Source organism: Calonectris borealis, chromosome 3 (assembly GCF_964195595.1).
Source record: "Calonectris borealis chromosome 3, bCalBor7.hap1.2, whole genome shotgun sequence".
In the NCBI taxonomy this organism is placed as follows: domain Eukaryota; kingdom Metazoa; phylum Chordata; class Aves; order Procellariiformes; family Procellariidae; genus Calonectris; species Calonectris borealis.
Window position 1 is genome coordinate 41,579,126 of NC_134314.1, and position 288,358 is coordinate 41,867,483.

Below are 288,358 nucleotides of genomic sequence, written 5' to 3' on the forward strand. Positions count from 1 at the left end.
GTAACCACGTCTTTCTTCCCCTAACTGGGGAGACTTCACCCCACCAGGAGAACTGTGCCAACAGAAAGTAGCAGGGGGGCCCTGTGCCTATGCTGCCTGATACACTGCCAGTGGCAACGTGTTACCAAGAACTGGTTCTTGCAGGCCGGGACATGGGCCTGCAAGTGGGCCAAGCTCGCGGGACTCACGGTCAGGCAGGGAAGGACTGTGGGGAGCTGGAGACCAGCCCTGCTGCAGAGTTGCTGAAGCAGGGGCTGCCAGCCCTGGGGACTGACATGGGGACCTAGGCTGTGGGCGGTGGGGGGAGCCCTGGGGGTGGGTGGGCAGGGACAGGCAGGGTTGGCAGTGCCCTCGGAGCTGTGACACAGCCTGGGGCAGTCCAGCAGTGGGAATTCTCTCAAACAAAGGCTTTTTTCCCTTCAGGAACATGTATAGGCATGGTTCAGTGTTCTACCATGCGCACACAGATATCCGAAGATATATAAAGCCTTCTTCCTGAGCAACTATAGATACCCCTGTGTGAAAGATAAATTACTTTCTAAATAAACTCTGTATTTAATGGGGGACCAGGGGCTTGTAAAAAATACACCTGATCCACACTGTTTGCTACAGGGAACTCACTCAGTGTCTTTTATTCACCCTTCTGGCCACAGTGTCACAACAGGAAATTGTAGTCCCATACTGTGAGTATTTTCCTCCATAGAGCAAGGCTCTCTAAACCCTCACGAGACTCTGACTGAATCCACTTAATATCACCCAGCAGCTTAGCAGTCAAGTCCTGAAAATCCATTTTTGACAGCCCAGAACCTGAGAACAAATTCTCCCTTTCCTCCCCTCAGTATGCTCTCCAAGGTCAGGCATCCCCCGCTAACAGGAACTGATCTGCACTGAGCATCAGTGAGGTGTCTACCTACCACACGCAGGACTTTGGTATGACAGGTTCACAGCCAGGCCCCGGCTCACTTCTCAGCTCTCTGTTTGGCAGCTGGACACCGAATCCACAGCATTTCTCTCAAAGTCGCATTTTATTTGTGCAGCAGGACCCCAAAGACTGACCTCAGCACATGTCTGAAGCGTTTCTAGTCTCTGGTTCCTGTATATTTATTCCCTGTAGGAACACTGTTTTCTAGTTAAATCCTCCAGGAAGAACACACCAAAATAAAGTAAGGAGTAAAGGCTTATTAAATAAAATTCTTACCCTTGACACATTAATCTTCAATAGTAGAAAGCATTATCAACCAGTGATGGGAAAAGAGCTGATCCGAATCCTTCTTCCTCTCTCTGCTTGGACAGGCTCAGTCCAGGCAGTGCTCAAGCCTTCTCTTCTCTCCAGGCCACTTCAGAAACACTTGGCTGTGATTTACTAAGGACAGTTTCTTTTACAACTGTCCTTGTTCTACATCTGCCTTGCAAAGCAAGGATCTCCAGGCTTTCTTAGCTTGGCACACTCAGATATACTCTCCTACAAGGTTGGAAAGGCCACTAGCAAACATTAAAGGCAATGATCTGTGATGGCACACTCACTCGGAGATCTCTTTGGGGCATCCCGCACCTCAGTTTGAGTATACAATGAGCAGCATAAACTGACACCATCTAGACTGGCTTAACACCTAGACAGAGGCAGCCTTGCAAACCGAGCGTTGCTATCAAAATGGCATTCATTGTCCAGGAGAGAAGTATCTCCCATCTGTCACAAATAGACTGTTTTATTTATTCACCCTTCAGTGAGCTCCAAGCATTAGCAAAAAACAGGCTGATCTCCACAGCTGACTAGATTTGGGGGAGGTGGTGAGGATCTGGGATCTACAGAACTAGACATATGCCTATGGGCTTCTGCGCAGTGTTAACAGCCCTTCTTCCAAAAAGCATGGGGCACCAAAATCCTGCAGTGAAAAAAATGCCCTTTTCTCCTATGTGTTTGGAACGAGAAGCCAGCACAACTGACAGCTTTCTGGGTGCCTGTCTCACACCAGTCCTGGTGCATGGATGATTTCCCATGGTTGGGTAGCAATGAGTCAAGCTTATGGCCTACATAGTAGGAGAAGTGGTCCCTTTTAAAGTCCTTCCTAAAAAACCAGACACAGGTAAAATACTAGGGCCATTCCTAGCCTCGTTAGGCTTATGGTCATCCCCAGCTCATGTATAATGCTAACTAGTCTAATAATTTTCATTGTCAAGTGTAAAAATGCAGTATTCAAAGTCAGCTTCTATTTAAGACTGAGAGTTTGAAATGGGGAAAAATGCTAAGAAAAACAAAACAAAAAAAACCCACAGAGAAACAAAATTAAAGCTCTGTATGGCTTTTCTTTCTTTTTCAGTTGCTGAGGGTTTTTTAGACTCTCTTTCATCTTCTTTCCCTTTCAAAGACTAGTCTATTTTTTGCTGCATTTGAAGACATTTTTTTTATGTAAAGTAGTGGCATGGCTCCCTGCGCGGAGAACTGTCAGCAAACCCAAAGAACTGACACGCAAACTCGCCACATGAAAACTCACCCCATGTCTTGGGGAGCTGTCTCAGGAAGCAGCCATTTTCTGAGAGGAATGTTTCCTCCTTTCCCCATTTCTTTCACCGTCCATATTTTTATGGGAGCCCTTTTAGCACAGTACTTATTTCTGACTCATACAAATCAGCTCCAAAGCTTGGGTAATGCCAAAAATGGGCTATTCATATTCATTCACGCTCTTGCACGCATCTCTGCTCTCATAAAATGGAACATGTGTCTGATGAGCTTATTTACTTTCTAAATGTGTGGCTAGGAAGGATAGAGAGTTTGTGAGATATAATGGTAGTAGCACTGGAATAACATCAATAAGGCATCTGCAAATAGAAACTTCCCAGTTTGCCTGACCTCTACCAAGCTCTGTGCAGTCTGGTTATAATGGTGTGTAAGAAACTCTTTGGTGTAGATTTTATTGTTATGCCCTTTAAAATACACAGACATGTGCTCCGTTGGTTAATTCCCAAAATAACGATGCTGCTCGGTACAGAGATGACTCATTCTTAAGATGCCACTTGACTGGTTGCTGTTTACTTCCACAGGGAAGAAAACGGTTGAGGTCATCACCTGTGCTGTCAGGTAGAGCCTCGGACCCGAAGGGACTCCTTGTGTACCCCCATCTGCAGCAGGCTGAGTCTGCTGTGACTCATCCTGCGCACAAAACTCACAGTCAGCTCCCATACGACAGCCCCGCTGGCTAACGCAACACAGAAAATGCTTGGGGAGCAAATCTCTCCTACTCCCTGGTGTACATGCGACACACAACACCTCCCAGCACTGACAGGCTATCCCAGTGCAGAGGGGGAGTGCTCACCTGCTGGGCTGCAGCCAGGAGAGAGTCCCTTTAATAAGACCCCATAATCAAAGGGAAGATGCTCCCCACCTAGCCGCCATATCTCAGGACCCCACACCGCAGCAGTGGCCCTTCTCCTTTCTTCTGCCCTGCCTGCCCATGTGACAGGCTACAGTGCTTTGAACTGCTACAGATGCCCAAGAGGAAGGCACCTGGGAGGTGTGTCTAGCTACTTTGGTCTATCACTTCCTCTGCAGGGCACTGAATAGCTGCATGCATTAGATTGCACCATAAAATGGCAAACTGCCTTCCCTCCGTCCCTTTTATCTGTTCACTTTTCCCTTTTTCCACTGAAGTGACAGCATTATATAAAATTCTTGTTAGTTTCTTTTTGAAAACAAAAAAAAACCCAACAGAAAACAACCAAAGACATAAAGTTGGACAAACTTTACCTCCTCCTCCCCTCCCTTCCCCTCCAGTTTTCCCTTCCCTTCCCAGGGACAGAGAAAAAAAACAATTTTGCGCAATCCCAGCTAAAGATTAGGAGCATAGGGGAAACCTGAACAAGGAAGAGCCTGCTTCTTCTATTGCCGTGGCCTGGCAGGAGGCTGATGCCCCAGTACATCTCCCAGACAGCACAGCCTCACGTAGGAAATCCGCCATGTGGCAACCTTATCCTCATGCTTGCAGAACATGAGGGCAGCCCAGCAGGCTGGTTGTGTCACAGGTTCTGGGAAATGGCATCAGTACCTGTCACTGTCTCTACTCTGATTTCTTTCATATCCCCCCAAAAAGGTCTAAAAGTCTCCAGCATCCTGCTAACACACTGCAACATGATTGTTGAAGTCAGGCACTATAAAATATGCAGCACTTTTTGCCAGGATGTTTTATGTTGTACCTTTTGTCTCTTTTATGTCTCATAAACCTCTTGGTATTAATAACATTTTTTTAAATAGCCTTCAAGTTTATTTCTACATATGAGGAAAAACATTGGTATTTACCAAAGCTATGATTTCTGGTATTGCTTTTATATAAACCATTTTCTCCTTGCTTAAGCCAGTAAGGATTCCAGAACTAAAACCTTAGGAGACACTGCAGACCTCTCTTTGTGTGGTCTAACATCAAAATGTGCACATGAGATAGTGGTTAATTGATCAGTTCTCAGACCTTTCTCTCAGATCTCTCTTTGGCAATAAGCAAGGCATCCTAGCTAAGCCAATGTCTACCAAGATATCACAGCAGAAAATGACATCCCTCTCTTTTTCCAAAAATAAGGAACATGATTCCAGGTTTTGCAAGTGTGTGCCCTCCCCACACTCCTGACATGGTGTCCCCTGTGACACAGGGATACTTATATTTGTGCTAAAAGTATGGTGTAATTAAAGAGCAGGATTCTGGAATACCCTTAAGGAATTATTTTGTAAATACATATTCAGTGCTCTAAGTCCAGTTCAAAGGTAAAAAAGAAGAAAAGAAAGGAAAAGGGAAAAAAAAAATCAGCTTTTCAGAAGTATTTTTATGAACATCAGGGATGAGTCATCTCTGGCAGAGGAGATTTAACAGGATGCAAAGAGGGGCTGACTCCACACCAAAGCAGGGAAATCACCATTCCTTCAGTTTGATAGCTGATTTTTTTAACTAGGGCTCCCCTTACCATCACAAACACACACCCCCACCCCCCGTATGTGACTGACAGACAGTCCTCTTTGGTTCCATGTGGTGCATGGCCAGCCTTGATCATAACAAGGGCTGGGGGTGTGAAATAACAGTGACGGGAATCCTCTGCTACCTTGAGAAGGATCCAGAAAGGCTGTTTCCTTCCCCCCCCTCCCCGAAAAATGCAGCTTCTCTGATAAATGCCCTCACCTTTCTTCATCAGGCATGGGAATTCAGTATCAGACAGAGCCATCTCTAATCTCTCAAGTATCTTTCAATCTGCTTGCTACTAGGGCACTAAGATTCCCCTCTCTCTCTGTGGCAGATAAAATGAGCTCAAAGTTACGTTTGGAGGGGTTTAGGTCAGCTCCGTGATATATCTAGACAGAAGCCTGTAATCACTTGAGTTTTTGTAAAAGTGAGAGCTGCATTTCTTAAATCTGCTTATTAACACGATAACTAATCTAATGGATGCTTTCAGATGCTTGAAAGCTGAAGGCAGGAGCAAGCGTGCATGCACATCAGAACAGCTTCTACATTTTTAAGCCAATTTGCTACTTGCCTAGAATTAAAAAGAGGATGACAAGTCCAGATCTGCAAAGAGTTTAATGGGTGCTAGCAAACTCTAACTATGGCTGACAGGGCAGAGGGGGATGACGTCTTCCCTACTGCACATAGGATTTTCTGTCATGCTCTTACATCTTTTGAGCCTATATTTTAAATAATGTATTACAGTCTGCCATTTTAATGTTTGCAAGCAGATTTCTGTGACAGAGTTGCAAGAATCCATTCCAATTAATTTTTCAATCAACAGGTAAAAGGAAAGACAAAGTGTTCCCAGCTACTCTTTCAATGCATCTAGCATTTGTAACAGCAGAAAGCGTATTCTAAGAAAAGCCCTGGTTTTGATGTGGACTCAACAAAATCTTCCAACATCTCACTCAAGACAAATTAGTAAGAGGAGTTTGCTGAATGAAGAGCAGAACAGTCTCACCTTCCTTGGTGGAAGGACCCTTTCCAAGTGTGAGTCAGGAACAGCTTTTCCGTTATTCTCAGCACTGAATGGCAGTCGTCCACTTGGCTTCTCAAAAGTCCTGGCCCAGAGTCGACACTGGAGTGTTACCTGCATGACACACTCAATTCAGCAGGGAGGGAAGGGGGAAGCTCCTTCCTAACACCAATACAACACACACTTTTAGGCAAACGTGTAGGTTTAGCTGCTAACTCCACACCCAGAGTGTGAAGGAGGGTCCTCAGAGGCCCTTAAGCCTTCTCAGTTTTAGATGAAATTGCTACTTCTGGGGATAGAAGCAGTGTCTTTCCTGCCCCAGGCACAGCTATATAGTGCCATATGAATAAACAATAAAGCAAGGCAATAGATCAGAGAAATATAACAGTGTTCTGACTCCTCAAGTTTGGATTACCTACAAACTGCATCAATTCCTGGCAAGGCTGACCTAACTCATGATCCTGACAGCTCGATAAATTGAGTTCCAGAGAGTTCACCATGTATTGGTTTTCTGATGAAAACTTTAAAAATCAGGGGTCTTTTTGCTTTCCACAGCAGTATAGTTCTGAGGGTGTTGTATAAGCATCATGATTTCTCTTGCTCCTTTGAGCCGAGTTTCCTTCCATGCTCCCACCATGCTATGCACTCAGCTTTCCTTAGTTTTGCTCTCCACCCCAGAGGAAGCTGTGTTTCCATCATGTATTATTAAAGTGCGTACGTTTTTTGTGAGCTACCCTGGTACCCTTCAGTAGGGAGACACAATCTAAATGTAAAATAGCATTACTGTGATAAATAAGGAGAATTCAAAACTCTGGCATCTTTCCTGTACGTACGAAATGCGCTTCGATGATAAAAGCTATCCTCTTTTGCATGTAAAACGCTAATACCTTGTAGTTTCTTCACTGAGATCTGGAAGTACAGGAACAAAGCCTGACTTCTAAATGACTAATGCATGCGACTGTGCTGCAGGCCTGAGAACTTCAGTCTGCACCCACCTGAAAATGACTGACTGGCTCATAGTAAACAATATTTAATAACAAGAAGAAACACCTGAATTGGAAAACGATCCTACCCCATCAGTTGGTTGATTCATAGCACACGAAATGGGGGAGACAGAGGCGCAAAACTTAAAATGCTTCACTGGCATTAGCCAGGCGTCTCACGGCGCCATGGGTATAACTCCCTCCTCGGGAGAGCTCTGTGGGGACCACGTACAAGAGCCATCAAAAGTGAGGCAGCAATGACCCCGCTCTGCGGCACTCTTTCGACTTAATAGGAACAGCTGGTCAGTGAAGTGTTTGCTAGAAATTTAACAAGGCTCAAACAGTGAGAAGCATCTGCCAATAAATCAAAAGGGAGCGCCCAGCTAAATGAGGTTTAATTTAAATTCATACCTAGGGCTGACAGATGAGAGCTTCATTGCTCTTCCGTGTTGCATTAGTGCACGCAGGTCTGTGCCCACGTCAGCAGCAGCTCGGGGAAGATGTTTCTGAGTGGTAGCCTGGGGCCTCGGGTTAAGCACGCAGCGATTGTGCGAATCTGTGCATCAAATGCAAGGGGGGCTAGAGGGGAGAGGCAACAGGGAACGTTTCTCCCTAATGGCACATTTTCCAAGCCATTTGAACACGATGAAAGCCACCTTGGCCACAAATGTTTTCGGCTCCACTGTGCCCCTTTGCTGCCGCCGGGCTGGTTCCGCTGCTCCCTGGCAGAGCAAGCCGCCATGTCAGAAAAGGCCATGGCTGTAGAAGGAGTGTCCCTGCAATGGCAGCTGGGGATAGCGAGGTGAGGGAAGTCATCTAACTTTTCTGTTTCCTTGCCTGAGGAAGCCCAGACAACCTTCTGCGAAAGGCCAGCTTCCCCGGAGCCCCCAGGATATGGCGGGTGTGGGCAGAAGCCTCCGGAAGGTTACCTCACGATGGGCCAATGGTGGCACCGGGGAGGGTCCCTCCCACTTCACTGGGCAGTTTTCGGCCTGGCAGCAAGGGCTAGATTTCACCTTGAGACGCTCTCAGGGAAACCAGGTGCCTTCGATCTCCTGGCAGATCAGGAAAGTCATGCTGAGGAAAACATGGAGGTGTGCTGGTTGTGCCTGCGCGTCGTTCTGCCATGAGCAATGCTGATTTATTTTCAGGGAAATGCTCAGTTGCACCTATTTGGCTTTGGAGAAAAGCCTCATGGCTGCTCAGGGGCACCTCCAGTGTTCGCAACGGCGGCGATCTCGCCCCGGACTTCGTGCTGTAGCCGATCCCACTTTGCGCCCATGCCTGAAGGAGGCTGGCGTTCGATTACAGGCTGCGCTGCACCGGGCTTCCTCGCACCTGTGCTGGGGGGAATTGAATTTGCTGCGTACGCAAACAGCAGTAGCGTCCCCTTTGCCAGAAAGCCTCAGGGTGTGATCAATGGCAATAATCACTTTTCAGGCCCTTTGGGTAATGCAAGCAGCCAGTCAAAATTGCACGAACAAGAATAGTACGCAACATGTTGCCGCAAAAGATTAACAGCAGTGTGGGGGGTGGTGAGATACAAGGGCGACAGACCAGTGCCAAGGTGGCTGCCTGTGTGCCTCCATGATGCAGGGGCCTGGAGCCAGTGCAGGGCCACGCAGCCCCGGGGTGCCCTCCCTACCCTCCCATGCCTCTGCCCACGGCTGGAAAGCACCACAGAGGTACGTGGGCAGCCCACTGTGCCTCAAAAGACCGTTTGTGCTGCCCAATTTTGCTTGCTTTTAATCTCTGACGACACACAGAGCTGCTGGGGTGTTTGCTCACAATTCACAAACCAAGATAGAGGGCTGGTTGTTCCTTCGTCTGGGATGAGGAGTGACCGCAGAGGCAAAGGAGAGCATAAAAGCGGGGAATGGCAGCAGGATGAGCTGCAAGGTGAATTTCTTTGGGCTGGGCTGTCACTGGATTCTGCATGGCTGCTCTTTGCATGGGGTTGAGGAATCAGTTTGGCTTTCTTTTTCAAGTTAAATTAGAGATATCCAAAGCATGACACGTACTACAAAGCGTACCAAGGGGTATTTCTGGTGCATGCACAAATCCAAATAAATGCATCTGTAAGGAAAGCTGCTCTGTAAGATTTTGACCATCGCCTCAGTTTTACTCACTGACCCCCTAAATGGAAGAAACTTCAAGAAACTCCTTGTTTGTAATGCTTTCCAGAAATTTCAGATAAGAAGAGGCTGAAAATAGTGCACAAAATGCAAGTGGAAAGAGGAAATTGGGAATAACTGACATATTACAGATATACTGGTATATTGACATTTCATTTTGCTTTTTATATATGAATACACACTTGCATGCATGCACACACACATATGCACATATAGAATGAATTAGATTCGTTCGGAAGCATTTGACAACAGCAGCTACACTTTTTACAAGTCAGAGGCAGCCATATTCCCTTCAGAAATCATCTGGTAGGAAAATATCAAAAGCAGAATGTGCAGGCTTTTAAAGAAATGTGTAGGAGCAAAACAAGCTTATTTCTGTTTTAATCCAAACTGAATCATATGTCTTATGTCAAAGCTATAAAAAACAAGGAAGGTAAAAGAGGTAATTCTTGTACTCCAAACTTTTTTTTAAATCTTGTGGTAAATTATTTCCTTCTCTTTACACAAAAGAAACAAAAAAGTATCAATTCCTAGCAAGGTAATTTCACATCACCATTAAGAAGAAACTAAGGAGACACATCCTCTCCTGATGTAGTCTTGTTACAGCTCCTCAGTTTTCAAAGGAACTAGGACAGTTTCCAGCAATGGAGGACATGATCCTCAGATCTTTAGTAAGTGAAAAAGCATCCTGTCTGAAACTATTTGGGAGAGGAAGCTTCTCCGGAGACAGCTAATAAAATACTTCCAGTGCTCTGTAAAGGAGATCAGTTGATCCTGAGTGTAAGGCCGCTGCCGTTTACTGCCCGGCGGGAGAAGCGAGCGGTCCCTGGCCCTCTTCCCAAGCCCCAGCGGAGCAGGGTGCGGGTCAGATGAGTTGTTCGGCTGGCAGCAGCCGCCATCTGTCCCCTTGGCCACCTCTGCCATTACGTAATGGAACATATCTGGTCGACTGACCGGGAGGCCCTGGAGAAGGAGGGCTCCCAGATGGCAGTCTGCTGCCACCACTGATACTTATTACACTGCTCCCTCCTCAAGTCTGAGGAGCTTGGGGGAAGGACGGTGTCCAGAACTGGGCTGCATGAAGTCCTTAGGTGCCAGGAGCCTGCTTCCTCCCTCCAGTTTTCGCAGGGACCTCAGATCCTGCCAGAGCATGGGCTGTACACCAGACTTGGCTCTGCAAAAGTACAGTGAGCCAGGCGGTTCTGGGAAGTACAACACACTCTGCATCCACTTACTAACTGCATGGGCTCAACACGTATCATGCAACGGGGCAGGAGAAGCTCCCTGCTCTTCCCTGACACTGAAAAGATGTTTGGGGTCTGCCTAGTCAGGACAGTCAGACGCCATACAATTGAGAGTGAGATTGGGCTAAGACACAAGGAGGATAAAAGACCTAAAAATCTTTAAGCAAGCTGAAAAGCTTCCAGTAGCCTTGGAGCCATATTCAGATAAATAACCTTAGACACTGATGCACCAAAAGGATGATGTCTGGTCCAGAGAGGATTTATAGTGCGTAAATTAGGATCCTGTAGGACACATACCTCCCACTGATATTACAGACAGCTTCAGAGCACCCACAGGAGGCTGGAGGCTCCAGCAGGGAGCCACATCCATCCAAACAATAGTAGACTCCCGGCACTCCCTGCTGCCTCCTCAGTAGTTGCACTGATAAATGAGACAGGACCTGCAATCTCTCCCTCCGTTGCTGTAGATCAGGGTGAATCCACTCATTCCTCTTGACACATTGTGATGAAAGATGAGAACAACTGCCAAAGAGGCAGGTAATGTCGTTTCAATGGCACCAGTGGTTTTTACCTAGCCCCCTTCCCTTCTCAGAGGAGACTGAGAGCTCTTTGCAGCCTAGCTTCTGTCCACGGGTCCTGGGCCATGATGGGGGCTCCTAGATACAAGATCAGAAATTAATAAAATAATAAAAAAACAACAACAGTTCTTGCAATCTTGCAAGTAAGTTCTTGCTTTCTCATCCCCCTCACTCCTGGGCTCTGCAGCAATTACAACAGCAACAGAATTGAAGAGTGAACAGAACGATACTGCGACGTTCAGTTTATCTCTGGAAAATCTCCCCAGAACAGCCTAAAGTGGCCACATAATTTTAGAGAAAGTGGGAGGATGTCACCTTCACTCCAAGGCCAAGACTAATTGCTGGGCTGGATCCATTAACCCCATCTGAGCTGCACGGGTCTCCAAATCTCCTGCCTCTTTTGGGAACATTGAAATAATATCAAACTAATACAAAATTTATCATCACCCCAAGCTATGTTCATCCAGTGCTGGGAAACTATTCCATGCCTTTGCACTAATTATGCTGGCTTCTTACACTACCAAAATAGTCTTTATTAAAGAGATTTAACCAGGTTCAGAACAAACGAAAGATCATTTGGCAGACCAGAAAACCGTATAAAATCATTACCATAAGGAGGAAGACATTTCTGAGCTGCTGTCTATGTATTTATTTTCCGCATATGGAATCAGTCATTTTGTATGCTTGATAAAATCAAGGGCAATTAAACTAAATTGAGCTTTAATTTCAGACTGAGGCATACATCTATGGCTGAGCATTTCTTCCTGCAATGTGTGGAATTACTAACCAGCAGCACAAAACATCAGACAAGGTGGGAACAAGTTCATTGCTCATCAAAAAGCAGACAATGATAAAGGTGTTGGAATACTTTGCATTACTCTCAGAAAAGAACAGTTCAAACAAGGTCTATATTCCAGTCCGGTATATATTTAGGATGATTAAATGTTTCAGGAGTTGGGGAGGGATAGGACAATGTCAAGCAGAAATGACCCAGCTAGTGAGGAATCCCACCATTCTGTGCAAGAGGATAAATAAGCCCCATCGAAGGCTGAGTCCTCAGTATTTGCGAACAGCAGCACTAGCTGTGCTCTCAGCTTCCTGCACACTCAACATCACCTCTCTGAGCTGCGCCACTGAAGATCTGTGGAGAAATGATCCTTTATTTGTAAATGCACAACTGCAGCAATTATTTTTAGTTCCAGTCTCAAATCCAACTTTCATATCTTGAAGAACTGAAAACATTTTTCTCTGCTTCTTATAATGTCTAATGTATCTGCCTGTTGCAGGGTCTGGCTCTTCTTCGCCGAGCAGCGGGTGCTTCCCTGTGAACTGCCTGGACAATCGATCCTCTCTACAAAGTTTGCGTGTGCAGCAGACATTATTTCCATCCCACATTAGCTCTCAGTTTGACTCCAATTCTGAAAGGTCCCTCCTCCTGCATCTTTGATGGCAGGTCTGGGCTGGTTGTTAGCCTTGCACAGAGTGCTGTGCCTGGGTGATTTTGCTCTTGTTCTTTCCTCTCAAATCCTCAGATGACCTATGAGAAGAACAAAGCTTTTCCAAGCTGAGCAGATGGCTTGCAAGGGGACACTTGTTCAGGAAGGGCAGGCTGTGCTAATGACTTTTCCAAAGTCCCACTGTCCCGTTGCCAGCAATGTCATTTCCAGAAAGTGAATCCTGTGGCAAGGAAAGGTGGTTTTAACAACACAGCGCTACCCTTGGTCAATGTGAAAAAGTTGTAAAATCTTTATGGCCATACAAACACTGATCAAGCTGAGTTTTCTAGAGGTTCTAGACAGCTGAAATCCTACAGAGGGGGGCTGAAGGGAGATGATTTATATTTTCTGGAAAAGCCAAGTCAGTTGAGGCCAAAGAGTCTAAATGAATCATTTAATTAGAGACCACACAGAGTCAGAAAAGGATTTTGATTCCATCCAAACCTCCTCTTATCACAGGAAGCTACAGAGTAGGAAACTACACAGCTTAGGGCAAAAAAATTAATATATCAAACTCTTTATTAAGTCCTTCTATTCCTCATTTGTGAAAAATCCATCCGGCTCACTCTCTAAGGCACAATGGCTGGCCTTTCAGCCAGTCGCTATTCAAATCCTCCTTATCCAGTGACAGTTGTATTACAGCAGAGGAGGTGTTAGATGTCTTACTAGAGCTTTGCAGAGCAGCTTACGCAGGGAACTGTGGATCCTACCGTTTCCCCCTCATCTCTAATGAACACTCATGTCTAGAACAATAACATCTCCTCTTGTTAGTGATCACTTTGAAAGAAAAATCAGCTATTAAGATGATTAAGATACAGCTGGGGTACAGTAAAACCTTCTAATGTCTATTTCCATCTACCTTTGAAATGCAGACTGCTTCACAGAGGCAAGCGAATGTCCCAGTTTAACCTCTTACATGGTTATCAAAAGAAAAGGAAGAACAGTGAGAAATTCAGCAAATCGAAAGCTTTGCAAGAGGGTTCAGGGACTTCAAAACAGCCTCTTCTCACATGCAATACTTGTGTGGGAGAACAGGAGGGAGGAAACAGCCCGTTCAGATCTTCTGTCAGTTTAGGACTTACTCCTATCAGTTTCTGACAGCTTCTTCTGATATAACAAAATTAGATCCACTTCATAGGTGTGACTTATTACCAGTTCTGTTTACAGCACAGAGTGCCAAGCAAAAAACTTCCTTACCCAGAGACCAGCTTCCTGTCTCAATCTGCAATAACCAAAGTTACCAACTCAAACTAAATCTCTTCGCAGCAGGAATCCTTTTTTCTATTATTAATTTTTTGAAGGAGATAGGAATGCTGTTTGAATGATTAGCTGGCCAAGTACATCAGAGAACAGACATAAATAAGAATAACTTGCAAAATGAAGGTAGAACCAGACACACGGAATATGTCGAAAGGGAGTTTAATTATGCTCTGTTTTTAAAGAATGACAAAACCATGCCAGTGAAATTTATAACCCAAGTGTCACAGAAATTTGCAACTCAGCAAAGTTGTCAAAAATATTAAATTATGCAGTATGCACAGATGTGGTTGAGAAATTACCCAAAGATTTGTTTAAGAAACATCAAAGCGGTTAACTTCAATCACATTTTCTGCGGCTGATATTCTCTTTCATTTTCAGCAAGTTTAGGGAATTAACAATGGTATTGGCAAACATTTATTCAGGTAAGTTGGTCTCCAAGTTATAGCACTTATAGACTTATTCCCTGGATCTCAGTTTACACATCATTCTACCCACCAGCATTTTGGAACAAAGATCTATGTGCTGAGAAAGGTACAACAATAGGAAACACTAGTCCTCATATCCAATCACATGGATGTCATGGAGCTGAATCGCTGTTTATCCAGAGGAGTAGAGGAGGAATCAAGCAAAGCTAGACCAGCTCAACTGGATGTCCGTGAGGTCCCTCTAATCCTGTTTGGAATATATCACACCTAGAACTTAGTTGAATGATCTTACTTTCAACAGGACCCTTCACAGCCACCTTGTTTGTGACAGCCTTCCTTCCTTCAGGTCATCAAAGCCCTAGTCCAAAACATGGCAATAGAAGGTCTCGCCTTCGCTTCACTGTGTTTTGATTTTGGATAGTTTGTAACATCTGGAGCAACTGAATTTTCCTCAATACTGAGCAAAACAGAAACAGGCAATCTTTGTGAGCCACCAGCAGCTTTGAGTTCCTATTTAGGGAAAGTCGGACACGGCAATGATCTAGGCATCACAGATATGACGAATAAGGCTGGGTTCCTATTTGGGAAATAAAAGCATTTTAAATATAAGGCTGAGAATGGAGATATTTTTAGTAAAATCATCTTCTAATTATTCCAGGCTCCATGCATTTGTGTGTCCTTCAGTCCTTGTGTCCTTGGGAAAATGCAGGAGAAGATTTTGGGTTGTCATGGAGGGTAATCTTGTACTATGTCACAGGAGCATGGTTCAGCAGAGAGGAGCTATAAGTTTTGCCATGGGAATGGCATTACATATAGTAACTCCTCTGGCCTTTTATCCCCATTTGCAGAACAGGACAAGAACCATCTCGTGGGAGCATAATCCAATGCCAGTGGCTGTGAGTACTTTTGTGACCCCAGGAGGGCGGGTACTCCAGAAGCACAGAATTTTATTTTAGGTATTATTGCCAATGAATGCATTTGTGACACCAATTAAAAATCTGTAAAAGATCATCAGCTTGGAGTACTTTGAGCTGTGATGGACATTCAAAACAAGCTTATATAGACACTATCTTTCAGATTTAATCTGTATGTGCTGTATGTGCACATGGGGCATGTGCTGCTGTCCTTGACACTGCACAACAGCCGTTCACTTATGTTAGAAAGTAATTGTGGTATTCTGGATGACGATTTGTTGACTGGTTAATGGCTTTCACTGAACATACTGTATATACATCAGCTGTCCTGTTTTAATGAGGAACAGAACTCTTTAACGGTCCTCTTCTGCCATTTTTTCATTTTTAATATGCAATTAAAAATTGACAAATACAGCCCTCAAAAGGGGTTGGACTAGACAATCTCTAGAGGTCTCTTCCAACCTCAGCTATTAGGTGACTTTGTGAAAATATCCTGGAGTCTTTAAACAGCGTTAGGGGGGTTATTATCACCTGTGCATGAACAGCTAGCTGAGTCACCAACACGGCCAGTGACACAAACAAGACTGTAGTGAGTTGCTTTTATCTCACACCGCACCAGAAATGCCTTCGCTTCGTTACAAAATGTGAATGTCAGAGCTCACTGAGTGCTATTTCAGACAGATGTTTGTTCCATGTAACTTGTTAAAATTTCTCCTGAAAAGCAGGTATCAAAAGCCATTATCTGGCTACATTTTAGCTGGTCCCCGGTCTTTCTGAGCCTTACTCAACACCAGCACACTGAACATGCTTCTCTGTAAAGGACTGAAAGAAAATTCCACATTGCCATCAAAAAGTGCACAAGGCTGGGGCTGAGGTACGTGCATCTCTGCTGCCAGAACAGCACTGGGGAAGCGTAGGTACCCGCTGCTGCCTGCCTTCTTGAGCCCTTGGACTACTGTCGCTTGCCATAGCAGTGGTGGGGGTACAAGTTGTGGTCCGCATCTCTAGGTCTAGGTTTGGTGTTTCCGTTGGCATGGCTGATGCATGACATCCTGCTCAAAAAAAAAAAAAAAAGATATCCCCCTCTTCCCTGTTTCACGAGGACCACTGCTGTTAGGTAAGAGAAGACCAGTCTGTGACACGCACACTTCAGTTTATTGAAAGTTATCATCTTGGTTGTTTCTTACTAAACTGTTGCTGTGCTGTAACTTTATGTCAACATGATCATCTGGGTTTCATGGAGTTAATTTTCTTCTGAATAACAAGTCGGAACAAAACCTTCCATTATATCTGTTAAATAAAATTGCTCGTGTCTGATTCAGATTGGCTTGGCCGGCATCCCATAGCCTAATAGAATACGTGCAATCTTGTGTTGTAAGCCACCTTTAGCTGGGGTGGTAGCACTGATCGCTTGCCTGAACGTCAGAATAAATCTTTCCGCTAAACTACTTGCAGCTGGGTAGCAGGGAGATGATGTGACATGTCTGATACCATTTCTTTTAACGAACAACAGGCACTATTTGGATGTGAATTGAGTTCCATTGTCACTTAGAATCTGTCCAGGAACTTGAAAACAAGAGTCTTAACACTTCTAGTATCTGCGCTGAAGTAATTTACACAGAGTATTGCAAGCCGTTTTCAAGGCACATCTACCAAAGCTGAAAAAATAAATCTTATGAAAAGTGCAGGAAAGGTTTTTTGGATTCTACCTGCTATGAGGTAGCTGACTGTTGCCACAGAAGAGTAGATGGTGTCTGTGGATAATCTTGACATTGCATTGCCATTGCCAACCATCATTTACCCCACAGACTGCCTGGCCAGCATTTAGTTAACAAACAGTCCTCACATACTTTTTGCAGCACAAAGGACCTGGGTTTTGCAAGGAAAACTATTCCATTACCACATGTTAGGCAATTTTGAAAGTTAAGTTACTAGTTCTTTTCAAATCAGGGAAGCTGGATTGTTGTTCAGATGCATGGCTCTACCCACCCATTGCCACAGCACTCACTTCATTGTGAGCCCGTGCCATGGCGTGTCCCTCGCAGCAGGTCCGTAGGACATATCAGCCATGTTTCCCTTGCAATGTCCTCCTGCAACCAGATGGCAGGCATGACAAACATCCTGCATTTGCGCATTGACTAGTACTTTCAGATTTGATAGACTGGCCATTGCTATAAATGGGCTGAAAACATTCACCTTCTAGGGGTTACGGAATGACCTGTAACCAGTTATTTTCTGTAAAGGCAGGCAAAGCCCATGTGACTTCTAACCTCTCCAGAAAGCAGCTATGCTCAAAATGGTGGTGAGAATCTAAGCTTAGCAAAAGCAGGCAAGCCTTTCATTATGATGGTCCATTGTGCTGAATCTGCCCACTTCTACTCTGCAGAGTGGGACATGCACAACCAAGGCCTCAGAAATAGTGTGGCCAGCAGGAGCAGGGAGGTGATCGTGCCCCTGTACTCGGCACTGGTGAGGCCGCACCTCGAATACTGTGTTCGGGTTTGGGCCCCTCACTACAAGAAGGACATTGAGGTGCTGGAGCATGTCCAGAGGAGGGCAACGAAGCTGGTGAAGGGAGCACAAGTCTTATGAGGAGCGGCTGAGGGAACTGGGGTTCCTGGAGAAGAGGGGGCTGAGGGGAGACCTTATCATTCTCTGCAACTACCTGAAAGGAGGTTGTAGCGAGGTGGGTGTTGGTCTCTTCTCCCAAGTAACAAGCGATAGGACAAGAAGAAATGGCCTCAAGTTACACCAGGGGAGGTTTAGATTGGACATTAGGAAACATTTTTTCACCGAAAGGGTTATTGAGCATTGGAATAGGCTGCCCAAGGAAGTGGTGGAGTCACCATTCTTGGAGGTATTTAAAAGACATGTAGATGTGGTGCTTAGGGACATGGTTTAGTGGTGGACTTGGCAGTGTTAGGTTTATGGTTGGAGTCGATGGTCTTAAAGGTCTTTTCCAAACTAAATGATTCTATGATTCCAAGGCGCATTGCAAGAGGAGACAATCTCTTCAGCTGTCAGTCCATTGGCTTTAGCAAGAGTTAGCGCCCTGGAGAGGGGGTAAAGGACTAACACCAGCTCACTCAGGGAATGAAGTCCTGCTGCTTTCAAGGGGAGGAATCCATAGTACGAGATGACTTTTCGAGAAATGAGCATAATTGTGAGACATTTTGTAGTTGTAATGCCTCACGGATAGATTTGCATTTGCATGTCACACGCTAACCAGTCCCTTGTGCATCATTTAAACTCTCTCCACACAGGCAGTACTCTGTCAGTTTTCATAACCCAGCTGCCTGTACAGGAATTGTTCTGTTTTCTCTCCCAAAACTGTGTGTGAAAGCAGAAATGTTCTGTGCTCACAACTGGCTTTAGGGAATGGGTATTTTTGTCAAATCTCCACGAACTCAGAAAATATTTTGCCTACCAATTTAATAGGAGCTGCTACGTAACGTGGTAAAACTTGCATTTTATACTTAGCGAGAGCTGTTCGTTTCTCCTCTTTGAAGCTATCATTAGCAAATGTTCCAGGCTTTTGATGTCTGCCGCACAGTCCTCAGCAGAGACATGGGCATACAGGCTAAACTCTTTTCTCCGTTCAATACGATGAGGAGTCCCAGTGTGGCAGGCTGCTGTTCTCATTCCATTTCTGCAAGCCTCATCATCACTCCCTCTTCCTCCGCAGTTCTGGGCCAGCATGGCCAAGCCTTAATGTGTCTGTCTGTAATTTTCTGTAAAGCATCAGGAAGCCTCAGTGGCACAGCCAGACTCCAAAAGGACAACAGTTATTATACACAAATACACAAGGCTCTAGTACTTGTGCAGCTACTCTGTGTCAAGGGTTTTGTGGCTCATGCAGATTGGAGAGATACAAGAGTTACAGGAGTTAAGAACTACAAAGCTATAGCTAATAGTGACCTCCTTTCGCTTCAGACCTGTGTGCCTGCACATTTGTTACTTATGGACTATTGGCCCATTTCCACTAGCCAGGATGGCTCATCATGCACTTTGCTTCTCCCTGGAGCTAAACAGCCTCCCTTGCTGCCCTGGGATCAGCCTGCCTTCCCTGCTGATAAAGTGGTGCCCTCCGGGGAAAGAAAAAGGGTGTTTTACCACCCCCTCAGACCAAAGCATCCCCTTCAGACACCTACGTCTTTCTTCTGTAAAGCCTTGAGCCCTGGTCTGGGGGAGTGAAGAGCACGACCAAGCTGTGTGGTCAAAAGCTGAGCAGTGGGGAAACACACACGAGTCTGTCAGTATCCGAATGTCTCGGCTCACTTCCATGGGGCAACGCTCTTGTAAGGCCATGCTGGAAACTGCCAAGCTTAGGGAGGGGGCAGTGCTCAGGGGGAAGGGCCGTATCCAGGCTCTCCAGCCTTTGCACTGCCCCGAGCTCATAATCATCCCCAGCACGGTTACGTGGTTAAACTGGAAGCCTCTCGGGAAAAGGGAGGTGGTGAGCCTCCCACGTGCAGCTCTAGTGCTGCAGGAGTAGCAGTGCTCCCATCCTCCCCGCTGGGGCCGGGGATTTAGGGAACACAAAGCAAGACCTTTCCTGCAGAGCCAGCGGTACAAGACTAGCCACAGGACGGGAGGGTCGATAACAGTTTTGAGCCATTTTTTACTCTTTCTGCTACTAACGCTGGAGGGGATTGGGCTGGATAAAAATGTCAAAAGGCTCGTTTCAGATATTTGAGGAAAGGAGGGTGCAACACCAGCCTTTTCCCTAACACAGCCACACGCCTCTCGCTGTGCCCGGGAGCCTGCACCAGGCAGCTCGCCCCACGCAGAGGGAGAGTCCAGCACCACTTCTAACGGGTGCACCAGGCTCAGCAACTGGAAATCACCATCCTCATTTAACTACGTGCACTTCCGAAAAATGACTTAGCTGTGATACCAGAACCAAAGGAGGTTGTGTTTTTCTGCTGGATGTTTGTAAGAGAAAGCGAATGGCCAGCCGCTAGTCAAACTGGCTGGCACAGGCTCCTCTTAGTTTCAGAGGCAAAACACACAGCTTTGATGCAAGCAGCAAATGGTGAAAAGCGCAAAGCCGAACATGACTGCTTCAAACTTCAGCATTTGCCTGCCACAGATTATTTTTGCAGAATAGCAGCGGGTCACTCACTCACACGGGTAAGTATTACCTGGCAGCAGAATTATCATTGATTTCATACGATTGATTTCTCAGCCTGACAGTAACATACTAAATCTTTTCTTTTAAAAGAACAAACTGTCATGGCAGGAGAAAGCAAATTGTTCCAGGAGCCCACTGCTTTAAAGACCAGAAAACCTTTCAGAGATGTGAGTTTTTCACTGCCTGATGGAGAAAAGGGACCTTTTTTGCTCCTTAGTGCTTTCCGAGCAGTTATTTTCTACATCTCAAACCTCCATATTGTCAAACCAGAATTCTTCATTAAAGAGATCTTGCATAAGATTGTCTATAAACTGAACCAAAGGAGACAATTATAAGTACTAAAATACACAGTGAAATACCACTGACTGCCAAGCAAACTGACAGGGGGAATTAAAACGAAGATTGTTTTTCTATTCTTATCTTACCTCATTACAAGTCAGTTTTTGTTTACTCTGGAGAAAGATATGTTTCTGTTTTTGCACGCCTGCTGTGCCACTCCGAATCTGTCCCCTCATCCCCGTAGTGCCGGGGCTTTCAGCAGACTTGCTTTTCTCACGTTCCACTTGAATGGAAATATTGCATAGCCACAATCGTGGCCTGCTTCTGAGGCTTCTTACTCTGGAGTTCATCAGAACAGTGTTTGGCAGAGGCAGGTGCCTGGAATTTATTCTTTTACCTCTCAGTCCTGGAGTCTGCTCGGTCCTTCAGCTTAAATTAACAGGTACACTGGTAAAACGTGTGTATTTCTATCGGCAGAATATGAGGCAAGAGGAAAGCGGAGCATGTAATGCCCTGGCCCCACATGGCACCCTATTCGGACCCCGATTTGCTCTACCCATGCAGCTTGCTGACAGGGTATGTAGCAGGAAGGCCAAGGGCATACCCGGCTCCTGCAATAGTAAAATCGGTAACCGGGCGCTCTCTTGGCACTCCAGCACTGCACACAGGTTTATACAGCACTGATTTACCTAAAAGGGGCTCAAAAGAGTCCCCATGCCTGTGCTGTGATGCAGGGACGTGGCTCACATACCTGCTACTCCCTGTGATTTGGGAGCATACACATTGCTGAGTGTATAATGGTACCCCAGAGCTTTCAGAGCTCAGGAATAGCATAAAAAGAGAAACGGCTTACCTGTTACTTTGCTCTTTTAGGACCTCATCCCGTACATTTTGGCTGTCGGTCCTACCTCATTGCTACTGGCCCTCTTGAGACGCAGCCTGTCTGAGTCTTCTGGCTGAAGGGTAGGTCCTCGCCCCCCATGCCAGCCTTCACCTGTCCTGCCTCCTCCGGTCACCATCATCTCTTTCTATGTAAAAAGCCACCTCTTTTCTCGGCATCACTGATGTCTGCTCTCCTCTGATCTTGCCACTGGAGTTCCCCGTTCTCAGAGCCACCTCGCCATCATTTTACCTCTTCCCTTCCTCTGTGACACACGAGATGATACCAGTTCTGGCTGCCTTTCATGCCCTTTCTTCCACAAGACCAAACTTGTAGCATCTGGATGGCGTCCTCTGTACTCTTGCCTGGTCTCCAGTCGCTCTCGTAACACACGGCAGATTTGCAGGCCAAGGAAACACTCAGCATCCCCTCCCACACCCACGGCACAGTCTGCCCATGGAAGTCTGTACTCTTCTTCAAGTTTTTTCTGTTGAACCATCTTACCTTTTTGAATGGAATTTTTTACCCTTTGGATGAAAGCTTCCCATCCCTTGATGATCAAATTAGTTCAGAAACTCTCTGAAGTATGTTTTGATAATAACAAAATTCTGTTCCTCCAATGTTACATACTCAGTGTTTATACAGACCTATTTAATATGATAACCTTATCGCCTCCTCATATTAGAGGAAGTTCTGAGTAGAAGAGTTAATCAAAATTTAATTTTCTTAAAGTATCATAGATGAATGCTCCTGAACCCAATTTGTGTGCTTTCTGCTAGTCAAATAGACACAAAGATACTGAGGGAGGAGGAGGAGGAGGGAGAAAGGGGAAATGAACAGTATTTCTGATTAAATAAATTCCTATCCTGGGAGTCGATTTGACTATAATTTGATTTTATTAAAAATGTTTATTATTTTTACATCCAGTGTTTTCTAAGAGAAGTGGAAATGGGTTGCACTTAGATTTTATTTTGGGCTTTCTTGTGACACTGGAAAAAAGGATTATTGTTCCCTCATCAAGTTCATCGAGCGTCTTCCACATTTTCACGCTTCTGGATGCACCGACATCACTGGTGCATACTAGTGCTGGTTACAACATGCTCATGTACCCTGCTACTGCTGACTATGGATTAAAATAAATCAGATCAAAAAGAGCCCCAACTGAGGGAAAACTGTTTTGTAAACATCTCAATCAACCTCCAGCCTCAGCCCTACAAATCTCTGCACCTGAACAGAGATTTTGGCTTGTTGGGAAGCTCAGCGGTCTCTCACCAGTGAATCAGAAAGAGCACCAATCTATATTCCTACTGCTAACATTAACTAATTGATCCAAATCTCAGCGCAAGGAGTATAACTTACCTTTGTTTGCACATGAAATATGGAGATGGGGTCATGAGAGAGGGAAGAGGAAAAGGCTCCTTGCTCATATGACGAATACTGTCACAGCTGGTAGATGCTGCTTTGATTCTCTGTGCAAGCATGACTTACAGGGCCAGTACTGCCCTATCCATCAGTCATCGAGGCTGGTATCCTACGGGGATGAGCATACAGGCTTGGAGTGGAGCACTGCCCTCAAGGAACATGAGCAGAGGCTCAGCCATGGCGCACAGGTTTCTCTCAGTCTCACATCTGATGGCAGGACAACTTTAAAAGCAGGTGGGTAGGTGTAACAGAGGAATGCAAGCTTGAGGAGCTATGCTGTAAGCACAGATCGTAGAAATTCGACAGTGGAAACAAAGGAATACAGGTGAAATCTAAGCTCTGCAGGGTTTGTGAACCTTGGAACATGTAGCAGCCCCAGGCAAGGCGAGAGCAAACCTTGTGCCACTGAGTAGAAGGACAGAAGTGATCTGGCTATTTAAGGCGTTTCAGCCAAATGTCACTCTCATGCAAGTTAACAGAACTGCTTAGATTCAGGATTTGATTAGAGGTCCAACGGAAAGCAATATAATCTACGGAAAATAAACAGCTCTTGACCAACTAAGTGGATACTTTTAATGAGATTATAAATTTGCTTGACCACCGCAAGAATTTTGATGCTATGAAATTTACCGTCAATAAAAATATTTAACACCGTGCTCACAAAATGCTAATAACACAGGGGAGTAACAAAATGATACACATCATATCGACTGAAAAAGAATTGAGAGGAAACACTGAAGAGACGGACAGACATCTGCAGGAGAGATGCAGGAGGAACGAACTGGACTTCTGCTCTCATTATCTCTCTGTTGACTACAGATGAACCCTAGGAAATTAGCTTGCTGTGCCAACACCTTTGTGAATACTCTGAGGTTGTAAGATACAATTATGCATTACACATTATGCAAATATAAAGTCACACCTCTTAGGCACAAAACCAAGGAGCTGCTATGCTGAGGAGTGGGGATCCTGAAGGACTGTTCCAGCGAACAAGCAAGCCAACACAAACTAAACAGTGCGACGTGTTGGCTGAGCGCATCAACCTGCTTCCTTAATGCATACAGAGGGGAGTAGCGGGTAGGGGTTAAAGTTATCAGACCTCCCCAGGTGTGCTCAGATGCCAGATCTGGTTTGGCATTCAGACTCAAACACAATCAAATCAGAAATGGTTGAGAGAAGCACCACAAGAATTGCACACATAACAAGAATATACCGGCAGTGGAGGCAGGATCTTAATTAGAAGGAAATTTCAAAAATCAAGATGGGCTTTTTAGTTCCTGAAAGATGCACTCTAGACAGCTGCAACTTGAAAAAGGAAACTGCCCTATTACAATACAAGTCTAGGAATTGGTCCGAGTAGGCGGGCTACCAGCTTTAGGGTCATGCCGGACGATAAACTGACAGGGAAGACCCATGCAGACTTCTTGCACAACTTTTCATGCAACCACACATTTGGTTTCTTTCTAGTTCTACTCGCAGGAAGATCAAATTGTACTTAAAAATGGCATAATGGATCATGGCCACCACTGGGCTGGGGGACTCCTACCTGAGAGAAAAGCCACTGACCTCTGAAAAATGTGGATAATTTTCTTAGAGCACTGTACAGCAATAACACTACAGTATCCTCGTGCTTGCACTGGTACCCGGAAAGCATCAAAAGTAAACACATCCTTAGGAAACATATTTTAAACGATTGACTTTATTAAAATACTTAATACACAGTTTGTAGAGGAATGTACTTACATTTTCTGGAAACTCCACTGAAACCAAATTTTAATTATATATTTAACAAATGACAAAACAGTGGATGAATTCATGCTGTACACCAAAGAACAGACAAGTTAGGGTTTTTTTTGTCATCATTATTTGCCTGGCACAGACTCTTCTTTGCTTCTTAGCTTCAATCTCTTGAATATCTAGTAGCAGAGAAAGGAGGTTTGCATTTCTCACAGCATTAAACCCATCTGGTCCAAGTGAAATTCCATTTGTTTTCATCAGGTTTTTCATTCAACCCTTCCCCAGTAGCCTCCTCTTCCAGAAAAGCAAAGGCGACTGACCTCTCTAAAAAGCTACAGGTCCTAGTACAAGAAGAGTTCGACAATCAAATGTGAACGCGGAGGTCTAAACCTTCTCAGAGTCATTACTCTTTCAAAATAGCCATTTGAAGTTGAGTGTGGAAAAAAAGACACTGTCAAAATACAAGGGCCACAACACATTAAGAGACTTGGTGGAACGCATGTGGAAGACAGCCCGCGGTGCTGCAGCGCTGAAGGAAAAGGTAAACCAGAAGCTAGGTCTTGTTGAAATACAAGATGCAAGGCCTGGGAAGGGGAAAGATGGAAATAACCTGGACATATCCTTACAAGAATGAAATGTCCCAACCTCATGGAGAAGGCTGTAATCACCATACACATTGCAATTGCCATAGAACCATGAAGATCAGTGACAAAGTGTATGTTATGATGATCTCAACGACAAGTATAATCTGGGGGAAATTATTTATACTGAGTGAAGAAATAATTTACTGTGTGTTTCAATGCAAGATGCACAGAGGCTGCATAGATTTTTACATCAAATTCATAAGGCTCTTTTTAGGAGATAATTTTGCAACCTTGCATAGGTGATATTATATCCTTTCTATAGATAATATGCAGAAACTATGTACAGCTGAAAAAAAGAACTTCGATGAACGCATTTTTTTCCCCTCAAGTTTTACTGTAGTATAAAAAGTAACTTACATAACTCCTTCAGTTCTCTAAAACACATATGGAATATCCCAGAAAGAGACGCTAGGAACGCCATCTAAATGATGCCGTGTGCATTTATACAACAGGTTGAAACAATTAGAGAAGCCACCACAAAGCATAGTCATAAAGTTTCCATATAGAAAAAAAAATGCAGGACTTAATTTTGCTTACAGACATTAAAAGTCATTTAAACAGAAATGCATTTTAGTTATAACAAATTAATGAGCTTCACTAATCAGATTGCTGAATGAATGGATGACTCACACACTAAATAAACTATAGAAAGAGCCAGTTCGATCCCTGCTTGATAAATGTACAGTAAACTTTAAAATCTGCATTTGGTTTCCAATTAATCCCAGCTCAGAACAACTCCTCCATTAGACAACCAGAATGCAGCTTCTCAAAACTAATATTATGAACATCTGCCAGCGTGCTGCAACAAGAGCCATCAGGGCATTCATGCGCTTCTCCATTTGGTATGAACGAAAGTCAGCCAGAGGGTGACCACGGTGCCGCAGGACAGCTGACCCCACCTTTGAAAATGAGCGTCCTGTTCCCTGGGACACTCGTTCGCCCCCCTAAATGGTTTATCTTTGCCCTGCAATTACCTAAACCAGGAGACTTTCCTGGCTCTCTTCCACCTAAACTACCTTCTCCGTTACACCGGAGTTGTCTGGCATTTCTTTTGCCATTTTGTGCCTGGATCTAAGACATCATGATTAGTACTGCTTATTACTCTTGCATATCACAGTGATGTGTACTTTTTAGTAATATTTACAATGGTATCACTGTGGAGAACTAAGCCCTGTACTAGAAACAGTCTCTTAACAGAGACCTTAATACTAAGGATTTGGTGTATTCCTTATCTACAGATAAACTTCAAAAGGCAAAGCTAAAATCAGCCCACTATACATTTGGTACGTTAGGTTCAAACAGGGGGAAAAAACAAACACCCAGCATGTTTTCTTTCGAAGGGATGCTATTTACAAGAAGGATTCGCTTTTTTAATATTTCAACAACAAAAACCCAGCTAATTTTGAAATTAGTGAAATCTAAGGCGGCTTAGTTTTTAACCAACACAGAACACAAACAACATTGCTGTTTGCTGTTAAACACAAGTCTCAGAAATGCAGGGAAACTATGATCAATTATACTATGGGTGACAAATCGCAACCAGTTGAATAACAATAATTAAAAAAACACTTCTGCTTTTTTTAAACACAGCCTCTAAAAAGTACAGCATCCCAATGTTTTCTCAGTTCCAGATTGCTGACATTATAAATTAAAGGTGAAAAGAGATCCGTATATAAACAAGGCAGCTTTCCATTGACTTCATCATACTGTTCTTGTCTAAACCTTTGGAAATTTCATCTTCAAATACCATAAGGTAAGGTTGAATTCACCTGTTACAAAACAATGTCCATTCGTATGTGGAATTTGAATAAAAAAAGAAAAACTCAACAAAACACACCCAAGTATTTACAGCAATTCAGATTTCTTTTTTCCCCATCCTTCACACTCGCGCTTCACCTTCTGCAGAACTGTAAACACGCTATCCGCTGAGAGCAAGGCCTTATGTTATGGTACGCGGCCTTTTGGGCGGCGGGGGCGGCATGAGTTCAGTGTCAGGATCGAGGTGGTGTTTCCGCGTCTGTCCTTGAGAAGCTGCCGTACATCTATCAATGAACTCAAACAGCATCTCCTTCGTGACTGGATTCTGGATGCTGTTGCATACAGCTGGGAACAAAGAACACATTCTCAAATTACTAAACTGATTTGTTGTAGTCGGCACTTCAATAATTTCATCCCCTCTTTGCAAAATAAATAACTTAATTTGGTTCAAGTATTCAGCCTTAAACGTGGACTTTCATAAGATGATTGTGTCAGGAGTCAAGTATCTCTGCTTTGCCCCCCAGAGAGCAAAGCAATGTAGTGGGCCCCTACCTCACAGGAATCGCTCTTTTTAAAACAAACAAAAGGCATGCCTGTGTAGGCTTGATGGGGCAACGATAAAAACGCCAAGAACTGGCATCCTATTGAGGCAAGCAACAGCAACGCAGGCCTTTAAAACACTCATCAAATCCAAATAGCTAAAAACAAGACTGGCTTAATATCGAAAACCTCTGAATTAAGGTAACTTTTTTCCCCCACCATTAAGTACTATAAATACCATAAACCCACAAGGCACAGTACTTTTTTTTTTTAACCCGTATACCTTCATGCGGCTGAAAGACTTGACACCAAGCAAGCGACATGTCTAGCACACCAGACCATATGACGGAGGAAAGGCCATAGTGCTGCACGGTGGCCAAGGCAGACGTGTATAAGCACACTTGGATTACTTAACATGACTCCCCAGGTCATAGTTTGTAAGTAATGCACCACAGGATTTTATGGAACAAATAAAAAGGCTTACTTCTCTTAAAACAAATAAAATCTTTTTAATACTTTTCCTATGTAACTTTACACTCCTCTAGTTAATCCTCCCGAGAGACTTAGGGAAGGTGAAGAAAATAAAGAGCAAGAAATTAAGTAGGAATCCTACGACTATCTTGGAAGAAAGTACAAAATGATTAGAGGATAATTTATAGCATGTAAGGATTGCCCGCAGTATGGAGGCAATTTTCATGCAAAACAATCTATTGACCCCCTAGAGTACTAAACAACATTAAGACTCCTTAAAATGTACTTACAATATAGCATTGTTGCGAATAACAATCAACATATAATTTCCTGACCCTTAAAAACATTCCTCTTTCCTGCAGAATTCCAGAACCATTCAAAGCATTATTTTACAATTAATAAAACACCTTCCAAGCATTATTTTTTGATTATTTCATTTATTTTTGGTGAAAAGGTGCTTTAAAAGTTGTACGTGACTTCAGCAGTTGGAAAGCATTATGATTATCAGTAGTTTAGAAATAGAATTTGTGCCACAAGGCAGGTGGTATAGCTCTATACCAACTTTTAAGGGCTGTCCTAGCTTAATCACTCAAAAAGCCCTTCTCTTTTCAATTTGAAAGGTATCAAAGTCCAAAAGCAAGATAGAGACAGGTATTTATTTTGTTGCTGTTTCAACCATGGGGAAAAATAAATGTATTTTTCATCAAGAGAAAGCAAATAGAGGAGAAAGGATCTCCTCTCCTACAGAAGGGGACAAAGGAAGTCTCAAATAAGAAAATACAACTTTTGGAAATTTTGAAAAATGGTCAAAAGTGAAAAATTAAAGCCAAAAGAAAACTTTCTGTTCTGAAAATTCCTATGGAAAAGTTGAAATATTTCTTACAAAACAGTTCTTCTTATAGCATTTAATTTTCCTTTAATTTTTATTTTTAGGAAGTTCATTACATTTTGGTGGAAAAAAAAAGTCAAGAATAACATAACTGCTCTACAAATGGAGAAAATGAGAAGAGAAAAAGTGCAGCTGCATATGCTCTTAAGAACGAAGGGAAGAAGAATATGCTACTCCTCAAAGAAGAGAAAACTCCAAGGAAAACTAACTGTTGAAATAATAAGGTGAAACAGAGAAGAGAAATTTAGGTCATGGTGACAAAGAGATGTCCTTGTACTTGTATGACTTTTGTGGCCCATTCCTCTTTCCCGACAGGACTGTTCAGCAAGTATTTCAGCTATGTTCTGTGCTGGTTCGCTAGGGTGCGAATCTGGCAAAATGACCACATTTTGTTTATTCAAGAAAATCTACTCACTGCTCAGGCAGAAATACAAGCAGAATGGTTCAGAGAAAATTCTACATCATCTATGCATGTCCTAGTAAATAGCATGGTCTTAAATATGATGAAACTTCATTTTGGCACTTAACAAAAGTCAGTATCAACATGACTGTTGTTAGTCAGCCTTGCACACTTCTATTCAAACTCTTATACTTCACCTGAAAGTAAACAACAACATTTAATTTACAGTACTTGGCAAAATGTTTTTTGGTAGAACAACATGAAAGTCTCACAATTCTGCAGGGATATACCCCCACCTTTCATTTGTCTGCCTCTTCATTGGTTGTACAACTATTGTAGAAACTTAAGATTTCTCCTATTAATTTTCTAGCCCATCTGCCAAATAATGGTTTTGGCATTTTGAATAGAGGTGAAATTATAATGGATTTTTTGTTCAACAAATTCAACTCGTAGGGTGCCAGTTTGCGTTACACCCCGACAAACCAACACAATGCTAGGAACTGATGTTTGTTAGTTAACTGCTGTTGCAATGCTATCGTAAATAAAAACTTTCTTGGGTCTCACTTAAAAGGCATGCCCTGCCATTTAAAGTCTCTTTGAGCAAGTGTTTGCAGTTCTACAAAGACAGAGGCACTTGCTTTTGCATTATCTGTTAAATACTGCACCAGAGTATTTGTTTAACTGACTTCATCAAATAACCCTGAAGCCAAAGGATTCATGCTATATAAAAGCTAAACATGACACAAGCGTTTGCAAGATGAGGTATTACTACAAGAAGTTAGAGAAGCCAGGACTCAAAGTAGAAATGAGAACACAGAGTGCCTTTCCTCCTTAAACTAGAACAGAGTTAAAAAATTAAAACTTTGAGCCTGAAAAACTTTTAAAGCAAATTATTCTACTCACCCATGGCAGTGCTGTAGGCATTTGGAAAGCTTTTGTCTATTCTCTGTCTCATGAAGACCCAGCTATTGTTTTCAAACTTGCACTCTATGATTTTATTGTCGTACTGTTTCAGTTCTTTTGTCACCTGTTTAAAAAAAATTGTTTGGGATAAACTTATTTTAATTTACATTTTTTTCTTTCTTTTAGGGATAAATAGTATAAGATCAAAAGCTGCCCTGCATTTTTCAGCAACACGCCTCCATCGTACACAGAAAAACTGCACAGGCTACATCTCCATTATACATATGCTCAGCTACTCAACATTTAAAAATACTTTTCAAATCTGCTGTCAATATACAGCAATTACATTATGCTAAAACATCAGCAGCTCTAACGGGGGGGGGGGGGAAGTCACTTCTGGCCCAAATGCAAATAGGTTTCCATGGGAATAAACTGCTTTCAGTGTAAGTGCTACTGCCAGCCTAAGTGCACGAAATGTATTATCCATGTTTCATCAACCTTCTTTGTTGAAGGTCTCAAAGCCAAATGTCAGATTTCTATACCAGAAAGAGTGTATGGAAAAATCATTCCACTCTTTACATTACTGAGGATTTTTCTTTTCTTTTTTTTTTTTTTTTATTTTATTTTATTTGTCTTTAAAAATTAAGATCGTAACTCCAAAATAATGCAGGATTTCAAATCACATATGTTCTAAATCTCCTTCAGGCCGCTCTTTATTGATTCATAGATTTGTCAGCAGCCAATATCCTGAGCTATTTGTCTTTCTATTTGGCAACGCTGTGTGGTTTGAAAATGTAGTTTATATGCATTGGACTTCCTAGTTGTTTTGGCTACTTCATCCTATGCATCCTAATCTATGATACAATGCAAAATTTTCAAGTAACCATGGTAACCTGAGAACCTTATCTAACGCTTTAACAATTTTTCCCATATACTTCACTTTGTTCCAAAGGGCCTCTTCAGAAGTATAAAGCTGTATTTAACTGCTAGCTGCGTTTAGTTTGCTGCAGTTTACCAACGAAAAGCTGTACAAGGTAATATAACACTTTGGATTCAGGATCTTGCACGTAAGCGCTCTCATAAAAAGGAACTGGTTATTGTAATTCATTAGCATAATTTTTCACCTCTGTTGTCTACTTGCTCCTGAGCGGTGACACGGGAATTTACTACTGTCAGAGGGATGCAGATCTGAAAAAGGCCATAACTGTCTCCAGACAGCTTAATAGCACATACAGTGGAACCTCTTTTCCATTAATTCCCAGATAAAGGCAATTAATTCATGAAAAGGTCCTGAGCATGGACTGAGTCCTCCTATACTGCATGGTACAGGTTTTATCCTTAATTTGATAAGCAGAATCCTAACATTTTTCTTGGTATTTACCCTGAATACTTGTGTTCATTCCCAGATAGGGAGCCCTGGGATTTTACTTGTCAAGTGAACATGGCACTATAAGACAATTTTGTTAAACCCGCTTACAACTGAGGTCTGTCCTGCACGACTGACAGAGTCAGAGTCAGGTTTCCGTCTCACACAGTATTCCTTCATCCATTCCATCACCTGCAAAGAGCTTTTTTCCTAAAATCATTTAATCCTTAAGTGAAGTTTGTGTCTGCTGACGATCACTTGGATGAAATCAACTGATTGCCCCAGATCAGCAATCTTTTCCTTTGCAGCATGCTCTGCGCAGCACATCGCTTCTTTCCATACGCGTTGAAAAGCTATACACAGTCCAGATGTTTGACTGACACACATTTGTGGATGTATTTATGCTCCATTAGGTGTATGCAGGAAAACACAACATCCTTTTCCAGCGCACTATGGATACATAATCCCAGGAAGAAACTCCTGGCTGCGCGGTGCCTTGGGAAGGTATATTACTTTGAAAACAGCTGCCTAGTGGAAGCGGGGGCAGCAGGGGGTATGACTGTGTGTCTGATTTTCTGCCAAAGCAGGGAAATGTTAGAAGGATCACCTGCTAGAGAGAGAAATGTATAAAACTGCAGGCAATGACTTCAACTAACAAACCATCTCATAAGGCCTTCTCATGGTTTATCACTCTCCTAGTCTTCAGATGCTCAGAATAGCAATAAATTAGATGGCAGCTTTATCTGACTATGGCAGTTAAGCAATATTATTAACTATCTAGATACTTGCTTGGCCATTCATTAGCAATCTGGAAGATAGATCTTTCCACAAAATATGAACACCTGCCAAAGCACTGACTTAAATGAATTTTCCCATTAGAAAACTGGTGATCACAGTCTCTAACAATTGCAAGTTGTAGTAATTATTTTACAAAGGAAGAAATACAGCCCCTACTCTGCCCTATACTTTGTTAAGTGACCTCAGTCTTGTAAATGTACTTATTGTAATATTAATGAACATTTTAGGAACTGCTGGGCATTTGATCAAGACTGCAAGCACTCTCAGCAAAACACACTTTTCAGCATTAAAAATACTCTTCTATTATTGCATCTTAGTAGAATTCTAAATGAGTATTGTTTATGCACAGGACTGAACAAGGCCTTGTATCATTGATTCCATAATTCACACCTTACATCTACCTATCACTTGCATGCTACTTTCTGGTATTTCAGCTTCAAAGCAGGAAACTCAAATTTAACTGTCTTGAATTTCCTTCCCTTTGGGAATTCATTCTGAGCTGCTCAGAGCAGTGTCTTCTTGATTCTCCCTTTGCAGTATGGGGTTCATCCCTCCTTCTCCCCCTTAAGTATTACAATCCGTAAGAGTATCTGAATAATGCAGAATCATTTCTTTTCCTGAGAGGTACTTCTTCTAGCTAGTGCTTCACAGAAACCGGCGAAGTGTCTTAGGAATGATGGCAGTTCTCAGCCAAAATGCTTATCCTCAGCAGCAGCAATGCTTTTGGTACAGTGCCAATGCTTCTGCCATACTGTTGATAAAACTCCTTGAACCAGCATTCAGCAATTTCAAGACAGAAACTCCCACCACACTAAGGACTCCATGGAGCCTCCCTTAATTAAATGTTTATTCCCTAGCCTATTTTCGGACAGCCAGTCAGAATTAGAAGCCCAGAGGATCACGTCTCGGACACAGGGCTGTCAGAGGTGGTGTGCATCAGAACAGTATCTCTGGTCTGGGCCACAACTGCGTCCTGGGCAAGGACGAACACCAACCTGTACACTACTTTCATTTCAAGAGGAAGGAAATTGTTCCTCAGCAGGACCACTCGCTGTTCCTGACTGCATTCGATCTAGTTATCAGGAACCAGCCTGCCTGCCCAACAGAAATCACTTCCCAAAATATAGATGAGCTTCCTCTTGGAAGCTGACTCACTACATTACTGCTAGATTGCAAGATGTGATCAGAAAAAAGTGGGCAAGAGCTGCATCCCTGTTTCAGCAATAGCTCATTATCAAATCAGACTGGATGTAATACAAGACCATTGCCTAAGAATGTCAGATTACATGAAGGTGACAGCGATCTTCCTCTCCCTGCTGAGAAAGGCTTCCCACTGCCATCATCATCTAGGCTATTCACTAGGAAAAACTTTGTTGAGGTAAGCTTATTCCTTTTTCTAAGAAAGATGTCAGTTAAGGTTTAGGAAATCTCCCGTTTTCCAGTCTCCTTCCATCCCCTAAGTTCTGAAAGAAATTAAAAATTTATTAAAAAAAGTGAAATATCTAACCCATCTCAAATTATCTCGCCTGGCAGAATAATGGACCATTTTGAGATTAATCACAATGGTGTGTTTATATGCAGCCACATTTTACATTTTATGTTAATTTAGAGCAAAATGTGAAAAAAAAATTATACTAGTCCCGTGAACATGCCTGCATTATCTCTGCTGACTACCAGTGGCCAAGGCTTTCTGTGTATCTCCACAGTGCACCTGATCATCAGACTGGTCCATCATTCCACCTAGTGAGCCATTCTTTCATCTACTCGAAGCACACATATTTTCTGTGAAGACTTCACTCAAACATTAGTCTCATCATCCTTAATCCCGAAGGAGAATGGAATTCCTGGGCAAGACACTACTTTACATAAGAGGTATTAACAATGAGAATTTAGATTTTAAGGTAATTAAGTTAATACTTCAGAAAGCATGTCTACAATGGACAAGCTTAAACTTTACAAATGCATCTATCTTCCCCATATTCAAGTTCTTTAGAAAGAAAAGAGGAGGTAAGCTTTTAGATAAATGGAGTCTTGACTGAAAGAAGCCCTATGTTTCCATATGCATTTTTTTTTCAAAGCAATTGAAATTATTTTAGCTTAGTAAATAATCCCCTTTAAAGAAAGTGATGTTTGTAAGCAAAATCTTAACACATTCTATTTCAAATCCTTTCTCTCTTTAAACCCCTTTTTGTTGCACTTTCCCCTCTATTACCAAACATTTATAGAAGGAAAATCATTCTTCAATTCACTATTTCTATTGCTTATTCCACTTCCCTAGTCATCAGCCTATTTCTAAGATCCCAGAAGACAGGATCGTAATAGTAGATGCAGAAAATGTGAACTTCCATGAGAGAACAAATGAGCAAAAGCAGCAGTTGAAATCTTATGAAATTAAAAAGATCTTTATTTCTAAATACAGAATTAAAAAAAGGAACCATAACACACAGGCAAGATAGATTCTAAATGTAATGGCTTTCTATTTTCTAAGAAGAATCTGCCTTTTCTTTTTATAGCTGGCATGTGCAATGAAGGCATTCCTTTTTGATATGCTCAAGTACACAAACTGTTTGTATTCTTTTTTTAAACACAAGTTCCAATGCCTGGAGGGGAAAAACGTTTAGAGCTGCCACATAAGGCCTGGAAAGTAATTCTTCCTCTCTCTGATATCATAACTAACTTTTCTCCGTTAGGATCCATTCTCACCGCCAAAGCAAACAAACAAGTGAAAGCAGCACATCCCAAAATAAATGATCAGCTGTGTGTTCATGATGGAGAAACCTTTTGGTTGCTTCCCAGTCTCCTACTGCAGGAGAACTGGAGCCCACACCTTCTCTAGTCAGCCATCCTGCAAAAATCACACCACGTTTTTCTAAAAACTGTCCAAAAAATATGACATTTGTAAGCTCCTTGTCCTGAGGGTATTGGGATACATTCAGCCACAAATGACAGTTTAGGAAATAAAACCTCTCTAGCAAAATAGCACATCTCAAATCCTGATTTCTGCATTACTCTCAAATGCTGCGACTGCCCACGACTGCGAAGTACTACAGACTTTATTTCTAAACATCGCATGCTATGTGGGATGTCCTAGACAACAGAGAGAATTAATGTGCCCACTGGTACTATGACTCCACAGTAGTAAGGGCATCATCTGAAGACCAGTGAGAAGCAATGACAACAGTCAGGGAAGAAAAAGAACAATTACATGGGAATTTGAGGAAACAAAGAGGGGACAAGACTTCCTGAAAGAATAGGATGGAGACAGAAAAAATAAAGAAGGAGCAGTAAAAAAATAAACAGCTTCTGAAGATATAAAGGTAAGCCAAACTCAAAATGACATCTTTTTGAAGACTGAAGACTCAAAGCAAACTCCAAGGACCTTCATGTCAAACCAAGGCAATTGAGAGGAAATGAGGTGTGAGAAACAGGGCTCCCATTTATTTTGAGAATACGCCTAAAGCAAAGCTTCGAAGTGCATGATTTTAGTGCACGCCCAGCTTTCCAGAGGAACGTGCGTATGGGCAAGGACTATCCTGCGAAAGCACTCTTACATGTGATTACAGATGAGGACATGAATATAAGAAATTCTAATGATTTGAGAACATCCTAGAGAGTCCCCAACACTTACAGGGCACAACATAGCACCTAATACAGATCCCAAGTTGTTCCTTCAGTGCTTCTTCCTAATTCTCGTACAGCTTGTTCAGATGCTTTTAAAGAACTTTTTTCCCCATTCACATAAAGCATCTCAAGTGTTCCACAGTAAAACTTCTCAAAGAACTGTAAGAATTTAAGAGATGGTTATTAAATGCCTGTTCATACCATTAGCGTTTACAGGACCACAAATATTAATGCTGTCAATGGGCAGATGTTACATAGTTAAGTAAACTGCTTCACCTTTTTGTTCAAGCCAAAACAGATTTTGTAATGCAGCTTAATATCCATTTCTTAATATGATTCAAGAGATTATTTTATCGAAAACATAGATTTGTTGAAAGTAAAATAAGAGCACTGGTAACCAATTCTGCTGCTAAATTAAACATACTGATTGTGTTTCCTTTTAAGTAATACATTACCCAACAAATGGTTATCAGTTTGGGTAAACACAATGCAGTTGATATGTCTATTTAACATTAAAGAAGCCTTCTAAATGTAACTACGCTGCTTCTTGTGTACATAGGAAATGGAACTGCTCCAATTTTGAGATTTCATTCCTGGAAAGGAATGTTTAGAAATATAAAAATTCTAACATTTTTGTTCACACCAAATAAAACCACAATGCTAACACCAAGCGCTGGAAAATCATGGAAAAAGTCAAAAAGAAAAATCATGTTTCAAAATCACAAGAGCAAGGCTTTTTTAAATTGTGGATTTTTGGGGTTTTTGACTTGCAGTGTCTCACACTCATAGTTCATGATTTATTCTTTCTTGTTAACACACAGCATTTTCTCAAAGACTCTCATTCTTCCATGTAGTAATTTCGAATACGGATACCATTTTCTGATATATAGAATGGGTTGGAGTCCTGGGGTTTTCCGGACAACTGACTGATGGAAACATCAGAAATAAAAAGCCTTCCTCTTATCAGTGATATTACAAGTTTAATGACTTTGTAATGTATCCTGGAAGGTCTCCTGTACACCTGACCTTGCAACGCCATCTGAACTCTCTGTAAGAAACCAATTTTTCGGTTTTCCTGAGCTTTGTTTGGGACTCTCAGAGGAACACTGGTATCTACAACAAAGCAGATAACTGCTAACTGCTAAGACCATGACGTCGAAATATATCTGTGTTTGCACAAATGCTTTGCTCGATGATGCACACTCTTCAAGATACTCTTTTTTCTATACTTTCCGTTTAACTCAATGGGAAAACCTGGTCAGCCGCAGCAAACCAACAAACTCTTTGAACACTTCTGGGCATTGTAACTCAGGCATCTACAGTACTCAAAGAGCAGTTGACCTTCTTGCTAGACTTTGCCATCTCCACCTAACTCCTGAGGGAACTTTAAAGCTTTTCAAAAACCTATTTTCTTTTAATCATCATCAAGAATGGGAAGCAGAGATCCAAGGGTCCATATACATCTTGAACATTTAAATGAAACAAAGTAATAAATGGTTGTCCTCCTAGATCGATATCCCTTGCCCAGGCGCTCTAATCATCACAGGTCTATGGATTAAAGAAAAAAGCTCTCTCTGTACACCTTCTGTAAAAAATGAGAAATGGAAGAATTCTGTGCAGAGGACTCATGAACCTGGCATACCTCCACTGCGATGAGTTCTTAAATAAAGCTGTATTAAAAAAGCAGCTCATATAATTCTGACCCTCAGCACGTGCTGATGAAAGAGGAAGAAACTCTAGGGGATGGGGGAACTGCACTAAACACCCAGGCAGTAAGACAGCAGTAACACAGCTCTCAAAGCAAGCGTCAGTGTGAACTTACTGTAGAGAGGATGTGTATTTGGTGCAAACAGAGCTTCACTGGCTCTACAGCTCATGAATTTGTAGGAGGAGGTAACAGCAACGCTTCACCGCAAGCACCTGGGGTAACTTTGCAGAGGCCAGAGACAGCCAGCTTGGATCTGGCACACCAAGAATAATTGTGCCACTAATAATCCCTGGGATCAGCACTGAAACTTGAGGGTGTTTGTCAAAGTGCCAAAGAAAAATGGGTAGATGCATGAAAAGTAGTAAAATGCCACAGCAGACTGCATAACTGTTCAGCAGCTTATGCAAAAACGAATAAGCAAAAAAATCCTTTCGGTGAAGGACAAGCAATCCTCTGGGGGTTTTTCAAAAAAGCCACCCCCCACCAGGAAGGTAAGCAACTGCACAGGAGGTGAAGATAGAGCAAGGATATACAGTGCAAATTGATAGACAAAGCTGTAATCATAATGTAGCAATGATTCCAGGAAGAAACATTTCACCCACAGCCTGATATGCTTTGAGGACTGTATTTCTACTTAACATAAGCTAGCTCGTGAAAGCCAGTCTTTACCCTGATTTGTGTTTTATTCACTCGGACTGCTTTTGCAAAAGGGAGCCAGCCCCAAACTGAGCGCACTGCATGCTAGGAAACAAGGATCCAGAGACAAGAGTTATGCACCAATAGCAAAGAATATACTTTGAAAACACCACTTAGCTCATTCATAAATTATGAATTTCATAAGGCTTATTATTCTCAGTTTGCAAATGGGGAAACGGAGAGAGATGGTTTGCGGTCACACAACAGGGAAAGCATTTACCCCCCATTAGGTTCTCTAAACCCAATCTTAATTACCCCTCAGGTACTTACATTCACGCTACCAAGAAATTCTGTGACACAGGGCAGCTGAGATCTCTTTAATAATTTATCAGCAGAAACCCAAACAAATCTTCTGGAGACAAAGCAGTGCCATCACTTTTTTATAACCTTTGGCAATGCTATTTCTATACCTCAAAATAAACAAAAGAGAACCTAGATGACTGTGTCAGAATGGGATGAAGAGTTTTTCTGACATTTTCTGCCTTTCACATGTTGGACTTCACCTCTATAATGATGGCCATCTTGACAAATGTTTGTGTTTATCACGCATACATTTTACAGTGTAGTTTCTCATATGACTGTTTTTCATCTTTTCTTTGTACGCAAGATATTACTACTGTAGAGTCTAAATTCATCTTGTTTTATCTGTACTTCTCACACCCTACAAGGGTTCCTGTCGCTTGCTGTCACACTGCCAGGGATGGGTTACAGGGAGGCTCCCTGGGGCTGGGCTATCAGGAGCTTCGCAGCCTTTCTGTGCCGTCTGAGGAAAAACTACTTTTACGAGTCAGATAGTATCTGTCTCTATTCATATGGGCCCCAGCTCTACAAACTCTTATTCTTGTAAGTTATATACCTCGGAGCAGTTTCACAAGATCAATTAGCCCACACTAGCGTTATCAGGATTGGGCTCTAAACCTAATTCTCGTCATTGCTTATCTGGCTTTTGAAATGTTCTTAGAAACCATGGTTCTTTACTCTTTCGGAAAAATGCCAAATGATACCAGAATAAATCAAAAGACATTTAAACTAGAATCCAAAGTAGCAAGTAATTGCAAGTGAGTCTTTTAAACGCACTTTTACTTGTAACAACATGCAGCTTTCAAATTACAGCCATTATGAATCATATTCTTTTCTTCCATTTAGATCCCAAACAGTCAGCTTTATACACTTAAAGTTTTTTTTCCCCATAAATCAAAATTCACCACTGAGAACAATTGTGTTAACACTACAAGGAAATTTGTTTGCTTTGTTAAATTGAGCTTCAAAAGCGTGAATTGAACATACATTTGTGATCACAAGTAATGCCTCTTCTTATACCCATTCAAAATGTTTACTTTATTACAGCTTATTATAAATGTACTGTCTAAAATGCAGCAGCATGACTGTTCAGTTTCCAGGCCATAATTTTATGATAATCATATGTTATATATTCATATGTCTACTCCACTGCCTAACAAAGCCCAAACTGGTTTGTTAGCAGCTCTGCTTTCCCCATGGTTCAAATTTCTTTGCCTCAGAACACTACTGCATAACAACAATAAGAAAGATATAATCAAAATTTTACTTCATATTCTTCACTACTATAGTAGGCAAACAAAGAAACATGTAACACTGGAAGCTGAATTTGGCATACTGACTTTATCGAATACTGGTATCTAAGTGATATGTAAATTATTAAACATGCTATGCAAGCATTATTAGAAAGGTAAGGGTAGGGAGCAAGATTATAAATTTATAAATGTTTTCAACATCTAGAAATCCTATTAATACTTGAAAATGTTGAGATGGTATAGAGAGAATGTGTGCATGAACCAGACCAGAACTAAGCAAACTTGCTTTTAATCTCCTATATTTAACGTGTGTTTCAGTTTTTGCCTAGGACATCTTTACAAAAAGTAGTAAATTTTTTTTTTTCTTCATACATTTCAGAGACAACTCCTAGTTACTCATAAATCTGACACTAAAACATGCAGAGGCTTTCGGGACTTGTACGAAATAAAAATTCAGACAATTCCCATCCACTTCACTAGACTGAATGGTTTGTCATCAGTCACGACTCCTACGAACCAAAGGATCAAGCAAGAGAGGAGAGCTCAGTCTCGCTCATTGTAGCTTTTATATGGTCTGTATAATACTTAGTATTTTTAAAAGAGTGCCAGATCTTGAAATCACACAAGTCTTACAGCAGAATAGTATCTTATTTTTTAAAGAAAGTTCTCAGGTTTTGTATTTGTATTATATAAGAAAGCAAGAACTTCAAATTTTCAAATACAAGATGATGAAAAAGTCAAACTTCAATGAGTTTTAGAACCTCGCCACTTTCAGGGGGCACGCTTACACCTGATTGCTAAGATTGGAGTTCACAACCCTGCTGCCTCAACCTTCCATTCTTGCAGCTACTGACACAGGATGAGTTTCAGGTGACTGCCAGAACCACCAAGATTAATGGCTGCTGACTTAACGCAGACTTTCAAAAATTAGCTTTGAACAAAGCAACTGCTGTAGTGAAAGTCAACGGCCCTAACTCACTTCTCAACTGCCTTTATAGCATTAAGCTGGCTTGAACTCCCTCCCTTTCTGGAATAGTTTGCCTTAAACTTCAAAGCCTAACTGGCTTTGAGGCTTAAATCACAGAAAGCTTTTTTCGTCCTTCTTCAAAAGCAATTTAAAGACTTTCAGTATAATCTGACCTATAATCTAAAATCTAAGCATGCAGGTCGTCTTGATCATTGTGGGGCTACAGAACGGAAGGGGCTAGATAGGGAAGTTAATTGTGGCTCAGACACTGCAAATGGTTTTATGGTGCCTGCCAGCTGATGAGGTCAGCCCTCTAAAAGAAAGGTAAGCAAGGGCTAATCTATCAATGGCACAAATTTGTCAGTAAATGAGGCTATAGAAGAGCTCTTACTTCTTTACCTTTCATTGCAAGCCCCTACTTCCTTTCCATTCCTTGTTATTAATGAATCTGCAGAGTTAGGAAGCCAGATTTCCCAGGACACCACGGTAATGGACGTGGGGTGGGGTGATAGACTGCAGTAATCACGAGGCAGAGGAATGGAAATATTCATGGACTTGGAAAAGTCACAACTGGCTTCAGAGGATTTTATGGATTTTTCCAGATGTGGTCTGAGAAACCTATGAACTCCTTGGTCTGTTTGGGCAGCAGTGTTTCTAGACAAATCAACAAGGATTTTATCAGAGTTTCTAGTTTACTACCAACTAAACAGGATTACAACTTTGAACGGTGAGTGCTGACAACAGGAGATAATTAATGGTTTGATAGTTGGTCCTGCCAAAGCCCTGACAGACAGGAAATCTTGGAATGCCCACTGTACGTGGGCACAATTTTCATGGCTTTGCTCGTACACTTTGTTACTGTATGGTGGATCAATAACAAAATAAGCGAGCGACAATATTTAGCCTTCATTCTTATTTCACAAAATGACTTCACCCAGTTAGCCTGCAAAAGCTAAGGCAAGCAAAGCCAAGAAAAGTCTCTTCAGTTTTCTAACAAGATGACCTCTCAAAAAAACCCCTCATCTTAAAGCTGTAGCCTGCAAAGACCTCTGCATGGGCCAATTCTTAAGTTCTCCAGAATTCAGAGCCTAATTTGAGCGCTCTGCTCAAGTGCTACAGCTCTGTTTGAGCAGCCGTCCTCCACCACCTGAGGCCCAGGATCGAAACAGCATTAGTTCTCTAACAAATACTGCTGAAAACATTTTTTTTGCTTTTCACATGATGTAACGGCATTACAAGTAACATCATAAACCCATTCTAGAGCCAGCCAATGTCACTAACAATTCCAGGCAGGAAGAAATAACTTCTTAAAGGCTCTTCTCTACAAGAATAGGCAGCGCTGGAAAGAGATAAGAAAAGAGAAAGAAAAACCAGGTAACAGCATGGCAACTCTGTAACGTCTTGCCTGATAATCTCAAAGCATATTTTTATACGTTACACCACTTCATTAGCTTGCTTTAGATAAAAGAGTTTTACATACACAATTCTACAGTTTAAAAGCCCAAGGTAAAAGGGAGCTGATTTGTCAGGCAAGAGTGCACACAGTGGGGAAATCCATGAACTGAAACGGAAAACCTTGGTTTGTAGTTTCCTGCTATAACTACTAGCACTAATTACTAATTACAGATTTTTTTTCCTTAAAGTTCTGAATGAAATATTAACAAGCTAGTAATTAAGTAATTCAGGGTCTGTTTGTTTTAGTGTTACCTTCAGTATTGTAAGTCCAAAACCTCTGACTCACTGATCTATAAATGTCCTTCTAAATTATTCAGAGATGTCCTTTGTTTTCCTTCTATTGAAGCTATGTTACTCTGAAACCTCTTTCTATGCATTAATGGCATCCAAAGTGTAACCAGTGGAAAGAGAATGTAATTATGTAGGGAAACACAGTAACTGTATCTTGCATTATTGTGTAAAAGAACAAAAACATTCTTGTCACTAATTCTGCTTTTGCATAGTCCTTTATATTGCTTCTACTATAGACCAGTCTCTTCCCTACATCCCACACAGGTTTCTTCAGAGGTTGTGTTTCCAGAAAAGAAATCTACAACACTTAGTTAATCTGCTCTTGCAATGGTTAGCAATCAAGAGTGGCTAACCATGACCCACTAATGAAATGAAGCAGAAGCTGCGTTGCACTTGTCTGTATTACTATTAAATTACGACTCAGTAGGTTAACATATGACACTAATCGGGCATTTTATTTCTTGTGTGGCGCAGCATTAATATGTAGGCAATGAGCAGCTCCCCAAGGCAGTGGAGGACCATGGTCGACGTTACCCACCTCTGGAAGACTGCCTGAGTCCTAGCAGACTGAACAGCCGGACCAAGAGACCAAGAGGCTTTACAGCAGTATTGTGCTATAGCCTCATTCCCTCCCACCTTAGGGCACTGTCAGGGTCTTGGCTGACCCAGTGAAAGAAAGCCTGTGGATGACTTCTGCAGAGCTTAAGTGAGAGAATTGTCCTCCAGCAGAACTCAGGACTTTACTTGCCTTCTGGACCAACGCTGACTTCTTTGCTTCACGCGTGAAAAATAGATAAAAATCTCACATCAATGCCTGTACAGAATCCAGCACAGCATCTCATGAATCTACCAACTAAGAACATACTCAAATATTTTTTATTACAACACATTAAGCTAAAATCAATAGATTCATTTACCAAAACAGATTTAATACTTCAGCTAATCAAGGGAAAGTGACATTTTTCTGAAAAGAAGTGACATTTCATTATAGCACTTGATTGTAAAGTCACTGGCAGAAATTTTTCTGTATACCAATTGAACAGTAACTCAATGAAGTTAGTAACATAAAAAGCAATATTGCATATTTACAGTTTCCTCCCCAGTAAATAAAAACTTCTAGAGTTCTTAGTAATACAAATAAAATGTCTGCACAATGGTTCTAAACAATGCTGCCACATCTCTGATCTTTCCTTTTCAAATCTTTCTACACTATTTTTCCCAAAGATATAACATGCTATTTTCTCTACAATCGACCTTTTTTTTCTTTGGAGAGAAGCAGAAGTGGCATTTTGAAAACTTCAATTTGCTGAAATGTAATAGCACCACTGAGCTCTGTTGTTCTTCACTTTTATTCTCACTTTATGCTAGAGAGATAAAACTGCAGTGGTTTTACTATTGTCAAACAAAAAGTAAATAATGGTTTTGTTGACTATTACATAACAAGATACTGCATCGCTATTATTCAACTGAGTTTTAGTATATATTTCTCTTTCTCAGATGTGAAATTTTACAAATACTATAATAATTCTGGAATACTGCAAAGCAGAGGTATCCGTGACCCTTGCAATGAAAATTGTGAAAGCCAATTTGACGAAAAAAATCATTTAATTATTTCACTGTAAGTCATACAAATAGAGGAATGAATTAAGAATGCAAAAAGAAATAATCTTACCTGATTTACTGTCTATGTACAGCTTTATTTCCCCCTAGCATTACTGCTTTCTAGGTATCAAAGGCATTCTTCGAATTGTACAGGTGCTATTTATCATTTCCTTGTGTAGGAGATAAGCATCCTTCTACTTTTACGAGTATGAAACCTCATCTTTTTGCCTACAGGCCAGCCTTTTCATGGGCACAATCTATTTAATTCCACCTTCCTCCTTATTTGCTAACCTTCTGTAAGAGCCACCAACTTTCTCATCAGAGGTCTAACAGAGCCTAAGCTTGCAGAATTTATCTGGTTTTACAGATTATATTTGAGGATAGAAATGGTGGAAAAAATGATCTCTGGAAATCTATTAGCAGCAGCTGAAGTGACATTTAAACCACAATGCTTGTCTGTGGGGAATACTGTACTGGAAATGCTCACTTGCAGTTAAAACAGCTGTACAATAAGAATTTGGTTTTACTCCAGCCTTTAATCTCATAATTGGAAAAGTCCAGAGAGATAGGCAAGATGAGTATTTGCACCGTTACTTTAGGTACTTAAAATTTAGGAGCTAGTTTCGGTATCTAATCCACTGAGAGAGACTGGCACCTCTAGAAAGCAATTTAAAAGACCCAGCAAGGCAACTGTCAGGCGCTTTTCTTAGAGGTTCCCAGATTCACCCTTGGATTCAACTGTTTTCCATTGTCTATACAGGGAGCCTGTGGGGTATACGGTGGCTGAAATTAGTTCGTGTGACTATCCTCTTTTATAGGTATTATAATTAGACAGGATATTATCCACAACCCCTTTTCCTTTGTAAGCTGATATCCTGCATAATTATCTTGTTTGATATTTCTTCTACCTTCTGTGTTATTGTTTGCAGGCCTATTCTTTTTCATGTATCTAAATTTAATCTGCATTTGCCTTTTACTAGCCCTAAACCAGCACAGTACCTCTCAATACGATCATTTTTGCCGTCAACTGTTTTTCTCCAATCTTATCAGTATCTGACATTTAAAATATTTCTCATTCATGATGTTCACTACACATTTTATATATACTATAAAGAAAGGTCTCAGAAACAATTTCCTAGTCAAAGAATTTCCCTGTTATACCATCTCTCACCCTTTGCAACTTCAACATCTTGATTTATTCATGAGTAATTTATTTTAAAGACATTATCATCTGCATTTCGCAAAGGTATTGCAAGTTCAACCTCATTTATCAAGTTCAACCTCATTTGTTGAGTTTAGACTCAAAATAACTCACCTCTAAAAAGCTTAGCAAATTTAGAAATACTCTGCCTATTAACTGTTTACAACAACAATTTGCTTTCTCTTCCCCCCCCTCAAGTCTGATCTTGACTGATGTTCTCATGATACTTTAGAACCATAAACAATTAAGAAATGGTTAAAAAAAGACCTAAAAGACTTTGCCCAAATACTTTTCTATTGTCTCATTCGATTAGAATAAACTTCTAATAGAGTCCGATTTTTATAATTTTATTTAGAAACTTTTTTTTGTATCTACCCTTTCTCTTTGACTATCATCCATTCTACTGCCTTTATTTTGCTTGCCTATAGTAGCAACAAAAGCCTCTATTGCAGAAAGGTCTAATGCAGAAAGAAAAGTCAAAGAACTGATTTCAAAAATCAGAAGAGATTAAAAAATAACAATTACAACAACAAATATGACATGAAAAGAATAACTTTTGAAGAAAACAATAAAGACACACTAATTTAGGACACTACTTTCTCTGAGAAGACAATTACCTACAACAAGTTTCCTAAATTGCCTAAAACTCTGAGAAGCTTGAGCACATTGCTATACTGTATTCTAGTCAAAAGAAAATGCAAATGCAATTGCATTTATGGAAACTAAGCATGGGGATGTCTACATCAAAGGAAAAACGGTCCCTGTTGCAACTCAGCCAAGGACAGGAGCTGGCCCCATGAACAGCTGTTGTCATCAAGATCTCCTCAATTACTCAAAACAAATTATGCTCTCTATGTGCAGAGGCACACCCAAACCAGGTTTGACAATGCAGTTATAACACGGGAACAGCTGCAGCAACAAATTACCATGTTCAAGAGCTTAAAATCATCATGGACAAATATCCTCTTCTCTAAGATGATTTTTGTAAAACATAAGAAAGCAAAACCAAAGACGGTGCCAGCCCCAAATCACCCACGTACGGGAGCCAGAACACTCTCAAACACTGAAGCCTGGGAAAGAACAATCTGACAAAGAGGATGAGGACAATGCAAAACACAACTTGCACTACAGCACAAGAAATCTGGCAGTTTTGCAATGACCTGATCAGTTATTCCACAGTGACAAGTATGAGGGCTCAATGCAATGCAGATGAGAAGTATCTGCATTATCTATGCTCATTTGTTGCTAAAACAAACCTCTCATTCCCAGGATCTTTCTCAGCAGTTTTTAGTTGGTAGTCAGCAATAACTTTATGGTTCAGAGACCCAGCTTAACTCTTTTGTTTTGCCGTTTCTTCAATACAGAAAATAAATTATTTGTCTATTAATGTGTTATTTTAATGACACATAATCTGCATGTCCTAATGCTCACATGTATCATAGTATGTTTTCATACCGTTGGGCATAGGAAAGCTACTGTAAGCACAATCTGCTTATCACTTTGAAAATCCAGTTTTCTGTATGACTATACTTCTCAGAATAGTATCCAGTACGGGTTCAACAGTAAAATATTTGGAAAATTACCAGGAAGGTAAGAAAGCAAATGAATTGAAGAAGAAGGAATGCTGAGACAAAAAAAGAAAATAATGAAAACTGAAGTCTGATGTCACATATATTAGCTACTGCTGGTTTCAAATCTCATTATTTATCAAATGAAACAAAACAGGCAACTCCAAATCAACCATCCCTAATGCGGTAAAAAATTGCTGGTTGGCTTAGTCTCATAGGTATTATGACAAAAGTACTCCAACCAAAAGAACTGAAGAGGAAAATATGAATGGTCTTAGGGATTAATTTTGGAGGCTTTTCCTAAAAGTCACTGTAGGTCAGTGTTGCTGCTGGAACAGGGGCCGCAGAGAAGACTGGAAGAGAAGGGAACGTATGAATGTTAGATAGCATGACCACATCTTCCCAGCATATATGCAAGTTTTGTTCCTGCAGTACTCGGGTGTCCTGTATTGTACACCCTTACGCATTTGTCTTCCCTTACTAATATCCATTATGCACAACAGTTACACCCCATTTCATGCATTTACAAATTCTCCTTGGCGTGTTTACATCCAACAGCTACCCACTGGCTGCTCTCCTGCCAGCCTCTTACTCTTGAGTTTTGCTACTAATCTAGCCAGTGCTGCCACTTCCAATTTCTTTTCTTCTTTGCTATCATTCTTTTAAAATTAGTTATATGGCTCTGAATAATCTACAAACCTCTTAAGTTTTAGAGCCATTCCTGAGAACACCAGCTTCTTTCAGTTCCAGTTATACTCACAGATTTTTAGTTTAAGTCAAAGACGCTTTATTCTAAACATATACCACACACTCCATTAAAAAAATCCATACTGTCTCATTATGTGAAAATAGCTGCAGAATGACTTCAAAGGAAAAAAAAACCCTTTCTTCTTCTAAATAAACATTTTAGTGAAGAAAACACAGAATGTTCTTTGAAAGAGGACCATAGGATCTCTGGAAGGTAATGCAATTCTGCCTCTTAATGGAAAAAAAGATGGATCTTTTCATATTTTTGCTATTATGAAAAAAACAGCCACTTACAAAAGTAAACATTTAACAAGAAAAAAAGAGATCCTAAGAATGGAAGTATTTAAAGCCTTGCATAATGCATGTTATGGTTGCAGTCATAGGAAAAGATAAGGAGGAAGAACTGACTGGTATACTGTATGTTAATATTATGGACTGAAATTAAGTTCTATTCAATCAGTAAAGCAGAGGCTCAGAAACATCCAACTGTACAATTACCCAATAAACACAATAAATGATGCAGTTTTATATATCCTTAAGAACTAGTTCTATTTCACAGTGGTGACTGCTTATACTCTAGAATGTCACAGAACCAGAAAAATTCAGGTCAGAAGGGGCTTCCAGCCGTCACCCAATCCAACCTTCTGTTCTAGGCTGGGTTAACTTCACGGACAAGTCAAGTTGCTCAGGGACTTTTCCAGTTAAACTCTGAAAATCCCCACAGACAGAAATTTTACAGCCTCTCCAGGCAACCTGCTGCTGTGCCCAACCAACCTCACTGTGAAAATTTTTTACTTATATCCAGCCGGAATTTTCCCTCTTCTTCTTCCCTGAGCATCTCTGAGAAGTGTCTGGCGCCTTCTTTTCTGCAGTCTCATTTTAGGTAATGGAAGATTGCAATTAGTCCCCCCCTTGCCTTCTCTTCTTCAGACCAAAGAAACTCAATTTCTTTAACCTCTCCTCATAGGCCACATACTCTACCCTTCGTCACGACCCCCGCAGGAACCGCTCCAGCGGGGAGACTTTCCTTGCACCAGGGAGTCCCGAGCAGCTCGCGGTTACTCCAGATGTGTCTCACAAATGCTCGAGCAGAGAACCGTGATTTTCCTTGACCTGCTGGCTATGCTCTAGCTAACACAACCCAGGGTATGGTCGGCCTTTACCAGCGCAAGGGCACGTGGCTGGCTTGCGTTCAACTTGTTGCCACTGGGACCCTCGGGCGCTTTTCTGCAGAGCTGCTGTGCAGCCCCGTGAGGCTCCAGCCTGAGCTGCTGCAGGGGCTTGTTCTGTCCCTGATGCAAACCCTGCATTTGCTTCTCTTAAACTTCACGAGGTTCCTTTGTCAGCACTTGTTTTTCTAAGCTTTTTGAGAAATGAGGTATTATCATACTGCTTTTCTATTGCTACGATGTATTTGTATTCCAAAGCCCAGTAAATGGAAGGCTTAAAAACCTGCAATCTGTTCATTTTTACAATACTCATTAAAAGCATTTGAAGATTTTTTTTCTTAAAGTTAATACAGAAGTAAATAGAAAACTAAAAAAAAACCCCAATAAATTAAGATCTACAATCAATTAGCTATTATTTTAACGTTTCCAGAAGGCTTAATTTACCCTATGCTTAGGAAGAACAAACTTGGATTGATTTTCAAAAAAAACTACTAGGAGCTAAAATAACAAAAGCTGCCCAATTAAAAAAAAAAAAAAAAGAAAAAAAGAAAAAAATCATAGTCCAAAACCAAGCACCAATTATTCTATCTTATTGGCAGCAACAACAGAAAACTGCAGAGGTAATCTTCTTAATTCTGTGGACTTCTATGGAACACCACATGCTTTACAAAGAACAAATTTTTAAACTGAATTCATAGGCATAATCATGACAAAAAACAAAATGGGGACTATCTGATCCATCAGAACAGAGCGAATTTATAAATTATAGCTCATTAACACTTTGTTCTTAGGGGCAGCAATTGTGACAGCATACAAAATCACTGCTTCAGTTTTTGCAGTGCTCATGCAGATTTTCTAGTTGGTTTTTTTTTTTTCTGTTTACATCACCAGTTCCAAGGCTAGATATTTTTTTTTTTTTAGTATTTTTTTCCCCTCTATGTGTCTATAGAGAGTAAATATGCCCACTGTATGCTGGCATTTACCATAATATAAATGCATACATAAAATATATTACTATTCATTTATACAATTGGTGTCTAACACTCCCAGGCAGGACTGAGGGCTCTAATATTCCAGGGACTATACAAATACACAGGCAGTCAGGACCCCTTGCCCTTAAGAATTAGCAATTGCTTATGAGAAAAGGTGCAACAAAGAATGTCAAGATGTAGAAAAATGAAAGGAAGTCAAGGGATAAAGAATTAAGCCATATGCTTTTTTTCTTTCCTAATTAATTCTCAAAGTAATAGTTCAAAAGTATCCTATTTTCAAAATGAGCTAAATTTGCTACCTTTAACAAACATGTAACTTAGGAATGAGCAGTGGGTGATTTCTTGCTAGCACCTTACAACATTTTCTAAGTTGCAGTTTGTTCAGTAAATTCTCTCTAGCACCTCCCTCATCTTCTTTACAAGATATAAACTGTGTGGGTAGGGCAGTTTTTTACATCTCAGAGTTTCTGTTACTGCTGTCACAAATTCAGAATTTTGTTTTTGAATATGTTCAGATTATTGTTTAAGACACAAGGTCAAAGAAAGGCACCTTGAACTTGGACAGAAGATTGCGAGATGTGTAACCACTCCAGGTTCCGTCAGGTTCACTTCAAGTCCTAGGCTGCCCTCCTGAAAACCCTCTCGCTGCTGAGAATTAACTTTATTTTTAACGTAAAACCTTCCCACATTCCTGAGGAAGGCAAACACAGCCCCTAACCCTATGCCAGGTAACTTTTCATATAACCCAGAGCACACGAGCACCCTGAAGATAAAAACTAAGACATCAAATTTGACTCAGTCCTTTACGTGAAATCAGCGCAGAAGAAGGAAAGAGTGGAAAAGGAGGACAGGTTCAGGCACCAGGAGGCATTATCTCAGCATTGTACGACTTCCCATGAGAAGACCGTACATCGTTATCTCGTAACAATAAACATCAGGAACAAAGCTTAAATTCCGACTCCATTGAGAAATTTGTTTTGAAAGACTACCTGGCAATCAGCGCCACTTTTTAAGTGTTGGTGCTAAAACTGTTTCCATGTGTTGACTTCTGCATGACACACAAATATAGGTGGTTTCCACAAAACACAAACAGAACAAGAAAAAGGAAGAGAAGGATTTCCTTATGCAGCTTCTCAGCAGCCCAATACTAGCAATTCCAACAATGCTCAGTGCAGCTTCCATGTCTAGTAATAGGATGTGAAAATCCTATAGAAAAAACTCTATAAAACATTAGAGCCACCCACCAGTTCTGTTTGGAGACTGTTAACAATAATAAATATATATTATTAATGTTGATGACTTTATCCTAAAGGTACAGTTTGAACTTCAGAAGAGACAGAATATTATACAGCTTTATCCTCAGTTTGTGTGTTTTAATTCAGAGCGATTGTGTTTAATGAAACGTAAGCACTCGGATTATCTGAGTTTATCTTCTTCTTTCACAGTCATCAAATCACATAATTATCACATTTCTTCTCAACACTGTAAAGGTGTTTGTTCCTAGTGGAAGTTGGATCCAGATCTGTAGCTCTCAAAAGTATTCTTCAGCTTTCAGAATAAAATGATTTCTGTCCAGCATAATCCATTTGCTCTCCTATCATCACTTTCATAGTTTAAAATAATCTTCTCCCCTTCTTCTTCCCCTCACTGCCTGTGTTAACTCTGCTAATATGAAGATGAAATAATCCTTCTCTGACACTATCTTGCTAAGCTAACCAAGCAAGTTACCAGTATTTTTCTTTAATTTCATAGGCCTCTGTTCAACCCAGTGGTGTCTCTTTCAGTTTGAAATCATTTGTCTTCGACATGAACAACCAGAGTCAAACACCTACAGATAAATCTGTATTTCCTTTTTCTCAGGAACGTCTCACTCCAGAGATTCTAGGGCTGTATTTGTCGTCGTCTTCAAGCTAAAAGCATGATATCCTTATGTTTTATTCTATGGCATTTCGCATCACATAAAATACACTAACAGCACAAAATAATAAGAAGGGGGGATAGGCAACAGAAACAAAACTCAGATTATGACTTTGCCATAATAAATGAGAAATCCTTTCCTTCTGTGGTAGTGAACGCAAAAACCTCTGTCAATTGTATGAAAGTCCAGTAAGCAAAGCATCAAACAATCAGGGCACCAACCTACTCTTACTGGCTGTCATCAGGCACGGAGAGAAAACTTTTACATCTACTTTGCTAAAAGACTGCACAGACCAAGTTGTTGCTGTGGAGCTCTGTCAGGACAGCAACTGAGTGTATGGGGAAAGTTGGACCAATTCTCCTCCTAAACATGGAGTAGTCTGAAGAGGTGGTACCCTAACAAGGTGCTCCATATCTGTCCTCTGTGATTAGACAGTGGCAGTCCACCCGGCTTTGGGACCACTAATTGGGAGTAGAAGTCACTGTCACTCAGGGAAGAGCGACACTCATGCCAGCTTCAGTCAAGAAATCAGCAGCCTAAGCTTAAGAAACAGCTCTTGCAAGCAGCAAGTTCACCTATTTTGCCCTCTTCTTTCAGGAAAAGATTGTTTTGTAAATTGTGGCCAATCACTTCAGTAATCATCTACAGATGTTCGATAATGCTGAAGGAGTCACGAATGAGGCTAGACTTCAGAGCCTGGTTCTCAGACACCAGTTCAGCCCCTGCGTCTGGACAAAGGTAAAGCAGCTGCATTGAAGATGTTTCAGCTCTTGGTAACATTACAGTAAATTCTCTGAGGCGCTGGTTAAGTTGCCTGCGGATCTTAAAGCACAGGTGGGTGGATTTGTACCTGGAGGGTCTACTGGTTTTGATGCGATATGATCAGAGAAATTATTCTGGGGCAATTACCCGTTGCAAGGCCTCTCTGGCAGAGCTCCACTATGCTTCATCATGTTTTAAGCTAAAAGTGCATTTGCCGAGGAAAAATGACGCAGTTGGGCAAATAATAGCTTAGAACCAAAATGCAGTCCTGGAGTGTAGGTGGTAGGTTTAGCTGTCTCAGCAATCAGCAATACTGTTCTCAAGTTTAATAAAATCACAGATAATGGCTACTGAGCTGCAGGTCAGAGCAGCGAGCTTGATTCCTTGCTAGTCCTTGACAGCAAGACTGCTCTAACTACAGCAGCAAATTCCCCAGAAGCGAACTTAAAACTTTCAGGATCTTTCCACTGGGCTCCTACCATAGAAACAAAATATTAAGAACACTTCACTATTTCCAAAATACTCTTTTCACCATAACTGTCCTCATATTCTATTAAATCGAACAATTCTATTTTGAACAAAGTAGTATTTATTATGAAACTTTTTAATAACTACTCTTAAAATACTAAAAATAAAATAGCAGTAATTAATCTTTATTTAAATGGTAATTTAATGTGTGAAGAGCCCAAAATGAAACTAGTCATTAGCTCAATAGTAAAGACTGCCAGAAGCTTCATTACTGATTAATAATGGAGAACACAGTGTACTGAACAGTTTCCCCTAATCCCAGAAGCCACTAGGAACTGAACTGCAAAAACTTTCAATCCTAATAAACTGATTAAGCAATATCATCTTCTTTATAGTTATAATTATTGGATATAGCGTAGCTAAGTTTTCATTGCAATCTGCATTGACCAAATCTCTATTGTAAAACAACGTGTCATATATGTTATGAAGACTTCTTGTTCTGTAAACAGGTTAAAAACCCCGTAACATACCCTTCCATCAGGTGACTATTATGTATGCTGGGACAATGGCTTTAGTTATTTCTAATAAACACAAAATTTCTATGATAAAATTTTTGCTTTAAAAGCTTCATTGTTAGTAAAAGAACACTAACAATATTTAATGTAAATAGATTTAAGAAAGTTTGCCAGTTAATTCCAGCTGATGTCAATACTTTATCTTGCTGAAGATTGTCACTTACAGAAATCTTTTTCATTTCATCCAGTTTCCAAGAGATATTTAATAAATATTTAATAAATACAACCACTTAAGATCCAAAGAAAGCTGAAGTTATTTGAATGAATGCAGAAGTATATGACAGTAACTACTACTATTAACATAGCTACTTAAATGGGAAAAGATACCAAAAGTAAACATTTATGGTGAAACACCTTCGAACAGACACTAGAATGAAACAATAATTTAGAATAATTTCATTTAGAAACAAAATAAAATTATTAAGAGGAACTACCCTCTATGAAATCGATTCATTCAATATAATCTTAAAGAACAGTCTCCCCTGGAAATAAAATGAGAATTCATTGCCACAGCGAATTTGACTTTCAAATCATTAATTAATTTAGTACTCTCAGCAGCTAACTGAAATAGCCGTCATTTTTATAAGCCACTGAATTTACAGAAACTCACTGAATATTACCCTAGAACAAGAGCAATCACAAACACTATGCAATAACTTAAAAGTTCTGTATCATGAACTCTGTCCAAAGTAGTAACATTCAAAATCTTGCGATATCTATGAACTGGTACATTATTGGAAAGAGAAAAGTTCCAGGCAGATCCCTCTAGCCAGGAAAACACTCTATTCCATTTCTTCTAATCTATCTGCTACCAGATACAGGATTCAAAAGCTTGAGGAGTGAATGCTTCACTTTTCTTTCGTATAATGAAGTACAGAGATCAAATATCTCTCAAGCACTATCACTGATACCACTGAAAGCCCGTCAGGAGGAAGAAGATCACATAATTTTGGTTAATCTTACCAGTTCATTTATGTCTCAGAAACATCATAAATATTAATATATATAAATATTAATGAATTATTAATATGAGAAAGAAAGACATAGAAGAATCATCCTAGAAGAGATGTTTGTATTTCAAACTTTTTTCCCCAGACTTGCCATCTACAGTCTTCATCATCAAAGACACTGATGCAATTATCTCCTGCACAGTTCTGGAAAATCAAACTTGTTTGCTTTTGGGAAGGGATACTTTGATAAGAAGTTTCTCTCTTTGCAGTTTTGTAAATGCACGTAAATTGAAACATGGATTTATGAGTACTAGTGTGGCAGTTTATATGTTTACTATGAATATTTCAAAGGCCTAGTAACATTCCTATTTATCCAACTGAAAGTGCACTAAAATGCATTGGAAGTACTGCTGTATAATAATGGCTCACTTTGAGTAATAAATCTACACCAACAGTGTAGTGGTTTGGGGCATTCCTTAATGCACACATTTGGCAAGAAATGCCATACCTTAATAGAATACCTAATACTTGGGATGTTTGCAAATGAACATGAGTGGGTAATTTATATAACGAGAGAGACCAATCCATCACACAGCGAGCAGAAGCTCACAAAATCTGAACTAAAAGGTTACAAAGACTCTGCCTTATATATATTCCAGGACCAAGCGTGGTTCACAGATCATTAGCAACCATGATGAAAGACCTAAAGAACTGCTGGGGGAAGAATAAAAGAAACTTGTGGCAACAGTTACAAAAGACCACTGTATACCTCCAGAGTACACAAATTTCTTTTCACAGCACCAACTCTCAATGTGAATTATTACGCCCCATTTTTGGTGCTGAAGATCTCTATGAAGTTGCGACCCCATCACTTCACACCAGTTTTTCCTGCTGTCATGCAGCCAACATCCTTCTAGAATCTCCAGGCAATCAGATAGGAGCCTCAATTAAAAAAGCTTATTGTTTTTGTTAACTGTAAGCCATTTCCCCATTGCAACTAATAATACAAGCCACAGAAGAGATGACCCTGAGACAAATTAGCTTACCACTTCAGGATTACCTTTAGCATCAGAAACAAAGCAAAGCAACGGTGTGCAAATATATGCCCATATATATGCCTGTAGCTCTAAAAATAAAAGTTACATTTTACAGAGTACAGCTTGTGGAATTAGCTTATTCAAACATGTCCATGCAATCTACAGTAACTTGGTGGATAATAAGCTTTGTTTTTCCTAGGTAGTAACTGACAGTTATTTTGAATACCCACTTACCTATTCTGTGGCAAACACAACATTTAGGATGAGACTATACCAGCAATGTATTACCAGAAAGTCTAATATTAACCTACTCAAATTAAATATATGTCAGATATTTATCAAGCATTGTACCATATAGAAGGCAAGAACAGCAAACAGAACAGAAAACGTTATTGTGCCCATATCTTGAATATTGTGCCATTCCCTACCTTAAAAAAGGCAACAGTAGAAATACAGAAGGGTTCGAAGAACAAAAATGGTGTTGTATGGAGATACTGAATGGTTGGATACAGGGAGGCATTAAATAGATTAAGTCTTTGTAGCTGGGAAGATGCAAGATTGGGCTAACGTTGAAGAGAAGGTAAAGTCAGGAATAGAGAATGACTGCTCACCATTTCTGCTGACATAGGGCCTATGTTGAACCAAAATGAATTATTAGGCAACAGGTTTACAAGAAACAAAATAATACCTTAACTCATAGTGATAGTATGGCTTTGTATGTTGAAAACTTAGGAGAAAACCCCTTAGGCACATTCAGGGAGAAGGTCCAACTGAGTCTATTAAGCACCAGGATGCACATAAAACTTCCAGCAGAGAAGGCCCTGCATGCAAATCGCAGGAACCTGGCAGTGTACTTTGTATTGATCCTGTTTTTGCACTCTTTCCCTAAGCATTTGCTAGTGATACGATACCCTGCAGGTTGATCCCGCACAGCATCTGCTTTGCAGCTGTCCTGTCAGCAGAAGGGCCTCTCCCCTGCTGCAAGTGATGGGAGGAGTACCACTGCTGACTGCAAACAGCTGAAAACGAGTGCAGTAGATGCTGCTTCTCCCTCAAATCCACCCAGTGAACTTACAAACTCTTCCCAGCCATGGGGAAAATCTCCCCATTTTGCTGCCTGTTATTAGAAATGGATAGGGCAGGCGAGGGTGGGAATGGGGCCTCGTTTGGAAGGGGAGAACAGTGAGAGGGAACTTTTACAAAGCATTTAAACAAGCACTATTCTGAAGGGTTAGCACCAAAAATACACAAGATTGTTTGTGATGAAACTTCTTGCAACACAAGGTTTCATGCAAGAAACCTCTAAATTGTTTGATTTTGAGCCAAACTGAATAATATACATGTAGGAACTGGGGAGATGGAAGAAAAGGAACAGGGAAGATGAAAAGCATGCATCTGTTCTTTTAAAGTAATTTAAAAACAGTATTAAGGTTTAAGTTAGAAAAAGGAAGTATTAGCTACATATGGTTAGGAATACCGTTCTTTAGTAATATAATTAGGGATGGCAAAGGAACACATCTGATTTTTAGAAATTAAGTTTCATTTTGACGTAAAACAAAACCAAGGCTTTTAAAATTCTGAGAGGCACAAGCGTGTGCTCACGATGGAGGGAATAACGCTGCCGAGAGTGCAGAATATATAGTAATTACAGGTATCATCTGGGATATGGGAACATTTCAGCATTCTAAAACAGATACCACGTTTCCACATGCCAGTGTATTGACTGACATGCTAATGCTTCCCTCTCTTTGTCCTACGAAAAATCCCAACGAAACTCATCAAAATCAGTCCACATATTCTTGTAAAACATTTTTGTTTGCAAGTGACATGACAATAACTAATTAGCAACTGGCAATTAGAAATGTGAAACTATTATAGTTCAACTGAAAGAAAAGAAACAGTAAGTCATAAAAGACAAATGATTTTCCAGCAATTGTATGAGTCTTTCATAAATAAATCTAATAATACTGGGAAAACAATCTGTACTTTTTACTGCAGTGTCTTCCCTGTCATGGATCACTTAAAGAATTACAGAGTTCCAAAAGTGGCTTTGTTATAAAATGGTACTGACAAGGTAACCTAAAAAAAAAAAAAAAAAAAGAAAAAAAGAAAAAAAGAGAGAGAGAACATTTTCCTTCTGGTAATTAAACCAAAGTCAGAATTAATCAAAAGATGATAGGAAAAACTAAACTTCTTTGACAAGTTAAGTACACAGATGTAACTAGAAGCAAACCCAGAATATAGTAAACATCACCAAAGTAGCACTATTTCCCATTATTTTTCCTGAATCTGTATTGATAACTTGAAATTCTCTAAATCAAGACTTAAATCATATAGAAGTTAAATAATTTAAATAGCCACCTCCCCCCCCCAGCTTATTAATCGTACCTTAATTTGTGCAAAAGGTCTGTCAAAGTTTCCAACATAAAGAAGACCAACATTCTGGGTGAGTAGCCTAAAAAAATGAAAAAAATCTTTTAAGATATCACTTTACATCCGTAAGTTTTTTTGCATCTCCGATAGTTCTTAGTGAACCCTAGCAGGGTAAGAAGCTTCATTATGATAGCAAAAGCTACCTTTGCAAAGCTGATTACACAATTCTATTTGAACTATCACAAAAAAGGAAAGACACGCATTAAAGATGGATGCACACCAGTAATTTGTGTTTATGGTGCAAGCAGCCATTCAACAAAATAATTTCACAGGCTTCTTTGTGATGGATGTCACTCAGTAACATGGAAGAACGGCCGGTATGTGCCTATTTATTAGAAACCATTAGAGACAAAGGGATAGCAAGAGAAAAGACTAGTAAACACACATTCAGAGCAGTAAGCCTGAGTTAAAACAGATTAGGACAAATAAAAGTATGCACAGTAATACAAAAACGACATCACTACAAGTAGAGAAATAATAGAGAATCTCTGCAATATTGTCTAATGGCTTCCTAAATAAAAAGAGCCCCAGATGTAGTTTGTGCCTGCTGTTCTCTTCAACTCTTTATAAAGTCGTCATGTATACCACCAAGATCCAGAGGGACAGTGGGATAAGTTGACTCAAACGGCTGTTGGTACTTCCGGAAAAGAGTTAGTTTGATTTCTGCAGATACCAGGCAAGTCAGTGTTATTACTACATAAACTCCAAATCCCGGAGGAGCATCAGGGTGCCACTGCTATCCACAAGCAGACAAGACCATCACTGGCCAGTGAAAAGGTCAGGAGAGCACTGTGCTATTCAAACCGGACAACCACGATGTTCCTCTTTGCTAAGCACAGTGGTCATGCCCTCCACTTCAGAGGCTCCAAAAGCGTTGCACTAAAGTACAGACATCCCATAAGGAGAACTCTTCGATGACAGACCATTGAAAGAGTTTCTGTTTTGACTAAAAGGGACATTCAAAACCCATCATACTCTTCAGCAGCCCCAAGTTTTCAAAAAGTGTTTGCTATTTTGTATTCTCCTTCAATTTTATATCCCATTCCCATTAGCAATGAAGTCTGCTCCGACTATCAAACACGGTCCTGTAAACTGCGGAGCTGAAAACATAACTTCTGACCTGTCACACACAAACCAACTGGAAGTTTCCCTCTGGGCTATCTGGATCCTAGTGCTGCCGTGCAGACTATGGAAGGAGGTTTCCAGAAAGGAGCATGCAGAGAAATAAAGGAGCAGGGTGGAGCCAGGAGCCGCTACCTCTCACAGGAGCAAGTTACTGCAGATTAGCTGAACGCAGTAACTTGCTCCTGTGCGAGGCAGCAGCTCCTGCGCTTGCTCTGTTGCAAGACCGGTGGCATATCGTGCAGGAACACAGACTGACACTTGCAGCTCTAGCCAACAGCACAGAGGTCAGACGGGCTTAGAAAGCAGGGAGTATGGAGTGAAAAATGCAATGTGTGCAGTAGAAGGGCTGAAAAGAGGTAAGGTAATTGGCATTGGAAAGGTGGAATGTGCAGAAGGAAAATGATGGCCAATGAACAGGCATATGGGCTTAACTTGTCTGGTTTTTCAGGATGAAAGCTGCCATGAAACAGGCAGCGGTAGGCATGCAGAGCTGCCTACAGCAATGCTTCAGTTATTCACTATCCCTATGAAACAGAACATGGAACTTCTTCCTTAAATTCCCACAAGAACGCTCACCAAAATCCCAGAACTGATGACAATTTACCAAATAGTATCTTGCAGTATTTGTATTAGGCAATCCTAAAATTTAACTTGACATACATCATGGTTGAAGAATAGTTCATTACTCCACATAAATCAAATCACTAGATTCTGTATTTCTGGTTTTATTCTTGACTGTTGCCTATTTCTTGCAACCACCAAAAAGCCTGATTCTAGATGAGTTTGTGTTTGTTTTTAAGAGCTCGAGAAGTGCTACAGCCTGCCACCAAAGCTTTGCTAGGTGTAATAAAACTTGTTATATTGCATAACCAGAAAAGTATTTGAGTGCATGCAAGACTGCAGAAACTTCCAAAACTCAGCTTGATTTGGCTGTGTGTGTCTGTCTGTACTTCTAATGACGGTGTAGATCGAATGACTGCTTTCAGCAAAGGACGAGGGGCAGCTCCTGCTGTGGTCTGTTCTCCTACCTGAAAGAACTCTTTCCAGATCAGACAGGGGTTTTTCTGGTTGATCTGAACGGTGGACTGATACCTGAAACACCCTTGGTGTCTGCCTGGAAGAGATTTCGCCCTAGCAGATACGATTAAACAGGAATACCAATTCCACTGATGAGACAATGGATTAAGATGCATGGACTTCTTCCACTTCACAGTCAGAAGCAGCAACAAGTAGCTACAATGGGGCTGGGATCTCATCTAACAACTTCATCCTTCATATGCTGCGGAAAGACATTTGCAGTCTTCACAAACATTGCTGGTGAAAAGATTTAAATGCTGAGAAGACGTCTCTCAAGAGTGGAATAGACGTGAAGTGAAATGGAAAGAAAAAACAATCCTGATACTCAGTGACGCTACTGATCCTTGTGCACATCCCTATCTTTATTGCTAAGAACACCTCAGCATACGCATTCAGTGGCTGATTAATCCTAAAAATGGAATACAACCTGTGTAAACTATAAATTGGACAGTCAGATAAAATTTCAGGAAAATCTCTGTGACCACACTTACATTCTAAACACCCATATTTAAAATAACAATATAATAGGGATTAATATTATGGTTATAGTCTGAATGTTTTTACATTTCATTTTAAATTATACCTTTTGTGTGATAAGCATATAGAAAGAATTCCACTGTTACGCTCTATATGTGCTTTTAACTGTCTCTAAAAATCGCTCTGGATGCATTCGCACATTTTAGGCAGAAATTACTGTTATAAGTTACAAATACAGATGAACAGCAGCCCTGAGAACATACCTTTATAAGTTCAACAACTGTATTTTCAAACACTATTTGAATGTTTTTCACATATAGCTTTGAAGATAAACGTAACTTCTATACATAATCTTATAAATTTTGTATCCATTATGCAAAGAAATTATCCCAGTATGTCATCATTGCACATGATGACATGGGCACAAATAAAGCATCATGACACAGCAGAAAGGACACCACATTCACACAATGCCGCTGATGTCCTCTTAAGAATATAATAAATATTCCGTATTTATCCTGTGTTCCCTTAAACTGTGAGGGAAAACTGCGCACTGTGCTGCAATATCCTAACATGGAAGCAGTTTCTCAAGTAGTGTTTTCAACCATAACTTGGAATCTATTACAGTGACATTACAATTATATTTTGCTACTTGCTTATGATAATCGTTCCCCGTTGCTTTTCAACTCTAATTATGTATTTTCTAGGAATATGATATTGAAAGAAAAAGCAAGAAGAAAATCAGAAAAGCATAAATAGAAAATTATAAAAATTGATGTTAGGGTCAAAAGAATTAACTTCCTACATTCAGGTTTTTTTAAGATCATTAATTATTTCATTAACTTATTTCGCAGACTAATGTAAGAGTAACATAGTGAAAATATTATGCTAAGTATTATGAAATATAAAAGTATATAAAAGGATCCAATACAAATTCTGGAAAAGGCTAACACCAGTGCACAGATAATCTTGCGAATTTAAACTGACATGCATATATGGTCTGCAAACAACATCCATTTCATTTTGTTCTAAAGGTATAAAGAGCCAAAGAACTTGACAGTTCACAGAAGCAATAGTGAACCTTGCATGAAGAATACTGACAATGGCAAAGCAGGGACTTCACAGGCAAGACAGAAGAGCTCTCTCCTGCTTTCTACAGTGCATTTATCAAACCACTTTTTCAGGCTATGAAAATATTCTAACAAAATTTTTTACTCATCAGTCATGCAAGAAAACTTTTTTCATGGACAAATATGAGCTGTTCTAGTATAATCACCATGGTAAAGAATAGGCAAACAGACTGTATATCTGATTTAGGACATTCTTCCTCAGGGCACAAATTGAAAAGCGCTATGAGGGAACTGGAAGAGATACTATGCATAGCTGGTAACATAGTAAAGATGCAAAAAAACCTGGGTTTGATCTCAAGAGAGGAAAAAGGTTGGGAAGGGATACAATCAAGTGTTAGAAAAAGAGACTGTAAACAATTTTACAATGCTAAATTCATCTCTGCAATAAAAAACCTACAGAAATGTAAGCAAAACCTTTTCATTCAGTGAATTCTGAATTTGCAGAATATCCCAAGCCAAGTTAATGGTGATGGCAATTAACATAAAACTGTATTCTAAGTAATATTCACGGGGAAAAATGCAGTGGATAGCACAAACTACAGACTTGAATTTAATACCCTCAGCCTTCCCGCCATAGTACTCCAACAGTGTGTGTTATTAGTCGTATTAATAAGCATGCTGCTTTCTGAAACACATGCAACTCAGGCAAAATTATCAATGTTATATGCTAATTGCCCTTCTTAGAAAAGCTCCTATCCATAATACTTGAAAGGCTTCACTGAACTACCTCACTCCCTACAGTAAATCACTGTCTGTCATTGCCTATTGATAATAGGAATCTAGGAAGTAACTGATCCCTGAAAGACATACTTCCACTGAATAACGTCACCACTGTTATATACCAAACCCAATAAAAATTACATTTAGAGAGCTCGAAACTGCAAAACAAAGTGACCTCATATTTGAGGTAATAGTCTGCAAGTGATTCTAGATCACAGTCAAAAAGAATAAATTGACCAATATCAAGCTTTACTTTGAGTTAGAAGGGTTTAATTTGCATTATTTTTGAACAAGTGTTTGGCTGTTGGTTTTCTTTGGAGGGGTGTTTGTACACGAATGCTTTCCTAGAGACAGGGAGATTTTTCAAGAAACATTCTTGCACTTTATACATAAAACCGCAACATCAGGTGTTTCCAAAAGCACTTCCTTTTGTTTGCTGCATTTATGTCTAGTGCTGATAATATTTTAATGTTTGTCCAGGCTTTGCCTTACAGGCAAATCACATAAAGAAGCATTTTGACTACATTTACATATAACTTATCCATAAAAAGTAGAAAGGAAAAGTAAGTAGAAACAAAAAATACCCATTAAATAATCATACCCATTCCTCCACCAATAGAAGATTACTCCCTGTAGTATAATGAGCAATTTGGCCAGGCTGGCCATAAATTATCTGAAAAATGAGGCTGCTTGCCTTTTCCTTTGGGAGATTATTACGTAGTCTGAGAGATTTCACTATTAGAATCTATTTCTGATAGTAAACGTCAATTTTTCTTTCTGAATATCACCCCTTTCATCTCACTGAAATATAGGACAGGAGTTCAGAACTATTCCCAATTTGCTGAAAGACTTGCCTGACACAGGCTGTGCTGCAACTCTGCCCAGATTTAGCCACATATCACAAAGCAAGTGCACTCACGCAGCCCTGCAGCGGACTCACTGGAACACTGTAAATCCATGTTCTAGTCTAGAACCCCATAGGGTCCTTTCACCTTGGCCATCTTTTAAAATATAACAGAGGCCACAATACTAGCAAATTCAACACCCAGAATTAAGTGAAGAATTGACACCACAACGCGAAGCTTTATATCAGGAGACTTCAATAAAATAAGTAGTATAATTACAAATATTTTAAAGTCAAAACAAAGACATTTTAAGTGTCTCAGAAGCTGCTGAAGAAAAACAGATTTCTAACAGCAAATAAGATATAGAGGAAATAAATGAGATAATGGCAAAAAAATCTCAAGTATATCCAAGTACAAAACTGGTAAAAAAAATTCAATAGATTCACTTGATCATGTGGAAATACAAGGAGCAACTAAAGAAGACAGGGAGACTGCTGCAAAGCTAGTGGATTTGTTTGTATCCACTGAAAAAATAAAGGCACCTAGTCAGGAACACTTTTTTTTGCAGTTACCAAAATGAAATGCCTGCAGAAATAGAGGTACTAAAAGAAAAGCTCTGGGGATATATTGATAATTAAGGTGAAATAAATCATCATACCCTGATGCAACATACCCAAGATTTCTGACGTTTCTTAATATGGAGGGTCTGAATTGCTATTTTAAAAAAAACATGTCAGTCTTTTAACACCCAAATAGGGTTAATTTCTGCAAGCTTCTCAGAGTCCTACCCTTTAGCACAGCATTGTTCAGCATGCCTAACCTTGGCCATGCATGGCAGTGCCACTTAGGAGGTTGCACATCCCCTGCATTCACACTGTGGCTGCATCTGCCTCTCTTTTGATCATTTTAATGAGACAGTGCTTAAAAAGTAGTGGGGGACAGGAGAGGCACCACACTGACATAATCGATTCAGACTGCCAACAGGCTTCTGTTACAGTCTTCCACAGTAATTTATTTTAAAAAAAATAAAACTAGGCAGTAAGTACTTCATATGGAAGAGGCTACTTATTGTTGTGGATCAAACCCTGATTAAGAGACTGGACAGGTAGAATAAATGGTCAGTTTTCATCTTGGCAAAGGTCAAGTGACTATTCAATTTATGTAACAGACTTTATTTATTAGTAATCTGAAAAAGTCATGAACAGAGGAAGTCTGCTGATGAAGCAAGTTATGAAGCAAAGGCTAGCAACTTTAGCTAGATTACAAAGTTCATCACTTTGAAAGGAAGCTGATGCCATACTTACAATCACCCTTACAACTTTAGTATTACTCTCCTCTGCGGTGAAAGATATGTGCTCCTCTGTGTATGAATTTCCTAACATTCAAAGGCTTGACTTTGAAGCTCATTGAACTTCTTTTCCACATGCAGTTTTGCCACTCCTTTGTCCTTGGTCTTTCTATTTTTTAAATAAAAAAATAAAAACAAACTTCTGTCCCGCACAACTGTTCTAAATCATCAGAGCAGAGTTGGAAATTGAAATATTCAGCAATTTTAACCCAGGTTGTTACTGCTGAAAAACCATGACAAAGAATTGGCAGGAAAGCTGGGATGGGGTGGTCTCATCTGGCTATAATCTCCCCCATTCTGCCCTTCATTTGTCAGCACAGCTGCTCCAACAGTTTTCTGGTTTTCCCAGTGCCCTGCATGGTGCACCAGTGGTGGCAGGACCTCATGGCAGTCCCAGACTTTGGCAGCTAACACTTCCAAGTAAAAGAAAACAGGCCACTCTGCAGGTTGGCCAAATTTAGAGAGAATTCCTCTGCAATACAGAAAAGGTACTTCTGTATCCCATAGAGGTGACTCTACCGTATATCAAAAATATGATGAATTATGGATGCAAAAGCTTTTCAGAGAAAATACTGTAAACCACTCTGAAGCACAGCATAAGGTATCCTGAGTAAATCAGTTGATACCAGTATCCTTTTGACAATGCAGGTTAAACCACAGATTGATCAAGTGATCCATATTTCATTTCTCATAACAAAAGAACAAGGGGTGATTGAATTATGCTGATCGAGGGAGAATTCAAATACTGATAAATACTTCATCACAAAACACATAATTAAACTGGAGCTCATTAATGCTGCCTTGGTGTGCGAAAGAAACAGGGATTGAACATGCAGGTGCATAATAAAAATATCTAGAAGACTAACAATTTATCTTTAAAATAAAACAGTAAAGAATATAAAATTCACTTGTCTACATGGATCAGAGATGAAAATTCCCACTTTCTTATTAAAGATCCTCCATGGAAAGGCATAATGAAAAAGCACTCTTAACCATATGCATGGCAGACCACTCCAGCTGATTTCTTTTTCTTCCTGTTTTCCCACGCCACTTTAATGATTTATTAAAAATAAATATTTTATTAATTAATCATGTACAACCACAGAATTATTGAATTACAATCTACAAACCATTTAGGTATGGGTTCCTGGGGAACTATGCAGATCGCAATCCCGAAGTGAAGCCCGTAACGAACAACAAATTGTTTGTCTGGAATTGGGAGTGATACGCACCCAGCTGCCATCTACCCAGACACAAGTGCCACCAGCAGAACACATGAACACTCATCTGCTACGAACAAACCTACCACCCAAAATAAGGCAGGAACACTGTCAGGGACTTCATGAACTCTACTGAATGCTTCACTCTTCTTTCTGAAACCTGCACAGATGGTGCAAGATTTAGCTCCTCTGGTCATTACAAAATTAAGTCCCTCAGCGTATTCATTATATGAACTTTTAAATGAAATTTCTTTTACAGAAATTCTTTAGGGAGTACTAAACACAGAATGAAGTATTCTGCATTCTGAAGTATTAAGAAATGCAGCTGAAGTACTTCCCTGGGTGTGACAAAAGAAAGGACTATTACCTTTTAATACCAACTACCAATACTGTAATACCGGTTATTGCACCTGTAATCTAGAAGGAATTTGCAGTAAAGCTGCCCTGTCTTTCTGGTGTATTACTCTGCTCAAAAAAAATTAGTATCCTTACCCATAAAGCTCCTTTCTCTATAAGGGAAATCACTGCCCTGCTATCAGGGTGCCCTGCCTCACTTCAGAAGTGCCACATCTCCTCCAGTAACCCCTTTCCCCACTCCTCTTTCTTTCCTTTACTTCTGACTTTAACACTCAGCTGCCCCTTGGTTTTATTTTGTACAGGCTTTTTAAGATGACCATCTCCCTCCGATACATTGCCCCTCTTTCCCCTTCTTCTTTCTCCAAACTTTAGCACAATTTATCCTGATTCCCAAATTTAGAGAGGGGAAGCACACATGTCTTGGAGCTGCCAGGAGGGGAGTGGGAATGCACTGGGATGATGGCAGCTTAGACAATGCTAAGAAACAGAGGGCAGCCAGCAAACAGATGAGGAACAAAAAAACCTTCTGAGATGCCTCTGCTCCACACACGGCATTTGCTTCACACAACAGCTCCCAGGTTGAGAACTACTGTTCCAGTTTCTCCTGAGCTGCCATGATCTCTACGGCACTATAAACCTGCTGAAGCTACTAAAAACACACGGGGCAGTAGCCAGGCTCCCTTCTTCCCAGGCACTTGGGGTACGGTCACATTCGAGTTCACAAACACCCCAAGAAGTCCCATGCAGCCAGACCCACTTGCTTGCCTGCCCAAGGGCTGAGGAAGAGAACCAGGAAGCATCATCATCTTACGGAGCTGCTTCTACAAAATTTTTGGTCCAATATAACCATTTTGCAAGCTCTTCATATGCTATTGGTATTCCTACTCTCTTCTTTTCCAGTGCCAGCTTTTTAGACTTTACTTGAAATTATTAACGTATTTTGTGACATACTCTCTAAAAAGTCAAAGAGAATCATAGAATCATAGAATCATTAAGGTTGGAAAAGACCTCTAAGATCATCTAAGAGGCTGAGGCCTGGGTGATGAGCAACTTCCAAAAATGTATCTTCCCTATAAACTGTGGGAAAAAATAATTGAATTCTTCACAAAAATTGCTGTATTATTATTACAGAAAGAGAGCATCTTTTCTTTTCATTTACTGTCCTGAATGATGAATTTTTATTATGTAGGGCACAAGTGAAAGAGCAATTATGATCAATTTGTCCTAACTGCATAGGACAAAAAATTAGTTACTTCCAGTCCCTGGCTGATAACTACTGATTTAACCGGTATCAGGATGACCTGCTCTGTCTCTTCTTTCATCTATTTCTGAGAAGATTTATGTAACGTAAATTATTAAGTTATTAATTAACAAATGTACAGTAAAGCAGGGTTTTTTTTTTTTCCTTTTTGCAATATGCCTCCAAGACATCATTTTTTACTGCAAGCAATTTTGCATGTCCTTTTGGACTATAATTTACCCTTGCCAAAAAAAAGCCTGCTAAAAAAATTAATGCAACATGGTTCAGTATATTTTGATTTTCCAATTAGAAGATGCCTTTTTACGTAATATAGTTAACTGCAATTAATTACAGGTATTACAGAAAAAAAGTAATTCACATTGTTCACTATAAACACTGTGAACTTAATTCAGATCTGATTTAAGGTCTCTAGGAAAAAGTAGTATGTTTTATTAGACTAAGTGTAAAGTAAATATATATAAGCATAACAAAATAACATAAGCTATTGCCTTTTCCTATATACCCAGTCTTACCTACATCTTCAGACCATCAGAGAAAGAAACTTGTCAACGGGCATACAGAAATGCAATTTCAGCTATTTCATGGAAATCCTATGCATTTTAACCAGGACTTTAATCACTTTGGAGTAGCAACTGACAGCAAATAAAAAATCATCACCTTTACTGGGAAACCAACCCTGAAGACTCACATGCAAATACAGGCGAGAGAAGGAAAGGAGAACGAATCAAACTTTAGCAGGAACACAAAACTGAATCTATCTGGGAACAGTACCACGGAAGATGAGAAGACACAGAAGAGAGAAAAGGGCAAACTGGTAGAGCACATATTCCCATAACAGATGATGGGAAACCTACATTTTAACACATCCCTGCTGTCAAGTTTTACACCAGCTAGGAAACCCAACAACAGTGTCTCGTATCTTCTTTTACAACCTGGTTTCTTAAGAGAAGAGCAATTTAGGAGTGGTCAGAGTTATTCCATTTACTCAGCTACTACAGATCTGTGCCCTGGATCTTACCTGTCTCAGCGCAAGTAATGCACAGCCCCTGGGGTCAACTCTTTTTGGAGGAATTCAATTTCTTTTGGATGCTAGGCTGTGACCTTAACATTCCTCTGCTACATTTTGCATGCACAGACTAGTGACAGTGGGATTACTTTGACAGTTCCTGCAATTCTACATTTTTTGTCTAATACATTTAATTTCAAATTCAGAATATTGCTTTAATTTTTCACATCTGGCACTTACACCGGAAGAAGACTTATCCATGATTGATTTAAAATGCACAGAAAAAGAATTAACTCTAGGTTTACTTTATATGCACACGCTTTCCTGAACCAGTAAAAGAACATCTATCAGACAATAATTAATACAAATGCTGCAAAATCAAGTTTTAATTGTTCCTTCAGAGAAATCCTTTAACTATTTAAAACTTAAATAAGCCACTCCCTTCTTTGAAGCTATTTTCAACACCACCTTGTTATTATGGCAGAGAAAATTTATTACCAGACAGCAAACAGGCACTTCATTCAGGTATAAATCACTCAAAGCCAAGATAGAATGTAATTATTGTCTTCGACATTTGAAAACTAAAAGAAAGGAAAAGAGAATTGTTTTCCTTAGTACCAGAATGCAGGAAGAAGGGTTTTTAGACAAGCTAGAGAATTCTTGTTCATTAAGTTGTTATGAAGACACTCAGGCTAAAGAAGTCTGAGTGAGGAAAGAGGGTGCAACCTCATACTTGAGAGCTTGCGAGAGTTGCAAAATTATTTCTTACCCAATTTTCTTAAGCTTGCACACATGGCATAAACAGATTTTCTGCAATTGTCCCAATATCCCAGCCAGTTCTGTAGATCCAAGCTAGTCTGTTTTCACTGCAGCTGAAACAATGGTTATTCTCCTCACTATACATTATCCTTTCTCCATTCATCAGTTTTTAATAAAATCCACCTGCATCTAAGCCTATCAGTGGTCTTTCCTTATATAGAAGACTGGTTGGTATCTACAGAACCTCAGAATTTGGTGGGGGGTGTGTGGTTTTGTTGGTGGTTTTGTTTAAGTACAGCAAACTTGAGTAGAAAGCTGCCATAGCTACCAGTAAATAAATAACAGCTTATCTAAAACGAGAGTAGAGAAAGAAGCTCTCTAGAATTAAGGTTTCCTCCACCCCACTTCTTCCCCCAACTCATCCTTTATCACTACTAATATCATTCCATAACATGTATTTCTGTCTTCGCAGGTCCCCTTGGTAATTAAACTTCAGGATGAGGCTTTGTCAAAACAAACAAATCTGCCAACTTCCCTGTTGACAGAGTTGCTGTTTTAGAGCTTTAGAAACCCATTCAATTTTTTTTTCTAAAGTTAATTTTAAGTAAAAAAAAAAAAAAACAACTATCTGTGATCCTGGAGCTATTACATCAGAAGAACTAACTTTAAATTATCACCACATTCTTGCCCTTTTGTCATATCCATCTCTGTTTTTCTGTCAGAAAAATTTTCTATGCACTTTATGTCTTACAAGAAATTCATACGAATTCAAATTTAGTGAATCAAAGGAATAATTTAGGTTGAGCAATAATAGAAATCTATCTTCTACATTAAACAAGAGTACATAATTAGATTGCACTGTTTAAATATTCACTTGGTAAAAAACTGCAGCAGAGAAGCGACTCTGCGAAGTCTACATCTATAGTATTTTTATGTTCTGGATTTCTGGATTGTTTAAAAATCTTTCTGTATGCAACTTTCATTTAAAAAGAATCATCAGTTTCATAACACAGCTTTCAGCAACAACCTCAAACATTTGGACCAAATGCTATAAAAAATCCTTTGGGAAATGAATGATCCTCAGTCTATACAATGGAATGCAACAGAACAGACAACGCTGTATAATTTCAGTATTAGTTCTTTTCTGCACTAGTTAGGGTCCATTCCTCTTCCTTAGGCTTGTCTAGTAAATTTGTCAATGATGTAAGTTTTTAAGTAATTGGTAGAGGCTATGCCATGTTTTAAATGCATGGGACCAATTTATTTTCACTCAAATCAAAGTGTTTTACAACTCCTCTTGCCACAGATTGGATATAGGTGTGCCTTTTGCCGACACACGCTCTATCAAACCACAAAAAATTTGCCAGCCAAATAACATCAAAGAATCTTAATTTTATCTCCGAAAAAGGCAGGATATCATCTTCAGAAGACACTTGGAAAATTCCTCCATAGCGCATGTCTCTAAATATTACAAAGAAACAATTGGCATACAATACATGTAAAAAATTTAAGGTGTGTAATAGCTTCCTCTTATTTTTAATGTAAAAGAGAAACTAAACAACAGAGAAATTATCACTGTCTGTGCAGAAACCATTCATCATATTCTATTATAAGCCTGAGTAAAAGAGGAAGATGACCAGTTTTGATCATCTAGTTTTAATGACATAATGCAAATAACTGAAGCTTAATACTTCTGCTGTTAAAACAAGCTATATTTATGACCTATCTCAGCTGGAAGAAAGCATTTGCATGCCACACCATTGTCTCTTCTAAAACCAAAACATTATTCTAGTTTATCATGATACGCAATTCATCTTTCGAAACCCAATTTTCTTAACACATAACTAACGTGTGAAAATTTTTATCTAAGTGAGTATTGTGCAGAAACTAAGCATAAACACCTTGCTCAGTGAGGCTTGAGAGTAATTTCTGCTTCTCTTCTTGCATGGGAGCAGAACAAACGACACCGAGTCCTAAATCAGAACTGTATACAGATCATTATCATCACAAATTAAGAAGTCAGAAATGTTATTAATACATCAGTTGAGAAGGGTTATCAGTGCCAATAGCGAATTTTCCCGTCTGGAGGGGAGTCAATAGTTCAGAACCTTCTTTAGGAGATACCGATTCACTTCCAAGTCCATCTATGCTACTCTACTCTCCAAATCCAGTGATCACCTACAGAATATCCACTTTCAAGCGGAATTTTGTACTCCTGAGTAAAAAGCTTAAAAACTTGAGCATTTGAGATTTGATGCTTTAACATTCACCAAAAGAGTGAAGTGCTTTTATAAACATCTGTGAGAGATGATGGCTTCAATACACAGACTTGAAAGCGAGAAAAAAAAAATAATCAAGTTCACTATCCTGTTTCACTCTCCTCATTCTAATCTTCTCTATCCTGTAATTAGAGTAACACACATTATATTTCATTTATAAGCCACTGATAAATATTTGCTCACAGGGCAATCTTTAATACTTTGTGAAAAAAGGCTTTATTTTTAAGTATGAAAATAGGAAAAGATTATAGCTTTGAAAATATTTAGTTGTTTTAAGGGGGAAAAATGCCATCTGCTGGGTACAGCTGAGGACTGTCCTTTTCTTACTAAAACACCATGCTGCCCTGAGTGAGTTTTCTCTTCACTTCAGACTTCATTTTTCACATCTTGAAAACTGATACAGATATATGCAACGCTTTTGGGGAATATGTAATAGCAGCCTTATTAAAGCTGTGTAACATAAAACTTCCTACTGTCGTATCTCTCAGGAGATCAGGAGGTCTGACAATAGATAGGATAACTAGTATTTGAATAAGGATGCTTTTAATCTTTCAAGAACTTTAGAATTGTCTCTAAACTCCCCAATATTTCACATGCTTTTGTATTTCCAGATATATAAATTTTGCAGTTAGGTAATTAAAAAATTATTCAGCTTATACATATGAAGCAGAGCAACAAGCTGGCGTTTGTTTCTCTATTAGTCATATACAACTTTTCTACCATTCATAAGGTGCGATGGAACATTGGTTGGTAAAGTACAGATGCAGAACCAGTTAGTTATCTAGCTTGAAACCAAGGCATTGAAAATCATATTGCTTAAGCAGGAAAAATAACAAAAAAGGAATCATAGAATCATTTAGGTTAGAAAAGACCTTTAAGACCATCAAGTCCAACCGTAAACCTAACACTGCCAAGTCCACCACTAAACCATGTCCCTAAGCACCACACCTACAGGTCTTTTAAATACCTCCAGAGATGGTGACTCAACCACTTCCCTGGGCAGCCTGTTCCAATGCTTGATAACCCTTTCGGTGACGAAACTTTTCCTAATGTCCAATCTAAACCTCCCTTGGCGCAACATGAGGCCGTTTCCTCTTGTCCTATCGCTAGTTACTTGGCAGAAGAGACCAACACCCACCTCGCTACAACCTCCTTCCAGGTAGTTGCAGAGAACGATAAGGTCTCCCCTCAGCCTCCTCTTCTCCAGGCTAAACAGTCCCAGTTCCCTCAGCCGCTCCTCATAAGACTTGTGCTCCAGGCCCTTCACCAGCTTTGTTGCCCTTTTCTGGACACGCTCCAGCACCTCCATGTCCTTCTTGTAGTGAGGGGCCCAAAACTGAACACAATATTCGAGGTGCGGCCTCACCAGTGCCGAGTAGAGGGGCACGATCACCTCCCTGCTCCTGCTGGCCACACTATTCCTAATACAGGCCAGGATGCCGTTGGCCTTCTTGGCCACCTGGGCACACTGCCAGCTCATGTTCAGCCGGCTGTCGACCAGCACCCCCAGGTCCTTTTCTACCAGGCAGCTTTCCAGCCACTCTTCCCCAAGCCTGTAGCGTTGCCTGGGGTTGTGGTGGTCGAAGTGCAGGACCCGGCACTTGGCCTTGTTGAATCTCAGAAGTTGAGAATGTCCAGTTAAGAAATATACTTATATGAAAAGAGCTGAGAATTGGAAATAGCAAAGTCAGATTTAATAAAACCAATCATTTTTAAAATTAAGAAGTATGACAAAAGGAGGATAGGGTTCCCACATGTAAACATGAGGAGGAAAAGAGCAGAGTTTTGTTTTGATTCATAACAGCCAAGGGAATTCTTTTATATTTTTGTTTGTGTTTTTAATTTTACAACATAAAGCAGCAGCTGTCACCTGTGCGTGTATACACACACACAAATGCATATATATTTATAAATAAAGAAATCTGATTCATTTCATATGAGGCTGAAGCAGCTTACAACCTTGGAAAACTGGGTTTCAAAGTTAAAATAAAGGCTTATTTCTCACATATACAATGATGCTAAAAATGAAGTAGGTCCTGTGAATGAACATATCTTCCATGTGTTTAAGATAAAAGCCTTGACGCTGATTTCAGAATAGAATTCCGTACAAAACCATGTTTGTACTTCACACTCACCGTCATAAGACTGCTTTGTAAAAAGCAAGCAAGCATAAAAAGTGTATGAAAATAAGGAATTTTGGCATTTTTAAGATCCTCTAGTAGGATGACATGCTTACATCTGTTGTCAGATGGAACCAAATCTCTACTGAAAACTATTAAAGGCTTTTTACAAAACCTAGATATTCCCTGTCAAAGTGCAGTATGCACACAAGCTCCATACCCAGTAGTTACTGTTTTTTTCCCTATCGCTTAGGTAAGTAACAACATGGATTCTTCATCACCATTGACTCATCAGGCCTTGATTATGCAAACTGGTCTCCCACAGACAGATACATGCACCTATTGCCTCATTGATTTTAATGTGTTTCTACAATAGAATAAGCATCTTTTCCCAGGAAAAAAAAAAAACAACAAGCTGGGTGTTAGCCAAAAAGATGGCAAGTGTGAATTACCAAGCCCATGGCAGATCCTAAGCCATTAAAGTAACAGACATTAAAAATCCAATTTATTTCCTCAGAGTGCAAATGTCCCTTAAAATGCTAGTTTTAAAAAACTCATAATATTTTTTTTTTAAAATCAATCATCACAACTTGAATCCCTACAAAACCAGAGACACTGGATAATTATTCTAAAAAATAATTATGTAGTTTTCTTTTCTGATGTCTCTGAAGTTGTAAGATAAGCACATGTACCAAACATGTAGCTAAGTTTCTGTTAGCTATCAAATAGGGAAGGTGAAACTGCTGATAATCTCCCAGTGTTTTAGAAGCCCACAGTTGCATGCGTACCATATTGATAACACTGTCATGGCAGAAATGCAAACAACCTGCATCAGGGTCATTTATTTTGTTGACATGTTTTGCTGATTCCAAAGTACTTGTGAATTCAGGAAGACACAAAAAGGCTAGGCTTCTAATTCCTAAACCAATTTCAAAACATTCTGATGATATCAAAGCAAACTGAATGGTACTTTTGGAGTTATGACTGTCATGAATTATTTTTATCTTTAATAAAGTCATTATTTAGTACTTATATCTGTTCTTTTATGATTTGTGAGTTTGGTATTATCAGAAAATTAAATAATAAAATGTTCAGAGTAAGACCGATGAAGAGTACAAAACACATACAGTATCTTTGGCTGTCCAGTGTGTTCTACTCTACCATGGTGATAATTTTTTTCCCCTCTTAGTTTGCTTTATTCTTCTTTGAAATACACCACACTATGCAAGGAAGCCATCTGAGCTGAGTTTTTTTTCCTTAAATACATGGGTTTTTAATTCCAAACACCATGGAAAAAATACTTAGCATTCAGATCTCTAATAATTGTATACTAATGCTCTTTTCCAAACACGGTTTTAAATGTACCAATCCGTAAACTCAAGAAAACAGACAATAAAAATCTCATTAAGCAACAAACTAAAAAAGACCTCAAACAACAGAATATTAATTCATACTGTAGGCAATTAATGCAGGAAAAAATATTCTGAATTCAGGTATCATTTATGGCATACTCACAAAATCTAGCAAATACTCCTTGTCTGAAGGAAACCAAATAGTTACTACATGCAAAAATGCATTTTAAAGAAGCTCATATCAATTTACAAAATCCATTAAAAACACTTTGAACAGGATGTTCAAGAATACTCTCTAATAACTCCTATAATTTAAAAAGTTAATTTATATTGGTGCAAAAGAAAAATACATTCACAACTGTATTTCAGTAAGTCTGAGAGCAGCATATCTACTGTTCAAGCTATAACAAAAGGAAGATGAACGTCTCCTCTATTTAAATTAGACAGTTTTTAAATTACGCATCTGGCAAACCTTTACAGCGTATAACAAAGAACAATGTCAAATTCCTCTTTATTGTTACTTTGTCTCTAAAAGGACAATCCCACAATTTGTAAATTAAATGTAGGTACAGTAAGTATTCTGAAAAATCTCTATATACAGTAAAGAAAGCATGAAGAAAGAAAACCAAAAATATTTTAAAATATTTAGTAATTGAATGTCTACCAGTTCCATATTATTTGCAACATATTTAACATCTGATCTGCAGGTAATCATAGAATAACTCTGATTGGAAAGCACTTTTACATGTCATCTGCCTCATGCTCAAGACAGGGTCAGCTTCCAAGTTATATTGGGTTGCTCTCAGCCATATCCAGTCAACTTCTGAATATCTACACAGATGGAGACTCTACAACTTGCCAGCCTACTACAGTGTTTGACCTTTTTCTGACACACTTTCTCCTCCTGTCCTTCTACAGTTTGTGTCCTTTGCTTTTCATTCTTTAAACACGCATCTCTGAGCGGCCTGGCTCCATCTTCTCTATAACCTGCCATTAGGGAGCAGTAAAGAGCAATAAAGCATTACGTAGCCTTTTCTTCCTCGGCCTGAACAAACCCAGTTCTCTCAGCCTCTCTTTGTATATCATGTTCTCCAATCCCTCACTGTCCTGGTGGCCCTCCACCGGGCTTGCTCAAGTGCATCAATGTCTTTCTCATATCGGGGAGCCCAAAACTAGACACAGCACTTCAGATGCAGTCTCACAAATGCTGAATAGAGGTGAAGAATCATCCCCTCCATCTGCAGCCCAGCTATCAGCTGGCCGTATTTGCCACAAGGGCTAACCTCTGCCCCAGTTTCAAAGCTTTGCCCTCCAGTACCCTGAGGTCCAGCTTGCTTAAATAGTCCCTAACTTGAACTTCCTCACCTGTTGGTAGTAATTCATTTCCCTCTGCTCTGCCATGAGGTTCAGGGACCTCAGAGACCTGAGAGTAGACCTTGCCAGTCAAGACCAAAGCAAAGGCAGCACTGTGTACCTCAGCCCTCCTTGTATCTTTTCTCACTCTGTCTCCTGCTGCATCAGCAGTATGCCATTTTCTTTAGTCTTCCTTTCGTTACCAAGGCACCTATAGACGTCCTTCACTTACTTTCAACTCCAGCTGAGTTTTAGCTTTCCTAATTCCTTCCCTCTACACCCAAACACTGTTTTTATGTTCTCCACAGAGGCCTGTCCCTGTTTACATCTTCCATACACTTCATTGTTTGGGTGAGTTGACTCAGGAATTCCCCATTCAAGCAAGCCAGCTGTCTGCCGTACCTGTTTGTCTACCTGCACACTGGAAAAGCATGTCCATGTGCATTTTGAGGAGGCTGTCCTTGGCCTCTCTGCACGTTAGGGGACCTGCCATGGGATACTACCTACCTGTTCCTTGAAAAAGCCAAAGCCAGCTTTCCTGAAGCCCAAGATCATTTCTCCACTGCCTGTTTCTCTCAATCCTCTCTCAGATTCTACCACCTTACAGTTGTTTAGCTGGGGATGGCATCAGCCCTCAATTTCCATATTCACAAGCAGCAAGAAATCTAAGCTACATGGCCAAATAGGAATAAAATATCTATCCAAATGTAAAATAGGACAGGGGAAGTGTATGGGAGATAAGAAAATTTTAGAGGCATATAGTATTTGAGAGCTTTTCTTGATCTTGCATACTGATAGAAATGGATCTTTAACAGAGTGGATAATCGTTATGATAGCTGACATGAGCAATTGGAAAGACTGCTTTAAGGCGGCAGCTAGTTCAAGAAAAAGGAACAGGGTCTATAAAACATACAAGGCTGCGTTTGCATTCCATTTTGCAAGCATATAGATAATTTTAGGATGATATGAGGCAAAGCTTTTAAAAATGTAGAGAAATGAGTAGCTAAAGTAGAATAATTATCTGGAGATTGCCCAAGGCTGCCACTTGAACATATAAAAAGATGAGGCTGAGTTCATTTTTGAAATCCAACATTAGAAATTCCAAGAGCATCCTGACTATTAGTTGTGGAAGGTACAACATTATGTTCAGTGTACCACAGCAGAAATAGAGGTTAGATTCAAAACCTTTCTTTGAAAATAGTTTTTAAAAACTGAAGTGTTATGAAAAGATTTTAAATATCCTCACATAAGCAATATCGCATAAATACTTACAGCATAGTACCCAGGTAAAATGTGTATCTACTGGTTTCCATTGGAATGCCAATGGTGGCAGTAGTCCACGCACATTTCTACCATGGTAGTATTTGTGCTTCCCCTTCCCATGCCACCACACTGTTCCTTCTACACATAACATCTTCTCTCAATCTGTTTGCACAACCCTGCCCCTACATTTCTTCAGAACTAGTAAGACCTACTGTGGTAAGAATCGAATGCCTGAAGATAATAGCTAAACAAATTATTCTTTTACTTTCATTTGCAATTCTTACATTCCATAAAAAGTAAGCCACTTCGAAGCACACACTTCCTTTAACAAGAGTACAGCCATAAATGCAGTTAATATATTCAAACCTGCACTCCTCTGCTGTCATCCCAACACTGTGCATCTTTGCATATATTTGCAACAACTTGCCCTTGTTTGTTCCATAATTGCTGTGTGACATCATCTGCATTCTGCCTCATAACTCCACTGTACTCAACAGCAACGCAGCCCCAATCTTGACTGTCATCTTTGGAGGCTAGAGGAATATGGATTATTGTTTTTATCGCCAAGGCGCTATTTGTAAAGCTCCCTTTCTGTGATGGATGGCACGTGTAAGAACAAGTTTGTGCTCTTTGATAAGGGGCATTCTGCAAACAGGTGAGAAGGCAAAGAGCCCAAACCGACAATTTATGAATCACATAAAATGGGGAATGGAAAGAGAGAAGGGCAGAACAAAACATGGGCCAAAGAAATTATCATGTCAGTTCTGCAGATCTTAGCTAATTCAATTAACTTTCATGATTTTTCAACCAGTTACCAATTTTTTTTCAAAGCAGAAGAATGAGGAAGACTAGCTTATAAAACAGATAAGCCACCCTGTGACAGACAACATAGCTATGTGAGAGCAAATCAAGACATCAGGGTTATTTCAAACCAGTTGCAGCTTCTTCCCCCCCTCCTGCTTCAGAAGCTCTTTCTAATTTACAGAAGAAGGAGGACAACATCACATCTAACAAAGGGAAAACACTCACTTGCCTGTATTCATATCTATATCTGGTTGCTGATTTGTAATTACCAATGTATCCAAGACTTTAAGCCCCTGCTGTCAAGATTTGAAGCCCCCGCTGTCCTTGAATGTATTGTACTTTATCTCCCATTTTTTATTACTTGACAACGTCCAAGCTAAATAGAACTTCGCCTAAGCGCTGTTTGTTTGTTTTTTTCCCCATGTGGTCTACTTAATCATAGATATAATAAAAAAACAATATAAACTTGCTACTAACAAAGAGTTCATGTCTATTTTAGATTACTTACTCTTTTTTAAAGAAACAAGCCTTTACTACTATTTGTCTCTTAGAAGATGAGTAAGATTCTTGATTCTTTCCAATACCTCAAGGTTCTATATAAAATTTTTATTATTCTGTGATTTGAAATGGTATCAAATTGACCCAGTAAGATATTCACTCAAAGCCAATAAAACCAAAGCCTTGCTTGTAATTTGATTTTAGCATGTCTGATTCAGATAGAATTAAGGGACTTGCACAGGCTAATTAAAAATCTGTAAAAGGAAGCATGGACATTTAAGAAATTCTGATTTTGGAAGCTACCACAAATCTGGCTCTTTCACATTTTCAGTTGATATTTGTGACATTTAAATAAGGCTCAGAGTTGGTCTGGGGTTTTTACTTTTTTAAGAAATATTTTTAGAGTGAGACATTTTGGGAAAAAGCATCTCTACTGTTTTAAAACAGTCTTCTCTGTAATATAACTGAGATATTGCACACAGCAATTAAATATCCTCCATATTCTCTTCTGATAAGGTCGTTTAACTTGTAGGTCTTTTGGAAATGCAGTTGATGTGCTTAAGACTCTGTTATTTTTTATGAGTATCATCATAATTTAGGAAAAATACAAGCTTCTGTTATATGATCAAAGGGGTCCACTTCACATTGCTGATGTGAGACCATTATCTTAGTAAACCTGAAATGATAGAGAAGTGCTGGGAAATGGGTCTACCTTTTTAAAGCACGCGTAATGTGAGGGCTTTTCAATTCAACTTCTGTGTTTCACCAGAGATAAACAACAAAGTACTCTCTCATTTAGCTGATTTAATAAGTTGTTCATTGTTGTTTTGGTTTTTTTGTTTGTTTGGTTTTATTTTTTAAAATAAAAGTGACTATATTGATGTTAGGAGAAGAGATTGAGAGAGAGCATAAGCTGGAATTCTTGCAAACACAACATAAAAAGAGTTAATCTGACCATTATCCTGGTGCTTGGACATGCTGGACTATGACAATACACAGGGGACAATTACCATGGCTCAGCTGATAAGCTGGAACTCACTAAGGTGCAATAATGCAATTCCTTTCAAATATGTACACTGAACAGGAGTGTCAGGATTAGGTCACTGAGGTTACAGAAACCCTGCCTTTCTTTGAGATGCAATAGTGTCTATTTTCTTTATGTTTATCCTTTGTTATGCAGTCTTCATCTCTATAGGGAAAGCTTATTCTAAAAGTACTTCATAGATCATAAGCCAAATCCTTCTTTTTAATTCAATGGCAAAACTCCCTCCGATATCAATAGTGAAATAACTGAACCTTAGATAAAAACAATTGGTCATTCATCCATAACTCAACTACACCTGGGGTGAAACACAGCAGCGATTTTGCAGTTAACATTACGATTGCAGACTGATCTATGGATGGAAATGCACAACTGAAAACACAGGGGAATTTGGGTAGATGGAAAATAATCATACTGACTAAAATCTGGCAAACTCCCTAGAGGTAACTCCTTTATTCATACGAAAAATGCACAAGATTGTTTACAACTGTTCAGGATCTCAATTACATATGCTATCCAAAAGACATGTCCAACAGCTGGCAGTGCTCTGATCTCATGCTACTGAATAAATAATACTCTTATATGCTTTTTTCACTATTTGAGTGAACAGGGAACTATAAATACAAGGGCTGCATGGTTGGAGTTTTGCAATACAGGTTCAGCCTGTATCACTACTGGCTAGGCTGTAAACTGTGATAAGATCACATACACTTGTAGCACAGGTTTAGATATGTCTGCATTTCAAGATTTAAAGATCAGAACAGAAGGCTTGGAAATTACAGACAATCCCCGTTCTCATTGTTTCAAGCTGTCAAGTATTTGAGATCAATACTTTGACTTTGGCTCCTCACTTGCCAGTAAGAGATTAATACAAAGGCATACCTTCTATTTCCATACATATTATTGCTTAACTGTACCAAAACAACACACAAATTCTATAACAGTACTTTAACCACATCTGTATTACTCCGCTGTCAAATGCATGCCAGATTTGCTTTTGGATTACTGAAGAAGAAGAAAATTTTTTTACCTAAAAGGTTGAAACCAATATCAATGCTTGCTTTTAATCTCGGTGGGGTGGGGGGAGGCAGGAAGCCTAACATCGTCATGTTAGAATTGCCAGAAGCAAGACATTCAGTTCATCAAAACAGAATTTTTAGTTATATCACAAATCAACCATTTTATTATGGTAGTGCTCAGAACTCAGAAACTGCCTTTTTACAGTCTAAAATTAAAGATGCTTCTTTTAAAACTCTAGTCAACACTTCAAAATCAGTATAATTCTGATGTTTCTTCAAATGAGTTCAGATTTTACCAAGCGATAAATTGGATACTCAAATTAACAACTGAAGCAGTTAAACCTGGGGTATTTCATTCATTGTTTGTGTTTAACTGGGCAGAAGCTACTGTTTCATAGGTCATTACTTAAGATAAATACCTCTCTCCCAACAATGGCAAATTATTATTTTCCACCCAGTACTTCATTAACTTTTCTTTTTGTTGGATGAATGCACTTATGTTACTAATAGCAGTCAAGTGTCATGCGAGATGAAGTAAAACATATCTGGAAGAATTATACTTTATTTATCAAATGTCAGATTTCTAGGATTATTTTTTTCTTATGCATATAAGAGGAACATAAACACTAACATATTTAAGTATTATAGTATTTACAGACTAATTCAGATAATTTTTACCACAATATGAGCAATGCACTTATTTTCACGTAGCTAGAATACAGTAGAACTTTTCCAAATGTTAGAAAGTGTTTCCAATTCCACAATGATCAGCCATTCTTTAATAACTTGCTACTAACTGCCCAACTTTTTAGAAATAGTTTTTTGCTGGCTCATATTTTATAACCTTTTCATGTTCCAATCAAATAATCTATGATGTAATATATTAAACGTAACACAACAGCACTGACAGTTTTATATTTTAAATCAGTGATAACTAATCAAGCAAATACTCCTTTTTTGATGAGAAATGAAAAATCTCTTGTGTTTTGCTTCTGAATCACAGGCTACTACTGTATATTTATAAACTCCAGCAGAAGTCATAAGAATACCGTAATAAAAATAACCTTCCTATCAAATAATGGATAATTTTTTTTTTATTTACAGAAATCTTTCATATTACACTGTTCTGTGACTTAAATAAAAGCCAGACAAACATGAAATGTTTGTAATGAGCTGATTCTCTGAAGTCGAACTTAAAATATTGCTGTATATTCTCTGAAATAGCTATGTTGTTACTGAGGACTTAAAATTGCATTTTCAAACACAAAAATCTGAATAGATAATTCTGACCTCATAAAATGCTCAGAAGTTAGCACTTGAGTACATTTTGCAGAATAAACCCTATATCCTTAAGATACTCCTATTCACCAAATATATTCATTAACATGACACGCAAATGTCAAAAAGTTAGATGGGCCATTATTAGCACTCTGGAATACGTAAGCAATATATGAATTAATTGTTTAATCATATCGAGTTGCCTGTGGCACCAAAAAAAAGAAAAGCTAAATGTCAGTATTTCAAACTGTCAATTGAAATGAGTCCCAGATGTTAAAACATTAAGCAACCTAAAAATCAATTAACTTCGTTTTAAGCAAAATCTTTTCCAAGGCAAGCTTTAATCTAGTGACTCAATCTTCCCCTTCCCCTCCCTGGCACAACTGAACATGGAAATTGCCCCTATTTAGTATGCGCAGTGACTGAACTAGGCAAATAGTATATAGAACTGATTTAATGTAAAGACTTACATGTCTTCTGCCATTAGAACTCATTGGTTTTGATGAAGATTTTAATGGTTTTAAAGACAATACTGAAGAATACCTATCGAGTAAAAATGTCAAGTTTTGTTTTTCTCTAAGAAGCGAAGCACTGTTTGTCATTATGCAGAACTCTAAAATGGAGGAAAGCTTAGGTTGTTATTAATTTGCATAAAACCAATGGAAAATAGTTATTTTATATAAGAACTTAAGCTAATACAGCCTGCCTATTTTCTAAAAATGTAAATGGCAGAGATTTGCCAAATCCAAACAGGACTTTTTTCAGAAATTTTATGAAACTTAATTTAAGAATGAGCAAATTTACTTTATAAACATCTGCCATTGTTTTCAGTACAACACTGATTACAACAGTTGCATATACTTTCAATGAACAAAGTCTACAGAATATAGAAAGGCTTAGCCCCAGGAAGTGTCAAGAAATATCAGAGGAGAGATTAACTGCTAAGGGACATTCACATGAGCGTTACACATTTAAAAAGGGAAGAGATTACATACCCCTCTCCACCAATTCTTGTTATCTTTAGACGAAAATCAACAGAGTTCAGGCTGGGTGGCTTCCATTTCAAAATATCATCACATCGACCGGGCTTGTATTTCTGAAGCAAATTAAAAAGCAGTGTAATTATGCTTATTGGTTTTCACTGGTTTTAAAAGTAACGATTCAGCATTTCAGACTATATTAGCTGTCTCTAATGAATTACAATACTTAGTGACTGAAACAATGAATTCCATTACCACAGAGGTAGTTGTGCTTCACTACTTTATTTGCTGCTCCCTTTTAAAACTGCTTAGCACTGTAGCCAAACCATTGCATACAATAAAAAGCTGAGAATGGAAATAAAAATTAGCATACATCATTATCTCTCTCTGGCTAATGGAAAATTTCAAGAAAGAAAGTAAGACAGCACAGAAACAAATGAAAACACTGATAGGACATACATAAAAGATACATTTAAAATAATCTTAACATTTTGGAACAATTTTATGAATGGTATTTTTGTTACCCATGCTGTTGGCTGACACAACTGAAAAAGCCAGCAGTCACCATACTGCCAACTATCAGAAAGGCCCATCAGAAACATGTTCTTTCATACCAAAGGAATTTAAGTTATATAAAGATTAAAGAACATCATGACACACAGGAAAATAAATAAGGGAACATCTGTTGCTTAAGAGAAATGGTACACACTTGAACCAAAAGTTGCAAGGAGCAATCTTCTCTTAAATTAGAGCTGTGGTTTCTCACGGTCTCTTCTATCATTGGCTTCAGTTTACTAAGCTGCCACTTTGTTCATCCTGAACTAACAGTGAAAGCCAACCTCCTAATCCTTTCCTTACTAGAGTATCTTTCATGGCAATGGAGAAAATCAAAATTAACATGAATAGGGCAAAAGTAAAAGAATAATTTGGAGATGCACAGAATGAGAATTTTTAGTTCTTAGGTACTTATTAATCCGCAATGAGAAAATTTATGCAATTTTACCTAAAAAGAACCCAAGAATGTCCAGTGTCTTTTGGTAACACAGCAATCACTAGCATTCCATTGCACCCATGCTGTGTTAAATATTTGCAAAATGCAAAATTTACTGATGATAAACCTAACAGTTCTAGATCTAAAGTGACAAAAGCAGATGAAGAACTTTGTTTTCTGATGTAAGAATAGAAAGTTATTCTTTCCAAAATAAATGCAGCATATCTTGCTTATCATTTCTTGATGAAAAGATGGTGCACGACTTTTGCTAGACGGTAAGTAAAGGCAAGCTTCACATAATTAAAACCCAAACCAGCTCCAAACATTTTTAGCCATAATTCTGCTACACATGACAAAAATAACCTACTAAAAGCTGCTTCTGGAATTTCAATGTGGCTGGCTAGAGTGCCTTACCTCTTATTTTTTTTATCATGGCCCTTAGATTGTTTGAAAGCAACAGCTTCAGGCGTTCTGTTCTGGTTCCCATTCAGGGCATTATAAACCCGTTCCAAACATCAGTATTAGAGTCACCTGCCCAACTTGCTATTCTAATCATGCACAGTTCTGCACTGAATTTCTCCATGATCTTCTCCTCAACATCTGAATAAAATTTAAATGATTTATCCTTGTCCTTAGGACAACATACAGGAGCTGCTTCTGACACCTCTTATCTATGCCTGCTCCCCTTCCACATCTTTTATTTTATTCCTTCCCAGCTATCTTCTAGTTGAAAATTGTCCCTTGGAAAGCAACTTTCTCCAGTGGTCCTTCACATCTGGAACTCTTGCCAAATCAAATCAAACATCCTCATTTCACTCGAATCAGAAAACTAGTAAAATACAGTGTGATAGCAAAATTATGGAAGTATGTTTCTTTCTTCTCTTCCCACCCTATTTCCCCTTCATATGAGTTCTGTGCTGTAACATCAGCAGATATTTGAAGAAAGTTGGTTGCTTGTACACTTTTCCAAAATGGGATTTAGAAAGGTATTGTTTAAGCAATTTACAAAACCCAGAAAATCTTTCAGCAGTAAAGAAATACTTCTTTAGTTGCCACCATCCTGCTATTCCCTCCCTCATTTCTCTGGCTCTTTTCCATTCACCAGAAAGATCTTAACATTCCAATGATCTCATATTTAAATTCTTATAGTAATTAAATTTGTCTTGCTCCTTAGTTCTTTCTTCTACTTTCCCAAACTAAAAATTTGCTATAATGTAGTATGGTGTTAAAAACATTTAAGAACTCATGCCATACATACTAACTGATATGAAATAGATAAAACAGAATATACAAAATATGATGCTCAGTTTAAAGCATTTAAGCTTTTCAGATCATCATTTTTATATATTTTTTATATACAGATTATGTATTTAAATATAGTTTGAAGTATTTACATTCGATTTTACAGAAAGTATTATTTTATTATCTATTCAATTAGTTGAATTGAACGTGAGAATTACAGAGATAAAGGTAGATGGCACTGAAATGTCTTTTTCAGTTAACTTTTCCCGCCATTGTCTTGTACTTACACCTGATATAGAGAGAATTTGGAATTAAATTCTATATAACCTTTATTAACAAAATATGCCCCAGGAATAATAGGACAAAATACAGTGTTCGCAAAGCCATTATTTGTTGCTCTCTCTCATCTGCAGTTTGTAATTTGGCCCGAAGACAATTACTACTACTAGGTATTTACTAATTAGTTCAAAGAAAAACTATAGAGAACACTTCTGATTGTGACAAATTTCTCTACAGACAATGAAAATTTAATTTATGAAACAACTGGTACAGCATGTATGAAGGAACACAGGGTAGAGCTGAGTGGCTGAAGTTGTTGGAACAGGTGTGGATTTTGCTATATGGAACAGAAGATTCACCTTAATGGTTGCTCTTCTGTCTTTTAGCATGACTGAGGTCTTCAACATTCCATAAAAGTGACATTTGTCAATCTCTCATAAACCCTAAAATCTTGTATTAAGCCTCTGTGTAGCTTTATTGACTTGCAATAATCTTCCAAGCAAGATTACTAGAGTGTTTACAATGATGGATTTATTAGTATATACTCAAGTAATCAATTTCTTTTTAAGCAGTAGGTCATATTTTTGAGACCTTATGAGCCATTAAGACTAGACTCAGTCTAAGTGACTTTAGAAAACAATCTCAGCCAGTTTAATATATGGCTTCAAACCACACTTTTACATATCATTCCTTTAAAGAAAAGATAAAGAGAGGCTAATAGTCTTCAAGACAGAGGAAATTTTCTCTTTTGTACAGAAATACCAGTCTCAATCAAAAACTACCCCATATTTTGTATCCAAAAGGTAAATTTGGACTGCTGCTGCATTCACAAATACTAAATATTTCCTCCCGACCATAAACAGGAGCCTTACTTTCTGGCGGAACAGGTAACAGGATTGAAACATACCCCATCTTGAAAACTAAAGACTAAGATTTCTTCTGAGCAATGTGAGAAACTTCGAAGGGTCCTTTAATGGAGGACCAAAGGCTTCTTTCAGGACTCTGTCCTATTTCTGTTTACTTCCGCCTGGAACATAAGGCCTGAAAATGGTAGACGCTCCTTTAGGAAATGAATTCTTATTGACACTAAAAGAATGAACCAATCTCTCTGAGTCACGGCACTGAAATCCTGAGGAAGAGCTGCATCGGATCTGTGTAACAACCTAAGAATGGCCTCACTAGAGCTCTAGTGTCCTGACTCTGACAACAGGCAACAACATGTGCTCAGGGAAGGTGAAAAACAGGGCAATCATATATGATATTTTCTACTACTACTCTCTGAGAGACTATCCATTTTCAAGCTCAGAGAATTCCTGATGTGGATGCAATTCAAATGTGATTCCTATGTATTTGGTGATTTTCAGTTTCCCCTGTACGAGCTCGTCTAGCTCCCCAGTAAGACCATGTAAACCTCTATGAGCTGTAAAAGCCTGCAGCACAATGTTTCACGCACAGCCCCACTACACTGCAAGAAAAAACACCACCTTTTGTTTATTTTGAGCCAGTTTTTGTTGTTTTCAAAGACTTGCACTCCCTAGGGCTCATATTAAGAAAGATGCTGAACAATCAAACCCCATTGCTTCTATGCTACTCATAGTTTCATATGCTTCAATATGCATGGAAATACCCTAAATTCAGAGGCCATAATTTTACATGTGCAGTTACAAATTTTTTCTCCATATACATTACTCTATTATGTGCTGTTTTATCACTCAGCCACCCAATCTTGTAAGGGCTTACTGTAATTCTCCACACTTAGCACCAGCCCTTGCTGATCCACCAAGAAAACATTACTTTACGGTTCATCCCGTTTTCCAACTTGCTTATGCGCAGTACAAGTGACTCCCCTCCCTGGTGAGGATTGTTAACAGTACCCCATCCCTTGACTCCTATTTTTTAATCAATTACTTATCTTTGCAAGAACCTTTTCTTTTAAGTCTCACATCTGCTTTAGTTTCTTCAAGAGTTTTTTGTTAGAAACTTTGACAGAGGCTTTCTGGAAGTCTTAGCGGGGAATACCATACGATCCTACTCAAATGATTTTTGATCTCTTGGTTGGAGAAGCATCACCTTCCTTTCAAAAAGGCATGTAATTTTCCCCAACTGTATCATGTTTACCCAGGTATGAACTACTGTATTCCTTATTATAGTTTCTACTCCTCTGCCCAGTACAGACACCAAGCTTACAGGTCTTATTTCTTCCCCAATCTTCCATGACACCTGCCCCCACCCTTGCTTTTTTAATTGGCATTGTATTTTCTACCCTCACATGCTTAGGCACCTATGTATATATTCCACATAGGATCTACTGTAGGATTTTTTCAAATTCTTTTTCCAAGACTGACAAGTTACACCCTCCTAAAAGTCAGTAAGAACCCAACTTCACAACAGACAGGAACAACTACTCCAAGATCAGTAATGAAAAGCAATGTTTTGACAGGATATATCTGCATATCTGTAATTGCACTGCTGGATCCACAATTCTGACTCAAGTGTAATTATAAAATTAACTGGCTGGCTTCCTTGAAGGGGAATGGGGGAGGATTTGTTCTTTAAGATGGAGTTTGCCTTTACCTCTAGAACCAGCACAGTGTAAAACAAGCCTCAGCTATACTTTTTGTCCTATTAATAAAAAAATTGAGGAAGAATTATCTCTACCACACTTCAAGTTAGCCAAAGAGATCTTGCCTGGAAAGCAACAGCAATAAAAATACACTTTTGACTATTACACTTAGTTTTGACCATAACACTTAGTTATGACCATTGTCAAATAACACCGTTCTCACTTCACAGTGGATTTGTTAACACTGAGCACCTGGTAAAGGTAACAGGTAATTTACCCGTATCTTTCCGAAACAGTTACAAAGGCTTAGATAAGCAATCAGACTTCAAAGCTCATATCACGAACAAGTTATATAGCCCCCAGACTACTTCTGTTACCACAAAAAGCAGAAATTCACAGAAATTTAGCTTAAAATGAGAATTCAACCAAAGGCCAGATTAACAATCCCTGAGAAGGAGATTCATTTTTGTAATGGGTGAGTCCATACGCACGACAGAGCAGTATCGTGAGTTCTTGAGTTTGAATGCTAAGTGCTAAATCAATTTATTTAAAAACGAGCTGGAGCCAAACAAGAATTGTTAAGTATGTGAAAACTTCACCTTAGATGAATCATTGCATACTGCAGACCTGTTCTGCCTGAAGTTATTCTATATTCTAATTCCAAAACAAAATGTGAAGCAATCTGTCTGAGATCAAACTACTCCCTAGCATTTTAAATATAGCATTCATAGCAATGATATCCTCACCACCACCCCCCGACAAATATGCATGTACACGACTACCTCTAAAACATATCAGGTCCCATATCATCTCAAATACAAAGTTCATGCTTCAGTCTGAAACCTTTCAACCTAATCTAACCACAGAAATTAGAACTCCACACCAAAAACGTACATTGACAAATCAGAAACTATCTCAGATAGCTTTAAAGGATTGGACTAGATGACCTCCTGATGGACTAGATTACCTTCTGATGTCCCTTCCAACTTGAATTATTCTACAAAGCTGTAATCTCTCTTTGGATGCGTGTTCTTTTAGCAGCTATATTGGGTGCTCTTACACTAGCATTTTAGTTTACAAAAGTAATGTACTTTCAAAGCAAATCCCCCAGTTGCTCCTACTTAGTACACGTTAATTGAGGTAGCTGGGCAGCTCTGGTGCACGCAAACTGGATTCCATTTACATAAAACCAATCCTGAAGTTTCACTTCAGGGACTCACCTAATGCACTTCACCCCACAGTACAGACACCAGAGTCCAAGGCAAAGGCCGTACCATTGCAATGCTACCTAGCACCTACCTAGCACAGTTGAACCTGAACTGTGAAGATATCCTGCAACATCCTGAAATGCTACTTTAAAGAAGTAATGTCACTGTCTTCAGGTTGGCTATGAACCCGAGCCCTCAAATTTTTACAACTCTGCTACTTACTCAGCATCTACCCAACTTTTCTTCTATCTTTTTATTTATTATTATTATTATTATTATTATTATTATTATTATTATTATTATAATAAATGCCCTACCTTCTGCGGCTATTCTCTCCTGGCAGAACCCCAGCCCCTTTCTTTTCATCATTCCTTTCTTTTTCACAACCTTCCATTCCAGTCAGGGCTTCTCCAAATAGCAGTGTCAACCACCTCAATCTCCTAGAAGATTGAGCTTGGCCAGTTAGTACTTGTCAGCCTGTGCTAGTGGACCAAGATCTTCCCCAGCAGCAGAAAAACTGGCAGAATCAAGAGGTTACTAACCTCAGGAGCGCTGCAGTATAGAAGAGCACTACCAATCAGTACCACCTTAGCTCAAGAGGATGAAAGCCAGGGACAACAGATGTGTCAGAAGTAGCATGGCAAATGTACCCCTATTATGGAGATCTTGAACTTCAGGCAAGACCACAATAATGAACCTAAAACTCAAGTGCACATCCAACACCCTGGGATGCAGAATCATCATTGAAGGCAGCCCAACAGAAAGCACGTGCTCTGACATCCTCCTTAGGCTGCTGCATCTCATCAATTCCTAACCTCATACTCAAGTCCATAGGCTTAAGTGGGTCCGCTCAAGCCACAGGTAGGGTTTTTTTGTTAGACCCTGATGGGCCATTTTAGCACTGCAGGGCAAACTGATGGGTTGCTGGTCATGTTCAACTCCAACCCCCTGCCCTGTCCCAAAAGTACTAAGTCTAGTTGCCCCCTCCCTCTATAGTTGCCCATAGAGAGGGCAACTCTTTTTTCCTCTCCCTACAGGTCAAGAGAAAGGCGGGCCCTCAGAGAACAAAGTTCTGTTATCTGAACTTTTGCTGACACATTTCTTGTTAGTTGCAGATATTCCTCTCACATAGGTTTTGGTTTTGCCTAAAGTCATGTGTCTTCTCAGCATTTGCATTCACTGAGTGGTTCAGCAGAAAGCTGAAAGCCTGGGCAATGGGGATGTTATTGGCCCGCAAGGAGGATGAAGTTTCACTCCAACCAGCTGCTTTCATATGGCATGGACTTTGCTGCTTAGTATTTTGTAGGAGGAAGAGTGGGGTTAGTTTCTGGGACTGCATTCTGGGCAGGCAGTCTGGGCTGTGGGGTATCGTTGACTCACCATGAAGACATCCACCTGGAAGACTGAGCAACTTCAGCTGAAAGTCTAAACAAAACAAATGTTTCGTTTCTTCTAGTGACTGAAAAGGAAGAGGTGGTGGGATGACCAAGAGAGAAGTTTGTGCCTCATCAAGAGAAGGAAGAGGAAGGTTCCTTGACAAGGGTTCCTTGACAAAGCCTAATCAGCCAGCTCAACCTCCCTAACCCTTATTAAATACCATCCTCCTGAAGTGCAGCAGCAGCTAACACAGGCCACCTTGCATTTCCCTTCCTCCACATCTTCCCTCACTCATTCCAACTCCAAATGACAGGAAGCCAGCAAATAACCCAGCTCTTTCTTTTCTCCTAAACAGCACAGTGCTGCTACTTATCAGCTATAATTTCCCCTCAGTAAACTGGTCAGACCCAGCCCTGCAAGGTATACAGAGGGCTGCTAAGCTGGCAGCCGCAGGAAGACACCAATTCAGAAAGAAGGTTGAAAAAAGGGCGCAGAAGGCTCAGGGAAGATTTGTTGGAATAACCATGCTTGCCCAAGAAGTATGGCAGGTTGAGTACCATTGGGGAGTGAGGGCAGATGGGGTAGGAGGGGATGGCGTTAACCAAGACAGCTACTGGGAATATACTGGAGTTCTTTAAAATCAACAAATGTAATCTGCCACACTACAGATGACATTAGCTTTTAACCACTCTGAATATGCAATAAATTGCAATTAAGTATCCTTGAACATGAAATATAAATATTAAATACAAATCTTTACCTCTCTAATAATTTTAAAATTCAAATAAGTTACTTTGCTATTTCATATTTTAACACCAAAAAGGAACTTCTGTCATTACATAAATGATATTCTGATTTTTAGTTAGGCTTACTTACCAGAATGAAGACACTAAAAGCGTTTTAAAAACATTCTAGAATGCTTCAGGTTCACAAACAGTAAGAAATATTTGTTCTGTTGTAAAATCCACCCATCTCCATTACCAATATTCTTCTGTGTTTTAATTAAATTGTTTGCAAGCAACTTTGTATTCAACATGATGCTAAAGCTTTCACTTGAAAGGAAAAAGTTAACTACTGCAAACCTATAATAACAACAAATCTGCTCCTCTTTCCCACTCAAAACAATGGTTAAATGTTTTCGCTGAAGAGCTCTACTTAATTCTGAGGCCTCTTAATATCCATAGGGCAGCTGCTGCCCTACCCAATCTAATAGCTTGCATTCAGCTGTGTAAACATAAAGATGGAATGATTACCCAAAATGTGTTTTTATTTTCTTGCACTACAGACCCTGGATCATTTTAAGGAACCAAAAGGATAGATTATAATCAATCATTTCAGGCTAGACCTTAGAGAGAGATGAGCGGAAGGAACAGAAGTTGCTAACATTGTTGACAGATTATGTGAATAAGCTAGATCAATGGATCAAGATAACACAAGATGAAAGGCAACCATTGACTCAATTGTATATTCATAGATATTTAAGACTGGAAACCATTACTGGGCTCATTGAGTCAGCTCTGCTGCATATAGGATAGAGAAACGTGAACAATAATGTTTATATCAAGCTTATAATTACTATCCAAACTACAATAATGTTTATATCAAGCTTATAATTCCTATTCAAATTACAGCACACCTTTATGAAAGATACCAAGCGATGAAGAAATCACAACATATATCTAGGGAAGTTACCATGGCCATTTATTACACTTGTACTTAAAAACGCATGCTTATTTCTACACTGAATCTTGTTAATGTCTTAGTTTAGACTGAAGCCTAGCTCTCCATGTAATTACTTCCCTTTTTTAAGAGAAAATGACTAAGTCTGAGTCTCACTACATGGGTAATTTTCCAGTTGGCTAATGTACACATCTTCATAGCGTAATTTCACAAAAGCCTTTAGAAGAGTAGGCAACAGAACTGAACCTACCATTTCAATATTCTTTTCGCTGGTTATGCATACAGCGGTATACAAAAGGAAGTGTGTATGTACTTTGTATTCTTCTGCACTGCATTGAAACGTGTTGATAACTAGCTGAAATAATTCTTTTGAGATTCACGCCTTTAGCTGGGACTTAATACACTTGCTCCTAGATATACAGCCTACATTTGGCTGTATTCAAGCACCATCGTAAGACCAAATGATCCAGGTTAGCCTACATGACTGATCTTTTGGGAAAATAGGTAAGTTTGCTGAAAAAGTTAGAAATAGTAACAACATGACGATAAACACACACACATACAAAAAATCCAAACCTTATCATTAAAACCCTTCATTGTAACATACTTCTTTATCTGTCACAAAAAAAAGAAGAAAAACAATCCAAATACAAGACACTAAAATCTACTTGAGGAAGTAAGTTATCCCACCAGCAGTTAATCTGTGACTCAGCTTCTTACAGTACTCTGCCTTCTATCCCTTCTAGCTTCCCTTCTCAGTTCCAATTCCTTCTGTTCCACAAAGCGCTCATACAAACAACTCACATCCTCGCCATAACCCCCATAGACCATCACTGCAATACCCCCTGCTCTTCCCCATGTATTCTGTTTTCTTTGCCTGGTAAAAAGCTAAGCAAAAGGGAATGTGGCACCTGAATTGTCCTGGTCATTGATGGGTGAATGTGATTAATACTAGTTCTCGCTGTATATTGAGCAGGACACTGAGAACTGGAAGAAAGAGATATACTAGCCTGATCATAGGCCCACAACACTCCCTAGTTGAGGAGCAGAAAGTCCAGCTTTTCTTACTGAAGTCTGAGGCAAACAGGTTATTTGAGAAGTATTTTGAGAGTAGCAGACTCATCCCTAACTCACACCCTTGGAGGTGAAGGCAAACTATGTTGTACACTACAGCATTTATGGTATTTAGTGGTGGTGACTGGCCGTCAGTGAATCAGCTTCAGAGATTATCAATCATGCATACGGGGAAAGCTACTTTGCATGTTGATGATCTAGAAGACAAAGGAGAATAAGGTCCAAGAGTAAAAGCCTCCAGGTTCAAATGACAGGGTGCATGATTACAATGACTGACGCACAGAAAAAGTGACTAAATTAATCCATTGATTTGGAGTGGACAATGGAAAAACACCAGGACAATGCTATCTACTAAGACCAACTATTATCAGACAGTAAGAGGAAAATACTATTGTTTACTGTTGTATTAAGCCATCATATTTGGTTATTTAAAATATGTCAGAGCTGGCCAAACTGATTATCTATCGTGCACCAAAATCTTTATAGAGGTCAAGATCTGCCAAATACATTCCACATACCTCAGAGTCAGAAAGTGAACTCTAAGAAACTCTCTCATTGGGGTCTGAGCATGTGAAGGGTCCCTGGGCATCCCACAGACACTGGCCACGCTAGTTTTCACCTGGCTCCATTCTTTACATAGCTAGAAATAACCATCAGTGTCCCTATTGTCATTGTCCTATCCCACCCCTGCCCAGCATCCCCTTCCCAGGACAACAATTGTACTGCTCAAAAGTACACTTGGCCACATCTGAAGACTGTGTACATCTGAAGACTGTGAATCAGGTTCATAAAGAAACAGCTGAATCACAGAGAAAAAACCAGCCTCATTAAAATCAAGTTCTACACTGTAATTCTGCAGCTTAGAAAATTTTATTTAGCCTTTTAAGAGCTAATGGAACATGATTGTTAAGGATCACAATTTTTCAGATCAATTCCAATGAGGAATTTAATTGTGACTGCTCCCAACAGAAAGCATTTTTCCCAATAGTTTGGAGAAATTCAGTCATATTAACAAAATCTTTGATACCTGTGAACCCAGTTGAGACAACTTATTTAGATTTCTAGAATGCCTTTTATAAAAGAAACAACTCATGTTTTTGACTGCATAGGAAAAATTATTTATATGCAGGGCTTTCAAGCCTACGAAACTGTATTAAGCAGTTGCCATTGAACGGAATGTTTAAGTGTTCATTATTTCTGAAGGTTGAGAAACATACTTGGGTGCTTAACATATGCATTTAGGAGGAGCACAAAATTATTATAAGGCAGCAGTAAAACAATGAGATGCTAAAGCTGAGGTATAAACAATATTGGTTGATGAAGTTTGGAGAGTCTGAAGAATTCAGAGGCATCTAAGAAATTTCTATCAATGAATGCAATAAATGAAACTTTGACAAATGCAGGTCAACAAGGGAAAGATGTGTTGCATTTAACTTGACTATATAGATTCCACTAAGAAAAGGTGCTTTAATGAAATCTCTTCAATGGCACTCAGTGTCTCAAAGATGACTAGGATTCCTTTATTCTTTAGAAAAACAAATCAAATATACCCAGTACTGTTTTCTTTCCTGTAGATGTTTGACATAATTTCTGTATAAGCTCTTGAAATTTTAAAGCAAGCAGTTTTTTATAAATATGAATAAATTCCCCCTACATTTATAAAGGAAAGGCAGGAGGATGTGATTAGTAAGTATTCGTAAGAGTGATCAGGCTAGAAGAAACTCTGGATAAACACCAGTATTTTCCAAACACCTGTCATTTGTGAAAGGCATTTTCATAGTTGAGTGAAAACAAAAGAATCTAAACACTGAATGGAAAATACATAAGAACACAAAATGGCTGCAAAGTTTGTACCACTCCAAAACATGATCCAAATGCTTTCCAACTTCACCCAGCACAACCCGTGTCTAACCATGGACAGATGGCCATGATGCCCTATCTAAAAGATAACGACAAAAAAAAGCAAACTCCTCCCTTTCAAAAAAACTCTTTTAACTAAAAATAAAAGAAAATAATAAATGCTGCTTTTAATGCTTAGTGTTCTAAATTACTGATTCAAACCACCTGAACAATAAAAGAGCTGCAGTCCTCTCTAAACAGCTTTTTGCCTGATTCAGTAATACAGAGACATACTGATGTTCAATAAATATTTGATCAGCTTGAAAATAAGGTTGTTAATGAATTCCAAACATTATGCAATGTACTGGTGTCACATCATAGAAAGCAAATCTGTAGCCAATAACTTTTTAAAGCTCATAAAAGATGAGGAAAAGACAGTTTCCTTAGCTAAGCTAAAATCATTCAGTGTCCACAAGTAAGCCAAAAGGATGATAGAGTCAACTCCTGATAACAAAGTTTTAAATAACTCATTACTTGACGGTGAAGTCACCATGCTGCTTTAATTCCATGTAGTCAAGCAGATTTGTGTAAATTCTTCAATTCCTCAACTTTACAAAGCAAAATAAAGAAAAATTAAAACTAACTTGTGTTCTAAGACATGATAACTTTGGTGTATTCTGGAAATTTTTTTGTTTAGAGAGTTAAAAAACTAAGTAGTAATGATACGTTTTAATACGTTAGTACTGGTTTTTCAGAAGTAGCAGTTTTTATTGTGAAATGTTATTGTACCACAATTTGTTTCTTATGAAAACGTGACTTGAAGCTATATGAAGTAGAAAGAAAATGGTTATAATCAAAATTACTTCTGAAATATTAAGCTTAACTGCCATAGCAGACTGAAAAGCAAAACGTGCTAGTAATACGCACTCATTTAGTGTTAGGTTATGTTTCATACTAAGGATTTTAAGATTTGAATGCAAATCAGGTTTAGAAGGTTAACCTGTATGCAGAAATTAATCTGTTAATATTTTAATAGATATTTTTCAATTGCTTTTTCCAAAAGTGTCTCTGAACTTCAAGTTAATGCAATATTTATATTGAACTTCTTTGGTAATTATTGGGCTAAATGTCTTCTACGCTTGCACTTTAATTTAGGTTTATACCTCTGGCTTCATTAAACATCTTGTTTCACAGCTATACTAATAGCTTTTCTCAATATTCCATTAAGCAAGGAGAAAAATATGAGGAAATTTTCTTCATAACAAATGTCATTTACATATTAATCCATATCAAATTAATATTTGATAAATGAAGTTCAGTTCACAGCCAAAAATCCATGTTTATAGCAATCAGAATGTAGCAACCACAAAATTACTCATTGCTCTTTTCCCGCCCCCCTTCCCTCCCCCCCCCCAGCACATTACTGTAAGCAGCAGAAACCTGTTCTCAGTCACTTCTGTTTGTATTCATCCTTTCACTTAATATTATGATCTGGAACTAGAAACTCCAACACTTGGTCTGAAGCAAGAAGGAAAAAGTAAATGCCTTCAAATTGTTGGCTAATATATACATGATCCACAATGGACTAACTTGTGTCTGCCTTTGGTTCTAAATTCTACTTTTGGCAAATTAACTGTTGAAAAGCTATATACTCCTACCTTTGTGACAAAAGAAATGTCCTGACAACAGAGCTATGGTCCCCACGGTCAAAGGAACTGGTGATGGTCCATGGCTGCTACTTAAGATATTAGACTTATATTGCTATTGATCATTTTGTTTCTTTTTTTTTTTTAATTTATTATTTACTTATTTTTCACCATCTAGTATTTATAACCTCATTAAATATGTGCTGTGTAAGTCTTCAGGAAAAATTAACACAATAATAAAAACAATCAAGATACTTCAATTTGCCTTCTGATGCTTTATTTCATTCTTTTTATTTCATTTTGTATCACTAACTTGAACTGAGATGGCCTCAGTGTGTAACCACAGCGTAATCTTTCACCAGGATGCCAAAGTGACTACAGAATACTATTGTATTTACTTCTCCAGATGAAATTTTCTTTCAAACTAAGTTTCACAACTCACTAACACTAGAAATTAATAGAAACAATAGAAATTAAGTAGAAATTAATATAATGGAAAAGATCAAGTCTGCATAATTTTTCCTCAGCCATACGTTGTTAATTCTGCCCTCCCCCTAGAAACACAGATAAACAAACCCAGAGGCAAGAAGCTAAATAGTTTAAAACAACTGTCCAGACAGACTGATGAGAGTTAGGCTAAATTAGAGTTTCACCCTGATCTCCTATGAAATATGGACTGATCTCCCTGATCACCCTGATCTCCTATGAAATATGGACTGAAATCAATCTTCCTTCATTTCCATCCACCTTTTCTCCCAAAACAATCAGCCGCTTCTTCTCGTGTGATCAGGAAACCCTTTTCTTCATGAAGATTTCAACACAGTCATTGCTAAAAACTACAGGAGTTAGCTTGGCACTAAGCCCAAAGGTTATGTTTACCTTTAATTGTTTTTAAGAAGGCCACAATCATTGAACACTGTGGGCGAAATCCAGTCTAACTTAGGCACAACAGAGACATGGGAGTTCTAGGTACTTAATAAAGCAGCTCTCCAATAAGCACCTGCTTCCCATGTGGCAAATGGAGAAAGATGAATATCTGAAGCTTTACACATGTTTACATACTTAATTTAGGAGGAGAGGACTCCCTGTCACTTGGCCCTCCTCACTGAATATATATAGTACTTAGGCATGTCCTTTACAAGTACTAGCTAGATCATACCCTGCTCTCTATATTTTCAGATTCAGATACTCTTCTTCAAGTCATTATATTGCTACACATCTGAAAGATTCAAACATTCCTTAAATAAGAACCTTTGAGACCACTAATGCTGCTTTTTTCTGCTATTCTTTCAGACCTAATTAGGTATTAATATACCTAACAGAAATGCAATGTTTGCAATGACAAGCCACAGTGTGGACTATGAAAGGTAGGAGCAATTTTAACTCAGTTTTATTTATTAGCTGATTTGTGTTATTTGCAGTCGGCACTACTTGAAATTTAGAAAACAAAATAGAAAAACCTTTGGACAACTGTATTGCTAGATACCATGACAATGCTCAGCTGATGCTTTCTGTGTGTACAAACAATAACCTTTTAAAAACTATTCTACAGTTGAGAACACTTCAAATTTTAAATGTTAATATTCTCTTTCCATTATATGTTTAACATGACTCTATCCAAATTCATCTCCAGAGGGCTGTTTAAGACATTACCTCTTAATTCACAGCTACAGAAGTTGCTGACAAAGGATGAAGGGATGAGTCTGCGGTAAACTGTTGGGACGACCAAGATAATACAGAAGCACTCCTGGCCCCGCTCCTTTACTTTTTTTTTTCTTTTAGTCTTCTGAAGCAATGCTTATTATTCTTCTCCTCTCCCCCAGTGACACAGCAAATCTTTGAAAGAGTCTTAGGGAGATCACCTTCCTTCTTAATCTTCCTTTCACACTTTTACCGCGAAAAAAAACCTTAGTTGCATGAAGCCAGTGATGTTGGAGAAAACATTAATTTTAATTGCATAAAGTGCTAAGTGCAGTTGCTTCATCACATCACTTGTTTTATGAGCCTTACTGTTTACAGCTCTTTACATGTTTAAAGCTTTGTATGTATCAGCCTAAATCTTCTCTCATTTCTCAAAGCCTGATGGCCCCAACCTTTCTTCACCTTCTGTCCTTTCATTTTTACTACCTCAGTCCCAACTCAAGCTTAAGTGTAGTCACTTGAATTTACACCACAGAGAGGGAAGTCAGTCTCTCAGAGAACTTATTTCTCTGTGGATGGTTAGTTTGTGATCAAAGGCTCCCAGAAATCTCACAAAAGTTGGGTTGGATCAGCAGGAAGTATTCAGTGCTTGAAGTCTGACAGCAGAAGCATCCCCAGTGTAGCAAAAGAATCTCCATGAACTGAGCAGCAGTGCTCTTGGCTGACTCACTACGATAACCTGATTTGGAAGTTGAGTAATTTATCAGTATTAAAGACCACATTTGCAGGGGCTACAACCTGTAAATTTAAGGCTTCATCATAACATTGGCTTTATTGACATTCTTCTTAAGCTACAATGATAATCAGTATACCAGGAATAATATTTCATCAAATCACCTTAGAGCTCATGAAGATTAATGAAAACTACCAACCCTAAACAGAAGGATGCAAAAATACATTCCAAAATACTTCTTGAGGAATGCCAATCTTGAAAAAAACAAAGCAGCCTTACATCAAGAGGCAAACAGTGGGCTATAGCTTTAAGCTAATCTGAACATAAGGAGAAACATACAAGTATAAACTCAGAAATTGCAGCATGCTGGTCTCAGACATAGTCTAATTTCTCATTTTAATTCCAGAGCTAAAAAGCCCCTAGAGCTGAACAGATATGCATCAAAGATGATGCACAGAATCGCCAGCAGGATTTTCTTCTATATGTTGCCAAACGTGTGTTACACAAAACTGTCATTAAGGGCTAGCTTAGTACATTTTACAGGGCTACAAATCTTCTTGAATTAAATATTTATGAGTCTTGCTTGCAATACTGAATCCTGCGGTATTTTATAAGAAACAACAGAAACTAGCCTCTTCAACTACATATTCTAATATATTATATATTAGTCTAATATATTATATTCTATATTATAAAATGATGAGTTTTAATCATATTAAATTCATCATTATCTATGTAGATTAAAATAGCAAACCCCATATTTTACATACTTAGTTTCACAAGAAAACATTCACACAACATGAGAGTAAATCCAACCAGTAGAATTCAGCATGTGCTTCGCAGTGCTTTTGCTTTGCAAGTAGCAAGCTGATGTGCTTGGAGATGAAAAGCAAAGTGGGAAAAAAAAAATGTACATTGAAAAAAATCAGTATGTATTTTCTCTTTCAAGTCTGCTACAAGACTAATACAATTTAAAACTGCATTTTCAGGAGAGTAATTTGGATAATGAGAAGGGAAAACTCCTCCTCTATGGAGAAAAAACATAGCATGCTGAAGGAGAAAATGAAAGGGTTCTGCCCACTCTGTGAGAAATTAATCCTTGTAGTTCTGACTTGGGAACAAGCGAGTCAGTGGCTCTGGGTAAGAATAGGTTAAGTTGAATAGGGTAGCTATTTCCTGAGCACTGCAAGTAAAGGGAAAAGAAGTGTAGGTTGTATTTAAAAAAACTCACTCAAAGAAAAAAACTCCAGTTACTGTAAAGATTAGTTGCTGTCCTTCTCATGGAGCAACATTCTCCAATCAAAAGCAGTGGTTCTGATATTGGTTGTTAATTTTGCCTTGTAAACAATTTGAAAATACAACAAAACAATAGTTTTGGCGACATCAGATTTTTTTACCCCTTCTACAGAGCATGACCATACAAATGTTCATCGGACATGCAACACAAGATCTCTGGTTTGAATACTGGGATTGAGCAACTCCTCAAGAGTTGAAGAACCTCTTCCAACTCCTCTGCTGCTCGCAGGGAACTTTCATTCTGTCACTGGCAGAAGGGTTTCAGACAGTTCCCAACCTCTGTCACTTTTTCTCCTTTCCCTTCTCTTAAATGTTTCCTCTCCTTTAATAATACCAAATGTTAAACTAACTGTTTACGTAGCTATGTTCTGAGCAGGCATGCAGCTGAAGATGCAGAGAATTAGGGGAGGGGGTAAGTGACAATTACCATTTGCAAAAACAAATGTCAACAGGTTTAGCAGCTTTTAACATTGCCACAAACAATGATGGGGGAACAGAAAGAGCTTTTCCACAAACAAAAGTAGAAATGTATTTAAAAGACAGAATTGTGTTTCTTAAGAAAGAGAACTGCTTCTCATGGGGCCAATTCACTGGCATTTATCAAGTGAACATTAAAATGTTTGATGAGCAGTCACTGGACAATTCTGGGAGAAAAAAAGCAGACAAACCTGAGCCACTTCACAAGAAGCCTTTTTCATATCTTATATCCCTCTAAAAGGTTTTTCAACTTATTCAGTTTCCCATGCATCCTTTTTGCTAATGTCAGGAAAAGACAACAGTCCTTTCTTTATCCTCTAGAACATAAAGCTTAACATCTCGGTCACAACTGAGAATGACATAGGGAAAAAAATATCATCACTGGTTCAAGCAAGAATATGTGACAACGTTCAGAAGTTATTTTACAAATCTCCCACCTCCAAGACAAAGTGAGTTTATCATTCCAACGTAAATGTTAGTAAAATGCAAAGAGATAGTAATGAGCATGCTAGTATGAACTCTGAGCCAATAAACTAGATTTCTGTGAAGCACCATCCTATTTGCAAAACAACTTTACTAGAATCCTTCAAAAATTTTCTTATAGCAGAGTGAGAGAGAGAAGAGGTACAGAGATGGCAGCAAAGCAAACAAGTCCACCTGTCAATGATCCAGCAGGTACTCCAGAAAGGATGAGAGTCTCACATTGAGCTACACCTCTCTTGACATCAAGAACAGTAAGTACCATGCTCATTTTATGAGCTGTCTTGTAAAAACCTTTTCTGCTGTATACTACGTTCTCAACAGAAGGAGAACATGACTTTTATAAACCAAAAGCATTTAATAAGCTATTTGTTGAAATTAAATTATTCTAAAGCCTGGACAAAGAACATGAACCTTATAGTTAGCAGATGGGGAGGCAGTGGTACTGGTTTTGGCAGAAAGATCTAAAAATTCAGTTCAAGTGGAAACCAAAGACATCTTAGCTAAAATAAAGCTATAACAATGATTGTAATGGAAGTTGAGGGAGGATACTAGGTGAAGTACCATTCCGCATTTACCAAAATAGGTGGACCAAAATTTTAGTTGCATTAAATAGACAATTCTTAGGTTTTTAGGCTTCCAGGAATATTTCTCCTTCAGTTGCATACGTGTATGTGTGCTTTCAAAATGTGAAATTGGGAAAACCTCTGAAAAAAACAGGTTTCAAAAGGGGTATAAGCTCAAGTCCTGACAATTGTTTATAACTGTTGCAAACAGACATATTACAGAATAATCTGCTCCAAGAAGGTGAGACACTGCAGAGTTTCAGAAGTAATGGAATAACACCCACCAATTTTGATAGGGGACAAAACCCTACTTCTTTTGAAGGCCTAGCAAAATATGCAAGCAAATGTCATGGAAACAGAAGGTCTCTCCATGGTAACATCATCCCTGGTACGGTAGCTAACCACTCTAATTTCTAACATGCTCCAAGACATGGTATTAGCTTAATTCCACTTTTCATTTGGTATTTGTTCCATAACATTCCATATATCTAGCAGCTGTAAAGATTTATTAAAAACATTAATAGTTCACAAGCATGCAGTACCAAAGCCAAAGCTGAACATAAGTATAAGGGCAAACTTATTAACTGTGATAAAGCAAGTCTGAGTAACAGTGTCTTTTAGGGAAAAGAAACCAAGAGACTGATGGCACCATAAAGAATAATTATATTACAGCTGGTTCCCATTACACTATCTGACTCAGTGCAACAACTGTCAGATGTGCGACAGTGTCTCGCACAAAACACACAGAAGGAACTATAGAATAAAAAGGCACAATTCATAATTGCAGCTAAGCAATCCTTGTTACCTGTCTTTATACAGAATTTTAAATTTTTTAATCAACTAACCCAGGAACCAAAATCCTCAAAACCAGCTGAAAACTCTTACTAGCATTGTAGCTGCTTTCCACAGAGACGGACCAGCTTAGCGCGTAGCAATCAGAGCCATGGGAATGATTTTCAGTGAACAATTTATTTGACAAATTAGGTCCTGTTTGTGAACTATCTGTCAGCTCATGACTCTGACAAAAACTACTATCCAAATTTATTCTGCGATGATGCTTGAGAGTCTATTTTCTGATCTGATCATCAATGCTAATTTTCACTTATTTGACTGGATACAAGGCACGTGGTGCTATGTGCCCATTCAATCCGGAAACTGAAAAGGGTCAGCAGTGCAAAAGTGTGAAAAAATACATTTCCCATAATATTTTTGCAAGTAGAATACCAGGTCTTGCATAAACATGTACAGCAAGGATAGAAAATGGAGCTTATCCTGCAGAGGACTTTTAAAATGTGAACAAATATTCACAAAAATAGTCTACCTGGTTGTTTTGGTTCTTATGCAAATTATGAAAAGTACACTCATGTTCTTTTCTGGCTCAAATATTTTAATGAAATGTAAAGTTTAAAGCAAATCCTCTAATAATGATGAAAACGTTATGACTGTATTACTTAAGCTCCCTGAAAATGCAAAAAAATCTATACCGATATCCCTCATCTGAAAAATTACATATAAAGCCTTCAGTTTTCTTCGTATACCTAATCAATAGATGGAAAATGTATATTTTCTACAATCTTAGTACGTGGAAATAGTACTGTACTCTGTATTTTAGAGAGTATTGTTGATTCTCCTCTCAAAAAATCTAACACATTCTCCCAAAACCATGTTAGTGTGCTGGAAAAAGGTCTTGAAGGTTTCAGAAATACAGTATATCTGATATGGTCCACTACGTACATGTTTATTTGTCTAACAGAAAAATCTGTATTACCTAAAACTAATACTTTTTTTTTTTTTTTAATATTCTGTAAATAACACAGAAAACAGTAACACTTGTGTCTACTGTTCTTCCGTATTTGGCTTTGAAGCCAGATGTGTTAGTCAAAAAAAACCAACCCCAAAAAGCCAAACAAATCTGAATTTGCTTTGCTTGACTTGGGCTGATGCTAAGACTGTTGCAAAGCAATACGCTGCCTAAAAAGCAGCAAAAACTGACCTCTGCCATTCTTTTCTCCAAACTAAACTTTCATTTTTTCCTCACCTTTGCTCACCACAGTATGCACACCTTGTAGAACAGATTTAGATAGAAAATTGGAACTTTACATTTTACACATCATGAGAAAAAGAACAAATCTTGAAACTCTTGTTTTGTTAACCACATAGCGAACTTTTCTTCACCTGCTCTGAGCTCATCCTATGAGCACTGGATCCTGGGATCAACTTATATTTGCTAAACAGTGGAGTGTTTCCAGAACTACTTAGAATTATCTTTTATTCTTCTGTTGTTTGTTTTCCTCATTACCAGCAGAACAAGCCATATTGTCCCTTAACAATGGCAACATCAATTTACAATCTGACAAGTCCCTAAGACACACATTTTAATTGCTCTCATAAGTTAAAAGTTCTCTCTAGAGAATCCTGTGTTGCATAAAACACGTTTTGTTTCAGTGGTTGGATGAATATACAGATACAAGATCTTCCTGGGATTTCCAGTGATCACTGTTTGGAAACAAGCAACCTACTGTTTGTCAGTTCAAACTTGTCAAAACTTTCAGATAGCATTTAACAAGTGTACTAATTGTTTCTTTAATGAACAATTCAAAGTGCACAGAACATCTGCATTTTGGAAATCTGGGATATTTTCCACTTTCAGAACGAACCAGGAGGTATGTTGCAGTTGTACATTTCTCTATCTCAGTGGAAAGCTTCTAGAGTAACATGGAGAAGAAGAGAATTTCATTTCAGAAACACAACTAGCAGAATTAAGAGGGAATAAGCTTTTGCTTTAAGAATATCCGCAGTAATTATCTAAGTAGTTTTCATTGGTTTCTTATCTCTGACTTGTACAGTTATGGCATGAAGTCCGGCACTGCTCTTCTAACTCCGTACTTAAAAGACTATAACCTGTATGATACAATCACATCTGAATTATTCAGCATGCATGTCAGTGGAAGACAATGGAATTTTCTTAAAAGCAATTTATAGCTTTCATATCAAGCTCAAGACTTCCATTTTTAATCATATGTTAATTATTCACCATTTTGGGAATGTCAAAGACTAGGAGAGCTGATGAATGGAACAGGGAGTACAATTACAACTGAAACTAAAGTTACTGGCAGCCGAAATGAGATCGAATTATCACAACTGTGTTCTGTTGTATGTCCTCAATACAGAATACTATTCCGCAGGCACCTCTGAGCCTTGCAGAGCATACTGTGTTCTGCATATGATTACTTTAAATGTGTTGTCACCAAATATACAGAGTTACCTTCAAGGATTTATCTGATAATACCTGCTAGAAACTAAAAGAGATATTTTGATAATTACAAAAATTCAGTTACCCAATTGTGATATTGATCCTCCATTTTCAAATTTACTACTTGTAAGAACAGTGACCCAGTAAACATTTCAAACTATGAATAACAGAGTAATGTAAAATAAACCACACTGCTTTTTAAAGAAACTAAGTGTTTTTACATTAACTGTTTCAGCCATCCAAATACCACAATGCAAGTGTTCATACTCCTCTGAAAGCAACCCTGTTTTCACAAATCTTAGGTATATATGTCATCTTCCTGAAATGCTGGGTTACTGCTTACACTAAAACAGCAGGATGAATATCTAGCTAAATATTCTGCCTTATCCTGATATAAACCACTATTTTTGCTTTACTGCTGTGGCTAAGACGAAATAAGAACATTCCATGAAGGATCTGTTCGCTGTCTTGTTCTGGCCTGCACAGGAGAAAGTACTGAGAGAAAACATTTGCAACAAGGTAGTTCTTCCAGATATTTTCCTAAATCTTTTCAGTTTGATAGAAAGAGTATAGATGAGTCATACATGAGGCATTCTGTTGATAACTATTCTGGGAGCTGAAGAAAAGAGTGTTAATAAAATACTTTCCACTATATCTTCAAGTTTCCAAGTCATTCCTGATCTACGAACTTCTCAGTCCTGGAAAGAAACTGTTGTAAAAATCAGGCTGAGTAGGAACACTGCCATGGAGACAACTGACCACTTCATTAACAACAGCCTATGTTAAAGATCAAGAGCTTAATTAACTACTTGGATGATTCAGTAAAGAGATCTCACTGATTCAAAGTAGAACCTCTCCTAGACTTCGCTATCCAGCCATAAAGACATTTGTTTTTCAAAGCTGATCCACCACACATATAAATTAACCTAATTTGTGGAATACAGACTTACTCTCTTAAAAGCAGGTATGTTTTGCAGAAGCTGAACAATTGCTTTGGTATTCTCACCCGAATATCACATTTACAGTATATATTCCTAACATTTATTTATTTCTTTTAGCTAGAAAGTACTTGCAATCTGACATAGCTGGAAGCACAATAGCAAGCGCGCTCAAGCTCCTTGGCATCTAGCTTTGACACAAAGAAGCTATGCAAAAATCGTATTTAAAAGCCTTTATGAATGATGATTCTGCCTATCCTAGTACAAAATAAATCTTTCTTTTCCCAACATTTAAACAGTAGCATCCAGAAAAAGCATTTTTTTCTTCTCCTAAACAACACATACACAGACACCACTCTATTAATGTCAACTGACAATCCTGAGGATGACTAGTACACGTAATGTAAAATGTAAGAAAGGTCTTTCCTGCCTAATGCCATTGGCAGGCAGGATGATTAAATTGTACAACAGAAGTTCAAGAACCTATTTAGATAGCTCCCATAAATGCAATTCATTGCCTGAGAAATCAGAGAACGTCAGATGGTATAGGTCATAAGCAAACAAATGGGATAACATACCAATTAGAACTAACACTTTCCTTAGGTAACCAGACTCAAGGCACTGACATCTATTCAGGCAAACATAAAAAGGAAGTCAGGTTGAACAATTTTGGCAAATAGTATATACATTTGCATCTCTAAATGTACTAGAGGACCAGCAGCAGAAAGTTAAACAAGGAAAACTTTTGCTACACCACTACCTGCCTATATTCAGAGCTAAAAATGACTCATAACTTCCACTCCCTTTTTGGCCATTTTTTGTCAAGTGTGGACGCTAGGAGTTAGTACCTGTAAGAAATGTTCAAATTTCCCGAGGTGTGAATTATCTCAGATTCTTGGAAAGTAGGTGGAAATCATAAAAATCTACTATGTTCAAAAATCATGGCACTTTTATGTAGGAGTCTAACAATTTAATTAAATGAGCTCTAATTAATTTAATTAGACCTTACTTATTGGTGTTTAAGTTAGCATTTCTGTTGGTTTTTTTTCTTAATTTTCTAGTTTTCTGATTTTCCAAAAAAGGAAAGACAGCAAAGACAAACTTGAATTGGTATGAAAATTTTACTTGTATTGTCACGGAAAAACTCTCAAAGAAATACTGTACATTGCTAATAAATTTGAGTATGTTCATAAAGCATATGATAGAATGGTATATTTGAGATATGACTAGCTATTTAAGAGATGAACTGCGAGGAACATTGCCATGGAAATTGAATATAACAACTATTCATAGGCAAAAAAGAGTTGTAAAGCTCCGTGGCATTTCAGGAGATTGACAGCAAGTTCTCTGTTAAAGGAAAACCTACAACAGCACCAAAAGTGCATGCTGACATGACAACAGCATCCCCTGACTAGTAACAGATTCAGTCATGAAGATTCCTCTTGCAGAGGAAATCACATTTAGCAATGAGATATTCTAAAGATACATGAAAGGATTTAGTAGTGTGGGTCAACACAAAGACTCATGAAAATTATTCTCTCCAGATTCTCCTCCCTTCTGCTGCAAACTCTAGAGAAAAAAAAACAGGCAATCTTAGCGTCTATGTTAAGGAATCAAGGTGCTGAGCTCTTCTCCCTGGCATCCAGTGATAGGATGCATGGGAATGGTTCAAAGCTGCACCAGGGGAGGTTTAGACTTGACATGAGGAAGCGTTTCTTTATCGAGAGGGTGGTCAGACACTGGAACAGGCTTCCTAAAGAGGTGGTCGATGCCCCACACCTGTCAGTTTAAGAGGCATTTGGACAATGCCCTTAACAACATGCTTTAACTTTTGATCAGCCCTGAAGCGGTTAGGCAGTTGGACTAGATGATTGTTTTAGGTCTCTTCCAACTGAAATATTCTATTCTATTCCATTGCCTCCAAATCTTATATGAATCACTACAACATTAGAAAGCTAAATCCAGAAACTTCTACATTTGTTACAAGCAAAAATTTATGTTATCATATGATTCTTCCCAAGCCTTTATATATCAGCTTTGGTATTGAGACTATCTGAGCCTATCTGAAGCTATTTCTTGCTATTGCAATAGAAATATTTAACAGTAATCGATGCCCCATCACTGGTAAACATGATGCCTGAGTTTCAGCAATATGCCAGCAACTGACTTGGCCTATGTTTAAAAATTCACAGAGGATTCAATAAAACATATACTGTGGAAGAAAAGGCTTACCAATTATATAGGATTATTAAGGAGAAACTGGCGCTGCTTAATGAAACAAAACCTGGCCTTTTGGAGATATTTTATTCGGTGGTATTTTTTGGAGAGATTTCATTCAGTGTTAACTTCAGTGATTTTGGATGAACTTTTAAAATGACAGAAAATAACACAGCCTATTATACAATGGGAATAGCACAAATAATTAACAGGCAACCAAGCATTTCAGATCACCACTAAGTCTGCCAAGGGAGCGAAAGGAAGATATATTAAAAACTCATGCAAGGTTAGTCAGTAATAAAAACCTGTTCATTATTCTCCTTTCATTTTAAAGGCTAAGCTTTTTGTTAGAACTCAGTGTGGAGAGTTATGTGTCAAATAATTCGGCCATTCTTTAAAATAACATTTATCTTAGAAGAACAGAGCTCAGCAGCTGCCCTTCTTCCTTCCCCAGAAAAATCCCAAACCCACACAACTGGACTTTATTCCTCATCCAAAATAAGAGCACGGAGAAGTACCAAACAGAAATCAGCCAACGCAAAAACATCGCAGAGCTCAGGAGCCAAAAAAATGGAACAGAAGAGAATAAATTGTGATACAAGCTTTCCACAGATGCTCAAAAACTGTCCTTAGGCCTTCCTAACTGATGGCCAGCGAGCCTTCTTTTAGGTGGCTAAAATAAGAAAATAATTCCTACATCCTTTTCCCAAGTAAGGGAAAATAATAGTTCTAGCCAGCAAGAAAGTCTGTTATTAAAAGAGATTGCTAGCATAAAAATTAGACAGTCTGAGATATCTAGCAAAGGTATGATTTACAAGGCAGATAACAAAAGTAATTTCACTGATGAGTGGGCATAGGTCAGAGAGCTGATTCTGCCATCAGAAGATAAGAGGCCATTTTTGAGATTTCCATTAAAAACACACAGGTTGGCAAACTACAAGCGTTCTAACACAAATGTTAGAAGTTGTTCGCTGTTTTGAAGCAAAAAGTCCTTTAGAAAAAAGGACTGAAAGCTTCCAATCTTTACACAAGCATTCAGAATCTGTGAATAAGGTGTTTGGCTTTTACCTGCAAACTAATTCACTCATTGTCTGGGGCATGATCACAGGGCGACATACCTGTCCATGAAGTTTCCTGCTGGCCTGTTTCACTCCTCCTAATTAGCACTTAGCTTCGGTCCCTGCTCTGCCAACCTGTTACATGTAGAGGGATCAGAAAGCTGATCAGATGGAATGGAGCTGACTCAGCCATATGGGAGTTATATCGGTAGCATCTTAAATGGATAGAAAATGATGTGGGGAAAAGAAGCGTTAGGGAGAAGCGACATAAAAGGGAAATCAAAAGGAACGTGGGAAACGGGCTATTGGATAGAGACGATGCATGAAAAGGAAAAGAGGAAAGGAAAAGAGTACAAAGGGAAGAAGAGAAACAATAGTAAGAAAACATTGTCTTATATTTGTCTCTCACCATGGAGTTGTTAGAGAATGGTAGGTTAACGTAGGGGATGCGCAGGGAGGCACTATGAAGTACACATCACATCAAATCACCTACAAAGCATTCTTAAATTATAAACGAGGCAAAAACCTCCATCACTTCCACTAAACATGCTCTTCTCATGATCTGTGAAAGCTTTCACTCTCTGGAAAGGGAGGGAGGAGGAAGAAGGGAGGCCTCAGTCATTGCCTTTCAATTGTCATTGTGAAATTAAAGCACTTGTATACCCTGGGCCATAACCAATATAAATAACTCAAGTAACTGGTGAATTAGTTAGGAATAATAATGCTCAGTTAGCATGACCTTGCAAAATAAACTAACCTGCACAGGCAGAAAACAATCTCCTTACTCCTTAACGTTGTTTCTACTATCACCAGTCACAGTGCAAAACTATTTCTGCTTCAGTACAAGAACCTTGCTATTCATAATATGAGTTTAGATAGGAAGACTAACAGAAGAAAATAAACCCTATTCTATCTAACTGAAACCCTAGATTTGGTAGTAAAACTTTTTCACTAATCCTTTTTCATTAAAGCATGCTGATTTCTCAAAACTGAACTAATTCACAGGCACTTGATGCCAAATCTCTTCAAACCCAAGACAAAAGTGAGAAAACCCAGAGCTCTTAGAGGCTAAAAGCATAATCCCTATGCACATATCATTTTGGGTATTTTGATTTTTATTGTAAGTCAGAATTAACCAAACTTCAAAACAACAAAATATTCTTTCTCCATCCGTGTCGATTCCCAGTACCAGTGTTGCCTATAGCTAGTGGGGAATATATCCATGTAGTCAGGTCTAGATGCCTGTGTCTAAGACCAGAGATCAAGAGGAACATCTCTGAATAAATGGAAGAAACAAAAACCACAGAAAAGACTTTCAAACAGACTGAACTAATAAGGTCAACATTCTTTATATTAAATAATTAGTTAACTTCTGCATTCTGCTTTAACTATTAAAAGTATGGGAAGTGTGGGTATTTCTCCCCAAAAATTTTCCTGTCTGTAAATGGTCACGTTCCATTCATCCTCCTCTGCTGCCACTTTATCCTTCCTTGTGATTTTGCTCCAATTCCTGTCTACTTTTGTTTTCTTCTCCTCAAAACACACATGAGACTTCAGGAGCTCCCAAAAGATGTTCTTAAATTTCCCTGATCTTATAAAACTCAGCATCATTTCTGTCTGTCTCTTTTTCTGCAAGATCAAATGTGTCAATAAAAATGGTTGTTAAGAATTGTTTTCTTCTGGATATGCCATGGTCTCTTCACTTGAGACAAACTGGTTTTATAAAGGTCTTTAAGTCTCATGATGACCAAAATTCAGGCCTCTACCCCGATCAACAATAGGTATCTTTCTCTGTGAAAAGATGTTATACATTACACCTATAACTGCAACTGTAATACAAAAAGAAAAATTATTTCAGTTAGTATTCTCAAGGGATCATTTATGCATTGTTATACTCTGTTGCCCTTGTGTTGTTGCCTATTAATTTATGCCCTCTGTACCACATAAAATAAAAAAGCAGTATCAGCTATCTATATCAGCTTCATCCTTTTCCATTAATCAGCTTTAATACTTGTTTCCCAATTAATAGCTCTATAATAATTTCTTTTGCTCTAAATAGATGATTTATATTTTCTCAACTACAAAAGCCATTGAGAAAACTGCATATTGCTTAATATAGGAAAATCAGTTTAATAACAGATGCAACAGACTTACATTCCATAAATCCTGAAATAACACTGAAATTTGAACATTAAATTAGACTAAACAAATATATCCCATATTTTAAAGATGAAAAAACTTTATAAGCATTTATGCAAGAAAATGAGTTTTTTGTTGGGTTATAAATTTCTCAATATGCTAAATCAGAAAACACAAGTTCTAGAAACACAAAACATATCAGATATTAATTTCCTGTAATGACAGCAAAGAGACACATTTTTCAGTAATTTCATTTCAAGTAAAAAAGGTAATTTCAAATTTAGCTGTAATAACTCTGCGTAGCTTAACCTCTAATATTCAGAAAAGTAGTTCTGAGAAGCCTTTACAATTGCTTTAGATTTTAACAATATTCTAAGACATCATCAGGACTTCTTATGAAAGCATGAATTTTCTTTACTCTAGTAGTTTTGCTTTGAATTTGAAATAGCTATATATTAAACAAAAAAAAAAACAAACCAAACAAACAAACAAAAGGTATGTGGTCTAATTGCTCAGTTATTTTGTGGTTAGCTGGCGTAGAACTTGCAATAGGGAACAGAGGTTAATCTTATTGCTAGATGAGAGTCTCATCACCCCTGCTAAGATCTACAATATAGGAAGCAGACCAGAAAAAACTGTTTTATCTGGAAAACTAAATACCAATGTTTTCTGTGAGTAACTGTAAGGGTAGAAATATCTGTCAAATTTGAAATAATCGAAAACAATTCCTTGTTTTACAAGCTAAGAAAAAAGTCGACATGGATGATGTTACAGTCACTATCTATGTCAATATACCACTGTATCATACATATGCAGTGTATCCATTGTATCAGGGCCAACAGAAGCAGCAGTAGGATGGATGAGGCCATGTTACTGACTTCCTTTAAAGCCACCCTTCCTGCTTGAGAACCATTTATGTTAATTTTTCTGGTTGTATGCAGTTCTTCTGGTGACTTCTCCCACCCCAGTCATATACCTTTATATTGGCGGACATGGCTTGAAAGTACATCATGCTTTAATTGCACTAAAACAACACAAGTCACAAATTTTACTAAAATTTTAATGTGTGAAGATCCTTGAGAAAGAAAAATAATCCCAAAGCTCAAATCAATGGCTGAAACATTTGCAGAACTCATGCAGAAAAAAACCTTCTTTATTTAGCAGCACATCATAGTACACACGCAAAAAACCCATGAGCTGATTCCTGAAAACTACCACCATGGATTAATCTGAAGTCACACATACTACAAATTAGATTGCAACTAGTTGAATTTAAGTAGTCTGAGGACCTGGAAAAATCAGAACCTACACTGCAAAGTAATCCTGGCAGAAACAAAGATTAGGTGGTAGATGGGAGAATGAATGGGGAGGGAGGGTGAGAATTTCATTTGAGAGTGAAGGCAGAAAAATCCAGTTTTACGCTACTTACTCCTGTAGGCTGAAATATCAGTCCATCCACTTCGTGGCTAACTTCTCTAGCAAAGCTTCCTTCCAGGAGCTGTAGAACAAAAAGAAAATAAATCTTTTTTCCATAGAGAAATATTTCACTTAGAAGTCTGCACATCAAAGCAGATTATATGCTACCACTGCAATCATTTGCTAGTGAACTGCTTATTCATGGTTTAACGTTAGAGCTTGGGAAATGTCAACATAGAAAGCTTCAACAAATTAGCAGTTTTTACAAAGAACACTCAAGGCTCAAACAAGTTTCAGGGAGGTGAACCCTTACAGTAATATTCAAGGAAAAAGCCTTTATCCAAAAAGAAATATTGAGAAACCAAGATAATTTTATACACTAAGAGATGGAGAAAAATCAGTTCTGATACAGGACACAGCAGTCATTTGTGGACAAATTAAAAAAACTCATTTGCCACTTCAACACGCAAGTAGCACTTACTTTAGATTGAAAATATGTACTTAAAAATATTGCAGGGCATCATTCAAAATTCATGTTTGGCAGACTCCCTAACTAGGGCATAACCCAGTAACACAGCTACACTACTGTAAAACAACTGTCCGAATTAATTTGGATCTTGAATATTCTGTTTTACATTTTCAAAGATTATGAATTCCATATGGAGGTGAATACATCCATCAGGATGGTATTTACCAGAGCAAAAACATCTAACTAAACAAACTAATGAAACCAGTTAGTTGACAGTTATGAGAATTGATGATACACTTCCACGTTAAATTATGACTTGCCTAAGGAAAAGCAAATAACCAGCGAGAACTACAATTGTCAAGTAATAGCAAAAATTAGGAGAATTACCAAAATGCCTCCTTATTAATTTCAATTTATATTTAACTGTAGAGATGAAGAATCTACCCTGAAGTTGTAGGTGCTTTCAGTAACATTTGAAAAATTTTGATATATAAGTAACCACATGGTCATAAAACATAGCAAATACAGAACGCAGTAAATCACAGTCAGTTTTAAAAACAACATTTTGGCCTAGACTGTTAATTTTGTATCATTTCCTTTGTATAGTCCAACTTAACTCAATGACCCACTGACTAAACTATTCAAATGAAGTATCAAACTCTGCCCTCAGTAAATGGCAAAGGTATGAAAGGACTTGAGAATTAACATTTTTGTCTTCCTATGGGCCGTACAACTCAAAGCAATGCACTTAAAATGGATCAAAAGCCTGACGGCCAAATATTTTAAACAATAATAATATAACATGGTATTTCATTTAAACCTGTAGCTCTTTGCACAGAATAATTGATCATTTTGCTATAAAAAACCCTAGCTTTTTTCCTTGTCCACATAGTCATTAGTGTATTTGTGCTTATAACTGCATCTACAAATACAGCTTTTGCTATTCAACTTTTAGATACAATTTAATTGAAAAACACACTCTACGATAGAGTACTCTCAAGTGGTAAAATACGTTAAGAATATTTGATTCTGAGTAAGAAATCATTCAGTGAAACACTATTTTTCAGAAAGCCCATACTTGGAATGTAAAGTCGTAGCTTGCATGTACCTATTACGATTTTGAAATTTACAACCGAGGCTCACAATCCTTTACCAGATGTCTATACAAAATAAGAAAAAAAAAATTCCGCAATTCTTTCAAAAATGCTTTGTTAATCTTTGCTTCAGCAGAGAAATGAGTACATTGGAAAATATTTAAACAAATGTTAAAAAGTTAAAAAAAAAAAAATTTTAAAATTTCTACACAACCTAAGCCTTCTACACAAGCTAATCCCTTGCAAGGTTACTGCCCAGCTCCCAAACTGACAGGCCAGTGAGAAATCCGTAATAAGAATACACTTAATATTTACAAAAATACATAGAAAAGATTTCATTAAATTCAAGTACCAAAAAAACCTTCTCCGAATACAAAAACCTACACCTTTAAAAATAAAAGACAAACTTCAAATTAGCTGAGACTATACTTTTTATACATTTCTAGCTATCTTATTAAAAGGCACTAACCAGACTGGCAAACAGAAACCAATCATCTCTGTTTCTGCTTATCTGAAGTTCTTAAAGGAATTTGAGGACATGACTACTTTGGTGTTGGAGCTTACATAAACTGCATTATTTACTCTTTCCCGGAATAAAATTTAGGAATATAGAAACAATCTCTTAATTTGGAGTGTATGACTCATCCAGGTAAAGCATAAAATTATTATTATGCACTGTTTTACCTGTAGCTCTCTCCACTCTGGTCTACGTGTAGCTAAACCACATTAAAGCACTATTGCAACTTCATAAATGGGGGGAAAATGTAAATTCAAAATTTACCATTTAAAAAAATATATATTCTGGTGTTCCTTTTTATTTTAAAACCAGAACAAGACTCAACAGATAACTAAACCTCTTTGTGCTCCCAATTATTCTGCTTTCATTCTCAGTTATTCTGCTTTCGTTCTCATTAGGTTCATTACAAGTATTTCAATGATAACATTTCAGAAAATAATTTTTACTAGAAAGGATTAGCAATTTGGGGGAGGGGGAATGAAGTGGGAAGGAGGGAGTGGAAATTTTCTCTGAGCTTCTTCCCATACACACTTTCTTGAGAATTAAACTATTTAGAAGTTGTCTGTGAATAGCAGAATATTGCATATTGAATATTGCAGAAAGTTTGGAATGACAGGAGAATGAGCAGAAAAGGAATGTTTGACATATAAGCTAATATTTTTGACACTAAAGATATAGTTGATACAAGGTTTTTAGGTTTATGAACTTAAAATCCAGGTATCATGGTTCATCTTTTTAAAAAAATTCTGTTCAATTTTCCACACATATTAAAATGTCTAATTAACTTGAACAGTATGGTCTTTTTTTTAATCGGCACCATGATAAATGGCACACCTGCTTGACTGGGATGACTGCCAGGGATCAGATAAAATGCAATGCATCTCAATGACATTTTATAAAAGATGGGTGAATGATGCATGCGAGCCAGTTCCTCTAGCATGCTATTCCTTGTAGCCTCGTGGCCTCTATTTCCACCTGTGAACCCCTTTGTTCACTTCCTGCAGCTTCCTGCTTCCCTGTGAACATTACAGTAAACTATATACTCATACTACAGTTTATTATTTAAAACTTCTCCTTTCTTACTTTATAACTAAATCAAATTAAAAATTATTGCTACGTCTAATAATATTCCTTTAACGAAAAGAATGGTATAATCACATGGAATGAGTGGAGCTGTACGACGACGAAAAGGATTTCTCCTTGCTCTTTGACCACTGAGCTGAGGAGCAGCAGTATGTCACCAAAAGCAGCACAAATAACCTGCTGAAGCTGATTTTGCCAAAACTCTGAACCAGTCAGGAGAATTTCTTGAGTGGATAATTGAAAAATCATGCTTTGGAGATCTCTCTATATTATCAATAAAGAAATCACTTGGCTCCTCCAGCAGGAAAAGGAGAAAATTTCGGTGCATACAGATTCCACATAACGCTAGTAGGTTTTTATTAATGTTTCTGTAATTCTGAGGCAAGCCACATGATTCTGACGAGTTTTCAGATGACACTTTATTCTTAAAATAAATAAGTCCAGTAGGAACTACTGTGCCTTTTCCTTCCCCTTACAAAAAAAGTCTCATGGAAACACAACATGCCGGTGAGAGTTATGCAGATTCCAAAACATAATAATGTCTCTGCCAAGTCATATTGACTTTCTACAAAATAATTTGGTCTTTGCACACAACTACTATTAAGACAAATAGAGCCCAAAATAAAGCATTAAGAGAAGTTTTGCTTTTGGTTCGTTGACTGAAATTATTACAAATATATGATAAAACTTTCAAAACAGTCTTTCATGACGCTGGGGAATACACGGCTTTGGGAATTAAAGGGAGCACATACCTTCTGAAAAATGGAAAGAAAAGGGGAAAAAAAAAAAAACACCTCAAACTGAAGCCACTCAGACTTTTATCTTTTTCATACTCAGGATACTGTTCACCTCTCCCAGCATTAGCATTTGAAGTAAAACGGCTGACCTAAACAAATCTAGTGTAAATTAACGGTTTGGGGGGAGATGGGAGAGTATCAAAGACATACCTCTGGCAGTTCCACTGCTTCCTTCCCTCCCTGCCCAAAACCAGACATAGCCTGGATCACCGGTTCAGACTAACTTTCAGACAGCTATGACAATGAGATGAAACCCTCTCCTCTCATGCATATTTAAGTTTCTCTTCAAGTGATACGCTCAAGTGCCAAGTAATTTTTTGGAAAATTGTGCAGTCTCAAGTTACAGCATGCTGTGATAGAGAACCACAATCTTCGTTAAGTTGCTCCAATGAACTATTGCAGGCGCAATTAAAAAATTAAAGCCTATTTCTTAGCAATTTTTTTTTCTTCTTTCAACTTTTCTTCCTTGATCCTCTATTTAATAGACACTGATCAAGTTCACCTCTCAGAGGTTTTTTGGGCAAATAAACTAGCTTCACATTTCAAACATTTCCCAAGGAAGCAGATATAACTTTCTAATATTTCAATAATGTCTCTTCTGAACTCAGTTATCATTTTTTTCATCAGTTGAAACCATCCCAGCTAGACTAGACCGAATATTCCAGGACAGCCATAGCAGCAAGAAAAAAAGCACTCCCTGTTCTCCTCCGCGAGAGTCTCCTTTCAAGGAGATCTCTGGATACATGAGCACTTGCCAAAGAAGAATTTCACCATCCGATGGCTCATTACAACTGGCTGCTCGACTCAGAGTGGCTCCTTCCAAGCAACCATGAAGGTCCTGAAAGCACAGCCCATGATCTCATGAACGTGACTTAGCACATGGCCATACAAGTAAATGTTTCTGCTTGCACCCTGTGATTCCATAAAGCCGTAAGTAGCATTTCAACATCAACATTTACTTCCCTCATGCAAACATCAGTAATCCCTCTCTCATTTATAACTTTTCATGTTTTCCTCCAAATCACCTATAAAAATGTTGATGAGCAGATTTTTAATCAATTTAACATGACCCAGTTTCTTTTGCATTGTTCTCATTTCCTAATAAAAATACGATATGCTACCTAATGTCAAATAAATGAGGTAAAAACCAGTATTTAACATATTAATTAAAGTGTATCTTTACAGCAGGGTAAAGTCCAATTCTATAATGCATCCTCAATTATTCATTGTATTTGGCTATATTTATCTTAAAGATTTTCAATTTTTCCTTGCTGGGAAACCGGCAACAAAGACGCAAGAAGGAAAATGCAGCATGGTAACTTAGAGTACAGTCAGAAAACCACAGCTGATACTAAATATTTTTAAGCTAGTATACTAAAAAAATCATGAAGTTACAAAATATTTCCTGGCCCATGCTAATGGTCTTAAATATGCATAAAGGAAGAGTAGGATCAGAAAATAAATTAAAAACTTAACTCCTTACGAAGTAATTATTTAAAGAGGTTTTATATGCTCATTAAGAACCAACACGTATTGAAGAATAACCGCCACATTTTCAGTAAACCAGTGAAATGATCTACTTTGCCCTAACTGCATAAGGAACACAAAACGTAAGTTTCTCACTTGCTCACTACTTAAAAAGAAATTTCATGCTCTGGGGATGTAAAATCAGTGTATAATTCAAACTGCATGAAAAGCCTTTAAAAAAATTTATGCTTAAAGCTCAAAATCCTAGCTTTCATGCAGCCATCCACTCAAGATTCTAATTTAAGATATAAACAGAGAAAAGCTGTAAATGTAATTTTGTCTGTATGAATACGTATGTGTTGAAAGCACTTGATGCTAACCAGTAACTCGGTACTAAACAAGAAGAGTAAAAGTAAACTCCAAAGGTTCATCTGTTTAACAAAATCACCACTATTTTGAACTGTATAATTTGTGGCAACAGCTGAACCATATTGTGATGAAAATGATACCAAATGACTGCATAAAGACACATGGGAATTTTCTCAGTTGATAAAATTAAAAAATACATTCTTTTTATAAAATACTATTTTATGGAAAACCTTTTAGTCTGTTAATTTACTAGAAGCTTTGAAACCAATCACACTGAAAGACTAAAAATAACCTCTTTGCCAAGTTAATCATACAGAACATTTTGGCTCAAAAGACATTAAAAACACCTAATTACTGCAATGGATTTGTTCCCTATAAGAATGAAAGCAGATAATGGCAGCAATGCGAGACTGATGTTCGCTAATATGATCAAGAGACTAATTATTATCCATGAATCATTTGTAGCATTCAAAACTTGATTAATGTCAGGTCAAGTTTAACATGTGATAGGTTTTATTAGTAATGCTCGGCTATCCCACAGCTTGTCAGTTTAAGCGAGTGCCATCTGTTAGGTGTAGGAATAGCCAACAGTCACAACAAAAGCACAGTGGGTACAACTGGTCACTGAAGTACATTTTCAGAATTCCATAAGGGAGCTACCCTAATAATTTCAAACACACTAGACCACAGTCCAGCACAAAATAACCTGCTAAAGCTAGGAAACTTGTAGCCCAAAAAGCGGGCATGCAAGGCAGGCTTTTCTCATTTTAAAGCTTGACCAAAGGAGTGTTCAGTACAACTGGATTCAGCTTCGCAGATTGACCAGTCTCTAGTAACAAAAATTTTCTTGCATAGGAATATGCATAGCTTTTTCTCTACACTCCATCATCTTTAGCAAGCATTCCTGTACAGAATACACTGATTCACCCTTTAAAGCATCACTCACGGTATTCAAGTACATATGGCCGTAACGAACGGCTCAAGTAGCAACACACTGTTAGAAGACAATGAACCTGAAATTCATATTCCACAAGAAAATGTTTACTGACAGTCTCTCATTTGTTCCAATTACAGATAATGACAAGAAGAAATGGTTTCGCAGTAGGCTCACTTTCTAGTATTTAACAGCAGTTTGCGGGTAGCCAGCTTTACCAGGGGTCACTTCTCCCACGTGCAGCCCATTCGCAGCTGTTGCAGCAGGATGGGAACTCACCTGCTATCCTAAGAGCTTAGCTGGGCACCTCCGCTGAACATCCACGAGCTCCGCACTAATAACAGCGGGTGCAGCAAGGCTGAAATAACATGAAGAGGCAACAGACAGGTGCGTGCACAGAGAGGAAGGAAGGTGACCTAATTCTACCTGGGTTTGCTCCGGCACCTACGTACTTCTCCTCTGATCTAAAACTAGTTAGAAACTCAGCAGGAGAATGGAAAGAAACATTTATTTACCTCACAGCTACCACAGCTACAACAGCCCTTTCAGATGTATTATAAATATGTTCTCATTTGATGGCTGTCTTACATTCTAAGTGGATGAAGCTGAAAGGCTGCAGATTCAGGCTGCCACTAGCATAACTTGCCGTCTGTACTTTAGCTCCAAGTGTTCTGTTTTCTGGCTAAGAGCATGATGTGCAGGGCTCCCAGGCTCCTTGATGTCTTGATGTAAAAGCCAAGTATTCTGAAGACTTGATGCCAGTAGGCCACAGACCATAAATAACATCATAATTTAAAGAACCATAACTATTGTACAGTTTCTTCCTCAACCATTTGCCCACATAATTTCATAGCCGATGACTGACAAGGACCCAAACTACTAGTGCCTGGGCATTAGCATTCTAACTAACACCCCCCTTCATTGATTGTCTTTTAGAAGAGCAATTCTGTAAACTGTATTCTTTCCAGAACAGGAAGGCAATAGAAATTCCTGTTTATACTCATGTGATGGGGAACGAGCAACACCTCTAAGCAAGAAAGCCAAAGAGACTCATCCCTTCTATCTGCAACCTGCTTCATGTCATGATTGAGGCATCTCTGAAAAAACCAAGTTATTCCACAGACCAGACTCTCAGAACTTTCCCAGCTCCTACTACAACTGCTGCCAGTTTCACAAGGGAGTGTTACAGTCTGCTTTTTTATAGAGAACTTAAAGCAAGAGAAATCATATATATCATCTTCTGAAACCCGCTTCTTAAATCTTTTCTACTACCTCTCTAAAAGATTTAAAGAAAAGTCATTTCTAGATATATGATTAGCTGGAAGTTACTGCAGTCTGTGATGGGATGCAACCTCTGATATTGAGAAGGTGGAAGAACTGCACTAGCTTGATTTCATTACCCAGCCACAAGGGAAAAAATGCTATACTGAACAACAATAAAATAGATTGTGGAGGTGGCGGGGAATAAAGTTTGATGGTTCTATTTTTTTTTTTAATCTTTTTTTGGTTTTGCAGCTAAGTCATTAACTGCACTCTTTAAAGATGCTACTAACACTAGCTATCTGCCTTGTTCCTTAATTATTTGGATAGAGACATTTTAGAAAAATGTAGAGCACGCTGCAGTAAGAGTCCCACTGAGCTATCACCAGTTTGCTGGTTCTGAGCGAAAAACTCCAAAGGTCATGTACCTAATATATTCAAAACAATACCCAAGAATAACACGAGCGCTATGTGTGTTAATGCTTAATTTGACAGCACATCTGCATTCCTGAATTCAAAATAAGCATTAGGCATTTCTCACTGTCAATCTCTTCTCAAAAACACAATTGAGAAATTGACACCAATTAACTACGATGTTTTCAAATGCTTCTTTCAAATAAGAGAAATAGGCTGCTTCAAGAAACTTTAATTGACTTTTGTGATAGCTTCAAAATGGGAGAAGCATGGAGTCCTCGAGGCTGTGAGGGAATGCCACTGCCAAACAGCAATAATATTTCATATTTATTTTACCTGATGAAGAAACAGAGCAACATATTTCATAGCATAGCCATTTAATTTACTGTGCTCTTGCCAGTTCTCTATTTCAACCTGCAAGGTACCTGCAGTTTTTTCTTTTAGGGATTGGGATTTTGTCCACACCACTTTCTCCATGCTCTCCTACCTGGCAGAGTACACCTGCCTGAGACTAGAGTCCTGCTGGAGCTCGAGGAGGTTTAATAGGTGCCACTAGCAAATTCTTTGTCCTATTTACAAATGATCTACAATCTGTGACATTCCTGAATGGATGGCAGATACTCAGTAAAGTCTGTTACCTGATGTCCTCAACTGAGCAAGGTTCTCCCACTAATGTGGGAGCTCCCTAATACTCTGGGTTTGATCAAATATAACATCCAAAAGTTCTTCTGATGTCAAAGGAAAAAATGACATTGAGTTGAGTGCAACAGGGCCAAGTACATTTTAATTTGTTTTCTAAATGATGTTCCAACGTTACAAACTTGATAGGGTTTATCTGTTATCCAGTCCCTGTGTAAACTGCTACAACATAATCCGGTCTCTTGGTTGTCAAGAACGTGGACAGGCCTGTTTTAATTAAATCAGATAATTAAGGATCACGTTTTATTAAGCATTTCCACTAAGACTCATCAACAAAGCCAAATTTGTATATACAATAATTCAATTAGACATAAAATGGATATTCAAGAATATAAAGTCTTCATACTTTTACTGTTACAATGCCTGATTCAAACTGGGCTAATGTATTCCACCGGGCACCGATGCAGTGATTTTAACACAAAAATTGAGATTTCACATTATATTCTGGATGCTTAAAAACATCTGATTCCTCTGCTATGCAATGGCACTTGTGGGCTTTATTGGCTACAAAGTTGAAATTAAAACTTGCCACTGTAAGGCCATAACAGTAAAATGCTAAGATTTTATTATTTCTTGATTTTAAAGAAAAAGATTAATTTTGTACAGTATTTTTTTGCAAAACTGGGCATATCATGAGAAAAGAAAGAGCTAGCAGAGATATCCTATAATCTTGTATTATAATAAATTGCTTTAAGCTTCACCCCCATCTTTACAATTTTCTTTGTGCTTTTATTCATTTTACCCAAATTAAGCGCATGTCTCTTAAACATCATTCCAATAGGAAAAGGCTGATGGCTTCCCTGCGGAGCTGTATTGCCAGGAGGCAGTTTGGAAAGTGACAGGCTGTGAAGTGGCACAACGGACAATATTAAACAGTTGCCCCTCAATTAATGAGTGGAGTGACCCACTTAGTCACCACAGCTGAGTCCTCTAACTAATTCAGACGATATCAAACATACCAATTCAATTGCCCATACTGGGATACCAACTGGTAATTAGGTCCGAACAGATTTGCATCTTCTCAGTTTTGGTAATACACCACAAAACCGAAAGTAGAAAACACTGTTAAAGACATTTTTCCTACTTAGAAAGGTATATTATTTCCATTGCACAAAATACAGAAGAAATAATTTACAAAAATGTTAGAATGTTCAAAGCTAATGTTAAATGTTAAGAGCTAAACTGAATATGTACTGTTCTGACGTTTAAACTTACAACATGCACCAAGTATAATGCTTCATCCATATGCCTTTATTTTTGCACTACTTTAATTGTTTTCTTTCCCACACTATAGTTTAGCAAGTCAGAATTTAATTATATATTCCACATCTGAATTATTCTACATTAATTTAATTTATACCACTAGCAATATCTAACATGGGCCACTAGTTATGAAAATAATCCTTCACGGAAATATTTGAGACTATTTGTTTTAACTTCAGCAGATCATTTTCCAAAAAAATGTGAAATGTAACTAATGTGTGAATAATTTCTTAAACCAATTCCCTAAGCAAAATTATACTGTGCTGAAATATTATACTTGACCTTCAACATCACAAATAATAATAATCAAAAGCAAGTAGCCTAATCCTCTTTTGTTAACTCTAGGAAATGAACACAGATTCTTGCTCGTGAACGGGTCTCCTCAAAGTGACTCCACCAGAGCAAGGAGGCTGAACAGTTAGCCATAGCTGAGTCATTTTTTTCCCCAGCACCAGGGAAAACCTTTTGGTGTAAACCAAATATAACCAAATAACTACAGCCTCCCTGCCCCACAGAAAGCAAAGGAACACCCAGAGGCAGCTGGATACCCCATCAGCCCTAGCCTACAAAGTCCCTGCTACCCTCATCCTCCCACTGCCAGAAGTTATGTTTACCAAACAGTATGCACTTCATTCCAGTGCTGCAGCTGGTTGCTTGAAATAGCTCCAGTTCAAGCACTGAATTTTAAGTGGTAGTAACCTACATTCAGCTCAAGAGCCACAGTTTGGTCATCTATTTCATAGTACAATTTACAAAGCTTCCACTTGGTCTCGTTGGCTGTCCTTACCTTTAAAATTCACATAGTAAAATCATTTTGAAAAATCAGATTGAAGTACTACATGCTGGGATACAGGACAGCTGCCAAGTGAAGATTTAGAACTCTAATATAAGCATAAGGTAATATGTTTCCAGCTCCTTTTTCACTACTTGTGTACTAGGTTCCTCAGGTCAACCATTATTTGCACTTACAGGAAGAAAAGCACTCCAAAAAGAAAATCTGAGTGTGGATAACCACCAGCACAAAAGCATCTAAGGGTGGAATAAGGCAGTACTGCTTTTACAACATTTGACTTTCCATTTTTGGGGAGGTGGAATAGGACAAAGTGAGGAAGAAATACACAAAGTAAAGAAATAAAAGCAAACAGAAACAAAATGGTAGAACGGAGATGTGTTAGAAGATAATTAAAAGGAGATGAGATGATAAACAGGCCAAAAACCTGGAACAGAACAGATGGAGTGAGGACTACGGTGTAGGCCAGACACCGAACAGTGACTGCCAACTCTGGGTCAGGAAATGCAGGATTGAGAGGTGAGCCAATTAAGCTACTCCTTAAGGCATAGAAAATAAAAACAAAAATAAAAACAAAAATAAAAACAGAGGAAACAAGTCTTTTTGGCATTAAAAACCCTCCAGATGGTAACATTCCCCCTCCATCGAGATGCGAAATTCAAAATCTCCAATAAACAGACAGAGATTATTTGACACTTCTGCTGCTGCCATTGTTGCCATTGAATTATTTTGTCTTCTGTCCCATGACTGCAAACCTTCTCCACATTTTTGTCTGTAGGCTACTTGGCAACATAAGACAGGGCTTTGTGGTCATTTACAGTCAGTTTTGGGTTAAGACCTCTGTTGGCAGACATGGATGAGCTATGTCCACATATTCTGCCTTTTATCAGGGTTCATTTTTTCAGGCCATGCAAATACTAGCTTACAGCTGCCTCAGCTGCCTGCAAAATACTTCACACCAACATCAGCAAGTCATGTACTTACACAATCTCCTTCATCATCAGAGGTCCACAGCCACTTAATTTTCCAAAGCAAACCACCTCAACAGTAGCTATACATGTATTGGTACCAACTTGTGACATTCCACCTTTCCTAACTATAACAAAAGCAGTTTCAAAAAATAAAAATAAAAATCCAAATGTCAAATAAACCAGGCGAACAAAATAAGTTATCTGTCAGTTCACAGATTTGACTGAAAACTTTCAAGAAGATCCTAGATCATTTAATCTTCTAGCAGAGATTACTCACCTTCATTCTAATCCCTCTAGGACAAGCTGTCATTTTAAAACCAGATAATAGTCTAAGAACTGACAAGTCACTGATATACAGCGTGCTAACATTTGAAAAAGGTTGTTCATTTGACCTGTATCGTTGTTTAACCTTTAGCCCTATTGTTCCATTGAGAGTGATGGGCACAATTCTCCACAGGACCACGGACTGCACAGAAAGGAACTTTCTTCCCTACTCCTGCTAGACAGCATTTTCACTAGACAATAGGCTTTAGTGATGACATCCAGGCTGGGACTGTTCACACAAAAAAACCTTGCAAAAGAACTGTGGGTTGGTTTAGGCAATGAAAGTCAAGACTTGCTTCATTTCCAAGAGCTTAATTATTTCTATGTACCTGTTCTTCTTGCTTAACATAATGAAGATATGTCCTTGCTGAAAGTCCTAAAATATTTGTGTAAATAAAAGGCTAAGGCGCCAAGGCTAAGAATATGCAGCATATAAAGCATTAACCGCACTGGTCTTTAATACTTTAGCATCAAGGAAGCCTAAAACTCAGCTTCTTCCACAGACTGCTGCTGTCCTTACATGATGGGTGGGAGAGCTGGCAGATTTGACCATGTCATCTCCTTGAATTCTGATGCACACTAATAAATGAAAAGAAAGCAAGCTAGGCAACAAAAGTGACCAATCATGCAAGTGTAATGACAAACAGCAAAGATTCAACGTTGCTCAAAAATATCTTTCTAAAAGAATTTGGAAGTTACATGAAAAGGCAAAATCGCTCACAGAGTACATGTGTTCCCAGCTAACACTAGAAGAATAATCTGTGTTTAATAATTCTTTGATTATAGAAGCAGGCAAATTTAGTGATACTGCTTTCTCCATCAATATCAAAGTTCAACAAGGTAACATTTTTTGAGATTCCAGGAATATACAACCTGCCCCAGGTGACTGTCCCTTTCTTTTCTTCCTCTAACCACCAAAACTCAGTCTTACAAAAACAAGCAAAAGTCCATCAAAACATCTTAAAATAACGTTCAAGACAATACTATAAAGATATAACATTATAAACATATAGCCCTTATTTCCAAAATCTAGTACCAACAACAAATGTCAAGGCACAACTATAAATGCTGCCATACTTTATAATTGCACTTTAAAAGTGCATTTCATTTCACAATAAATTGATTTTCAGATTAGAAAATAAACACCCAGTACTCTAACTCTGGTATTAAAGTCCCAAATCCATAACTCTAAGAACAATTTCATTATTGGACATATTATATAACACACAACAAAGTTTACTGCTGTTTCAAGTAATTACTTCCACATTTTCACTGAAAATAACTAAACTTATGTGGACAACACTCGTTTTTCCTTGTATAATTAAAAGTTTTAGCCACTTATTCTGCTATTAAATATAGCACTGAGACTTCTGGCCTTTTTGAGTAATCTTCCTACAGTCCACCCAAGCTAATACACATTTACTGATACATGCTATTGTTAATATGAAAAATGGCCAACGATGGCTTTCAGTTTGGAACACTGTGTGTCAACTCAGGTCACAGAAAGGAATGATGGAGGGAGGCTGTGAAGGCAGAAGTCTACAATATTTACTTTTGTGAGGTTCAAACTGTGTCCTGGGAACATACTTCAAAAATTGAAGTTTCTCAAAACAAAAATAAGATGTGATGTATGGCTCCAGCTGTGGTAATTCAGACGTACACTTGATTCTTTTCTTGACCCTAAGCAAAACCCAGCTATGCTTCAAAAAAACCTCCAAGGCATGCTCCAAGAATTTTGATAAAACACGTTCTGACCAGTGGTAGGGATTTTCCACTTTTTCAGTCTTGAATATTCTGGTGCAATCAAGAGTGTGGCCAAAGACTGCTTATCTTGGCCACAAGATAAGACTTGTGGCCAAGACTGCTATGTCCATTGATCTTTCTTTGAAAATAACAAGCCTTGGGGGCGACCCGAAAAGCTACATCTTCTGTCAGTGAAATACAAGAGCTGGAGGTAGAGAAGAAACCCACGCTTAAGAAAAGGCACAGCTTTTCTGAGACCACTCAAGGGTGTAAATCTTGAAGGACCTCTAGTCAAGAAAGGAAGAATCCTGTTTGATCCTTTCTAAAGATGAAAGGATCCCGCTGTTCTTGGAAAAGAACAAGAAAAACGACTAATTAAACATAAGGAAGAGATCTATCTAAGCAGGTCCCATTTGTCAGTCCCTTAGCATCCATTCAGCTGCCACCATCTCTGGAGATGGACTGATCGATATGCTGAGTCAATCTGAATATGAGCAGACTTAGAAGCTAGAAGGAGTTCCTTGTCTCCCTGCAGACCTTGCTGTGCTGGACACAGAGTTGGTGAACGTTTACTAATATTGCCTTAGATAAAACTCCACATCAATACTGGTAATACTACCTAAAACTCCTTACAGTTATCATAGGTCATACAAACAATTCTTAAATATTTACATAAAACTTCTTACTTATTGAAAACAATGATCAGATTTAAAGCCTCATTAGAAGTTTTCTGTTACAACAGTAGTATAATGAACATGTTTCACTAGATCACAGTGACTTTAAATGAGGACAAGGATTGTTTAAAACCTATAATGTACATTGTACAAAAGGAAAATTTTAAAAACCTATGGTTATTTCAAACCCAAAATGTAGAAAGCTTTAGAGTCTGCACTCACTGCCACTTAAAAAAACCACCCCAAAACCAACAACAACAAAAAAAAAAACCCCAACAAAAAACACCAAAAAACCCACCTCAAACCCAAATACCCCACATCAAACTCAAATACCCCAATAAATTAAAAGCATATAGATACTCTTATCTCAAAGATGTTTTTAAGGTGGTGATAACACATTAGGGTGAGAATTTGTTGACTGAACTACATTTGCAACATAATAACCTCAAATGCAGGTTGCAACATCCTTAAAGTTTTACCTGGTACCGCAGACTTACTGATATCTTCAAATACTGTTTTTTTTAAAAGCTTGAGATAAGTAACAAAAACGAGAGAGAGAGTCATGCTTCACACTTTCAGATGCCCTGCTCTCTCAAACTGCATAATTCGCCACTGTATCTGTTCCAAGGGTATATTCATTGCTCATAAAAAAGCAGCAAAACTCTCAGAGGAAAAGGAACCCCCAGAGGAAGAACACATGCTTATATAACGGTAGTGCAAACCAGCCATTGGCTTTTACTCGCTCCAACGGGGGGAAAGTGAACTGACAAAAAGAGGCCTAGTTAAAAAAGAAAAAAATGTTTCAAAACATATAGTTTGATAAAACCCAGGATATTAGTCTTACTTGCTTTATTTTCTTACCAATTTGGTCTAATACATGCACAGAGTAGATAAATCATAAATGTTTGAAATGATTAAAACAAGAGAAGAATAACACTGGCTATCGGCTCTGCACTGCCAGTAACTCTACCCCTCCTGCTCTCTGTGTGTATCTCCAACTGCCGCATACAGGAATCTTCTTCACAAAAATGAAGAAAATTGGCCAGATAACTGCTTCATTCCATAATTCACAAGTTAATCAAACCTTGTGGCAAAGACAAGGACAAAATGAAGAAATATTGTCCAAGCATTAGTGTCAAAAGCAATTATAAGTCTATTATGAAACAAATTCTAGCCATGTATGATTTTTTTTCCCTCACCAACATATTTGATGCTTTACTGCTGGGTAATAAGGCAGTCAGTGTCTTAAAGAGTCTTGAGAAAGGCAGGGAAAGAGCAGTAAACAGCATCATTTCATTGCTGACTGTAAAAATCGCCGCAGTCAGAACTGTTAAAATCCAATACATTGGAACGCACATGGACAATTCAGAAATCTCCTTTAGACAGGAAAAAGAAAGGCGCTGAGCATAATTTTAATGTCCTACGTTTTGGGAAGCAGAGGATCATTTCAATAATCATGTGCTGGCAATTAGATTTAACTAGCATGAGATTTGTTTACAGATGTGTTTTACCTAAAAATTTTTCCAGGAATGGTTCCAATGATGTTCTTCCCATGATTTTTAAATTAGGTTAAATAACCTGGAACTTTAGAACACTTCAAGAAACTATAAATTTATGTAAGAAACCATTTTTAAGACATGTTCCTTTTCTTCTAGTTTCTTTTAATTTCAAGCTCAAAACTATGTGTCCTAGACAAACAGCCTTTTTCCACCCATGCAATATTTACTTCAAATTTACAATGTTGATCTTATATAGACAACCCAAAAATGCAACAACACAAATACAGAGGAGTGATCAAAACATTTATAGTGCTTTATCCACACAAACTTCTCATAAAATTGTTTGTGACTTAAACTTTCCAAAGACTGCTACTCTCTGCCAGGTTTTTTTGAAAGTCCAGCTTGTGCCTTATCTCTTTATTTACTTTTCAGCCACTTTTGGTTAGCCAAAATACCATTACTGCTCCTCCTGGGGCGAGATTCATTACCTGCTACAGGATCAAGGAAATGACAAAAGCAAATGGAAGCCGACAATTTGATGTTCATTGTTCTGTGTTGATGAGACACGGGACTGCTTCTAACAGCAGTGCTGAGAAAAATGGGTTCCTCTAGAAGAAAGTATTATCCAGGAGCCATTTAATTCACAGAAGAGAATAAAAGTATTTTACAAAATGTTACGATATGTCTATACTGAAGAAAAGAATGCACGATGAAAGACAGGAACTCATATACATATTTGCAAGTCATATGCATTACTTCAGAAGACCTAGGGCAGTATTTTAATAAGTAAAATGTGGAGACGATAACTAGAATGGGCTCTTAGTAATCACTGATGAACATGAAGTGGGAGTTCAAGCACAACTCATGATTCTTATACTATGGCCAAATGGGGACTGGAAGTAAAAAGAACATTATATTCTTACCTATGAAGGAGGACAGTGTAAACAACATAGCTCTCAGACATTCCCTTGCGCTCAGAGACATTTCAGACCTAAAGCTATTAACTTCTATATCATCATTCAACATTACGAAACTAAAGAGCTAGGTTTTGCCAAAGCACAGGTTTTAAATATGGGAAAATAGTAATTCAGAAGGAAAAGGTAGCCTAAAACCACTTTAGTACCCGAAACTGCCAATCTCCCCCCAAGTATTGCTGAACACTCAGTCAGCAGAGGAACTCGCTGGAAGCTAAAAAAGCTGAGGGAAAACCTATATGCAACACTGCTTTCTTGCCTTCAGCGCCACAACATAAACAACTGAAATCAAGTTTACCTTTCTTGAAGTGTAGATGTCAAAAAATGGTTTATTTCGAACACTGAATGGTTCCTGTGCTTTGTCGATAAGACCATTCTTCATCTTTTCATGTCGTGGAAATATAATCTCTTTCTCTATACATGCAAGTCGAACATTAAAATCACAGTCTCCAACAGGCTGTCCCTGCCAAGTTACAAAAATCAGTATTAAAACCAAACACTTACCAAATTATTTGAACAGTCTAAGTTGTCCTTACACAATATTTAGAATCACACAAATACATAAAAATATTATCAAATCACTACACGTTTTTGCCAAATACTTGGTTTTCAAACATTTTTCTCAGGCTGTAAGAGGTTTAATCAAATCAAAGTTCACAGAAAGATAAAAATTGGATTCAAGCATGTAGATTTAAGCATATATGAGTCAAATACCTAAATACCTTTAAAGTTAAGTAAAATAATTTAAATATTCCCTAATTATAGCTTTGGATACAGCAGCTACATACTTTTCCACATAGTTTTCCTCTGAAGTCATTTAGTTCATTTTGTTCATAATACTTTTAATGATAACACAAAAATGTGATTTACATAGTTAAGCAAACTCATTGCTTTAAATGTACTATATTGATGCCTTGAAAGAAGCATTAATTATGTAAATATTCGCTTTTCTTCATAGAAAAGAGAAAAATATAGCTGCAGTTGGAAAATGTGCCAATAAACAGCGGCTGCAAAAAACTGCAAGATATGTGATGGCTTGGTCACAAAAAGGTAGTAAAAGCCCTTCCCTAAGTCTCAGTAGCGCATTCTGACCTTTCAAAATCTGAAATAAAACAGCAGCTTTGCATTGCTCTTTATACATTTGGTGCATTGCGCCACATCAGTATGAGCGTTCAAAATGCGCATTTGTCAGATTAATAATTGTTCGCAATGGAGTTTATTATATTTTGAGCATTAGATAGTGAGGAGAACACACTGTGGATATCACTAAGAGAAAATAAGCAACTGGCAACTTAAAAATTCTAAGGTTAGTTTCAGTCAGATGTGCCACTTTCAGGGCAATAAGGCACAAAACTCATAGATTTGCATTGTTACAAGCACGATACAGCACTGGAAGTCATTTACATGAGATCATCCCTCATTTTGCCCCATTCACACAAAAAAAAATTTTTAAAAACTGTCCGTTTCACAGTCCACAGAGAATAACCTCATAGAGCTTTGGCTTCAAAACCAGGATTTTTCAAAAGTTGAAAGCAACGAGCACAGGGGAAGACATGGGACTCTAATCGTCAGTGGCAGCAGTACAGATGAGCAGAGAACCAGCAACCAGATATTTCCTGTACTGAGCACAGCTAGAAGAGAAATGGAAAGAAAATCTAAAAGGAAAAAAGCCCCGCTCTAATGTGCATCAGAAAGAATCAGAACCGGTCAATCTGAAAGAATGCAAAGGAAATGGCAAAATGACATCCTGATGAGGCATACAAAGGTAAGAGATAAAATGAGTAGTATCCGAACAGATATCTTAATTAGGAGAAAAACAGAATGCCAATTTTAGACCAACTTGTTTCCAAACTCATCCTGGATTTCACCAGAATCTTCTGCTCCCAAAGGAGCATTAAGTTTCTCTTACATTTCTTTCCTAGCATTAGATCCTTACTAGACCTCTATCAAAAGTCCTCAACCGTTCATCACAGCTTTAAGAACTATGCATTGCTCCCATACCACATGCAATTCACAACCACTTTCTTACAGGACTCGTCTTCAATTTATATGAGGAGAGGCAGCACAGCCACCATCACTTGGGGAGGGAAGCACATTCTGCACAAAGCCAGTGACAACGTGGGTGAAACGTCTCCTCATCTCTGGTCATTGATCCCTGCTTGTGAAGAAGAAAGCCTACTTGGCTGTTAACTTTGCCTTCACTGTTGCTTTCCTTTCATATATGGAGGTGTTATTAGTAAAGACCCATTCAAAGGAATGGAAAATTAGAGTACAGGAAAATCCGAGAGCCAGGATTGTGGCTCAGTCTTTATTCATTCATTGCAGAACACGGCTGCGTGATTTACAGATTTTTAAGGGCCCTACACAAAATTCTGGAGAATTGTTCTTTCCTTCTTTCTTCCCCCATATACAGCATACTTGAGAACTCATCTATACAGTGATTGAGCTTGTCCTGGTTTGTATACCTAATCAAAACATAGAAAACATATCGTGACCTCTGTAACAACTGACTGAAGAATTCTTTCCTGGGAAATGCGTATACACGTTTTTTCATTATTTCAAAGAACACCATAAACCGTTCTCTAGGTAAGTTTCAGCAAGATCTAGTGCACATGCTCTCTTCCCTACAGTAGCCTTCCCATTCAGCCACATTTTATGAGTAGCTCTTAAAGAGCAAATGAACTAATTTCAAATACTGGAGCTTCCAATAAGCAGTAAAGTTATTTAGAGAGCTTCTTTACAATGATTCATTCAAAAAATGCTTTCGCATAGTGACTTAAATTTATTTCAACCCCTTAATAGTTAAATTAAAAGCTGAGACGACTTCATATGCACCATAAAGCAGCTGAATCACTTTATTTTCCTTTAAATAATCCTTTCACTTCTTACATCTACTTGGAACTAATTATCTCCTGCAGCTCTGCCAATCATATATTTTTATTTCAAAGCCTGTTAAGCAGAAGGATATATTACCACTAGGTTCCATCATATAAAGGTCAGAGCTAGGCTGACATAAGATTATATGGGATGGGAAAACACAGATAATGCTGCCGAGCAACTTCTTCATCAGCCAAGTAAACTAAGAACTTAAGGAATATTTTGTTCTCCCAAAAGCACAGGACATTACAACAAGAAAATTAACATAACATTGAATTTAAATCAAAGACATACTGAATAAAAGCAACATTGGAGGAGGAGGGCATTTTCTTTGTTACTAGACACTTGCCATAATTACAAAAAATGTTGCTAATATACAATGTATTTATCCCAGACAGATCCAAAACCTTCAAGTGGTAAAATCCTAGTTTTTAGCAAATAAGTAGGAGGGTAACGTAGGCTGCAATAAATAATTCGCAGACCTTGACAAAAACAGGAAAAGATTATTTAGTATATAAAGCACACAATTAAAAACTTGCCCAAAACCAAGACATTGATGCATGTATAATCTAAACCCAGGCAACAAATACTAGTATGTTTTTAGGCAATATAGATGTTTTATTAATTTAAGCATTCAGATGCTTGAGATTTTATTTCAATATGTAAGTTTTTACTTCTCTGAGAAGGATGAGGGTCACCATTGCCTAACAGTGTAGTTACTGGAGTGCATTAGATGATAATTCCTGTTCTAGACATTTTTAACCTAAAATAAGTTGGTTAGCAAAGGGTAAAACAAAATTAACAAGTAGCATGTGTTTCCTATCTATGCTAGAAAGTTACACTTCCCCCTCATAGTAATTAAAATGTATCCTGAAGCAAAATATCATTTAGACAAGCCTCAAGAGAGGAGTCATCTGTTGAATCAACACCTCTTCCTCAAGCAGCTGAATTCCCTTCACCTGTTGAAACTTTGGGCGTTGTACTAAGAGGTCACAGCATGAAGTGGGCTTGCAATAGATGTGACACTTTAAAATATTATTTTGATTTTAAACTCAATCCTCCACACATCCTCAAAACATAAAGTGAGATTTCTACAGAGCTTTTAAATTCACCCAGGACTGAACATTTCTAAATTTAAACTTACAATATTTCAAATTAACTTCCCAACAGAGCCCATACACAATAAGTCACATAAGAACCACAAAAGAAATACATGTTTAAAAATACTAAAAAAACAGGGTCTGCAGCTCATTTAATATCCATTGCCTTGAGGGAGTGGGGGAAGGCAATTTATTTGCTGAAAGGAGCTAAAAAAAAAAAAAAGAGAAAAAAAAAAGATCACCGTGCCAATAACATTCCTCCAGATGGGTGCTGAGAGACTGAATTTGGTCAACCATCAGGCTATTCCTCTGCTGTAGCACCTGCCCTCCACCTGGTTCACAGAGACCTCCGTGTTAAAGTCATGCAACCTCATGCCGATACAGCTACAAGAGCTGGTAACTCAAATCCCAGGTCACAGTTAAATACAGAAAGACGGCAGGAATGCCCGAGATGGGTGTAAGAGGATAATGGGATTTCTGCTGCACACCCTGCCTCAGTCCCCTCTCTCTCTGCAAGGAGAAAGGTACCCCTGAGGAGGTACCACCACCCTCCAGGTTTAAGTCTCCCTTCCCCTGCCTCTAAGGTTGACCTTGTGACTTCAGCTCCGTAAATTTGATGAGCCTTACAATGGAAAGTCCTTTACTTAGATGGATGCAGCACAGATAACAAAATGGAGTACATAGGTGCTAAATCCCATTAAAGTACTTTCTCTTAGAATTTGATATTTATCCGACTTCTTCCCAATGCAGCTATAGTAAAAAGAAAAATAACGCCTGGGCCTGTGTACACAGCTGATAACTAGCTGGGGCCAGGATAAACTGAGAATATTTATTCTTCTCCTCCATGAGATATGGTTCGAAGCCTACCTGCCAGCAAAGCGCGCTCCATTTGCTTCCCTGAAGCGGCAACTAAGACATGAATAATTCAGCACATACAGGCATATTGTTCCACGCATGTCTTCACTTATTGAGCCATAGCAGAACATACGTCACCACTCTTAGTTTTAATGATTTTGAGAGAAGAATAAAGAATAAGCTCAGGTTGATATTCTACCCTGTGTTTAACGTTATTATTGACAATTCAAGACACCCACAGCTGACATCTGCATTTCCAATGAAAGCCCATTATTAGTTCTCCCATCTTCTGAAGACCATGCAGTCTAATATTTTGCATTTTATATTAACAGTCTGGCACGTATTTCTGCTGACTGTGGTTTTATAGATGCTGCTATTTTTTTGATACACATAGCTTTTATATAAAAACAATCTGAAGGTGCTGTTTCATTCTCCAAATAAGATTATTACTATATTCAGTCACCTAGAAGTCTTTTTCATTTCCAATGAAGTTTTCTTTTTAAAACAGGATTAAAAGTAAAGTATTAGAGAAATGAAAAAGTTTGTAGAATTATGACTCTTAAGTTTTTCATTTCTAAAAGGCAAAAGGCAAGACAACCATTATAACCTGAAAATACATTTTAAAATTTGTTTTTTCTAACTTTTATCACGCAAATATTTGAAACAGATATAACAATGGCAAGGAATTTAGCAGTTTCAAAATGGTTTCTAAAATGTATCTTGGCATCAATGAGTGTGAAATATTGTTTCAATTGTAAAAATTGAATTTTTCAATTGTAAAAATTCAACCAATGTGCTGCAGGAACATAATTACTATTTATATGTTGTCAGCTTATACAATGGAATATCGCTTTGATTTACCACAGAACAAAAATGGTATGGGGAATCAGAGTTATTAAAAAGATTGCTTAAAATGTATTAAATTATTATTAAATGTATTAAATTATTTGTATTTCCTTTAAAAAAAAATCACTGAAAATAAATTCAAATATGTACGAATCAAAAAAGAAAAGAAGTTTGTAGCCTATGCATAAACATCAAGGCCTAACAGAACATACAAATATAGCTCCACACTTTTTTTTTATTAGCAAACAAGTTGAACAGAACAGCAGGACTGTCAAAACTGTGACTAAACAGATAAGATCAAAACAGCAAAAAGTAGATTGTACTACAAATATTGCTCCCTTCCGCACTCTCCTCCTCCTTGGATTGCTCAAAACAGAATACAAACTCAAGAAAAAAACCATAAAACCTTATAACTACAAGCAGATGAGAAGTATGCTTCACCAGTGTAAAGGTAACGCACACAAAGCAGAATATTTATGATCAGCTAAAGTGACTGAATTATGATTCTCACCATTGACGTTGTGCAATAAAGAGGCAGACTTATGGAAACGAGCATCTACCATGGATGAACACCCAAGCCCTCTCTTTTGAAAACAAAGCCCCAGTTAGGTGCCGAAAGCTTAGTAGCTGCTACTTTGGGAGCACAGACAACTCAGTACAATTCATTGTTTGACTGCATGTACAGTGGCTTCATTTAGGATCTTTATAATCCTTGTAAATCCTTCTCAGCCTTCAAAAACAGAACTCAATAAGGGGATTTTACTGGGATGTAAATGATTAAAACCAAAAGGAATTATATTCTGTCTAGACTGGCTGCCTCCCCTCAAGTAATCTGGGGAGTAGATGAACTTCCCATTTGTAATTACAGAAGTAAAAGTCGTAATTCTAATAACCCGTAACTATAAAACAAATTTGCCATCTTCATCATCGGATATTTACACACAAAAAGATTGCACATGGTTCTCCCAGGGGAATATAAATTTAAATAATATAAATTTAAATAATAAATAAATAATAAATTTAAATAATAAATAAATAAATTTAAATAATTTAATTAAATTTAAATAATATAAATTTAAATAATATATCCCGCCCAACCAAGTTGGGCGGGAGTGTTGATCTGCTCGAGGGTAGGAAGGCTCTGCAGAGGGACCTGGACAGGCTGGATCGATGGGCCGAGGCCAACTGTATGAGATTCAACAAGGCCAAGTGCCGGGTCCTGCACTTCGGCCACAACAACCCCAGGCAACGCTACAGGCTTGGGGAAGAGTGGCTGGAAAGCTGCCCGGAGGAAAAGGACCTGGGGGTGCTGGTTGACAGCCAACTGAACATGAGCCGGCAGTGTGCCCAGGTGGCCAAGAAGGCCAACGGCATCCTGGCCTGTATCAGAAATAGTGTGGCCAGCAGGAGCAGGGGGGGTGATCGTGCCCCTGTACTCGGCACTGGTGAGGCCGCACCTCGAATACTGTGTTCAGTTTTGGGCCCCTCACTACAAGAAGGACATGGAGGTGCTGGAGCGTGTCCAGAGGAGGGCAACGAAGCTGGTGAAGGGCCTGGAGCACAAGTCTTATGAGGAGCGGCTGAGGGAATTGGGACTGTTTAGCCTGGAGAAGAGGAGGCTGAGGGGAGACCTCATCGCTCTCTACAACTACCTGAAAGGAGGTTGTAGTGAGGTGGGGGTCAGTCTCTTCTGCCAAGTAACTAGCGATAGGACAAGAGGAAATGGCCTCAAGTTGCGCCAAGGGAGGTTTAGATTGAACATTAGGAAAAATTTCTTTACTGAAAGAGTGGTCAGGCCTTGGAACAGGCTGCCCAGCGAAGTGGTGGAGTCACCATCCCTGGAGGTATTTAAAAGACGTGTAGATGAGGCCCTTAGGGACATGGTGTAGTGGGCATGGTGTGTTGGGTTGACGGTTGGACACGATGATCTTAGAGGTCTTTTCCAACCTGTATGATTCTATGATTCTATGATTCTATGATTCTAATATATTTTGCATTGAATTTAGGCTATCTGCAAAGTCAAATATTGAACACAGGGCTTTACTGCTTCTGTTTTTTCCAAATATTTTTCCTAGTGCTGTTGTCGCACGTAGTATGGAGGCACCCTTACCTTAATTGCAACAGATACTAGATGGTCCAGTCAATATTTTCTCTTTCTGCTTCTACGCTCCTCATACTCTCTTCCTTTCAACTAGCCATTCACAGTGACTCTTCATAAGAATAGCTATTGCTGGGTTTTTACAAGGCTGTCTTTCTGACAAAGAGTTATCACTCCAGTGAATTAAAGAACCGTAAGAAAATTCCTACATCTTAAAGACATTATTCACGGCATTTCATAGTTGAAAAGATTGTGCCACTGGTTTTTTTAGAATATAAATCACTTCATAGTATTTAAAATAAGACTGCCTAGTACAGTAAGCATAGAGTATCCTAAAAACTAGAAAAGAGAAAAAAAAAAGAAGTAGTAACAATCAGCACTGACTCACAAATACTATCTTAGAAAAGGAACCACCTACCTTTCCTAAACCATGATAGAACTAAAAATTAAGTATCGGCTTGTAAGAGATGTTATACTCCTGAAGACTTGTAAAAGATCTGTAACTTCAGTACACAATCTGTTCATTGTGTGCATGGTTAGCTTATGAGTAAGAAATACTGATTAATTACTACTATACTCATTTCAAAAGAAAAGTGGTATTTTTCTTCAGATTTCTTTTAAATAAGAGAAATATTCTAAAGAGGATGAAAATATGGCCTTCACATTCTCTCCTAGACCATACAGTCACTCAGGTTATTCAAACATATTAGCCATGGAAAAGAAAATATTAGAGAGGTCCTGCTTTCACCTTCATAAAACCTATCCTGAATTACATAGTTATTCTAGATTTGGTACATCCTTCTAATTAACTTTCATTATTTTTTTCTTTAGTTCTTTTCCCCTAGAAACAGGAAAAAGATGGAAAGGCAAGAGACAGGGAGAAAGCTGAAATTATGAAATATTACAGCTAGACTAATTGTAGAAAAGAAGTAATTAAAACTAAGTTAGGGAAATAAGACATGACAACATTTGAACACACTCCCTCTTCCATATGATATCCCCCCAACCATCCTCTATTTTGCCTACAGTTTTTCCTGTTTTGAAATATACTGGACAAAAAAAGCCCTGGGTTAAGAATTCATTCCCAGTACTTGGGAAATTGGACATGATAATGATCAGTTGTGATCACTGCCAGATTCTTGAGAGATCTGAATATTTGCCTGAGACAGAAATTGCTTTTAAGTCCACTTGGCAGTTCCTATGGGAATGACTGTTAGAAACTGCAAGCTGAGGGAGGCAGTTTTTCTATTTAATCGTATGTTACAGTTCCTAGCACAAGAAGATGATTAAAAAATATTGCCAATAAAAAGTGATGGTTTTTAAGGCTAAAAATGTGAGAGGCAGAAAACTGTTTAGTAAAAATACAGAGAAAAGCTCTTTAAAGAGACTTTCTAAGAACAAAAAATTGTTTGTAGACTTCATTCTCTAAATTGTATAAGGTTTGAAATATTTCACAGTTATTTTCATTTACATTGCAACTTAAACTTTCAGGTCTCGCTTTGTATTTTTTGTAGCAAGTTTCATGGTTTGCTGAAAAAGTGTCACAGCAGAGTAATCAAGTAAGAGTAAAATCTACAGAACCTGAACACCTGAAAAATATAAAGGATTTAATATCATGGCAACTTCTAAAGCTGCTCTTGGAGAACTACTTGTCCCCATATCTCTCTCCCAGGAGCAACGCTTTGTGCCTCTTCCCCTGACATTACTAGCGATAATCTGCCATTTAAAAAGGTTCTCATGAGACATGCTTCATGTTAAGGTATGGAAACACTTACCTTTGGGGAATAGAACAAGTCATGACAAAATTTAATACACTCCCTTTGCTTTTATATAATACTCCATTAAGCATTCTTTATTTTGGCAAATGTGGAAAACAAGCCACCTTCACTGCGATGCATAGTGCCCCCTGGGTTGGGAAAAGGAGGATCTAACTCAAGAGATGCAAGGGAAAGGAAGAAATCGGATGTATTTTTCACACAATCTAAGCAGCAAGTAAAAAGTCAACCTTCAAACTAATTGCAACACTAAAGAATGCTCCCCAAAACCAAGCAGCTTATTAGATCAAAAAAATAAAATGAAGAACTCAAAAACACCAAGGATATCCTGGTTAGCATGTACTAGTTATCACTCTTCAGCAATAATTTTCCTTCTGTAGGCATCATAGCAAAAGAGAGTTTTAAAAAGATAGATGCCAAAATGCATAAAAATGCTACTTTTCAGTTGCATATGCACTTTACTCAAGCACAAGGAGCAACAGGGAAGAAAACACAAATTATCCGTTTGGAAGTGTACAGAATAGGTAAGGAGATTTGCAAATTTTGCTGCTCAGACATCCAAGTCAGGTTTTCAATGATGAATAAAAGATGATCAACAGAGAAGGGAATAAGGCAGGGAAGACTTTGAAAAAGAAAACTAGCTAAGATGCATTTCTGTCGATCCATCTCCACAGACCCAAAACTTCTGCCATATCACTCCCTTACTGTGTTGATTCTCCATTTTATAAGCTCTCCTCGCCCACTGTTTGTTGCCCTCCCTATTCTGTAATGCTACTCTATTCATATAGCCTAAAGAACACCAAAACGTATTACCTGGCCAAGTTGTCCCTGCTCTCAGTAAACTGCATTATGAAAATGGGAGGAGGAAAAGCAAGCAGTGGAACTAGCAGCTGTGTAGCCTCACAAATTCAAGCAAGGGATTTAGAAATAGCAGAGAGGCTCTGGAATTAAGGTGTCAGAACAGCACAGCTACAAGCAATCTTAATGATTCTCTTCCAGTGTGACACCAGAAAGCAAAGCAAGACACAATTGAGTAGATGCTCTGTATTTCATTTACCTGACACTTCTGAGCCATGATAGAATGAAGTGATATATACAGATTTTGAGAACATAACACACAGTAAGAGCACTGTTACAAACATTTGGACGCTTGTTAGGTATGTCTCTGCAAGAAATAATAGAAAGGGTGCAAGAGTAAACACATTGTCGTGGTTTAACCCAGCAGGCAGCCAAACACCACACAGCCGCCCACTCACTCCCCCCCTTGCCCCCCCCCCAGTGGGACGGGGAGAGAATCAGAAGGGTAAGAGTGAGAAAACTCGTGGGTTGAGATAAAGACAGTTTAATAGAACAGAAAAGGAAGATAAAATAATAATAATAATAATAATAATAATAATAATAATAATAATAATAATAATAGAATATACAAAATGAGTGATGCACAATGCAATTGCTCACCACCCAAATGCCCAAAAAACAGCAATCGCTACTTCCTGGATCACGCCTCCCATTCATATACTGAGCATGACATCACATGGTATGGAATACCCCATGGGCCAGCTGGGCCAGCTGTCCTGGCTATGCTCCCTCCCAACCTCTTGTGCACTTGGCAGAGCGTGGGAAGCTGAAAAGTCCTTGACTAACAGGGCACTTAGCAACAACTGAAAACATCAGTGTTTTATCAACATTCTTCTCATACTAAATCCAAAACACAGCACTAGGAAGAAATTTAGCTCTATCCCAGCCGAAACCAGGAGACATGCACGGCATCCTCATTTTCCAGGGTACTATTAGTAACAAAAGCATTTTAAATCTGTATTTTGAGGTGGTACCATTTGAGAAATAACCTCAGAATTAAAAGTAAGAGTGGGAGGGTCACCGGCAGCCAGGTGCCTGTAAACAGAAAAGACGCAATTAAACGCTTGCATGTCTGAATTGTGCCCTCAAAATTTTCACAGAACATTTTTAAGATAAGGTTAATAGGCTAATAAATGAGAGACAGCATGTCCTGTGAGCTTTATATCACTTTAAAATGAAGTTTGTAATGGAAAAGTCAGACATTGTAATATTTTACAGGGATTTAAAACAAAAATTTTTCATGCATGAATTCAATGAGCACATTGGCTGTGGGCAGGATTTATGACCAGCATATCTGTTTACCATGACAAATTTTATCTAATAGCTACAGCATTGTTATGCATAATGACAACCAAAGAAATCTTGATCTTGAGTTAATTTAATGCACAGAGCATTAGGAAATTTAATCAAAATTCTATCTCCTTTCTAAACATTAAAATAATTATTCTTTTTCAAGCATTCAGTCTATTCTTACCATTGCAATCTGGTCTCATGAAAACTTGGCTAGAGTTTAAAAATTTAAAGGCTAGGGTTAGAAAGGAAAAAGAAAGTACTATTTATTTTCAGCATCTTTGCTAAGAATGCATTAATCAGATCCTACATTATGCCAGTATTAGCTTTTATTACTTAACTGAAGAAGAAAATAGTTGCTTAAGTTTAGTGTCTATACATCTATATGGAGCTACTGAATATGATATATATCAATATACATATCATGAGCTATATGAATATAATGAGAAAAAGCCTTTCAAAACAAGGCTTCTCAGGAACAGCTGTCTCAAAGATGACTGGAGAATAAAGATGTTCTTTTGTGGATTTTTTCTGATGAATAGGGATTTGGATTTACTTGTATTTACTTCTGGGGCTGTTAATGATTCTATTGTCAGCTTCCTCTGTTACACTAGAATTACTCACCAAATTTGAACTTTTTATTCACTATCTAGGTGAAAGAGGTAATGCCATACAGTTACAGTTATTATAATAATGAACTCAGCTACATGCAGACACAAATCAGGAAGCTGAAAAGTAACAGGCATTGCAGGGATTTAGCTCTGTACTCATTAAGACTAAAAACCATAAGGAATTAGCCTTTTATGTTCAGAGGAATATGAAAAATCCAAATTTCATGTGTGCAGAGCACATACACAACCAGTGACATAAATGTGGACAAAAAAAACCCTCAATTAAAATTTTAAAAGCCAAATAAATACATGCATTTTTAAGAAATAATTTGTGATTTTTCAATGAGAAAAATTTTCTTTGCAAAAATTTTCTTAGAAAAAGATTTCCATTTAGGTTGTAAGACAAGATAAACTGTGTAACAACTGATTTCTACTTCTAGAAACATTTCACATGCCAAACACCACTTGACAGGATAATGACATCTTTTCCATATTGGTACTATCTTCTCCATAGACAAGCAGAAGTGGCATACTAGTTTTGATGCTTCTTGGATATTCCTTTACTCTCCATAACAGAATTCTTCCGTATGTCATGATATACTGTTATTTTTTATTCCACCTTATTTCCTCTCTTCTTTTCAATGGAAGGAGCGGCCTTGTCCTCTGCCCTACGTCCCTCAAGGCATATTAACAACAGAACACCTGACATTTCTCAAAACAGCACTTTCTGAACTTCAGAGAGGTGAGCCCCAAGTCTGTGAACTAGAAGACGCTCTGGGTACAACTACACTGGTGAACCAACACAGCAAAGGCCTCGTCTCTGGCCCTGAAGCCACCAGCTGTCTGACCACGTTCATGCTCTCACTCTGCAAAAGAGGATGACGGCATCTCAGAACACCTGCTAATAATGGTCCCTGAGCAATGTGAAACTTTAAACTATTCCTGAGAATTGCTCAAGAGCACTGTAGCCAGCCAGGGCCAAAACTGTGCCAGGGACCATTTTAACTACTTAAAAAGCAGATAAAGTTTCAGTAGCTGGACCCCGCCCCTTGCACAGTTTTATTCCTTAGAATAGGTGTATGCAGCCTCTCAGGGTGGGCTTTGAGAGATGATTTTATGTACTCTGAGTTGCTCTTTATAGAAAGAACCAAGCGAAGCAGGAAAGAAAAAGCAGGGATTGCTCTGGGTTTCATCAAAGAGTTGAGGTCAAAAGGTGGGCTTATTTCACTAGCATACAGCTTCCTTTCTATGAATTTGATTTTAGCATGTGAGATGAAAGGAGTGACAGAGCAATGTCATATTTTGAGTTGCTATTAATAACTACCAACATCATGATTCAGACTAAAAAGGATGACAAGAAAAAAATCTTTTTTAATCTCCTGAAGAATCTTTTGGTTTTCCTGACATAGGCATCTCTTATAACACAATGGGATGCGCTACCACAAGCTTCGAGAAACTAGCTGTCACAGGAACAGTTATTAAAAAGAAATGAAGTCAAAGGGTTCCAAAGGGTCTCCATCCCTGAAGACTGACTTCTGCAGCAGCTATAGGTGATAAGCGTCAAATTTATCATGGAAAGAGACAGCCAAGATAGATTATATCCATGTTTCCCCTAAGAATTCCAGTATAGGTCTCTCCCAATCACTGAAACCCAATTTTTATTTTTTCCTTCTTCCTAAGACTTTTTCTGTGTAAACATCTAGAGCCAAATACACAGTACATATTTCAAGCAGTCTATTTTCTTGTTTTCCTTCAGTTACTTCTAGAAGGCTGCTGTAGTTTATTCCTGATACACCACAGCAAAATTGAAAAGCGAAGTAACAATAAGCCTCACCGATAACCATGTGATTAAAATTTATAAAAGGTAGGTCCATCACTTTCTCTCATTTTTCTCCCTTATTATTCTCCTTCATTTGTTTCCATAGCCTCTACTCACTGTTACGTTTCTGTTACCACTCTCTCCTGACGATCACATCATCCTTGTTTAAGGTGACTTCCTTTCCTCCTCTAGGTCATACTCAGATGAAATCCTGACTAAGTCTGAAGAAAGATCCTGTGATGTACTGAGACTGAGCTCCATGATTCCATGATGTTCTCCCAAAATCATAGTATCGTACATAAAATGAAAACCCTTACTTTTACTCACAGCTGATCCATTACTAGCAGACCGCTGCTTCTCTTAAATCTCAAATGGACATTTGTCTCTTAAACACTTAACTTTTCAAATGCGAGCTGCAAGGGGCAAATTGAACACGACTATTTATAGTTTGGGATCTTTGTTTTTTAGGCTGAAATTTTAAACATACAGCTTTAAGAATAAACGTACCCTCTCACCATTTCTGCTCATAAAAAGCAACACTGCTCATGGTATTTAGTTAACTTGGACACAGAAAAGCCAGGCTAAGCTTTTTGCGCTTCATTTCAGTATCAGTCTTCAGTCCTACATGTCCCCTTATTAAAAGCCAGAGAAATGTGGCATAGAACAGAGATAAGGTTGCCCTGTCTCAACTGCTACACTTCCAAACATTAATTTTAACACTATTTAGCCCCCTACAACCAAGACAATGAAAAACTAAAATAAATACAAGAATGGAGTACACTGCAATTTTGAAGCATGACAATAATGCTGGCCAAATATACTGAGAATAGTTCAAAGTGATATTAAAGTAATTGACATTTGGAAATTTTAAATTATATTATATTATTTTACTGTGATCTAAAATTTAATTCCATGATTTTTCTGTATACATGTTAACAGCTTTCACTGTACTATTTACAGTCATCCTGAGGGGCAGAAGTTGACATAAATCTTACTATAAATACATGGTGCATTCTGAAAAACTATATATTACCTTATTTTGGCACTAACTTTTGTACTTTTGTGTTAGTGCTGGTCATCCTAACACACAAATTCTCAGCAGTATTAATAGTGCACGTTAGTCTTTGGGACTTAATGTGGAATTTGTGAATGCAGTATTTCAGGAGGAATCTTCTGACAAAGCCAGAATCCCCATAGGTAGTATGGGATGGTGTGCAAGCAAAATAGGTTGAGCATTTGAGAATAAGGTCAGCTGAAAATATCTCTAGTTCACTACGCCTGACTTAAACATGAGGTTTGCCTGAGCAAAGGTGTGAATACAAACCCTGTTGATGAACATTTCCCTGGCTGCAATGTCACATCTCTAACAGCAGAGTATGCCGAGTCACTGTGGAGGATGAGATGGGGGACATGCTGGAAATCCTGTAACTCACATGACGAGTGAGTACAGTAACTTCACCATTCACCTTCAGAAGACACAACCATTTTCAAGATCAAAAGGAGCAATGTTGAATTCCAGAGCACCTCCTATAGCTGTCTGTCAGGCTGGTTTGGGTTTTGGTTTTTTTTTTGGGCCGGGGGATGTTTAAGGGGGGAGAGTGTTTTGGTTCAGAACCGATGCTTTGTGTAATTATTTGATTTGAAGCTCTGCTAAGAAAATTTACGCAAATCTAACTTACACAACTTAAAAGGAACTTATTCTTTCTTGCCAATTACAAGTTTTCAATACATTTACCTCTCTCGGTGATAAAATTCTGTTGATCATTTCTTGCCAAGCCAAACATCCTCAGGTGCCCAGTTTTGTAATTAAGCTTCTAAAATTAACCTAAAAACTACTGTGCTTTTTAATTTTTGTAGTAGGACCATTGCTAATGACTTCTTGCAGCTGAAGGCCTGCTTGTACTTATACTGATAACATTATTTTAATTTGTCCTTGACATTAAAATAGTAGTATGTAGTAAACTAACTCCTCTCTCTCATTCCCAGTGCATTTAAAAAACAAACAAACAAACAAAACCAAACAAGCTTTAAAGCATTTACAGCCCTGCTCAAAAGCAGACTTTTCCCAAACCTTAACAATCCTCTGGAAACCCTCTGATTATTTTTCCTGTTTGCCAAGTGGGATTCTTCATGTTAAGTCTGGACGTTTCGCTACAAATGAGGGTTTCCTCCCCTTCCACCCCAAAAAATGTTTCACTAAAATAATTATGACTTTTGAAAAGTGTTATTTTGCTAGGACAGTATATGCATATCCCAAACTGAGGGAAGAAGGAGACTGTACACTTCTTACCTTACATTTATTTTTCAAAGGGGGAGCAACAGCAGTGAATGGCAGATTAGACACAAAGTGAGAGTAGAGACAAGGAAAGACATGAAGGTAAATAAACATGGAAGCACAGGCAGAAGAACAAGTAAGAAAACGTAAAGGAAAATGAGAACCCAGGAGGGATTTTAGAAGACCATATTTTTCAGAAGTCTACAAGGAATTTCTGCTTACTGAAAAGTCCTAATCATAGGAGGGATCCAGGAAACTAACACTTACTTTTCAGAAAAGGTTAAAGAAAGATCATCAAGATGCAGAATTAAAATGAGTTAATAAAAAACTTCCATTTGTAATCTAACATGTATTCCCCACAAACTATTACTTTTAAAAGCAGCTGCCCTAAGTCACTGTATGAGTATACTTCCAAGAATACCAAAGTCATATTTGGTGACTAGTACCATGCCTACTCGAACTGAGTCGTATCTTACTCAGGTCTGGAAAAGTCAATGGTAGTTTAGGAAGTCTGAAATGCACTATGGCTTAGTAATACTGTTTGTCCTGTTAGGAGCACTGAAACAATAATTTTGTTTTTCCAGAAGCATTAACAAATACTAGAGTGTTTTTCCATGGGCTATTTAGTCACAGATCTAGTGACTAAATTTAACATATTGTTGTGGTTTAAGTACAGTAGGCAGCTAAGCCCCACACAGCTGCTCACTCACTCCCCCCACAATGGGATGGGGGAGAGAATCGAAAGGGTAAAAGTGTGAAAACTCATGGGTTGAGATAAAGACAGTTTCATATGTAAAGCAAAAGCTGCGCACGCAAGCAAAGCAAAACAAGGAGTTCACTCACTACTTCCCATCGGCAGGCGGGTGTTCAGCCATTTCCAGGAAAGCAGGGCTCCATCACGCGTAATGGTGACTTGGGACGACAAACACCTAACTCTGAATGTCCCCCTTTCCTCCCTCTTACGCCAGCTTTTATTGCCGAGCACGACGTCATATGGTATGCAATATCCCTTTGGTCAGCTGGGGTCAGCTGTCCCAGCCGTGTTCCCTCCCAGCTTCTTGTGCACCCCCAGCCCACTCGCTGGTGGGGCGGTGTGAGGAGCAGAAAAGGGCTAGAGGCTGTACAAACACTACTCTGCAATAGCTAAAACATCCCTGTGTTCTCAGCACTGTTCTGGTCACAAATCCAAAACACAGTACCATATGAGCTACTATGAAGAAAATTAACTCTATCCCAAGCAAAACCAGTACACACTTTCTGTTTTCACAAAATTATTTTAAATATTGTTTTAAAAAGGTATATATGGTTAAATTGATCCTTCCTGAAGGATATTTTCTCTTCCTTAGACATTACAGAGAAAATTTATTTCATAATAAGGGCTGACAAGTTGAACACGTTGTCAAGGTTAGTTCTTCAAATAAGCTTCAGTAGGAGACCCTGCCATAAGACCCCCTAACTTCAAATTCCACACATATCATGACTTTTTGGGGAAAAATACAAGAAATAATAGTAATTAAAAAAAAAAAATCTATAAAAGATAACATACAGGGGCCCTTTGGTGACATACAAACCTTTACAATATTTGAAAGCTGCTTTAAAGAAAAAAAGTTTCTCATTTTCTGTACTGTTTAACAGCTATTTCTTGTCACCACAGAGACTTTATTCCTAGCGGTCAACAAAGGCTTCTTCTCTTCCACAACTTTCACGATATACTTCTTTATTACATATTTGCCCTATAGCCAGTGTAAACAGGAAAGCCTGCTGTTGAGGACTTAACAGAGGACCGGTTGGCTGGTTTCAAAGAGAAATTTGAGAAAAAGGTGATGCAGCATCCTAACAAGGACCACCGTGATGCTTTGGTAACAAATACACCACTTACAGGCTAACTTCTCCATTCCCTCTCAATTTCACTGCCTAAATAGTTCAAACAAGCTCTAGAAATGGGATATTTTCCAACAGTGTTTAGCGGACTGTTTCAAACCACCATGTTTTCTTGAGCAGGTGGAAACAAATCAGTATCTATTGTAAGGCTGCTTTCAATCTTAATTCTGATGCATTGCTTGTAATCAAGTTACAAAATACCCGAACACTTTTGGTGTTTAAATTTTCTTTGAAGCTCTTACTTATACAAATAAGATTAAAATAGAAATGAGAATCAATAACTAATGATAAAAGCAATAACTGAAAGTACTTACATTAAACTTAATAATGTCATATATCAAGTACCGAGGGACAACCTGTCCATTAACTTTGTCGATGATCATTTCCTTAAAAGAAAAGAGATGACATTTACATTTATTTCATGAATATAGAATAACATCAACACATTTATACTTAGTGCACGTACCTGTAAGCATCATGCAATCAAACACTGGCCACATCTTTAGTATCAGAAAGATTTTACAATAGGTCAAGATTATAAAAATGTTATTATGGTCCTAAATGTTTCTCGTGAAGCATTCAGTAATAAGCCGGGAAGCTGTACTAAGGCTCCACATCCTGATCTGCAATATTTATACATCAGTTTCCCCACAGCTTTCAAAATCACTACCTTTCTTGAGTGAATAATGAGTTTTTAGAAACCTCAGTAAGAACTGCGATCCTAAGTCAACCATGCACTTTTGGAAATCTCACCTACGATAAGAAGTACAACAGCAAGGAAGTAAAGAACAAGCATTAACATCCATTTTCTATGCTCAGGTTGGATCTTTTCACATTAACAGTGTTCTAGGCAGCAGTGACAACTGCAATTTGCTTGAAAGTTGCACTGTGATTAAAAAGTAGGGTTCCTTCAAATGGAAATATCACAGATACTATCTGTGGCACATGAAATTAGTTAACATTCAATATATATTGGTAAACCATCTTCAAGATGTCAGCTAGAAGAAAGACTATTAACAATCAACATCCAAACACAAAAATATTTCCTGAACTTAATGGTACATACAAAAATACATAGTTGTATCAGCTAAGGATTTTTTGCTGCCATTATCAAGTTTAAATTCCAAATTCACACATACAAGATAAAACAATTGGAAGAGGCGAAAATATTTCACTATAACATGATGAAAACAAAATTGTAAGCTCAAGAATTATTCCAAAAGAGAACCTTACATCAACTTTAGTTTAGTTTGTTTCTTGCTAGATCAGTAGCATTTTTATGTTTTACAACCTTTTAACTTCTTTTAGAATCCTTCTACAAAGCAAACCCAAACAAGAGTCTCAACGTAAGATTGATTTTCAGTCTGTAAACAATTCAAGCTTCTTTAATTGTACCTAGTATTTAATCACTTTTGGCTTTGAAAAATAAGCAAGCAGTTGTAAAAACATGGATTTGTTTTAAAGGAAACACAAAATCTGAAGCATTTAAAACTAAACCATTGGGAACTATAAGTTGCCTACTTAATATTTTGGAATCTCATCTTCTGTGAACACAATACTGAGATGGAGATCGGACTTTCACAGCCAAATGCAGCACTCACAGGTGTTTTGAATGACCACCTGAAGTGACCTTACACATCTTTCCATGTTATTAAAAAAAAAAGCACAAACAAAACAATAAAAATAATTAATTCGATAAGTGAAAAATATTCCTTTGTAACATTACAATACCTTATTCTTAATTCCAAAAATCATTTAGTCACAGGTACTGTCAAATAACATTTGAAAAAGTCTACATAGAAGTGATGTAACAAAATGCCATTCTGTTACTTTCCAGTATTTAGGTAAGACACTGGTGAGCTATCAAAGGAACAGCAGATGCAACACTGCAATGCCTTCTTTGACAATACATTTTATAACTAACTGCAAGAACAGATGGCGTAGGTACACCCTAAGAGAGAAAGAAGGCATGATGTTCAAACTTGGAAGAGTGTGTAAAGATATAATGCAGAAAAAAGAAAGAAAAAAAAAAGGGAAAAAAAATCCCACCAGGAATTCCTGATAGTAATTAGGTGAAATGAATAACAAAGTAAAACTGAAACCAAGGAATGCTACCCTATTTCTTTAAAGTTTCAGTCGCATTAGCAGATGAAACAATTTTTTAAAATACATTTAATTGAACATATATTTAAGGTTTAAGGACTCATTTCCTCAGCATGCATATTCAGAGCCTCAGCTTTGATGCAAAGCTAGCACTTGTATGCAAAACCCTGAAAACATTTCAATGCCTGGTATTACAAGACTTTATGCCTAATTTTCAAAATCTGAATCTCTGGATATTCAGTTTAAGAAGAATTATAAAATACAGCCAAGAGGACCAAGAATTATTTTTAAACCTTCTCTGGAATGTTCAGTTTTAACACAGAATTAATTTTATAAAGAAACTTTTTCTCTTCTTCAGACATGTATAAACCTTTTTGACTCTATTACTGGTCAAACTAGCCTCTTTCCTCACATCCTCACTTCTTTTCTTCCTCCCCTGCCTCTTGTTCTCTTTTTACATCCTGACTGAAATCCCAGCTACCAGAGCAAATAAAGAATAACACAATATGCCTTAGAAGTAGAGATGACAAATTCCTGCACTGCTCATCTCCATCATGACAACAACATTCACTGCTCCATTAGTTACGCCAATACAACTGTCATAAGGCAAAAGTTGTAAGGTGATCATAAGAATGGTTCAGATTAGAAATACTCTAACACATCATTATTTAACAGTCTGATTTCAGAATCTTCATTGAAATTATGAGAATTGAAAAATACCTCAGGGAGTAGACCTCAAAGGCAAGTTCAGAGACTGTTGGGAAAATGTAGTATTTGAGAAACTGATCACATTCAAACTCACTCATTCTGATCTGAGTAATAACCTGATACTATAAGACAATTTTTAGATAACTAAAAACTTAAACACAAAACCACTCACATGACATGACAGTAGAACACAGAAGTATCTGTAAGATGCACCTGCATCCATGCATTTCCTTTTACAGACCCCATGTAGATTTACAGCCACTATTGTGTGTTTTAAAATTACCACTGCTAGTAAGTATGATCTTCACCACTTGGCCATTAGATGCTAGTTTAGGTATTAGCTTAACCTGTGGGCTTGCAGAACAAGGTCCAGTGGCCAGTTTCTCTGATGTAATCTGGCAAAACTGTGCTGGTGTTAATCTCCTTTTATTAATCTTCTGCTGCTGTAAGATATGGTCTTACAGCGTATCAGAAACAGCAACTGTGCTAAGAGCTTTTAGCTGGACAAGTACCAAAAGAACAATGCTGGACTGACAGCTCACTGACTTTTTCTTTTTCCCTTGAATCACATATCTAGCAAGCAACTTGGACTTAAAATAATCCAATATTTAAAGCAAAGGATCTCATTTTACCAGCCATTTGCAGAATGTATTTTTTGTTGACACAGAGTATGGAACCAGATCTAATCATATATCTGTTTATTGTTCCTTTTCCTCCTGTGCCTTGCTTTTCCTTTGTCCATTTACCTTTAACACAATTCTAGCCACTGCTGTATTTCAGGAATGAAAAGAGCTTTTTTTTTTCCTTTTAAAATCTATTTTGCACAAAATACCAGCCTTTGCAAACGCAAAAAGTTGTAAGTTATGCCATTTCTGAGAGAACTTACAAATAAGTGAGGTCTGTACTGATACAAAAACATATATCAATATCAATCTCGCTCCCCACTTTTGGAGTCCTTTGCCCTCCTAAGTCTTCAAGTGTGAAAAATATTTTATATATAAATGAATTAAAATATATACAAAATTGTATTGAAATTGTAAAAAGTATTTCAAGCCTAAGAATGCCTCTGCATTTTCTACTCAACTGTTCCAAAGCTAAGCAGAATGCCAAGAAAGTTCCTGAAAATAACTCATTAGTTTTGTTGCATGACAGCCAAAACACTCGAACAAAAATCTATATATTCCCTCAGATAGCAGTACGGATGCAAAACACTTGGCTTCTAAAGGAATATTTCATATTATACTAGTCACTTAAAGTTAATATTCAAATCAGCTTTAATGGGCTTTGCAGAAAACTTTCTTCCATGCCAGAAAAACAATCACAACTGAAGAGCTGGAGGTGAGAGGAGAGTACTGCAGGAGATCTCTCATCACCCAAGACATAACTGACCATAGTAAGAACTGTTTGCAAGTAATTTCAGCCTGAAGTGAACCATAAATGCATTTGAAATTCTGAAAGACAACCACATGAAAGGCTTGCACCAGAAGCCTTGAAGCAAGTTAACAGATCGCTGAATTCATGGAAATTGCCTTTATGAAAGTTTTATATACACTGTCATTCTAAATAAAGTTAGGGGAAATTACCTAATCTTTTGTATTCTTAACACCAGTAGCTGTTTTGCTGTATGGCATCGATATCTCTGTTTTGTCTTTGCTTGTTTCTCATACTTTTTAAGATTACTGTAAAGCAATGCCAGTTGGGCCACCGCATTCTATACTTTCATTCTCTGAAAGAGAGAAAGCTACTTCAAGGGCAATAAATATGAACTACTTCAACCTGCAATTAAAGAATTAACTTCAACAACCCTTCAGCACTAATTAGCAAAATATGTTAACACAAAAAAGCCAAATTTTTCTTCCCATGGATTAAAAGAAAAAAAGAAATACTGCATATATCCAGAGTAAAGGAACAGTCATGGAAATTATTATTTGGCACCAACATTAAACAAATATTCAATTACGAAGTTAAACTGTTCTGATGCTTCAAATAATAGGCAAATTTTATTCTCAAACCTGTTGAAAGGAATTTCAATTGAAACGAAAAATATTCCATCAACAGCTTTTTTGGTTTTTAACTGATCATACTTATATAAATTTTGAAATCTGTTCTATGGAAAGTATTTATCCATTGAAAGGTTTTGGTTTTATCTCAAGGTACTTCATTCGACCAACACTTGCTCATTTGATGTTATTTTGCTTTCCACTTCATGAAAAAAAAAAAAAATCACATTAAGACTAATTTTATGCAAATAAAGTGAAATACTGAAATGCACTATAACAGTCAAACTTTTACAAAAGAACAAATTAAGCGAAGTTATAGTTCATGTCCTGGGTAACTGAGAACTTCATTTATTCTTAACAGACTTAAACTATAGATCTGGGAAACACAACACACCAGATCAGAGCACCTCTCCCATGCCCCATAGCCACATTTACACACATATCTCAATATATGTGCATCCCTGTCTTCCACCATGTATATATTAGCCACCCTTACTAAAACATCTGTTCTGAAATGCAAAAAAAAGAGCAGCAGTTTCCCTGAAGAACACGTAAGATTGCACAATATGGACACTGGCAAGCCATTACTTTCTCAAGAGCCTTAGAAAGAGCAGGGGAAAAAAAAATGATACCAGGCTTTTTATCTCAACAGTATGGAACCTGATGTATGTCATTAATAACATTATTATGTACGTCATTAGGAAGCTGCCTCGCTGAAGAGGCTCCTACCAGACACAACAGCTTGTGCAACCACTTTTGAGCTGACAGCATAGCATTTCTTGCATTATGCTCTCAATTTTTCAGTGAAGATGTGGTGAAAAATATTCCCTTCTCTGTCCCCAAGACAGTACATTGTTCCTTGCAATAATTATCCTCCCAGATTCCATTATACATGCTTCACATATAAATGTGTGTTCTGTAAGACAGATCATTCACAAAAGTGACATTTCAAAAAGGACACTGACAGCAAAGGCCCGCGAAAGGAAAGAAAGTTAACAATGACAATATGGTCTCCCATATCTAAAAGGTGATCAGGCTTCAGAAGACCAATATGGAAGATCATCTCAGATATTCAGTACTTCAGCAAGCAAGAGCGACAGCAATGTAGAGAATCTTCAATGCTACTGCAACATGATAGGAATCTGCATTTATCTACATTGACAGCTATTTAGTATAAGAGTTCATTAAGTTCTTTTGCTCATCTAAAATGGGAAGGTCAAGAAAGGAATAATCTCTTCTTGTGGCTACTCTTCTGAAAAGTTTACTGAGAATATTCCAGCCTTCAAACAACAAATACAGATATTTTACAGCTTCTTTTACAACTAGCTTAAAAAGGTTCATTACCAAGTTTACATAATTTAAATTAGCATGACAACTTAGAAATGTTTTAGTCTTAAACAAATATAACTAAGCCATTTCTGAATCAGTCAATCATTCAGATGAGCTGAAAATAAAGGTGACAGAAACAAAGACAGCAATTCACAAAAGTCTATCAAAAGATGATGAAAATTTTATCAAATTTTAGAAATATTTAAATTAACTGGATCAAATTGACCATGGTTACTGTATCAAAATATAAAGCTATAACAAGAGATGAGGTTCTGCAATAATTTCTTTAGATTCTCTTCAAGCCTTTTCTCATAGTCAGAGTATATCATCTCAATACCTTGATTTATTTCACAGACAAAGAGCTCCACCCACAGCAGTCATCACTGCTATTCTGTAGATAAGAAATTACTTATTAAGTGTGATTCCCACATTCTGCCAGGGACTGAATCTATATTACTGCTGAACTCCCATGATTCACTCACTGATCCAGGCCTAAAAACTTGGCCCTGTTTCTGAAGAAAAGCAAACGGCACTGAAATTGTTACAATAATTATACAGTATGCTCCTTACCCCATCCAGAAGAGTGTTTGTTAGATGTGTGCGAAGATCTTTACGAAATGGAAATTCCAGATTAGATACATGAAAAATCGAATTGTCTCTATCAATCATATAAACTTCATTCTTGCCATCAATCAGCATCATGTACCTGCAAAGGCAATGTTAAGATATTATACTTAACAGTATATCCTCTAAATCTCTACTATTTTGATTTATTTTAAGTGCTAAGAAAAAGCAATCATGACAGACATTATAAAAAAACATTTTAGAAGGAATTTTTTACAGTTAAAAGTTTAAACCTATTGTTTCAGGAAAGCAGATAATTTAGTTCAATGCAATTATCACAAAGAAAATATTTCAAAGATAAAAGTTCAGCATACACATATATACAAATGTTGCTGTGTCCAGATAAAATGATGCCTGAAAACCTATTAAAAATAACAGAGGTTTTAATGCTGTAAGAAATACATGAGGCTAATTCATTTAGATTCAACTAAAAGATCTTTTACTCCAGTTTTTTCTTTAAGTGGATCAGAACTTTGCCTGGTATAAATCTGCAGAGTTTCATTCAAAAGAAACACCTTTCCTGTCTATCACTGGTTATCTAACACTGCAGTATTGCAAAGTCCCAGTCAACTATTGAGCCACTTTTCATTTAAAATACTGACAAATTTAGCCAAAGTACATTCCTCTCACATTACACACAAAGAAAACCCCAAAGCTTACTACACTATCACCAGCAACTTGTGAGCTTGGTTCAGTTGCAGACATCTGAATTTTCTAAAAATTTCTTTACATTATGACAGTACTTGGGAGCCCAAGCCATTACAGAGGTATACCTCTGTAGAGGTAACATTCTGCATACAAGAAATACCAGTGAACAAGTAGAAAGGAAAAAAAAGAGTGGGAAAAAAGATAAAAACCACAAGAGACGCTAAACAGCATGATAGCTGTAACACACCTTTGTAAAGTTTCCTTTGATCTTTGCAGCAAGAGTACTAAAGTAGTTTCAGGAAGAATAAAAAGGCAGCTGCGCAGACAAAGGTCTTCTCAAACTTGTGCAGCAGCCTAACAGAGCGCACTTGACTGCAGAAAATAAACTGAAGAAATTTCAGTGGAAACTAGTATCAAAGGCCAGCTGCAACCAGTCAACATCTTGTCAGTGAATGAGAAGTAATAAAGGTGCTGAGCGTATACCACAAGCAGCTGAAAGTGAAGACTAGCAGCTTGAATCTGATATGGTAAAGGAAGATAGAAACTGTTGTTGGGGCTCAAAAGATTGGCAAAGCAAAAAAGACCAGAAAAGTGCCTTTCTGGAATCAACAAGATGTGCAGCTTAAATAAATACTTTCTTTCAGTATTATGACTACAATCATCATTCACTACAGATCAATTCAACTTGCATTTCTCCACACACAAGATGAGTACTTCAAGACGGACTTGATGATCTTGAGGGTCTTTTCCAACCTAAATCATTCTATGATTCTATCAGTTGCACAAAAAAACAAAAAAAAAACCAAAAAAACCCAAAAAAACCACAAAAACCCCAAGACTTATATGAGCAGAAAATCTAAGGTCAGGGGCTGAGGGAGTAGACTAAATCAATGCAACATTAGGAGAGCTGAAAGCTGCGCATGAGACATGAGATGCTTTATGAAAAAAAATAATTCAATATACATTCAACTAGGTAACTTGGTGCCAGTTCTTCAGAAGCAAGAATGATCTACAGACAACATTTATTTTTCAAACCGTGTAAATTTATTCAAAACTAAAACTAATTAAAAAGAGCACATTGTGTTTGTCTCACAAATTAAAGAATCCATGGGGAGGGAAGAAGAGGTGTGTAAGTAAGAGAAAAAAAAATATGCACACTATTTTACTTTTAATTTTTTAAATAAGCTTAATTGGATATCTCTGCACTCCCATATTCATAGCTGTTTTAAGTATATGCTTTCATTGTAATTTGCCTCAATGACAAAATAGCATCAGAAACAAGTGCTAATGCTTCAAGAGATCTAGCACTTGAAAAAGCATACTTGCATCATCATTACAAATGTGATACAATAACAGATCTTACAACTGCTTTGGGGAAGGGGAAAAAAAAACCACACCCACAAACCACAAACAGTTAAAAGCTTTGTTTTCAGCCACCTAAAACATCTACAGGTTCAGATGACACACAGAAGGTTTTATCAAAATCTAGTACTCTAACATCAAAAGTCAGAGTAGCACACCACTACTTTCTCTAGATCTTTCACTCAAAACAGAGTCTATGGAAATTTACTTAAGAGTTGGTAGCTGGATAGCCCAACAACAACTAGTGGTGAGAATCCTCCTCTTTCAAACCACAGCGCTAATGTTACATCTCTCTTCTGATGATTTCTTTCTTTTTAAAATTTGTCACTGTTAGCTGTTTATACCATAAATTCTAAATGGCAGGGTCAACGGAAATTGCATGCACCTTACATCTTACAACTGCATGCAAAAGATTTCCAATCAAAGATCACCAGGAATCACAATCATACCTTACTTCACAGAGCTACTGAGAAACAACATGTGCTTACTTTGAAGACAAAAAAAAAATTTGGTCTCAGGACAATAAACTACCTTAATGTACACCCATTTGTCACGGGTCTCATGATAATATATTTGCCTAACTTAGAAGCTGAACAATTCTCTGCATGAGAAAGACATTAGCCTGACAGAGATATCTGTTTTGAAAGGGTTTTGTTTGTTTGGATGTTTTTAAGTTGAAAGCCTGAAAACACCTCCACCTCCCGATTTAATAAACTATTGAAAAAAAAACTCTGAACGTGGTCCAAACAACAGAATCTGTCAAAATTCTAATTATTACCAACATAAGATAGAAGAAATTTGGTCACGGATGGATTGACACCAGAAGCGTTCTATGAGCAGCTGATCATTGAAGATGTGCAAGAAGCAAAAGAGATATGCAACCATGCCAAGGTTTTGGTGAAATGGAATTTATTAATTAATGAGGGGTTTTGGTTGGTTTGTATGGGGTTTTTTGTTTGTTTGCTTGTTTAACTTAAAAAGCTTAAGTTCATGTGCTTAACATCAGGCTTTAAGTTTTCTCCAGATGACACTTCAAGCTTTCTTGAAGAAATCTTGTAGACTGCTGATCAATACATTTTTGAATATTATCCGGATGTGCCCTGACCGATTATCTTTGAAGAAGTTAATTAAGGTATTAGCAGCGTAAGCACTTACACCAGAATAGAGAGAGTGCCTCTGGGCAACAGCACATAGGCAAGAAAGAAGAACAATTTCTCAAATACATTCAATAGGAACTAAAACAGCACATAAGAGCCTAACCATCGTGCATTGTATTGCATACTGTGAACACTACTTGCTTTTACAGCTATACATTTATTACTAATTATCTCCATTGTGTAAGCTCCAATTAGTAACCAGGCCCCATTGTATTAGATTCTGTGCAAGTACACAAGATGACATGGTCCCATATCAGATGGCTCAATCTGAATTTAAAACAAGACAAGTGAATAAAAGAGCAAGAGTGGAGCAGCAATAAGAGCAATAACAGAACTGCTCATTCACCTTTGATAACTCTACATGAAAGCGGAGAATCGTATTTGAGCAACAAACATCACCTCTCCAATCTGCCAATCCAACTACTACAAACCAGCCAGTTTGCATTGCAACAAGAGTTCTGACAAGCGAGTTAGAGAAAAAAGGGTCACGGTGTCCACACAGCTTAATCTCAAAAGCAGATAAAATATCTACAGTCATAGAAATGGTAACAACTAAAGTTTCATTAGAAGCTACTTTTCATTCACTTCTGGTCCTGAGGCAAGGCCCGTTATTAATTCTAATTGGACGTTAGAATTAACACGATAATTCAGGAAATAGGATGAAAATTTCATTAGCAAAGAGTTACAGCTCTTGGCATTAGACAAGCAGATCTCCAAATCACCTACCAGAGTATTAATAACTTTAATCTTTAAAATGTCAACCACCAAATATCATCTTGAAAAGTTTTCTCTTCAGAAATCAGTTATTTTTAGTATACCCAAATAAAGGCAACTGTTTCAAAGGCTCATTTGCCTCCACGTATATCCTGTTCATACAGTCCATGTCAGCTGGGTCCAAAATACATGCTAGAAGAACGATTTTGTTACACTTTTTTTAGTTTAGTCTGTTCTGGTGGTGGTGGTGGGTTTTTGTTTGTTTGGGGTTTTGGGGTTTTTTTTTGGTTTGGGGGTTTTTTGAGTGGTTTTTTTTCATTTATTGTTTTTTGGTTTTTTTAAACACAATTCTGAAGCTGACTGGAGCTACACTGAAAATGATAAGGCAAAAACTGAGGTTTTTCCTTTATGTCGATGTTTAGTATTTTTCACCATTAAATTTGAAAGCACGTTTCAGGAAATATTATTTAAGGCAAAATAAGGCAAATTACTTAGTCTCCCTCAACCTACAGTCATTCAGACTCAGGAACAAGAACAGAATTGTGTCTCCCAAGCTCCAAATCCAATACTGCACCCACCAGAGCATGTGGCCTCTATCCTCTTTCCCAGCTTATTAGGATTCACAAAACCGGCTTTGAAAATACTCCCCAACACAGTACTTCACATTCAGCATAGTGCTTGCCAAAACACGTTTATGGTGAAGGTCACGGAAGTTTTGCCACTGACTTCAATTTTATGATGTGCCTTACCTATGTTTAACTTATTTCCCTCAGCCAAAATCCCAGCAACTATCCTAGCAATAAGGTTACATCTGTTAATTTTGTACTTTACAGGAGTTTTAAACCTTAAGTATAATTAAAAAATATAGCACAGCTTCCTCAAGCTTTAAGCCTTCATCTTCTGAATTTGAGTTCAACACAAAATTAATTTTCTGAAAAAAATCTACAAGTAGCAAATGGAGTAGAATTTTTTTTTTTGAAAGGAAGCTTAAAAATCCAACTCCTATAGGAGATTTCTTTGCCCCACAGTATCTCTTTAGGCGGGCTATATCAAAGAAGATCGTTTATTTTGACACAGTATCGTCGTCACCAATTTTTTTTTCCTTTTAAAATATGCTTGTGTCTGTATTATCATATTAAAGAATACAAAATGTAAGAAATTCCATCATCAATTCTAAGTGCAAAATACACGGCAGCTCGCCATTCCCAGGGGAGTTCATTACACAGCCTACAATTCAGACTTGTGAAAGCACTGCCCTCCCACACAAATAAGCATTACCCAACTCAGAATAGCAATTAGCATCACTAATATGTTCACTGACGCAGAGGCAACAACGAAATCCTTTTGCAGATACCATTTTCAATTTCTTAATTTCCTTTTATGATTGGCAACACTTCAAAATCACGAGCGCGTCTGTAGATCGATCACCTAGGACGAAGCCATGCCACTTTAGCACTTTACTTTGGATCCCGCCACTCCCTCCTGGCAAGAGAGCATCAACTTCTGGCCAGATGCATCAAACGCTGCAATAAGGGCCAGCAGAATGAAAATTAACTCTATCCACTGACAATAGGAGATCATCTATCTGTGTCACTAAGCCGCTGCAGTTCCATGTCCTGGCCTGAATCCAGACTGTGCTGGGTCTAGAGTAACAGCTCAAATTAGACGAGTTTGAAGTTGGCCTGTGGCAGATGGAGCAATACACCCTAAAGTCCCGATAAATAGCGAAGGCTCAGCTTGCTTTCTTCTCTTGCATTAATTGCTGCTGGCAACGGTCGCTGCTTCAAACTATGTCTCCTGAAGGATGACAAAGCCTAGATACAGGGACACTAACACAGGAAGTTACGTGAAGACTCATAATATTATTTTCAGTGTGTAAACAAAAGGAAAACAATGTCTTTTTAATCAGCACACTGACAGCTCTGTCACAAATGCCATTTTCAAACTTGTACACGTTTTCATTTGCACAAGTACATAGCATATCAGCCAGCAAGAAACGCTGCTACACATAAGCAGCTGTAGAATTATGTATTTGACTTGATAATCCAAATTCTAAATAAAATTTTTAAAAATCACACACACACAGGCCCTTGGCAGTTAGTCTGCTCTGAATATACCAACACTTTATACTTCTCCTGCATATTTCTAAGTTAAATTCTGTCATCAAGAGTCTCCCCAGTATTTTAAAAACAAAAAACCCCCTTAGACTCTGACTGACAGTAATTTCCAATTAACAGCCTCCAGCTCCAATATTTCTTATTCATGACCCTGCATTTTCTACAACTAAATATCCTTCCAGTTTTATTATTCTGTTCCTCAGTGAATTCAGTGGCTTGTCTCCCTCATGTTTGTCAGAACTTACTTGGTTTCTGTTTCAAAATTCTTAATGACAATATAAAATTAATATTCAGGAACTCCACTTGTGGCTTTCTATGTATTTTCTTCCAAAACCATCCACTGCCATTTTCTTTCAATCCATTCTTTACCAATCTTACAATCCTAGCAATCCTCATTAGCCTCAGTCTCTATAATAAAATTTTGTCGAAGTCCAGAAGCACGAGATCTACCACTATTCCTGCATCAAAAAAACTATTTTCCTTTTACATGGTATACAAACTCCTACCAAAATGGTTGAACTCAGAGGAAATACCATTCCTCATCTATACTGAAGACTGTGTTCCTCAGTCCTTCTGATTCCATTAACTACTTCCCTTAATTTATCCAAATCCATCATTTTAGAAAGAGAGAACCTGCATTATTGATCTATTTTTACCTCTCATTACAATCATAATGTTCTAAGTTTAAAGCAAAGCCTTTTCATCAATGACCCAAACTTATCTTCTACAATCAAGATTTTTTTTTTCCTCAATATTAAAATACTGTGTTACTATGTTGCTGTTTAGTAAGTAAATGTATCTCATGTATCTCTTACTACATTCAGAACCACCTGGATTCGTCACCGGTCAAAATTCTCCACCAATTCTCTACTCTCGAAAGAGGGTAGAGTTCAGCTTCTGATTAAGTTTCATAATTATAAGGTGTCTACTTTAGGGTGAAATGAATAGTTCCCTAGGCTTCAATAACTGTATTGGCTAAACTCTTATTACAGCAATGGAGATCTAGACAGTCAACTTGCATTAGATAGTTAAAGTGTGCTCATAGTGACAGCTCTGATCAGAGAACTGCAGCAGATTCAGCCGTAACCCAGAAGTTTACCTTAAAAATCCTGTAGTGATCTTTTAAAAATCTGAACTCCATAACATTTTTTTATCCTTCAGCTATTATTAAAATAAAATGTTACCCCTCAAACTTTATTTTGTATCTTTCCTAAACAATGAATGCTTTCCAAAACTCATGTTACAGTCAAGAGAGTTATCCTAGCATATCTGCTATGTCAATGTCTAATTTCATGAGAAATTAGAAGGTTCCCAAGATCCAGCTTCATGTTCTGAATCACTCATTCAAGCTACTGCTGCCCTGACTTGATGCTAGTATGGAAAAAAAAAAAAATTTTCTTATTGATCACCTCATATATCACAATGAGAGGGCTACGCTTAATTTCGATATTCATAGAATCATAGAATCATTTAGGTTGGAAAAGACCTTTAAGATCATTGAGTCCAACCATAAACCTAACACTGCCAAGTCCACCACCACTAAACCATGTCCCTAAGCGCTACATCTACACGTCTTTTAAATACCTCCAGGTATTGATGAATTGATATTCATCAATAGGACGAGAGGAAATGGCCTCAAGTTGCGCCAAGGGAGGTTTAGATTGGACATTAGGAGAAATTTCTTTACTGAAGGAGTGGTCAGGCCTTGGAACAGGCTGCCCAGGGAAGTGGTTGAGTCACCATCCCTGGAAGTATTTAAAAGACGTGTAGATGAGGCACTTAGAGACATGGTGTAGCGGGTATGGTGGTGTTGGGTTGACGGTTGGACTCGATGATCTTAGAGGTCTTTTCCAACCTCTATGATTCTATGATTTGAGACCACAGAACTTCATTTCCACAAAATTCATTAAGGTGGTATTCCCCATGTATATATACTTTGTGGCAGTTACCACTGTAGGATAACAGATACCCCACAGCTTATACAGGTATTCAGTCTCCATAATCTTTACTACTCGTCAGTCTCCTCCACTGTTACCTAACTCAACATCGAATTCTTTTTCTTTTTCTTGCCTGTCATCACTCTCCTTTAAATCCTCTGAATGCAAGTTTCCCTTTTCATTTGCTCCCCTTGACAACCCAAGGTCCAGAGAAGATTTTTTTGTGACCGTTATGATCCTGAAAATCACCAAAAGTGAGGCAGTGAATCTGCAGATGACAACATTTATTACAGAAATCTTCAGAATGCCCCAAACTACAGTAATGAACAATGCAAGTTTCGATATCCAAAAGGTACCAAGACACAGGCAGGAAAAGAGAGATATGACCACACTTCCTCACCTTATGAGGTTCTAAATTAACTCTGTCAGCCAAGAAAGGTAATATAGCAGTTACTTTTCAGAGGTCATTGAGAGCACAGAAATGCATCTGCAGTCAAAAAAACCCAGCAAACAAATCATTAGGTCACACAACTAATAGTAATGTGCATAATACAAAAATAATGTTGCATCATTATACAACTTATTGGTATCCCCTTACCTGAGATACTATGTGCACCAGCATTCATAGGGAAGTCAGTTTTTGAATAAAGGAGGTAGCGATAATACTATGGAGCATGGAAAAATGCATAAGTAGTGTGGAAACTCTATCGTTTCTCCTAATAAAGTATCATAGTTTAGACTGAGTTCAAACTTTAGTTTTTCCTGTTTTATAAATCAAGGATAAAGATGCCTTTAATCTAATAGATGGCAAATTCAAAAGCAATGTTAAACTACATTTTCTATCTAAAGTATTATTAGACTGTGAAACTCTGCAACACAGCCGGTAAAACAAAGAATTCAGCAAGGTTAAAAAAGACTATCCAGTTACGGTGTTTTTCTTGACTGCCTTCCAGGGTTTTAATTAAGTTAGATTGCTGTGGGGGTTTTGTTTCTTTATTTCTAAAAGGATATTAAACCTTATGAGTTAAATTTGAAGTCATCTTGTTATCATTATTTGACCTACAACAAAGGGTAAATTAATCTACAACTACTATATATTGAAGAGTTCTCACTATTGAAGAGTGCATTATGACGTACCTGGTGTAAAACAAAAGAATTGTTAACCAGCTAGAAAAGATGTGACCCAGTACAGAAAGTGTATACTAACATCTAGTATTTTAAATACTAGATTCTCTTTGTTTCACCCATATTTTAATGATGCTAAGTGGTCAAGTACCTATTAAAGTACATTTCTACATTACAGACTATTGAACACTATTGGAAAACAACTGTACAGGCCTGACTGAACTACTGAATTCTCTTGTAATTTTTTATTATTATTATTATTATGATGATGTATTGCAGATATTGAGCTTCAAGCTTGCTTGAACTTGTTTGACTCCATCCCTCCTCCACAAATTTTACTCTGAAAATATCTTGGGAGATTTAGAGGAAAATTCATGCCTGAAGCAACAGGCTCAAAAAAAAAAAAATGCAAAGCAGCAGTTACACAATGGTATAAGAAAGAAAAACAAATTAATTTAGCATCAGATGACAAGTAGTTACATTCCTTCTTTCCCCAAGAAAGAAAACCATAATGTCTCTCATTGGAGGCCCATAACGTAGCAGTCAAGAAAAGAGGATCACAGCTTTGAAAAAGGAGTTTCCCTTAACTTTGAATTCATTATGCCAGAACGTATGCTGGGTCAATTCTGTCTACATAACAGGCACAAGGCACAGAAGAGCACAACTGCCATTTGTGCTCACAGATTAGAAGATCAGCTCCAAGGGAAAGAGCTGCCCTAAATACTTCTATAGTTAAACTTTACAAACTGAATGTCATTCTTCCCTGAATAAGCTTAAGCCATTACACTTTATGGATGTGCCCGTAATCCCCACAAGAGAACCAGCAGCACAGGACGCGCTGTTCCACTATTAAAAGTGGTCTGGGAGAAAGGAAAATAAATAAATAAACCACTAATCACTGATACTTGTCACTTGAACATCAGGTACGCACGCAGGCACACCATTTATCTTGATCTAATTAGAACATTTTAGGACTACAGTTGAATACTCTAAGATTAGTATTCATAGCACAAGCTACATAATAAGCATTTTAATGCATTAACTATTTATAAATAAGCACAAGAGCTTGCTTAGAAGACAATCCATCCAAATATTCAAATAGTTATATATGAATAATCAGTTAAGTAGTACTTTTCAAAGAGCTCAAAGAGTTTTGTGACCATAAAACTGTGAGCTGTCGAAAGGCTTCAGAACTGTGAAGCATCAAGCCTGTATCTGTATGGTATCACATCTGCAGTGCTCCTTAACCACTTAAGAAAGGGACACAAAAACAACAGCTTCCTTCTACCACTTCTTTTCATATTCTTGACGCTGTTGCAGACACATATAAATGAGAAATCACAACCTAGAGTAAGAATGCCTTCTTTGACCATTCCAGGCAATTTGGATCCAGACTGGGGATGACATGTTCTGTCACACCTATTTATTCATTCCTCTACATTGATTCAATGATTTAAAAAACAGACTTCAGGAGATGGAGAAGCAGCAAAGTGATATGGATGTGCCTTAGGAATAAATAAATAAATACATAAATACATCATCACTACCACCCCACCCACCCACCCCCAAAAAAAAACCACCACCCCAAGCCACCCACTCCAAATGCAGCATTGAGATAAAAAACAATTTCAACCTAGCCCAACAGCTGTGAAACTAACAGACCTGGTCTATAATATACATCTCTAAACAATACTGCCTTGTGGGAACTTCTTAGGAGTAACAATATTTATACCCAATAGTTCCAGATATTAGTCTAACACCTTATGGCACTCTGTGCTGCCTCATTTGACCTACAGTCTGTCAATTAAGAGAGACGTCTTCTGGTTCATAATCAATACAGTTAAACAGAATCTATGAGTTACCTGGTGATGAGCCCATGAGTCTGGCTACCAAAATCTGACAACTCCTTTTCTGCTGTCAGTCAGTCTGCTAGCCAAAGTCTAGGCATGCTCTCATTCCCTGTACAATAGGTAAAAAAGAAGAAAAGGACAACATGCCCTTTGACAGCATGTCAACAGGTGGAGATGGTGAGGTCACCTTGTGCTACAGCTTCTTCACCCTGAGCTCAAGGTCTTTATCTTGAGATAGGGGACACGCTAAATAAGCTGAAAGTGCCCTCAATCCTACCTCAACTTACTAAAGTTTTATTTTTGCACTCTCAAATAAAAACTCAAGTAAGCATACCATATTCATGGGTTCTAATGCTGTGGGAAACAGGCTGATATCAGCCTTGTAATCCTAAATTTATTGCCCAACACAACTATAAGTGATAATTATTAAGATGTAGAGTGTGCAAAGACTCACATCTCAGCTACTAAGCCCAACTTTCTAGTCTCAAAACACATCATTCCTGCCTCCCCATCCCATCTTCTCTTCCCCTCCTACCTAAACATACAAAATAAAACCATGAATTAAGCATCTGCTTTTTCCGAAAATTAAGAGGAATGCTGTTTAGAGTGCTTAACATCTATGAATTGCTCTTTTCAGCAATCATTAGAAAGGCAATTTATACATTATAATGCAGAATCGTATATGTGACCTTTATATACTTTTGCAGAAGCTTGACATTATGTTATCATTACACACTTAAAAGCTAAACTGCAGGTTCCTAACAACTGATTAGCACTGTAGTCTATAAAAGCTATTTATAGCTTTTAATCTTTACTGGAAGGGGGAAAAAATGCTTTATTACAACCGTCACAATAACTTTCACAACTATTTCCAGCCAAAATACATGCTATCTCCAATTAAGTATATTATTCAAAATAAAGTCAGCAAAATAAATCCCACGTGGATTCCAGACTCATCCTAAACCACAGTTCTTCCAGCTGTTGAAGCAGAACTACAGAACTAGTTTAAAAATGGGCGAGCTTGTTTTCTCTTAAAGGATTAGTTAAAATAATTATAAAGAAGGACCATGAGGGACTATGCCCTGTAAACAAAAACTGCATTTCCTTTCCAAAGACTTTAAAAATGTAGCATGCAAAAGAGTGCAGAGTTAGGAACAGGGGAATAGCAACAGTCACTTTACCCTTTTAACTAAGGTTTTTGTCCCAATTCTTCTCTTTAAATACCATCCCATTTTGTCAGTTTCATGGGAATAATAGAAAAACTCTTACAACTACTACTTTGAGATATTCAGTGAAAATAATAACAAATGTCTGAAGAGTAGCTGTCCTACACACATGAACAATGTATAATTAGCACTCCACAGTTGAGGCTTTGCCCATTGCTGATAGTTACATAAACACAGGATTTGAATAAAGCTCATTTAACTTGGAATCAAACCACTTGAGTTAAGCTCAATTGTTCACAAAACCTGTCACTCATAAAAAAAATCCACTTGGTCCTGAAAAGTCTGTTCGGTACATGTCCAAAACCCTAAATATTTCTGTCCTTTAAAATTTCAGACCACAGAAACACGCCCCAACCACAAAGGAAGGGATACACAGCATTACCAACCAATGGTGCAAAACTGATAAATATTTAAGTTATTTTTTAAGATAAGTGGGGAGAGGAAGAAGGGAAAGTAAAGGAAGGTGTGGTTTAAAAGCACCCAGATGATTCTTGTGTGGGTTCTTCACCCCGTCCTATCATTAGGAAGCAAATATGCTCCTTCCTGACCCCATCATAAACATGTATAACCCTAAACATGATTAAATGACAAGACACTCAAAACACAATATATAATAATTCACTTAATCGCTAGCCATCTCGGGTCAGAAGGTAAGGTGCCCAGAAAGGGGATATTCATACCTTGAGAGAAGCTCTTTACTCACAAATGCTTTCCAGTGATTAAAAGCCCTAAACTTTCCTATTAGCACCATTTCCGAAGCCATCTGTCAAACGTCAACATCCTACATTTTTGTCCCCCTCCTCTAAACTAGGAAAATTGTGTAAACCTCCACTTCAGGCATTTTCCACTACTGGGCATAAAATTCCACATCTATGACAATCTGGTCATGTCATTTGTACCAATCTGAAAATAAATCTGTGGCTTCTTTCTCATTCCCAACAGAGTCTCCTTCAAGTTCAACTCTACATTAATATCTTTGCTCCCAGGAGACAATCTTTCCGTTCTCTAGATCTGCTTTCACGACAAGCTGGTCTCTTGTTCTTAATAATGTGTTCTCAAATGCATAGATTTGTTTTTTAATTGGATTAGCACTACTCTCCAATCTTCTCTATCCTCCTTCATTCTCGTTATTATCCCAACTTTCTCTCTAACCTTCTCCTGTCTCTCAGGGATAATAGTTTTTCCATGAACCCATTCAACTACCTCTTCTTTAACCCTTTGCAGACAGGCTACCATTTTTCTTCGTTGCCACCTAATTTTGGGCTAGTTTCTTTTACCTCTTAACTTCTGAAACAAAAAATCTGTTTCTCAGTTTTCTCCAGTTTTTTTAGAGCTGTTCTTTAGCAATGATCACGTTTTCACAAGGTACTCTTGTCACAAATGACTTTTGGATAACTTTTTGTATTAAGAATTTGCAATTTCTCAGTTATGCATGTAAGCTTCATCTCATCATGTAAAGGATCAGAGAATAGGGAAAGAAAAAAGTATTTAGCCATGCAAATTCAGGGAGAAACTTTTACCTCATCTTCATTACATTTTAACAACATGCATGAAAAGTTATCTTAAAACACACCCAGTAGACTTCCTTCAGGTAATGGTCACAAATATGTTTCTGAAGAGGCTGCAACTGCCAATAATTTTAAAGTTCTTAACAAAAATAACTAAAGAAACCTGGGAAGCTATCAAAAATTTGATAATATAGCAATTTACATGCTTCGAATAAATCAAAATTATTTGATTGATAAACACAATCCAAAAACTTGGCCACCAGTTTTATCATACAGTTAAGTGTAGCTTTACTATTTTTATTTTGTATTATGATACCAACAAAATGAGAATTATTTAGGCAACGGGCCTTTTTTCTAAAATGTAATTTGCTAATCATGAAAAAAAACCCTAACTTCAGAGATGTTCCTAACTCCTTTGTAACAAACACCTTTTAGACAATTAGCAGCAATTCTCAAAGAGCTGTTTTACATTCTGTACCTACTTGTTCGCATTTAGATATCTGCAAGCCATCAAATTTGCATGAATATTTTTCAAATATAATAGCCTTTGGCAAGAACTACCTGTTCTGCATTTTTTTTAAATAGCTGCCTTACCATAATTGAACAGCCATGGTATTATGATCATATTTATTATCTTTTACTAAAACTGCATGTGTACAGATGTGAAAAATAAGAAGGTACTCATACAAATGTAGGAAAGTAACTTACACCCCTTAATAGCTCGCATTTAGTTCAGGCCACATTTTACCATTATAAAACCTAGTCTTGTTTGATTGTATTAATTTGAATTATTCCACAGACATTTTAAAGCTTTTTATTATTCTTAGTGGTAACAGTCTTTTTTTCAAAACAGTGTCTCATTACTTTACCAACCCTACTCCTGTCTGAACATTCAGCTCCCCTCATTAGAACAAACATCTGCTACAAACAGTATTAATGAGATAGATATCAAGGGATACAGCAAGCCGCTAACCACCTGGGTTAATCACTTTACAGTACAAAGTTGATAATACAGAGTCATACAGTATGCCTTGAACATATTGTTACAATTATCTCATTCAGATAGCAACTACTATTTCGAAACACAGTACTAGAAAATTGGATACATTTGTAAAGCTGTACATACCTTGTAGCTACTGTTAACACACAACGTATATTTCATCTCAACAAAGCCAAAAGGCATGATTTTAGTAGTGGGAAATTTGCCCTTTGGATTTCTGTGCGTTATGAATAGATTAACATTAAAATTATTTTTAAGGCACCAGAGGTTTGACAACTGTTCCAATAAATATACAGGATAGAATTCACACCAAACCAGTCAGAATAGCTGCAGACTTAAGTGATTTTTTTTTTTATAATAATAATTTAAAGCAATATGATTTTAGAGGTGTTTTTCCCCCAAACGGAATGAGTTGCGTATAATATTTACATACACGCAAATAGCTGGCACAAAGGAAATATTTTTCCAAGGAGAACCAATGCTAAGTGAGCTTCAAAGCTCTTCTAATTTAAAGTTCATTTCTCTAAACCGGAGACACCAATGTACACATCTTTACACACAGGCATTTATGAACAGGAGGGGAGAAGTATTTGTTCACACGGCATTTCCCTTTGGAGCGAACGTGCTCCAGAAGGAAGGCTGGAGCGAGAAGGTGTGCCTTGCTGATGCTCATGGACTAAGGGCTCTGGAAACCAGGCACAGAACAAGCAAGACCACGGTGTAGGCACAAACTCTGCGAATCAGGGCAGACTAAGCAAGGGTAAGTCGAAAGATTTTGAACTCAGGGCTCCAAGAGAATGGAGAAGGGTAAGTTTTGACCCAAACCAGACTCAGAACCCACACATTTACAAAAGTGCGTAAGATACTACTCCAGTAAATTTCCCCAAAGTATTTTATAGAATCACTGTCAAATAATTTAACTAATCAATTTCACATTATTTAGTCAACAGAAGATGATAAATAATGCTCTTTCATTTACGGAAATACTTTCTTTTTTTTTAAAATTATGGGTGGAAAATATAACAATACTAAGAAAGCAAGAAAACATGCACTGTTCTACCACTGAAAAGCAAACAAACAAAAAACCCACCACCAACACAGCTCTTAAACCAGAAGGGTGAAAGTTCAGCTCCAGTTGAAATCTAGGAATGGCAAATGCCTTTGGAGAAAAGTAAGAGTCCTCAATGAAATTAGTGACACTACATGTCACTTAAGACAATCTACAAATAAAGGCTCCAGCCATGAAACCTCTAGAGAAAACTACTGCTGCAGGAATAAAATGCAGGTATTTAAAAATGGTGAAATTTAAGAAGGCTGGCTAAATTCAGCAAACATTGCTATTAACTGCGATGAGAGTGTTTTATTTAAGTGAGAAAGTACAATATAAAATTACTAGTTAAGCATCTGCTTTTCTGTAAGTCCAATCAGGTCGATGAAACAGCAGTGCTTTTTTAAGCAAAGAGAGAAAACAAAACAAAAAAAAAGTATGCAAGCCAAATAATATTGTAATAGGCAAATCCTAGACTGCTGCATCTAAACCCCACTAAACAGAAGAGCTTCAGAGATATTTGATGACAGGGGTTTCATCTCCAGATAAAGTAAGCAAGGGATCCATAAATGGATCTCCACTAACTGATGTCTTAATATTAAATTCAGGAAGGTCACGCCTGTCAACACAAGCATTCAGAATAATTAATGAAAATCTGTTTAATTGCATATGGAGCCCAGATCGTTGGAGAACAACAAAATAATTAGAAGCATGTCCAATGTAAAAACTGCCATAGTCATTTTTCATTGTTGATTAGGGTAGCTATCACGCACAGCGTCTAAATGTCCAAATAATAGCTCAGGTTTTCATCTTTAATCTCTCTTTCACAACATTCCTTCAGCTGAATTTCATTAACACTGTATCTTTGTAGCACCATTTTCTTTTCTGAATATACCTATCGGTCTGTGTCTCTCCATAATCAACTACAAGTTATTATGTTTTGAGAAAATTTAAAAGAACAATTTAGTTCCCTCAGTTTTATTCTTCATCCATTCTGTTTTGTCACCATTCTAGAACTCTAAAAACACAGGGTAGAATGTCCAAAATACTGAAAATTCCTACAAGAAGTTACATGTGCACTTTAATTTCTTTCACAAAAGGCAGTCTTCCAGGTGCACTACTATTTTCTATATAATTATTCTAGTATTCAGAATGTATGCATCCTGTACATTTGAGTAAGAAAACAAGAATATTCCATAAGACTTCAATTTTCCCAATGAATAACATAAGATATGATAAAGAAAGACTCTTCAAATTGAAAATACAAACAAAAAAAGAATTGTGGAAAAATAGCTTACAACCGTATGGAATAGCACTAATTGTAATTTTACAGCATCTTAGTATTTGTTCTAAGACATACTAATCTGTATTAGCTAATAACCCACGGTTTGGAACAGATTATTCTTCAGTGGCAATGCACACTAGAGACACTGCAGATGAAGCAATTTTATCCTTTATATCAAATGGCCTTCTGTAAAGAAATTATTTTTAAAACAGAATTATTTTCTGCTATTACTACTTCTTGAAGCAATAGGTTTAAATTATACGAAAACATTTTCATAAACTGTCTTTAACACATAGTATAATACCAGTGTAAACCAATCCCTAAAACAAAGGTTTCCTGAAGGACTAAGTTGTGAAAAAAGGCAAGGATTACCAATATCTGAGCTGCACAGGACATTAATACTTTGTAAACATATTTTCACAGTTATACAAGTTATGTCCATGGGCAGTATATCTGGAATGTGGATTAAAAGCATAATCCACATCTGGCTCTTGGCATGGTCAGGTTAAGTTGGCTGAGTTTACTTGTTTAGGCTCAGCAGCTTTTGAACGCACTGTACTGCTCTGGGAATAAGCCTGGATCTCCCAACACCATGTTTCTGTAACCTCGCACCCTGAGAACACCTGCATCGCATTACCCGAGTGCTTGTGCATACAGCCAGCCAATGTTAATAAGCCAAATATTCCCACACATTTCTTAATGCTTGGATGCCATACTGAGTGCAAGCTTACTTTGTACTTTCACACCCTGCTTTGCCCAAGCTAATAAACCCTTGAAGTACAAAATCCACAGATGAGAGACACCTGAAGAGCTTTTTTTATAGGAGACAGCTTAGTTCTGGCTGAATTGTGCTGAATCCTGACTGACTCCATGTGGAGCCACTTGGTAATTCTCATAAGACACCCAATTCCCCATATTTTCCAGGCTTTTCATTATCTAGGATATTCCATTCTATTACTAAAGATAACAAACCTAACAAAATAAAGAACACAGGAAAAACTTTAGAAGACAGCCTACACTGCTTGTTTCTTTAGTATCAAAACTTTACTTTGTTGTTTCAGCGCATGGAAAGGAGAATGCTTTCCACTGCATTGCTAAAACAAAACTTCTTTTGCCCATATTTATACACAAAAACAGTATTTTAACTTCACCGGTCTGAAAACAAAAATTCTTACCTCCTGTTTTTGAAAGCATATATTTCATCCACACTGATGCCTTCTAACTTGTACATGTGTGAATACTAAACTCTTTTGCTAGTCTAAAGCACCATGCACAAAGGAGCGTAACAGTCCTCCTTGTACCGTCTGCACATTCATTTTAATTGCACTTTTTCTGATCAAGTCGAAGCAGGTTAAAAATCTATTCATCTGCTCTTAGTGAATAAAAACTAAAGTCATTCCACTTAGTACAGATTACAATTGCTTAAATACTACTGTATGTAAAGAACACCTTTTAGAAATAAAAATCAAGCTATTGAAATGAATGAGATGTGTCAGACAATTTAAATTCTTCCTGTTACTGAGACACTATTGACTATGATGTAAGAAATTACATTATTAATTACCTCAAGAAAGAGCCCACAACAAAAAGGAAGATTGTGATCTGAATGCTATGAGTAGCTGTCGTGGTTTAACACCAGTCGGCAACCAAGCACCACACAGCCGCTCACTCACCCTCCCCCCACAGTGGGATGGGGGAGAGAATCTGAAGAGCAAAAGTAAGAAAATTTGTGGGTTGAGATAAGAACAGTTTAATGATTGAAATAAAATAAAATAAAATAAAAACAATAAAAAATTGTAACGAAAAGGGAAACAACAAAAAGAGAGAAACAAAACCCAGGAAAAAACAAGCGATGCAACCGCTCACCACCTGCCGACCAACACCCAGCCAGTCTCCGAGCAGTGATCGCTGTACCCCAACCACCTCCCCGCAGTTTATATACTGAGCATGAAGTCATATGGTATAGAAAATCCCTTTGGCCAGTTTGGGTCAGCTGTCCTGGCTATGCTCCCTCCCAGCTTCTTGTGCCCCTCCTCGCTGTCAGAGCATGGGAAGCTTGAAAAGTCCTTCACTTAGTATAAGCACTGCTTAGCAACAACTAAAACATTATTCTCACGCTAAATCCAAAACACAGCACTATACCAGCTACCAGAGGAAAACTAACTCTATCCCAACCGAAACCAGGACAGTAGCATAGGTTAAAACCATTTCCATTAATATCTGGGATTCTTGATCTTAGTTTTGAAACTAGAAATACTGAAGAAAAACAGAAGGTTAGAACATCAATCCCCCCTGATGATGATTTCAAAAGCTCAAGAAAATGGTTGTAATTTCACAAATGTTCCAACCTATAAAATATATTCAGTCCTATGAAAATAAGTATGATTTTGGAGGTTTGGAATTTTACTCAAGAAAGATTTGTTTGTATGAAGGGCCACAGTACCTCTTTGCAAGAGTACAAGGAAACGGGGCATCTAACATTTGGGGTTTTATTTCAATGTGAGTAGCAAATACTTTCTATACCTTATCCAAGCTGCTGGGTGTAAAGCCAAGAGACCCTGTGTGACATGGCTTTTTCATATGAGACAAAGAAACGAAAGGATGTCCAATGATACTAGATGCACATGTTTAGACAACTGAGTTTCATGCAGTTGAGACCAATCCATAACCAGTTACAATCAGAGAAAAAAAGTGTTTTGCCATTCTGTATTTGATGATGTATGGTGTTTCTCCTACTTTGAAATGCTAGCATGAGAATACTGGAGAAATTAAGTACAAGGATGCATTTCAAACCTCAAACAACAACACTGAAGAGGTTCAACACATCAATCCGATGAGGTTGTAGTCTGTTATAAAAAAAAGTCACCCCTACAATACATGTAAGAGAATTGGTATGGGAAGATGAAACTATTGACTCTCTGGCTGACCAGAATTACAAGTTTGAACAAAGGATCACAGTACGAATAAAAAAACCCTGTGAAATTTCTAATAATAGCCAGCTTCTGAAGGATCAACTAGAAGTTTTAATTTAGCTTTTATAAACAAATTCTTTAGCTTAACAAACTCTTACTGTTATCTAAGATTATTCTAAGACCTTGTGGCCAGTCTTGGCTGACAGAAAGGCAAGGGATATGGCGAAGAATAAAAGTACATAAACAGTCAGTCTGCAGAACAGCTATTAAAAAGAAACTTGGCCACAAGTACCCACAAATGCTGAGTACCAAGACAGCAAAAAAATTAATCTCTGGAGTCAGTTTTGTTGTTAGAATATGCTTTGTCCTTTGTACAAGCGAATTCACTTTCCTGGGAAAATACAAACCGTCTACCCAATTTACTGGGTGTTTCTTTTTCATTTAAAATGAACTTACCGAGTGCCGTCTGCTTTCCAGCTAACTTTGTATGGCTTCTGCTCCAAAAATTTAATATTTTGCTTGTCCATGGAAACAGGCTGTGCTCCAGGGAATCCAGACCTAAAAAAAAGGAACCATGTATATTAATGTTCTGCAATAAATAGTCACACAAGGCAATGCATTTTTTACATCAGACTGAAGTCACACCTTGTACCAGACTTGCTGCAAGGTTAACTTTGAGTTAGAACATCTTCTCCAATAAGGTATTTTGCAAGAGGAATCCAATGCCTATCTGATAAGAACAAGGGTATTTGTTTATGACAAAGCACTACATTATGTGGAACTTCAAAGTTTTAACTCTGGAGGAAGAGATGTTTGATTTCAAAATTACAAGCACTAGGAGAACTATAAGCACCAGCAAGTTAGGAAGCACTGTGGGCAACTCCCTGGGTCATCATCTTTGGAAAGGAGCAGTTCAGAATCTGAGACATTAAAATCAACTTTCTCATTAACACTGGACACAAATCAAAGTTGGCTATAAAAACGAGTATTGTACCTCAACACTGAAGTGTAATAGCCTTTCTATAAATAAGTCTACTGCTTGAGCAAGCACTACATTTTACACAAATACATGGACTAGACTACATCTGGAATTTGTACAGCAACAATTCATCTGAAAACATTTTGTTATCTCAATGGAAAAGCAGTTCTAGAATCTTGTTTCTTAGTATCAACAGTTGATCATTCCGTTTCATAGTACAATGCAAGATCCTCATCTGTTTCAATGTTGAGTGTTTTTAAGGCTTTTTTTTTTTTAAGCAATCTATCAAAAAATAGTCACCTTTTTTCATTTTTACAATGAGCTGTTTCCTTCTGCAAAACTAGATATGTAACACTTATTTCTAGATAGTATAAATAAACAAGTCGTAAATGTTCTCATACCCTTCCCATCCACAGAACTGCTGACATTTTTGCTGTATTCCTCCTAACTTTGGTTGTGTCGTCACCTGGGTCACACATTTAACTGTTATTCCTTCCAAGAAAATTGCACCCTAAATAAAAAAAAAAATTAAAAATTAGTATTTAAGACTTCATAAAAGCAGATCAGAACGTGTCAATACAAGATTAAGTCTGTTTTTACAAGTTGACCCTCACGAGCAATACTAGCTTAAATATTCCTTAAAGATTTACCCCCAAATACCAAGACACATCAGCTGAGCTTTGCCAGTAAACTCACTGGTGAGCCATATTACGAACCCAGGAACTGAAATGAGTTATTTGTGGGGGAAAAAATAAAATAATAATTTAAAAAAAAATTTAAAAGTGCCTAATGGTAAGGGATAGGCACTGTTTAGCTAGTACTCTCAAGAAAGTTCCCACGTCAAGGTACAGCATCAGTCTGACTCATTATTTTTCATTTGTAACTAAAATGCTTTTATTTAAAAAGAACGAACACTAGTATCAAGTATTTAGTAGTAAATTGGTCACATACGGAATTTGCAGGGATCAAATTAATCAACCTCAGTATACAAAATATTATATAACAATAAGGTTGTGCACGACATCTATTTGTGGATGAGAATTTGAACCTAAGCAGTATTGTAAGCCTGGAGCAAATCACTGTACATTAAAGGTCACAAAACTCCTTCTGGCAGAAGCCTTTGTGACACCTCTTTTAAGTGTGCCAAAAAGTATGGCCTCAAAATAAGTAAACTGGAAACTAAGGATAAAATTGACCTATAAAATGTTAAATGAAATTTTTTAATACATAAATAGTATTTCTAGACCAACAATTCCGTGCTTTCCTTGATTCGTGGAAAGTAATAGCTGTTCACTAACAGTAGAGATCTAACATGTGAGATAAACATAAGTAGCTTGGTAATTAGTGAACTAAAGTCACTGGAAAACATCTTTAGACACGAGGTTTTTGGTGTTTTTTTTTTTTAAACAAAAAATCTCAGCAGATGAAGACATTAAGTCCTACTTTTCTCCCTCCAAATCTTTGAGATGCATGTTTTCAATTAAATATGTTAATTTTATCAGACCTAGATGGTAATTCCAGTACAAGAAGTTCAATTACATGGATTTTAACTCCACCTGGGTGATCTACCACATTATATGTCTCAAAACTTAAACTTACACTGTAGGGAAAACAATTGAAAGAATGAACTTATGCAGCAGCAAACTTAAAGGGTTCTCAGTTGATCTAGGACAAACTTCTTTACAAAACAGAAAACATAAACAGCTGGTTTGTAACAAAATATTTCTGTAAAAATATCCTTGCATAATTTTATTCTCAATCTAAACCAGGTTACTAAAGTGGAGGTGCTATCCTGAATGCCACAGAAAAGAGCTCAATAAGAAAATATCAAAAATAAAACTCTCAAATAACTTGTATATTCCAGAAAAAGTTTGATGCTGAGTGGAATAAAAACAAATTCTGCACAACGGAATACATTAAAGCCATCAGGTCTACAAAGCTACATAATTAAAGATTTCTATAAAGATCCCAAATTGACCAGACTTATTTCAACAGCATCTCAAATAAATTCTCAATGCATCTCAAATAAATTCTCAAGAAGATCAAAGCATGAAGTTTCACCTTTTGAGCTATGAATCCTGCAAATGAAGATACAAGTATTTCATATCTATTCTCTAAAATGCTTGAAACTTGTCTTAACAAATCTAGCTGCATATCACTGACGAAAGGAGTCTTTTTGCTCCCTTCCCTTTCCACACACCGTGGCACTCATCTGTTCTACTCTTGTTCCTATACTCTTGAGTATAGGAACTAAGTCGGCAAAAATAACATCATAAATCAGTAACTTTCTGCCAAATTAGTATCCTAAACTAGCTCACCATAAGATGAGTCAGCACTAGTGCCAGCACAAGGGAAGCAGAAGGAACACAAGGAGCGCAGGGAAAGCAGGACCGCGGTTTTCAGTACAGCCTGCATTTAGTTAATTTTGGCTCAGTTGCATCACCAAATCGTACTCTGAGAGCAGCACATCCTAAAGAAATACGCTAGTTCATAACCTTAATTATCTTAAGCTCCACAGACTTTTGGCACATCACTTATCCTACATTATTTATGTGGGCACCAGCAGGTGCAACAGCACACAGGTGACTGGGCGAGGGAGGCAGACAGCTACACATGCCTGGCCAGTATGTTGTCTGAATTCTGAGTAAGTGGTTAAGAGCACCATGAAATAAAGGAAGATGGTTGTGCCTTGTTTCTCAGAATAATGGCAGAGTGCAACAGCAGTACGACTGCTAAGATTAAAGCAAAAGGCAGGCAACAGGAAAGATTTTCCGGAAAAACGAAAGTCGCAAACATGAAATCGGTGCCTACCATTTGTGTTTCTTGCAGATGATCTGCCTCAAGTATACTCCACTAGCTAACGCACAGCACTACGAAAACAAGGTGAGTCACTTGGGCATCTGTGCTTTGCTAACTCAGCACTCCAGGTTTCATGAGGACATTTCCTTGAAGGTGCCAAAACAAAGCCAGATCCATGCACCTTCTGCACCATTGTTGAGCTAACAAGCCTCCATGGAAACAGGACCCTAGAGAACATGGTGCAAAGATGCCAGAACACTCAGCTCAGCAGGAGCACCTCAGGTCCTCAGCACTGCCACTAAGTCAAGAGTTATAAGCCCTAATGGATCCAAGGTACCTACACACACTTAGTATCTAGATTCTGCACAATCTTCACACCATCGATTCTCATCAAGCTTTCTCCACTTGCCACTGTATCCTTCCACCCATCACTTCAGCTGAAGGAGAAGTGGCAATGTGTATCATCTTGTGTTGGTTCAGATCCGAAACACCATCTGGAGGAGTGGGTGAGTGGGAACAGCCCCAAGTACACACCTCCCTGACCCTAGTGGCTATCACCAGGCCTGGGTGATAGCCACTTTCAGCTACTCAGACTCGACCGAGTGCCAATATGCTCAGAGACTGCCTTCCAGAGGACAAGAAACATTCTAAAACATGTCAGGAAGAGAAAGAGTCCGCATCTTCTAGAAGAGAGGAAGGGAGAGCCAGGGAGTTACACTAATCAGCTTAGATTTAATGCTTAGAAATACAGGACCAAATCACAAGAACTGCCTCTAGGCATGTAAAAGCAAAAAAGATACAACAAAATCATACTGACTGTTACTCAGTAACAACGGTGTTCAACTAATCATTTGGTTTTGATGATGAAACAGGCTTCACAGAATTGGGAGAAGCAGGAAATATCACATGTTTTGATGCTGGCTTTTGTCTTGGCTTGTCTTTTGTTTGCTTGTCTTGTTCTCATAGAGGAACTCAGAAAACATGGGGTAGATGTAACTTCTACAAAACAGAAGAGCAACCTGTTTCAAAACCAGGTTCAGAGGAGTTAGTGTTTCACTTACAAAATGGAAGAATATATTGAGGAGGATCTGTGGGGTCAGCTTTAGGTATAAGAAAATTAATTTATTTTCCCTAAATTTCCTATTAGCATATTCTTATTCCTATGACATCTGTGAATTTAGTAACAGGGATACAGACAGCTTAAGAATTCGGTGTTATCCTTAATTTTAAGAATAGGTTGGAAAAAACACCGTGCAATTCAGTATAAACAAAGTTCTACACTTAATAAGGAATAAGCAATTATACAAACACACACTGGTAGATAATTTGAGAAAAAGATATGGAAGCAGCAAGAGACCAAAAGCTGAATTAGTATTATTCTGTCTTGTAAAAGGCAATTAATATTGAGATATATAAACAGAAGTATTAGCCTTAAGACACATGAAATTAATTCCTCCCTACTAAGCAGTAGGATGACCTCAACTAGAGGCTTATGTTCAATTATAGGCACCACAGTCTCAGAAAACCTTGAGTCAACATGACAGAATACAAAGAATGACAAGAATGGTCAGAAGCATAAAAAATACAGACTATAGGGAAAAAGTGAACAAATTGGCATTTTACATGGAGAAACAGAAAGCTAAAAGGAAATGACACCCGTATTCAAGTACATAAAATGCTGCTGCAAAATCAGAAAATCATCTTTTTCCCATATCCATCAAGACGCCTGTGGGTAGAACAGTAAGTACAGGGGTTAAACTTTGGCAAAAAAAAAGTAGGTTAGGCAGGAAAAAAAAACAAAGTCACTAGTATTCAGAATCAATGTACTTTTATAGTTAAATAATAAATATTACCCTTGCTAACTATGTCAGCCATGAGGTTTAATGGTTTCCCTCTGTCTCGCAAATGACCACAAGACACCTGCACTCAAAATCATGAAGAAAATCATTAACAGCTACCATCTCTTCCAGACTGTTTGAGATGTAACCATCCATTTTAGAAGCATTACGTATTACACCCTGTAATGCCTGTGAAGTACGCAGCTTACGTGGGACTAGAACAAATGGCATTCCTTAATAAACAATAAAGGATCCAGTTGACCCTGGAAAAGTTTGAAGGTTCTGGCTCAGAATTTTAACTTTGTGTCCTATTTGCAAAATCAAGTATTTTTTTCCTGAAGTGAGATTCTAAGTGTCAGTTAATAATGTTGCTTCGATGCTACAATCATTATGGCATGTACTGACAAAGTCAAAACGTGTTTGGATTTCCTGTGTAGCATCTGAGACTACAGCAAACAGATTTGCTGTTATCTGTCAACTACATTCAGATGATGACAAAGGAAACTGTAATGGCATTATGTTCTAATGGTTCCCACAGTTTCTGTAGTGTAGAAAAAAAAACGCTGTCAAATCTTTTTGACATCAAGATATGGAAGTTTTAGTGAAAGATGCTGCAGTAAAGTTTCTCACATCTAAGATGGAATTTCTGAAAGGGACAGCATGCTAACTTCACTTCGCAGGCTAGCTGGGCAGTTGCTTCCGACTATTCATTATCCCAGCAAGATGCCTGGGAGGTGTCTCCTCCTCTACCCCTAACCTTTTCTTCTGTACCCACAAAGATTTGGGTCAAAATGAAAACATTTCAGAACAGCAATATCGCCACAGCCACCTCTAGTTTGACGTTGTCTACCCCTAGGTGTTTAGAGAAAGAGTCAAATTAGAAGGCTGAAAACATCTCCTGCAGTAAACCAACATAATGCTGAAAATTTAGCCCTTTAGACAGTAAAATAAGAAAATCTGAGCAAGAGGTATTTACCTGATAATCATTCCCCCTGTAGATCGCATATTTACAAGGAATCACAAATAGATTGTATCCATCTCTACTGAGTTAAGAAGCAGTCCAATCTGCCAGCCAAGAACCATGGTAAAGAATTCTCCCCGTTCCTCCTCTTCATGTCAAAGAATGTTCCTCCAGAGCTGTAAAACTGAATTATACGAATATGCATATTAACTAGATGATTCTTTCTTTCATAAATTTTCTAACTCATAATTAACTTTTAGTTATTAATATGCTTATTCGTATAATTTAGCTTCCAGCTTTCAAAAAAACTATGGTGGCAGATAAGAAAAAGCCTGGGAAGCCAGTATCATGACTCCTGTTAAACAGACTTGTTTAGTTGTATACTTGCTGAAAAGAGGCTGTCATTGGACCTCACCATCATACCTCATTTGCTAATGCATCCAAAGGTGAGTCAAAAAAACAGTTTTGAGGTTCCAGCCCAAATGAATTTTTTTATATATCAATGTTTTACTGCAAGGCTAATGAAGATAGTGGCCATATCCCTGAATATATTTTTACTATAGATTTTTACAGTGTGGGCTTTTTATTCCAGCTGATGGACTATTTGAAAATTTTCAAAGTTGATCTTGCTTCTTGGACTAGATTTTGTATTCCTTTCAGGCTAATTTCTTCCATACTCCATCTGTAAACCATGTTGAGCAGCTGCAGTAACAACAAAATGCATTTTTGCAGCGTATTTCATATAAGGATTTCCAAGTGTTCGCAAACAAACACACCTCAGCACACAAGTAAAATAATTCAGTATTATGTAAAAAGAACTGAATCTATTTTTGCACTCAGCAACATTCTCCCCTACTTTATCTGCAAATAAAAAAAAAGAGTCAGGAATTTGGAAAGAACGAAGTCATTAGTCTTCAGATGATACAAGTATATTCTTTGTACTTGAGTATTAGTTCCGCACTATGGTAACTACAGTAACTTTTTTCATCAGAATTATGCAAATGTATGTCAAAATAATCCTAATAAGTGATCAGCCATATTTCTTACCATTAAACAGTTAAAACAGCTTTGAGGAAAATATAATTTCAAAGCTGCCTTTTAAGCTCATATTGCTTTTTCCTAATCCAATTCTCAATCCTCCCAAATTTCCAAAAGTAAGAATATTTACCAAAATAAGCACTGAATTTAAAAAATTCTGAATTTCATCCCATGACTACAAAAAAAAAAAGTAAAAACTGTTTACACACACATCCCATAACATTTCACCTCTAAAGATAGAGTGAATAATTAAAAAGCACTTTACTATCTCAACCCAAATTTAAAAAAAAAATTGTTATATTAGAAAAATTTTAAGTCATTTTTACAACTGGAATAGTTGAGGTGTTGAATGTTAAAGTTCAAGGTTCATACAGGAAACATACGAAAGCTTGCAATGAATCTACCAGTTTTTCCTAGTTAGAGACAATACTACCAGTCCTCATTTGCAAGAGCACTGACACTTGTATAGCATATATTATGTAGTAACTGATGACTATGAGTTTATGAAATTAAGTTTAGCAATTAGAATATTAAGTTCTTAATCAAAAATACCAGTTTTAGGCGTTCTTTTCTCCTCTTGCCAAAGGAAGAGCTTGATGATCCAGGTTCTGATTCTTGGCCTCCTGTTTTACCATTATCATCGTCCTCCTCTTCATCTTCATCAAAGCACCATTCTGGTAGCTCAGGTGGTGACGGTGCATCATCTTCATCTCCATAACGACGAAATAATTCCTTCAAATAGTCACCTTTATAAATACCTGGTGGTCTAGCCTGAGCAAAAGTAGCCACAGCAGCCTCAATACTGTCAAATAAAAATTGAAAATTACTCTGGATGCTTAATTTACATGTTTTAGTCATGTTCTGTCTTACCAAATTAAGATTTTTTGGGACTGAGAATTAAAACAAATTCCAAACTGGTAATTGCAAAAACATTCATTATATTTGAAACATCATGCTTATATCAGCCTGGCAACAGTTGCTCTTGCACAAGATTCTGCACAATTACGTATGCACTGCGTATGTTCTCAGAAGTAACTGCAGCTTGCACTGCTTTGTCTCCTTATTGTAGCCAATAGTGGTCTGCCGGTCACCTAGGTAAAACTTTTATTATTGCTACAAAAAAGGAATGGGTGACATGTAGCTGAGTACTTAAGGACTGAATGAAGACAAAAAAGACCAAAGAAAAAGATGAACAACCTTAATGAAGAAAAATGCAAGTGTTGAAGTTCAAACATGGCTACATTTTTCCCCCTAAGAATTCTCTTTCTTTTCATTGGAGGTTTTGCTATCACACTGGAAAAAAGCATCCTAATCTTTTGAAATTACTTCTCTTTCCAGAAGTTTCTCATAAAAACCTGTAATTCAGAAGCCTTTTACTATGCAGCTAACACAATCTTAAGTGCGTGACTGGATCACAAAAAAATTAGAAACCAAAACTAACAGTCATATACCTTTACTAGCCAACTGGAAAGCACTCAAAAATATACAACAGCGAGCACAGCACAAGGGTTTTATTGTTGCTATTTTCAGAGATCCTATGAAAATGTTTAACAGAAAACACTGGACATAATTCTGTCTCCAATTTATAATGGCTGCGTAGAGCAGTAATGCTCCATGGATCAACATTTAGAAACCTTGCTAAATAAAAGAGGAGAAATCACAAAAGGTACATGCCCCTGTTAGGCTTCTTGACAAGCACGTATCTTAAAGCTGGAACAAAAGCACATATTACATGCTGTGAAAAGAATTTTTTTCAGATAAGAAAACAGCCTGCCACTGGAACAAGGAAAACATATAGCTAAAATGGAGAAAAGAATTTAAATACAAAAGGCATTTTTTTGTCTGATCTGTACAGTATGGGAAGGAGCCTGAGAACTTTATGAGGCAAATTTCCTAGAATAGACAGAAACACTTCCTAAGAACCAGTAAGTTTGGTTCTCTCTTCTGATCTTTGGTAAGAGTAGGAAACAAAATGCTTTCCAGAGTGAGACTATCAGATGGTCGGTCATCGGATCTCACAAATGACAGTTTAAGAATCTGAGTTATTTAGAAGGAGCTTTCTTCCCCATTCTGTTTTCCAAGACTCCTAATTTCTTCCTCACAAGACGTTTTTCATTTTGGTATCTTTCTTAAATTGTTTCACATCTTCTGTAATCAATGCCATTGGAAGGACAAAACAAACCAAAAGGGATAGGGCCTGAAAGACATTCAAATTTGTCTCTCATGATATTAGAAGAACTCTATACTGTTCTGGAATAGATGGCAGTGAAAGCCAAAAGAGACAGCACAGATTTCAAGCACAGAAACCTAGCTGAAAGAAAACATATTCTGCAAGTTCTAGAAACACAGCAGTCTTTTGGAAAAATTGTGAGAGTTGTGAAAAAGAGAATCAAGTAAGGTTTCTGCTCACTAGCTGGAGAGCTTTCAGTCTGGATGACCTTTCTTTAAACTAACTATAAAATACATCTCAGTATTCACAATACATCAGCAGCTCTCCTATATCATATGCCTAAGGAATGAATATGGATGGATTTTTCCATAAGGAAAATCTTACTTCCTCATCAGCAAATAACAGTGCCTTATTTTAAAGAATGATACAGCAAATTGGATTTATCTTGATACAATGCTTAACATTAACTACCACCTTGCCGAAATCCATTCTTTTGCTGTGGACATTTTTCCCTACCAGGTGATATCTGGGCGTTCTGTTAAAAAAATCTGACAGAGATGAACAAACTTGATACAATTAACTACCCGAATGAACTAAAAAAAAAAAAAAAAAAAAAAAAAAAGACATGGCTGTTAACTTTTAAGGCTTTTCCCACTGAGGTCTGAAAATAAAGTGAGGTTGCATAAAAGCAGGAGATTCAAGTGCATTTCCTCTTCAGAACAAAGGACCAATTCTGAGTCTAATTATTGCATGCTGCTTTTAAATTGTTAGATTAAAAGCATACAAATTTTCCAGTTCATAGGAACAACTAGAATCATACTATAAAGATATTTGTATCTGTGTCTACTTCCTATACTCAGCTAAGATTCTGCCAAGATTCAGCCACCCACTAATGGTGTTCTGTCTCCATTACTCCAATGTCTTTATTCCAAGTTTACTGACAACAATGACCTAGTTCTTTGCAAACAGCTTGCACATACATGCTAAGCAGCAAATAACTGTATGTCCAGTCATAATAAAATGCTCCAACAGGATTAGAATTTTCTTCACTTAAAGGACCATACAAGAAATATCATCAGAATGCTTAAGGGTCTTGTTAAGAAACATGCCTTGCATGGGACCCCATCAGCAAGGAAATAGTGTTTCGTTAATACTACCAAACGTGCAAAAGTCATGCCCACCAGCATGGTACAGGCCATTTTTTTTTACACTAATGTTATTTGAAAAAGATCACTACTCTTTATGAAGGCACCAACATTTTTAAATCACAGAAAAGCCAGGTGAGTCTGCAAAGAAGCATGCTGTAGGCTTTAGTCAAACAACAAGCTAGACACAAGGACTTTGTCTCCCGCCAACCCTTCAGAAGCAAGTATGTCACTCTGCTGTTGCTCTGGCTAATCTCTTCTCTTCAGAACCCAAAAACCCCCAAAAAAGCCGACATGCAAACCTACGTGAAAAAGATGAAAAGGTAAGAGAAATAATCTTTCAGGCATCTCTGAACTCTACATTCTTACTCAAAATGTGGGACATGTCACAGGGAAGAGACACAATACAATATATACACTCCTAAAAGCCCACACACAGCAGGTACAGCTGACGTTTGACCTACCAGACCTGGAAAGTTTGACTGAAACAGGCTAAGCTACCAAGGGATGATATGAATAATGTTAATATAGGTTGTTTGCTCAAGATTAGTAGGCAGTTTTAAAATAACAAACAGTGAATACATTAGGATAGCTGTCAGGACAATGAGTGAAACATACTGAAGATGCCTTTGGTCACGCTCCACAAAATCCTAGGAATTAACATTCAAAGTTACCTCCAGTCCAACTTCTCGACCAAAAAGGCACAGATCAGAAATCCAGTTCTATTGAAACCATGTGTGCAATGGACACCTAGACAAGACAAGAAAAGGGCATATCATTTGCAAGTAGTTTTAACAAACATGCTTTGGTTTCACAAGTATGTTTTTGGATCCTTCTACCTTCACCAGTAACATCAAAGAGTTCTTCTCCCTTCCCATCAAGGCAGCCCAGATCACATAAGTCTAAAAAGCAATTTTTTTACATTCTTTCTGCAAATTATTAGCAACAAGAGTATAGGATACTTCAGTTTATCCCAACTCAAGAGCACTAACTTAATGCAACTGAAATATGGCTAATACAGGTAAGATTAAAAGTATTTTTTATGACTGCTGAAGTGCTTATCTGAAGACAATACAATCAAACTCAGTAATTGTGCTTTTAGTGGATTCAAGAAGCATGACATTCATTTCACACCATCAGGCAAAAAATAATTACCCCCAGATTACTCTACCTCAAACTTGAAAGCAGTGTCAATGGACCACAATTCTATTTCAAATTTGCTATTACCATGCTAAGACCAGACTTATTAATTTGGGAAAAAAACTACAAAAAGAAAACTATGCAACAGTATAATCACCTTCAATTACTTAGCTTTTCAATGCAAGAAAAAAAGAATTAAGTCTTCAGCCTCTATTTTACTGAATTCATCCCCCAGTGAAAGGAGGGGAAGAATCAAATGCATTGGAACTTTTTTTTCCTCTCAAGGCAACAGCACCATCTAGTGATAAACAAACCAGTCTGAAAACTTGTGTTATTAAAAATGTCGTGAAGGATTCAGGCAAAATGTTGCCTCTTCCTCATACTGCATTTTAAATTATAAATATCAGAGTATTAAAGTTTCCACTAACACCAAACGCAATTATTCTTAACATATTTTTCAGTTGTGACCATGAAGCAAGTCACTTAAGCCTTTACTGATTTCCTTATTTCTCTACTATAGTTAGTAAAGTAAGTTCAGCAACAATTCACTTGATGCTTATTCAGACAAAATGTGAATATCTGTCTTTTTTACTATACGCTCCCCTACACTGCAAGTATTTTTTTTTTTTACTGGAAATCCAAAAAGTGCTATAAAGAGTAGACTGATAAAACCCAGAAACTTTATATGGGTAAACAGATACATATATCAACTGTATCAGGATCAGGTTTTGTGCCCACCCACCAAGCTCCCCTTCGTAATAAAGCAAGGCAAAAACTACTACGAATTTCTCAGATTCATCCATTCCAACCATTTAATAATATTAAAAACTATGTAACCTGCATCAGATGAAGTTAATTTTAGCTTCCGTATAGAATTTGTTCCCAGCAATCATTTCTCCTTTGTTTTCTGCTTAAGCAAAATTTTTGCATTTTGTTTCCTTAAGGTTGGCAGGCATACTCCAGTCCTTCAAGTTGCAAAAATAACATTTCCATCCTATATTGTTCTAGCTGAATAGAAAATTTTGTTCACTTATCATTCACATTTCAGTCTCTTTTCATATCTAATCTTGATACTGGAAATGAAATTGCACACAATTGCTATCAATAAGTCCTGCAGCTGTTACTGCTACCAAAAAGGTTAAGTCAATAATTTTATACACATGACAAAGATAAGCATCTCAGCAATGAGACCAACGGCTTGGAAGGGAAAGATCACACAGGGTGCAGTACTACCACTACTGCAGACTGCTTTCGCTTTTGATAAAAACATCCTCCACGCCAGTCCCTCTGATGCTCTGTCAGAGGAAACAAGTGTCCAGAACCAGAAACAATTTTTCAGTAATTCATGGAAGGGAAATGGAAAATCCCAACATTTCTCTTTTACTATGAAAGCCTAAACCACAGGTTATTTAAAAGCTTAGTCACCACATTATTTTCTTCTTGACTCTTTCTAATTGACTTTTTTTTCCATAGAGATGAAACAATCTAAATAATGGAAGAACATTCCAAAATTCATAGAAGTCAAAAAGTTAGTGATTCAACACTAAAAATGGCATTTTAAAAGTTGAAATGCCAGTTAAATGGGTCTGCTATTTATAGGATATCACCATGCTATCCCTGCTCCACATAAATTGCTGACCATAACAATATTTCAAGTTCTAAAATCTGTTGGAGGACCAAGTGAAGGAACTGCAAAAAGAGAATGAAAAATGAGGCACTGCTAAATGAGAGTGAGTGGGATCAGTCATCAACAATATTTCAAGTTCTGGTGCAAGTTCTGAAATATTGTTGATGACTGATCCCACCCACTCTCATTTAGCAGTGCCTCATTTTTCATATCACATACTTGCATTACAGTTTAGAGAAGAAAACATAGGTCTCAAATTAAAGTTGCATTCTATGTGAAATAAATAAATAAGAAAGTACCTAAAAGAAAATTATGTGGAAAAGTGTGTGCCCAAATTAAGTCTCTCAAGCACTGGGGGGAAAAGAAAAAAAAAAAAGATTCTCAGTGGTATCCTGTGACAGGACAAGAAGCAATGGGTACAAATTGAAATACAATAAATTCTGTTTAAACATAAGGAAAAAAAAAACCCTGTATATTGTAAGGGTGAGCAAACAACGGAAGAGGTTGCCAGAAGATGTTGTGGAGTCCCCAAGCTTGGAGATGGACAAAACCCAAACGGGCACAGCCCTGAGAAAGCTGCTTTAGCTGGCCCTGCTCTAAGGAAGGGCAGCTGACTCGCTGATTTCCACAGGTCCCTTCCAACAATCTGAACTACTGTACAATTCTATGATTCTCTATGAATCCTAAACTGTATGAACATACCAGCTTAATTTACCAAGCTGTTATCAGTGACACTAACAACTATTCCACGCACTCCTAAGTCGCACAAACATTCAGATTCAGGAAGGTCGCAGAATTGTCATCAAAGAGGCTTGAGGACAATATCCATTCTAACTCTGGAAACTCAGCTGCAAAGTAATTTCTTGTCTCCGACAGTTTGCAGATAGAGTTGAATATTAATATGCTTAACTAGAAGCCACCCAAACTAAACTGAGAATTTATTTTGCTTTGGGTAAAAAAAAAATTATCCTTAAGAACATTCAAATATTCACTGCGAGACAGTACACCACAGAAGAAAAACTTAGCCTGATATCCATTACCAGTTTCCAGCAATTAATCAGCTGCTTTGTGAGATTTGCTAAAGAATCTCTGATCATTCAGTTATCAAATATGACTTCAAGTAAGCCAGACCATCAAATGACAAAAACAATACTTAAGCAATACATAACCTGCATTTGTATCAGCAGAAGTTACAAAAACACAATGTTAGTATCATGTATTTGTAAACAGTTCTTAAGACTGTATATTTTTCTGCATTAAGTTGATAGCTGTAATCAAACTGATGGATGCAGAAACATACCAGTTTCTGTAAAAAACAGAAACATACTGGTTTCTGGAGTAAAAGCAATCAAATCTGCATATGCATAAACACTGTACTGAAGATATAAGATGGATATAATGGACAGGAGAAGACATACCTATAAGCTCTGAGGGATTCTTATCACTGAAGTGTTCACATACACGGATAAATGTTTCTGTATTCTCAGGTGTAGGGCACTCACCATGCCTGAAAAACACAGGAACACACAGATTAGGAGACAGCTGGGGGAAAAGGAAGAGGAAAAAAAAACATTAATTACTTCAGTATGATCTTTCAAATTAAAAGCTAAATATTAAAAAAGTGCAGACAACTTACCCTTTACACTGGAGCTTTATATATTTAATCCCCTCTTTCTCTATATCATTCCTATCATAGAATCTAGTGGTGTTGGTCAAGTCTACCAGTAAACCCATTTTAACCTAAAAAAAAAAAACACACAAAAAATAAAAAATAAAGTAAACTTATATATGTGGTTCAAATATCAGTGCATAAATACTAAATGGCTAATAACATCCAAATTAAAAGCAATAGCAGGCTACAGTTGCAAGTTTAAAAATTCTTAAATATTGCATTTGTTCACAAAATCTGTATTTTACCACTATCACAGTCATCTGTGTTTCTTTGTGAAAGCTGGTGTCTGAATTGGCACTAGCCATCAATTCAAAAACTTCAGTTTGTTCCCACCAACGTTTCTAAATAAGATCTGCTAACAGCAGGAATGTATCTGGTAAAGAATTATTTTAACATGTTAAAAGACAAATAAGGTGGAATCAGGTGCTCTTATGCTTTAAGCAGAACAATATTAAATACTGACACAGTGGAAGTACCATAAGAAAAATTAACTATTGAGACTTACATATAAGTATACTCTGAGAAAAAATAAATCAGCTTAATTTACCCATCCATTAAATTAGAGTGCAAAACAAATGAACAAATTTTCAAGTTTAAAAAAAAAATTCCCTTAAATTCTCAGAAACATTTTATTCAAAGCTAAAATGTGAAACAACTTGAAATTTTCAAAGATGCTGTCAGTCATTAAGGTGGCAGTGTCAACCACTCAGATATTAGGACGTACCTGAGTTCAGGCTGCCTTGCCCACTCTATCCTAATGTGTCCCCTTGTGCATGAACTTACTTTTTTAGTGTTTGTTTTTTATAGCTGTAAAATAGTCTTTTAAAGCAACCTTGTGGAAGTTACTGTGTTTTCAAAAAGCAGAAATTTTTGGAAAGCAGAAATTCCGCTGTGTGGCATCCAACACACAGAGAACATCAGCAAAGTGCATCCTACTGATCCATGGTCCAAACAAAATTTCCAGCAACCATAAACTCCCAGTATTACTGTGCAAAACCAGCTCACTAACACACCTGTGTACTGGAAGTATTCCTGGTTTCCTGTCTTATAAGTGCAAGTAGTTGCTTTTGGTCAAAATGCTGAATGTCATGCTTTCAGGTAGGATCCTCACCATGAAACCAGATGTCTTTTTAAAAGGCATTTTAAGAGTGGTAGTTTAGCAAAATCCTTGTTCCATAGCTTTGTCTTTTTTAAAGATACATCAATAGTGCACTTAAAAATACTATAACACTGAAGCATGTTACGCATGCAAAAACATAGAAGAATACTCCATCTTTGATATATTTAAAACTCCAGCACATACTCATACACAGGATTTTGATCAGATTTTATTTACCTTAAGGTCAACAGACTGGCAATAATTTAGCAGTGCAGTTGGAAGAATTACGAATTAAAACACTGCTTCCAGACAATTCAGAAAAGATAAGTTCCAATTATAACTGGAATCTAGTTCAGAAACAGCTGCTTCACATGGATATTGTTGTTCAGTAGACCCCAAAAACAAATTTCCAATTATCTACAGAGGTAGTTATCCATCGTATTCAAAGTTCTGATGATATACTTTTATAATACTTTTATAATACTTTTATACTTTCATAATCAGATATTAAAAAGCATCATAATGTTATGTCAGCAGCATTAAGTATTTGTAGTGTAATATCCAAATCAGTTCTGAATTTCTCCTTGTTTACTTCAACTTTGTATATTGTATTCAGAATGCTTTATTTACTTTGAGTACTGTGTTTTGCAGAAATACAAGCTACTTCCATAGGGGTCCACCTGAAAACAATGCTACATCACCTGAAACTTCAAATATTTCGTGTCAACCGAGCTGCTAATCATACAGACTGACAGCATACTAGCCAGTGATTAATTTTGTAGGAAGTATACAAAAGGCAATTAATTCAGTGGTTACTTTCCTTCCCCTCCATTCTCAACAGCATTTAGCAAATATCTCAAAGACTACTTAATTCACAAGTAAGACCACAAAATTTCCAGGTGCTACAGACTGTAGGTCCGTAACACTACAACACTGACATAAAGCAGTTCAAAATAAGTCTTCAGAGGAGAGTAATATATTCCCACACCAGTACTTCTAGGTGATTGTACAGGACAACATGCCAGGATAGAAAAGTGCATCTAAAAAGAGCTAGTTCTATGAAAACTATTTAGATATTTTTCTACCATTCTACACAAGCAATGGCTCCATGGAGGGAATCCACAGAGTATCTTCCAGTAACATGACATGCCCCAAAAACGCTTCCAAGATGTCCTCAGCTAAGGGGAAAAAAGTTATTTTCAAAGTAAGATTAAGATTTAATGAAAACATCGTTTTAAATTAAAGGTTTTTGCATTCAGTTCCAGTCTAGTAAGAAAGAAGACATTCCAAAATGTGAACTACTCTTGGAAAAAAATGCTGTATCATCTGACAGTCTGGAGAAAGGGAAAAAGAATCGTGAGGAAAACAACCTTTAATAAAAGCATGAAGACAGATTAAAATGTAACATTGTTTAATATATCAAATTTTTAAAGGGGAGCTACAAGAAGAAATGCAAGTGATTTGCAGAACATAGTTTCACATCCTCCCATCCAAAAGCAGGAGAGATACAATTCCATTTTAGTGTTGAAAACTCAAAGCCAATTCCCAACCCCACTGTTCTCAAATACCAGCAGCTTCAAATGTTCCCACCAGAAGCCTCCAAACTTCCCCAAACTCCTGCTACAATGAAGAATTATCACTGAGAAGATGCGTGAAAGTACAAAAATTAATTTTATGTCAAAGCTTTTAAGCTCAAAGAATACTCGCATGCTTTTCCCTCAACTTTTAGAAATTACTCTTTTGAACATACTCATAGATTTCAGTTTCCTGACGGACATGTAGAAGCCAGGAGAACACTACAACGTACTTCAGACCCAAAATGTCACCAAGCATTTGGGATGTTGCATTTAATTTGAATAGGAGAATGAAACGTAGCAAAGTGTCTGCTAGAAAGGAAATTCTGAACTACAGGACTCTAGGACTTCTGGCCTGGTATTCCTTTGCAATTATTATGAATCATTTCAATCATATACAAGTGAAGGTCTTGTGAAGTGACACTGTTCCTCACACATTTCATGAAGCAGTAAACCAAATAGGCATCCGTAATAATTTAGCTGAAGCTATAAAAGCATGTATGGCATATAGAGCATATGGTATAAGGTATAATGCCTGAAAGCAGTTTCCTTGCTTTACAGAAAGCATAAACATTTGCTCTCTCAGTTCATGGGGTTAGCCACACATAACACACTACAATTTAAAGAGTGCAAGGCAGAAAAGAAGGATAAAGAAATTTTTAAAAAGCAGGCAGGGATTATGTAACATATCAAAGTATACAATTACGATGTTCCAAAAATCCATGCAAAAAAACACTGATACCACAGGAATCGAAACAATTCAGTCACTGAACTGGAGTTATACTATGCTTGTCCTAACCGACCACAATTCTCGCCTATAGAATAGATTCTAGTACTTGTACGTTCATCACGCAGGTGCTTTGCTCTCCTCTGAAACCCTGACATCACACCAGTCATCACAGCCATCCTCTCAGTCATGCTCTCATAAGTTTGCTCTTAGAAAGTTCTTAATAGGAGCTGATTTTTGAAAAACTATCTAAGCTAAAACAGATAGTCACCCACTGGAAAAAAATGTTTTTCCTGCCAGTGTTTTGCATGAGTCACATCTTTCAGTCCACCACGCCCATTGAAGGACACAGCCTTGGAAGAAAGAATAATTTCAAATTGTTGAGCAACTTCTCACTAAAACATACATTTATTTCTTACAAGGACTGTTGCAACACTACAGTCTTAGACACCACATTGAAACACAATTGAAACTAGTTATTTTTCTTGCTTCTAATTGTAAAAGATGACTGGATAGAAGGAAAAAAAGGCTCCTCAATAGCTTGAAATTCTCATCTTCTACATACAATACTACCAAGATCTTCATACCACCTCCATTCTGCTCATACTTATTTTGGCCAGGCTCTCCATGTCCTCCTACAGTTATAAAAGCTTTCCTCCTCACTTCCTCACATTCCAGCTATCTCCAGCTATTAATGCCTCATGCATGTGCTCTTCTGCTGCTGTGCGATTAAACGGGCTTAGCTAGGTTCCCCCTGTATGACCCCAGAAGTTTCTCATTAGATGTTGGAACTTGAAAACATCCTTCCCAGGAGGGAGAGAGCATACTACAATACACTGAATACTCTCCAGTCCCAGGATTTTTTTCTTGCATTTCTTATTTGAGGAAAACAGTTTGAATCAGTGATTCAATTTATCCGTGAAAACAATAACGTGCCTGGAAACTGATAACTAGTTTTCCTAATAGGAATATTGTAACTTGAGCATACTCATTGCCCCGACATTCTTTTGAGTTAACTAATGTCCTAGCTTTTCATAACAGAAATAAAACTACCTTTTATAAAGCACAAACAGTACTAACCTACCTACTCAAGAAAGAAATTTAAAAAATTAAATTATTCACACTGTCACCAATTGCTCCCGCAAATTTTTTTTATGAGACCATTAAAATACTATGTCAATATTGGCAATCAGAAGAAAAACGGGGTTGCTATCCCGTATCAAATCAGTTTCTAACGTTCAGATTTTCAGCAACCAGCTCCACGAGAAAAAGGAATTGCACAGAAAGCTTGTTAGAGAAAGTTCCTCCCAGACAGATGTTGTCTTAAATGCTGAACTGATACCTTCAAAAATCTGTGGTAGCAGCAATATCTCACTATTACCAAAATCCAGATGTAAAAGTTTCTGCTGCAGTCTCTTATTTGGGAGATAAATTATATGGACTTAAGTAAAAACCAGGTTTCAGAAGTGACTCATCCTGCAAAGTATTAGCAGTAAAACACACTGCAGTAAAATTATGAGAACCATGCACATTGAGCTACTTTTGCCTTGGGAAAATCCACTTTTCAAGGTCTCCTCAATTGCACATTCATTTCATTGCCGGATTGTTGGTAAACTGCTGTTCTACAAATATAGCACTCTAGTAATTCACTGCATATCTGGGCAAATAAAAAAATCTTATGTTTTCAAATAGCAAACATTTAGCAACAATACCAGGGTTCAAGACAACACAATAGATTTGATAGAACAGCAAGTTTGAGAGAAATTATATGTTCTGCTTGTTAAGCAAAATTACCAAAATATAAGTGGGGATCCTCATGCTAGCAATTGTACTATCAGAGTCTAATTATCTGATTTCACTCAAGACATTATGAACTTGTAGTATTGCAACAGAACTGATTGACGTGCCTAGTGGAAAGGCTATGAAGGCTCACCACTATTTCTTTTTTGATGACAAAACACTAACAAGCAAATAGTCAGAAATTCTGAGGAAGTCTCTGAAGTTCTCTATAGCTTCAAAATATATGCAGAATTTTAAATTACTTTAAACCATGAATAAGATTGGGTTTGGAAAATTTCTAGGTATGCCCATTAAAGCCAGTCAGAGTCAAAAACAACATAATGCATAAAAGAGGAACTCAAGTAGACTTTAGATGCATAGATCCAAGAATTCAAACAAGAAAAATCCTAACAGTTCAAGCACCTGAGAACAGGCACATATGCTTCACTGATAGTACTTTCTTATCACATTAGCCCACAGGTACTTCTATCACTGCTACAGAGTAGCTCACCATCTACTTCATACCTAAGCCTAAATAAGATTCATAAAATTAAGATTCTCATATTTTAGTCACCTGATTCTTCTGATGTGTAAGCTCTGATATTGTTAAACAAGTTCAGAATTAATTTAACTTAGATCAACAGCAAAAAAAAAGAAAACAAAAAAACCCACAGGAAAAAGTGTCACTAGCGTGATTAGTTTTATAAAACACACAGTCAAAAAAAAATGGTGCTAACCTATATAACCTGTTCAATAAACAGATTAAAAGAATTAGGTTGTAGGCCTTTCTTTGCCTGGGAGGTTCAAAATCCCATTTACCACATCTCCAGATGCACTGGACTGGGCAGAACACTTCATAGACCTACATGAAAGGCTGGAAAGGTCCTGTTCCCCACTTTTATTGTCAAAAGTTGTGCTACGGTGCAGAACAACATGCAAGCTGAAGCAGACAGACAGAAATTGGCAAAACAGAGAATGAAGAAATAAGCCAGAAGCACAACTCTGTAACCCAATGATAAAGGCATCCACCCACCTTCCTGGGTCCCAATCCATGTTCCTAAATTTTTTTCTATTTATGCATTTTTTTCACTAAGAACTTACTGGATAAAATCCATAAATTGCTTTCTTCCGTACTTGGGTATGACTGGTTAGATACCATAAAGCATTCTATGCATCAAAACAAGAAAATTATGCATTGAAACTACAGAAGAGTTCTATGAAATTCTCCTTTCACTTTTAAATGCTTTCATTCCTATAAGCAAAATAGCAACATATCCATATGCAAGAGTCATTTGTAAAACTACAAACTCAGACTATCTGAATTCTGACAATGACATCGCTCCAAGATGCAAGAGTAATAACAGAGAAGAGTGAGATTCTTGCTGCTAATACAGGGAATGAGCTGGAGGATTTTTCACAATTCTTGCCTGTAAGAAAGCACTTTTGGAAATGTAGAGAAAACCTGAAAATGTAAACAAAAAAATAAATTTTCTGTACAGATGTCCCAAAGGAAGTCATCAACCACTTTTTTCTTAAATCTGAAAAGCAACATTTGAATAAACAGTAATAATTAAAGTAATGTTTCAATTACTAGAAAATTTAACTTTACCTTCAGACTCTTTAAGTAGTTGGATAACATACTCGGGTGAAAACGATTTTCTTCAGCAACCTGTTCATCATATCTTGGTCCTAACATTGTCTTCAAAGGTAAAAACTTCCCTATGGAAGATAATCAAATTTTGCAGTATTTTATGTATACTCATGTATATATACACTTAGAACTTGGTGATTTCAAAGCAACATGTGGAGCAGATTTATAGGTTTACCTTCAATGAAAAATAATGGCAGGAAAAGTATCAATAACAGTTGAATTGGAATATTTTTTAGTTATGAGTTCTCACAATTCACGAATAAGTTTATAAGTTTAGAGGAAATACAGGTCAGCTCATATAAAACAAAGTAATTTAACATTTTTAGCTAGCTTTTAGTGTGATTTAAGCTGCGGAGCTACTTAACAGAGAAAATTTAAACTCGGAACAGTTAAAAACGTGAAAATAGCATTTTAAATGACAGTTTGTTACCCAACCATGTAAACATCAGCTTTGACTACCTACAAACATAAAACATGGTCAAGATCACTGCAAAAAAAAAATGCTTTTGGTCCAGAACATCTATGCACTACAGATCTTTCTAACTCCATAAGGCCTGTTGTTCAGTGTTCAACCTTCCCTCCAAAACACAACACCTACATGCAGTTCAGTCATCGGGGAAGTTACAAAACCGCAACAAAAACTTGACCGGAGTTAGTACTTACTGGACTACATCCATCACTCCCTAGAAACCCAAAATTTTTTTTAATATTGCTTTTATTTTTCATTCATCACGTCCACCACAGAATATCTGAAATAATCTCATTAGAGATCTCTAGTTCTTTCTTTCTGAACCCCAGCAAGCTACAGGCATGCCTTTCCCTCCAAGTACAGCACTGACCCAACAGCTCTTCCTGCACTTCCAAACAGACAAGAACTTAGAGCCCAGGTCACTGCCACCACGTCTGCCTGGGAAGTGGCACACTCCTCCCACGTGCACCTGGGACCCTGAACTGCAGTTAGTTGTGGAAAATGAATCCAAACTGATAGTGAGAAAGAGACCTGGCATATCTGCCCAGCCACACCAAGGTTAATGGTATAGGCAGGGAGTAAAACTGGGAGAACCTCAGCATTTCTAAATAGCTATGAAAATATTTAAATGAATTATATCCCAAGACTGACCCAATAAACCCTTCCCCAAGAAAACACAAAAAAATTATTGCCCCAGAACTTTCCTCCTTTTTTTTTTTTTTTTTTTTAAATAAAACTGTTGCCATGCTGTTAGAAAGACAGACCTTCTAAAGCCAAAGGAAATGCAACCATATAATTGTATGGCACAGAAGAGCCAGCAGAATTGGTTTTTTAATGCAGGAAGAACTCCAAATTGGAGCACCAAACATAAATCTTCTCCAGGAAAAAAAGTGCTGCTAGATCCTGATGTTGTCAAATTATATTTCTAAAATGCTGCTAATAGCAGTTAACCTACCTATTTCCTAGAGGGGAAAAAAAGACAGTTCATTCTATATATGATTACTTTTTTTTTTTTAAACTTGAGTAGCTTTTAAAAAGCTTTTCCTATTTAGAAACATAAATACCCACACAATATTTTGAACTAAGGAAAAACATAACACCTTTCTATAGTATTCTTTAAACCAAACTAAAATGCATCTGTTCAGCTGTGTAATGTAGAGTAATAGCCACCATCCACTAGTCTTTATGCAGTACTTAAACGTTCAGTTTCAGATCCTCAAGTGAATCAGCACACCCAGCAATAATCCTAAAAAATTCTTCTAAATTACTCATGAAAATACTGCTTTCTCATCAAGACAGAACATTTCCTCATAATAAAAGAAACAAAATCCTCTCATTTTCAGCAAAACAAAACCACATGGAACAAAAAGACACTAGAATGCCCATTGTATTCAGCTAGAAATCAAGTTTTGAGAGAGAAGCTCAAAGAAGCTCTTTGTAAAAATAGAAAATGCATACCATTTTCACTAAATGAATGCTGCTAAGAGGTTTCTCTACACAATAAATTAAAGTTCATAGAGTTCTCTGTAGCCTTAAATTCTATCGAAACATCTTATATAGTCTCAAATGAGCATTTAACTTTTAGGAAAGAGACATTATAAACCACAGGAGACAGATAGTGACAGAAACTGAGAAGCTTTACGCAACTTGTTAGCTCAGGTTTGATGTTAATCAGCAACATGAGAAACACTCTCACTGTTACACTTGTCTGAGACCCTTCCAACCTTTAGAGCTAAAAGTTATTCAGTCATACAGTCAACATACACATTAAATTTATAGTCACTTTAACTTCAACTTTTTTAACTGTTAGAAAAACTCCTAACTTCACTCTACTTCCCTCTGCCTTTTCATTCCACCAGTTATACATCTCCTCCCTGGTCATGGCTGCCTCCCCTCCATTTCCTCATTTCTTGATTTTTAATTTTCTTTATTCTTTATTCTTGATATTTAATTCTCTTGCTTGTGTCCCTGTCACCTTCAACACTATCATTCAGCCTCTCTCACTCACTATTAACCCTTCCACATTAACTTGTAATCTTCCTCTGTACAGACTGATTATGCAAATCCTAATTTTGGATTATCTTAATGCAAACATCTATCATTACAATAAATTTTGCAAAACATCAAGCATGCTTGAAAGTGTTTTAGTCAGCTTTGCCACTTGTCATTACCATCCTAATACATCCACTCACCCATTACAGAACATGAAGAATGTACCTAAACTTTTTTTTTGCCAAGGCATTCAATTAAGAAAAGGAGCTGCACTGACAAGAGTCAATGGATACACTGGAAAACTACCATCCTTTACGAGATACTGGGAAAAGAGAATAGAGTTGGAAAACAGTGCCTGGAGGTTAAGATTGTTTCCTGTAGCATCTGATTAGAGACTGTACAATCGCACTGAAGACTCTCCTGTTCTCCGTCTTCTAAAAGACCTTGATTTAGTGTCTGATTTTCACTCTGATTTCCTTCTGAGCTATCACAATACCTTCCTGTTCATCACCAGGAAAAGACAGGCAAAGTAGTCTAGTCAGCATTCCCTGCAGCATTTGAACACCTTTACACAGCTCTGGAAGTGATGAGTATTTTAATAGAGACCATTTACTATCACTTGGTAAAGTAGTAAAACCCAGATCATTGGAATATTTAGGTGCCCAACTTCTACAAATTGCAGTTTGGTGGTATCATGATCTCATATGGCAGCAAACAAGCTGCCTGCCAAGGTCAGAAGACAGCAGTGAATGCATGTAATTTAGTTCCAATTTAGGGAAATTTTTTAATAAGATTATGAAAACAATGGCTCTGGGGTCTTTTTCGTTTGTTTGGGGTTTTTTTTTTATTCCTTTGGGGTTTTTTTGGTGTTTTTTTTTTAATAAATTATGTTTCTCTGCAATATAACCTCACATTATTCCTCTGCAGTAAGCACTATCTTCCTAATTTACATTCCTGTGTTTTTCTAAATTGTGACTGCTACACATGTATTAAAGATCATGAATACGATCTCATATTGTGTTCTTCTTGTAACAAAAAAAAAATTTCCCTACCTGGCAAATTTGCTATTTGATCTTTTTACAGAAGCTTGAAAATCCTCCTTCCCAGTGTGCATATAAGCCCCTTCCAGGCAAGTGTCATTAAGCTACAGAAAATCTAAGCTTAAATTCTAAGAAAGATTTCTAACCTTTCTGAGTAATATGGGCAAGTATAAATGAGGCAGTAGCTACAATCTTTGCTACAGTTCTGCCCTACATCTTGTGCTAAAGAAGTGTTGTAGTAAAAACTGATGCAACTCAAGCCTCCATGCATAAGCATTTGAAAATTAAATAACCAATTATTTATGTTGAACTAGACAATCCGACAGTAACAAGGTGATGTTTTACATGGATATCAAAGCATCCCAAGTCATTAGTGTATCTAAATTAAATTATGATAATAATTGTAACTCCTCAATCGAATTTTCAAATTAACTTCAAAATGTTACTGGAACCTTGACACTTGATGATTAACCTACTTCCACAATTAAGTTCAAATTTGTCAAATAGTTTTGGAAAGGCGATACTAAAAACCATTTTCTGAATTAGTTAGTTGTATAACAGAAGGTATTTCTTTAGGTTGAAAAATAGGTAAAAATTCTAAAAATAAAAAGTCCAGTATGTCAGAGCATACACATCAAGTGGAAAAATCCGAGAGAAATCAAAGTGAACAATGTAAGACTTCAAACTTCCTACGTATACATGCTCAAATTTTGGCACATTTTTTATCTTTTCTTAAAACTTTAATTCTAGACCATACCAGTGAAAACGCTACCCTTAATTTAGTCTAATTTTCTGTCACATGAAGTCATCAACCCAATACATGACAGTAGCCACTAATTATTTATGACCATGGTACGTTTAGATTGAGCATTGATTAGGAAGGCTAGACTGCGTAAAGTGACCAAGGCTAAGAAAGAGAGATTTTCATAAGATGAAATAGTAAAATCCGCAATTAAAAAAAAAAAAACACCACCCTAAAAAGTAACAGTCTTCTGTTTCAAGAACAACTATGCTGGGTCAAAGCATCCATTTCACCTCGTATCTCATCACCAAAACAGGACAATAACAGATGCCTAGGAAAGAGTGTAAGACGATGGCAATGATAATCCATCATCAGATTATTCTCCCCAACTACAACAAGTTATAGCTCAGCAACTTCCTGAACCAGAGGTGTTACTCTTCTATTTAAGGTGCTATCTCTATACCATATGCTATATGGATGTTTTTAATAAGATCTCACCGTTCTGCATGCCGCATGTATGTCTAGAACAGAATTAACTCACATGAATCAATAGAAGAAGACTGAAAGACACTGCTGAGACGCTTCTCATCTTTTCTTCAATATCTTGCTAGCACTCTCCGTGACAAAAACAAAATGGACTGGGTTTTCGGTGGTTATAAAAAATAGGTACCTGCAGAGATGGCGATGCCAAGGTAGTGAGGCTGAAGCAACCCGATCACTTCAGATCTAAGAGTTCAGAGAAAGCTCTTTTCATCAAGTATGTGACTGAGGTACTATCACAATGCAATAAATGTGAAAATGTTCCATCTGAACAATGGCTGTACCATAAAACCAGAAAGTGGCAGCAAAACACCAATATTTAAAGAAGTAAACCAGAAAATAATGGGAAACATAAATCAATTCACCTCATTCAGAATGAATGGTCCTGCACATTAGTACTTGTATTTGAGGTCACCTAGAAATTCTAGATGCCGAACCATAAGACAAGACGGTCATGACCAAACACTTGATGAATGTTAGTCCACAGAAGCCAGACAAACCTTGCTCGGCAACATCATTACTATTACACTATCAGATGGGAATAAAGTTATGCACAGATGCTTAGAAATTTGATTGAAATGCTAATTCAAACTAGAATATAACACATCTGGGAGACAGTACCAACATCAATAAACTCTAAAAATTATGTCTCAATAAAACTCTTAGATGTCTTTGAATGTAAAATAGCAAAAAAGGAGAGAAGACTGATGGTTTACTATGACTTTTTGGAAGTTATACACACACAAAACTATAAATCAAGTGAACTAATGTAAAAATACATTACAATAAAGCAGCCAAAGAGATGAACAAAGCACCTTCCTTTTTTTTGTGCAGTTACTTCTTGTGCATGATCGCACCGAATGGAAAAGAATTACCTTGCAGATACTGAATAAACAAACACACAAGCAATGATGGCGCAGCAGATGACATGCTGATGAACTGCGTTCTTGCTTATTCTGTGTTACTATTTTTGACAAGCCATGGCTTAAAAGACAAACAAGCAAAACCAAAAAATTCAAGAGATCAAGAACTTGCTGAGAAAAAAACCAAAGAATATAGAGTCATTAGCCTATTTTTGTGGTGGTCAAAGGCTAACAACCTGGGCTCTCAAACTTCTTATTAGATACAAAGCAATGCATTTGCCACCAATCAGGAAAAAGAGATAATGGAGATGAGCAATACGACAAGGCTTGTTGAGTCAAGCTCAGAGAAATATAAGAAACTTGTGGGAAACCAATAACCCACAAAATGAACAACTGAAATTATATACTGATAAATGCCAAATAATGCATGTTGATAGGAAGATTAAGCCTACTTAGATGTCTCGCCAGGTTCTAAATAAAACTGTAAACAGTCATCGGTGTCTTCAGTTCCACAACCAACTGCCATCAAAAAAAACGTAAGAAGATGATGCAGAAATGTGCGATAGAAAATGCAGGAATTGTAACTATTAATCAAATCATGGCACAGTGCCATCTAGAATAGCACGCTGAGTAGCAAATGCTGTGTTTTGAAAAAATACTTTTAAATTATCACAGATAGGAAGATTAAAGGAGTGAAAACCAGAAAATATGGCGGAAAAAAAAACTGGGGTTTGGAATTGCTTACCTTATAAAGTAAAGAACTTGAGAAAACTAAAAAGAGCAAAGTTTGTTTACTCTATCTCATACCAGGCAGCAGGGGAAACATTAATCTAAAGTCAGGATGGTAGTTAACTCACAATCAAAAAAATCTGTGTTTACATGATACCTAATTCACTGCCACCAGATGCCAGCAAGACTAGCAACAATCGAGACAGACAGCGTGTTACAGGTGAGAACATCCAAGATGACAGTAATTATTGACAAAGCCTGAAACACAAAACTTTGGAGTACAGCACTTAAAGTCATCCTTCCAGCTAAACAGCTTAGTAACACACCAGTGACTGACAGGTCACTGTCGGTCGGCCCAGTAACAGATCAACACTGATAAACATCAGAGCCTTCGGGGGGGGGGACAAAAAAAAAAAACCCAAACAAGGAAGAGGCTGCACAGGGACTCGTCAGGGCTGAGGTATGCTCCAGTATGGCAGCTTCTGCACGTCCGGCTGCCGTCTCTCTCATCAGATGTGACGGACCGGAAAAGTTTTAGTCCTAAACTTAACCAGCGCGAAGCGAGAACCCAGCATTAATGCTCCCATGGGCAGGAGCGGGCCGGCACCCCTGCGACGGAGCCGGGGCGAATCGGTTTCAGGGATTGCCCTAGCCGAAGGGAGGGCTAGCCCCCGCGCTTAAGGGAAAGCCCTGCTGCGGGCTGGGCTTTAGAGAACACAACCGCCCTGCGGGAAGTCAGCTCCGGGACAAACACCGGCCCAGGGAGCTCCAGGGGAGACGGCCGCCCGGCGCCCCCGCACCAGCACAACCGCGGCTCCGGGACAAAGAGCCTCGGCCGGGCTGGAGGGCGAGGGGCCGCGGCGGCCCCAAGACGGCCTTCGCCCGCCCCGCGGCTCTGAGGGGGAGCGGGGGACCGGGACCGGCGGGCAGGGGAGCGCAGCGGAGGCGAGGGGGCCGTCCCCGCTGCCGCCACACAGCCGCCCCGGGGCAGGACCGGGCCGGGCCGAGCCGGGCGCTCACCTGCCACGGGCTGCCCCCTCCTGGGGCAGTGGAGCCAGCGCGGCGGGATCTTGTTGTAGGACATGGCAAGGCCCGGGCGGCCGCCGCCGCTGCCCGCCCGCGGGGGGGAAGGGGGATGGGGCGCAGGGTGCGGGCGGGCGCGGCCCCGGGGCGCTCAACAGCGGCGGCGGCCCCTCGCCCGCGGCGCCTTCATTCAGACCCAGCGCCGCCTCAGCCGCCGCTAGCCCACAGTGCACCGCCGCGGCCGCTTCCGCTTCCGGGTCGGGGCGCGAGGCTCGCGGTGCCGGGAGCGGGGGGGTGACCGGCCGGTGGCTGCCTGGCCCGGCGGCCTAGGGGCTGCCCCGCGGAGCGGCGGGGAAAGCCGCTGGCGGCGCGGGCCAGGCCGGGGCCTTCGGGAGGGGGTGAGGGTAGCGGGGAAAGGGCTCTGCAGCGAGCCTCAGGCCGCGGGACCTGTCGCTCCTTTGGGGGGTAGCGGGAAAGGTGGGGAGAGCGATACGGGGCGCTTCGTGGTGCCGGTGCCGGGCTGTGCAGCTGCACAAGCCCGAGGTGCTGGTTGAGCTTTGTTTGCCTCGTCTCCGAAAAAGGCATGTTGGGGCTGGGAAAGACTCCCAATGAAGAGTGAGGAAGGTTTTTCCCTCGAAGAGGGCAGCCCGCGCCAGGGCTCCGCGGCCTGGAAAGGAGGTGATACAGTGGGGAGTAGCCTGGAAGAGAGGTAGTCGCAGAGTGGCACGGGCTTCTACGAGTGAGGGCTGTGGGGCCCGTAATGAGAAACCAGCAGAAGCTTGGTTGGAGGGATCACTTGTGCAACAGAAACCAGAGCTGCGGGACTGCCTGGCAAAGGCTGTTGCACATGTGAAGAGTTTACATGGGCTTCAGGGGAGACTGGGCAGGTACTTGGAAGAGGAAGTAATTGAAGGCTACTAAAGTGGCAGACTACCTCAGGATCGGGAAACGTCCTGAGCTGAAAATTACTGGAGGCTTGGACAAACATGCTTGTCCTGCTTTTAGTTTTCCCTGGATGTTCCCTCATAGCCTGGACTAGAGGTGGAATTAGATGGATCCCTGATCCAGCTAATAGTGCAGCTGTTCTTCTAGTCTGCATGTAATAGGTTTGATATTGTACATGGCCGTCTCTTTTGTAAAAAGGCATGGCTAGGAAGATTAGGCCTGCAAGTAGAGTCACATAACAAAAACTATGTTTCTATACAGAATCCCAGTGAAAATTCTCCATGGGCTTAGAGTGGTCTACTTATGTGGACTCAGTTGAAGAATTGTAGCCTGGCAGTGTTTGCCGACATGAATATTTAAAGTGGTGGTGTGGTTTAACTCCAGTAGGCAGCTAAGCCCCACGCAGCCATTTGTTCGCTCCCTCCTGCAATAGGATGGGGGAGAGAATTGGAAGGGTAAAAGTGAGCAAACTTGTGGGTTGAGATAAGGAAAAATAAGGAATTCATCCACTACTTCCTGTCAGCAGGCAGATGCTTAGCCCTTTCCAGGAAAGCAGGGCTTCGTCACTTGCAATGATTACTTGGGAAGACAAATGCCGTAACTCTTGAATGTCCTGCCCTTCCTCCTTCTTCCCCCAGCTTCATATGCTGAGCATGACATCATATGGTATGGAATATCCCTTTGGTCGGTTGGGGTCAGCTGTCCCAGCTGTGTCCCCTCCCAATTTTTTGTGCACCCCCAGACCACCTGCTGGTGGGGCAGTGTGAGAAGCGGAAAAGGGCTTGAGGCTGTATAAACACTGCTCAGCATTAGCTAAAACATCCCTGTGTTATCAGCACTATTCTGGTCACAAATCCAAAATGCAGCACCCTATGAGCTACTATGAAGAAAATTAACTATCCCAGCCAAAACCAGTACAGATGGCTTCAGTGACGCATTAGGAAACAACAGCGGTAGATTATTTTTATTTTCGTAACTTATTTTCCAGTTACTTACATTTCAGTACGGTTCTGTCTGGATTTTCGGTTTTTCTATAAGCCAGGTGTGCTGCCTTTGCAAGTCAGTAGGTGCAACCGCTTGCAGAACTAACCGCTGTTGCATGTACAGATACAACAGGAAGCCCTTAGTTTGTGTGAAGACATCAAAACAATGGAAATAATCTGATCTGTCCAGAATTTATGACAAACTTCATTATACAGTGACCATGTTTGCTGCTGCACTTCACCCCTCTAGATTTCATTAGACATAGTTTCTTCCCTAGAATATACTCTCATAGTAATTGAGGTAGTCAATTAAGTAGTTTGCATATGTGAGTCATTAGGTTCTCATACCATGTTCTGAATTTTGTCCTTTAAGGCTTTTCTCCTCATCAGATATTAATCGTCTCATTCTAGCTAAAATTAAAGGTCTTGCTACAGCAAAAGACTATTTATATTATTTTCCCTAACTGTTAGATGCACTGCCGTTAAAACGTTACTGTATGATGTTTGAAATAAGGTGCTGATTTTGCCTTTGCAGAACATACAAGCAACAGTCAGACACCAGGTGGTGCCAAAGACCAGCCGGAAAAGAAAGTGAAACGAGTGCAGGGAGTGTTCAGGAAGAGCAAAAAGCAAAGAACAACCGCAAGATACTCAGTTTCTGATTTCAGTAAATTAGGAGCAACGTACAGTAACGTCAGCAGTATGGCAAAATTAGGAACGAAACCATTTGCAGAGGTGAAGAATAGTACAAAAATATACCATGAATGAGCAATAATCTCTGTTCTTGTCATCTGGCTTTAAGATTCAGATATGTTTTTAAAACAAACTTAACAGCGACAGAGCAAAAACACTTTTGTGTAAAGATGTATAGTTAAACTGGGAGGATATGTACATCTGTTTTTATTTAGCAATGCACAAGGCATATAAAATATTTTAAATTTTAAATATAAGGTAGGGAGTTAAAATGAAGCATACAGCCAAAATGAGCTTAGCCAGGCATCATCCATAGTTCAGCCTTTTGGTGGTTCTGGGTTTGGCTGAGCGGAGTTTAGGAAGTCCCTCTGGCAAACCAGCGTAATGTGAGTAGCCTTTCAGCAGAGCACCTTCACCACACTGGAGGGCTTTTCCTGAGTTGTGGCATTTAGGTTTGTTTGCCACATACTGTCTTGCCCCACATCAGGTACCAAAAATGATCACATTTTGAAGCCAGTTGTTGAATGAGGAAGGAGGGAGCCTGTTGTTCCCTTTTTTCCCCCAACGAAACAGTGTCACAGCTGCTATTGAGCAAGGTGAGTAGGGTTCTGTTGATCACTTGATGGTGACATGGGAATGGTGGTTTTCATCTAGATTTTAAGAGTGAACATGCTATAAATATGACATTAAGAGGTGGAATATAGGACAGGGAATATAGAAACTGTAGCTGTCATTGCTGTTCAATGTATTTTCTTAGGGAATTTTACGTGGGGAAAATGCAATCACCCAAAAGACCAGTATTCTCCAGCCAAGTAATAGAGTATTCACACGTTTGAGAAAGTGTTGCTGCGTTGCCTTCCACAGATACAACACAGGTTTCAGGTGATTCTGTTTACTCTTGACTTGCTCTAGTGCTGCCTTGGTGAGGTGTCCTTCTGGCCTGGAGTACTTGGTTATTTACATGTTGTTACGTGATGTTACATGTTCTGCACGTGTAGTTTACACTGGACTTTGCCACATTAGACACTTTGAAACAATTTACGTAGGCATAGGATGATGATTTGTGTGTTACATCAAACATTCTTTGTGAACGAACATACTTTCCTGCTTGACGTTGTGACATTAAGAGTTAAGATGACTGTTTGCTGATGTACCTGCAGAGGGCACCAAGTTCCGAGATTCTTCATGTGACTTCCAAAAGGCGCCACTTGCTGTCTGTGAACAAGGAACACGTAGGTGGACATAGCTGTTATTTCAAGGACTGCTTTGAGAAAGCAACTGGAAGTGTTTTAACAGTCTATGATATAACATTACCTTTTTTCTGTATATCTATTCTTTTTTATCTAGAGGCATTCAAACACCTATATCCTTACTCTGGTTTCTGCTCACCAATTTAAATCCTTTTCCTAGCAGAGCAGACACTACGATCACAAAGTCCTTTTCCCAGGATGCAGATCATCCCTTGTGCCATGGGTATGTTGACTTCTTTGGTTTCAGCTTAGTTGCACTATTTCTGGTCGTGGAGAGCTGCATTTGTGTTCTCCCTTGACTTAGAAACACAAAAAAAAACCCACACACGAAACCCCCCATGCACACTTTAACTCTTTTTCCTAATTACAAATGGAACATTTACCCAAATTGTTGCTGGTGAACAATCTTACACTTTTAATATCATATGTTAATATTGTAACTAGATAATTTAAGTTACCTTTTATACGCAAAGTGGACCAACTAGGTATTTTGCCCAAAGGAAGTACACATGGTGTGGCCCTTCTCTATATTTATATAAGTCAACAACCCTATTACTGTTCTGTTTCAGTATAACATTATTTTCTATGTGTTCATAAAGTAATAATGAGTGTAATAAGAAAATAAAACCGTCCCTCAGGATGTTCTTTAAAACACACATTTCTGGCTCTATTTAGTAAATAAATTTTCTTAAAAAAACAAAGAACAAACAGATTATTTGCTAAACTGAGACTAAAACAGGATTTATTTAAGTGGAAGTAATTGTGAAAGAAGCTAACTATGTGTGCAAATGTGATTCATATAGGATTATTTTTCCACTTCATGGTATAATTGTTCACCTGGAAAGAAACTTGATGCCATACACTTGTAAGTTATGGTATATGGTACATAGCAAAATTTTTTTTTTTTTTAACTGATTCAATTAATTAATTTCTTGATTATTGTTTTTAATGTTCATGGCAATCTGACTTATGACAAAATGTATGACTAGTACAATGTTCCTTTATGACTGATTTACTCTCAGCATGCATGAAGCTTTTGTGGAGAGGGGTGAGTACTGTTTAAATCCGAATAAATATTTTAAGTTCTTAAGTCAAATTTTATGCCAATAGCAGTTAGATTCTAATAGCATCAGAAGAAAAAAAAATCAACATTACAATGAAAACATACTTTTCGATTTAAGTGGAAGTTAATATTACGGTTGTTTATGGCTAGGTTCTCTAGGTTTCTTTAAATGTAGGCTTCTACATTTAAAAATGCTGAGTATGCACTGACTTTTTAAAATCAAAAGAAGATGCTAGGAGCTCAAGATTTTTTAATTCATGCCTGCTTGTTTGGTGTCAACAAATAATTAAGAACCTAACTTCTGAGACAAATAAATTCTTTTTCCAGGTTTGAAAATGAAAATAAGACTTAAAAAGAAAGTTATTTTATTCTTTGAGTGTATACAATACCAAAAAGGGATGTTGAAACAAAGTTTTGAGGGCTCCAATATATTTGAGAAAAGAAAATGTCATTTACAGTGTTCTTCCTATAGAGAGCATTGAGAGGAACGCAGAACAAAATTACCAGTCTTTAGTCTTCAAAACGTTAGGGGGCACCACGACCTCACAGACTTAAAATGATGTAAGTTAAGTCCAGTTACTTTTCCTGTCCAAAGTAAACAGGAAACAGCATAAACAGCAAAATCAACTTCTGGAGTCGTTCCCTAGTGTGAGATTATAATATAGTTCTTAATAAGATTTCCAACAGAAGACAACCCAGACATTTAGTGGAATATAGACTACACCCTCCTTTCTGTAAGAGTAATAAAACTAACAGACTAATGGATGCAATATAAGCAGCTTGCTTTCAAGTCTGTATTTAAATCTTACATTTTCCTTCAGGGTTTCATTCTGGGAATACGACATTTTCCAGTCAAGCCTCTAAGGTATTACAGTGTTAGTTCAACCTGTAGAGTAAATCTCCATATAGACAGGGAGCACACAGCGAGCTTGGGAGGGAATTATTTTAAATCCAGGTCGCTGAATTGGGTATCGTGCTTGGGGTGGTCACCATAAGCTATCAGACTATACCACCAAACATGCATGTGCTGTAAGTATGACATGTAAATCTCACACCGCTACAGAGGACATTAACAGTCTTAGCTCTGACATGCAGCCATGGCAGATGGTTTACTTAGCAGGTGATCTACTTAGGAGATCTATCTGGAAAGGTGTCCTGGTTTCAGCTGGGATAGAGTTAAATTTCTTCCTAGTTCCCCAGACAGAGTAGAATGGCTGATCTTACTTTGGGTTGTAATGAAGAAATTCTTGACTCACGTTTGCAAGAACTGAGAAACAGATACTATGACCAGGACTAGAGGGGCCCTGCCTCCAGCCAGGTGGAGGAAAGGGACAACCGGGTTTACTGGACTGTGTGGATTCGATGGCCTGGCACATCAGAGCCACAGGAGTAGACACCAGTGCACAGTGTACCTTGATGCCATCAAGCTATAAAGGGGCAGAACCCATCTGTATTTCTGGAGTGACAGGGGGATCCCAAGAGTTAACTGTATTGGAGGCCGAGGTGAGCCTAACCGGGAATGAGTGGCAGAAGCACCCCATTGTGACTGGCCCAGAGGCTCCGTGCATCCTTGGCATAGACTACCTCAGGAGAAGGTATGTCAAGGACCCAAAAGGGTACCGGTGGGCTTTTGGTATAGCTGCCCTGGAGACGGAGGAAATTAAACAGCTGTCCACTTTGCCTGGTCTCTCAGAGGACCCTTCTGTTGTGGAGTTGCTGCGGGTTGAAGAACAGCAGGTACCAATCGCTACCACAACAGTGCACTGGCAGCAATATCGCACCAACCGAGACTCCCTGCTTCCCATCCATGAGCTGATTCGTCAACTGGAGAGCCAAGGAGTGATCAGCAAGACTTGCTCACCCTTTAACAGTCCCATATGGCCAGTGCAAAAGTCCAATGGAGAGTGGAGACTAACAGTAGACTACCGTGGCCTGAACAAAGTCATGCAGCCGCTGAGTGCTGCCATGCTGGACATGCTAGAACTTCAATATGAACTGGAGTCAAGGGCGGCCAAGTGGTACGCCACAATTGACATCGCTAATGCCTTCTTCTCAATCCCTTTGGCAGCAGAGTGTAGGCCACAGTTTGCTTTCACTTGGAGGGGCATCCAGTACACCTGGAACCGACTGCCCCAGGGGTGGAAACACAGCCCTACCATTTGCCATGGACTGATCCACACCGCACTGGAACAGGGTGAGGCTCCGGAACACCTGCAATACATTGATGACATCATTGTATGGGGCAACACAGCAGAAGAAGCTTTTGAGAAAGGGAAGAGAATAGTCCAAATCCTTCTGAAGGCTGGTTTTGCTATAAAACAGAGTAAGGTCAAGGGACCTGCACAGGAGATCCAGTTTTTAGGAATAAAACGGCAAGATGGACGTCATCAGATCCCAATGGATGTGATCAACAAAATAACAGCCATGTCTCCACCAGCTAGCAAAAAGGAAACACAAGCTTTCTTAGGCGTTGTGGGTTTTTGGAGGATGCATATTCCAGATTACAGTCAAATCGTAAGCCCTCTCTACCACGTGACCAGGAAGAAGAACGACTTCAAATGAGGCCCTGAGCAACGACAAGCCTTTGAACAAATTAAACAGGAGATAGTTCATGCAGTAGCCCTTGGGCCAGCCTGGGCAGGACAAGATGTAAAGAATGTGCTCTACACCGCAGCCGGGGAGAATGGTCCTACCTGGAGCCTCTGGCAGAAAGCACCAGGGGAGACTCGAGGTCGACCCTTAGGGTTCTGGAGTCGGGGATACAGAGGATCTGAGGCCCGCTACACTCCAACTGAGAAGGAGATATTGGCAGCATATGAAGGGGTTCGAGCTGCTTCAGAAGTGGTTGGCACTGAAGCACAGCTCCTCCTGGCACCCCGACTGCCAGTGCTGGGCTGGATGTTCAAAGGGAGGGTCCCCTCTACACATCATGCAACCGATGCTACGTGGAGTAAGTGGGTCGCACTGATCACACAACGGGCCCGAATAGGAAACCCCAGTCGCCCAGGAATCTTGGAAGTGATCACGAACTGGCCAGAAGGCAAAGATTTTGGAATATCCCCAGAGGAGGAGGTGACGCGTGCTGAAGAGGCCCCACTGTATAACAAACTGCCAGAAAACGAGAAGCAATATGCCCTGTTCACTGATGGGTCCTGTCGCCTTGTGGGAAAGCATTGGAGGTGGAAAGCTGCTGTATGGAGTCCTATACGCCAAGTTGCAGAAACTGCTGAAGAAGGTGAGTCAAGCCAGTTTGCAGAGGTGAAAGCCATCCGGCTGGCTTTAGTCATCTCTGAAGGAGAAAAGTGGCCAGTGCTCTATCTCTATACTGACTCATGGATTGTGGCAAATGCCCTGTGGGGGTGGTTGCAGCAGTGGAAGCAGAACAACGGGCAACGCAGAGGTAAACCCATCTGGGCTGCCGCATTGTGGCAAGATATTGCTGCCCGAGTAGAGAACCTGGCTGTAAAAGTACGTCACGTGGATGCTCACGTACCCAAGAGTCGGGCCAGTGAAGAGCACGAAAACAACCAGCAGGTGGACCAGGCTGCTAAGATTGAAGTGGCTCAGGTAGATCTGGACTGGCAACATAAGGGTGAATTATTTATAGCTCGGTGGGCCCATGATGCCTCAGGCCATCAAGGAAGAGATGCAACATATAGATGGGCTCATGATCGAGGGGTGGACTTAACCATGGATGCTATTGCAGAGGTTATCCATGAATGTGAAATGTGTGCTGCGATCAAGCAACCCAAGCAAGTAAAGCCTCTTTGGTATGGGGGACAACGGTTGGAATATAAATATGGGGAGGCCTGGCAGATTGATTATATCACACTCCCACAGACCCGCCACGGTAAGCCGTATGTGCTCACCATGGTGGAAGCAACCACCGGATGGTTAGAAACATATCCCGTGACCCATGCCACCGCCTGGAACACCATCCTGGGCCTTGAAAAGCAAGTCTTATGGTGACATGGCACCCCAGAAAGAATTGAGTCAGACAACAGGACTCATTTCCGAAACACCCTCATAGACACCTGGGCCAAAGAGCATGGCATTGAGTGGGTCTATCACATCCCCTACCATGCACCAGCCTCCGGGAAAATCGAACAATACAATGGACTGCTAAAAACTACGCTGAGAGCAATGGGTGGTGGGACATTCAAGCATTGGGATACACATTTAGCAAAAGCCACCTGGTTAGTCAATACCAGGGGATCTGCCAATCGAGCTGGCCCTGCCCAGTCAAGACTCTTACGTACTGTAGATGGAGATAAAGTCCCTGTCGTGCACATAAGAAATATGCTGGGGAAGACAGTCTGGGTTACTCCTGCCTCTGGCAAGGGAAAACCCATCCGTGGGATTGCTTTTGCTCGAGGACCTGGGTGCACTTGGTGGGTGATGCGAAAGGATGGGCAAGTCCAGTGTGTACCCCAAGGGGATTTGATTTTGGGTGAAAATAGCCAATGAACCAAATTGTATGATGTTAATTGTTGTATGATATTGTATATCATCATTATTTCTATGGTTGCTATAGCAGTAAAATCACCCAGATTAATGAAGAATGAGCTAACTCCGATGAAACCAAGCAAAGGGCAACGACGACAGAACCAGATGAGTGCAGCAATACTGGAAATGAGAACTGGCTTCAGGATGCAACAGTCCAACACCACACACCATCTCTCCTGCCCCGAAGGACTGTTATGACAGATGGAGCCCAAAGTCGTGAACTAAATGAACTCAATGGACGTTTTAGAGAGATGGCCCATAGACTAAGGGAATGATATCTCTGTGTGTATATATATGTATATATATAAAAAGACAATAAAGACGGTGGTGATTAATTGGAATGTATTGAAAAATGTGAGACCTAGGCATGACATAAATGGTATAGAATAAGGGGTGGATTCTGTCCTGGTTTTGGCTGGGATAGGGTTAAATTTCTTCCTAGTGCTGTGTTTTGGATTTAGTATGGGAAGAATGTTATTAACACACTGATGTTTTCAGTTGTTGCTAAGTACCTTGTCAAGGACAACTATCGCCTGCTAGACTGGGAGGGAACACAGCCAGGACAGCCAGCCCAGCTGGCCAATGGGGTATTCCATACCATGTGACATCATGCTCAGTATATGAATGGTAGGCGTGATCCAGGAAGTACCGATCGTTACTTGGTTATCGGTCAGCGCGGGTGGTGAGCAATTGCATTGTGCATCACTCATTTTGTATATTCTATTATTATTATTATTATTTTCTCTTTTCTGTTCTATTAAACTGTCTTCATCTCAACCCACGAGTTTTTTCTCACTGTCACCCTTCTGATTCTCTCCCCATCCCACCGGGGGGGAGGGAGTGAGCGAACGGCTGCATGGTATTTGGCTGCCTGCCAGGTTAAACCGTGACAAAACAAATTGGAAAGGTCTGTGTCTGCGCAGAGGGCAGAAAGTGTCTGTCTGTCCAAAGGGTTGCTTTTCTTGAAGAGGGACGACAGCTGTGACTTCAAGACCTAACTTGCAGGCCTGGAAAACAAGATGCCTTGCTGTTGTTCCTCTGCAGCTGAAATGATGGTGTGCTTGATGTAACAGAGATAAGCAGCTGGACAACAGGCTTATAAGCAAGGTGCCTGTCATTCCTGGAGGACTAACAGTGGTCTCCCTAGAGTTCTCATGGCTTGACTTAGACACCTGAGGCCTTATTCGCATCAGCTGTGAAGGATGTTTTTCAGTGGAAATCTACACTGTAAAAAATACCCAGCTGTAACATTTAAGAATATATGGTCTACTGCATAAAATGAGATATTATGGTAGTAGTGTGCTTTGAGTATGGATAAAGTAATCAACCAACTAAAATTTCATGATGGAATATGACTAGCGGTAGGGAAAAGTATGGCATAATATACGAGAAACTCATCTAATTTACGTAAGTGGAAAGCATGACTCACAGTCTTTGTAGTCTGGGGAGTGACTGGATTCCACAAAGTAAAGTAGCATTCTTTTGCTACACTTTCTAGTTTCTCTACTGCCTGAATATGGACACTTTAGCAAAAATCTTGCCCTGAATGGAGGCTGTGGTTAAATCTAGTGGAGTAACTAGATTAGTAACTAGTAACTAGGTCCTGGTTAGTGCGGGAGGCAGACTAGGGCTGCCAGTAGCTGCTAGAGGATTATCACTCCTCTACAGCCTGAAATGGCCAAGAATGTTTCAGTGTTACAGCCTACAAACCTGCGTACGTTTGATCAAGTTCTGGGTTGCTATACTGGCGGAAATCTTTTTCTCATGATTGATCTCACAAAGAAAAGATTATTACCCATAGGCAATCTCTCAGACCTTCTGCATCATAAGTGTGTGCCTATAGATATGTTTACTATGATATACGTGAATATAAAGCCTGTGAAGAATAATATATGTATGAGCTATAATATAGTACCTCAGAAAATACATACAGACCTGTTTTTATTTATATGGCTATATTATACAAAATATGCGTAACATACTGTACAAATATAAATGAAGACCACAGTCTCTCTCTTGAGGTGTTTGCAGTCCTGAAAATACCCCAAGAAACTAGCCAAAGGCAAAGGAAAGGAATATGGAGCAAAGCAAAGTGATCAGCCTGGCAGCCATACAGGCTTTTTTAAAATCAAATCTGAACATATATTTATATTGTATACAAATTAAATTATGGTAAAATATATGTATGCATAGACACATATAAAATCAGATGCTCAAACGTTGCCCTTGTGAGGTTAGTTTTGCTTTCTGTCAGTATGCATTGTGGAACAAGCTTTACAAGAACACATGCTACTCTTTCCTGAAAAAACTTCACTCAAAAGGAAGTGGATAGCAAAAGGAATATCCTAGCATTTACATCTGCAGCATCACTGATCTAGGGAACCTTAAGAATAAGTTGGCAAATGTCATTTTAGACAATGATGTTGTATAGGTTTTAAATTCATTTCTTCCAAGCATTCCTTAGAGAAAGGAAAAGTTTTTTTTTTTTTCATTTGAAATATGCTTGTCATTCCCTAGAAATACTCTTTTTCACATTCTCACTCACCACTTCAGGCTTCATAGCACAGTGACAACTTATGATGGACATTATGGTATGGACTTTGCCTCAGAGAACAGGTAGTGCCTGTGGTCCATACCTGTTCATACAGCTACAGTTGAAGTCCATGCCACTTCTTTCCACTGCTGGTTTTACCTGCTGTAACTGGGTTAAGATTAACAGAAATAAAGCTATTATCCTTGTACTCAAACCTTTGCTCAGTATGGGTATTAAACTGTCCTTATCCAGATGGACTTTTAGGGAGTTTCTCAGAGAGACTAAGGTCCTTCAGAAAGGGAAGGAGGTATGACGATGACTCTGTACTTGCCTGAAATTAATTTCCTGGATCTCTGAGGTTCACACTATGTTCCAGTGGTTTGAAGTTTTGGGGTTTGGCTAACTATCTTTATGCACTGAAAGAGTGCAGGCTGTTACTGGAAAATGTTAAAGCTGCTTCAGAAAAGTCACTTCGTGAATTCTCGTATCTACCCTTGCTCTACAGAAACTGCTTTTCAAAAATCCCTTTGGGGAGAAAAATCTCCACATATCCTTTCACGTACTGGAGTTAGATCTGCTAAAATGAGTTCAGTATTGTATTTTTTACTATAATTGGATGTTTTGTCAGAGACTGGCTACGTGACACATTCTAAGCTTTCTAAACTTCAGTGAAAGACACTTACCAGTTTCAGTGGCCTGTGACTCAGGCCCTACCCATACACGTCCTCTAACATGGAGAATTAGAAAAACATGCCAGCAAACGTTGGTACACAACAACAGAGAGTCGCAAATAGAACTAAAGTGATTTATTAAATGTAAATTATTGAATGATGACACGGAGATAGAGCGTGTCAAATGAGTATAAAAAGTATGGACACAATCCTGGTTATACACAAAGGTACGCTGGTTTAAAATAGGAAGCCTGTTTTGATTGTTTGTATCTTAGCTGCAAAGTTTGATTACCACAGAGGAAACAGAATGAAAAGACAAGGCATTTTGTCCTGAAACACAATCCACTTAATTATTTTCTATTCTTCTCTACACTGCAGTTTGTACCAGCTTCAAAACAGGTAGAGCTGTTGCTAGGTAATCTTTTTTACCCACTCAATAGCTGAAGTTTCAGCCACGCAGAAGAGAGGTTTTATATATCTAAGTGCATAAAATTGAAATCGAAGGCATTGTTTAATGACTGCTTCCAGTGCAGCCCTGCTTCTAGCTATGGGCCTCTTTCCTGGGAGCAACCCAACCACCAGCACAAGCAATGCACTTTTGTCGGCTGTAGGTCAGCATGACTGGAGTGGGAGCAGCTGCAAGCCCTCCCTGAGCACTTCCCTTATCTCAGCTGTGAGCACCAGGCTCGCACACCCTCTCTTCTCCACGTCGATTCCTCCCTTGTGCTGAGCAACTGTCTGCGCTCTCATGCAGTGAAAGAAGGGAGGGAATTGATGCAGCATGGATAAACTCAGAGGGAAATGCAGTGGACGGTCAGGAACAAGCGGGCAGGGCTGGGGCAGGAGAGGAGCTGCCCAGGCTGCCGAAACACGTGCCTGGCATTGCCACCAAGTATCAAAACACGGTCTCGGTTTCTCTTCGATCTGTGCTCTACCAAGGATCTGAAGGAAATTTGGGTCAGCTTAACGTGTGAAGCTGAACGAATAAAAGTACACATCTGACATTATTAATTCAGATCTTGAACCAAACATTTCACTCATACTTTAATAGAAAAACCATGTGGGAATTTTATTGCTGTATCTTTTAAGATTTCCGATGTGGAAAAGACTAAGACAAAGTTAAACTCAGGACAGCTCTTGGATAACCATAGTCAGCAAACTATGGTTACATCCACTGTTGTTCCTGATCTAGCTATGTTCTTTTCCATCTATTACTGACATCCATTGTCACTATAAAGACCTTTTTTTACCTTGGGTGGCAAAACCACACGTCCAAAAATTGGCAAAGGCTTTTTTGTGGGGTGTGGGCTGCTACAAAGCATGGTTCAGTTACATTCATCATTTGTTTAATGTTAATATTTCTTCTACATGAACCATGGCATCCAAAAGCATGATAAATAAATGTGTATCCAGTTTCGACAATATTAATCACCTCAGAGATAAAATAATTTCTGTCATTGAAGGAGATAGTGGCTGCAGCGGCTTGCCAGCCCCACAGACCCACCCTGGCAGATCTATGGCAATACAGGCAATCTAACACCTGACCTATTTATCCTTTCTTCTTACTTCTAGAGAAGCAACCCGGAGCCACGCTTGCAGGTGTCCCTGTGGGGTTGCTGATCCTTTTCTGCCCTCGGGACATGCCACTTCTGCAGTGACTTACAAAAATGCTCTTCTTCTGCAGTGAGAATTCACTTTCAACGATGCCTGGTACTGAGTAGGTTTCCAAAATACAAGTATTTCAGCCTACTAGCACACTGGCTGTGCCAACATGATGTATGTAAAGTATATTTGTTGATTTACATTGTTAGAGGTAGTTTAAAACCGCAGTGCTACCTAGAAAAAAGATCTACTAACCAAGGACTGCTAAGAATGGAAAAATGGGCTCAGTTGTGGCATTCCTCAAGGGAAATAATAAGAAATGAAAAGGAATCAGAAGAAAAAATCCTAATAAATAAAATGGTGTAATAAAGAAACCTTTTGATATGACTCCCCTGTGCTTGCATCATCCAGCTGCCTTTTTACAGAGGTAATACACAATGTTAAAGATAGGCTATCTAGCAGGCAGCAGTGGCAAGTCATGCCGCTGAAGGTACGTTGTGTAATGAGAAGTTGATTGCCTACGTGCAACCAGGAAACTTTTGTTTCCAAAGTATTATGCAAATGGCTATCGGCAAGATATTTAAATCAAAGTCTCACTTACAGATTTGTAGAGAAACAAATGAAGTTTTGTCCCAGTCTTTGTTTTTTCTTAGTGAAACCTAACTGTTTCTGAGACAAAGTATTCATTCCTATCTCAAAGCAAAGCTCATAAATAATCAAGGACAAAGACTACGTGCATTTGATTTCACAACCGTAAATGCTGATGAATTAATGCTGCAACCAAAAATTTCTACAGGGCTACGTAAATTCTAGTAGTCGTCAACATGTTACACAATTTTTCTGGTTTATATTAACACATAGGAGAAACATGTTCCATGACTCCTACTTTACTGAATGTCCCAATCAGTTACCTCACTTACTTACCGTTCAGTTAAAGTGTAAGAAACAGACCCTGGCATTTGGTAGGACTGAAGTCTTTGCAATCATTGCTGATAGGTTTTTTAATAAAAAGATTGTACATGCTTATTAAGAACTGCCTAGTTGATCATTATTAAAACTTGAATTTTAACAACTTTTAAGCTTGACTTTTTACAGCTATTCAACTCAGTACAGCCCAACATTAATTTTTGTTTTAAAACAGACATGTTAACACTTATGTAGAATTAGTCCTTACGACTAGGTTACGACTTGCATTTGTCCATTGACTGTGCATCACTGACAGTAAGAGAAGAATAATCTTGTTAAAAAGGAATTTATTTGCCATACTAAAGTATGTACATGTGAATCTTGGTGAACAAATGGGAGGAACTGGTTTGGCATATCCTGTACTCCTAATATTCAAGCCCATCCTTCTTTACCACTGTTCCAAGGTTTGTTGCAAGTAATAAATATAACACATCTTATTAAGTTTCATAACTTCCACATAAATATATACAGCTCTTCTCAGAGTCAGCAAAAGCCCTGTGTGTCTACATGCGAAAAGGAAGGCAGGGAGACCAGAATTCCATTTAGCGGTAGCCTTACTCCAGTATTTACTTAATCTTTCTATGATTAAAAGGAAAAACAACATAGTTTGTTTTGGGGACTCACACGTATTTTATAAATATTGTATCACCTCACTATGTCACATGGTATTTGGTATTCTATAACCCCGTCCTCAAGAGCCTATGTAAGCAGCAGCTGATTGATTTTCCCATCTCTTACCAGATACATCACAGCACACACAGTGATACTAGTAGTATTTTGCAAGTAGTTTGTTCAGTTTTATTTGCATTTGTTGGCATATTATTAAAATAGATCAGAACCAAATAATAAGACCTAGCTCTCTTCTGTTACAGATGTTTAATTTTTCTGTAATGCCTTCTGTTTAGTATACAGTAGACATCTACTATCTATGTAGTTTTTGACTTGCCTGCTCCCGAGGGTTGATTTAAAAATAAGACAATTGGTGGTGGGTATTCTGGATACAGGGAGCACTGCAGAAGACAGCAGCAAGGATGTCATAGCAAAGAAAGCGTAAGGTAATTTACTGAGGCATTTTAAAGGATAAAGGAATGGGTGACATCAAAAGAGAATAGGTCAGGTAGGCAGCAGAAGCTAGCCTTGGCCAGGACTTGCAGATGACCATTTTGAATTTGAGACAGAATAGGAATGAAAAACAACAAGGACAGCTGAAAGGGACATAAATGAGCTAAAAAAGAAGGTTGGTGCCTTGGTAGTATGATAACAACACTGATGTAGTAAGCCACGCAACTGAAGACACAAGATAAGGGGGATCAAATAATAACGCTGAGAACTGCTGAGGTCCAGAACACGGTTTTGCCAGGGGAAAGGCAGTACAGCCGGTGGCTGTGGAAAATGGTGAACGGGGGGGAGACACTGTTACAACTTTCCAGTTGCTCTCAACAGACAAAAGAAAACTGATGACATCGGAGCAGGAGAGATGAAAGGCTTGTAGTTGCACATGTCTTTTCTTTAAAGAGGGAAACAAAACCAAACTAGATCAGTATCATCAACTATAAATGGCATGCAGGAAGAGTTTTGGAAAATGGAAAACCACAATGTTGCTCAGCAGTGAGAAACTCCCCCCTCCTTCCAGCTGAGGACACGTCACTGGAAAGTCCCAGCCTAGAAAAAAAAAATCCACCGAGTAAACACATTGTGTAGGCAGTGAAAAAAGAAAGAGGAACAAAGTCAAATGATACTTTGACTTTAAAGGAGTTTATTTTCAGGTTAGCATTTCCTTGAATGGCAACAGTTCAAGTTCAGACAAGAAAAATCTCTTGGAGTGAAAATGGCTGGTAAACGTCACTGCTGATATTAGGCCATAGAAAGAAAGCTCATTTATTAAAAAGCTAAGATTTCAACTTGGGATTTTTGGGATTTTCTGCTACTGAGTGTAGTCGAACGATCCCAGTGACAAACCAGATACCTGGGATTATTACATCGCTGTAAAATTAGAAATGATTGTCTGGCAAGTTTGTGGAACTTTTTTCCCCTTCATTTACATGTACTTCCAGACAAGGAAGCTGTCCTTAATAAAGCGCTTCCTAACAACTCACTGGCATGGCTCTTTGTCTTACAAGCAAGTTCAATGCTGGGAATTTTTCCAGCACTGTCCATAAAGAAACCAAGGAAGAACCATGGTTGGTCACACTGAGACAAGAAATACAGTGTTGGACAAAATTCTAGGATTCTTCCCTCTCTAAGTAGCATTCATGAAAATAAAAATATCGACATAAATTATTACCCCCTCTGAAATACATCAACTTTCAACAAAGGTACTTCACAGTAATTAATCACAGGAACATTAACTCGAATTCTGGAACCGATTACAGTGACAGCGCTTTCTAGCTGTAATCTCAGAAAATAATTAAGACAGTTTTAACTGCTTCTCTGCTCTCCCAGTTAATGAGTGTTGCTGCATCCTGACCTATGTACACGTCAGTCCAACCCTGCTAGCAAACAACAGATGCCAGTCTTGCAAGTGTTGTGTAGACTGCCCCATCTCCAACCCTATCCATGTTATAATTAAAATGTAGTATTTTATTTTCTTTAAACTCAAGTTCTCTTAAGTCTCATCAGGATTCAACACTACCGCGAGAGCCATCTCAAGCACACTATCCTTGACAGCCAATAACTATTACTATTTATGAAACTGCCAACCTATTCACATCCTCTCAGATTTGGGAAGAGGATCAATTAGCAGTCTTTGGGGGGGGGAGGGTTATGGTTTTTTTATTTTGGTTTGGTTTTTGCATTGCTTCTGATGTGTGTAAATAGTAGAAGGGACCCAGAACTGCAGGAAGGTTTGAAATTTTGATTCTTTATCGTTTTTCCTGTTACTAGATAAGGGCATAATGCTACTATTGTCGTAACAGGGGGCGGGAGGATCTTGACTTCTAAGGTGGAATCTCAGGGCCCAAGTCCATTGATCACGTCTCTACTTCTGGAGCTTTGAACAGCAGAGAATAATGATGACAAAAGCTTACCCCAAGCACCAAGCTGGAGCAGCAAATGGGAAACCCAGCCGAGTTTCAGTTCCCGCATCGGATGCAGTAACTGCGTTAAGCTTTCTAAAGGAGAAATGTCACGAATCTCTCTCTCTTCCATGTGTGCTCTTACATGCATGGCAGGAGGATCCAGGATATGTTTCCTGTATGACACCAGGGTGGGGACAGAAGCAGAGGCAATAATCACAAAAAATGTACTAATTGGACCCTTTATGATTTTTGTAGGAATGTCCTTTTCTCGAAGCAATTTCCTAGCAATAAAAGCAGGTTGTGACAGCAATATAAACACAATCTGCTGATCTTTTAAAGGTTTTTTTCCCCAGATGTACACACCAGTGTTGATCAGGATGAGGTAGCATAGCATCTGACAGCAAGAACCTGTCTTATGTTGGATGACACCTATTGCAAGAGGCCTCCATCTTAAAGGCTTTTCAGTTTCAGCTAACACAGTTTGCTACAAGAGCTGATCTACTAACTCCTATGGAAAGCTGCTGATAATTTTGAAGCTTTAAAATTAAGTTTTTTGTCTTCCGGTAGTACAGCCATGCTATTTGAAACCATTTCAAAAAAGTTGCATGTTTAATGCTAAGAATTATGCTCTTGGATTCAACTCACATGCTGTTCCTCATGCCAGTAACTCAGTCAAGACCTTACTCGTGGGAGCAAGTACCACCACAAATCTGGACATTCCAGCCAAAAGACTTACGTATTTTAGTGTCTGGCTGGCAGCAAGACACAGAAAAAGTTAATGTATTTACTTACTGAATACCTGATGCAATTAAGTAACACTGAAAAAAAGCCTTAAAGGTGCAATGTCAGTGATGTTCATTCCTGCTTTGGGTGACTGGTTGGTTTTTTTTCAGCTGTAATAAATAGCATGGATATGGAATCAGTTCAGAGTCAGGGAATATAAAACCTCACGAAGGAGGGAAGGAAGAAAAAGCCCTGAATAAAGCAGAACCAACCACACCTTCATCAGAAAAAGGATTTCCATAGTCAGATCTGACACTTGTCCTGAAGAAAAAAAAAATTATCAAACCAATTCCTCACAGAGTCACTGGTGGTTATCAGAGCAGGGAAGTCATTCCTCGCGCACAGCTAATTCTGGCTTTGCTTAGTGTTCTGCACGTCATTTCATTTTGTTAGTTTTCTTGTTTGACCTTGCCCATCTTGTTACAATGAAAGTTCAGTTGGCAGCTGATGAGGAAAGGAAAACCAGACCAATTGTAAAGCTGAGTGACTAAGCAAGAAAATATATCCAAACCCATTTGAAGGTCTTGGAAAACCCAAACATGGTTTTACTCTCTCACTGACAGGTTAAGCAAAAAAGACTAAAAGAACCTGAAAGCTTTCACAGTCAACATCCAAAAGTTGGAAAGTGCCAGAATTAACACAGAATATGCACAAGAAAGCCTGGACTAGGATAGAAAAGGCAGTACAAAAGTCTCTGGCTGCAGAAGGACCAGGTTCACCGGAGGCTACTGAGCTGCACGTAGCTCACGAGCGGTTCAAATGGGACTTCAAGGGCAGGGCTGGCACCAGAGCTGCACTGGCACGGACACTGGCAAGTGTCACCATTCCTGCAGCAATGGAGGCCGGTGTGTACGAGGGGGGCTGTAAACCGTAGCAGCTATGCGATAATAGATCGATATCGACTGTGGTGGCACAGAACAGGCTCGCGTCGTTTCAGCTGTGCCTGCCCCAGGGATGGCAAACATACAAGGCAGACAGCTGGGAACAGGAGGCACTTCACCCAGCTCGGCTAAGTCTGCCCTTCAAACAAGCTGAAGCTTTCAGACAGACATTAAAAAACAAAGCCAAACAGTGTAATTACCACTTCCTTCATGCTTATAATTCACTACTCATCCCTTTTTCATCACATGAATGACATCACCGTCAGAAATTACTGCCCAAGGACCTAGACTGAAACCGGCTCTGCAATCACATTAATGGGTCTCTGTGCAGATGCAGGAGGAGAGTTTAAATTAGCTTTCAAATTATTTTACCAAATAAGAAAAGCAATAATTAAGAAGTGAAACACTTCAACAACAACTAATCACTAACAATTAAAAACATAAAAGTAATGATTTTATTCTACAGACTTGACAATTTTAGCAGGGAATTAGCATTGAACGTAGGTGATAGCAAATGAAATGCTATCGAAAACCAATAGTGGACTGAAATGTATACACTTTAAATGCTTCACCTTAGCCTGTATGAATAAAGCGTAGCTGTACATACGTGGCTATACAAATAAGCTTGCAGGTCTTTCCTGTACATTTCAACAACACTCACAACTTAGCAAGATCAAACTTTGGTTTTCACTCTTGATATATACAAAACATACTTAGCAAAACTACTGCATCTCCATGATAGACAAGTCCAAACTTTCCCGAGAATAACACCCCAAAACTATTAAGAGTACAGCTGTTGCTGTGGTGTTACGAAACCTTTACTGTCTACTGGGTCCATGGGCAGAGGCAGTTAAGTTCTCCTTTTTCTCTCCGCTAACCTCTATTAGACCTCTGGTCCCTTTCTGGAGCCACAGCTGTTCCCCAGAAGACAGTACCACAAGAGCTGTGACCACAGAGCGTGACCTTGGCACAGCCTGTTTCCAGCCTTCTCCCAGTCCTAGAGCTGGAAGACCACACGTGAAATACATCCCTGTGCTGAGGGAAAGACGTGGAGAAGCCCAAAGCAGGCCAGAGACTGGTATTATGCAAACCAGGGTGGCATAAAAACGTATTATTTTGTTACAATTCAGTATTGTGTACATGTAGAAGTACAGTATATCACAGCGTCTGCCCCTCACTCAGTGTTTTTAATGAGATTATGGTAGGGTAGCAGCTGCACCCATCATAAACCTATCTGCTCTTCAACCAAAAGTTACAGGACTTGCGTAGTATTTCTGGCTACTTTTGCTCCAAGGTTTTTAGCAGCCGCTGGTCACCAAAAGCACCATTACACATATGTAAGATCACAGTGATCATTTCTCTGCTGAAATCTTGTTACAAGGACATTTGTGACCTAAATGGATGGCTAAGAGCATCATCTAAGAGGCTAGTTGCATAGGAACCATAGTGAGCAGAGAATTCAGCTACTCTCAGGTCTCAGAGGAAATACTGATACAGCAAAATCACTTCTGCATACAGTGATGCACATACAAAAGCTTCAAGTTATACAAATAAATTATCCCAAAGTACCCATTTTATGTCAGTCACGTACCCATATAGTGTCATCACATATTCATGTTCCTCATCTATTTAAATAGATATTTTCCAAATTGAAAAAAAAGAACAAAATCATAGCATCATTTCACAGTGATGCCATTTAAACTTCTACACTGTGAAAACTGTAAAGACTAATAGAGGCAAAGCATATTTTCTCTGAAGGCTTTTATTTAGAACTTTGCATATAATTTGTTCTTATCTGAATCTCAATTATATTCCACGGACTTTGTATTCTTCTCAGAAAGCAAATGCCTTTGCTATATATACTAAATTTCCTCTTATCTTCTCTTACAACTATGTCCTGTAAGAGACAGCAGTGTTCTGCGTATTGTTTGCTGTAACGGTAGAAGCGAGAATTACTCGTCAGGCACTAAGTCAACTACAAATAAGCATGTATGCCTGCAAGCATCAAGCAAGTATTCACAACAATTTCAAATTTGGTTAAAAAAAAATACTAACAGCTGCTTTTAATTAAGATTGGTTAGTTTTTCCTAGCCCTCAATAAATAGAAAGCATAAGGCATGTGGAATCCAAATTCTTTAATGGAGCTGAAGCTAAAAAGCACCGTCTGCCATCTACCCCGCGATTTCAACTGGGACCTTCTCCTTCATCGGTTGCAAAAATTTCACTTCCTCCAGATTAATACCAGCGGACTGGCCACAGATGTCGGCTGGTCACGTACAGGGGCACAGAGAGAGAGGAAGGATGTCTACGTGGAGAGCCGAAGACGCCATGTGCGGGCCCGCTGGCGGGGCTACCGGAGAGGGAGAGCAGCAGCCTGAGGGCCGCCGGGGGCAGCGGCGGCCCCGGCGGGAAGCCTGGCAGGGCGGGCAGCCGCCGCGCCGCGGCCTGTGGGAGCGGCCAAGCCCCGCTCCAGCGCCCGGCAGGGCCCAGCGGGCGCGCTGCTGGCACGGCGAGGGCGGCGGCGGGGCCCCGGCGGCTCCTCGCTCGGCATCCCGGTGGCAGCGCGAACAGCGGCGGGGCGACGACCCGCGCCGGGGCGGCGCTACTTGCAGAGCCCCTCCAGCCGCTCCAGGGTGCCCTTCATGTCGCGGATGCGCTTGGCCAGGGCGGGCACAGGCTGCATGGCGCGGTCCAGCTCCTCGCAGCGCGCCACCAGCGCGTACATGGCGCGGATGCTGAGGTCGGCCGCCTCGCCCAGGCTCTCCACCCCGTCGCGGTAGGTTTGGATGCAGCCGACGCTGAGGGCCGTCAGGGCCTGCAGGCCGCAGTGCACGTTGCGCAGCAGCTCGTCCACCTGCGCCGCCACCTGCCCGGCCAGGGCCACCACGTCCTGGAGCGCCCCGGGGTCGATGGCGGGGATAGAGCCGCCGACCCCCGCCGCCGCCGCCGGCGGCTCGCCCCGCGGGGCGCCACTCAGCCGGATCCGCCGCTCCAGGTTGTTGGCCACGAACTGGGTGAGGCGCCCCTCGCGCAGCACCGTCCCCTCCAGCTCCAGGGCGCTCGCCAGCGTCGCCCGCCGCCCCTCCGGCAGCTGCCGCCCCGCCGCCGCCCCGCCGCCAGCGGCCAGGCTCAGCGCCTCCAGGCTCCGCTCGTCCCGCCTCCGCCCCGTCGCCTCACGGCCGAGTCCCTCCTCTGGCGCGGCCGGGAGCCCGGCGGCCGCCACGGGCCGCAGCGCCGGCACCTCCATGGCGGGCGACGCGTGCCTGCCCGCCGGCGCGCCACCGCCCACCAGGGGGCGCGCCGCCGCCTGTTTACGTCCCCCTGGATTGGCTGCGGGGCGCGCGGGGGCGTGGCCTCGGCTGTTTGTGTGCCGCCCGATTGGCCAGCGCCTCTCGCAAGGAGAACCGCCCGTCCCGTCCGTTCGCTTCGCACTGCGGGCCCGTGACTCGGAGACTGGGGCGTGCCCGCTGTTTGTGTCTGCCCGGATTGGAGGGCCTGCGGAAGCGGGCGTGGCCCCAAGTGTTTGTGTCGCTTCTGATTGGCCGAGGCGGGGCCAAAAAGGCCGCCGTTTCGCCGAGACTGGCGGCGCCCGATGGAGAGGCGTGCCGCTCGCGCCATCCTCGCACGCCGATTGGCGCGGCAGCAGAAGGGGGCGTGCCCCGCTCGGGTAACAACACCGGGGCGCTGGTGGCTGCTCCTTTCACTCCCCCGCCATGTTCTCCTAGCAGCGGATCCGATTGCGCCACCATCTCAGCCCACAAAGCCCGGGCAGACACTCCCCAGCGACCCGACCCGCTCATCCCCGCCTGGGCTCGACCCCTCTTCCCGGTACAGCTCTGGGTACCCACGTCCCACCATGGTCACCACCACGGCGCCGCCGCCCTTCCTGGCTCGGATCTCGGCAGGCACCGAAGACCCCAGGCGGCTGCCCTCCACTCTTCTCCAGCGCCTCAGGCGAGGGGACAGCAACTGTGAGAACCAGCCCAGCTGCTGCCTGGCGGGCCCGGGGGGCAGCGCGCGGCCCGCGCTGAAGAGAGTCCGGCGGAGGAAGGGAAAGATCCGGCCCAGCCCCGCGGGGCTCCTGCCCAGCCGCTACCAACAGTACCAACAGCATCGCGCGGGCCTGGGGAGAAGGACCCCGCTGGGAACGCACGGCCCGGGCGAACTTCGCTCTCACCCTGCGCCAACGGTCTCGGCCGCCCCCGGCATGGTAACGGCCCCCCCGGAGGAGCCCCCCGCGCCCGCCCCCTCCAGACCCGCGCCCAGCAAACCCCTCAGGAAGGAGGTAAAGACGGGGCTCCGCTACTTCTGCTCACTTCTGCCCCTCCGCCTCCCCCCCCCCCCCCCCCGCGCCTTCTCCCGCACTCCGGGAGGCCGCTTGCCTCCCCGCCGGAGGGGGACAGCCAGCGGCTCGCCCCCTCCTCTCGCCCCCTGTGTGCCTGTGGACGGGGGGGGAGGGGGAAAGAGTTTCCGTTACGCTCGCTCGGACAGGGCGGGGGGGGAGGGAGGGGGGAGAGAAATCGTGGGCGGCGATTGGCTGCTCGGCGCCACCAATCGGCGCCCGTCGCTGCGCCTAGCAACAGCCGGATTTAGCCCGCTGGCCGGGCGCCAGCTGCCCCTGCGCGCGCAGGCGGGACGTGTGCGGGTCGCAGCGCCCCATGGCGGCCGCGGGAGGGCGGCTGGGGAGGCGGTGAGCTCCCGCCAGCGGAGAGGGCTCTGCTGCCCGCCCTGCGGCTGGTGGGCGCTGCCAGCAAGCGCGTACCGCTAACGGAGGAGTTGTAGAAAACGTGGGATAGCTAGGAGGGGGGCGGCGGGCGGCTCGTTACCCGCCCGGCCGTTATACCCCGCCGGCCTCCCGAGTGGGGTGGCCGGGCGACCCGTTGGGGTGGAGGCGGCCCCCGGTGCCTCGCACCGCGTCTCTGGTGCTGTGCTTCGGGAGCCCGGCGCAGGGGCTGTGCGGGAACACGTCTTCGAGTCTGGATAGCTGATGCCCCGGTAGCAGTCCTGTGGCTGCGTGCTGCCGGAGGCACCTCTTGAGGAGCGGGGTCGTGTGTTGATGTGAATTCTTTGTCTTTGCAGTTCTTAAAGAACAAGGTGGGAAAGACTGAGAAAGCTGCCATTCCCTACAGCCAGCCTGTTCACAGTTTACATCTATGTGAACAACCAAAGATTAACAGACAGAAGAGTAAATGTAACATGCCACTGACAAAGATCTCCTCAGCAAAAAAGATAGAGAACTTTTGGCAAGATTCTGTATCGCCAGACATAATTCAGAAGCAGGAGAAAAAGCCACTTAAAAACACAGAGAACTTCAGAAATGCCAAGTCCAAGAAACCTATCACCCTAACTGAAGCGAGCCAAAAAGAAAATTACGCTGGGGCAAAATTTAGTGACCCACCATCTCCTAGTGTCCTTCCAAAGCCTCCCAGCCACTGGGTGGGTGGCACAGCTGAACCTTCTGACCAAAACAGGGAGTTGATGGCAGTCCATTTGAAAACTCTCCTAAAAGTTCAAGCGTAGTTTCCAAGATCTCTTGAGTAATTGGCAAAGAAAACTCCATCCAGGAAACTTAAACATGCCTTGTTGCAACAAAAATTGCAAAAGACTGTCAAGTCTTATAATCACATTAAAAAATTCTTGTATTATATTTTTTATGGTTGTGTAAATAGTGTACATCATGTATTATGTGTATATTCTTGTTCATACTTTGAGAGGTACATTTTAGTTTTGTTATGAAAGGATGTATTTTGCACTGCCTGAATGGTAGGTGTCTTGTATATAAAATATGGACAATTTTAAGTGTGTGTTTGACACATGAAGACTTGACTTGATTTGCACAAGGTAATGAAAATTTTGGAAGGAGAGTACAGGTTTCTGATTTTAACGTTCCAGATCAAATGTGAATGTTTTATTCATGCACTACTGACAATAGTTTTACATTCTGTGTCCCAATTGAGTATAAACATGGAATTTTCATCCAAATGTGAAGTATTGCTCTCTGCTTTGGAAACAGTATCTGGAATTCCTGTTCATCTGTTTGTTTTTAAAATTAACTGGAATTTAAGTGAAATTCCAACCCATCAATTTGAGCACTGCTGATTTCTTTAAAGAAAAAAAAAAAACAGAAAAAAAAAAAAAAAGAAAAGAGCAGAGCTTTCTGCCAAAAATCCAATTGGTCACTAAAAAATTAAATAAAACAATTTGGCCTCCCCTTAAGCAGGTCTCTGTTTTTCTTGTGTGTGTGTGTGTGTGTGTGTGAGTTCAAGTATGTGAACTTAAATTACTTGATCGCCTTCTAGTGCATCAGTAGGAATACTTTGTCCTTCTCAGCCTTTAACTATCCAAATAAGTAAGAGATTTGATACCTCATTAAGAATTCCTTGTGTTTTTAAAAAAATGTTTCCTTTGTGGTATGTCATTTTAGGTTCCTTAGCCTTCTGTTTCTTGAAAATTCAGACTTCAAGAAAGTTGGGCAATTACACAAATTGATGCTGCAATGCTTCTTAACTGTTTTCATAGTAAGTGGTTATTAAACTAGTTGATGCTGAAAAGTAGCAACGACAGAAAGGTATGGATGGAGCAAGTTAAACTTCATATTTTTTACCAGATTTGTCTCTTGTTGGTAGCTGTGCTGGAAATTACATTCCTCTAATCTAAAATTCTTAAGAAATCGGACTGTAGATTAGTCTGACAGGCATGTTGAGGAGATAACCTAGATTTGCAGTTACTTTACTAATCTACTATTTAAATAAGATTAATAAAGCAGGAAGTACGTGAAATTTACATAAGATAGAAAAGCATTTTTAAGTTTTCAGATTCACTGGAAAAAAGTATTCTCTGGGCACTAGTGTACTAGGAGGGATAGTAGGAAGGAAGCGCTAGCAGCAGGGTCCCAGCTGAGGTGGTTCCTTAGCGTGAATGGTGTTTTCAGAGATGTAGAGTGAGCACCGTTAGCTGCGTTCGTGCCACGTGCGCTACTGCTTCCGATATATAGCATCACTTCATTCTGTGCGTGTGAATTGGCAGTATTTGTTAACATAGCCCTGAAAGGAGATTGGTCGAAAACCAAGGGAGAATTTCTTTGCTTTGTTCATAGAAATTAATTACATAGTTGCAAAATCTTTCATTATAATGCTGTTAGGCTATTCAACTATGTATGTTCTAAACTAAGAGTTCATACAAAATTTTTGGTCCCCCCCAAAGACTTCCAGGTTCACTGTCTTGCAAAATAGACCTGTATTACTTGGTTAATGATGGTACTGCTTGAGGTAAATGTATGGCTTCAGCAGCCCAGTTTGCTGCCTAATCTAAATACGCCATAATTTATGTGTCCTAGCTTGTCTTCTAAAAATGAACAAAAAATCCTCCTTTTTTAATTTTTTAACAAACAGTATTAAGGCAAAGACACATTCTAGTACAATCTCACTGAGGATGACTCAAGTAGATCGTAAGTCCCAGTTTACTATATTTGGTATATGCTGTATTGATCTCCTGTTGTGCTTTTTTTTTTTTTCTTTCTCCTCTTTTCTTTTGCCTAAATGTCATCGAGCGCAAAGGAGAATGCCTTTAGCAATTCCCATAGCTTTAGGCAATGGTTAATTTTGTCAGCTGAACTTGTGGTCCTCTTGAGTCTTGATAACTAGCTTGACAAGAGCTGGTTTCCATCAGCCATGTAGGTTGGCATTATTTAAAACGAGGTATCTGTTTTTTCCCGATTATTACCTCTGTTACCATCAGCCTCTTTTCTTCCCTGCCCCTTGGAGCTGACATCAAATTACGTAGTTTGAATGCTAACTCTGATCTTACATAAAATTTACCAATGTAACATACCTCTTTGTTTCTACCCTGATTTGCTGACACATCCCTGGGGATTACAGAATTCATTAAATGTAAGTGCTGATAGTTCTCGGCTCCTCAGCCAATTCTTTTAAAGCTGTTGGATGAGACTTCTGAAGTCTTGAAAATTGAACACTTTCCATACCTTGTTGGACTGTAAAGATAACAATGTTTCAACCGGTCTTTCCAAACAGTGTTAGAAAAAAGCTCATTTAGCTTACTTCAGCCTCAGTATCGCTGGTCCTGTTGTGATCTGGCAGAAGTCTTGGGACACTTCATGTTTCTATCTTCTCAAGATCTTTGGGTTGAGTACCTTCCTGGCCAATGGACTGGATTATAAAACTAGGCCTACATGCCTGAAAAATCAGGACATTGTCATCTCTTAGGACCATATTCTGCACTTAATTTGTCACTTTCCCACGTTTTTTCTTTTATCTTTCTACAGTATTTTCTTACAGGGGTTTTCACTTTCAAGGTTTCCTTCACTTTGACAGATTTCTCAACCCAGTTCCCTGAAGGCGAGACATTGTGTTACATGAACATACTATTGTTTGAGTTTAGAGCCAGTAAATGAAAGAAAAACATTAGTGTCATGTTTGGAGGACTTCTTTGCAATATAGTTTGAAGTCTTTTGAAGTGAACAGCCTTTAAGGAAGAAAATGAACATACGTGGTGGATGCGTTATCATCAGCCGGTCACGTGTCTGCTGTACAGGAATTAAATTGCTTATTAAATCTTCGGAGTTCAGTCAGAGTAAGGAAACTGAATGTACTGCATTTTGGTTAGATAATGAAAATCTTTTCTGTTTAAAATCTTTAGCGCAATGCTGTGCAGAACTGCAGGGAAATCAACTGTGCGAGTTAACTACCAGCTTGCTTTTAAACAGTTAAATGTCATGTGGTGATGGTCCTGAAAAATTAGCTTTCACGGAGCGCAGAAGTATCTGTTGTTGGGTTTTCATGCGTGGCTAAGTTTCAGCCCATTAGACAGCTTCATTAATAACAGCTGGCTTGGTGCTCTACTAAAGCTAAAATGCTTCTGTCTCCTAATGCAACAGGAGCTGGAAACCCTGTGTGCATTTGAACTCCGTTACACCAGTATCTCTTCAGCAATGCCGCTAAATTCTTAAGTAGTCTATATATGAAGCTGTAACTTTTTCCATAAATTGAATTTTATTTCAGCTGATCAATATTTTATCCAAGTAGTGTCATTTTAAGCAGTTCTTGTAATTATTTTCAGAGGATATTTTTTAAGCTTTTGCATTATAAAGCATTTGATACTGGCCACACTTCAGGATTTTCTTCTGCTTTACCCAGTTTTGAGATCAAATATGAAGCCTATGGATTATATGAAGCCTGAAGATTATAGATTGGTTTTCACTGTAATTTTGGAAAGAAGTTTACCTTTATTTCTGCATAGAAAGTCTTGACGCTTCCATTATGCAGTTAAATACATTCATTATTTTCTTCTGCAACCTCTTGTACTCTTTGAATTTTGATTCCACAACGTGTTCTTTAATTTTTTTTTTTTTCCATAATACATGCCTGACTGACTGAACTATTTAAGGGGAATTATTTTCTGTTGTAATTTCTAAGAGGGTTTTATGTTATGAATAGGCTGGTCCTTACCCTAAAGAAGCTAGGAGGTAAGCATGTAAGAGGTAAAGGTTGTAAAATGTTAACATTTACTGTGAAAAATTGATGCTACTTTGTTGAACAGGAACCACAGTGTTACATATTTTTGATAGCAGGAAATGTTTAGTTGCTGATTCAATAAAAAAGATTAATGAAGGGAACATCCAGCAATTAAGGAGAAATACATCATCCAATAAAAGGACCTAACTACTGAAGTTGAGCAACAGAATGTTATCAGCAATGTAAAGGCTGTGAACTTCTTGCGTTGAGAGTGTAGAAGAATGTTATCGGAGCTGAGACAGGAACGTCAATTCAGCTGAATTTGAAAAAAAATCCTCAAGAATTAACTTGCACAGCAAACACGTCCTAGCAGAGGCACTTCTTCCCCTGTGTTGAAGTCAGCATTCCTCTCTAACTTTTTTTCCCATGAGGTGATAAAATCTCATTTATTCAACTCCCAGAAAACAGGCCTTTAGATTTTACAAAGCCCTGACTCCATTGGAAGTGCTGCATTGGTACTTTTGTTTAACGTTACTCTGGTGACATTACTACAAGTTCAATATATTCAGGCTTGTGTGTGGCAGATGCAGTCATTTAGTCCGAGTGGTTCATAAACCCTTGTCTTCAGTTTGAGAATTACACTGGTTATGTGTACTTACGCTGTAGGTTGCCACTGGTGAGCGGACTGGTGTGATTTCTGTAATTTATACCTGAAAGAGGAAGTATTTGGGGATCAAGGACTTTTCTTGTATTTATAGGACTTTGCCAAGCCTTCAGTTGTAGTTCAGTATACGGCCACATGTATTTCAAGAAGTGGTGTAATCATCATTGCCATTTTGCCATTCTTAAGGTCATGAAGCATAAAGTTTTGAGGAGATGCTATTTCTATGAAAGATGTCATTTGCTTCTTTAATGAAGCAGTGTGCTTTCATCAGGTAGGTCTATGAACCTTAATTTGCAAATGTCCTTATAAGTGGTGATGGCAATAGCCATCAAAATACAATTTACTTTGGTTTTTATTCCCTGAAATAAGACCTAGAGCTACATTCAATAAAGGGCTTGGTATATAGAGTCAGGCCTTTCTCTTGTTTTCTCTCATCACCTGAATGTTGTGTTCTTTACCGCCTGGTGACAGAGCTGCAAGAGAAAGATTAAGGTGTGCCCTTACTTAAAATAATATATAGCTTGAGATCTGTAATTTGCTTTTATATATATTTATATAGCATGAAGCTTTTGTAAGTTGCTTTCCTAGCATCAGAATATTCAGAAATTGCATGTTATCATATTTAGAATATCGATAGGTCATTGTAGGAATTAATGGAGTAGTAAATTGATAGACCTTGTCCAAATTTTAGACATTCTTTATATGCAAGCGCTAAAGAAAGTGCTGATACATTTTTGTGCCTTGTACTAGCAGTGATAAGGAAAAAATAATTGACGAGACAGGTAGAAAAAAAATCTGAAAGCCAAGGTCAACTATGAGATAAGAGAGAAGCAGCATAGATCTCACCATTGAATTATGTGGGAAGGAAAGATACTGCAAGAAAAAATTATCTCCCAAAGTATCTGATGTTACTGCAAATTTAGGGAATTTTAACGACAAGATGAAATGCAATTTGCTACCAATTCTTGACTGGGACCATCTGGGGAAAGACAATATGAGTTGGCAAGTCTTGTAACGGACTTTTTCTCTGACTGATCAGTACCTATTATTCATGACTAGAAATTACACCTTGGCACAGCATTCTTAATGGCTAGCACTGCTTTATGTATCATGAAATGCTGTACAAGTGCTTACTGCTCTCAGGTTTCACAGATTTTTAGAAGTGGTCAGATAAAGTATGTATGTGCGTGATAGCAGCCTTCACGGTTTACAGCTGGAAAAACAGGCATACAGAAGTGAACTAGCTTGCTTAAGATCACTCTGCAGGCTGTTCACTAACCCAGGAAGAGAACCACAGTTTCTGGAGCTCCAGCCAGGTTCTTCCTTTGCCAGTACACGCGGTTGCTGTGTGATCTGCGAGTCTTCCTCATCCCGCTGTCTAGTATGTTAAAATGTAATTAATATAATGTTCTGCTTTTAGATGTTTGGCATTTGTAGTCATTGATAGGGTGGTGAGATAAGGCTGCGTTAAGGTTTTGTGTTGTACAGTTTTATTACATGATAGCTTTAGCAATTTGCACATGAAAGATGACTCTTATACTTTTCTCCACCCCTACTTTTGACCCTTTGATACAATATATAACCTATACACGCCGCTGCCATTTTCAGCTCATCCTCTCTGTCCTCTCCCCACAGCCAGCAGCGGGACGGCTGATGATAAGCCAAAAGTTTCTGCTTGTGGCTGCTGCTCTCCACCGCTGTGCAAACATGCTGCAGCCAGCAGCTGGCTGAGAGGGCCACGGGCGTGCCCAGTATCATCATAGTTTCTTGAGTTTACATTTGCTTTATCTTTAGACTCTCATGAGATCCTGGAAGACAGAAAAAGAGGCCCAGTCTTTCCCAAGAGAGAGGATCTTCCTACAGAAGGTGAAGTTTATGAAGGACCCAGTCTCCTTCTACCACCAGCCAGTCCTTCTTAAGACCTCGAGCCTTCCCATCACCTTCCCTGACTATCTGTTTTCTTCACTCGTCACTGCAGCTGCAAGTTTCTCTTTTCTTGTATTTCCCCCAGACACATTTCATCATTCTCAGTTTCCCTCACTTCTCTGCAAATGTTCATACATGTAATTTTTTTCACCTGGAAAATCAATTTGAGTATGTTGTGTTCAGGGTACATTTCCTCCAAGAGAGAATGTATTTTTTTCTAAAGGACAGCTAGATTTTTACAAGATGCAATAATTCTCTTGAGATTTCTCCTGTCAACATGGTATGAATTGACCTGGCAAGCATGTGGCACAGCCTCAATAACCATAACATACCCCACTTGATATCCTGGAGGACTAGAAACGACTCTGATGAGCTGGACCACATAGATACCACGGAATTCATCTGCCAAACACCACTCAAAAAACCCAAACAATTGGAGTTTAAGGATCATTTCCTCAGAGATCGGGAAGTCTGAGAGGTCTGACCTGGGCTGGTTGCTGGCAGGAGGACATGCCAGGAAGATAAAAATGCAGTCTGCAGCTCTGAGACTCATGAACCGAGGCTTTTTATCTAATTTGCTAGGCTGGGTCAACTGTTTGAGAGCCTGTCACAAGTACAGCCTGCTTGCTGCATGTGTCCAAAACTCCTCAGCCTCCTCCTTGTAGGACGGTGCCTTTCGGCGTGTTCAGCAGTAGTTCAGTGGTTAGCTATACGTTTCAGACCTGGTTGTGTCCTAGGCGATTTAAGGTAAGAGTTTACACCGCTCCTTTAGGAGGGTCTTATGGTTTATATGCCTTTTTTAATTCATTACCAGGTACCAGATTGGTTCCTACAAGGCCTGCTTTCCCTCAGGCAAAGCTAGTAAGTGCCCTCCCCAAAGCACTGTGTCATATATTTTAGGACAAAAAGAAAAAAAGTATTATACAGTCCACATATGCACTAAGCATACTGTTTATGCTCTTCAGCATCTACAGATCCCAAAGCCTGGAAGGTCTGTTCACATCTGCAGGGTTATGCTCTGTACCATCTGTATCATTTTCCCTTCTTCATTTCTCAGTCTCCTTCACCAATTTAATCATAAGGGACTTCCCTTTTCAGGGAAAGGTTCCCTAAATTTACTTACCCATATGGCAGTTTAGTTAATTACCCACTACCTTCCCATAAAGTTGATCACAGATAAGATTCTGTTTGCTTTAATATGCAAGCCCTAAAATTGCTGCTTCCAGTGCCCCATCCCTTTGTTATATTCTTCCTGACCTGTGCCACCTATTTCTTTGGCCTTCCCCCATAGTCCCCATCCATAGTCCTCATTTATGCCAAATTGTAGTCCGTCTTCCCTCACTGAAGGAAATCGTTCTCTCATAATGCCTTATTATTCTGCTGCTCTTCTACCACACTTCTATCTACATGCATTTGATTAATTTCAAAATTATTTTCAATGTCCTTTGAGCTCTGTGCTGAAATTACATTTTCTTTGCATAAGTGAAAACAAATATCCCAAAGGCTTTAACATGGAACCTGCAGAGTTTTCTCCCATTTTGGCCAAGGGTAGAATTTCAAATTTGTAATAATAGAGATCAGATTCAACAGCAGCCATGTGACTTCTTGCTGCATGTAAGTTAACTTCCATAAAGAGAAAATGGCAACACAGGTGCCATTACTTTGTCCACACAGGTAACTCTGATCAACTAACTATGCCTGTGCAGAATTAAACTCCTATTTTCAAGACTTTTTATTTTCGCTCTTTATTTTTCAATATGGAATTTTTATTTCTTTTATTTTTCTTTATTTTTCTGACTGCCATGCTGTTTGGGATAAATGTCAAAGCTCTGGAGAGCTATAGCTGGGTACACAAGAATGAACAACTAACATATTCATTGAAATTTCTGCCTTTAGGAAGTGTTGGGCTGAAGGGAGGGGTCAGGCGAGACCCCCCAGTTCTGGTGACCCCCCATCTGGATCACGTAGTCACCGTTCTCTGTAATTGTGTGAAACGTGCCAGATTTCATGGTAACGTCAGCTTATTTCAGAGCATTCAGAGAAGGCAGCCTTCCAACAAAAAGGGGTTTTCCCTTCACTGCCTCAGAAGTAGCACCCAGTCAGAGGGCAACCTCCACACCTAAATATCCCTGAGATTAAACAGAAGCTCCTGTACAGGCAAGACAGCCTGTTTTTATTCCTTCCCCCTGTGGCAACACTGAAGAGTTAACCTGTATTGCTATTATAACTGATTACTTGCAGTCTTCCAAACTGTTCCATTTTTATATCACTTTTAACACAAACATGCCCTACTTTTCAAATACTGTGGGGACACAATGGGAAGGGTAAAAGTAATCTTGATCCAGTCTTGCAGTCTTGATCCAAATGCCAGCTTAGCCACAATTTTCTTAGGAAGGGCTTTGCTTACTTTTAACGTTACTGAGACGGTTATGTGGGCTGAGCCCTAAGGATGGTGAAGGACAGTGCTTTCCCTCTGGGGAGATGTTAGATACTGAAGAAGGTGAAGAAGCAGAAAGCCAAAATGTGATGACCCAAAGGAAGGAGCTCCTTGCTCACTTAGAAACCTTTCTCCGTATTGTCTTCCCCAGTTACAGCCAGCCCCTCGACCTCTCCTTTTAAGGACCTCTAGCAAGTCTCCACCTTTCCTTAATTTCCTACTCCCAAGTCCCTTTCTTGCCAGAAATGCAAGGAAAGCGTTTTACACACCCACTAGTAACGAGGAGCATGTTCAGTAACTTTTTGGTTCGCTTCCAGAGAGCGTTGACACCACGTAGACAAAGAAATTATGAGGAAAGAAAAGAATTAAGAAAGAAAAAGTTAAAAAACTACATTACTACTAATATAAAAGATGAAACGCACCGTGTGCGTGTGTGATACAGAACCACACTGGTACATTTGCTTTAGCAGATGGAGTTAACTGTGGCAGGTGTCTTTAAAAGTGCATGCATATAGCTTTAAGTACGCATATGCATAGAGCTTAAAGTAAAGATCCAAATAAGTGAGTAGTAGGGAAAGCCCAGTGCCAAGGCCTCGTAGGGAACAGGCTGAGTTCCCTCTAGTGGCTTGCGTCGGCATTTCGCAGGGGTGGCCCCGAAAGGACCCGTTTTGGGAGCAGGAGCCATCACCCCTCATTACAGCCTTGCCCAGAACCCATACTTGTATTAGGTAGCTGGAGGGTATGATCGCTGAGTAACTCCTGGGGAGGGCCTAATTGCGAGTTAATTTTAAGTGAGTTATGTAAACAGATTAAATCAATCCTTCCCTGTATTTATTTTTCATTAGTTCACATGCAAACACAACTACCCTTAAAAATTCCCTATCTGCTTTACTCTGCTGCTTCATTGAGTTGATGTCCACTGCTAATACCTGCTGTTGCTAATACCTGCGTTAGGCAGAGGCTTTGTGAGATCCCAGTGAGTCAGAATAATCTATGGGATGCCGTCAGGCAGTTTTGGGGAAAGGCTCCACAGATGGAAAACACAGCCAGCAGCAGCTGAATCTGTATCTGTGCCTCAGAGTAATACATTTATTTTAAGTGAACATCAGGCAGTAATTTATTAGGTCAAAATATTGTTGAATTATTGTTGTACTGTTGCATTAGAACACTGAAAAGATAGCAAACAAGAAAGAATAGAAGAAAACAAAAAAAGTTAGTGTTTTTGTTTTTCTTCAGCTCGTGTTTTACCAAAAAGGCAGCTGGAAGATTAAGACAAAATGGATTAGGCAGGAAACCTCCATTCCTAAAAGAAAACATCCGGTGCACTTTTGGCAGATAGTGTATTTTGTAAAACACAAACTTATGACATATTAATTACTGTGTCCCTGGGGTTTTAAAAATATAGAAGAACATATTTCCTACTGTGAACTTAGGAACTTTGGAGGAAATTGCAATAACTGGGAGTAAAACTGTATGTTGTTGCTCTCTATCCTGTGTTTTTATCGTAGGACACAGTGTAGCATATGCCATAAATCGAGGGCCTAAAAGTTAGACACCTATGTCTAACCTCAGCCTCAACTTAACAAGTCAGCAAACAGAAAGGGGCACGTTCATTTCTGGCAACTATTTTTACAGGTGTGGAAGAGTGATATCATCAGCAGAATAAATGTAAGAAAACATTTAAGAGACGGTATTGCCCCTACCATCTCCTCAGAATAAATTAGGTACTAACATATTTTTGTGAATCTAGGCCTTTGTTCAAAGTAATTTCATAAGACCTTTTTTACATCCTGCATGCAGGCTGAATATTCCTGTATGAGCACAGAATCTGTGGGAGATAAAAGCAAAGGAGATATGTAACAAATGAAAATGTAGGGCCGTCTTAGCCAGGAAGCTAAATAAGGCTTCATTAATGATTTAATCCCTTATAATACTGAATGAGATAAAGTGCCCCTCACCCTGGGACCTCTACCAGATGTCCAGACGGGTCTCCTGCCCTGGCCACTTAACTGAGCGTGGGTCTCCTGTCCAGACAGCAGGGCTTCTGCAGTGCCCAGCAGGGGCATGCGAAGTGCTGGGAGAGGCATTTCCGAGAGAAAGCAAGTGCAAAAAATGCACACCATATGCAATCAGTCTCAGAAAATGTCACCGTAAGGTCTAAGGCTTGACTCTATGGACACTTTCACACATGCTTATTTTTTCTATTAGTGAGTGGACTTACTGATGTGACAATTCATAACAAAATTAAGCACATACTGAACCTGTCTTCATGCTCAGGGCCTTACCAAAGATCCATGTTTGCATGTTAACCATGAAGTTACTAATAATTTCTCCATAAACTCTCTATACACCTTCATCATTTTCATTCCCCCCATCTACAGTTTGCATCCCACAAAGGGCACTAAGGAGACAAACGTGACAGATGGTGGTCACCCCATGGACTAGGGCAAGAGCTGCCCTGTGAGAAGGCTGTGGTGTTCCTCCACCATCACCTCAAGGCGGTTACACACTCATGCAAAGGACTGTTCGTGCAGTCTTTCAAGGCAGGAAGAAACGGGTTGCGTGCTGCAGGCCATCTATTTGTGAACTCTTCACGGTCTCTAACCCTCCCCAGCCAAGGAGGTCACGTCAGTGCTGCTACCGTGGGTGGGCAGCGAGGATTTGTGCCTGCTTGACGGGAAAGTCTGTGCATAGCATGACATGGCTGCAGTGCCGGCGTGGCTCCCTGGGGACTCCCGCGGCATAGCTGATGGTTTGTAGTAAGTGAAGGAGCAGAAACAGATGCCACAGCCGTTGTAGCAAATGAGACGTATATTTTAAGGATATCTATGAGTTACTCGAGGAAATAATTTCTTCTTCTTCTTCTTCAAGGAAGGTGTGTGGTTCCAAGGTGGGATATCTGAGATGTTTCTCGTGTAAGCTGAATACCAACGCCATGGGGAGAGCTGCAGGTCTGTCCGCTGATCTCTATCCGCACTGTTTATGCAACGTTTGGAGGTTTGGAAAGTGCCTTTGACACTCCAGAAAAATCACTTTGCTAAGGCTCGCCATATTAAAGTCTAATGCAAACAGTAGTTCCCAATACCTGATCATAAGGTAATTCAGGCTGGAAGGGACCTCAGGAGTCCTCCAGTCCATCCGCCTGCTCACAGCAGGGTCAGCTACAGGGTCAGACCAGGTTACTCAGGGCCAATTCTGATCATCTGAAACGCAGCCCGGCAGAGGGCTGGATGACTGAGAGCCTTCAACCTCTTCCTGTCATACAGGATTCTCCCTGTCAGAGAGTTTAAATATAGCTCTATAATGCTAATGGTTTGGGAAAGCTCTGACATCAATCTGTCCCTGTTTACTACATGTTGAGTTAAAAGGTCTGAAAGGTATAAAATGTTTAAGAATGAGCAGGAGGGATTAAAAAATCACAATGGATCTTGGGTAAAGTGTTTTAATTCTGCAATTGTCATCTAAAAACAAATGGATATTTAGCCTAGTGTCCCTTGAGAGGATTTGTCCCAGACTGGTGGGAAAGCATATCTTTATGTCACACACAGGCAGCCAAGCACATACACTGTACTCAAAACCGAACTGAATGTTTATACGGATTTAAATTGTAAAAATTTGAACAGATGAGAAAAATGAAATGATCCATACTGGATAATTAATTTGTTTTATTGTTCTACAAACAGGATGCTCAGCAGGCTTAACAGAACTCGTTCTGCTAGCCAGGTGGCAAATAGCAATTTTGCATTAGCTGTCCATAAAATCAAGTGAATACACGCTGGTACCGTGAGTTTCACAACCATGTTACTCAACAAGCAGAGATCAGTAAAGTACCTGACCTGTCTGTATACTGTGTCCCACAGTATAAAATTTTATCCAAGTTTAATTTTCCTTTATGCTTTTGGAAGGATTTATGTGCTCTTTGTTTAAGGAAAGTTCTGGAAAAGGCCAGATACGATAGTGAAAATAGGTGGAATTTACAAAATAGCTGGTGAGGAGAGTGAGGACACTTGATGTTATAGAAATAACACAGTTTAGAGATTTTCCCATTGAAATTAGCAGTAGTACTAATAGATGGTGTCTACCTTAAAGCAACTATAAGAGGAGAGTGGAAAAATCTGACACTTACTGTTATCTCTGTGGTTCTGGACTACATTTTTTTCGTTGGAGAATGAAGTCATTTTTTCTTAAGAATCTATTAAAAGTAAAAAGTAATACTGTAGAATCAATACCATCAATACCCAGCCTGACTCCAGAAAAGACATTGCTAGGGTTAGAAATTTAATTTTGCTCTTTCGAGTCACTCAAACCTTGGACTTTCTTCCAATCTGCAAAATAATTGTGCTAGAGCGTCTTATGATAGAGGCACCTGCTGCTAGGGAACCCAGATTAATATTACCAGCACATATTGAGTAGGCTACAGAACAGCCAGCACATACTAATGATGCCTGGGCTGCGAAGTCAGCTGGCAGCCTCGAGACACCCCATTGTCAGTCCCCTGCGCTCCGCAGTCGCCGCAGCTTCCCAGTACCAGCACAGGCACTCCTTGCCAGAGCAACTTCAGCCTCTCTTTTTTTATTTATTTATTCCAAAGTAGGCCACTCTGTGCCATCTGTTGACACTTAAAAGCCACAGAAGCTTCCAGATTCCCTATGGTATCCTGCAATTTAACGTGTATTTAATACCCTTTTGCTCTACCTAGCTGTTCTATGTAGTGAGACTACTAATCACAAGGGCTCATTCAATCAAGTAATGTTTTTAGCAACTGAGTACAGGTCTTGGAGTAATGTACTAGAGGTGAGTATAACTGAGTGGGGAGGGAATGCAACAAGAACAGACTGATTTTTTGCTGATGGTCAGTCAGTTTGCAGACGACACCAAGCTGGGCAGGAGTGTTGATCTGCTGGAGGGTAGGAAGGCTCTGCAGAGGGACCTGGACAGGCTGGATCGATGGGCTGAGGCCAACTCTATGAGGTTCAACGAGGCCAAGTGCTGGGTCCTGCACTTCGGCCACAACAACCCCAGGCAACGCTACAGGCTTGGGGAAGAGTGGCTGGAAAGCTGCCCGGAGGAAAAGGACCTGGGGGTGCTGGTCGACAGCCGGCTGAACATGAGCCGGCAGTGTGCCCAGGTGGCCAAGAAGGCCAATGGCATCCTGGCCTGTATTAGAAATAGTGTGGCCAGCAGGAGCAGGGAGGTGATCGTGCCCCTGTACTCGGCACTGGTGAGGCCGCACCTCGAATACTGTGTTCAGTTTTGGGCCCCTCACTACAAGAAGGACATGGAGGTGCTGGAGCGTGTCCAGAGAAGGGCAACGAAGCTGGTGAAGGGTCTACAGCACAAGTCCTATGAGGAGCGGCTGAGGGAACTGGGACTGTTTAGCCTGGAGAAGAGGAGGCTGAGGGGAGACCTCATCACGCTCTACAACTACCTGAAAGGAGGTTGTAGCGAGGTGGGTGTTGGTCTCTTCTCCCAAGAAACAAGCGATAGGACTAGGAAACGGCCTCAAGTTGTGCCAAGGGAGGTTTAGATTGGACATTAGGAAAAATTTCTTTACTGAAAGAGTGGTCAGGCCTTGGAACAGGCTGCCCAGGGAAGTGGTGGAGTCACCATCCCTGGAGGTATTTAAAAGACGTGTAGATGTGACACTTAGGGACATGGTTTAGCGGGCATGGTGATGTTGGGTTGATGGTTGGACTCGATGATCTTAGAGGTCTTTTCCAACCTTAATGATTCTATGATTCTATGAATCCTGGGCAACACTGCTTTCAGCAAAGAGGTGCTCATGCCATCTCCTTTCTGCTTCTCCAGCAGCCTTGTTGAAAGCTTAGGGAAGCAATCAGTCCCATATAGGTATATAGTGGGTCTTGTCAGGCTCCAATTAAATTTACTTCTCTTTTTCTCTAATGGTGAGCATGTGAAATACAGAGCATTTCAGGTCCACAATTGTCTCTCTAACTTCCTTGCACAGCACCCTCAGCTCTCTCCCACGTGCCTGTTCAGTATGGATTACCCACACACTGCAAGGATGATTTTTTTTAAAAAATAGTGCTCTTGATTTGAAGTAATGACATTCAAGTTCTCCACAGGCAGATTTCTGGAAAGGTGCATCTCCACATGGGTAAATAGGGGATGCATCACTGGCATCGCACACAAGTCCTAAGAAGTGCCTTTGGTATGTGATACAGTAAGCAGCATCATAAGGACAGGGGAGGTCACATGCATGTGATACAAAACATACATAAAACATACTACAGAACACACAAATATCTGTTGGTGCATGAAGATTGTGCATGAGAATGTAGGAGATGAACTTTTTAATTATAGGAACTGGCCCTGGCTACTAACTGGATGCTGTTTGAGGTATACTCATCTTCCACCTGCTAACGTTGAGCCACCTCTGCCTCCTGTTTCATGAAAAGATTTGGGACAGTAGAAGGAGAGTCAGATCTCTATATAGTGTAAATGCATAGACTAGATCTGAGATTTTTAATGAACTATGAAAAGGTAATAAGGTTATGAAGTACCTGAACAAACTGCAACTCAGGGTCTCTATGGTGTGCTTAAAAAAAGATAGCTTAACTCTAGGCAATGATGAACAGGCTGGGGTAACTAAAGATCAGGCTCTCTTAGACTAGAAACAACTAGAACACGTTACCTAAGTTTGCCAGATGTCATTGGGCAATGCATGACTTCACTTCGAAATCATTTTAACCATTAGTTGAAACCAAAATGGATTGGACTAGCTTGTTCAGTAATACAGTTTGACGACAACTGTTTGCAATTTTCAGTACCGGTTCACAGATCTCTGGATATACTGGATGTCCTACTTTCTTGGATTTTAAAAATATAAAAACATACTTGTTTCATTTCACAGTGATGACTGCACAAGTTCAAATGACCCTAAAACTATGGCAAAGAAATTCTGCACGTGTGTTACATTGACTGAAAAAATCCAACTGCACTCTCGTGAGTTATTCATATATATCAAGGTCAGCAAAGTTCATAGTAATGTAAATTAGAAATATGATTCTTTTTAATAGCTCTGCAGACAAATATATTTTTTCCTTTTCCACTTGTCTGCTTACTTTTTCCAGAAAACTGATATAAACTTGAACAAATCTGCAAATTCACTATACCCGTAAAACTTTTCTTGTCAGCAGTAAACCCAGGAGTATATGTGGTGAGTGCAAACATACTCTGTAAGTGTTTATTTAAGTTTGTGATATCACATAAATTAAATAAAGATTAAAAAAATCATTGTGTGTTATAACGGCTATTGCCAGCGTGTTATTGTTTTGTATATTCCCACTGTGAATATATAAAGTATGGGTTTGCAAATATTTATTTTGAAATTAGTATCTTAAGCAAATAATCATTATTAATGAACACCCATAAGGCTTGTGTTCATATCTGCATGATTGGTACAAATCTGTTCAGTAATAGGAGCAAAAATAATTTTTAATGTAATTTCCCAAGATGTTACGGAAAATGTCAACACTTAATGCAAGTGTATTTATGAATATGCAATGTATCATACTTGAGATTTTAAAAATTAATAACAAAAAAGCTTTGGGGGTAGAGAGATTTGCAATTAGACACAGTAAGCTGCTGGTTTGCTGTCTCAATAGCTCCTCAGTACCATTAAATCCACAACAAAGTAATTAATAGCAATTTGTGATGCCTAACAGAAGTAATCCATTTAAGATTCCTGTGGATTGTAATTTTGCTGTCTGTCTGCAAAATACTATACTCATATGAAACAAACTAGAGGCTTTCACATTTTTTTTATGAGATAAAAATCTCCATCTATATTTAAATTGAAATTAAAAAAAATAGAAAATTGAATATTGTTTGAGTTGAGTGGTCATCTTCCGTCTGTTTAACCCACAAATAGATACCATCTATGAACAAACAGCTGTAATGCTTCAAAGAGTCAACGGATTAAAAATAAAGATCTGTAAGAGCTGCAAAATACTTTTTCCTCCAAGGGACTGAAAGAGCTGGGGCCTGACTGAGGTTCTGTTTGAATCAATAGCAGAATTAAACTTTATTTCTAACAACATAGGATGTCACTGTAAATAACTGGTGGCATATCTATGTTAGTAAAGGGGCATTTTAACATGAGGAAAGATCACTGTAAATAACTGGTGGCATATCTATGTTAGTAAAGGGGCATTTTAACATGAGGAAAGATTACTTTGAAAAGTTTAGCACAACCATTTTTAAAATTGACAGAGGAGAGCAGCAATTAAATGTGTGGAGGTTTGTGTAACAGTTTTTTACTTTCTCTTTAGCTGTATAGAGACTTAACAGGGAAAACACTTGGTCTCATGAATAGAGAGATGGATTAATTGTCTCTTTTACAGGTAGTGGGGGAAGTTAATGATGATGTGCAAAGTGCCTGCAGTTTTTGACCATTATACGCCTGCCTGTTTTCTGTGCGGTTGTTTACCGTGCTGTCCACAACTCAAGTGGTCTGTGAGCCAGCCAGCGGATGAATGTACTGGGGGAAAGCCGGCAGTAGATGTTGATGTGCATGCTCCTGTCCTTCCTGAGGGGTGAGCCAGCTTGTTGCTCAGGCTGTAGGATTTGGCAGCAATAGAGACTTAAGATTGGCATCTTATGATCACTTTTTCCTTCTCCGCTCTTTCTGTTTATAGACCAGTTAGTAAGTCATGCTATGAAATGAATCACTGAATTTACCTGACTTTAAATAAGCAAAAACTGCCTTTTAGAGGGAGAAAGGAACTAGACATCTAAGACACAATCAAATAACAAAGCCCCTAATGTAACAAATAAAGGCTCGTAGTGTCAGTAATGGAGCTGTTTTAGCATCAAGTGTCTTGATGGGACATCTATGTGATCAGGCTATTCTCATCACCGATCTTTTCAAGCTGGGATAGTATTATGACGGTAATGATGGTGCTACTACACAAATGGTACAAACATAGTATTTGACCTATAGTATAATGTGAAATACACGACCATATTATAGGTTAAAATAGATATGTAAAGAAGGTGTAAGAAATAAAAGGGCATAGTTGAGACAAGATTTTTTTAGTGGAGGAGTGGGAGGGGTTCAAGGCATTTTTCTCCAAGGAAAGATCTCTCATGTTTGACACTCTCCTTGCTGCTACAAAACTAAACAAGTTTGAATATAGAAGAAAGAGCAAGCAGTCAGTAAGTGCTGTGTGTTAAAAGTATTAGATATCAGTAACACCAGAGATTTAACTCTGTTTACATTCTGCTCTGCAATCTTCAAGGAGCCCCATAATAGCTGCTAAGTTTTATGTAACTCTTCAGAGAGCCAAACCAAAGAAAGAAATGTGATTTTATCTAGCCCTGTCTTTTAAACAGCTACCTGCCCTAATTGGCAATACTTAATTCAGGCAATTTTTGAACTTTTCTTGAAGTTAACTAATGTTTCTTATTAAAAAATCACACCCCAGATGGAAAAAGAAAACCAGCAAAAATACAGAACACAACTAAGCCATCGCTGCATTCTTGCAGCTTGCAGAGCGCAAAGGAAAATCTGCAGCAGATACAAGAGCACTGTTTTGCTAAACCAGTCTAAAGCCAGCAAAGCTTATACCAGCCTCTGTGGCTAATGGCGCATGAAAGCGATTGTTTTGAAAATAACTGTGTCGGTTTAAAATATTACTGCCTCTCTCTAGAGGATACCACCCACACAGCGGAGTCAGCAGACTGAAAACACAGATAATTCTAAGCTGCTTCAGGATAAAGGCCAGCGTGTTTAAAGCATAAAATGCCAAGGGGGATGGGGGCAGCTTGAGCTAAGCTCTTGGACTTTGCACTGAAACAGCTCAGAGACGCTTGTGTCTCATTCTGCCACCAGAGCTGGGGCAGGCATCTCTGGCAGGTACACAGAGCTGGGGCAGTGGCGTCTCAAATAGCCACAGTTGCCTTCTCAGTGAATGAGTATCTGAGCTCTAAGCATGGCTTCTACCTTGCCCTTTTGGGTACAGGTTCACAGCATTTGGACAAATGATGAGGTCTTAACCACTAAGTCAAGTAGCTAATACACAGGTGACTGGGAAAGGAAGATGAAAAAGGTCCTGAGGAATAAACATGCTGTGTGAGGAATTTCAGATTTAATTCCGAGTTTGGTACATGATGCAACCAAATCTGAGGGGAACATTAAGCTCATGTTTTCTGACTCAATCTGCTCCGGACAATGAAATTTCGACCCCACTATGATTAACTCGTAAGTTAAGGTGGAAACAAAGTGTCTATAGGGAGAAGGCTTTGCTCTTCTGAATCCACCTATCCTGCATTTCTTTTCCCTTGATAAGCAATGTATAAGACGTAGTGGCATCCTTGATCCGTTAACAGTTAAAGAAGACAATATGCTTCAGTAACTTTGGCCATTTCTCTTTTTGAGATCTTTAAAATTCTTCCGCTCTATGATGATATTGACATTGTGATCTGACCGTAGCAGCTGTTAACACGCTTTCTTTTTAAACATACAATCCACTTTCGTAGCATTGAATGTCTTGATACATACTTCCTAATATAAAGCTATTTGTAAACCAGACTGGAATGTTATTTTAGGCAAGTCAGTGTACAGCTCCTACACACAGCATCAGCCTACTTTTGTTTTTAATATTCACTGTGCTATTGTTTTTAAAGCTTTGGATTTTGGCTTGAAATCCAGGCCACCCTGAATTCAACAGCAAAACTTTCACTGAGTTCAGCCTGATCTGGATTTCAACCTAAATGCCTAATGTTGCTAATGTGGGACGTGGTAAACTTGATCATCAAGTTTTTTATGGCCACAGCAGATGTTCCTTCTTTTAGACCAATGGAAAGCTACCGAACCTCATCCACCCTCTAAAACAAAAATACAAGCATTTGTTTACAGCTTGATTCCAGGCATATGAATAGAATTAGCAGCTGCAAAGTTTGTTCTTGTTTACTTACAAATAAATATATGCACAATTTTTGCTTTTCCCAAAGAACCGTGATGATGTCTGGATTGTATTTCCTCTGTTAGTAAAAGTATTTTTAACTGTCTAGTACTGCATTATTTGTTTATCACAACTGAAGTATCAGCATAGTATTTTTGACCTTGTTTTTAAAAAATGCATTAATTTTTTTTTTCTTGTGTCTAGTAGACCACAACAACATGTTTTGGATATATGTTTTGCATTTTGTAGATTTATAATTTACATTGACTATAATACAACATTCTCATAATCATAACCTAAGGCACAACTTACAGAAAATGAAACAACTACATATAAATGTTTTCTTCCTACTGGGTCAATCAATTAATTTTCAAATGTGCACAGAACATTGAAAGACTGGTGCCTTCTCCTAAAATAGGAGACAAAATGTGATAGTGTAGCAACTGTGAACTGAAGCTTTCTAATATAAGGAGCAAAAAAATCATTGCTTTTTTTGATAGGTGCCGTCACATCTCTGCTGTAAATATCCAATAGTTCTGCCACACAAACAATTACCACATGCTGAGGAGGAGATAGAATAGGAACAAGACTGGGACGGCAAGGGCTTTGTATAAAAGGAATAGAGACTTCATTTAGCATGTATCCATTGCTTATGAATAAAAATATTTTACACCTTTTCCTTTGTCTTTCCTAAATTGATTTGATTTCAGGAGTCATAACACTGTTTTTATTGCAACAGAAAAAAAGTTCTTGTGGCCTTTCTTTGCCAAGAAGGACCTGGTGGGCACCAAGCTGAGCATGAGGCAGCAATGCACGCTTGTGGCAAAGAAAGCCAACAGCCACCTGGGCTGCGCTAGGAAGAGCGTTGGCAGCAGGTCGAGAGAGGTGACCCTTCCTCTCTCCTCAGCACTGGCAAGGCCACAGCGGGAGTGCTGGGGCCAGGTCTGGGCTCCCCAGTACAGGGGAAATAGGGAGCTACTGGAATGAGTCCAGCACGGGGCCACAAAACCAACTGAGGGACTGGCGCATCTGTCATACGAGGAGAGGCTGAGAGAGCTGAGACTGTTCAGCCTGGAGAAGAGAAGGCCCAGGAGCGCTTAAATACCTGAAGAGACAAACTTTTCTCAGTGGTGTCCAGTGACAGGACAAGAGGCAATGGGCACAAATTAAAAACCATGAAATTCAATCTGAACATAGGAAAACACTTTTTTACTGTGAGGGTGGTCAAACACTGGCACAGGTTGCCCACAGAGGTTGTGGAGTCTCCATCCTTGGAGATATTCAGAACCCACTGGGCAGCCTGCTCCAGCTGACCCTGCAGTGATGGACCAGATGATGTCTAGACGTGCCTCCCAACTTCAACCTTCTGTGACTCTGTGATTCTGTCATCTGTAAATCATCTGTAGATGTGATTTGTAGATCACCTTGTGAAAGTTTGTGGCATACACGAAGGCCATTGAGACTCCCCACGGTGCTAGGACATAGTCCATAGCTTATTATCTAGGAAATGCTGATGAGGAGGAAATCTGCAAAAGGCCGTGCATTTTCTTTGTAAAAGAAGGAAAAGGAGTAAGTAAAGATTACACTGTGATTTTTCCTCATCTACATGAGATAAATTGAAGCACATTCCTCCTTTTGCCTGCACTATCCTATAATGAACATCTCACGCTTTTGCAAGAGGAAAGAGAGATTCCACATCTCAAAGGGTTATGGTAAAATATTAGCATTCCCAACATGGACAACTGCTGAACGTGTTGTATTTTATAGAGTCACCATTCGTTACAGGCTAACACATTTATACACTTCAAAATATTCTAATTCAGAAAGATCAATTATATACAGATAGAAAATTGGGACCTAGCACAAATAGACACACAATATTAATGATAGAAAATTATGTTGTACATGGAGCGTGCAAATTATCTGGGATTGTGAAGTGGAAGATACCGATATAACATACCTATTATCATGTTAACTGATATTAGCACTAATTATGATACATATCAGTTTTCAAACATGCAAGTTGGAACTGTCAAGCTGGCATAAACCCTGTAACACTTAATTTTTTAAAATTATTGGATATCTTACTGATGCATGCTTCACAAGTCCTCATGGCAGACAGAGAGGATTTTAAGCATATCCTAAAAGTTAATTTCAAATGATTAAGACTGTGGTGACATGAGTAAGTGAACCCTGTGATTACCTGAGATGTCTCAGTTGGGGACCGGGGCGGGGGGGGGGGGAAGCAAACTGTGAGCAGATAACATTATCTCTAAAAGTAATTTAGCCGCTCCCCATGAGTGGTAAATTTTCCCTGGATGAGCCAGAGCTAAGTTTGTCTCCCTTTCAAATGCCTGCATTCCTGTGCACTCCCTGCTCCTTCTTCAGCCCTTCAAACGAGCAGCCGGTTTGTTTGGTGGCAGCTGCCACAGTGCAATTTGCTCCATGGCCAAGCCTCGCCATTCCTGTGCCCGCTAGCTCAGGCTCAGCTGTGGCTCTGAGACTCGACATCCTCAGCAAGGCTTGCTGGAGCTGTTTTTTTTTTATTTTTTCAGTATATGAACGGTAGGCGTGATCCAGGAAGTAGCGATCGCTACTTGGCTATCGGTCAGCGCAGGTGGTGAGCAATTGGATTTTGTATATTCTATCATTGTTATTATTATTTTCCCTTTTAGATTCTATTAAACTGTCTTTGCCTCAACCCACGAGTTTTTCTCACTCTTACCCTTCTGATTCTCTCCCTGTCCCACTGGGGGGGCGGGGGGAGTGAGCGAGCAGCTGCGTGGTATTTGGCTGCCTGCCAGGTTAAACCACAACAGCTGTAAAGCCAAAGCAGCCTAAGCCAGTCCTAGACTAGAACCAGTCAGTGCGCTGGCCACTTCGGCTTTGCACTTCGTGTCACAGTCACCCTGGCCATGCGTTGGCATCTCCTCTGCAGCGTGCTGCGCTGACTGCTCTCACCTGACCCCACGCAGAGCCACGTCAGCGGTCTGGCAGAAAACTAACTCGGCCAAAAAGCCCCTCGTTTTCTGTTCTCAAATCACAGGCTGCATCATACAGGGAGTCCTCTGCATCAGATGCAGATGGAGTAGAGACTGCACAAAAAGTACAGGAGAGGTAGGAGCAAGGAGGAAAAGTAGAAAAGCAGACTTTGAAAGCTGTAAAGAAAATAGGGTTTAGGGAGACTGGGACAGGAAACAAGTGGAGAGGTGACCTGGGCTGGCTGGGAAACAAACTGGGATTGTCTTCAGCAGAGACTGAAAGAGGTGGGAGGGAAAGACTGGTGCCTGGTGGAGGGAACAGGACAGGAGAATTAGGACCCATTGGGTGAAGACAATGGGACTGCAAACACCGACTTGGAGCCTGGAGGGGCAAAGTAGTACTTTTTGGATGATGCTGAGGAGTGAAGGCTAGAACTGACTGGATGTGGTAAGCGGGGCTGTAACAAGCACCCAGAAACGGGGCAAAGACAATCTGCAGGAGCATTAGTGGAAGAAGGTGATGGCTGGGGAAGAAGGGGAGAAAGAGTTTGTGCTCTGTGGAGGATACTCCTCTTCTGCACTGAAATGGAGCCCAAGAGTCCCCATCTGACTCTCACCTTTTCCCCACTGTCAGCAAATATCTATAAAACCTAATGCAGCGCTACCCCCGTGGTACTCGTCCTCAGAAAACCATGACCTGCGACACTGATCTTGGTTTGTTAGAGCAAATGGATGAGGTCTACACAGAAGATTTAATCCTCCTGAAGAACCATGTTCAAGCCATTTAAATGTCACATCGTCAAATGTTTATTTTTCCAGTTTACAGATTTTAAAACTACTGCAAGCACCCACCTTTGAGTGTAAAACTACTGATCAGGCATATAAAGCTATAGAGTGTACAGGATGAATCTGTGCTAAAGGTAGAGCAGGCTGAGCAGGACCCCATGTTTTTGTTGAAGAAATACAAAACTATATAGTGAACAGTAGTGCCTCAGGGAACCAGGTGCTTAGGAAGAAAAAATGTGTGGGGGTTTTTTCCCCCCTCACTAAGACTTACAGTGGGAGTCAGCTCTTTCTATGAGTGCAAAAGTGGTTGAGTTTGATGGATGCCTAGAGTGGTTGTTCCTAAAGCACTCTGGCACTATCCGCAGGAACACCCTGACTGCTCCAAAAGGCTTCCAGTCCTAGAAATCCCTTGGCAAACAGACTTGAATTACATGACCCCTTTGCTGAGTATATGCCCTGTCAGCTGCTGACAAATGCTAACTGCATGTATCCATAGGGTAGCTGGAAGTTCAGTGCGTGTTTTTGGGTGAAGGGCTTTATTCCACTTGGAAGGATTTGGGGATGGAGGGAAAGAACCGACCACAACCATGATACTTGCCAGAGTGGGTTATGAGAGTAAAAATAGCTCGTGACAAATATAAGGCATGGGAGCCTGAACTCTGCCTGGAGTGACCAAGAGTCATGTAGGGTTTGGCTGTCACTAGGAAAAGGACCTCCTCATTTTCTGTGGAGAAGGGAAACCTGCAGTTTAGTACACCAAAGCACCTCTCCAGGTGACAGAAAAGTTGTGGAGAAAGGACATAGTTGAATGAAGAAAAAGTGAATTTTTGGTCATTCAATGAATACGGGAGAAACACCAGAATTTGTCATTTTGTTTCTGTTGACTTCAGCTTTTGCCAGGTGTAGGTTGGTTAGACAGGCAAGGTCCCTGCTAGCTGGCCACGTTCCTTGCTATCTGGCTTGTATCTAATATTAACTCCCGATGAGCTCTTCATGCCTGTTCCAGCTACTGATAAACCATCATTAGTGATATGTGCACATGGGATTTTAAACAAATGCCATGTTGCACAACAACTTCAGAAAAAAAAACCCAAAACCCATGCATCTGATCATCAGGATTTCATTATGGAAGTCAGCAAAGCCACAGACGATGACTGCTTGGACTTTTGTGGACAGCGCTAGGTGCCCACATGCCATGCGGCGGCAAGTCCAAGGCTTCCCGAGCGCGTTGAACTTTCTGCACTCGGACTGTGCAGAGGCTTAGCCCACGTGCTTTGCTTGCGGTGCTGTGGATGGCGTCAGCTTTCTCGTGCATAAACGAAGCACCTTTGCTGCCTGTTGCTGCAGGTTCAGGTGAGTGACCGGGCATTGCACCTGCCCCACAGGTGCGGGAAGAGGACAGGCCGCAGGCGGTGGAGGTGGCGTTAACTGTGGTGGGGAGCGTCTGGAGCTACCACTGCCCAGCCAGCCACATTGCGCAGTGGCTCTCACAGGTCTGGCGTTCAGAAATACCAAAGAAGCATGAAGGAGAGAACAAAATCCAGGCTGACAGGACTTCTAGTTGAAAAAATAAAGGAGATGTCAGAGAAAATAGGGTGTTCATTTCCACGCCCTGCCGAGCTATGGCAGATCTTGCACTTGAATGTAATCTCTGAGAAATGGCGCATAGAGAGCAGCTGAAGACTGAAATTGTTTAGATGGTAAATACACGTGTGAGCAAGCGTGTGTGAAGCCAGCAGCAAAAGACAGCGGTTAAGAGGGCGAAGTGGCAGCGGGAAGGACGCCCGCACGCCCTGCACCGGGTACGTTCCTGCACGCCGCGGAACTCTTCCTGGCGGCACCGGCAAGGCGAGGGACGCCCCCCTGGGCGCGCTGGGACGGGTAGTTCTGGCCGGCCGCCGCCTGCAGGCCGTGCCGGGGTGGCGAACTACGTTTCCCAGCGTGCCCCGCGGCGCCGAGGAGGCGATAAAAGGGAGCGGCGGCGGGCTTACAGGCCGGTGGAGCGGGGCGAGCGGGCCGTTGGGGAGGGTAGGTGCGGCGGCAGGTGCTTCTGGGCCCGCCCCGCCGCTCCCTCATGAGGCCGCAGGACCCTCCGCAGGGCGGCCCCGCCGCCGTGGCGGCCGCCGCCGCGCTGCCGGCGCTGGAGACGCTGAAGCAGCGGGCGTGCGAGAGCGTGGAGCTGAACGCGGCGCGGCTGGGCGCGCTGAGCCGCGACATCTGGAGCCGGCCCGAGCTAGCCTACGAGGAGCACCAGGCGCACGACACCATGACCCGCTTCTTCTCCAGCGGGGAGCTGCCAGGCGCCGCCTGGGCCGTGCAGCCGCGCTACAAGCTGGGCACGGCCTTCCGCGCCGAGTGGGGCACGGCCGCTCCCCAGGGCCCGCGCCCGCTCCGCGTCGCCTTCCTTTGCGAGTACGACGCTTTGCCCGGCATCGGCCACGCCTGTGGGCACAACCTCATCGCCGAGGTGGGAGCCGCCGCCGCGCTGGGGCTGAAGGCCGCCCTGGAGAGCCTGCCCCAGCCGGCGCCCGTCGCCGTCCAGGTGAGAGCCCTCCCGAGGGCGGAGGCTGTGGCCCCGGCCCCGGTGGGCGGGTCGGCCCCTGACTCTCTGCGTTTGTGCTGCAGATCACGGTGCTGGGGACGCCTGCGGAAGAACAAGGAGGAGGCAAAATAGACCTGATAAAGGCTGGAGCGTTTGACGGCCTGGATGTGGTTTTTATGGCACACCCCTCGCAAGAAAACGCAGCTTACCTGCCCGATGTGGCCGAGCACGAGTGAGTGAGCACGTTCATATGGAATGGGTTGGCTTGTTGCTAGCCTTTTCCCCCCTCCCCGAACAGGGGAGCTGCTTCGGAAGGGGCTGAACTTGGGGCCGGGGACCTTGCAGGTGCCCTTCAGACGAAGTATTTGCAGTCAGCTAAGGAGCCAGGTCACTGTTCTGGACACTCAGCCGTTCTTTCAAAGTGCAGCATTCAGCCTAGTGTTAAAGATCCCTGACTGCTCTGAGATAATCTTGCATGTGTCCTCAAAATCCATTCTTTCTTCTGATGTTTCTAGGCCTTTCTTTTTATACATGCACGTGATTGATTATCTAAGTTTCATTTAAAAAACACCTGTTCTTTAAATTTTAGAACATGCAACTGGAGGGAGTCTCATGGATCCTTGTTCCTTGCTTTCCTGGGAACGAGGTTATGTAGTCCTCTGTATGCACTTTATTTTAATCATTTTTGAAAGTGTTTCAGGTTTTCTCTCCCTTTTTTTGAAAAAGCCGGCCAGCTGAGCCTGACTGCTCTTTGGATCCTTATTAACTTCCAGCCTAAATTTAATCACGGCGATTTTATATCTATTAATTCTCACATCAGCTTTTTTTTTTGATTCAAAGTAGTTCTTGGCTTTCCTTCATGTTTACCCCCAATATATATCTATAGACAGCAGTCATACCCTCACTCAGCCTTTTTTTTGCCAGCTAGCCATAAAACTCTTCAGAAATTATGCCCTGTCTTCTTTTGATTAGCTCTGCTGTACAGTGTCAGCACTTGTTCCTTTGTACTTGGAGTGACTTGACTTGCCTTGAAGTACTCCTTGCTGGATGTGTATAATTGGAATTATACACAGTACATCAGGTGGAATTTCCTTAGACCTTACTCAGCTGATGCTGGGACCATAGTGTCTCCTTATCATTTTTGAGACAGCTGGCATGTTTGGGGCTTCCTCTTCATTCATTTTCAAGCAATCAACTCTTAGACAAATGCTTAGTCTGTAAGTACATGATTTTTTAAGATATTTTGGAGTTTCATTCTGTTCTTTCTCTGCCAGTCTGCAAGGCCATGCTGTCCTTCCTTTGATATTATAAACCTTTTCTGTGTCCCAGCAGTAGTCTATCAGCAGGTTTTGTTACTACGTTTTATGCCATGGTTACTAATGATTCTTGATTCCAAGGTCTTATGTTGTAGAGACTCCACTAGTAACCTCCCTCCAGTGCAACAGTTTTTTCCAGGTGTTAAGTTTGGCTGTCTCTGACTTAATTCTGTAATATTTAAATAACTGGGTTTCCAACCATTTCTGACTTGATGTACTGTTTTCATCTCGGTTGTGCTACCTTCCAGCTCCAATGTGTTTGATTTTATTGGCCATTTTGCTTTTGCCAGTGCTGTTCCTGGTGGATAATTTGCTTCTGTTACTGCTAAGTTTTATGGCAAAACAGACAAGGTTAGGAACAGCTAGTCTTCCTTACCTAGCTAGTTCTCTGCTGTAGTCCATGATTGTGTTTCTAAAGAGTCTTAACTGGTTATTGTAATCTCCTTCAAGACTTGTCTCAGCTTGGCTTTTGGTTGCTGTACCTTAAGGCTATAATCTTCAAGATGCAGTTCTCATGAATAGTTTTCTCTTTCGGTTCATTTCAACTCCTGCAATAGCCCTTTGAGTTTGATACTTTAAGATTCGGAAATCTCCCTTCAGTGGTGATGGTCTGCTGTAGAATGCAAGTCCTAGATAGCCTTTAAACCTTGAATGTGGAGGGGGCATGGAATTTAAGTACTGAGTGAAACAGCTTACTATCTCCAAAAGCTTGAAATACTCAGCTTATGTCATGATTTATTTAATTGAGATTCCAAAGGTACAAAGACTGTTTTGATGACTTGCAATTGATCTTTTGGTTGTTTCCAAGGAATTGCTAGTATTACTACATCTGCAAACTCCGAAGCTGTCTTGTGCCTGAAGTAAAATTAACATACTGGGATAATTGGTGAATACATGCCAACATTTGCTGATTCTTATTGACTTACCCTTCACCTATTTATTGTTGGTCAAACAAGATCCACATTCTTCTGCTAATATTCTCAAACTGGATTAGGGTTTCATTACTCACCAAAATCTGGTGTTTTTTTCTGAGAGTATGTGACATTTGTGTAGCAATAGAAGTACAAGAGAAGGAATGCTGAAATAACTTTTTTAAGAAGCACATGTTTCTTGTGGGGAAAAAAGAGATTGCAACATGACTTTGTTTGCCCTCTCTCCATTTTTTGGAGAATATCTATCTGTCCTGCCTTCTTCGTGAGTTGATCTGAGGGATTGCAGTCTAATACTTGGGATGTTAATGGATAAGTTTTCTTACCTTGATTTCATAATGATAATAAATTTTAAATAAACCTCATACTTTACAGAATGGGATGTATGGTTGTCTTGGAGGATGAGGGAGGATGGAAAAGGGCATACTTAATTTGGATTGCAGGAGACATTTTCTGCTGCAAGAGTACACTCCATTCTGTCCCTCTTTGCTATCCAGTATTTAAGTTCTGGTATTAACTTGCAGCTGTGGCGTGGTGCAGAGCATGAGGGGTCAGCTCAGAATAAGTGGCTAAGTTGGCATCTGCAAGACAGAGGGACAAGCAAGTTAGGCTGGTCCTAGTGCGTCTCAGCTGGGAACTCTTGAGCTTGAGGATGGAGGGTTTTTATGTAAAGGACTGGGTATTGAATACAAACAGATTTAGTTAAAATCTCTAGTATTGATAAAAAAACTAATACTTGTGTATTTGATAAGTAGTAATACCTTATGTAGTTGTCAGTATTTAATATTTGCCTCTCGTGTAAAGAGTTCTCATATAATTTGAAATACTACATTATTTTGTAAGGCTACTATAAATGGCCCTCATAAGATGAAGCCAAGCATGAATTCTTACTGGATGTGTTTAGGTGCAGTATTTTGACTTCTACAAAGTTGGAGGATAATCTTTGCACTAGATTTCTTCCTTGTTGCAAGCCTTTCTACCAGCATTTTTGAGGTGTGCAGGGAAAGAATATCCTTGCTGTAGCATGGTAATGTATATTTTATACTAGGCTATGCCTTTACTGCGCTTTTAAAACTTCCCTTTTGTTATTTAGACATGGCTTGTATGTGATCTTAATGTGCTTTTGCTGTCTTATATACACATTTTATTGAAGTTTGACAAGAATTAAGACAATTGACTTCTAATTTTGAATCAGAGAAAAGGATTTGTTATCCTCTGAGAAGAATCCTAGTAACTTTAAGTCTCAGAACAGTCAGGAGGTATAAAAAAAAGTGTTGGAGACATTTAATTAGTATGTGAAGCCTGTACTTCTCAGGAAAAGGATGTATAGCGGTATGTTACCAGTAGCTCTTTTGCTTGATTGGCTCTTGATATTGTTCCGTTTCATTGGTTTTCTAGAAATCTTTCAGCATCTTCCTGGACTGAAAGGTGGTTCAACTTTGCAAGAGTGTAGTGCCAGATAAACTGTTCGGTGTTCTGCTGCACAAAACTTAAATATTTGTGTAAACAAAAGCAACTTTTTATTTTAGAGGTTTTTTCAGTGAACGAAAAACAAATAAGCAATGCCTTTTATTTCCTAGTGTGGCTGTGAAATACTATGGAAAAGCTTCTCATGCTGCTGCTTATCCTTGGGAAGGAGTTAATGCATTAGATGCTGCTGTTCTTGCATACAACAATCTGTCTGTTTTAAGACAGCAAATGAAACCGACCTGGAGAGTTCATGGTGAGATCTTCATTAAATCTATGTCCAGCAAGTAAGAGTTTAGGCTGTTGAAATACTAACTTACAAAATCCCACAATTTAAAATATTGCATTATTGCACTAAATTAGTATAGTCACTTCAAATATTATGAAATAGCACCATTTCATTTAAATAGTTTGTCTGTAACCTTTAAAATCATGTCAGTGTCCAGAACGAACTTCTGAAAATAGGCTTATGGGTCACATTCAAAAAAGGACACAGGTACCTAGGTAGAGGCTAGACAAATTTTAAGTCTTTGCACTTGAAGTTGCAGTTTAGAAAGGGAAAAAAAAAATGCTAAGTTTATTTTGGTACATGGCCTTGAATTCCTTAAAGTTAATGTACGTGTTTTTGCAAAGGTGTAAGATTAAATGCTTCTGAAGAATGAAGTATTACTTATTGCATCATTTTTGTAGTAGACATTCCATTAATTAGATGGCATTTATATTGACATATATGGAAAAGTGTAGTGGTCTAGACTGACTGAAATTTATTTGCTGAAGTACAAAAAACAAGTGATGGCAGAAGCCTATAGTTCTCATTAGTAGCCCAATCAACTAGATGTGCACTGGATTCTAATATTTAATATTTAGTAGACCTTGAAGTAGAAAAGTAATTTTGCAGTAAGATATGTTAACCATTAAGCTTGACTCGTACTCCTTCAACATTATGCATTTCTTTTTGTTTTGGAAGTTGAGATGGAAGCTGCCCTTTAACTGTAAACCCAGGTTTCCTTTATTACATCCAACATAGCTTTTTCCAAGTTGAAATTAAGAAACTTTGCCATTTCTACAGGACTTCTGAATGTAGAACTGTTTATTTGGAATACTTGTTATGAGCTTAAAACACTTCCAGAAGTTCTGAGCTAAGGATCATTATATGTCTTGGCTGCTTGTGCTGTATAATACATGCGTGTATTTCTTTCCAGGATATCTGGATGGAGTCTGGAAGCCCTACGCTTTTGACTGTAGATGAAGATGTTTGCATTCTGTGCAGCATACCCAAATGAATTTCAGACAGCGGGCATAGCCTTAGCTCACTATCCTATTGCTCTGTAGGAAACGAGGCACTTAATGATGAGCTTTGGTGTGTGAAACCCAGGTGTTGCAGGTTTAAGATTGGAGGTGCCGAAGTCTTCTATTGGATCTAAGCCTAAAACCCTAATATGGCTTTCTTTATAGTTTCTAAAGGCTACGTGGGTAATGTAGGCAAAAAACTAAGTATCTAAACAAGCCTCCTAGAGGTAACACTTCCCGAACCACAGCAAAACTTAAATTACTGTGTTGATACAACTGCTGTCATAAACTTGGTTTTCAAACTGGAAATATTTAAAATACCTTTGGGAAAGTATAAGCAGCCAGAATGAGATTTAATTTTAGGAATGCTTTCTTTACAACAGTGTGCTGGAGGTCTTGTGTTGCAGGCTTGCAGTAACAGCTGTGGCTGACTTAAGTGATCCTAAATATCTCAGTGTTAACCCACTAACAAGAATGGAAATAGTTTCTGTTACTTGAAGTCTAGAATTTCTAAGCAATGTTTTATGTACTTGAACAATGTTGGTTTGAGTTTGTCTAATATTTGATAAGATTTTTTTTCCCTGCTTATGAGTGGAGTAAATGTTGCCCCCTTGAAAAATAGGAATGTAGATTTTATGTTCAAGAAATTGTACTAAACAGGCTGTAAAAAAAAAGTTCCATCTAGAAGCAGGGGAAACTAGGTGCTATTAGTAGTGTGTAGGCAGCCTACTTTTAAGCTAGATCTGCTGTCCAGTCCGTATTACAGTTGCTTTGAAATTTAAGTGTAGACATACTTAGACTCTATCCAGTTCCATTTACAAATGTGTTGGAAGACAAATGAAAGCTCGTTAAGCTACTTGTTTTGAGCAAACATGTTATGGTGTGTGTCATGCAAATCTGCATGATTACTTACTTGCTAGTGTGCTGGTTCCTTTTCTGAGCTCTCATCTGAGCTGTTTCTTTTGTTATGGACTAGTACTGATAGTGGTTTAATTCCATTTACTTTGACTGTATTTGAGACTGGAAAGTATTTACTTGAGGGGGGAGTTCATAGTCTTAATAGCTTTTCTGCAGCAAAAGTTAAGATTTGCTTATTTGCATCCCCATAGTGCTGTCTTTTCAGGCTTCTGTGACACACATCAGTAACTTTGTGCAGTATTTCCATTTAAGGTAGATAATAATTAAATGATGCCATAATTAAAAACTATGTAGTTGTCATACATTTCCTTGAGGGAACACTTTCAACTCAAACTTCATTCTTGAATAAAACTGTATGTATATTATACACCCCAATATTTCTAAAGAATTAGTATGAGGAATCTAATGAACTTTCTGTGCACTGCAACACACATGTTACTCCAGTACTGCTGAGGAATGTAACTTACTCAATTTCTCTCCAAGCTGGCAAAATAAGTTGGAAACATTCTAGTTGATGAAACCTTTAAAAGTTGGAATCCAAGGTAGCTTTATTACAAAATTTTTTCTTTTTCAATGGCAGCCAGATTGCTCTACGGCTCTGATGCATCGAATTTCAGGGGATTAATTACAAATGCTAGTTTGGCTTGTCTTTAGGTTTATAACAGATAACCAAAGAATGCAATGAAATCGTGATGAAAAACATGTTTACATTCCACTTAATCTGATGGGATGAAACTTTGTCCACATACTGTATTGTTGACATTCGTTATATATTTCGTACTCAGTTGATGTTTTGTTGGCTTTTGTTTCTGTATTTAGTTCTTGAGCAAGGAGTTTCATGATCAAGCATTTGTATTTAACACTGATAACATGATTTTTCCCTTTCTACAGGCGTAATAAAAAATGGTGGTGTGAAACCTAACATCATTCCTTCTTACACTGAACTAGAATTTTACTTGCGTGCCCCTTCAATGAAAGATCTTTCTGTTCTGACAGAGAAGGTTGAGAACTGCTTCAAGTCTGCAGCACTGGCCACAGGATGCAAAGTAAGAATGTATTCATGGTCCTGTATTTCTATTACACTGGCAATCAGGTAGGCAAGAACAGGAAATGGAGGCTTACAGCATTTGTCTGCATGGTGTTTATCTGAAAGAAATCAAAATGTCAGTGACACTATTTGCTATTCTGTTGCTTTGTGTCTGGAATGAAAGCTTTGTTTTATAAATAGAATGCCACAGAATCATAGAATAATCTAGGCTGGGACAGATCTCCAGAGATCATCTAGTCTAACCCTCTGTTCAGAGCAGGAGCAGTTAGAGCAGATTGCTCAGTGCCATGTGGACTTCTGAGTATCTCCAAGGATGAAATTCTACAACCTCTCTCAACAGTGCTCTACCCACTTCGTGGTGAACAAGGTTTTTCCTGATGTTTATACTGTGATAACTGAGCCCTGGAACAGTTTGCCTGGAGAGATTGTGGTGTTTCAGCTGCATTGATATGGTCCTGGGCAACCAGCTCTAGGTGACCCTGCTTGAACAGGGGAGTTGGAGAAGATGACCTCCAGAGGTACTTTCCAACTTCAGCCAACTTCTGTGATTCTGTTGTATCTAATAGGAGTTTCCTTTGTTGTCTCTTGTCACTGGGCATCTCTGAGAAGTCTGTTCTGTCTTCTCTCTACCCTCCCCATCTGGTAACTGTAGACAGCTTAACCTTCTTTTCTGAAGGCTCAACAAACCAAGTTCTTCCAGCCTTTCCTTGTATGTCATGTTCTCCAGCACCCTAATCATCTTGGTGGCCTTCCCCTGGACTTGCTCCAGTCTTGAGTTCAGGAGCACAAAACTGAACACAATACTGTAGATGTGGTCTCACAGGAGTTGTCTGCATCAATAATAAAGATATTAAAACAGTAATGGCACCAGTATTGATTGCAGATGGATGCCACAAGGAAAAGGCAGCAATTTGGACTTTTGTGCTACTAATCATAACGCTTTGAGCCTGAATGTCTTCTGTGTCCACTGAGCCAGACCTGTCATCGTGAAAAGCTAAGCTTGGTCATGCACCATATGCTCTTCCGTGAATCTATGCTGGATAGTCACAATCACCTTGTGATTCATGTGCCTGGACATGGGTCTTAGGAGGATTTATTTGCTCTGTAACCTCCCCAGGAGTTTGAGAATAGGATGGTCTGACCAGTCTGTAATTTCCAAGATCCTCTTCCTGGCCCTTCAAGATGTGTGTGACCTTTAGCTCTTTTTCAGTGAGCTGGAGCATCCCTCTGTTTCCTTTGCCGCATTTAGCAGCAGGCTCATGTAACAACCAAATGTGAAAAACTGAGTGATTTTTCAGTCAGCATTCTTCTCGGTTTTTTTTGCTTTTAGTTACGTGGAAGTGTCTCTCCTGTGGCTGGTACCAACAATATCAATACCTTGCAATGTATTGCTAAGATAGGCGGTTCTACCTGCTCTGTAGTTACAGGTTGATGGCTAATACAGCTGTGAACAGCTCATCAGAACAAATAGGTATAGTGTATATGAATGTGAGCTAGTGAGTTTTAAGGTCTATTTGAGGCATTAGATGGTGTTTTCCTAGTATGGCCCCTCCACTCTAGCTGGAAGACGATTTCAGAAAGTATACTTTATGCAGAATGAAAGTTAAGATCTCTTTTGAAACTTGACATTGGTATGTTTTTCACACTTGTTTTCAAACTTCTTGCCTGTGTGAAGTCATTTCATGAATGGGGCTGTAGTTATTGGAAGTGTTTTAAACAAAAATAGTAAAATAATAGAATTTGGTGAAAGACTGAATTGATTCCTATGTAGTTTAATAGTACCTGCAGTGGAAATCATTAGAAGCTGTTACAGGAAATGTTTGCTTACTATTTTTGGAGATGCTCTCTGTGAAATTCATGCTTCTGGAATTTGGCTGTCTAGTGCAAGCTTGACAGAACACCAGCTGTGTTTCGATCAAGGCTAAGATTTGGCAGAATGTTATATTTTTGAAAGAAACTTAGTGCTTATGTCTGTTTTGACATGGGCTTGAAGTATGGACATGTATTTAACTTTTCCGGGCTTTAAATCGTTTACATTAGACTGGCTTAGGTTGGTGAAAAATTTCTAATCATTTGGGTTTTTTGTCTAGGTGGAAATAAAAGGTGGTGAAAATGATTACTACAATGTGCTTCCAAATAAAAGCCTGCAGAAAGTTTACAAGGAGAATGGAAAGAAGCTTGGAATTGAGTTTATATCTGAAGACTGTATCTTGAATGGTTTGTCAGGTAACTTGATCTGGGTTTTTTTGTTATGACTTAAGCTTAGATTGATCAACTCTTAAGCGTATAAAATAATGGGATAGAGGTAGGTTAAACACAGTTTGGTCAGAAGAAAAAAGCCAATTAGAAAATAGAAGCTCTGTGAAAGGATTGTTCCTCTGGCCTGTATTTGTTGTAGAAGCTGAGAAATTTTCCCAACAGGTACGGAAAGCAGTAATCATTTTCTGATAATATTTCTGAAAATATTTTACAGTTTAGTTGGGGGGAGGGATGGAAGGATGGAAAGATAAGAACTGTCTTACTGAGAACATGAGGATGTAGAATGAATTGGGGCTCATTCTGTTGCTTTGAAATACAGAATCCTGGTTTATGCTATGAATGAAGATGAGATTTAGTTTTTAGGAACCTTGTTTAACAATATTTTGCAAGCTTACATATAAACAAATGTACTAGCATCTAACTAATATTTTAGAGGGAGTTTTTGAAGAGATTTTTAAGTGGAAGTTTAAGCATCTCAATAATCCTAACTTAAACCTCTTTCCATTAACAGGTAGTTCTGTGCCTCTAATTTTAGTTCACGAGTTCAACAGATTAGTTTTCCATAGGGTGCCATTCACGTAGGTGTTCACTTCTGGGTCTTGACTATGTCTCAAACTATTTCACTTTCTTGGTCTCTCAGAGGTATAGTAATAGGAGTGTGAATTCTTGAATGCTCAGGTGGGTTTCTCATTACCCTTAACATTTTTTTTCCCAGAATCTTCCTACAGGAGCTCTGTTCAAGTCTTATAACTGCTTATACTTTATAGCCTTCACTACTGATCACAACTGTATATATAAATGTTTTTACTCCACTTATGTTAAAGGTTTTTCTCTTTGGTTAGAAGGAAAAGATTGTTTTCAGTAAAAAATTGTTATTCCAATTAGTTTCATTGCAGTACTAATCTTCTCTATATTAAATGCAGATTATCTTTGGGTAGGTGAGATGTTGGTGTTTGGGAATAGAATAATCCAAACTTCTATTTGTGTGGAGGAAACGGCATATTTAATGGTATTCTGGTTGTTTTTCTTACTTCCCTTCCAAATTAAGGCAACATTAGCATATTTTCTCCAATTGGTTCATTGTCTTGGGTTTAAAAACAAATTATAACTAAAGGCAGATTTCTTCTTTTTTCTTTATTCAGTATGGACAAGCAAGACTTACTACTTTGCTCATTTAGCCTAAGGCACTGGGGATCCTTATTTAGAATGTTTACCGTAGTGAAACCTTTTGGAGCTCTGCGTTGCTTCCCTCAAACCATTGTATTAAGGGTGAAGATCATGAATACAGGTCGTCATGCTGGTTCAGAGGACTTTGAATGAACTTAGTACAGACACCTAATTGTAATAGTGCTTTCATATGTAAGTTATATGCTAAATGTGAAACATTAACTTGCTTAAACTGAAACTCTCCGAATGCCTGTCCTGTCCTTTAATTGCCTGTTGAATGTCAAAATGTGCTTGAGCAATTATGTTTTTATTGCACACTGCAGTAGGCCTTACTGAATTTTCTTTCCACAGCTGCTTCTCTGAGTTTTTGCAGTGAGGATTCAGGAGTGATAACAAAGCACGGTCTCCAGAGACATAGGAGTGGAATTTTGTATGCTACCCTTTTTGGGAGGGGTTGAGTGTTTTGTCTCATCTTTTTCAAGACCTCTATTTCTGTTTAGTTTTCATATGGTTTTCAATGTTTTCTTTTAGGATATCAGTTTCTTCTGTTGAAAGGGAAGGAAGATAGCTCAGTTGCTTCTCCATGTCTGTGCAGCAGAAAAGTCGTTAACAGATGAGCGTACTCGCTGCCACCTCTACATGGGTATTAGTATCGGTCTGCTTACAGGTATCGCTCTAGGCAGCTGTTACGAAGAATTCCTTTAGTCCTCAAATCACACTACCTTGCGTGCGCCTTGTGCGTGCTCCACTCATTTGGCACAGAGCCAGGATGATGTGAAATAACGTGAATCTGAGTTAGCTTTGACCAGGTGCCATGACCTGTTTCTCCTTCTGCTGGTAGGGTAGCTCTACTACAGGATATTGATAACCTCCCAGAGCAGATGGCTTAGTTTAGCATGCCTTTAGTTGAGGCACCCACATGTGTTATAACTTTGATATTTTTAGCATTCATAGGGTTCATTGGCTTCCTGTGCACAAGACTGATATAGATAATCATAAGAAGGAGCCAGCATGTTTTGAAAATACCACTTTTGAAGCTTGGGGCTGTATATAAATGCTTCCTGGAATTTTTTGCATTTTCCCCTTCGTTCATGTTTGTGGTAATACTGGCTTCCATTATGTGCTCAGTGACTTGAAGAGGCTTCAGTATCAGCTTCAGGATATTTTTTGAGAGGCTGGAGCTCCCAGTACCTTTCTATTGAAGATAGTGCACAAGTCTGTTTATTGCATTGATAACTGCAGGTTTCCTTCTAGAAGCATAAATAATTGATCTGTACATCCCTAGCAAACGTACAGTTCCAGATGTTTGTGTGGAAACGATTGGAATGCTTGATGTTTAAACATGCGCTAGGTATGATAGAGGGGAAGATTTGACTGTCACATTTTTATTAAAAGCTGCCTGGATTTTGGCTTGGTAAGCTCTCCATCTTACTAGAAAATGCCAAATTTAAATCCCTTACATTCAGCAAAAATAAATTGTAAACTGGTAGTTGGATATGGATTGGATATGGATATAATTTTAAGTGGAATTACATGACTGAGAGCTGGGATGCACTGAAATTGCTAATACTTCATTTGCTGGGTGAGAGCAGAGAAAAAGGCCAACACAGTCTTTCCAGCAGCTTGTGTATTAGGACTTAGTAAGGCAAGTCTAGAATTCTTGGTTTAGTCTGGAGTAGGCAGAACTTCTAGATTTCTGGTTTGTCTTTCCAGACTGACCAAAGATTGGATCAATAGTGTAGACTACTGAAAATTAAAATAACTTGTTGCTGTGCCAAGAGTTGGATTTTCTTCAGATGCATACTGAATTTATGGGAAGAGAGAGGTTTTTTTGGACAAGCCTTGCTGCTTCTATTTGTCTGTAGGCAGAGCGAATAGCAACCTAGTCTTGTCCTCTTTGATCACACAAGGTAGGCTCTGTGGACTCACTTTTAATAACTATATGCTTCCAAGTAAAAAGCTATATTCTTCAATCATTTCATTACCAAGTCTTAAGGCATTAGCAATATCTTGTCTCCATAAAGTATCGCATTACGGAGGCTACCTGATGTGTTACAAATAATTTTAAATCTTTGGAACAGTCATTTTATATGCCACGGCTAAAGAAAAAAATTCTTACTGCTGTGATTGACCTGAAGAAAGTTAATTGAGGTCTTAGTTGGTCATCCATATTTTTCCCCGCTACGAAACAACGCTTCCTCTGGTATCTGAATTTCACAATAACTGGCATGTTGATTTCTCCAGCTTCTAAATGTCCTTTTAACAAATCCTTAGTGGATTGCTTGTTTGGGTAAAAAAAAAAAAGGCACGCAGGAAGTAGTTGCAGACTCTTGGGTGATTTACTATGAAGGATCTACTAGTTCTGGATGGTATCATTAAATAGATAAAGCAGTACTTTGAGATAGGTACTATCCCTAGCTAATATACTGAAAATGCTAGTCAGGCATGAAAGAATCATCATTAAAATCTGCAGTGTTGCTATCAAGAATTTTTTTATGTCTACAAAGTACTAGCTTTGTCTGGAGTTTAGTTCTGATCTTATTTCAAGAGTGCTTGTGCTGTTAAGGTTTCCATAACTGAGAATAATCAAAAAGCACAGGAAAAAATAGTTGTCCTCAATCTGTTTTTGTTTAAAGATAGGTTGTTCCTATTTCAGAGTCCCCTACCTAACGCTGAATATTTGCATACTGGTGAAAAGCGGTAACTGTTGGGCCTGGTTCTAAGGGCTGTAGCAGGAAAATAACTGGACTGCCTGAAACTCCACGGTTTGCAGCTTTCATTGTTTCTGAATTAACAGCTTACTATTAGGAGATACTTGATAAAAAATTAACAGTAAGTGGAATAGGAACATGCTGATACGTCTTCCTTGCAGTCCAGTAACTGATTATTGATCAGAAGCGCACTGGAGAGCAGCATCTGAAGATGGCTAGTTAGGGAAAACATCTCAGTGATGGGAGATTTTTGTATGGATAATGACTCATTAGAAATGCTTTTATTTTAGTATTTGGGGCAAAGGATATTCTGTTTTAGATATGGGCTGGAGATAATATCTATCATACATTTTCTTGCAGCGTTCAAAACTCTTCAACACTTGTTCATTAAGAAAATTTCTATGCTGCTTCTAGGTTCCACGGACTTCGGAAATGTTACATTTGTAGTCCCTGGGCTTCATCCTTATTTTTATATTGGCTCTGATGCATTGAACCATACTGAGCAGTACACAGAAGCTGCAGGTGAGTGGAAGTGAAATGTGTTAGAGATTTATATTTGGAACCCCTATACATTGTAAGGACTGGTTGCTGTATCTTCACTACAGCAAATCTAGAAGTGATAAATATTTCAAATTACAGAGGACTAAAGCTTTCACGTGCTTCTATGGCATTCAAAGCTACTGTGTAGTAAATGTATAAAAGTGTAAGTACTAGATCTGAAAGTGGCTGCGTGTAAATGCCTGTATAGAAATGGAGTTGCTTTCTTCAAGCATGATGGGATCTGAGCTGAGTACGGACCCTGAAACAATTTGCTTAGTTAATTGTAGAGTTGCAAAATTTCTGGTTTGTGTTTAAAGTTAATGTATATGGGAAGGATGACCACTCCTTGTACTAAAAGCCTGATTTAGTATACCATCTAGCCAGGAGAAATTACAAGGATTATCCCTAGCAGCATATTCAGAAGAGTTTCTAAACATGAGCCAAAAGAGAAAAGTCAAAAGTCCAATACTCTGGAAATGTAATAGAGATAATAAAACTCTGCATTTTCTAAAAAGGAAAATGTGAACACTCATTTTCCTGTTTTCAGTCTTACTTGTTTACATCAGTAGCAGAAAATTAAGTACTTTCATGTGATAATTTGTCTTGAGGTATCAGAAAATAGACACACTTCATCCATGCAAGTAGATTTTTAATAAACTGTTCTTGCAATTATGCGGTAAACTAGTGGTTTGTATCTAATACTAGTAATCTAACCTGAAATTTCTCTTACCTTTTTTCTGCAGGGTCACAAAATGCTCAGTTCTATGCTTTGCGCACAGCAAAAGCTTTGGCAATGACAGCACTGGATGTCATTTTCAAGCCAAGTCTGCTAGAAGAAGTCAAGGAAGACTTCAGACAGGTGAAGCTAAAAGAAGAGGGACAAATAAATCCAACAGAACCTAACAAAGAATCCAGCGTTGGCACAGGAGCATGTGCATCACACTAAACTTCATTAAACCTCTCTCAGTAGGATTGACTTAATGGAGATGCTGTATTTAAATCCCAGAAGGGGCTGGATAAACACATAGCTGAAGAAATGTTCTTTTTTTTTTGGACTTTAGGAGAAGCAAATAGTATCATTGCTTTCAAAAATGTGCAATTTCATCTAGCTGTAATGTTTGCTGTATTCAATATGGTGATGAATTTCAGAGAGAAGTCTCAAATATGTTGTCTTTAAGTTGCAGTGTTGAATAAATGATAGTGTTTAGATCCCTTGTCAGTGATTTTCTATGTATTGCTAAAGTGATATTCCTTATAGGGGAAATATGGCATTTACATGGAAACTTTTGTTCTAAAATAAGCACTGTTCACTCGGTGATCATAGGCTGAATCTGATCTATGAAGCATTTCCCTCTGGCCAGTCACTTTTTCTTGGGACAAAATAGAGGCTTAAAACCTGAGCTGGCTTCACTGGAGAGAAGGGTATATGTTTGGAAGCATGCCTGGTTTTGACAATAGTAGCTTCTAGCAATGGAAGAGAACTGTTTGTATGGAAATACGATCTGTAAAGGTTGATTGTCCTGAAATACATTGACCTTCCTCCTAATAAATTTTGGAGGTGTTGTGGAGAAGTCATTGGTCAAAAAACGGGAAAGCAACTAAATGTTTATTTGTTTAAATTAACACATTTAAACTACTGCAGGAAAATGCATGTGTACCTTTTTTAAGTTCTACTCTAAGGCAATACAAGTGTCCACACAAGGTGTTGCACTAGCTTAACTGATCTGAAGGATGTGTATAAATTTAGCTAAACCGGTGGAAATCTTTTTCACGAAGATGCAAGCGAGGTACCATGAAGCAGTAAATGAAGGTAACCTTAAACTGGTTGTGTGCAAACCCCGGTAGTAAGCTCTGAGAAGCTTGCATCGAGGATTGCTTGTGTAGTAACTGGCTTCTCAAACCTGTTTGTTCCCATATCCTAAGCAGCAGATCTGTAAAGTCTTGCTAGTTGTCCTTTCTGTGTGTTGTGTGGTTAGTCTGTGTAATCCTTGTTATTTTGCTTCCCAGAGCCATTAATGCTGCAAATTTTATCGAAGTGGTGTTCTGTGTGTCCAAACCTGTGAGGAATTTTTTTAAATTCATTTGTTAAAGGATTACGTGAATACATAGAGAAGGAACTCATCTTTTGTTTGGATACAAATTGCTGAGTCAATGGACAGACTGCGTGAAAAAGCAGCTTACTGGTTAACATTTTCCTAAGTATAGGTATTATAGTAAGCTTTTGAAAAGAAGTCAGGCAAACTGTGTTCTCCAGGAAGTCAGAATATCCAAAATAATTTCAGAAACCTTGTTTTTAACAGCACCAGTCTCTAAATGGTAAACTCTAGAATTCTAATCAGAATTTATATTTTATTAATTTCTATATTCAATTTCTAATTTTGGAAAAAAACAGATTCCTTATCTTGGTTTAACCGTGCACTTCCTCTGCATTTCTGTGCACTCCACAGGCCTCCAGCTGCTATTTAAGAATTCTATTGAGACTTTTCTTTCTTAGAAGGAAAAAAGTGTGACTAGGCTGGCTTCTGTTTGTATGTCATGTAGACAGTGTAGACAACATAATTTGACAGTTTTTAGACTTTCTGATACTTTAACCTCTGTTCTTGTAGTACTAGGACACAGATTATCTGTTAATATATTAAATGCTCAGTGTCTTTGGAAAAAGGAGGTAACTGTTCATCTGTTTCTGTAAGAACTAGAGGCACAATTAAAGGGGTTTGGTTTGTATTACAAGCCAGTTATTTGAAGAGTTGAGCATGACCGTAAGTATTCCAGGTTGCAAGGTGGTCCTTACTTCCACCAGTATCCTTACTTGCATTAGCAGGCAGTTTTGACAGGTGAGGGTTGGACTCTGAGCTATAGGTGTGTCCAGGGTAGTGAGCTGGATACTAAATCCAACTGAAATTTGGTCCAAGGTTTGTCAAAGGAACTTTCTCCTTAAGGTTTAATTTAAACCCTGCCTTACCAGTTCTCAGACGCAATTACAATTCATTAAGTTCTACTGGGTTAACAAGTTAGTTTATGAATTTCCTTAGCATATGTGGCTTTTCATTTTCTCCTGCATGAACTGCTTAACTTCTTGCTTTGCTGTTTTTAAGATGGAGTGTTGGGATCCCAGTAATAGCAATACATGCTGCGTTGTTGTGTTTCCTACACGCTGATGTGCATTACTGAAGCCTTCTCTGTTCTCTTTGTCCAGACTTAGCTGGCTGTTGGCTGCATCATGTCCAAGGTCATTTGATTAAACATGTCTGCACTAAAAGGACATCTTAATTTTGTTGTAATCATTGCTGGAATTAAAATGAAACTGAAATCCTGATTAAAGATGAGTTGATATCAATAAAGCAATTTAATTGTGACTGAATTTTTCTTGTCCTTTGATTAAGATTGGGATGCTGCATGACTTCATTTGAATAGTGTGTTTGATTTTTTTTTTTTTCCCCCACTAGTTTGGTATGATTATGTAAGAATGAGGGTGTTTTAAGCTTTCTATTTCGGTCTGCCATAGTGAGAAGTTTTTTTGTGAGGGTTAATGCTTTTCAGATACAATATTTAATGACCGTCTTTATAATCTTAGGGCTGTTTTAACTACTAAAACATGTTAGAATTCATAGAATAATAGGAATGGTGCTTGGGAGGGCTCTCTGGAGGATCTCTGTTAGGCTAAACCTGGTCCAGCCTCCAGCTTGCAGTGGGATCATTACCAACACTAGATCAGGTGAGCTTGGCTTCATTTGCTGAATCCTGGAAGCCTCCAAGGATAGAGACTTTTCAACTTCCCCAGGCAAGTTAGTTCTGATTTGTGTCTCAAAATGTTCTTAAGGTCCAGAACTAAAGCAGTTTGGGATTTAATGTTAGGATTTTACTATCACAATGATACTATATATGAGAAATTTATTTCCTGTGGGAATAAAACTCACTTTGATTTTCAGTAATTTGTGCTCATAAATCACATGTATATGAAAATATCTGGCACGTTTTTTAAGTTACCCTAACTGCAGTCTTCCCCAAGCTCTTTGTAATTTAATAATATTGGAATATTACTTCTAGCAATCAGTCAAAATGTGTAGGTAATAAACTATAATTGCTGACATGATTCTGAACAGCTGGTAGCAAATCACAGCTGTTTAAGGATGAGGTGATTATGTTCAGACTTTGTGAAGAATTTAAAGCCTCTACCAGCCTACCAAGCTAGTGTTTCCTTATTTAATACGTGTCCTAGAACTTGAGTGAAAAAATATGCGTGGCTTAAAACAAAAATTTTTAAAAAATTAAAAAAAAAACCCAACATGAAATGCAATGGATTTCTTTTTATGAAAAGCTTTGAAGGAGAGAACTTGCAACCTGCATGCTAAGCTATGTGGTGTAGAAGGGTCCAGCAGCCTTTCTTCAAACAGTAAATGGGGAGCAGCTTTATGTTCTTGTGAATCATATTTCCATAATTATTTAATAGCCCTTGCCCGAGTGCTCCGTACCACAGAGAGCAAGACTCTATTCCTGTGAATAAGAGTCAAAACACATTAGCTGTGGAAATAAATCTTTGTCTAGTATTTATTAAAAATGGTCTTCTCATAACTTTCTAACAGCATTCTTTAAAACAGTTTTTTTATTTAGAGCAAAGTATTTGGATTAAATCATTTTAAAATAAAGACAAAGTCGGTATACATGATTTCCTATTCTTCCCTAAGGTTTACTATTTCCTGGTCCAGAAAGTAGCAGCCCTCCCCAGAGCCTTTGTCCGCCAGCCTGGCTGGCTGCTGGCATCTGCATGGTGGTGTTCTTATCAGTGCTGTCACCTCACCGCCTTTCTCCAACCTGGCGAGATTGCAGCGCGGCTCTGTGCCACTGTTCTGTAACTGCCACGCAAGATTTTGGTGGGTTTATGAAGGATACAGAAGTGCATCCCTCTTAAAGAGTTCTTGCCCAAATTCTCTGCTCAGCCAAAGGCGGGTAAGATTGCTGCTGGTCTAGCTTCCTTTAGGCACTAGTGGAAGCTAAAAGTATCTGACGAACTCATCAAGGATTTCTCTCACTCACAACTGCATGTGAACTTCCTTATTTAAAAGTAGTTTCCTCAGTCCTAGGAAAGAATGAAATCTGCGTGGTTGCGGATAGTCTCAGCCGTAAGCTATACACTGTTACACAGTGCTGTCATTTATGATTGCTCTAGAGTACCTGCACAAAGTTACCTTTTCAGCTGTCTAGTCTCAGATGTAACACTGGCTTATCTCTTCTTAGCTTCCCAAGACCTCTTGGAAAGATAAAAGCACACAAATGTAGTACATGTTCACCAGGATTACAGTGCTGGAGTCTTGTTTCATGACAACTGTTTGATAAGTACTTAAAATTCATCAGGAGTTGTAATTTTCCTTAGTTTTCCTGTTTATATATACTTCCAGTTTTTGGAGACCAAAACATGCTTCACACCCTACAATTTATTCAGCTTTCACGGATTTGTTTCAGTACTTGACGGCCCCCCCGCATTTCACTGTCACCGAGCTAGTTGTGTCCCATCGTGGGACATGTGGTAGAAGCGGACTCAGTTGCTTTTCACATCTCATTGCTGCTGCTTCAGTGCTCCATCAAATACTACGCTGCCATAGGAGCGAGCGCGGGAGAGGGGAGTCCCAGGGGCTTCTACCTGCTTATCAGGGCTTGCAGGGAATTTGGATCTGTTTTGTACAGAGAGAATCACTTGCTCAGGCATGCAACATGCAGAAGGAGAGACATCTAATGATTTGATTATTGTGAGAATATCCTTTTACTGGGGAAGAAAAGAGATCATTGATCTTTCTTCATGCCTTCTCACTATCCTATCTGTTTCTGACTGAAGCTTACCTTCTGGCTGCTTCACCCTATCACTAATTATCAGCATCCTTAAAGACTATTAAAGGCTTCAGTCTCCAAAGCTCTTAATCTAGACATGCTCTCAAACAGAACTTTGTCTATCCATGATCCACACAGACCTGCCAATACACTTCAACTTCTAAAAACAGCATCATCCCAGGCTGGGCTTTGGGTTAACTTCCAAGAAATTGGTCTGAATTATATTGCAAAGTATCACCCTAAGGAAGAAGAACGAGGACTGTAACATACACAGTCTGGGGTGGAAAGCTTAATGTCGTCTTCTCTGTGATTTGGAGTTTGCATGCAGGCTTCTTAATCAGAGCCCTGCTTGTGAAGTCCCAGGGCTCTCCAGCGTCACAGGATTTAAGGACATTTGGTATTTGACTGGAGCAGGTCCTGAGCAAAAATGTCTTACGTACATGTATAAACTGATGGAGATCATTCTTTTGAAGGTAGAAAACACACAATGCTGTACAAATGTGAAGTTTTATTGTGATTTTGAGTGTTTCTAGAAATAGACAAAAACAAACAAATCACTCTGATTTATTGTGGAAATGGAAAGGAGCAGAATGTTAACGATTGGATACAAAAAACATACACTGGAAGGTTACAAGCCAAAAAACTGTGTATGTAAATATGTTTAATGAGTACAGTTGTTGATAGCAAACACTGGCTGTATATGACATATCCTGTGCTTATAGAATACATCTATATACACATTTATATAAGACTGAAAAGGCACTAGAGTTTTCCAAATAAACCACAAGTAAATTAACAATGTAAATCCGAACATGGAGGTCGGGGAATCTGTCTACGAGGAGTGCTGGAAGGGAAACTTTCAAAATCACATGGGAAGTTAGAAACCAGTCTTCCACTGAAAGCCAGGGAATTCAAAAGTCCAGCTCCCATTTGTATCTTCAAAATCTCCCTTAATATAGTGTTCGGATGCCAAAGAATGTATGCAGTATGAGATGAACGAGTTTATAAAGGAATGTACAGTACTGCAGCAAACTACATAGCATTAGGCTTCTTATGAAGCTGGAGAGCTTACTATAAGATCTGGCATTCCTGTTCGTGCTATTCTTATAATTGTAGAAAGAAATGGGTTCTTACAATGCTGGGGATCTAAATACATTCCTGTGCAAGTAGTGCCCAAGAAATCTGGGAGCTATTTGTGGGGGAAGGTGCCATCAGAATAAGGCAGGGTGGCCAAACCTGGTGGCCAGCCTTTCATCTGCCTTTGCCAGGCTGAACTTTCTACCTTCATCTGACTGAAATGTTTATGGTATAAGAAAATATGTAATTTTTAATCTCTTGAAAATCCTCACTGGAGAATAATATGATATGAAGGAAACTTGGTAAAACAAAGCTAAGATAGTATGTGTATGTGAAAAAAAAAGCTATGTAGAAATTAGTAGTAAAACTCTCTTATGGGGGGGTGTGTCTTTTACTGATTTTAACTTCTGTGATTTCATTGCCTTACCTATGGAGTGTAGGCTGTAAGTGCAAGATGAGTGTAGGTAGTTTTGCAGGTCATGATTTTAGCAGTTGTAAGAAATGCTGAGTATGTTTACATGACATTTATTTACATAGGAAATTAAAGCAATAACCAGCAGTGTTCAAACACTGCGATGTCTGTGTCATGAGCCTAATGCATAGAGTGGCAGATCAGTCAGCCCAGGGCAGATTTCATGTAAGGAGATTCACTTTCATTTTGGAGACACAACTGCTTTGGTCTGATTGTCAGAGCAGCTACACCTGTAAAAGACAACAGCATCTGCTGTGCAGGGAGTGATGAATTTCGTAATTGTGTGCAAAATCATGCATGTGTTTAAAGTCCTGTTAATCCAAACCCTCAGTTACCTTCGTGGTTGTGGGTGGATAACACACAGCAGCAGACCAACTGAACGACCTCACTTGCTGAGACACCTTTGGTGCTCCTGTTATTGTAAAGGCCCCTGATTCCATTCAACCGATTCTGGTTTTCCTGAAATATTTTATTACTTCTGCATTACAGATTTTGCCTTTTCCATACAGAGTGTTTATGCTGGTTGGCTGCTCTGCAGAAACTGTGATGGAGAGCTGGGACTTGAGTCAATGCCGAGTGCCCCCAGCTCCAGCTGTATCTCCTTGCTCCTGCCCTGGAAGGTGCTGAGCCTGCTCTAAGGGCACGGTGGGCTGCAGGGTGCTGGGGGGATGGATGCAGCATGAAAGCAGAGTCAGTTAGATGTACCTGGGTCTGCAACGGAGCTGCTGTCTCATGGTAGAAGCTCCTTTTTACTTCATTCCAAAGTTTTTGGCATGGTATCTTTAGTACCTCAGATATAAAGTCCTTACAACTACTTTGTCACCTGTTGATCACCTTTCTATTTTGCTTTTACTAAAAATGGATGGACTAGGCTTTTCCTGGAAGCGAGTTCAATTACCAGTGGCTTTAGCAGGGACAAGAAGTTACAGGCTGCAACAGGTTCTCAGGCTGTACAGACCAGTACCGCCCAGACTGTCTCAGAGAGAAGTGGCTTCTCCTATAGTAGTTTTAGTCTTTTTGTAGACACCTGATTGTCTTCACTGGATCATTTGTTAAAGAAACCTGTGTTATCTCCCAGGAAACTCAAGAGCAAAACTCCCACTGACTCGAATAAACAGATCCAAGGAGAGCTCCTGAGTTTCCCAGGGGATTTGGTTAGCATAGCAGAAAGTCGAGCTTTTGTTCATTCCTTAGTAAGTATACATTGCAAGTCATATTTTAAAAAGATAGTCAAAACAACTTGGGAAGATTTCTTTGTTTTAAATATGATCGAGACAAAGCACAAATCTGAAAGTATTCCTACATGGACCTGTCAGTGCAGTACTGCTGGGGCAGCATGCATTTAGCAGTGTAAGCAAGCTTTAGCCAGCAATAACCTTGCCAAAGTGTTTCCCGGTCCTGGATATTTTGTGTTTGTAGTGACCATTTCTGACCTCATCCTGCCAACACGCAAGTATTTGCATATTCTTTGTATTTATTGGTATTGAACATGATAAGTCTGCTGAGTTGAGAGATGTATGCATGCACTCAGGTACTTAGAGAATTATGATCTCAGGGGCACAAATGGAGGATGCACCATATATAAGCAACCGGCAATTATAGTCACTTGTTAAAATAGTTTACAGTGGCCTGTGAGGCACAAGAAGGAACATAGCACAGCTTTAAATAAATATAAAATTTTAGATTGTAGATCCTATATTTTGCTGAAATGTGAAACTTGCACAATTATTTATGCCACAGATGAGTTGCATCTAATAAAATAAAAATCCTGGAAAAAAAATCAATCTTCCTTCCAGTTAAAACAATTCTCCATTTTCTTTCTGTTAGCCTATGAGACGGTACTTTCATTTAATGTCACAATGCTCAGTGACTGCAGAAGTTACGTATATTTATGAAAAAATGGACCAGTATATCAAATTAAATAGAATGTATGCGCCAGGGAATATTATCCTGGAGTACTTGTCGATGGCATGAGTGTCGATCCGCATGCTGACGTACCTCTGGTTTTTCCGCCTGCCTGAGCCCCTCTCAGACCCCAGCGCCAGCTGCACCATCATTCGGTCTTGTTTATCTCCGTTCTCGGACACGTAGTGCCCCAGTTCGTTCACATCCCCGTCGTTGTAACTGCCGTCCATCATCATGGGCCGAGGCTGAGGTAGGCTGCACGCACAGGGAAGCTGTGGACACAGGTAAGTGCAGGATGGTTTTGTGTGTCCAGATATACAGAGACATGCCTTTTCTCCTTACAAAAGCAGAGGAGGGGACAAGCCTGGGGAATTCAGGCTGCTGGGACACAAAAGGGAGAACAAGAGGATGGAGCTGGGCAGCAGCTTTTTGCTTCTCCATTTTCGTGTCTGCAGGACACAGCGCAGTCAGGGAAAGAGTGGGGCTGCCTGTGAAAAAGCGCATTTGGCTTAAGCACGGGTATCAGGGTGTGAATAAAGGTTGGACCTGTACCTTGAAGCTGAGAAAATCAGAGAAGAGGGCAGAGGGAATCCGCAAGGAGGAATGTGTCAGGCTTGCCCCATTTGAAAAGCAGAGCTTGGGTTATGATCTGATGTAACGAAGGCAGAAGGGGGAACTTTGGACCACTGTGTATAAGTTCAGACTGTGCCTGGAGAAAGGTGAGGGAAATCTGCCACTTTATCTGAAACCCAAAACACAGTATCCATCTGGTGCTATTCACAGGCTTGGATCTTCAGCATAAAAACATATTTAAAGGTAAAATCCTAAACCCTATCCCATTTATACAGGCAGTGGAGGGCCTGAGTGCCCTCAGACTCTGAAGAAAGAGCAGTGAGTTCGGATGTGGGTTGTCTGTAGCAAATCTTTACAACCAGGAATGCCTCACTGCGGGTGTCTTTTTGCACGCACTGCGTTCTCCCCAGGCAGCTGAGAGCAGCACACTGTAGTTGCAAACTTTTGAACATTTCCAGACATTTGCCACACCTTTTCCCAGGGGCATAAAGCTGCATCGGAGATAGAAAACCTCACCTTATCCCGCACTTTCCTCTCCTTCCGCTCTTGCACCGTAGTCAGGTAATTCACTGCCGCGTATTCCAGCACCGAGAGGAAGACAAACACAAAACTGACCCACAGGTAAATGTCCACTGCTTTGATGTAGGAAACACGAGGCATAGAGGCGTTCACCCCAGTGATGATCGTGGACATGGTCAGCACGGTGGTTATCCCTGGGAATACACCAGCAGAGAGCCCGTAAGGCACTTTCAACCCAGGCTCTTCATCACAAATACAGCTGTCATTACAATTTCCTGACATTTGAATTTACTTTGCAATATTGTTTTTCACATTGGAATGGTGGGTGTCGCTGCCTGAGGAGGGTCCAGGCAGCCCTGATTTCTTACTGGGGTTGTTCTGTCTTTTTGGTGAGAACAGCTCTAGTTCTGGTCTCAGGGTGTTGCCAGCCTGGTCCCCCGCCACACCACCAGCCTCCCACCCCACAGCCAGCAGCAGCGCTTTGACCCCGCGCCGGCTGCGCCCCATCTCCGGGCCCAGGACAGTCCCCAGAGGGGGGTACCAGGAGCTCAGCTTCTAGTTCACCCTCTCTGCAGCGCAGGCAGAAGTGAAGCCCATCTGCTGCTGCTGCTGCTGCTTCCACCGGGTTCCCCAAGCCTGTGTTTTTTGTCTGCTCCTGGGAAGTCCTGCTGGGTGGGAAATCACCAGCCGGCTCCCAGGCCTGGTCTGTGCCTTCCCTGGAGCAAGGGCAGGGACTAACGGGGCCCCACAGGGCAAAGCTGCCCCATGTTACACCACGGGTGAGCACAACGAGCACATCAGCAGGGCAGGAGCCCCTGTAGTTCACAGTTATCTTAGCTCTGAGGGAGGATCTCTGTGACCCTCTTATTCCAGGCGCTAATTATATCACATTAACGATCCCTTTGAAAGTTGAAATGATGTATATAAGCACAAAGGACTGAATTCACAGGAATATCTAGGCACTAAAAAGTACTCCTAAAGGCAGTGCCTACGTCTCTCGAAAAGACATGGTCCAAACCCTTATGCTCCTTTTAATGATGTCTCAAGGCAACGGATGCTGTTTCTATACACAGATATGGATAACTGCCCCATTGCTATCTCTGTTATGCCTGTATATATCCTCTCCACTGAGGAATATAATTTTAACAATAAATAAAATCCTGAGGAGTGTTGCCTGGAATAAGCGGAAGCAAACTTGCGTTCAAAGTCTGCAAAAATACAAACAACACTTTGCTAAGGGCAAAACATCTGCTTTAGAAGATTTATGTCCATAGCATAGTTCTTCTCCCTAGCATTGTGACTTCTCTGGCATATGGCTTCATCTGTCTGAAGGGTGCTGCAGAAGGGGAAGCTGAATCCCTCACATTGCATTGTAAACTCATTTAACAAGTTGAACAACGCAGCTCAGCTGATTGTGCTTCCTCCACCCTCCCTCCTCCAGCAAAACTCAATAAACTGAAATTTTGTCAGGGCTGCTAATATTGATTTTCACCTTCTCGCTCACTGAAGTCTCTGAAGGATACTGACAATTTCGCTCATTCTGTGCCCTGTCTCTGTTAACAGAAGAAAAGCAGAGCAGGACATTTGCTCCCTGATTTGCACAGCGTGCAGCTACCGCTTGTGCAAGCAGGAAAGGCAATTAACTTGGCACTGTAGGGCAGATGGAGAGTTTGTACCATGGCCAGTCCCCTGCATGGGGGACACACGTGTGGCATAGCTGACTTCCGTGCCACAAGGCAATGCAGGGGCAGTGCATAGCGCAGGGGATTTTGTCTTGATGGCAAGGCCATAGTTGCAGCAGTTGTCTCTTAGGTCTGCTGACTACAAGATTACGTTTACCTAAAGGGACTCTGGCAGGAACTGCTCGGCGATCGATCCAGAAGGACACCCAGGACAACATGACCATGAGGGTGGCAGGGAAGTAGGTTTGGAGCAAGAAGAAGAAGATGTGTCGGCGTAAAATGAAATTTATGTAGAGGCGATTGTACCACCCTGTATAACAGAGAGAAGGAAAAAGAGAAGTCATATCAACATCGAACTACTTTCAGATAAGGTAATGTTGTGTCAGCAGAATAGCGCCGCATTTGCTTTTAGAAAAACACAGTTAATGACCACAGATCATTGCAGTTTGCAGAAAAGACTTCTTACTGAACCAACTATCAAAGTCAAACCGTCTCTCAGGACCACATCTTCCAGAGAAGATAATATAACCTGTGCACCCGGGGAGTTTTATTCATGTTAAGGCTTGGTGTGATCTTGAAGAGGGATTGCCTTTCTGGACTACATAACCATCAGGGTGGAAGTCTGTGTCAAGGACAGCAGCCTTGACATGGAAGAAAGGCAGGTCTGATAGGCCACAGGGAGATCTCCCAATGGACAATTCTCCACAGCCAAGGTCGAGAGGGATGGTTTGCACCCCTTCTTCCCCCAGCCCACCCTCTGGCAGGCACTCCGGTACCCACCTGTGCTGCTGTAAAAGGCGAGCTTTGTGGTGGTGTGAAACTCCTGGATGAGGAACTGGGACAGCGATATCCTCTCATCTGTTTTTAGGGAATCGTTCCCATTCTTCCAGTAGAGCATGAGGTCATCTTCGGTGTAGGCATCTAGGGGAGCAGAGCAAACCTCGGTGCAATGCACTGAGCCAGCTGCTATCGCACCCACAGCGCAGGGTGTGCCCACACACCTTCCCGGCTACCCGGCTACCTGTGAGGTCCCAGTTGAAAAGGCCAAATGCCACTGCCCAGCTGAGAGCCACGATGATGGTGGGTATGATTGCGGCAAGGAGTGGACTAGATCATTGTGACAGCCCTCAGTCCTGACGCCTGGTGCATTTTGTAAACCCTTTTGTTTCACTAATCGTAATTTCTCACACATAACCTGCTGTCAGGTAACCCACCGCATCAGAACTTGAAAAATTGTCCCTTATAAACGTCCTAAAATCAGAAGCAAAGGAAAGGAGACTTAGAGGAAAGAGCCTGCTTGGGGAAACAGGAGAAACAATCTATCAATGGTCTGAGGCATGCAGGAGGAAAAACTCTTGGGTAAACTTTCTGCCTGTGATGCACACATGAACATTACAGGTCTTGGTTTTTTAATACCTGTGGAAATATAGTAATGTTAATACTTTCAGACTGGTTTAGTGGCAGCTTTCTAAACAGGGAGAAAAAAATCACGCATAAATATATTAAAACAGAATTAGGATTATAATTTCTTATTGCAAGCTTAAGAAGGAGAAGAAAAAACCTCCTAAAAAGCTAAAAGTTTAAAATGTCGCTGTATGAAATCTAGCCAATTCGTATGTGCATCATACTTGGGACAAAGGAGCTACATGTGGGTATAAGCTGGGTTTATCTCAAATAGGTGCAAGAAACGTAAGAGGAAGGTGATTAATGTCACTGCCCCAGTGACACGGTTTCTACACCACAGATGAGCAGATGGTGCACGTGAAGGGCGTAGGAACATTTATTTAAGTGTTTGAGGGCACCTGGGCAAGCGGGTGCTGCTGGAGACTGCTGACCTACAGGCGAGCGGCCCAGGTCCTCTGGGGACGGGGTGGCAGTGGGGCAGCCTGGCTAGCTCTTGGGGACGCTGGCAAGACAGTGCTAACAGCTGGTGTTTAAAACCACTGCATTGTTGCAAACACCATCTAATTCTGGTGAAAAAATATGGACAGAGAGTTTATCTTAGTGTTGAAGTCTGCTGAGTTTGGTTAGAGCTTCCATGAATGTAGCAGCAGTTTAATTATTGCTATAATTGTTGATATAATTAAATACAGTTTGGGTGCCCATGGGGTGCAGTCCTCGGCTCCCCTACACCTCCGCTTTACTTACAGCTTTCAATCTCCAGGGAACACGTCTGTGTGTCCAGGGGAAAGCGACTAAAATCCATGTTGCACATTGCCGTTACTGTAACTCTAGGAATAATAAAAACCACTCCATTAAAAACTTGTCGTCTTATGTGGCTGAAAAACAGTAAAGCTGTGAGGTTTTTTTCTTATTAAGTAACCATCTGGCCAGTAACAGTCCACTGAAAATAAATACCTTCCAATCAGCTAAAGCCATTCCACTTTAGTTAAAGCCATTTCTTCTTCTCAGCAAACTAGTGTTAGAAAAGATGAAAGCTAGGCCATTACAAATTGCTACTAGATGACAAAAATACTGGAGAAGAAAATGGGAAAGGGTAGAGAGGGCAGTTCTTCCTCTTTGACTATCAGCAAACATCTCTCTGCAGAGACCTGTGCTTTCAATGGATGCCTTATACAATAAAATAATTCACATTTATCAAAGCCATCCTAGTGCTATGAGGGACGCAGGTAGTTTTCTCCACACACTACGAATTTCCAGCTGCTCGATGAGAACCCGGTGATCACAGCTGGGTAGCAGCCACCAGAGGGCACAGGCAGTGCCTCCAGTTAGGGCCGGAGCTGGTATGCAACAGAGACCACTGAAATGCTCTGCCCCATCAATCAAAAGCTCTGGTCTTGCTATAGTCTGATTGTTTCATTTTTAATAGCACAATTTTTTGTTTGCACTGGAAGCAACCATAAATATTGACTCAACTGGCTTGAACTCTAGAGGAGTAAATGAAAATAGAAGTATAAATCATAATGGGGAAAGAATTAATGAATTATAGCAGGGCTAACGGTAGACAGACTTCTGTCACATAATGATAAAAACAAGATGCAGTCCCTTATGTCAGTAGTCCTTTTGCATGTACGGGTTCCCACTGATGTTGCTTCCCTATCTGTATTTAGTCCTTGAGTGAAAGTGCTTGGCTCAGATTTGTTGTTTAGGTGTCAGTGAGGTCTACAGTGCTTTCCAAGACAAGACAAAGTCTGGCAAAGCACCTTAAAAAGGCAGACACTGAGGAAAAAACATAATCTAGAGGCAAAGGCATTCAGCAAAGGCAGGCAGGCAGTAATGACCCATTTGCTCTTAAGGGGCGATCAGCATTCATACTTCCCCAGCATTCATAAAGCACTCCAACCTGCAGTCGCCACTGAATAAAATAATAAAACTCTGTCAATTTGCTACTCAAGACGTTCACCACCATTTTGAGCAGGACAACTGTTTAAGCACAAGAGTGCATGGCAAGATCTGAGTAGTTTGATATTCTTCTGTTCACATTTTTAGACAACCATAAATGCTTGCAAAGCAGATGATTGGTATCATGCAGCTAAATGAAAGAGTATATAGGCATGCATGCTGTAGCTGAGCTTTATGTCATTTTATTGTCCTTTTTTTATTGTACTAAGGACCTGAGCAAACTTTGCAAAGCCCTAAGGAACACCTGAACCTTGTCTAATATACTGAGTGAAGAAAAAGCTTTAATAATGAGAAGGTAGACACTGTTCAGGCTGTGAATTCCAATGAACAGTAAGATAAAAATATCAGAGAATAAGAAAATTCTTGTCAAACTGATAATCCCACAGGGAATCAAGAATTGCTTTGCTTGCCTTCCTTTCATAAAATCATAAAACACCTCATGGCAGGCTCAGCTCTACCTCTGCCACTCCTAAGGTCGCTGTCTAACATGCCCTTAAAGACCTCCGCAGCCTTCCCAAGCAATGTGTTCTGCAACCTTATCATTAGTTAAAGTTAAATCTGTGCATCTTGCTGCTACTGACCTCCTATCAGTCAGATTTTCCTCCTTTTTTGTCCTTCAGAATACATTATCTATTATCTCATGCTTTGTTTATTTAACACATATTTTGCTATTTCATTGCTGTGGAGGTGATGTCAACATTCTTGCATCAGAATATTGTACAGCAATTTCCTTTCTAATAGTTTTTTATGGGTCATTTGGCAATACTTGTTTTCTAACTGGACGGAACTGCAGCCAAGAAAAACAGAAGCACTGATTTTAGTTTCTTTTGGAGATTGGCAGATGCCCTCATTTAGCTTCTCCAAGCATGAAAGTAACAATCAGAAAGGAAAAAAATCCTATTTTAATGATCTTCAGATTTATTGTCGGCAATATTCAAGAAAAGTAGGTACCTAAGCTGTAAGCAGCAACCCTGAGCCCACCGCCCCACCCCTTGCCTCACACTTCACAGCTCCCCAACACCAACAGCTCAGGGGTGCCTCTGCTTGCAGTTACGGACATCCCCAGGCACCTCATGTCTGCTGCTGCACATTCCCAACAGGGTCTCCATGTGGGTTGGACCGAGGGGCTCAGTGTCTTATTGACACCTAAGACCCCACGAAGTTTCACAGGCTGAGCCTGTCCAGCCTGTTTCCCATGAAGAGTTCGTGTTGAGGAGGGGGAAACCTTGAGAGCAGTCTATGGGATCCTGTATTTTTTTTTTAATCACCTCTTGCTTCTGACACCCACACACACACCTGCGTTGCTCTGGAGTAGGAAATATCTTCCTCTCAGAGCTGATCCACCAGTTGAAAAATAAGGGAGAAAATCAGGGTTAGCATCACCTCTCAAACTAGAGGACAAAACCCTCACTTGTTCCCACGCCCCCTTCAAGGAGCTTTCATGTCTTTCATATGAAATAGATAATGCACAAAAAGCACAAAGAGTCGAAGTCAAATGTTTGGGTTGCTCTAGGCGTACATGTGAGTCACCAGGAGCTATATACCCTTGCTCTGAAGCTTGTCGCTTCGTGTGCTGAAGGATGCTCAGCCTGTCTTGTTGCTTATCATAAAGTTAAGTTGTGCTCAGTATAATTTATACTTCTTCATAATTACCTTATGAATAGAAATTGCACATTTTGTTAGGCCCAGAGACTTTTTTGTGTAGTGGAGTGAATAACTATAGCTGCTATGGACTTCTGTTTATTACTAGACATTGCCCTCTTCCTTAGATAATGCTTTGCCTCTTCTGCAGTGCCCCATGGGGATTGCAGCCCACTAGTCCCCGGTCAGCTGCTCCGAGGGACTGCCGCGTCTGGCCGCAGCTTCCTGACAGCAGGAGCAGGGCCTAACCACGCACACAAGGCGAAGGAACGCTGATGGAACCAGCAACGTGGGAATAGAAATGGGCTTCCTGTGACCCGCACTTAACGAACTTGCATGGGGACTCAGATGTCAGTGGATAGTCAGCACATTCATTCTTTTTTATGTTTTTTTTTAGTATGAAGTCATGCAAAAACACAATACAGGAATCAATTAAACCGCTTTCTCTCTTACTTCACTAATAGCTCACATTGACTGAATGCAGCTTTACCTGAGGCTGTAAAGTACCTTCCCATCTGGCTGGACCCGCAGCATGACGTTGTCTGTGGTGGTGTCGTGGATGAAGGAACGCTTGGAGTGGACGAAGAACATGTCAGGGACCCAAATCTTCTTCACCAGCCTGCCATCGAAGGTCATGCTTTGGTTGTTGGTGCTGGGGAAGGACAGTCTCTCATCTTTCCAGTAGTGCCTCAAATAAAGCGTCATGGTGAAGTCCTGCAACAAACAAGCTTCTGTCACAACTTAACATCTTATCGGCATACAAGTGACTTCTCCTCTCTGGGACAAACCACGGGCTGTAAAGCAC

The 288,358-nt window shown here is 39.3% G+C and overlaps 5 protein-coding genes and 2 long non-coding RNA genes across 11 annotated transcripts in view; 4 read left to right on the forward strand and 3 right to left on the reverse strand.

Moving 5' to 3' along the window:
- Positions 1-24,392: 24,392 nt before the first annotated feature.
- On the reverse strand, positions 24,393-205,448 carry RNGTT (RNA guanylyltransferase and 5'-phosphatase). 3 transcript variants are annotated; one of them, XM_075145460.1, is made up of 16 exons: positions 205,224-205,447; positions 197,787-197,896; positions 190,963-191,066; positions 190,745-190,833; positions 187,234-187,309; positions 183,797-184,046; positions 177,010-177,119; positions 176,086-176,187; positions 155,687-155,822; positions 149,291-149,362; positions 130,990-131,154; positions 113,364-113,432; positions 83,253-83,353; positions 57,880-57,946; positions 30,048-30,171; positions 24,393-27,189 (listed from the first exon to the last, which is right to left on the reverse strand). In XM_075145460.1, the coding sequence occupies exons 1-16, from the start codon at positions 205,285-205,287 to the stop codon at positions 27,026-27,028; spliced, it is 1,803 nt and encodes a 600-aa protein (XP_075001561.1). In that variant the 5' UTR covers positions 205,288-205,447; the 3' UTR covers positions 24,393-27,025. The 3 variants fall into 3 exon arrangements, with proteins under 3 accessions (XP_075001561.1, XP_075001563.1, XP_075001562.1); XM_075145462.1 differs by lacking the exon at positions 30,048-30,171 and having other exon boundaries at positions 205,224-205,448; XM_075145461.1 differs by lacking the exon at positions 149,291-149,362.
- Positions 33,033-53,709, forward strand: LOC142080300 (uncharacterized). 2 transcript variants are annotated; one of them, XR_012672954.1, is made up of 3 exons: positions 33,033-33,589; positions 33,918-34,083; positions 51,534-53,709. It is a non-coding gene; the product is annotated as an uncharacterized LOC142080300 (long non-coding RNA). The 2 variants fall into 2 exon arrangements; XR_012672953.1 differs by lacking the exon at positions 51,534-53,709 and adding an exon at positions 34,902-37,973.
- Positions 205,449-226,865: 21,417 nt separating the features above from the next.
- BORCS6 (BLOC-1 related complex subunit 6) lies at positions 226,866-229,423 on the reverse strand. The gene is given in 2 exon segments (XM_075145463.1): positions 226,866-228,798; positions 228,800-229,423. Coding segments are annotated over 2 exon segments (1,197 nt in total). The 5' UTR covers positions 228,920-229,423; the 3' UTR covers positions 226,866-227,721.
- On the forward strand, positions 228,976-230,639 carry PNRC1 (proline rich nuclear receptor coactivator 1). Its single transcript, XM_075144620.1, has 2 exons — positions 228,976-229,404; positions 230,199-230,639. Exons 1-2 carry the CDS (start codon positions 228,976-228,978, stop codon positions 230,637-230,639), a joined length of 870 nt encoding a protein of 289 aa, XP_075000721.1.
- Positions 230,640-247,878: 17,239 nt separating this feature from the next.
- LOC142080299 (uncharacterized) lies at positions 247,879-251,221 on the forward strand. The gene is made up of 2 exons (XR_012672952.1): positions 247,879-248,174; positions 250,019-251,221. It is a non-coding gene; the product is annotated as an uncharacterized LOC142080299 (long non-coding RNA).
- A 5,079-nt stretch (positions 251,222-256,300) lies between these two features.
- Positions 256,301-271,707, forward strand: PM20D2 (peptidase M20 domain containing 2). Of its 2 annotated transcripts, XR_012672957.1 has the most exons (8): positions 256,301-256,853; positions 256,937-257,085; positions 260,679-260,821; positions 263,665-263,819; positions 265,912-266,047; positions 267,779-267,914; positions 270,373-270,480; positions 271,242-271,707. XR_012672957.1 is itself a non-coding variant. In XM_075145478.1 (7 exons), the coding sequence occupies exons 1-7, from the start codon at positions 256,386-256,388 to the stop codon at positions 271,442-271,444; spliced, it is 1,362 nt and encodes a 453-aa protein (XP_075001579.1). In that variant the 5' UTR covers positions 256,302-256,385; the 3' UTR covers positions 271,445-271,707. The 2 variants fall into 2 exon arrangements, 1 of the variants encoding a protein (XP_075001579.1); XM_075145478.1 differs by lacking the exon at positions 267,779-267,914 and having other exon boundaries at positions 256,302-256,853.
- Positions 271,708-279,734: 8,027 nt separating this feature from the next.
- The window catches only part of LOC142081345 (gamma-aminobutyric acid receptor subunit rho-1), a 13,614-nt gene continuing 4,990 nt past the window's right edge, over positions 279,735-288,358 (reverse strand). Inside the window, exons 3-8 of the mRNA XM_075148052.1 lie at positions 288,044-288,267; positions 284,698-284,780; positions 283,330-283,470; positions 282,707-282,859; positions 280,865-281,061; positions 279,735-280,047 (exon numbers count right to left, since the gene is read on the reverse strand). Of these exons, the coding sequence (XP_075004153.1) occupies positions 279,760-280,047; positions 280,865-281,061; positions 282,707-282,859; positions 283,330-283,470; positions 284,698-284,780; positions 288,044-288,267 (1,086 nt within the window). The 3' untranslated portion in view covers positions 279,735-279,759. The remainder of the gene's footprint in view (positions 280,048-280,864; positions 281,062-282,706; positions 282,860-283,329; positions 283,471-284,697; positions 284,781-288,043; positions 288,268-288,358) is intronic.

Excerpts from the sequence above, each read along its gene's own strand:
- RNGTT (XM_075145460.1), bottom strand. The coding sequence starts at position 205,287 with ATGTCCTACAACAAGATCCCGCCGCGCTGGCTCCACTGCCCCAGGAGG. Across the intron at positions 113,433-130,989 it reads ACATCTACACTTCAAGAAAG|CTCCTGGAAGGAAGCTTTGC; the intron begins GTAAACTTGATT and ends TTTGTTCTACAG. Across the intron at positions 57,947-83,252 it reads ACAAGAATTGGTGGAGAGGG|GCTACTCACCCAGAATGTTG; the intron begins GTATGTAATCTC and ends TCATTTTTTTAG.
- PM20D2 (XM_075145478.1), top strand. The coding sequence starts at position 256,386 with ATGAGGCCGCAGGACCCTCCGCAGGGCGGCCCCGCCGCCGTGGCGGCC. Across the intron at positions 256,854-256,936 it reads CGGCGCCCGTCGCCGTCCAG|ATCACGGTGCTGGGGACGCC; the intron begins GTGAGAGCCCTC and ends TTTGTGCTGCAG. Across the intron at positions 260,822-263,664 it reads ACCGACCTGGAGAGTTCATG|GCGTAATAAAAAATGGTGGT; the intron begins GTGAGATCTTCA and ends CCCTTTCTACAG.
- PNRC1 (XM_075144620.1), top strand. The coding sequence starts at position 228,976 with ATGGTCACCACCACGGCGCCGCCGCCCTTCCTGGCTCGGATCTCGGCA. Across the intron at positions 229,405-230,198 it reads GCAAACCCCTCAGGAAGGAG|TTCTTAAAGAACAAGGTGGG; the intron begins GTAAAGACGGGG and ends TTGTCTTTGCAG.